This window comes from Phyllostomus hastatus, unplaced genomic scaffold (assembly GCF_019186645.2).
Source record: "Phyllostomus hastatus isolate PE091 unplaced genomic scaffold, TTU_PhHast_1.1 phas_scaffold_385, whole genome shotgun sequence".
Lineage (NCBI taxonomy): Eukaryota > Metazoa > Chordata > Mammalia > Chiroptera > Phyllostomidae > Phyllostomus > Phyllostomus hastatus.
Window position 1 is genome coordinate 11,736,833 of NW_025334026.1, and position 206,572 is coordinate 11,943,404.

General features: G+C 48.8%; 4 protein-coding genes across 11 annotated transcripts; 2 read left to right on the forward strand and 2 right to left on the reverse strand.

Annotated features, from left to right (window-relative positions):
- The first annotated feature begins 10,087 nt into the window (after positions 1–10,087).
- CASTOR2 (cytosolic arginine sensor for mTORC1 subunit 2) lies at positions 10,088–55,386 on the forward strand. Its single transcript, XM_045819431.1, has 9 exons — positions 10,088–10,472; positions 41,417–41,487; positions 46,977–47,170; positions 47,833–47,965; positions 48,900–49,023; positions 49,704–49,814; positions 50,186–50,268; positions 53,589–53,683; positions 53,801–55,386. Exons 1-9 carry the CDS (start codon positions 10,360–10,362, stop codon positions 53,864–53,866), a joined length of 990 nt encoding a protein of 329 aa, XP_045675387.1. The 5' UTR covers positions 10,088–10,359; the 3' UTR covers positions 53,867–55,386.
- A 9,761-nt stretch (positions 55,387–65,147) lies between these two features.
- Positions 65,148–102,671, reverse strand: RCC1L (RCC1 like). Of its 2 annotated transcripts, none has more exons than XM_045819648.1 (11): positions 102,269–102,671; positions 93,149–93,278; positions 90,429–90,557; positions 89,499–89,565; positions 88,878–88,929; positions 87,080–87,164; positions 80,602–80,783; positions 75,779–75,866; positions 74,783–74,956; positions 71,439–71,524; positions 65,148–66,197 (listed from the first exon to the last, which is right to left on the reverse strand). In XM_045819648.1, exons 1-11 carry the CDS (start codon positions 102,614–102,616, stop codon positions 66,120–66,122), a joined length of 1,419 nt encoding a protein of 472 aa, XP_045675604.1. In that variant the 5' UTR covers positions 102,617–102,671; the 3' UTR covers positions 65,148–66,119. The 2 variants fall into 2 exon arrangements, with proteins under 2 accessions (XP_045675604.1, XP_045675603.1); XM_045819647.1 differs by having other exon boundaries at positions 75,779–75,893.
- Positions 102,672–116,169: 13,498 nt separating this feature from the next.
- LOC123806440 (general transcription factor II-I repeat domain-containing protein 2B) lies at positions 116,170–180,399 on the forward strand. Of its 6 annotated transcripts, none has more exons than XM_045819578.1 (16): positions 116,170–116,382; positions 124,372–124,475; positions 129,051–129,189; positions 138,442–138,561; positions 139,866–140,049; positions 140,213–140,241; positions 141,714–141,768; positions 142,313–142,356; positions 145,842–145,919; positions 160,990–161,046; positions 164,227–164,289; positions 172,844–172,921; positions 175,664–175,747; positions 176,473–176,656; positions 176,969–176,997; positions 178,594–180,399. In XM_045819578.1, exons 2-16 carry the CDS (start codon positions 124,377–124,379, stop codon positions 180,195–180,197), a joined length of 2,847 nt encoding a protein of 948 aa, XP_045675534.1. In that variant the 5' UTR covers positions 116,170–116,382; positions 124,372–124,376; the 3' UTR covers positions 180,198–180,399. The 6 variants fall into 6 exon arrangements, with proteins under 6 accessions (XP_045675534.1, XP_045675532.1, XP_045675533.1 ...); XM_045819574.1 differs by lacking the exon at positions 116,170–116,382 and adding an exon at positions 116,423–116,730; XM_045819576.1 differs by lacking the exons at positions 116,170–116,382; positions 145,842–145,919 and adding an exon at positions 116,421–116,730.
- Positions 180,400–183,413: 3,014 nt separating this feature from the next.
- NCF1 (neutrophil cytosolic factor 1) lies at positions 183,414–198,136 on the reverse strand. Of its 2 annotated transcripts, XM_045819465.1 has the most exons (12): positions 197,978–198,136; positions 193,175–193,255; positions 190,842–190,917; positions 190,528–190,693; positions 189,515–189,570; positions 188,169–188,291; positions 187,640–187,747; positions 186,700–186,817; positions 185,456–185,563; positions 184,768–184,913; positions 184,421–184,549; positions 183,414–183,548 (listed from the first exon to the last, which is right to left on the reverse strand). In XM_045819465.1, exons 1-11 carry the CDS (start codon positions 198,047–198,049, stop codon positions 184,428–184,430), a joined length of 1,176 nt encoding a protein of 391 aa, XP_045675421.1. In that variant the 5' UTR covers positions 198,050–198,136; the 3' UTR covers positions 183,414–183,548; positions 184,421–184,427. The 2 variants fall into 2 exon arrangements, with proteins under 2 accessions (XP_045675421.1, XP_045675419.1); XM_045819463.1 differs by having other exon boundaries at positions 183,414–184,549.
- Positions 198,137–206,572: the final 8,436 nt, after the last annotated feature.

The window sequence follows — 206,572 nt, forward strand, 5'->3', positions numbered from 1 at the left end:
ACAGTAAATTAAAGGGCTTCATTACCTCATTGAGAGTGGAATAAAACACTTTGAAAAGGCTGGTGCATTAACTGCAATCAAGTTCTGAAAGGTTCTTCATCGCTGGAAGGAATGTCCCCTGATAAATGGCTCTTTTCACCAAGATGTGGCTAATATCTCATAAGCGATCCCAGCCGTGTCCACTGCAGCTGTTTCTGCATCTTCACAAAGGATTTTAAAGAGACCAAATTGCTTCCCAAGAGAGCGAATCTTCTTTGCAGTGTCCTCAAAAAGACACTCTGGGCACTGCTCCCTCTCCTATGACCTTCTGAGAAGGAACTCTGGGGCTGCTTCAGCCCTGGGGTCACTCAAGACAGCAAGACACCCCACCCGCCAGCTGCCAGTGACCAGAGGTGCACCGTGCATCACCCCTCAACCTTGAATGAAAACCACTGCAGGGAAGGCCACACGTCGTCCTGGCTCTGCTCGCCCTGGGCCTACCACTAAGATTAGGCTGTGTGTTATAGTTCCACAGGATTCAGTTACAGTCTTCCTGTCCCAGAGATTTACTGACCAGCATTCACCACCCTCCTGTGAGGTGGCCATCCAGAGACTTGCATTTTCAGTGATCACACCTTCAGAATCTCAGGCCTGACCCTCTCCAGAATTATCTCCCAGGGTATTAAAGAGCTGCAGTAGGGCCAGCCTTAGGAACAGGCAGAATTACAACAGCAACAATTTTCGTCCATCGGGTACTTCCCATTGGTCCGAACTGTACTGAGCACACCATCCGAGTCCTTACAACCACTCCGGTTTACAGACGAAGGAACTGAGACACAGGAGTGTGAGAGGGAGAGGTTGATCTTCCATCATGTCAACCAGAATGGTTCTGACAGGCTTCAAAGGCTGGTCCTCACACACAGACTGTGGCACACGTACACAAAAAGGAAAAAGGGAAAGAAAAAATATTAAAGGGCCGCAGCCTAAGAAATATGTAGGAAGGGGGAGACACAAAGAGGGTATGGAAGGAAATGGTTCAAGATGAAGAGAGAGAAGAGGGACAGATCCAGTGGCCTCTGCCCTGCCCTTGCCCTGACCAAGGATGGCACAAGAAAGGGGGACAGGGCTCCTGCTGTCACCATGGCGTTCACTCACTGATTCAACCCATGGGTGTTCCTTACGTGCCTCTGCCTGCTCAGCCCTGGCACAAGCCCTTGGGAGACCCAAGAAAAGCTGTCTATGGGCTCCTCTTCTCCTGGTGTCCCCTCGCCTCAGTCTCCCAATCTGAGTGTGGGCATATGAATCCCTACCTCTCCTGAGGATCAGATGCAACAACATACATGCTGGCACCAAGGAAAAGGCCCAGGCACGCCCATTTCCTTCCTTCCCTCCTTCAGTGAAGGCAACCGTACAAGCCCAAATAGGAAACACACAGGGAGCCTGCCTGTAAGGCCAGACTGCCAAAGAGCTATTTATCCATTCATTCATTCGTTCATTCATTCACTGGACAAGTATTTACTAAGCATCTACTTACTGTGTGCCAGGAACAGCACTGGATGCTTTCCCAAAGCCATTGTTTCATTTAATTCCATGCAAAAGTGCACACTCACATGAGCACACATGTGCACTACCACACATGCATACAGACACACACACTCATGCACACACACATGTGCACATCCTAGAAGAATGGCACCATTGTGTCCATTTAACATAAAAGGAAACCCAAACAGAGAAGGAAGACTTAACTTGCACAGTACAGAAGGGGACAGAGGACAAACTCAGCCCGGGTCTGGCTCTCTAGGATGCAAGGTTGGTTGGTCAGTTGGTTGGTTGGTTGGTTGGTTTCCCATAATTCACTCCGTGTATCATAGTGGAGCCCAGTGATGCTACCTGCAGCAGAGAGGCTGACCTCTGAGGCCCGGGGGCTCCTGACAAGGCTGGGCAGGGAAGAAAGACCCTGCCCCTGAGATCAGGATAGCGGCTGGTGGGGATAAAGCTATGATTACTTACGTTAAGCCAGTCCACTGCACTTTGGGGACTAGTAATCCTTTCCTGTGGGGGTATAGGGAAGCATGTGGAAGGGGCATTTCTAGCAAGGAATCAGAGAAATCTCTACCTACAGCCCTGTGGAAATGTGTGGGAAAGGCAGGTGACAGAGACCTGGGATCCCTCAGAATAGACCAAAGGGGCATCCATTTCAGCAGGCTTCTCCCTCGCTCAAGAACCCCATGGCCCTTACTGTTGTGTGTCAAACTTAGGGGAGGAGATCCAAGGTCAGCTCACCTAGGACTAGATAAGGATCCAGAAAAAAAACAGAGCCCTGGAACCAGACACCCCTTGACCAAACAGAGTTCTCCCGACCCTCCCTTCTCTTTTCCTTTTCTTCCCCCACCCTGTCTGAGCAGCCCATGCAGGCAAAACCCACACTAGGCCTCAGTCAGGCAGAGGAGTCCTGCCTGTCTCTGGGCATTGCTTTTTTTGTGTCCAGAGACTCCAGACCTAAGTGGAAAGGAGCTTCTGGAGTCCACACTCTCCCAGCCCTCCCCACCACAGCAGGGGGGTTGAGGCCTGGAGAGCCAATAAAAAAGGGAGGCCCAGGCTCCCGGAAGCAGGATAGGGTCTGGGCCTGGGTATTCTTACCAAGTGCCCCCGGTCATCTTGACACCAACCACAGTTTGAGAACCGCCACCCTGCCGCTGTGCTGTCCAATAAAAATATAATGCAAGCCATATGTCATTTTGAATTTTAAAAAGTAGAAAGAAACAGATGAACTTAATTTTAATAATATATTCTACTTAACCCAATATCCAAAATATTATCATTTCAACATGCAACCGATATAAAAAAGATTAATGAGCTATTAATGAGATATTTTACATTCTTTTTTACACATCAAGTCTTAAAAGCCAGGGTGTATTTGACATTTCTCTCTCACTGCCATTCGGAAAGTTTTATTCTCATCCACGGTATTTGATCTGTACTCAGGTTTCCCTGAACAAGTTTTTTCAAAGTAGTATGACCAACTCATCCCAGTTTACCCAAGTCCTGGTTTTAAAACTTCAGCCCCACACCCTGGCTGATGTGGCTAAGCTGGTTGGAGCATTGTTCCGTAAACCTAAAGGTCTCAGGTTTGATTCCCAGTCAGGTCACATGCCTGGATTTGCAGGTTCAGTCCCCAGGTGGGGCATGTTTGAGAGGTAAGATCGACAATGTTTCTCTCTCACATCAATGTTTTTCTGCTTCTCTCTCTCCCTCCAATCCTCTCTCTCTAAAACCAATAAGCATGTCCTTGGATGATGATAAAAAAATAAAATTAAAATAAAAAACTAATACCTCAATCCCAGGAAAACCAAACAGTTGGTCACCCTATTCCAAACATACTAACTTTCCAATAGCTGAATCAAGTGTCAGTTTTGAAATTTAAATTAATTAAAATGAAGTAAAGTTAAAACTTGTTTCTCATGATACTGGCTACATTTCAAGCGCTTAATAGCCACATTTGGCTAATGGTTACCATATGGGAGTCCGGAAGCCTGTCCCCTTTTACAGATGACCAGCCATGGACGACCTGGGCTCGGTTTTCTTGAGAGGGCAGTGGTTTCTTCATGCTCCCTAGAGGGCACTAACCAGAGGAGTTGCAGAAATAGGGCCACATCAATGAAGAGCTACCACAGCAACCTGAGCATGGATTGCGCACGAGAAGGCCACCGTAACCATCTAGGACAGGAAAGTTATGTCCTGACATGGGACTGGGATGGTCAAGATTGACAGAGAAACTGGATCGCAGAGGTATGCAATATGTACAATCGTGAAGACTTGGTGACTGATTAGACACTGTGGCAGGGGGTGAGCAGGAAGCAAGAGGCAGCAATCTGGGAAGAGTCACTGGTCAGCCTCCCCTGCCCGCTGCCACCACCGCCAAGTTGATTCCACAGTGTCCCAGTTACCTATTGCTGTTCAGCAACCCATCCCAAAATGTAGTGGCTTAAAACCGTAAGCATTTTATTATCCTCTTTCAGAATGGTTCTAGAGGGTGATTAAGCTCAGCAGAGTAGCTCCTGCCCAGAGCCTCTTGTGGGTTTCTGACAAAGCCTTCTGCACCATGTGCCTGGTGGTGATGCTGCCTGTCAGCCAGGACCTCAGCTGAAGCTGTTGGCTGGAATACGGCTATGGGCCAAACTGTGTCCACACCTCCACCCCCAAATTCACATATTAAAGATTTAACCCCCAGGACCTAAAAATGTGACTGTATTTGGATATAGGGCCTTTAAAGAGGTAATTAAGTTAAATGAGGTCATTAGGGTGGGCCTTCATCCAATAGGACTGGTGTCCTTCTAAGAAGAAGAAATTAGACCCTGGCTGGAGCGGCCCAGTTGGTTGGAGCGTCAACCAAAAGGCTGTGGGTCTGATTCCTGGTCAGGGCACATGCCCGGGTTGTGGCTTGGACCCATGTCAGGGAGCATACGAGAAGGCAGCCCATTGATGTTTCTCTCTCACGTCAACGTTCCTCTCCCTCCCTTCCTCTCTAGCCTCCAGAATTGTGAGAAAATAAGTTGCTGTTGTTTAAGTCCCCCAGTCTGTGGTACTTTGTTATGCAGCTCTAGCAAACCAATGCAAATGTCCACCTGTGGTCATTTTGTGTGGCCCACACTTCCTCACAGCATGGCAGGTGGATTCTAAGATGAGTGTCCCAAGAAGACCAGGTGGAAGCAATATCACCTATGACCTAGCTTCCGAATTCGAGTGAGGTCATTTGCTCTGTAGTCACAGACTTGCTCAGATTCAAGGGGAAGGAACATGGACCCACTTCCTAATGGGATGATTATCAATGTCATGTGGTAAGAAGAGCATGTAGAACAGATCTTGTTGCAGCAATCTTGCAAAATATACCAGGTTGGTAACTGGAGGGACTGGGAATGGTGTCACTAACCAAGACAGAGATTACAGGAGGAAGAGTTGATGGTCTAAGTTAGGCTAGATGATGAGGTAAGATTTAAACAGGTTGGGTTAGCCAAGCCTATCAACATTTAAGTGGATGTAGCCAACTACTAGGAAGTTAAATGTGTGAATCAGAGCCACTTGAATGTTCTAAGCTGGAACTGTCAATTTGTGGGCCATTCACATATCAGAAGCCAGAGACTGGGTACACCCATTAAGTAAGAGAAAATGAGGGTGGAGGGAATATATCAGCTATCTATTGCTGTATAATAAACCACTCCTAATCGTAGTGACTAAAAATAATGATTTAATAATCATTTAAAAATAATGATTTATTATTTTTAGTCACTAAATAATAATAATGATTTATTATTTTTCATGTTTCTATAAACTGGGTAGTTCTGGTTTTACCTGGCTCACTCATGTGGCTACATGCAGCTGAACACTGAGCTGGAAGGAAGTTCCAAGATCGTCTCACGCATCTGGTAGTTGGTGCCAGCTGTCAGCAGGGGGCTGGGCTCACTGGAACAACTGGAACACTAGGACCTCTCTTTCCACGTGGTCTTCCATCTAGTCTTCGTTATAGCATGATGGTCTCGGGGCAGCATTTAAGTGGACAGTCCCAATTTGTAGGACTTAGCAAGCACATTTTCTAATATCTCATTGGCCAAAGAAAACCACATAACCAAACTCAAAGTCCATGTGGGATGCCTTACCAGGAGGCATGATTCACTAGCAGCTATTACTAAAAAAATATACTACAGAAAGGAACACCAGAGCTTTCGGTCAAGATGGAGGCGTACACAGACATGCTTCACCTCCTTGAACAATCACAGAAAGAATTACAACCAGATCTCAAAAACAAATAACACCCAGAACCATCAGAAAATCGAACTGTATGGAAGTCCGACAACCAAGGATTTAAAGAAGCCACATTCATCCAGATGCATAGGAGTGGCTGAGTGACAGAGATGGGGCAGAGAGGCAGTGTGGCATGGAGAGGCAGCTGCATCAGCGGTGGAATGGGTGGTCCCACATTCACATGTGGTAGATAAAAATCAGGAGGGATGCCTTAGGAACCAGCAATCCCAGCCCAAGGCCAGACCACACAGCCCAGGGTTCCAGCACCAGGAAGATAAACCCCCATTACCTCTGGCTGTAAAAACCTGTGCAGGTTGGGGTGGTAAAAGAAACTACCAGATATGTGCTGCTTAAAGGGTCCATATGTGCTGAGACCATATGCAAACCCCACAGCAGCAGCTGGAAAGGTGCCAATCGCAATATGGGAAATGGGTGAGGTGACTGGAAGGGAGGCTAGTGCTGGGCAGGCCTCCAGAGGCCAGGCAGCGGCCCTGTCCCCTCTCCAAACACCCGCCCCACACACACACAGAGCAACAAAGTGGTGTAGCGGGTTGCCCCACCCTGGCAATTACCTAAGGCTCTGCCCCACACAATTTGCAGGTCACTTTTCTACATAGGCAGCACTACTAAAAAAGGGAGTAAAAGCCGCTCTACCTAATACACAGAAACAAACACAGGGAGGCTGCCAAATTGAGGAGACATAGAAATATGGCCAAAATGAAAGAACATAACAAAACCCCAGAAAAAATAATTAAACAAAATGGAGATAGCCAATCTATCAGATGCAGAGTTTAAAACACTGGTGATCAGGATGCTCAGAGAACTCATGAGTACAACTACAAAATAAAGGAAGAAATGAAGGATACACTAAGTGAAAATAAAGAAAAATATACAGGGAACCAACAGTGAAGGGAAGAAAGCTGGGATTCAAATCAACAATTTGGAACAAAAGGAAGAAATAAGCATTCAACCAGACCAGACAGAATTCAAAAACACGAGGAGAGGCTTAGGAACCTCTGGGACAACTTTAAACATACCAATGTCAGAATCATAGGGTTGTCAGAAGGAGAAGAGGAAGAACAAGAAATTGAAAACTTACTTTAAAAAATAATGAAAAAAAAATTCCCCAATCTAGTAAAAGAAATAGACTTCTAGGAAGTCCAGGAAGCTCAGAGGGTCCCAAATAAGTTGGACCCAAAGAGGACCACAAGAAGACACATCATAATTAAAATGCCAAAGGTTAAAAATAAAGAGAGAATGTTAAAAGGAGCAAGGGAAAAGAAAAAAGTACCTACAAAGAAGTTCCCATAAGACTATCAACTGATTTCTCAAAAGAAACTTTGCAGTCAAGAAGGGACTGGCAAGAAGTATTCAAAGTGATGAAAAGCAAGGACTACAACCTAGATTACTCTATTAAGCAAAGCTTTCATTTAGAATGGAAGAGCAGATAAAGTGCTTCCCAGAAAGGTAAAACTAAAGGAATTCATCATCACCAAGCTATTATTACATGAAATGTTAAAGGGACTTATTTAAGAAAAAAAGATTAAAACTATGAACATTAAAATGACAACAACACACAATTATAAACAACTGAATCTAAAAAACAAAAACAAAAATAAACTAAGCAAACAAAAAGAACAAGAACAGAATCATAGATGTGGAGATCATTTGGAAGGTTATCAGCTATAAGGGGAAGAGCGGGAAGGTCAAGAGATTAAGAGGCATAATTGGTAGGTATAAAATAAATAGGGGGATGTTAAGAATAGTATGGGAAATGGAGAAGCCCAAGAACTTTTATGCACGACCCATGGACATGAACTAAGGGGCAGAGGGGTTGTTGGAGGGAAGGAGGGTAGGGGTGGGGGAAGGGGGCAAAACAGGAAAAATTGGGACAACTATAATAGCATAATCAATAAAATATACTAAAATGAATAAATGAATAAAAGAATTGTATGGTATATACATTATATCTCAATAAAGTTGTTAGGGTAAAATTTTTTGTTTAAAAAGAAAGGCACACCAGGTGGACCTCCACTCATTTGATGGTTGGGCAGAGGGAAACCCAGAAGAATCAGAGAAGAACCACAAGAGCACCGTGCAAAGGAATCAAGAGGGGTGTGAACCCCACTGGGAAACTGCCAAGCCAGTGCTTGCACGATCTTGGGAGTGAACGTCTCATCCTAGTCCCAACCTGAAACTATCCTCTGGATTTGGCAACCCAAAGGCCAGTTTCTTTAGCATCCCAATATTAATTTCAGTAGGCAGTTTTACAAAAATCTTAAGCACCTAATACAACTGCAAATACAAAGCCACTATATAAATCAAATGAACAGCCCACAGTGCGTTCAAATGTTTTTGACCAAGACCCACAGTAAGGAACACGTTCAGGGGTGTCCAACCCACCGCCCACAGGCCACATGAGGCCCAGGATGGCTATGAATGCGGCCTGACACAAAATCGTAAATTTACTTAAAACATTATGAGATTTTTCTAGTCAGGTCAGGGCATGTGATTACATGTCACCATGTATTTAATGTGTGGCCCAAGACAACTCTTCTTCTTCCAGTGTGGCCCTGAGTCACCAAAAGGTTGGACATCCCTGCATGTGTGCACCAAATCAAGATCCGATGCACGAATGCACACACGCAGGCAGAAGGAGTTTCCTGAAACATAGAAAAGATAATAGCAATTTACCCTTATTGTGTGCAAAGTGCTATGCCATTCTCTATTCATTTTTTTTAATGCTAGCCATGCCTTGCTAAATTAATTTAACCATGCACGCATGGGTCATGGCCTACAGACTGAAAAATACTGAGTGGGCCATCCAGAGCCACTTAGAAAGCTGGCTGATTCCTGCTTTTAGCCTTGTTTGGCTTCACCTGTTGGTTATTTAAAAATTAAATTTTATGTCTTCGGGCAGGCCTCCCTTCTCCTGTACCATTTCCAACTGTCTGATACCCACTGCCTCACACATTTGTGTTACTTGCCTGGCCCTGAGTACAATTCTTTTGGGGCCTTCTAGATCTCTAGATTCTAAAGGAATAGATGCATGCATTTATGCATTCCATAAATATTAAATGCATGTCTTGCACATGCCAGTCACATTGCAGGCACTGGGAATACAGCAGGAACAGACAAAAATCACTGCCTCAGTGGAGTTGAGATTCTAGAAGAGGAAGACAGAAAAACAAAGCAAAGTAACTCTATTCTTTATTAGAAGCTAATACATTCTCTAATGACAATAAAGACATAAGGGGACCAGCATGCTCTAAGATCAGCATGCAGGCTTCACACCCTTTTGTGGAAATGAGGAAGCCTAATCCGTTCCTACCTAACAGAGAAGGGGTGAGAAAGAGTGTGAAGGAGCACAGCCAGAACTTCCCTTAAAATGAGAGTTCCCAGTCTGCCCATCCCACCTACAAATTACTCTAGCAAATGGCAAAGCACCAGTAACTTTAGCAGAAAATTTCAAAACCGGTCCGCCATTAAGGGGGAACCACTGAGGGATATGGTCACTGGCATAGAGGCCCTGAGGTGGGAAGCCTTGCAAACGCATTTCACACTTTTCCCTAATGCGGCCTTCCATGTCGTCAGCACCCCCTCTCCTGCAGGATAAATGGCCCCCTCATTAGGTCTGCACACATAACCCCTCTCCACCGGATTCCTGGTGACTGCGCCTGCCTTATCTCTGACTTTCCTCCCTCACATTTTCCGCTCCAACAAAGCCAAACACAACACGGTGGAGGCTTTCACGCTTCTGTGCCCTTGGACACGCTGTTCCTTCTGCCTGGAAGGCCCCTGGCCTAGATCCCCGCGCGCCCCCTCCCGCCTCCTCGGCGAGCTCCCATTCATCCTTCAGAACCCATCCTGGATGTCCCCTCATCCAAGAAAACTCCTTCAACTCCTCGGCCTCATCTCCGACCCCAGCGCCACTCTCTGTTTTGCTTCTCTGCACTGTAATTACCGGTTTCTCCACATCTCTTCCCTCCCAGATTCGGGCCTCCTCCTGCGCTGGTGCTGCATTGGATACTAGCTTTGACCCCAAAGCCACCAGTTCCGAGCGCTAAGTGACAGAGCTTGCACATAGGCTCAGGCTGGCTTGAAAGCCCCACTTCTGCCCTCCGCCTACCCAGTGGTCCGGTAGGGGCCCGTACTCGTGCATGTCCAGAGCACCAAGCTGACCCCTCGCTTGGCCGCCCATCCCCTGACATCAGCAGCGGGCAGCGCCGGGCAGAGAGCGACTACAAGTCCCGGCACGCCCCGCCGCGGCCGCGCATGCCCAGCGGCCCGGCGTTTGAGTGGCAAGTTGTTTGTTACAGCGAACACCAGCTGCTCTCCGCGCCGGGCGCCGTGCGCCGCCGCTCCGCCAGCGCTGCCGCCCTCGCCCGCCGCCCGCAGCCCGCCGCCCGTGGCCCCTCGCGGCTTGGCGGGCCTCTCCTTTGTCCGCCCGGCCCGACTGCGCCGAGCTCCCGGTCCCCGGGGCGGTTGCCCGCGGCGCTCGGTGCCGGCTGGGCGCGCAGGGGGCGGGGGCCGCGGCTCGCCCCTCGCGGATGAGCCGCCGCGGAGCGCGGGCGGACGATGGAACTCCACATCCTAGAGCACCGGCTGCAAGTTGCCAGCGTCGCCAAGGAGAGTATCCCGCTCTTCACCTACGGCCTGATCAAACTTGCTTTCCTGTCCTCCAAGACCAGGTGAGCGCGCAGGGACGCGGCGCCGGCCGGGGAGAGACAAAGAGGCGCACCCGGGTGGTTGTGCTCGCTGCCGCCGCTCGGAAAACAACTTCCAGCCCCGGGGAGCGCCCCCGCCCCGCAGCTCGCGTTGCTTTTGACAAAGGCACCCAATCTTCCCTCCAACGGGGTCCTTCCACCCCGACCCCCCAAAATGCATCCCGGCCGCTGTCTTCCTCCATCTCAGCCCCCTCCCTCCCAGAACCTCCCCGAGATTCGGAGGGCCCGGGCGGCTGCAGGTCGAATCCGTGAATGAATGAACGAACGAATGAATGAATGAAAAACAGGTGTGGGGACGCGGCAGTGGAAAAAACAAACTACCACCCTCCCCATCCCCCAATCCCTCGGTTGGGCCGGCCCCCATCCAGGGCCGGGAGGGTGGCGGGGCGGGAGGGGGGGAGGGATTCTGCTGAGTGCGGCGGGTAGCATGAAATCATTAGTGGGTGTTTATCTCAAGGTGCTGCGGCTGTTGCTGACGTTGTGGGGGGCTGGGTGAGGGCAGGAGAGGGGCTGCGGGTGACTGTCGCGGTGGTTCTTAATCCTTGGGGTCCGGGAAGGTGGGAGGGGGGTGTTTTGCCGAACCGTGGAAGGGGGAGGAGCAGGCGTGTTTATGGCTCTGCCTTGAGGCTGGGCTTGGATGCTGCAGGAGGAAAAATAGTTGAAGGCCTTGGGAGGTTGAAGAAAAACAAGTTGGATTTTCCTAGTGCCAGGTCAGGTCTGATTTTGTGAGCCCTGGTGGGTGCTTGGATTAGGGTGTTTTGTTTTGTTTTTTAAGGAGCCCGAGCCCAGTGGAGTGGGAGTGTGAGTGTGAGCTGAGCTAGCCTCTGTAACTTAAATCCCTTGTTTGCCCACCATTGTGACTGTTCAAAGGGATGAAGTTATTGCTGGTTGGTTTTTCAGAGGCTGAGGTGGAGTTGGTTCTACCTCGCTGCAAAATGAATGAATAAATTACAGGTCAAGGTTAATGTTAAAATGACCACTTCTAAACTGCCCCCTTGGGCGCTGGGCTCAGGGGAGCTCCAGGATGTGGGGAAATAATTCAATCCAAGCCTCTTATCTGCCTGGTAAAGTTCTTGCCTGGAAATCTCACTTTGATGTTTGTGTCTGAGCAGGGAGCTCAGTCCCGCCATTGTTTGCAAGATAGAACGAGATCTGCCAGTGGCATCTTGTTTACTTTCTTCTCAGGCTGCCCGATGGGGTCTGGAGGGTTGAAATCCCTGTCTTTGCTGGGCCCTGGCTCCTTTGATTGCAAAGGTAATTATTAAACAGGTTATTGAAAAAGAAAAGCCCACAGCTCAGGTTCTGAATCTCTCCTTTGCTCCACCCCCACCACACACACACACACACACACACACCCCACAACCCCCCTCTGGCTGTGGACACCCACCATGCTGCATCTACCTGCCCTCTCTCTACCCCCCACCCACCCTGTCCTGAGTTCCAAGGCTGGAGTAAGAGAAAGCAGCCTTGTTTTTCCAACCCTTGGCCCTCAGCCCCAGGCAGCCCCCTGGCTGCTTTCTCGGCTACCATTCAAACTGGGATGATGACTCAGGCTGCGGCTGTTCAGGCATGGGTGCCAGGAGGAGGGGGCATTGGAGGGCTTCTTAGAAAGGCCAGAAAGGGCCAATCCTTCTGCCCCTTTCCCTTTGTAGAGGGACTGACCCTCTTCCAGCCCCACCCCAGGGTCCAGTTTGGAGGACTCATAGATAGGCATGTCCGGTGCATGAGCCCCTGACCACCTGTCTAACCATGGAAAACCTACCCTTCAGTGGGTCCCACTTCTCCCTCTCCTGCAGGGGGCATCTGGTCTAAGGCCCAGGTGACCAGTGCAGTCTGGAAATGACCCAGAGGTCAAAGGTCATCTCCAAGTCTCTAGGGTACTGTTCTAAAAGATGCTGAGTTTGTTTCTCAAATGGCTGAAAGCTGCCTCCTGGCACTCCTGGCCAGGACACTGGCTTCAGGTTGTGACTAGCTCCCTCAATGCCTGCTTGACAGTGGCAAGGTCCCATTCCTTCTCTGGCTATCACTTTGTGATGAAGACAGCACCACTTGAACAGCAAGTTTTCAGAGAGCTGCTGTGTGTGTAGCATGGAGTAATTGTGGAAATGGGCTTTTTATCAAGTAAAAAGTATAGTGGAGTGTGGACATACCATTTAAGCTATTCTGAATGATCGGTCACCCAGGTAGACTTTTAGTCCTCTTTGATTTTTCCATCAGTACCTACCCCCTAGCAGTGGCCCCTAGCCCTGTCATTTTCTTCACCCCACCCCCAACCTAAGTTCAGATCAACCTAGTACAGCATCCTCCCCCAGGGTCTCTGTGCCACCTGTGTACGAGTTTTCAGTCACTCTCTATAGTGTAGACTCTTGCCGTGGCATTTATGGCCTTTCCGGATCTAGATCCAGAATCCTTCTCTTTAGCCACTCTCTGGCAAACACTCGGGTGACTCACAGCTTTCTCCTTTCCTTCACACCTCTGTGCTTTGGTGCTTCCATCTCAGCCTGGAACCCCTTTCCCCAGCAAATTCCTGTCCCACCCTCAAGATCTGGTAATATCACTATGAAACTTTCCTGAAACCCCCTTCCCACCACCCCAACAGATTTAGTTGCTTTGTCCCTCTGGTGTCTACGTGGGTGGAGGCTTGGGGAGGAATATGGCATTGGTAGATCCCCATTCTGTGTGGGGGTGCAGCTGCGTCCAAAAGATGCCCCTCCCTCTTGGAAGCCCAGAGCCTGATAGGAGAGAAGGACTGAGGTGATCACAGTACAGTAGATAGAATCAGGGAAGGGGGGCATCTACTGGGGCGGAGGGGGTATTGGGGACTGCCTGAGGGAAGCACGTAGACTTCCTGCAAGAGGTGGCACTGGATCTTAGGGCTTTAAAATAGGAATTAGCTAGGTGAGAAATGGGGTCTTGGTCCCAGATCCTGCATATACCCTGGTACGACTCTTTGAATTAGGTTTTACACCTGTTTTGCAAAGGACCGAGACTCAAAGGTTAGGTGACTTGCTCAAGGTCACACAGTAAGTGGCAGAGCCAGGACTTGAATCTGCATCTTTCTGACGTAAGCTCGGAGTTTTGCTATTACAACTTGTAAATGATGCCCATATGCAAGTTACGTCCACCCCTTCTGTTTGCAGCGTACTGTTTGTTCTAAAGGCTTTAGGAGTACAGGGCGGCACCTGCCGGCTTTCTATGTCCCTTCTGCCCCGCCTTTGTGACCCTTGTCCTCCAGCAGGAATGTTCGTCCTCATCACCTCCCATCTAGACTTTCTACTTTCTGATGGCCCAGCTCAGATGCTCCCTCTGCTTCACATTTCATCACTTCTCAACTTTTGTCTGTAACAGAATATTGTTTGCTTATCTTATTCTCCCACCTCAACTTTATGCTCCGGAAGCTTCTTGTGCATCTTTTTATCAACTCCCCCGCCCCCAGTACCAGAACTAACAGTGCCACCATTGATTTTACCATCTCTCACTAACAGGTAAAGACACTGGGTTTGGAGAAATAAAGTGCTTTGCTCAAGGTCACACCGCTGGGAAGAAACAAAATTGGGATTTGAACCAGGTCCTCTCTCTACTGTGCTTAGCACAGTGCTTTGTAGGCACTTAGTAACTGCCTGTTTGATGGATGTTCCACTCGGGCACAGAGTGACCCAGATTTCAGCCGGAGTCTCTTATGAGTGCCCTTGGGGGCTGGAAGAAGCATGGCAGGCAGATCACACCTGGAGAAGCACGGCCCTGCCCTGGCTCTTTGCCCCCACTCACAGCAGCACCTGGGTACGACCGGAATAGGGGGCAGAGGCCAGCTCAATGCACTTATTCTAGGCACACAGCTGGATGGCAAGACCCTGGGTGAGCAAAACCAAGGGTGTCCACAGAACTTTCCCTCAACCCTTGTGATGGACTAAGGTTCTGTAGCCTGGCTGAAGACCCACCACAACCCAACACACTCTTCTCTGCAGCCTTGACACTCTCATGTCTCCCAGCTGTACACACCCACACCCACACGCTGTGGTATCTCCAGCCTCATGCCTCTGTTCTGTCTGCCTCAAATGTTACTCTTTGCCCTACTCCCTTTGTCCACCTGCTCATTCTTTTAGATGCCATTTTAGCCCTGCCACCTCCAGGAAGTCCTCCCGAAGTACAAAGCTGAGCTCACATGTGCTGGGATGATGGGCTTAATCTCAAAAAGATGAAATGTGACCCACTGTGGAATATCAGCTGGATGCCTTGGACCGTTACTTAGCTGGCCTCAACAATAGGCAGTTTGAACTTTGCATGATAGGTTATAAGTCGGGCTGCTCTAGGCTTGGTAATTTAAAGGCTTGATGATACCATCAAGGACCCCAGTCTTCCTGTCTATTTGGCCATCCTCGGCTTGATGGTGTGGTTCCCTGTGGAACAGCAGGGGCAACTCCAGGCCTCATAGGCAGGAGCAAACCTAGTGGAGGGAAAGGGCTGTTGTCTCGAGGTGTGTCTGAGAAATCCTTTCCAGGAACACCCCCTGCCCCCGCACAGACTTCCTCGTGTTACTGATGAGACTGGGTCACATGAGCATGCCTGCACCAATCACATGCACACGGAGTGAGAGCATCACGGACCAGTAAGGATTCACTGCACTGTGGCTACCGGGAGGTGGAGACTAGTGCCACCCTTCTGGGACGTGGATTTGCTGTATGCAACCCTGCAAGGCAAAACTGAGAACACCTAATAAGAATGCAGCAAAAGCCACCATGACAACTCCACGTTGGCCAGATTGCCCCTCTTTTACAGATGAGGAAACCGAGAAACTTGAGTGCCCCAGGACACACCGAAGTGGCAGAGCTGGGATTCAAACCCAGGAAGTCTAGTTGTAGGTCCTGTCTTGATGACTGCGAGGCCAGGCCCAAAAGCACACAAGCTTAGGCACACCTTCCCCAGGAACCACTCAACAGAGGTGTCACCATAAGGCCACAGCACTGCTCCCCACAGCAAGGAAGTGGAGGGTGGGGGCAAAATCATTATCCTGAAATGTATTCCAGTGCAGGAAGCTGAAAGTCCCCGAGGTGAATGTGCAGTAAGCACATGCCCACAGAAATACCAATCCTGTGGGTCTCCCATGTGTCTGTCTGTCTGTCTCCAGGGCAGTGCAGACACTTAGCACCGCCAGAGCCCCCTAGGCAGCAGCGGCAAAGGCCTGGAGGCTGGAAAGAGAAAGGCGTATGCGGAGTGCAGACTGGCCCACTGTGACCTCTGCATGGGGCTGGTGCAGATCGTGTGTTTTCTTCATGTAGAAACCGTGTGTCACGCATCTGCCTGAGCAGAGCCCAATGGGAAGCACAAAAGGAGCTTCTGCCCTGTGCGGAGGGAAAAGGTATGTTCTCTGCCAAAGCTGGAGGGTGAGAGGCCCAACGGCCCAGATGGAGGAGATAGCTCCGGAAGCTGGCAGAGGCAATGGGGCCCAACCTGGAGGATGTCGGGGGTCCCCCTGGATCCCTGTCCATGGCTCAGCCTGCTCGAAGTCCTTCCCAGACTGGTCCCTGATCGGGTTTGCTTGCCTTACCTGTGAATATTCCTGGCTCCGACTTCTTGTGTCCTCTCTGGCTTTGTCTTGTCCCTACACCACACATGCCCTATTCTTAGAGTAACTTGTTAGTTTTTAAATATCCCAAATTCTTTGACACTGTTCCCTTCAAAAGCTGGAACTCCCCTGCCTTTAAGTGAAGTCTGGGTTAGTGACTTTCTTCTAACTGGTAGAACGTGACAGAAGTGAGGCTGAGAGGCTTCCAAGGCAGGAGCATCAAAGGATATCTGCTGCCTGCTGGGTATCTCTCTCCTCTCTCTCTCTCTCTCTCTCTCTCTCTCTCTCTCTCTCTCTCTCTCTCTCATCCCTCGCTCTGGGGAAAGCCAGCCGCCACGTTGTGAGGACTCTCAGGCTGCCCTGTGGAACGGCCCGCAGTGGAGAGGCGCTGAGGCCCTTGGCCAACAACCTCGGCAGCCACCCGGACAACAGACCCTGCCTCTCAGCCAAGCCTTCCAGGGACCGCAGCCCCTGTTGGCAGCTGGACTGCGACCTTAAGAGATCCTCCAGCAGCTGAGCCACACCCAACCAAGTTCCTAACCCATGGGAACTATGAGAGAGAGAAAAGTTTGTTGTCTTAAGCCACTAAGTTTTCAGGTCATTTGCTATGCAGTAGACAGCTAATACAGTCACTATTTGTCATCCTAGTGGGGATGTTTTTTAGAACAACAGGGAGCACTGAAAACAGTTGCCTTGGACAACAGGACAAAGCAGAAAGGGGTATCACCTTAGCGATAGTAGTCCATCCAGACAGCTCTCGCAGTCCCTAACCTAGCACAGACCCTTCTTGGAGTTGGTACCAGCATCAGCTCCTCCAGGAAGCTCCCTGGGGCTGGGCGAGCATCCCCCTGGGGTCACCATGCCTTGGGATGGAGGCTGGAGGGCTGGTCCCCCTCTGTCTTTATCCCAGGCGCCTGTCCAGGCCTCAGGACCGGTGCTCCATGGCCCCGACCTATCTCTGGTAGTCATGAAGAGGCCATTGTGAAGGACTGAACTGGTCTCTCCTGAGCCTGCACACAGCTAGCAAGGTTTTTTCTTACAACAGACCTCTCGGATGAATAAGCCAGCCGAGTCCCACCAGACCCTGTGCTGTGCCTCGGCGCAGGCAGGCTGGCCCACTGAGCTCTCCAGAAGCTGACAGTTCACCCAAACCTTTAGCCAGTCAGTTTGGGGGGTGTGTGTTAAATTAAAACTTCTAAAGGGAAACTCACCTCCAGACGCCTTCCATTTGTCCCTGCCTTGACTACCATACATCGGACATATTCTGCCCTCTGAGATAGGTGTCTAAGAGCTTAGGTCTAGCCTGTCCATGCATGTGCATAACAGCAGCACTCACAGCACCCAAAAGGTGGGAATCACGCAAGTGTCCATCAACAGCTGAATGGGTAAGCAAAACCTGGCACACACATACAGTGGAACGCTACTCAGCCTTAAAGAGGAAAGAAATTCTGACACAGACTACAGTATGCATTGACCTTGAGAACATCATGCTAAGTGAAATTAGCTATTCATAAAGGGACAAACACAGTACAATTCCACTTCCACGAGATACCTGGAGCCATTAAAATTGTAGAAAGGTGAATAATGGGTGACAGGAGTTGGCGGGAGGGGTCGTGGGGGCTGTTTAATGGTGATGGAGTTTCTATTTTGCAAAATGAAAGGAGCTCGGGGCGTGGGCTGCACAGCAGCGCGCTGCACATACTACTGAACTGTACACAGAAATGGTTAAGATGGCAAATTTTATATTACACGTTTTTTTAAAAAAAAAAAAACAACTTTAAAGAAGAGCCTAGCAGTGTGGGGAATCAAAGGGCAGTGTGGCAAGTGGAGGTCAGCGAGCCAGGGCAGCGTGGTGACAGATTTTAAGGCCCATAAGACAGTGACTCTGAGCGTGTAATGTACTGACTCATTTAATCCTCACAACCACCCTCACCACACAGGTGCTGCTACCAGCCCCATTTCACAGATGAGGAAACTGAGGCACTAAATAGTTCAGTACCTTGCCCAAGATCACAAAAACACAAAGTAAAGAGTAGGATTTTTGTTTGTTTGTTTTTGAACAGCAGCTTTATTGAGATAAGTCACCTGTTATACACCTTCTTACAAGCTCATAGCTCAGCCCCAGCCAGGTGGCTTGGTCAGCTGGGTGGCAAGTGTCAGCGTGGGGGTGGTGGCGGCCTCTGCCCCCACAGCGCTGCCGGTGTGCTCAGCCTCAGAGGCATTGGAAAGGTCAGTCTGGTCGTCGCAGGATGGAATGACTAATTCAGATTTTTATTTGACAAGGGGAGCTTTTTCAGATTTGGGGGAGCTGTGAGGACTGATGGAGGCAGGTGTGGGGGGCAGGTGGGGGGGAGGCGGGGTCTGCAGACTGCCGGCCACTGCAAGGTCAGGTAGTCAGAGCCAGGAGCTCCAGTGCCCTCCAGCTAGCCTTTCAACCATGTGAGCTGTCTGCTCCCAGCAAGGCCTTGGGGCCACTCTCTGCACCCCACACTGGGAAGCTCTGTCTGACTGGTGCTTGTACACCCCAGACTTGGCGTGCCCCAAATGGTGCTCCCACCAGACCTGCTCCCACCCTCCTCTGTGTCCCCAGTCCAGCCTATGTACAGGCCCTGTCTGTAATCCCCCCTTCTCAGCACCTGACCCCGTGGTCCCCAGGAGGAGGATATCCGCTCCCTGGGCCTCCCTGGGCCTCGTTCTCAGCAGGAGAGCAGCTTTGATTTGCGCAGAAATCCAGTCCCATCTTAGCCCTGTGTGAACCACTCTGGGATGAAGTCCAGGCCCTGAGGGGGGCCCCTGAGACCCTGCCCTATGGAGCCTGCCTCCCCAGCCCCTCCCTGCCTTCTCTTCTTTCATACTTCATTCTCGCTACCCCTCTCCCTGCACTGACCCTTACCCTCTTCTCTGACCAGGACACCCTCTAATTTGTCCCCGATGTCCCTGCCACCCGAGTCTGGTGCCCTGGCTGTGCCATGCATGAGCTGTGCAGGCTGGACTAGTCACTTCCCATCCTGAGCCCCGCCATCCTGTCTGTGAGACCGGTCAGTGACTGTGCGAGGCAGTGGTGTTTGCACAGCCTGGAAGGTTTGGCCCGATGAGAATGGGCATCTCTAAAGGCCAAGCCTGACCCGGGTGGGGGCTCTGACTGCCATCTCAGTGGGCTTGAGCAGCAGGGACTCCTACATGCTCATCCCTCCCAGGAGCCCTGCAGGGAATGGCCCTTCTCCATCGTCCTCAGGGCACCGAAACAGTGCCCATTCCGTGCTTTCTGTGGGACAGTTAACATGTGGCATCATAGGCCTCAGGACAGGTACAGAGCTATCACCCCAGCTGTGTGGTGTGATGCAGAGAGAGCCCTAGAAGTTGGAAGAAACCCCACTCCACCCCATTCTTATAAGAGTTGGAATGGAGAGCCTGCAATGGGATCTAGAATGCTGAAAGGGGTGGGGGGGGAGTTTAGAACAGTCCTTGGACTCCACGCCCCCCCCACACACACACACACTAGGGGTGAGACTGGGGCAGGGCTCTCAGGAACAGGAGATTCCTGCACACTCCCCACCCCACCCTACAACCAGGGGCTGGCCCCTGTCTCTGATTCATTTCTCCCCTTCCCTGGAGGGGTCCCCCTTCCTCCCCATGGGGCCCCAGGCAGGTGCCCTGATGTGGAGAGGACCCCATGGTGAACTCCCTGGGAGAGCTCATGCATCCACCCAGGGTCACAGTTGGGAATGAGGGGGCTGGAGAGGCATTGGGAGGGTCACCTGTAAATGACAAGGTGCCCCAATGGATCCTCAAACCAGGCCCTGCAGGCCCCAGTGGACAGCCCAGGCGCAGGGAGTGCTGGGCTTGAGGACCCGAGACCACATTTTTTTCATCTGCTCTTCTCCAAATACTACTCTGAGATTCCCCCTCAGCTTCCCTCTAGCTGTTTTCCCTCCCCCAGCGCTTCAGTCCAGGTTATCCAGTTGAACTTGAATTGCCTTCAGTTGTCATTTTCCACTGAAAAACAGAGAAGGCGGTAGCACCCACCCCAGAGGGCTGGCCCAGGGATTAAATGAGATCATGTAGATAAAGTGACAAAGTGCTTAGGTCTGCACCTGGTCTGGAGTCCACGCACGTAGGGGCTGCGTGGCTGGGAGATGGTGGCAGTGGGGGTTCCACGGCGTCCCTTGTGCTGACTTTGTACACCAGCTGTGCTGCTAAGATGTCCCTTGAAAAATCACACCATTGGAAAACTGCCCCGTGTTAATGCCCCGGGGAGCGCTGGTTCTCAAAAGCCAGGACCCCTGAATTCTTGAACAGAATGAAGATCCTTGCATAGCCCCACCCCCACCCCACACAGAAGCTGTCCTGTGAGAGCAGGTTTTCTCCACATCTCAATTCCCTCTCCCAGGTACAGGCTGGGGAGGGGCCCAAGGTCCAGGTGAGTGTGTGACCGGGAAAAGTGTGCTTCCAGCCCTTTAGGGGCTCATCCTTCCCGATGAGTGGGGCGGTCAGGCCCGTCCGTGGTGGCTGGGCACGGCAGCGGCTGCACGGCGGAGAAGGTTCTTTCTGTCTGCTGTTTCCTCACATCTGGCGTGGGCCCTCAGCCCTCACGGCTTCCTTCTCCACTGGTTCACAAGTGGGACTTGACACCAAACATAGGAGCTCAGAGGGGCACAGATATTCAGCCCATACATAACACCACCTTTGGAGAGAGATCTCACTTCAGTAAGTCTCGGTTTTCTTATCTGGAAAATGGGGGTGGTACTGTTGGCCCCTGGGGTCTTGTGGGAATCTCACACGTCCAGGGCCCAGCATCCAGGAAGTACTCAGCAGACATCGGCCATCACCAGCGAGGCTTCCCTGAGCATCTGCCAGACCCCACAACCGTCTGGGGCTCTGGGAGATGTGATTTGGGGCCTCTCCAAGGGGGCCTGGTCCTCTGGTCTCCAAGCAGAGGCTAAGCGTGCGTCAGGCCTCAGGCAGGCTTAAGCCAGCCGTTTGTCTTCATGTTGAGTCTGGAGACCTTGGGAGCCCACCCCCACCCATTGTTTACCCACCCCTGCAGGGCCCAGGCTTACTAGGGGGCACCCCGCATCTTCTACTGGGAGCACTGAATGGGGAGAAGGCAGAGTGCTAGGGTCACAGTTCACCTGGCCTGTTAGGTGGGTCAGGCTTAGAGCCCCCCCCCGGTCCCCTCCCCCACCAACCATATAGGGAGACGGTTACAGATGGGTGGGAGAGGCAGGAACCCCATCATCCTTTGAGGCTCCTCCGTTCTCCTGGCAGTAGACTGTGGCTGGGATGTCCATGCCCCCGCCCAGGCCCTGGGCAAGAAGGAGAAGAAGATTGGTGACTGCCAGGCAGCCAGGTGCAGGTGAGCAGCAGGGCTGGGGCTTGACTCCAGGGCTGTCCAGCTCCCCAGTACATCCCCCTTCCTGCACCTTCTCAGCACACCCCACTCTTCCCTGCTCCCCTGCCTTTGCAGTCTACCAGCCCTGCCTCCTGCAGGAAGGCCACCCTACCTCTCTGTTTTGTTTTGTTTTGTTTTGTTTTGTTTTCTTGTTGTAAATTTTTGGATAGCTAATGAATTCAAAATTCATTAAAATTCCAAAGATATACAAAGTTGCCCAGTAAAAGCTCCCTCCCACCTCTGTTCTTCAGCCACACAGTTCCTGTCCCCACAGGCCGGGAGAGTCGTGGGAATTTGTGGTGAAATTGTGTGTGTGTGTGTGTGTGTGTGTGTGCGCGCGCGCACGCGAGTGCACAAACATGCATATGTATCATTTTCCCTCTTTGTTTTTCACTGTAAATTGCTGGTAAACCGCTCTCACTGTTCTTGCTCTACACTGTGGCCTTTGCAGCTGACTTAACCTCACGCTCACTGCTGCGCGGTTCTGCATGGAGCCGGAGCATCATGTCTTCACCCCGTCTCTGGCCAGCAGACAGTTAGTTGTTCCCGCCTTTTCTGGTGGTGTTTACAGCTAATGCTGTAACATACAGCCTGGTGTGCAGGCATGGTTTTGCGTGTGTGAAACAGGTTTGTAGTGAAGGCCCAGGAGCATGAGGGTGAGTGAGGTCCTCTCCTGGCACCTGAAGAGACAGGTGAGGGTTTACGCTCCCTCTGGGTGGCCTGGGCCTGCTCCTTGCCTCCTCACCGTCCTCCAGGTCATCAGAAGGCCTGGTGGGGGGAGGAGCCCTTCACGTCACCTTCTGTCTGGGTGGGTGTGTTTGTGCAGAGGTGTGCCGGCTCTGAGGCGCTTGGTGGTCTTCTCATTTAGGACTTTGTCACTCTTCATCTCTCTCCAGCCGGCTTGCAGGTCCTCGGTGGGCTGCCAGGGTCTTAGGAGTCTTCCTCCTCCAGGGTTCCCAGCCCATAGTCAGCCCACCACCCTTAAGGCCCCATTTTTATTTGCTCTCTCACCTGGGCATGTGCTCGTCCCAAAGGCCAGGCCCCACGTGCAGATGCAGGCGGCCGTCGGCAGGGCCTTTTGGCCCAGGTAGCCTGCTCCGCACTTAACTGCCCCTGGTGTGCCTGGCCCTTGAAGCTGGTCCACTCCCAGGTCCCAGCCCCCCAGCCCCCTCTGCCTTTTCACCCTTTGCTGGGCTTACCCAGTTGGGAGGCTCCAGGCTCTGGGGTCAGCTGGGCCCGAGCATCACCCTCCTGGGGCCTGCAGGCCACGGGAGCTTGGAGCTGACAGCCGTCCCAGAGGCAGTGCGCCAGGCCCGTAAAACGCCTGCCCCCTCGCGGTGCGGGGAGGCAGCTCCTGCCCCTTCCACCCTCAGAGGGCTCTCAAAGAGGCTCCTCCCTGCCTCCGAAGGTGATGGTTGCCCCGAGGGTGCCCAGCTCCTGTGTGGGCGGAGAGGACGGTGGCACCTCTGGGGCCCAGAGGTTTTCATCCCTTCACCGTCACAAGCACACGTTCTGTCCTCTTAGTAGCTCTCAGCCTTTGGCAGGGTGTTGACCTCTCCGAGCCTCAGTTTCTTCATCTGCAAAGTGGGGTGATCACGCTGACGTGGCCAGCTTGTCAGAATTGCACTTTTATGTCATGTTCTGATTACTTGCTGTCTTTTTTTCTAACGCCATTGTCTGCCTTCCTTTCTCTGACTCAGTGACTTTGGCGGATTGGACGTGGCCCCAGGATGTTAGCCACAGCCATGTGAGAATTTTAATAAAAGTGAGATATTTGGCCCAGTGCCCATGGAAGGCCCTCAGGCCAGGCCCTCTTCATGTGTGGGGTAAGGCCACTTGGCTGCTGGACCGTCACCAGGCTGCTCTGGGCAGCTCAGAGAGGTGATGACAGGTGTAAACCAAGCAAAACGAAACCGTTGGTGAGAAGGTTGGGTTGTGAGGGGCTGAACCAGCTGGGGGTGTCAGTGTAGCTTTTACGCCCCAACCCTGACTGCAGGCGGTCGATGCCACTGTTCGCCCGGAGTGCAGGGCCCACCACAGCTCGGGCTTGGGGTTTGCAGGTGTGTCGAAGCCATCGCTTGACCTGCAGGCCAGGTGCCTGAGCACTTTGGACGGAGCAGGGTCTCCTGACCCCAGTCCAGGTTGTCAACAGGGCTCTGTGTGGACTGAGACTGCCCTGGCCTGGGGAGCTGGGGCACGTTGGGGAGAGTGGACGGAGGATGAGGAGCTCCCTGCAGCAGGGCAGGGATATGCCGGGCTGGCACCCGATTCTGGCCCCTCTGGGCTGGACCAGCCCTGACATCTTTAGTTCAGCTCTCGTTTCGTGGATCTGTAACTGAGTCCCAGACAGAAAGGACTTGCTGTGGCACGCAGCCCTCATGGCGATCCCATGCAGACAGGCCCTGGGGAGCCCCACAGCGGCCAGCCACGGCTGTTCCCAGGCCCAGCACCGGCCCGCAGGTGGCCTTCACTCGCAGTTGTGTCGGGAAGACTGGAAACAGACCTGTGGGGGCGTGGACTCGGCTCCTTCTCTCCTGGCCGCCCTTCTCCCGCCGCACTCCGTCTGCATGGGGCCCTCCCCGAAAGCCCTGCCTTTTCTCTTTCTGTCCTCTCTGTCCCGTGGAGCCAAAGTCAAGGCCCCATAGAGGGGCCCCCTTCTGGGAACCTTCCAGAGCCCTCCACGTTCCTCATCTGTTGGGCTCTTAATACCGTCTCTCTTCCGCGTGGAGACTCACCCATATAGCCTTTCTTGAGCTCATATTCATTTCAGCCCTTCATTTGCCACTTCTGGTCTTTTCTTCCAGTTGCTTCACAAGTACCCACGACGTCTTTAAGGGTGCCATGGACTGAATGGCTGTGTGTGCCCCAGAACTCAAGTGCTGAAAAGCCTACCCCCCAGGGAGGCTGCATTAGGAGATCAGACCTTTAGGAGGTGATCGAAGTTAAATGAGGTCGTAAGGATGAGGTCCTGATACCATGGGATTAGCTTCCTCCTGAGAAGAGACAGCAGGGAGCATGCCTGCCCATGCTGTGTGTGTGTGTGTGTGTGTGTGTGTGTGTGTGTGTGTGTGCGCATGCGCGCGCGGGAGGAAGGGTGCAGCGAGGCGGTGGTGTCCGCAAGCCTGGGACAGCCCAGTCTAGAAACTCTGCTAGCCCCTTGACCTGCTACCTTCCAGAACTGAGAGAAATCAGTTTCTGTTCTTCAAGCTGCCCAGTGTCTGCTACCCTTTTTTGGAAGCCCTGGCCATTGCTGCTTTCTGTCTCCCCGCCACCTCGGCCCTCCTGGGCCCCTGATGCGGTGAGGACCAGTGGACAGGGCCCAGGACCTGGCCTGTTCAGACCGCTTCCTCCCACGGGTGAGACTGTGTCCCAGGCCTCAGTGTGCCCATGTTGGTAACGGGAGGGTGAAAGGAGAGGCACGGTAGCAGTTTTCCTGCCCTCTCTTCCTGGCCCAAGGCTGAGCTCACTAAATGTGCTCAGGGTCAGTGCTGGACATTTCCTCCCGGAGCTAACCAGACAACAAGAGGACTTCTCCTGGGAAAAGTAGGATAGTGTGGACATCAAACTCGAGATCCCCCTCATGCCTGCAGCTGTCATTCACTCTGGAGGACCTCGTTGAAGTTTCTGAACTTGTGGAGCTGGAGGTGCAACTCGACCTGAAACGGTGTCAGTGCCGATGGCCTGGGGTGAGCCACAGTCGAGTGGCCAGGCGGCCGGGTGGGTCCTCGAGCTGCGGGCCGGGAATGGGACATGGGCTTTGTTTCAGGTTGTGGTCGCTTGCATTTAAGTGAGTGATGGGTTGAAAGTTCTAGAACCTCACTGTCCAAATTGGTAGGCTCTTGCCACATATCGTTATTCAACTTTAAATAAAACAAAGATTTCAGTTCTTCAGGCTCGTGAGGCACATGTCGAAGTGCTCAGTAGCTGCGTGGGGCTCGTGGCTCTCTGGCCGGGCACCGTGAGTGTGCTGGGGGCGCCGAACCCACTTCCACCGGGGGCCACGTCAGCCTCCCGGGTGCCTTCAAAGGGCCGAAATAACTTTAGGACTGTGTAAATGTAACTGCTCCTTTTAACTGTTAAGGAGTTGAAATTACATTGCGAGGCTGACATGGCCCCCAGTGAAGATGCGTCTGACACCCCTGGTGTAGACCATTCCCATCGTTCTGGGAAGCTCTGCCTAACAGCACGGGTTTAGAAGGTTGCGTGGGCTCAGGGAGAAAGACTGCCAGGTGCGTTGTGGCAGTGCCTGCCCCGACTCAGAGTTGGGCAGAGTGGGGTCACACCTGGCCGTCCTTGCCATGCGAGGGCAGGTGCCAGGGACCCCCGCTGTGGGCCAGGCAGCCGTGTGTGGTGTCGCGGGGTGGGGGTGAGCCCGCGCTGGCGGGGCTGGTGGGAGTTGGCTCCACTCCGACATCCCAGCCACTCACAGACTCAGCGCTTCAGTGTCTGCTCAGGCACTGCCGCCTCCAGGGTGCCTGACCTGTGGCCCCCTGGACCCCGGCACTCCCCGGCTGCCCTTCTGTGCTCGTTCCCTGTGTCCACGCCACCCCCACTGTGTAGGCACATCATCACGTCTGCCTCACCGGCCAGCACTGTGGCGGACAGGGCACTGGCTCGACAGAGCTGGAGCCGTAGTTCTTCCGTGGCCGGCCACGTGGTCTGACGTGGGCGTGACAAGGTGCCGGCCCAGTGCAGAGGGGGGAGGCACAGGACATGCCCAGGATCACCCGGCTTGATGAGAGTCCAGGCTGGCCCTCCCTCCCGGCTCACAGCGAAAGCCTCTTCCGGGGGAGTGACGGGGGGGTGGGGGGTGGCTGACACATGGGGCCGGGCCAGCCCCTCGTGCTCTAGGCTTGGGCATCGCGGGAATTCCAGGGGTCAGGCCGCAGCCCTACTGGGGCAGCCAGTTGCTAGGACTCCCAGGTGAGTGTCCAGAGCTGGTAGATGTCACAGGTCACTTCTGTTTTAACAGGTTTACATTGGCTTAACCTACTCCCAACCTCACAGGCAGGTCAGGGAGCTCTGGGAGTCCCACAGGCCCTCGGCTGCCCGCCCCCGCCCCCAGTGCTCCCGGCGCTGACCACACGCAGAGACCCCTCCCCATTCGGGAGACTGACTGCCCCTGAAACCCAAGACACTGAGAACGTTGGGGGTCCGGGAAAGGGAAACAGGGCATTCGTGGGCCAGAAGGGTTTTCTTTGGCCCACTGAGTGTGTTTTTAAAAAATTACACCAACATTTCAACATTAACATAGATCACAAAAATCTGGGTTTCCATTTTTCCTTGAAAAATTGGAAGCTCTTACACTCTAGGGCCCACATGGTTACAGCGCCTCAGAGCCCAGTGGCTGCTGCCCCGTTTCGTCAGGAAGAGGGGGACCCCCCCCCCACGGAGGCCGGGTCCCGGGCCGTTTGTCCTCACGCTTCTTCTGCCCACCTGTCTCTCCCTGCCCTTCGCTCCCAGATGCGCAGGGAAGAGAAGCAGACGGAGAGGGCCCCACGTTTCTTGGTGCGAGTGGAGAACGTGCCTGGGTGTTCAATCAGAAAGCACGTCTCACTCCTGCGTCCCTTCCCCCGGGTATTTGCAGGCCTTCGAGCTGTAATCCCTGTTCTAGACCTTTCCAGACTCTTTCTTGACTGAATCCTCCCCATCCCCCCTCCCACCCCGTTTTGTTTCCTGTCCCTGGGACCCCTGAGGAAACATAATTCTGTCCTTGGGGGCACTCGGGCAGATTCTCGGTACAGACGGGGGCGCGGGGCACAGCTGCCCTTGGCACTGCTGACCGTCATCCGGGCTCCCAGCTGGAGGGCACGGGGGCTGGAGGCTGTGTCAGTGCTGGCACGGCCACAGGCATGGCTTTGGTCTCTGGGTCCTGCATCCCAGCGTTCCCTGGGCACCCCCCCCCACCACTGCCCCACCGGGGGCCCCAACGGAGGGAGCCTGAGGCCAGCTTCCGCCCCCCGAGAGAAGGTGGGGCCCGAGCAGGAGCAGAGAGGGGCACGTGGAGACCTAACAGCAGGGTCCTCTGAGAGGTGCAGGACCAGCCTCCTGTACTTGGCTGCTGTGAGCTGCTTAAAACAGACGCCCGATCCATTGCTCAGACATTTCACAGCCTTTGTTGTTGTTAATACATCTCGGGCACACAGAGTTTGATTACTCTTCATCCTTGGTTTGCGGCGTACTTGCTGATGCTGCTTTACTTTCCTTTTGCTTTTTCTTTGAGTAACGGTGCCCCCACTGCAGCCACAACATCAATGGAAACTGCCGTCCACCCACGCTTACCTTTTCCTGGACTTTTGCAAATGCTTTTGCCCCATGTATATACCTGAAAAGGGTATCTGGCTGCATGTCATCTTCTGGGCTTGCGTTTTCCCCTCACCGTTGCATTCCGAGGTGTAGAAGACACTCAGAGTTTCCAAGGCTGCAGGCGATTCATCCGCACTGCCATGGACTAGTGCTCTTGGTAGAGTTAGGGGTCCCCTGCCTGGTTCTCTTCCTCCAGCCTGAATTCAGCTTACACAGCCCTCCTGAGCCCTTCCCAGGCACCCCATCCAAGGGACGCCAAGCCTTTCCTCGTTGCACAGCCTTCACCACAGTAGGCTGCGAGAATGCCCTGTGTGCGGTCTTTGCCAGCACTCCATACTAGCAGGTTCCCGTACTAGCAGGTTCCTGTCCAGTCTCAGCAGGGGCTCAGCCTCAGCACAGGGTGTTGAAAGGCCTGGCCACAGGCCCCGCCCCCTGGAGAGGGTGAGGCCTGGGTGGGCTGAGGGGTGCAGAACAGTTCTGTGGGGCACTCCAGCTGCTCTTGTGGAATTGGGGGCATAGGAAGCCAGCCAGGAGATTTTCTTAAGAAGGATGTTCATAGCAGCTTTATTCATAATAGCCAAAAACTAAAAATAACCAAATGTCATCGACAAGAGAAAGGATAAATAGGAGTATATTATAATACATTATGAATGCATAGAAACACACACGTATATTCATCCACAAAAACAACTACAATACATAAAATAAAACAGATTCATCTCAAAATCGATACATGGGATACGTGGAGCCGAGGAAGCCGGGCACACAGCAGCGCGCCCCGTGGTGTGGAGGTGCCGGAGCGAGCACGCCACCGAGGTGGTGACGGTGGCAGCGGTGCAGGGTGCAGGGACCGGCAGGAGAGGAACAGAGAGGACCGCGCCCCAGGGGGGGTTCGCTGTCTGGACTGCAGTGGGGGTTAAATGGGGTACACAGTTGTCAGAACTCATCAGACTTGCACCTAAAACCTGTATGTTCTTTCATTGCAGTAAATTACACCAGAGTTTTACATAAAAAGTGTTGGAGGAAAAAAGTATTACCTGGGGGGACAAAAAATGACCCCGGGGCCAGACTTGGTCTCACGAGAAGCGTTTCTCTCTGTCCTGAAACGATGCGCACCTTTGGGGGCTGCCAAGAGCCGCCCTGGCCCCGAGAGCAGGGTGTCGCCGAGGGGTTGGCGGGGGACCCTTTGTCCTCGCCCGTCCTCGCTCTGCTGGCTCTGCCCCTCAGACCCTCGTTCCGGGGACCCTTGAGGCCCAGCACAGGGCCTGAGCCATGTGGCCACCTCCAAGCAGGCCACCCAGCACATCTGCTCGACTGTGACGTGGAAAAGGCCCAAGGAGGACAGCCGGGGGGGGGGTTACGGGAGTGGCCCGTGAGTCCCACAGGCGGGCCAGACCCAGGGAACCGACACCCAGGCACGACCCGGGAGAGGAGGGTCGCGGGGTTCCGGAAGCCTCTCCCCCAGCCACCACCGTCTCTCCTGCACGCGGTCCCGACTTCTGCTGCCTTCATGTGATTCTGTCCATTGTTGAAGCATTTTTGGTACCAAAACCAGGACAGTCCCTGGCAAGCCGAGATGATCGGTCCCCCAGTTACCTCCCGGCTGGCGCTGAGGTGAACAGGCCCTGCCGTGCCCAGCGTAAACGCGCCACCCACGTGCTGGCATTGATGCGGGGTCTGTGCCGGGCCTCAGGCCGCAGAGGCTCCGTGAGCAAGCTCCGCCTGCCCTCGGCCACTCGCCCAGGGAGGGCCACTGGGAGGTGGTGGCCGGTTCCCTGTGCTAAGGCCCCTGGTTAAGCAGCTTGCCGGGATCCTCTCCTAGTCGGGAAGGCCCAGGCATCCGGCAGGGGAGGCTGGCCGAGCAGTCTGCCTTGGCTTCCGGCTTCAGCCAGGCACCCTCAGCAGGCCCACTGGGCACTTCGTAGAATTCCCCGGGTGAGTTCAGTGTGCAGCCAAGGGGTTCTCAGTTGAGAGCCAGAGCTTCGAGCGGTCAAGACCTGGGTTTTGCGCAGTGTTTTTGCCCACAGCCCCATTTCCATTAGGGGAAGAGTGACAGCCTGTTGCGGGCTCTCCCTGCTGGGTTTCCAGGTGGCGGGAATGTCCACGGTCCCTGGAGGGGAGAAGCACAGCTCGCCGTGTGTCTGTTAGAAAGAGGCTACATTAACATAACAGAGTTTCTAGAAATAAGCTACCCCAGAATGGAACAGATTGTTTTGCAAAGGAGTGGGTTATGCAAATAGAGCCTGGGCCCCTACCTGCCCTGGGTCCCGTCACCAGCAAGGTCACCGTCACCGGAGCAGCACACGGTGGTCTCCCGCCCCGGTCCCGGGCCTCCCTGCGCTCCGCCTCCCTGTCCGGGTGATTCCAGGAAGTCCCCCCTTTGTGGTTTTGATGGGAAACCTGCGGTAAACTGTTCCACAGATTAAACAAACTTGCAGTTCTTTTCGCTCTGCTAATTGACTGGGTCCGTAAATCTGAAATCTCAGAGTGGGTGTGCTGGGCGAGTTCACTTGGCAGTGGCCCTCCGACACCCCATCCTCCTCCGGGTTTAAGGGCTCTTGTGGGAACGGGGCTCCGACTGGCAGGGGCTTGTCGCCCAGGGTGCCCGAGGAGAGGCCCAAGTGAGGGCCCAGCTCTGCTGCTGGGTTAGGAATCCGAGAGTAAACAGATCAAGTTTCCAGTGTCAGCTGGCCACAGCGATTGAAAATGAGAATGTTCTCTGAGATGACTCAGCCTCGGGGTAGAGGCAGCCCCCAGCCTTGGCGCTGCCCTGGAAGTGGGCCACAGGCCAAGCCCACAGGGAGCGGCAGTGGGTTTTCAGAGTGAGCGCGCGGTCTGCCACCGCGGTGCGTCCCGTCAGGAAGAGGGCGCGAGCTGCAGTCTCCGCTACGGGACAGGTTGCCATCCTCGGTGTCCTCATCTGGGAAGTGGGGACAGCCATTCCTCTCCCAGGGCAGTTGTGAGAAATGAGTCCAAGACCCTTCCAGCCAGTGTAGTCGGAGAAGTGCACGTCCGAAGCAGCTCAGGAAGAAAGCCAGGGCAACAGTCGCTGGAACCCAGGGAGACTCCCTTGGGAGCCACCTACATGGGGAGGAGAAGAGAAGTCACTACAGGAAGCAGAAGAGGAGTGTCAGTGTCAGAAGTTGGAGGAGGGCACGTGAGAGATTCTAGTGTCCAGGGAAAGGCCTTGGCCAGCCATGCAGGGTCCAGCCTGTAGGTCAAGGGCAGGAGGGCGTGGGGGAGGAGGCTGTCCAGGGCGTCTGGCGGAGGTCATCGGTGAGCGGAGGAAGCAGGACAGATGGGGGTTGGTGGTGTCAGACAGGAGGCCTGTGTGATGGCAGAGGGGCGGGGGGAGGGCAGCGGCCCCAGGAGGAGATGGGGATGCGGAGACTTTTTTTAGGATGGGGGAAACTCGAGCCTGTTGTCATTGGGCAGGGAAGCCGAGTGCGAGCGGGGCACCTGTGGGAACGGAGAAAGGAGCAGCTGGCCCTGGCACTGTTTCTGTGGAGCCAGGGACGGGCTGAGGTGGGTGGGAAAGCAGGGGTGTTTTGAGAGAATGTCTCACCGCTCGGCCCAGACGTGAGGAGACTAGAGATGTGGGTTGGGGTTCATTTCCTGCCTGACCATGGACGTGAGACGGATCAAGCAGGTCCCGTGGGCGGCGGCGGGGGCAGGAGCAGGAGCCGGGCCCTGTGGGGATTTCTGAACTGGAGGTCATGGCTGAGGACGGCGGTGCTGGACAGGGGTCATCTAAGGATTGGGGCCAGCCAAGGGGGCCACCCAGGACACCCTGCCCCAAAGCCAGCACAGAATTGGAGTGGCCACAGGACGTGAGGGAGGCGCTCAGGCAACCTGAGAGCCAGGGGCACTCAGGGTTGCCAGGCGACAGGTCAACAGCTCCGCGCAGTGCCCTAGCACAGCTGCGAAGTCCTGCAGTGGCAGCCCTCCGGGGACCATTAGTGTCAGGGGCTTGGGGGTGGGGACCGTGCTGTAGGGGCCTGTGTTGTGATCATCGTTGCCTGCGTGCCTGCCTCCTGGGCAGGATGGGCGGTTGGTTGTGTGCCGGGCACCCCCACCGGGGCGTGCGGAGTGGAGCACGAGGAGTGAGTGTCTGGTTCTGTCGGGAGCAGACCAGGGGAGCATCAGTGCCACTTCAAACTGAAAGGAAGGGGAGAAACGGGCACTCTGGGGGCCGCCGTGTGTGCCTGGCACTCTCATCTGCGGAGAGATGCTGACCTCTCCCCTGGCCCGAGGGTTGGCGGGTGTGCCCTCGGTGTGAGTGGGGAGCCCAGCGTGGGCTGTGTGAGAGCTGAGGCTGTGGAGCTGCCCCCGTCCCTGGGACCCCCACCCAGGCCCCTGACTCCAGAGCACTGCCTTTTCCAGAGCCTTCGCCGTCCCCACAGCACCAGCCGAGGGTCGACCAGAGGCTGAGACAGGAATACAGGTGTGTTCCTGTCTGCAAGGCCTGAGCACCCCCCGGCAGGGCTGCGGCTGGGGACACCCAGTGCCCCTCACTCACAGGCCAGCTGCTCCGCGTGGCTGCACCGAGTGACCACACTTGGGCATTCTCGAGCACGTCCACTCATGTTCAGTGTCTCCTTAAATTTGGGCTGTGAGGACCAAGCTGAGGGGTGAAGGTAGATCTGTGGAGCCAGAGTGAATCCCCAAATCACTGACAGGCCACAGTCAAACCGAATGACCCAGGTGGCGGGGATCTGAGTTTGGAACCGGTCCTCGCATTCATCCTGGGACCGCTGCCTGACTCTGGCGCCCGGACACCCTGGGCGGCGGCCCTTGTGCTGAGGTTCCTACACCTGTTTCGGCCCTGCAGCCGCCCGAGCTCCAGTTCTGTGGCTGGGTCCCCCATGCCCTTCTCCTGGACCCCAGGGGGCCTCAGCTCAGGTTCATGACCCTTACCCATCAGCATCCTTGCATGACCCACCTTATTGGATTTATCTGACTAATCAGTGTTAATAATGTAATCAGCCCCTGTTAAGCCAGAGCAGAAATAGGATCTAGACAATACCTTACATTCAACCAAAGGTCTCTGGCCGGGGTTGGGGCGGGAGGCGGGGGCACCCACACCCTAGTGAAACTGTGTTCTTCATTCCTTAGCTTCCTGCCCATGGAGTTATATTGCAACTATGAGGAGTCTTAAAGGCGGTGTGTTGGTTTTCGTTTTAGCTGTTTTTAACTATAAAAAGAGGACCCCGCTGTATGTAATATTTGGGGACTTTTCCATCCACCATCACGTTGCTAAGATTCTTTCACATTTCTGCAATTCACTGTAGGTTGCTCGTTTAAACGGCTGGGTAATGTTCTCCTGCCATCGTTCCCCTCTTCAGACGACGGGCACCCGGGCTGTAGCCAGGTTTCTGTGACTGGGAGCAGGCTGTTACAAATTCTTACATGTGAAAGAAGGTGGCGTCCTCACGGGAAGAGCGGTGTCATGGGGACTGTGCCTCCAGCGCCTTCAGCTTAGGGATGGCACAGCTCAGTGGGCCCAAGGCAGGAACTGCCTCAACCTGACAGTGTCAGCTGTCCTGTCTGAGAAGTGGGACTAGTCAGTGACGCTGTACACTCACTCAGCACTGACTGTGCCCGGCTGTGCTGAGTCCTGCGCAGGCCTGGGGACCTAGATGGGAAGGACTCAGCCCCTCTCCCAGGAGCAGAGGTCTCACTGGCGAAGCCAGACCTGAAGTGAGTGACCCTGTACCACACTGGATATGCCCCTCGCTGGGGAGGCGTGAGAGGGCCCTGGGGCAGGGGCTGGGCTGGGCCCCTCGGTCCCTCGTGAGACAGCAGAGATCACTGAACACAGAGGAGCCGAGGGCCTACAAGCAGAAGGTGTGTTCCTGTCTGCAAGGCCTGAGCACCCCCCGGCAGGCCTGCAGCTAGGGACACCCAGTGCCCCTCACTCACAGGCCAGCTGCTCCGCGTGGCTGCACCGAGTGACCACACTTGGGCATTCTCGAGCACGTCCACTCATGTTCAGTGTCTCCTTAAATTCTAAACTGCGAGGGAGGCACTTCCAAACTCCCTTCCGGGTAAGGTGCCTGGGGCGAGTTGAGGACCAGTGCTTGCTCCAGCCTCGTCTCGGGCAGGTGGTGAGGCCGAGGGCCACCTGTGGGCCTTTTCCATCTCGGTCCCCCGAGGAAGAAAGGAAACCACCAGTCCTCACCTCATGTGTGCACCTGGGCGTGTGTTCACAAAGCAAGAGGCTGGCCTCTCCCAGGCTGTCTTCCCACCCTGGCGTGACCCCTCAGCCCCGCCCGGCTGCACCAGGCCACTGGGGCAGGCCGGCCGTTCAGGGACCCTCCTCCAGAAGTCTGTGCTTCGGGCCTTGGGGTGGGGGCGGGGCCGGGGCAGCCCCCCAGCCCCAGGTTCCGGACTTGCCCCAGGTCTCCATAGAGGGAAGGGCTGAGGCCGCTGGGGCCAGATGTACAGGTGAGCAGGTTCTGCCAATTCAGACTTGACTGAATTTACCAGCTCCGCCTGCTGGCCTCCTTCCTGGTGCCTCCGGCCAGAGCCCTGGCCACGGGAGACTGTCGTTCCCTGCCTCGGCCTCACGTTTCTTCCCCAATTTGTTGAATATTATTTCCTGGCCACAAACAGACCCACGCCTACCACTGTTGGCCTGGTCCAAACCACCAGCGGCTCCCGCCAGGTCCTTGAGGAAGAACAGTCTCCTAACTGGTGACGGGCCTTCGCCCCGTCCGCACACGGACCATGGGGCGTCGTCCCTCCCACTCACCTCTGGGCCGCTGCCTGTCGCTCCCCTGCGCCCACCACTCAGCCAGTCTGGTCTCTGTCCCTCCGGCATTCGCCCCCACCCCAGGGCCCCGCGCAGGGTCCCAGCTGTGGCCTCCCTGTGGGAGCGGCGTGCCTGCTCCTCTGCCTCCCGCAGGTCTGGCGGGGCCTTCCCTTCCTCCTCAACTCTTTTGTTGTTGTTTTTTACTACTGTGGCCAGGTATACACAGTACAAATTTACCATCTTAACTATTTTTAAGTGTACGGCTCGGTGGCATTCAGTCCATTCACACTGTTTGCCAGACCATCAACCACTGTCATCTTCAGAACTTTTCATCGTCTCAAACTGAAACCCTGGATCCATTAAACATTCACTCCCTATTTCCCCTGCCCCCCCAGCCCCTGGCAACCACTTCCTGCTCCATTTTTAAATTGTAAGCCCCTATTCTGCCAGCCCCTGCCCTCCCGGGACGTTTTTTGCAGCACACACCTTCGTCTGACCCACTATGTGTTTTATTTATCCCCCAGCACGTGTAAACCCCAATTGTCTTGTTGAAGGTGTGTCCCTAGCACCTGAAATGTTGTCTGGCTGGTTTGTTGAATGACTGAATGATCTGGCTACTGCCTTCGGCTGTTGCCTGGGTCTCAGGGCCTTTATCCAGACCCTACTAATTCCTTCTGTCCTACCCATCCACTTTTTTGTTGATTTTTATTTATTTTTAGAGAGAAAGAAAGGAAGGGAGAAAGGGAAGCGGAGAAATGTTGATCAGTCGCCTCTCGCATGCCCCCTACTGGGGACCAGGCCTGCAGCCCAGGCGTCCCCCACCACCACCACCACTCCCCACCCCCCCCACCCCCGACCGGAATCAGACTGGTGACCTTTCACTTTGTGATGTGACGCCCAGCCCACTGAGCCACACCAGTCAGGGCCCTGCCCACCCCTTTTGCAGTCCTGCTTGTATGTGACCCCCTAGAATTTGTGAGCAGCATTGCCCACACTGTCTGATTCGTCTGGCCACCTGTGACAAGAACAGATTCTTCTCTGTCCTAGCGGAAAAGAACCTCCTCCTCAGGACTGCCCTTCCCCTCACAGAACCAGTGCCACTGCACCCTGAGCTGGTCCCCTGTGGTAGTGAAAGACAGCAGAAACAAGACGTGAGCACTGTGAGAGACCTGTGAGGACCCAGGAGAAACAGGAAAACACTGCCACTGGTTAAGGGAACGCAGGCCGGAACTCCCATCCCCGGGAGGAGAAGCCCCCAGACGGGTGTGACCAGCGCCCCAAGGAGGCCCGGGGCCCTTCTGTCCCTAGCACACGTTGTGGAAGGCCCCTGGGCCGCGCTGCAGGAAGCGGTGGCGGAGGCCACGCCTGGGGCCGGTGGGGCAGGCCCCGTGGCCCTGGCACATCCCCACTGTGACGTCCTGTGGAGGAAGATGCGGCTGGTCCTCCCTCTGTCCAGACTGAACGGGCTGCACTCTGTGAGAAGGACTCCTGGCTTCCCACCCTGGTGCTGACATTCAAAGTAGGCTCCTGGGCGTTTAGAGGCTCCACCTGAACAAAAGAAAAAGGAGAATGGTTTGTAAACAGGTGCCTGGAATGCACTGGAAGCCTATTTGCCTGTCCTGTGTGAAGGCTCTGGGTTCATCTCAAAGCCCACCTGTCAGGCTGTAATTGCAGAGGTCTGGACTTGTTCTGTGAGCAGCTGGCAGGTGACCGCGGCAGGGTCTGGCTGGCACAGGGTGTGGACACCCTGCAGGATGCGGGCTGCAGTCTAACAGAGATAGCTGCTCCCACTTCCCTGAGACCTGGGTCCTCTGTGCGAGACTCCACATACAGGCAGCCTTTGCTGAGCCCCGACTACCTGAGGGGTCCTCGTGGTGTCTAGGAGCCACGTGAAAGTGAGCACAGCCGGTGAGGCCGTGGAGAAGGCAGGAGGGATGCCGATGGGAGCTTCCACCCGGTGGTGATCTGTCAGGCCGCCCCCCTGGTGCGCCTGCTGGATGGTCCCCGTCCTGACACGCCAGATGTCTGAGGATTGCTCAGGCCTCCGTGTGGTGTGTCAGGGGGCAGGGTCGGGCCCAGGGCTGCAGGTCTGGCTGCAATACAGGTTCACTAGCAGTGACAGGCTGGGTCCGTCTCCTCCGTCACAAGTCACCATTCCTTCCCTGGCTCTGTGGCGAGAGCTGAGCTACTGGGGAGCTAAGTGGACTTTCCAGCCAAAGCGCGTTGCTTGGGGAACCAGGTGTTTCAAAGGCTCAGGCACTCAGCTTAGTCCATCTCCCCGTGGAGGCAGCATCTCCACTGCAGCCTGCCTGCCTGGGGCTCAGCCACTCAGAGAATTGACCACTCACTGCCCCCAAGCCAGCCCATGGTCTCTGTCGTCAGCTGACCTCAGAGCTTTTCTTTACTCGGAACACAAGCTGGCCTCCCCATTGCCTCCCCTTAGCTGTGTCTGCCCACTAAGAAGAAATAGCCGACACATTTAGTGCTCATCACAGTCATACTGAGTCATCATTTATTCTTCAACGACAGCCCTGTAAAGTGGATAGATACTGTTGTTATCCCCATTGTACAGGTGAGGAAACAGGGGCACAGAGAGGGTAAGTAACTTGCCTACGGTCACACAGCCACAAACAGCAACATTGCTTCCATCCATGTCCACAGTGACCACAGAGATTTAAAGGTGGTGCCTGGAATCGTCCTCTAGGCCACAGGGAAACAGTCTAGGGTCCCCTCAGTTCCTCAGGGCCTGCTCCGTGTCAGCCGTGAGGCTCCAGACAGGCAGGGGCTCCCCAGTGTGGCCTGCACTCGTCCAGTGCCCATGCTGTGTTCACAGAGCCCGGGGGTGCCTTGGCACCCCCTAGACGGGGGACGTGCTTGATTCTCGAGGTGTGTCCTGAGCCACGGTGAGCCAGGGCTGTCCCTGAGCTGCGGTTCCCGTCTCCATCCTCCAGGGGTCAGAGCGGTAGGGTCGTGTGTCCCACCTCCCCGAGTGTTGCTGCAGGATCCGCCCAGCACCAGCACACGCAGTGCGCAGCCCGTGTGCGCCCAGACTGGGAAGCGAACGAGCCCTCTCCCCTCAGCCGTGCTGCGCCCCCTTGCCCAGGTCCCTGGGCAGCAGATCTGTCTTGGGTTCTGACTGGTACTGCTGGAAAGTTTTTCCCCTTGAAAAATATTTTCCAGACACTCGGCCGTTCTGGAATCGTGTCTCCGTGCCTTGTTGGCCAGGGCCCTTGAGGTGCACCCTGCTGTGAACTGGCAGGGCTCCAGGTGGCCCGTGCACTGCCCAGGCTGGAGCTGGGTGGGAACTAGCCCACCTTCAAGCTGCCCCTCGTCGTACAGAGGAACGAAGCAGCCCAGGTTCACCACCCCCCGGAACCAGGTTGGGACTGGAACGCAGGCCCCTCGGCTCCAGGGCTGCAGTCTGTGTGTGTGTGTGTCTCTCTACCCCACCTCCCCCCCCACCCCCCCCCGCCCCAGGCTGCTCTCTTCTCCTGTTGTTTCTTCCTGTTCCTAAGTCTCGTGAGGGCACCTAGAGGGCAAACAGATCTCCTCCTCCGGCTTCCTAACAGGCTGGCCAATCACTGGGTTTTGGTCCTCTTTCAAGCTCCTTGTAGACCAAGTACAGAGAGGCCACCAACAGCAGGGGCTGGCATCTGAGGTGCAGATTTGGCCACGGTCACTGGAGAGGGCAGAGTGTGGGACTGGAGACTTCAGTGTTTCCCAGAGGGGTGAGTCAAGGCAGAGCCACACCAGGGCCAGCAGGACTCCTTCTGGTCAGGGCCTCTCTGACTGTGGAGGTGGGAACGGCTGCAGTCTGGACTCCTGCCGTCCAACAGAGAGCGCTGACTCTGCACCCAGCCGGGGCTCACCCTAGGCGTGTGCACAGGGACCCGTCCTCGCCTGTGAGAGGTCACGGTCTGTGTGGGGAGCGCGTGGTGTTCGTAGTAGGGGTACCCATCCTGCACCGTAGCTCACAGGGTCACCGCCCACTTCGAAGGGCACGCTTCCCCCACACCGTAAGGTGGATGGAGTCACTCCTGGAGTCATGGGGGACCACCACACCTCAGTCCACAGTGGCCTTGACATCCTCTTGCAGACATAGTGTAGGGCTGTGAGCTGTCAAGGGGGACCCACCCCTATGCTGGAAGGTGAGTGAGAGAGGGTGGCTGGTGCCAGTCACGAAAGGTTTTACCCCAAAGGAGATACTTATACTGGGCCCTGGCTGGTGTGGCTCCGTGGGTTGAACGCCAGTCTGTGAACTGAAAGGCTGCAGGTTTGATTCCCAGTAAGGGCACATGCCTGGGCTGAGAGCCAGATCCCACCCCACCCCCCCAGCTGGGGGCATGGGAGAGGCAACCAATCAATGTTTCTCTCACACATCCATGGTTTTCTCCCTCTCTTTCTCCTTCCCCTCTCTCTAAAGAAAAATAAGTAAAAATCTTTGTTTAAGGAAAAAAGATGCACATAATGGGTCTTGAAGGGCGAGGTAACCACATCAGTGACATATTTATACCCATCTACACAGAGGCCTGTGTTGCCTTCTGCCAGTGTTTGTGCCTCCGGGATGATTTACGTGGTCTATTTCTGGAGTGTCCCTCACAGCCGAGAGGGCATTGGGAGCAAATGCCACATCTGTTTGCCTTCACAGGGCTCTGTCAGACATGCATGGGGTGGCCACGCCCCCACCCAGCGAGGACCTGCGCACGGCAGGGGCAGCCCGGTGGTGGAGGGGCGCCTTCCGAGGTCTTTCTGTGTGCACAGGAGTCCCCGGGAAGGAGCTAGGTCAGATCAGCGATTGCCACTGACTAGTGTGATGATTTGCTGTTCTCCCAAGCAATTATAGATTTCATTTGTCCAGGCAGGAGTTGCAAATTGGATGTGGGGCAGGCAGGGACAGTGATGGCATTTGAACACCAAAGAGCTGGAGGGAAGTGGAGAAATGAATGAGTACTGCTGGTCGGGCAGAACGCCAGAGGGGACGTGGACAAACGACACCTGGTTTACGATGCTGGCACAAGCATTTCCTTTAAGGCCAGGTTCACGGAGTTATGATTTACGTGCAGTAAAACTCACCCTTTTTGGGGTGTAGTTCTTTGAGTTTTGACAGATGGATGTGATCCCGTAACCACCACCACAGGCAGACACTAAACACTTCCAGCGCCCCAGAAGCTCCCGGGCCAGCCTCCGGCAACCACGAATCTGTCCTCTGTCCTTAGCACGTTTGGCTTCTCCCATGTGTGTAATAAATGGAACCGTTGGGTATCGGAACCTTTCGAGTCTGGCTTTAACTCAGCAGAATGCATTTGTGATTCCCCCACATCGTTGCACAGGTCGGTAATTCATTTCTTCTTCCTGCCAGCCAGTGCCCCGCGGTGTGGCTGTGCCGCCGTCCGCCCAGCCCTCTAGTCGAAGGAGGGACGCTTGGGTTGTCTCCGGGTCGGGGTGGTCACCAGCCGGGGCTGCGGACCTGCGCGTCCCGGTCTCTGTGTGTGTGCGCTCTCCTTCTCTCCGGTCACCCGGGTGGGGCTTACCCCAGGTGGGGCTGCTCGTCTGTGTGTGCGGTCAGAGGGTGTGAGGTTGATGAGAAGCTGCCGGACTGTTTTCCCCACGGCCGTATCATCTTGCATTCCCACCAATTCCAGTTGCTCTCGTTCCTTTTTGAAAAATGTGAAGAATGACGCTAAAGGGTGCTGCAGCGGTGCTGTTGACCTGGCTCGGTGTGGCGGGCGGCCGACCGGGGCAGGCACCCGGAGGGGGAGGGGGAGGGGAGAGGTCCATGGGCCTCCCGGCCCCCCCACCCCCCCACCCCGGGCCCCTGCACCGCCGATCGCCTTCAAGATTCCCCTTCCACTTTAATCTTTGGAGAAGTGATATTCGCACCCTTGTTGGGATTTCTCATTAGGCTCCTCTCTGTTACGGCTCCCGTGACAGGTGAGTTTCACGCACTGGGCGTGGAGCCCACACTGGGCCTCACGCCTGAGAGCAGTGAGGCCAGGTGGGGGGCCACGTCGCCTGCGTCCCGCAGCCTCTGCGCACCCCGTCTCCCTGTAGCTATACCTGGAGTGTCCGGGGCCCGTTTTGGCTGCATGGGGTCAGAGACAGGCACTGAGGGGTGGTGACCCCGGCACCCCATGACAGAAAGCCTGGACACAGAGCTCAGTGGGTCTGCAGGCACCAAGAGTGTGCATAGACCCAGGGACGAGGGAAGGAGGAATGGAGCGATTGCCAGTCCCTGGCCTCAGGAAATTGATGGTCTTTGCTGGGGAGTGAGCATGGTACACCCCAAGCTAAGCACTATTACCAAAGGCCACATGTGGCAGTTCAGGGATCTGTACCCCAAAACCACAGAGACAGCCACACCCCTCTTGTACAGGGGGAAAGTGCCTGAAGACTGGGCTGTCACTTGGGTGGTGGGAATTAGTCCCTGACTGACAGTGGGAGCTCTCCCGTTGGTGGGGAGAGGGGCCAGGGTGGTTGCAGGTGGAGGGACAGTGACAGAGGCCTAGAGGTCAGAATGGGGGGGGGGGGGCATGGGAAGGACAGTCCATCGGCATGACCCCTGCCAGAGCTGCCCTTTAGCCACTTCCTCCCTGAAAGAGTGGGGTCCGAGATCCACAGGTCTATACAGACCCTGGAGGCTGCTGACTCACAGGCCCCGAAGATCGGGGTGCAGGGTGGGTGAGCACCGTCTCCAGGGCTCGCTGAGAGCTCCTGAGTCAGAACTGCGGGGCAGTGGGGGAGAGATGAGCAGCAGACTGGAGGCCACCAGCAGCCTGGGGACCGAGCACCGGTAAACCGAGTCACCTGCTGGGTCACCACGGTGTCCTACCAGGACCGATGTAGAACTAACAACGATATCCTCTGTCTGTCTATTTGTCCGTCCGTCCACCCAGGTGCAAATTCTTCAGTCTGACTGAGACACCGGAGGACTACACCATCATCGTGGATGAGGAGGGCTTTCTGGGTGAGTGCTTCTCTCCTCTGGGACATGGCTGCCCTGTGCCCTCCGGTCCTCCGGTCCAGCGGGGCTGCCTCCTCCTCATTTCTGCCCCCACCAGCTGGTGGGTGGGAAGTCGGCAGACAGCAGACAGCCTTCCCTCCCCTGTGTCCTCTCGCTGATCGCCAACGCCCCCCACTCCCCGTCCAGAAAGGCCTCAGAGCTAAACGGGTAAAGGAGGCAAGAGCCAACTCCACCAGGCACTGAAGGAGTCAAGAAGGAAGAGAGGTGTCGGGGCGCCTGTTGGGGGCCGGGCGCCATACGCTGTGCTCCATCCTCGTTCCCACTGGAGCAAGCCCCCGGGACCACCCTCCCTGACCTCCCTTGACCTTTCTCCATGTTTGAAATCAAGATGTACTGTATGTGCCGTGAAATTCAGTGCTGGAGCACACACAACCGCTGGGCGGTTTCTGACACCGGGCAGTGGCACGGCCTGCGGCACCGTGTCCCAGAGCGCTTCGCCGCCCAGAAACCCCCGCTGCCTGCCTGCCAGCAGCCCCTCGCCCCTGCCCGCACTGTGCTGCAGCTTCATCATTAAAGTTCTTGTGTTTGTCCTGCTCTAAAGCAGCAACGGACATTCACTCGTGCATTCACCAGTGCACGTTAATTCATGGGGAGGCGATGCACCCACGGGCGAGCGGCTGAGGACGGCGGGGGGAGGGGGGAGCCGTGTGCCCCGGAGCTCAGGGGGAGCCTGCCCCAGAGCTGCCGTCTGCACCCCCGTCTTCCAGACAGACAGACCCCACGTTGTGTGGAAGCAGCCCCACCCCAAAGACAACCAGTAACTTCTTAGCGTTTCAACTTTTTTCTGTACATGGGATGTCTCTTTTTAATTTACTTATGAGCACAGTACATACAGAAACATTTTCACGTAACATCGCAGCTTGAAGTCCCGTGTGACGTCACCGTCCCTCTCCGCAGCCCCACTTCCTTGCCCAGGGCCCTGAGGTCAGAATTAAAGTTGCTTTAGTTTTCTCCGGTGATAAATTCATAAACTCTCTAAATGTGTAACATTCATTCTCCTTCAGGTTGATCCCTAAAATGGGGTCCGAGAAATGGCGTACGGGTCAGAAGTTGACTGTTTTACAGTTCTCGATTCATGTTGAGACCCCGGGGAAGCAATCTCTCCGGCCCTGTTGTGTCGCCCTTACCCACAGGCGCCCCGGGCACTGCGCCGGTGTGTGGGCTGGGCCCGGCCTGCACATCTCAAGGACGCAGTGTCCTCCCCTGTCTGTCGGGGGCAGCTGTGTGGCCGGAGCAGGGCTAGGGGGCACCCACGTAGTCACTCGCTAGTCGATCTGTTCAGCAGACGCTTTCTGAGCACAGGAGCCACCAGTACACGAAAGCTGTGCACTCGGGCAACCCAGACACTGTTCATTTTCTCATGGGCATGTACGTACACCTCTGATGCGGAACTGCTGGGAATCGTGGCGTCTCAGACACAGAAGGAACGCTCCAGAGCATCTGTTCCCTGGGAATAGATATTCTATCCGACCCTCCTCCCCAGAGGAGACTAAAGTCTCCGTGTCTGGAAGCACCAAATGAGAGAACACCACGAGCAGGGAGAGGGGGAGGCCGTGGGACCTGATAAGCCAGTTTCACAGGCCCTGGCAGCCCGTGTGCAGGAACCGGCCCGCGGAGGAGGGGCCGGCTGTCGGAGCCAGCCCCCGGGGTTGCAGGAGGCAGAACTTACTGAGCACCTAGGGTGTGCCAGCACCTGGCTGGCCCTGGAGATGTGGCTGGAACTGAGAGACACCATCTCTGACCCCAGGAGCCTCAGGGCTCTGTAACTTCTCCCTTTCAGGCCAGCAGAGCTGGCTACTTGGGAAGCTATTGTTGCCCAAGAAAAAACTGGGTGCATTTAAAGTAGTATCTCTCATACCCCTGTTGTAGAGCTACAGGGGAAAGCATCCAAAATAAGACTCACCTGTACCCAGCTGCAGAGATGCATCACCTCCTGGGATCGTTCCAGTGGCCTGAGGGTAAAGAGTAAAGATGCATTTTCTGAGAGGGAAGACTGACCTTACAATGCCTGGAGTCCCTGAGTGATGGGGGCCCATCTGAAGCAGGAAGTGCTGTGGTGGTTCCCCACAGACCGAGGGCAGGAGAGCTGAGCAGGAGGGTAGGCCGGGGTATGGCCAGGCTGTTCAGGAAGGCCCACCGAGGGCAGGATCTGGGGTGGGGGCTACTGAGTTCCAGCCTCTCGCCTCAGCTCTGGGGTGGGGGGTGTTTCTGTTAGGAGGCTCCTCTTTGGAAAGGGGGTTCAGTCTGTGGCGCCCCCATGGGGCGGGGCGGGCAGGGGTGCTGGTTGTGCCGCACTGTGCGAAGGGTGGTGCTCTGTCTCCCGGCTCTGCAAACACTGCTCCTGGCCCAGGAGCCTCCCTTCCCTGGGGAGCCTCGGTGGTTCGCTGGCAGTACTGTCAGCGGGAAGCTTTCCCAGTTAGGCACTAGCAGCTGTCTGCGGCTCACGTGTGTGTAAAACGCTAAGCCTTCCCTGGGAGGGTGGGACAGTTGTCAGTGACATTGACCAGGTGGCTCTGTCTCATGTGGAATTTCAGAGGCTCTTGGCGCAAACTGATGCTGTGTGTCTGTGTGGCGAACAAGGGGTTTCTGTGTGTGTGTCATTTGATCCTTTACGAATTTAATGAGCATTTACTAGGTGCAATGCTAGATGCTCTTGGGGACCCAAAATAATGCAAGCGGCAGCCCCTGCCCTGACCTCTGGGTAGTGGACAGCGTCTTAGGTTTGCAGTTAAGTGGGGCGCAGTGCTAATCAGGACCCCTTCAAGGCTCCCCTCCCCCCACCGTCTCAGTCTCCTTGCCTGCGTCAGTGGTGTCTGCACCGCACTGGAGCAGGACAGGTTCCTGGGCCGTGACTGGCCGAAAGGTAGGAGGAGGAGGACACGCAGAGGGAACTCCTGGTGTCACACTGGGCTCAGATGGGAAGATCCAGGTTCGGATCTAGCCCTACTACTCACTGCTTCCCATTCTGGGCAAGCTACTCAGCACCCTGCGGCCTCCGTGGCTGGGTCCCAAACACAGTCACCGCCCTCCTCTCAGTTCTGTGAGGCACACTTGTGGCGGACACAGCACGTGAGTGGACCCAGGCAGTGCAAACCTGTATCGTTCAAGGGTTGGCTGTGCTGCTTTACAGTGAAGTTGAACATTTTTTAAACTCCTGATACACTTTACCCAACTGCCATCCAGAACCTGCAAGGCCGCCACCAGCAGCATGAGACAGGAAGGCTCTGGCATTGGACGGGCACCTGGGCGGGTGCCAGGCACTCAGCCCAGTGCTTGGTGGGGATTATCTCATTTAATCCTCCCAGCGCTTCCCCAGTTGATCCTGGTTTCATCATCCCACGTTTGAAAACTTAAAAACCCAGGGGCCCAAGGTCACACGGCCAGGATTACCAGGATTAAAGCCGCCTGCCCTACCCTAGGAGGCTTGTCCCCGCTTGGCCCTGCTGCAGGCAGGGTAGGGGGAGCTGGAGAAGCACAGGCCTGTGCAGAGGACGCCTCCATGCAGCACAGGGCACCGCAGGTCCTACAGCCAGAGCCCGGGGCCCCTGGGCAGGTGGGGGCTCCACCCAGCAACGGTCACCCAGCTCTGTGACTGGGAGGGTGGCAAGACACTGGTACCTCGTGTACCAAGGAGCGTCCTCAGCTCCAAGAACCTATTTTTGGGGTCTCGGACAATGGGCAGTGACAGAGATGATCTGTTTGTCTTGGAATGGGTCCACTTTCCCTCTAGGGAAGAGCCAGCTTGCCACCTCCTGCCGGCTCGTCCCCAGGGCCCCAAAGCAGTACCGTGGGCTCCCCGAGGCTTGGCCCAGGGTGGGGATGAAGTCCAGCAGCCCTTCCCTGTCCCCCAGAATGCCGGGGCTGCATTTGGGGTCCGTGGAGCCGGAAGCAGCAAATGGCTGTGGTTTCCAGCTGCTTTCGCTGCTCTGACAAAGCTCGCTCTTCTGGAAGCCTTGAGGTGACTGCTGGTCCAGGCCGACAGTCCAGGCCTGCCGCTGGAAGAACCTCGGGGGCTTCTTTTCAGGGCCGAGAGCCAGAGGGGGAGTTCTGAGTGTCTGCTCTGATGGACCTGGGCTGGAGAAATCTCTCCGACGCCTCGGGTAACGAGCAGAGAGACCAGACACGGCTGCCCGAGACCCAGCGTCTTTTCAGGTGTTTTCTCCTGCTCTCCCTCACAAACCTTTTCCCTTTCTCTGGGAAGCTGCCTGCCTCCCCAGCCAGCCTGGCCAAGGACGGGCCCTTCTCAGCCAGCAGGACCAATGGGCTGGCTGGGCTGTGGTCACCATGACGACCAGAGCTGGGCAGGTAGAAGCCTGGCAGGGCCTCGCTCAGTCTCCCCTCCTTGGAAGCCATCTTGCCTGAGGCTAGCACAGCCTTCCCTGGGGTATTACCATCATCACCATCATCATCTTCAGTGTCTGGGCCCCTCTTCTGAGCCCCTGTTCTTCCTGGGGACCTTCCTCCCACTGAGTGCCCAGGACAGAGCATGCGGTGTCAGACCTGGGCTTGAGTCCTGGCACTGTCCTTCCCTGAGTGGTCTTGAGCGAATCGCTGCCCTCTCGGAGCTCCGGTTCAGGGTGTCTGCCCTGGGAATGACAGTCCCTTTGTGGGGTCGGTTTGAGCAGGTGCCTGCAGCGCGTGGAGAGCCCTGTGCGCAGCTCTGTGGCTGCATGTTCATGGAGGCGTGCGCGCACACGTCCCGTGCACAGGCTTCTCCGGGGGCTCTCTGCAGGATTCGGTGAGAGGACGGTCCAAACGTGTGAAATCCAGGTCTTCATGGGGTAGTCGGGGAGACCCGGCAAATGCTGTCGCTCTGAACCTCCCCCGCCCCACCCCCGCCCACCCCCCAGGACTCCCAGGCCCTCGGGGGGATGTGGATGACAGGGGGACCTGACGGCGGCCCCAGGAGCCCTCCTGGAGCTGTGTGTTCTTGCAGAGAAGCCCCGACCCAGCAGTTCTGGCTGAAGCAGGGGGGAGTCAGGGCCCCCGTCCTGTCTCTTTCGGCCTCCCCACCACCCCCAGCCTCCTGGGAAGTTCCCGGGAGCCCAGTTTGAAAACCACGAGACCCATTATTCTACTGGTGTGGGCCGGTGATGGCAGCAGCTGCCGTCCAGGGGGCAGTGAGGTCTAAGGACAACAAAATCATTCTGGCTGCTGCGTATTCGTCATTTCACAGTTGGGGAAACTGAGGCCCAACACTGATAAACTGTACGTCCCTGTGTTTCCCACCCTGTTGAGCCACCCACCGTGTCCAAAGTCCTCTGAGGCGGACCCCACGCCCCTCTGACAGATGAGGGCACTCAGGCCCAGAAGGTGGGTCTGGCTGAGGTCACACAGCTGGTCCCAGGTCTCAGTCCCCACCCCAGGGACCTTCTCTGCCCTGGGGACCTGAGGCCTGTCAGTCACAGACCTGCCTTCTGTGTCCCCTCCAGAGCTGCCCTCCTCGGAGCATCTGAGTGTGGCAGACGCCACCTGGCTGGCCCTCAATGTAGTGTCAGGCGGCGGCAGCTTTTCCAGCTCCCAGCCCATCGGGGTGACCAAAATCGCCAAGTCGGTCATCGCCCCGCTGGCCGACCAGAACATCTCCGTGTTCATGCTGTCCACCTACCAGACGGACTTCATCCTGGTAACTGCCTCACCCCACCCCAGGGCCTCGGGCAACGTGGACAACCCCTGCAGACATTGTCTGCTCAGTTCTGTGGCCCCCATTCTCCCATCAGCTCAGAGACCAGGGGGACCTCAGGGTCATCAGTGAAGTACAGGCACAGCCCACCCTGGCCCGAGGTCTCTGCCCCACCACACCCACCACTTGCCTTTGGTGCGGACATGCTGGGCTTTCCTGGGGGCCAGGAAGTGAGGTCTGTGGCCACACATGCGGGTGGGATCCCCTCCCGGCTAGACATGTCTCCCCATTCCCCCCCTCCCCTGGGATGGCGGGTTGTCTGGTCACGGGGCCAGCACCAGCTCCTGGCCACCGTGTCATCCATTCCCTTCTCCCCTGGGGCATGGCCACCCTCGGGAGAATGGGCCTGGAGAGGGGGACGGGTCTGGGCACAGCACTCTGGAGGGTGGGGTGGGGGCAGACCTGTACCTCCCAGCCCTCGGCGTGGTGTCTCCTCCCCTCTGCACCATTCCTGCGGCCCCCGGAGACATGTGCCCCTGACCCCAAGCTCCCGTCCCCCACCGGGGGGCAGGAGGCACGGACTCTCAGAGTGAAGGGGTCGATGTCCGCAGGCCCACTTGACCCAGGGCCACAGGACACCCGCATCCTCAACTCCCCACCCCCAGGTGCGTGAGCGGGACCTGCCCTTTGTCACCCACACCTTGTCTTCTGAGTTCACCATTCTGCGGGTCGTCAACGGTGAGACGGTGGCAGCGGAGAACCTTGGCATCACCAATGGCTTTGTGAAGCCCAAGATGGGTGAGTGGGGGCTCTGGTCAGGGAGACCTCGGTGAGTCGCCAGGTCCCTGAAGTAAGCCAGTTGGAGGAAGACAAGTACCATATGCCTTCTCTTACGTGTGGACTCGAGTGAGCAAACCGAACTCACAGACTGGAAAGAGACTCCTTGGTACAGAGAACAGACTGACAGCCGTCAGAGGGGAGGCGGGCCGGGGGGCCGGGTGGAAATGGTGAAGGGATTAAGATGGAAAACGGACCCGGGCAACAATGGGGGCACTGCCAGGGGGAGGGGGAGGGGAGGGGACGTGGGCATAGGGGGTAAACGGTGACGGGAGGAGGCTGGCTTTGGGTGGCGAACGCACGATGCAGTACAGATGATGTGTTGTAAACTTGTACACTTGAAACCTGTATGATTTTGTTAACCACGGTCTGCCCAACAAATTCAGTTTTGAAAAAAGGAGTTGTTAGCAGGGCCTGCCCGAGGCCAGCCCGTTCTCACAGCGTCAGCTGAGCACCAGGCACAACGCGGTCCAGAGTCCTGGTTGGACGCTGTTCCCGGGGTCGAGCCTGGGGGGCGGACGTGGACGCAACCAGCGACGGCCAGGGGCCGTCCAGCCCGCCCCGGTGTCAGGGTGGACCTCCCGGGGTACTGACTCTCGGCTCACTGATGCCTGGAGCACAAGTGGGAGCTCAGCCAGAAGGTGACGGTTGGGAAGAGCATTCCAGGCAGAGACTGCAGCCTGTGCACAGGCCCAGGGCCCGTGGGGGGCCAGGAGGCCGAGAGGAGTGGCGGACGGTGGTGGAGGCTGAAGAGATGGCGGGACTGGCCTCCAGGGCCTGCAGCCAGCCCTCCCCATGGCCCCTGCCGCTCTCCCGCCCCTTTCCCGGGCCTGCGCCTGCCCCACACGGCTGCCCTCCCGCCGACCTCGGCACCCCCGTCTTTGTCCTCTCGCAGTCCAGAGGCCTGTCATCCACCCGCTGTCCAGCCCTAGCAACAGGTTCTGTGTCACCAGCCTGGACCCCGACACGCTGCCCGCTGTCGCCACACTCCTCATGGACGTCATGTTCTACTCCAACGGGTAGGTCCCCCTGGGGCAGGAAGGGCCGCAGGGCCGGTGGAGGGGAGACACAGCCGTGCCCGGGAGCCCCGGTCTCGGGGGACACGGGCCTGCCCGGGCGCCCGTCTGAAGGGGAGACACAGGTGCGCCCCGGCTGCCAGGGTAGGGGCTGGAGACGTGGCCCCACCCAAAGCCCCACCCTGAGAAGGGAGACGTCTTCCTCGGGAAGCTCAGAACTCGGGGAGCCTGGGTGCAGGTGTAGTTGCAGCAGCCCCCGCTGCTGTCTGCCGCGAGGGCAGGCTCGGTCCTCGAGGAGCCAGGAACTCGGGGGTTTTCATTCGGAGGACGACAGGCTTTGAGTTTCTTCTCAGAATAGATTTTAAGTTTAGGCCAACACCAGGTCAGGTGGGTGCAGGTGCAGTGAACTGGCCGTGACCCCAGATCGTGCCGAGGCATGGGCCAGCACAAGGACGGAGAAACCCTGCCTCCGTGAGTGCCTCGGAGGCCGGTGCCTCTCACGGATGAGACCAAGGGGGTGACCCAGCAGGGCAGGAGAGGGGCTGGGACCTGGCCCTGCCCTCCAGGGCCGGGGCTCTCCCCGACACTTCATGCTGAGGCTAGCGGGCAGGGCCGGAGAGCCGGGGGGTGTCGGGGTGCTGTGGGCCCTCCGCTCCACCCCTCACCCTCACCCCCGCCCCCAGCGTGAAGGACCCAATGGCTGCCAGCGATGACTGTGGCCACATCCGCTTCTTCTCCTTCTCCCTCATTGAGGGCTACATCTCCCTGGTGATGGACGTGCAGACCCAGCAGAGGTGAGCCAGCCACAGGGTGGAGGCGTACCCAGGGCGGGCTCGGCTCCATGATGGGCACGGCACCCACTTCGTCCCAGCAGGTCCTCACCGCAGCCCCTCACTGCGGGGGAGCTGGCCCCGGGTCCTCCGAGTGCCGTTTGTCCCTCAGCCCCCTGCGCTGTTCCACAGCCCAGTCCCAGCCTTGCCTTCCTGGTCCCCTACCCCCAACCCGGGTGAGGAGGGTGCAGAGAGAGTGGGTCAGGGGCTCGACAGGGGTCCTCAGGCCCATCCAGTGGCAGGTGGAGCCCCAGCTGCAGGGGAGGCTCTGTGGAGGGCCGGCGGGGGAGCCCTGTTAACATCAGCTCTCTGGGGGGGTCTCCCTCCCTCTGAAGGTTCCCTAGTAATCTGTTGTTCACGAGCGCATCCGGAGAGCTCTGGAAGATGGTGCGGATTGGAGGACAGCCCCTGGGATTTGGTAAGCCCCGCGGGAGTGCAGCAGCCGGGCTGAGGAAGCTGGCATTGCCGAGTGCCTCCAAGTGCGGGCCCTCATGTCACCTGGAGTCGCTCGGCCTGTGCACCGCCGTGCCCTGTGGTGCAGACGGGGAGCCCCAGGTCCTGGCCGGTGAGTGGCGGGTGGTGCCTGCGCCTGGAGGACAGGAGGCGTGGCTTCAACCCAAGCACCCCTGTTTCTCCCCCAACTAGAAAATAAACACCTGCTCAGTATTAGAAAACGGGGGGCGTGATAACAATTGAAGAGGGAAAGAAAACCACTCCTTAGTCCCACTGCTCACCGTCTCGGCTGCGTCCTTCCCATGAAGCCCTCACAGTCAGTCTCAGGCGTCCCGGGGCTGCACCTTGTCTGTTTGGGGACAGGCGCTTCCTCCTCTGAAACCACAGCGACCTGATCCCATGGGAGGAAATTCACAGTGATTCCCTAAGACTCAGTCCAGCGTCAGTTTCTACAGTTGTCCATGCAGTGTCTTTGGTAGTTTCTCCAGAAGCATTTTCCGTGGGGCCCCAGAGCCTCAGACCCCTCGGTCAGTCAGGAGGGCACATGACGTGCATGTGGCAGCACTGGGTACAGGCCGGGGCCCCTCAGGGCGACAGCAGAGTGCCCGGAGTAGAGCTCTGTCTCCACGAGAAAGGGCTTCCTCACGTTAGACTGTCAGGCCCAGAGCCTGAACCCAGAGGACGCCCTGGGTAAATCGCAGAGTGGTTATGTCCAGGGAGCATCCCTGGCAAGCCCCGTGGGACCAGTGAACCCTGACTTCCCATAGACGGGGTGCAGGGTGCTTCCAGGAACACTCAGACTGCCCCAGAGCCATCGGGTCCGCCCGAGGGCTCTGCTCCTGGGACGGGACACAGAGGTGGCAGGGCATTTCGACCTGGGAGCAACGGGTCTGTGGGGCAGCCAGGTTCTGCCACCTGCTTCCCCCTTCCACATTCGCAGGTAGGTGGTGACCTGCGGGACACTGTCCCCTCACTGCTCACATCAAAGCCAGAGCCAGGGCCATCCTGGGGCAGGAGGGCATAGTGCTACTCTCCCGGGGCCAGCAGTGCACACTGAAGGATCCTGCTCTGACTCTGGGGCCCCGCCTGTGCCTCTGGCCGCCTCTGGCACAAACCCCAGCATTTCCCATGTTTGCTGCCCGGTGAAGGAAGCTGGAGCTTGGACCATGGGGTGTGTTGCTTAACCCCTGAGCCTCAGTTTCCTTATCTGTAAAATAAGGATAAAGATAGACACTGCCTCGCGGCGGCTGTGAGCCCTGCACAAGGTGTCAGCTGCACTGTGTGCTCAGCGAGCAGCGGTTGCTGTCACTGTCACATAGGGACCAGGTGGCTCGGAGAAGGTTCAGGAAGGGAAGGCTTCTGGAAGGAGGGGGCTCCAGAGCTGACTGGTGGGCAGGCACTGGGCCGGCAGGAAGGGGTGGCAGTCTGGCATCGCCCCCCACCAGGTCATCCCAGGCGAAGGAGCACGGTCCTGGTGCCAGACCGAGGGGTCTGCCGCCACGTCTCCGGCAGAGCTTCAGCAGGTGAGGGCAGCAGCCAGGAGCCGCCAGGAGGAGACACGGGAAGAGGCAGGAAGACATATACACCTGCTTATCTTTTTATCCCAGCTTTGTTTCCGAGTTCACCAAAATACACTCCGTACAGTCATAGTACCCAGAAAGTCTGGGTGGAGGAGGAGGACAGGTGGGATGGCAGAGGGGGCCGCCGTCCCTGTGCTGGCGGGCATCTGCACGGTGCCGTCGTTTGCTGGGCCTCATGGGTGCTGACGGGGAGAGGGGTGTGCAGACACCCGTGGGAGCCCGGCAGGCGGGAGGGAAGGCGACCGCGGGACCTGCCTTCCCCGGAGGTGGAGGGTTTAGAGCCGTGCTCCTGGCTGTAAAGAGAAATGACTCAGACTCTGATAGGTTCTAGGCCAGCGGACTCCACGCATGTCTGACCGTGGTTGGAGTAAGCGTGTCTTACATCACAACCCAGCACACACACCCCAAGCGACCCGAACGACAGTTTCACAAAACGGCGTTCACCTAGCCACGTGCTGTGTCGTCTGGCCTTTCCTGTCCCGTGGTGCCGTCTTACAAAACGCCGATCATGAGCCTCATAAGTTAATATCACAAGTGGGCCACGACGTGCAGTTGGAAATGCACCGTCCTAGACCCTCGTCTCCTCCGCCCCCGCCCCCGCCCCGCCCCGTATGGGACGGTCGTGCCTGTAGCCACCGCTGCCTCAGGACACTGCCCAGCTCCACTCCTGGCCGCACAGGACGGGCCCCAGGAGGCAGGCCTGAGGTCCGCACTGGCAGACCCAGGGGCAAGCAGGGACTTAGGGAGGCCACTACACAGGTCCCTGGGGTGGGCCAACAAGCAGGGCCAGGGTCACGGGGTGGAAGGTCAGGCAGGAGCAATGCTGAGTGTGGTGACAGTGGGGCTGGGACCCAGGTTAATCCCAGGTTTCAGCCCCAGTATTTCCTGGGAGCTGGTGACCAGATCTGGACTCTCCACGCCCACCACTGCACCCGCAGTCGGCTGGGATGTTGTTGGGGAAATGTGTCCTCATCAAAATCAGAACAGTAGCTTTTAGGAAAACATACAGTTGTATTCAAGGAGAGTAGTCCAGGTGGTCTTCCTGTAGGAGGAAGCCTTGAGTGGTACATTTAAATCAGGGAGGAAGCTGCAGTTTGAGGATAAGACCAGCCCCAGGCAAGCCCAAGGTGGCCTTATCAGATGAGGTTTGGGGACAACAGGAAGTCACGTCCCAGCCCAACCAAACACCTGACACTGCCATTAGGACAGGCAGGGGCCATCGTCCAGTGGGGACCCCGATGAGGAAACTGAGGCTCAGACAGAGGAAGTGACTCGGCCACAGTCGTCTGGCTAGAAAAGTGCCAGTGAGAGAAAAGAGGGCCTGGACCCCTGTGCCTGCTGCCCACACTGCCTCCAGCTCTGTCCGAGAGAGCTCGGGAGGTGCGGGGAAGATGGCACGGGGCTACAGAGCGTGGAAGCAGGCGGAGGGTGGCCAGAGTTAGACAGAACTCAGGGCAGGGGGGGCCTGACACTGCAGAGCTCGTTGCTGGCTGAAGGAATCAGAGGGCTCCTGGGTAGGGAGCCTTCGCACTGGGCCTTCGAGGGGCAGGGGGCGCGGTCTCCGGGGAGACTGTGGGCACAGGGCAGGCACCGCTGGCAGAGGGGCGGGGAGGGCTGAGGAGTGAGGGGGGCCCAGGGCACACTGGCCAGTGCCAGGTGATGATGCCAGGTGGAGGCTAAGCACAGTCCCCACCTCTGTCCCCAGATGAGTGTGGCATTGTGGCCCAGATCTCGGAGCCCTTGGCTGCTGCGGACATCCCCGCCTACTACATCAGTACTTTCAAGTTCGACCACGCACTGGTGAGTGTCCAGCCCCGCACGAGCACACGCGCGCGTGCACACACACACACACACACACACAGGGAAGCCAGTGTTGGCGCAGGGGCTCATGTGTTGGCGGCCTCCTGCCCTTTGCAGGTACCAGAAGAAAACATCAACGGCGTCATCGGCGCCCTGAAAGTCAGCCAAGCAGAGAAGCATTAGGAGGGGGTCTCTCCCCTCCCCGTCCACGCCCCAGCCCTGGGCCCAGCCCCACCTGAAGACTCTTCTTGCAGTATTTCTCCAGACTGGAACACCATCCCCAGGTCCCCCGAAGAAAGGGCCTCAGAGACATCCCCATTTGCTGACCTTACCAGGCCTGGAACCCAAGCCGGGACCTCCCCTGCCCTCCGGCCTTCCCAGAGCCCCCAGGCCCTCCAGAGAATACCCCCTCCCCCTCCTCCCCCAACCCCCACTCCAGAAAATGATGCCTGAGGCCCAGGGAGCGTGTGAGCTGACCCACCTCCTCACCTGGCTTCGCCCACAGCTGGGAGCAGACACTGAAGTAAGCTGGCACCTCCTGCAAGACACCGGGGTCCCGATTCACATGTCTTTTTGGGGAGCAGGCCCAGTGGGGCTGAGTTCGTGCAGCCTGGGGCAGCCCCCGTGAGGGCGGGGAGTGGATGCTATGGTTGCTGGTCTCGGGTCCCATCGGCTCAGGCTGGTTCTCGGAGTGGAGGCCAGTGGGCGGCCCTCGGGACACGCGTAGGTGAGGCTCCAGCGGGGCTCGGGTGGGGCGCCAAGCTGGGGGCGCCTGGAGCCGCCTGGGAGTTCCCCTGCCACATACAGGGGGCCCGTGCCCCAACTCCCAGCAAGACTGCCAGCGGGGCCCCGTCCAGACCCTCCTGCCGCAAGCTCCCTCCTGGGAGACGCCCCAGGAGCTCCCCCTGGGTTCCCTGCGCCCGACTCAGGCAGCGGAGCCTCGGTTTCCCCCAGGCGAGGGCGCTGCCGGCCCCCTGGGCCTGAGGTTTCTTAGGCTGCCCCCTCCCTAACAGTTGACCGGGCCAGCACAGGGCTCCCCTGTCCTCCTGCCCCTCCTTCACCCCACTTCGGGGGACATGCAAGGCCTCTGCCCCCAACTCCCTTGCCCGCCTGCCCCTCCGTCTGGGGCCTGTGGCACTCATCAGTACTTGATCTGGGAGGCAGCTTATCTGAGCCTTAATAGAGAAAACCGTACTTTGTTTAGTTTTTTATTTAACATATTTGCGCCCAGGCTGAGGCTGGCAGCCATTTCGGGAAACGGGGCCTGCCTGCCGAGTTTTGTCCGGCCCAGAGGCCCGGGGTCACTCAGCTGGCGCCCTGTGGCTCCGAGGACAAGCGCGAGGACTGGGGCCTTGGCTCCTCTTCGGAGTGGGACGCTGGGAGCAGAGGGCTGTTGGTAGACGGGCCCCAGGGCGCCTCGTGCAGGGCTGCCCAGCCAGGCCTAATGACAGGTACCCAGGCAGCCGGGATTCCGAGCGTCAGAGGGGACCTGAGGGCCGTGGGGAGGTGGACGGCCAGGTGGCACGTCAGCCGAGGCAGCTGGTCCCCCTGGAGGCTATTCAGGGAGAAGGGGGTCAGGCCTGTGCCTCCTCCCCAGCCGGGGGTGCTTTCGGAGCACACAGGGCCCGCCAAGGCCCTGCTCTTCCTGGGCCCGCTCCAGGCGTCAGCTGACACGAGTCCGTCCCCCACCCCCCCGCCCCCCGCCACCGCCCCCCCCCCCACCCCCTCGCTGAGCTGTGTGGGCCCCTGTGCTGGAAGCCCCCAGTTTCAGAACTATGCGTCCCAGCCCTTATGGGCGGGTCTCGGCCCACAGCCAGGTAGGAACCCACCTTTTCTCTTTCTTAAGTTAATTCATTTTGCACAAAACTCCCTAACAACCAAAATGTGTAAACTGTTCGCTGGTTCCAAAACGGAGGTGGCCGCATGGGTGGGGCGGCACCTGAAGCCCCGAGTCCCTTCCCTGTCCGTGGAAGGCCTCGGTTTTCTGTGGCGGCCTTCCCAGGCCCTCCTGCCGGTCCCCAGCCACGTAACGGCTTTTCCCCCCTTCTGAGCAAGCGCGTAGGCCCCGTGACCCCAGAAATGCGTGCTCCCAGGCCCCTAGGGCGCATCTATTGTACACGTATAAATACCTGTGTTTTATGTTGATAGAGATATATACTGTAAATAGCATATATACTTGAGCAATATATATGTTAATATATACCGTGTGGGCACGCACACGCGTGTGTGTGCGGTGTGTGGACACAGACCCCACAGTGTGCACGCGTGGGCATGAGGGCCTCGCCTGCCGCATCTGCCATGCACACAGGCACATTGGAGCCACCGTGTGCTTTCGGTTCGAGTAGATGGGCAGTACACCTTTGGGAGAAGCCGGCCGGCCGCCTCAGCCCTGCCTGGAGAGAAAAACAAAACCAGCAGCTCAGGAGCTGAGCCCCAGGTCCGGGTGTCGAGGTTCCTCCCCCTTCTCCCCAGTCTCCCTGGAAAGTTGGATTCAGCTCCTTCCTGCACCCCCATCTCCACAGCTGAGACCCTGACACCTGTGTATCCGGAAGGTGGTAGAGCAGAGAGAGGAGGTGGGCAGGACCTCTTGCTTTCCAACAGACCAGTCCCCTTGCCGCTGCCCCTGACCTGGAGGCCCGGCCCGCCGGGTGGTCGCCCGAGGCTCTGTCCAAGCCCTCACCCCTTGCATGACTGGTTTTATGCTAACTCACCCACTTTTTTTCACCTACAAGTTTAGAAACCTCAGGCTCTCTTTCCTGGTCTCCTGGGTGCTGGCCCCGTCTAAGAAAGGACCTGAGTGAGCCCTTGATGCTGTGTCCAGGGAGGGGACGAGGCAGCTGCCGCCCGGGCCTGCGGAGTGCGGTGGCCCACGGGGGCCAGGGGCACGTCCTCTCGGGTCTGCGCGGTGTGTGCGTGCCTGTGGTTAGCAGAGCCAGTGGTTGGGTCTCCACAGCATTCGGGTGGGGGAGGGCAGGGAGCGAGTGCTTTTCCCACTGGTCAGCTGTCCCCCCATCTGCAGGTTTGCTGGGTGTGGGGGTCTCCAGACCCCAGGCCGTGCTCAAAGGGAGCACATGCCCAGACCCACCGGAGGTGGCCTGAGGAATGTGCCCCGTCAGGGTTGGGGATTTCTCGGCTCTGGCTGGGGGCGGGCATGCAGCGGGGTGGGGCGGAGCAGACAAGGTAGGCCCTGTGTCTCTGCTTCAGTGCCACTCCCTGTGAAGAGCTTGAACCATCTAAATGCCACCGTTGCCCCTTGCCCACCCCTCCCCCTACACCACGGAGTGGGGAGAGAGGGGTGTCATGACCACCCCCTCCCCCCTCAGCCCCAGTTGTAAAAAATCTGCCTCTGCTCCATCCTCAGCCTGGACTCCCCTGGTTCCCAGGAAACTCCTGCCTCCTCAGCCCCCAGCCCTGACCCCACAAAGATGGGCAGTGCCCACTCTGTACCTCCTTCCTCCCCGGGGGTCTCCAGAGCCCCGCAAGAGGTGCCTCCTGGGCCACTGCCCTCAGCCCAGGGCGCACACGCCCGCTGGACAGGCACACAGACTTCCCCGCCCCAAGATCCTGGGGGGCGGAGCCCCCGAGCACCAGCAGGCGCACGCACCCCCCCCCCCCCCCTGCCCCACAACCTCTAGGCCACAGGCCCCGGGCAGGCAGGGAGGGATCCAGGTGGCCTAGAGCTGCCCACTGCCCCATCCCCGGCAGGGCCCCTGGCCTCAGGGACCAGTGTGGTGTCCCAAAGACGGGGTGGTCTGGCGAGGCTTGTCGGCTCTGAGGTGCCAGAATGCCATAGAGGTCGGAGCAGCTGGGAAGGGCCAGACCCGTTTCAAGGCAAGGGTACCCTGTGCCTGATAATCAGAGATGAACCCATCTACCCACCACCTGCTCCTCCTGGCCCCACTTCGCAGGAAGACCTTTTAGGAGACCCACAGTCACCCTGGGCCGCCCTTCTGAGCCTCTGGATCTGGGTGTGGGGATGGCGAGGGCCCTTCTCAGCCCCAGCTAAGGGAAGAGACCTTGGGGACGTCCAGCCCTGAGCAATGACTGATGCCACTTCCTCGGTCAACACTGGGCGGCGGGGGGGTGGGGGGGGGCACCCCCAACATATCTGTGCCACTGGGAAACGGCTGGGGAGCAGCCAGCCACCACTGGCCCTGCCCCTAGGAAGTGGGGTTGGTGTTGGCGTAAGAGGAGCTTGGGGAGGTCCTGGCTACCGAGCTGAGGGAGGGGCTGGGCCTAGAGTGGGCAGTGGCCCTTTGTTCAGAGAGGCCGCCTGGGAGGGGGGCCCCCCAAGGTGGCTGACGGAAGGCAGGCTTGGGGAGAGGGGTTCCGGGTTGTCGAGACGGGGGATGAGCCCGGGTGTGGCTGGGTCTCAGCGCTCACCCCAGCTAGGTTTTTTTTTTTTTCTTTTTTAAATTAGAGGCAGCCAAAGGACAACCTTAATTCTCTCTCACAGCTTTGCAGAGGTGATGGGGGGACGCCACAGGTGGGTGGTGGCCTTCGGCTTCAACATGCGCACACTCCTGGGAAGTCTGCCGTGTTGGGGAGGGAAGACTGCGCCTGCGGTGCTGGGGGCCGAGGGCACCAGGAGTGGCCGAGGGGGGAAGAGGCAGTGGAAGCTGCAGCCCAGCACCCAATGGCAGCTGGGCAGTGAGGGAGTTTGTGGCCCCCGGTTCAAGGGGTTGGGAGGCTGAGAGTCAGGACACTGTTCTGTGCGTGGCCACACGTGTTTGTTGTTACACACCGTGTGTATGTGCTGTGGCATACACATGCACGGGTGTGTAGGAGCACGTGTGTGCAGAGTTCAAAGCTGAGATGAGAGGCTGGCTCAGTCAGTGTTTGGAGGCCTAGGTAGCATTCTCACCTGTGGGCCACGCGTCGTCAAGGGTGAGGTGGGCAGGTGGTGGCAGGCCCGGGAGGACTGCCCCAGTGCACTTGACTTTGTTAAGACTGCTCTGAGGTTGGGGCAGGGGGTCCCCTGCAGGGCCGTGTCCACACAGCCAGCCTGAAAGCCTAGACCAGCTGAGCCAACTCCTCAGAGACATGCGGTCCTGAGGCCGGTATTCACAGGGAGCGGTGGGGGGTGCCCGCGCCCCTCACCTGCCGGAGCCCCTCTGGGAAGAGTGTCCAGCAGAGTTGGAGACCAGGAGGCCAGAGGAGGGGAAAAATGAAAAACTGGCCCAATTTGGGTCCCAAGATGGAAACCAGGTGGTCTGGGAAGAACTGAGCAGGGTTGGCTCCAAAACCGGGCTGGGGGGCCCTTAACACAAGACCCCAAAACCCTCCCCACACTCGATGCCAAAACCATTTCCGTTATCCTGCGATGGGGGCGAGCGGACGTCGCGCACGCAGTGGGGCTCCGAGGGGCCTCGTCGCGGGAGCGAGCCCTCGCCGGGGCGCGGGGCGCGCCCGGTCACCAGCAGCAGCAGCAGTGGCGCCTCCACCCGGCCCTGGGTGAGGGGAGAGCCGAGCAGCCCGCCCCCGGGGCCCCTCACGCTTATTTTCTTTGTTGAAGAAACAAAACCCTCGAGATTCATGTACTGTATGACAGAGAGAAAAAGTACCTAATGTTCCCCCCAAAAGACAGTATATTTTGTACTTTGTAAAGTGTTCATTAAAATGGAGGAGAAAACGTCGTCAGCTGCGAGCCGTGTGATTTTGTTCCGCCCAGCGCCCCCTCATCTCCCCGTTCTCCACACTGGGCTTGGGGAGCACGGGCCGGGGGCCAGGGGGCAGTGAGGGAGACAGGAGAGCCTTCCAGCCCGACATCGAGAATCGGGGGGAGCAGCCCCCAGAGTGAGGGGCTGCGTTAGTCAGCAGAGGCTGTGGAGCAAGTTTTCCCGAAACGTAATGGCTTGAAAGTTCTGCTCACGGGTCACGGTGTCTGTGGGCGGGGAACTCGGGAGCCGCTAGGGCAGTCGTGGCCCAGAGCCACTCACGAGGCTGCAGTCAGCTGAAGTCTCGGCTGGGGCTGGAGGGTCCACGTCCAAGGTGGTGCATCCACACGGCCGTCGGCAGGAGGCCTCCGGCCCTCCCCACATGGACCTCCCCCCGCAGTGCTGTGCCAGTGTCCTCCCACTGTGGTGCCTGGCTCCCCTCAGAGCCCAACATACACGAGCCAAGGTCAAAGCCAAAGTTGGCTCTCCTAGCCTCAGAATCTATGCACCATTACCACCATGCTCCCAGCTGATCTGACACAGGAGCAGACCACACAAGGGCCAGAAAACCAAAAGGCCACGGTCCCTGGGGCCACCTTGGAAACTGGCTGCAACACCTGTCATTCCCCCTCAAGCCTCTGGCAGAGGGAGGCCTGGGTGTCAGGCAGGGCAGGGCCTTGCTGGTGCTGGGGAGGATCGGCGTCCACAAGTGCTCTGACCTTTGACTCTTGCCCTCTGGGCAGGTGGGCACTGTGACCGCCCAGGTGAGAGAGACAAGCCTGAGACCAGCAGGTCCTGGAACTCGGACACACTTCGCCCTGCCCCTTGCTGATGTTTTCCATGGAGGGCAGGTGTGAGCAGGGCAAGGTTGTGCCTGCACTTGGCCCCACCAACCCTATCCCCACCCTGCCTCACCCCTGCCTGCAGGAGAAGCAGCACTGGAGATGGGAGTGAAATGGGGGCCAAAGCACTGTCACCACCCTGAGCCCAAGAAAGTTCTGGCTACTGTGAAGGCTTTTCTCTCTGGTGTCCGCAGGGGATAAGGACCCTCAGTGTTTCAGGTACCCCACCGGAGCCACAGCCTCCATGGGGACTCTTGATTGCCTCAGGACTCTCAAACCAGTTGCAAAGGCCTCCTTTCCCACTGCTTACTCGCATTCACTGTCACCCAGGCAGTGCCAGACCTTGTGCCAGGAGCTGAGGACCCAGGTGAACCTGTGATGTCCAGACCAGAGTCCCTGTAGGAGGTACAGAGACAGCTGTTCCAGGGAGTGCAGCTCCAGGTTAGACCACAAGGAGGCGCAGTGCCCTAGAACCCTGGGTGGTAGTGGGGAGACCAGGAGGCCAGGACCCTAGAGGCGAGCTTGGTAACATGGGGCAGGGACTGGAGGGTAGGGGAACCCAAGAAGAGGAAACAGCAAAGGTGCACAGGGCCTAGAGAGAACTAGCTGGAATGCAGGGGCAGAGGGAATGGACAAGACTGGCCGGGCCTGAGGCAGAAATGCAAGGTGGGTGCTCACGCCAGCTAGGGGCCTCACACTTGCCCACAGGCCACGGGGAGCCGTTGAGGATATCTACGTGGGAGACCACTTAGCCCCTGAATGGTGGGTCTGGGTTACCAACTACGGCAATAGAAGTGGGATGGCAGGTGGCCTCAGTTCTTTGGAGAGGTGACCCTAGCTGGCTCAAGAAGGGCCTTCCCAGTGCCAAGTCCAGGCAGGGTGGTGGGCACGCCAGGCATGTAGAGCTGACTGACCTCCTCCTGGTCCTCAGACCTGGGAGTGCACCCTCCCCCAGCCAGGGCATAATTCTTGCTGGGAGCGGCGTTGGCTGCTGCCTGGCAGGGTTCTCACCCCGGAGCGTACTGGAAACCCCTGGGGGCGGGGGGTGGTTACCTGTGGCCAGACTCCACCTGGTCTTGGCTCCAGTATAGTTTTAAAGTCTCCACCTGTTCTCAAACAGGAACAACGCAAGGCCATGAAAGAAAGAGCACTATCTGTGGTCACTGGGCCTCTCCTGGTTTTATCATGAGAAATTCAGCCAGGGGGTAGGGGACGGTGTCACAATGGCAGAGAGTGGGAGAACACACGCTCTCAGAGGGCATGCGTGGGATACAGTCGTGGAGGCGGCTGCCCCACAGAGAACACACACTCAGAAAACCACTAAGTTGTACACTTTAAAGTGGTTCATTTTATGCGACTTATGTCTGGATTTTTTGAAAAAAAGAATGCGGTAGAAAACAACAGGTGTGGAAGCACGGCACGAAGGGCGGCCGAGAAAGAAATGTGTGTTACTCCGACAGCTGTTGACTGTAAAGAAAATTCCTGAAAACAGTGGGGGGGGGGGGCACGGAGAGGGAAGGGGGGATGGGGGGGTGGGAGGTGCATGCCTGGTAAGGCTGGTGGTCGAGCATCCCCTCTGAGACACGTTTCCAGGAGCTCTGCCTGAGCTGAGCCAGCGGAAGCCTGGGCAGCCCCCGGCCAGACCCACAGCCCATGTCTCCACACTGCAGAGCCCCCGGTGCGGAGAGGGTCCTGAGGAGGGGGAGACAGCATGGATTGCCCCTAAAGAGCCTGTGGGAAATGGCCCAAGTGGTCGTCAGGGAGAGAAGTATTCAGTGTCTTGGAACTCAAGATCACAGAGTGTGTTACGGATCACATGATGTAAGTGTCCAAGTTAAAAATCAGTGGAATGCCTCAACAACTCCCCTCCTAGGTATATACCCAAGAAAACTGAAAACATTCACACAAGTGCCTGGAGGGGAATGTTCCAGAAAATGTAAAACTGACCACCATAAAACTTGTACGTGAATGCGTTGGCAATATTCACACTAGCCTGAACGTGGAACCCACTGCAGTGTCCACCAACTGAAGAATGAACAACCAAAAAGGTGGTGTCTCAGAAAGTAACCACCCCAAACACAACGGGCTGCCCCAGGGGACCCCGTGGTACAGCCAGAGCGGAGGAGCCGGGGGTCGAGGGGTAGGGTCTGCCCGGAGGCCCGTCTCGCACTCTGCCTCCGCCTCCAAGCGGCTGCTCCCCGGGCAGGTGGCCTCACCTGTGTCCCTCCGTGTTGAGGCGGGACCAGAGGCAGCGGCCCCCAGACGCACAAGCTGCAACAAATGCGTCCTTCTCACCGCCACTTCCCCAAGGCCTGGCTGGGCCTGGAGCGTGGTGGGTGCACAGGAGCACAGGTGGGTGCGCAGCCCATGAAGCCTCTGCTTCACCGCCAACATCCTCCCGCTGGAATGCGGGCCTACAACTGCCGCTGCGCCACAGCTTACGGCCACGAGCCCGAGTCTGACCCGCTTCCCGAAAGCTGAGGGGAGACCTACAGGGCATTTTTCCGAGGAGCATGGTTTTGTGTTCTCTGGTCTCCTAGCACTTCAGCTGCCACTATGCTACCAGAGTGACAGCAAGACGTTTCTCTGCTCCCCGCGGGCAGCCTCCCCACCCCCAGCTGCAGCCACCCGTCTGCCTCCCCAGCAACACAGTCAACTCCTGCCTTGAGGAGGTGACCACCAGTATCTGGATTTATCCTTTTAAACTTGACGGCAGAGCATGCACTTCAGCGTGGCCCCAGCTCTGAGAAAAGAACAGCTAGGACTCCAACCATGGTCTCCAACTCAAGTTTGACCTCAGCAGCTGCTGCTCCATGTTCAACAGCAAAGTCTGCGTGAAAGAAAGGCTGGGATTCCTCGATTGGGGCAGCTTGAGTCTGAGGGCAGCTGAAGAATATCACGCACGTGGGAGAAAGGCAGGTGTGGGGTCCCCGGGGAGGGGCGAGCTCCTGGGGCCCAATCACAGGGCCGGGCGGGTGCTGGGGTGATGGCTGCCTCGCAGAGCCAGTGCTGGGCGCTGCCCCAAGGCCATCTGGCCAGGTCTGTCCCTCCAGCAGGCTGCAGTCAGACCGAGGCACCAGGCCAGTTCTGATGCAGCGACTGGGAGAGCAGGGCCCTCAGAACAGTGGGAACAACTCCCGTTGCAGGTGCGGGGGCCAGGGGGTGACGTGAGAGAACGGTGTGCATGGTCCCAAATGCAGCCCGCACTCTCGCTGTGGGCAGGCGGAGTGCTGGGCACAGAGCACTGTCTCGCGGCTCCCAGCGTCCACCTGGCCGGTCGCGCTGACCACAGGACATGCTTCCTGAACACATGAAAATAGTGGCCAACCTCATTCGAGAAACAAGAATGGTCACGCCACGACTCTGAGTGTCTGGGGTTGGCCTGTGTGAGCGACAAGTGAGGTGACTTCTCATAGCATAAGTAAGTTAAGGTTTTGCATGCCAGTAGGAGCCATCCCTCTGTCCCCGCTTACGCGGCCGTGGCCTGCACGTCTGGCAGGGGCTCAGGGCGGAAGATGGAGACCAGGCACCCGGGGAACAGCTGTCCCCTGGCGGAGATGGCGGTGGCCACCAAGTGACGAGAGTCCCCTCCCCTCTCAGGCAGCACCTTTCACTCAGGCTCTGTGCTGGCTGTGGCTGCCGACCGCAAACACGTGAGCGAGCAGAGTCTGAGAGTGAGAAAACGGTCAGAGCTGGCCTGTGGCCACATCACTGGAGTGTCTCTCACACGCTCCCTGGAGTGAGGAGCCCAGAGCTACAAACGCTGACTTGATGCAGGAACATGACCCATCATAGCAACCGAGCTAACGGCACAGGTTTATCTGGGTTAAATGCCGGGAGGGGCTGGGGGCGAGGGGCCAAGAGCTGACACAGGACACGCGCTGTCCACAGCGGACAACCATGAAAGGGCCTGGTGGCAGCAGAGGCACCCAGCCGGAACTCCCGTTGCCCACAGAGAACATGCCGTACCGTGCTGGCAGGCAGACCCAGCCTGGCTGGGAGACACTGAGTTTTAGGACAAACCCAAAGTTGTCCCTCATCAGACCCTAGTTACTGTGTCCAAGGTGGAGGTAGTCCTTGCACCAGAATCTTAGTTCTGTCACTTGGTAGGAAACTTAATAACCATTCCTACGTCAGCAGAGGCCCCTCACCTCCCCATCCCCTGCTGTCCCCGCCACTGGGGGCTGCTCGCCCTCCACAGCTCAGGACGTGCGCACGGCGTGTGTTCAGCAGGCACTGGTTACTGCTCTCCACCGCCGGGGCAGTGTGGTACTCGGCCCATCGGGAGTTCAGGAAGGAAAATGACACATTGTTTTGAACTTCTATTTCAAGTTTATGGAAAAGCTTTGCTGTAATAAACACAAGAACTGGTCCCCCACCGTGGAGCAGAAGCCCAAATAAGGGGCCCTGGGGCCGAGCCCCCAGGTACCACAGGGCTGGCTCTTGCTGCCTCGGGTCACAGCAAGGACGCCTGCTCGGCGGCGACCCCACTTTAAGCAGCAGCCCCCTTGACATCACCCGTCTCCTGCTTTTCCCCCACAGCCCACCCAACATCCAACATACTTTGCATTCTGCTTGTTTACTGTACACTTCGCCCCCTAAAATGTAAGTGTAATGAGGCCTGCTCACAGAAATTCCGTGACCAGGGGACCCAGTGTGAGCAACAGCCCCCGGCACGCACGGGCGCACAGTGAGCTTGTTGACGAGTGAGCCGGAGGAAGGGACGCAGGCAGGCAGTGAGCGAGCCCCCAGTTTGTGACATGGTCACCAGCTATTTTTATACCTGTTTCCTTCCAGCTGAACTGTGTGTGGGAGTAGGCTGTTCAGAAAATAGTTTTCCAGCAGGACTGTCTTTTACAGTATTTTTCACTGGCTTCTAATAGCCTCTCTATCGAAAGCCTTGTTTTTGAAAGCTAATCTCTATAAATGATCAGGTAAAATAAAGACATCCATAGTTCTTAAAAATAAAAAGGCAAAAAAATAGACTTTATTTCCAAAACAATTTTTTAAATATTTTTTTAAAGAGTAAGACAAGTTACATTGTTAACTCAAATGCTTTTCACAATTCCGACTCTGTCTTCTCCGAGGCCAGCGCTCCGGCCAAGCTTCTGCGGGGTGTGCCCTGCGCCCTCGGCCCACGAGGACCTGGCCGACCTCCCTCCTGCGGGGGCTCCTCCTCGCTCCCAGGCCAGGCACCGGGAACAGGTACGAGGGTGGCGACAGCTGCAAGCCCATGTGGTACCAAGCTGGCGCCCACCAGTATTTTCGGGGGGAATCCCTATCCAAGGAAAGGATTCCGGCACGTGTCCCAGTGGTGAGCTGGCTGTGGGCAGCTGACCAGAAATGCAGAGTGGAAGGGGGACCTGAATGAAAAAACCAGGCCACAGCCGGGCCGGCTCCCTCAGCCAGGCAGGGGGCTCACCCGGGTGCACACGCCCAGCCTGCCCTGACACCCACCGAGGGCTCCGCCCACTGGGCTGCAGGGGCTCCAGCGCCCCTCCTGAGCCCTGCGCTCCCTCAGGCCTCCTGGAAAGATCAAACAAAATGGCATGCCATGGGAGCTAAGATTTCCTAAGACCAGTTTCTTGGGCCAGAAGTGACACCAGAAAGTGTCCTGTGTTTCCTAGAAAGAGCTGAGACGTTCTAATTATCCTCGCCCTGCTGGGGCCACACAGCCCTGGGACTCGACTGCCTGTAGACCAGCCTGATCAAGGCAGCTGTCACGTGTGAATTCAGCAGGGCTCCCCTTGAGCAGGCACCGCGGCCCAGGCCCCCCCCACCGTGTGTATTAGCTCCTAGGGGCTGCAGGAGCGAGCGCCATGCTGCACGAAGGGCTCTGACCCTCACTGCGCCCCACAAACCCCGCCGGCTGCCTCTGCTATGCAGTCCAAGTGGTTCTGAGGCCGGGGCCAGGCTCAAGCAGGCCAGGCGGGAGATTCAGACAAATGACTTGGCCAGAGTCACCATGTGATCCACACCACACGCCATATCCACGGGCTCCCCGGGCATCGTCACCTGAAAAACAAGACCCAGCACAGGGTGAGGGGAAGCGGCCGGCGGGGAGTCAGGCAGGCTGGGAGGTGGCCTCACCCGGGCCTGATCCTGGCTCCGCCCCGGCTCCCTCCCCGGCAGTGGGGATACTTACGAGGCGTCGACACAACCCCCACGGAAAGGGCCCTCCCGACTCCCCACCTCGTCCCCAGCAGCCGGCACTGCTCATGCCCACCCCTCCAAAGGGCCGGGTGGGGCAGGAGCACAAAGCCTGAGTGCACCCCCCGCAGAGTCAGACCCCTCTGAGCAGGACCCCGCCAGAGGACAACACTGGTTCTCAAGCCAGGTGTTCAGTGACCTTTCCTAGTGGTCCCCACCTGGCCCATGAGAATGGCTTCAGAAACCCTTTCTCCTGCTTTCAGGGTCCACTCTGGGAACGCGGCCTCCCCCTGGGCCCAGTGTCGTTACCCACTTTGCCCACCAGTTCCAGACACAGGCACACGAGTCACGTGCACCCTCAGGGAGGGAGGTTCACTGTGTCTCAGAAGGCACCCAAGGCCTGGCCAGCGGTCCTGCCGACTGTGCCCATCCACGCAGACACCATTTCACCACAGGAAGGCCCACTCCCACGACGGCAGCGGGCAGTCTCCTGGGGTAAGGGGGCTCCAGCCCGGCTGCCTGTAAAATGCCTCACTGTTCCACAGCCTGGCCTGGGAACTGGGTGTTGTGCCCACGCCAGTTCTCCAGAAAAGGGGCACTTTTCTTTCTCTTATTTTATATTATTATTATTGTTTTGAATAGACAATGCATTCACATGCCTACAATATAAAACAACACGCAATGAAAAAGGATAACAAGGCATTGAAGACGTCTTACTAGTGCCCGGCATCCCCGGCCTCATCCCACCTTCCCTCTGATGACGTGGAACTACTGTCAACTGGTTTCTCGTCGTCCTTCCAGAGGCTCCCGGTGCAAACAGAAGCGAATGCCACGCACACTGTGTCCTTGGATGCAAACATGAAGACAGCGCACCTGCACCACCTACTCCGGAGGCCTCAGCCAGGAACAATGCTGCTCTTCCAACAGATCCCAATCCCGCCGCCCTGCCCTGGTGGCAGTGCCCAGCCCAGCAGTGTGACAGCTGGAAAGGGGACCTGTGACGGCCGTGGAGTGTACTGAGCTTAAGAGGGGGAAAGCCTAATCCAGATGGCCTGGCCTAAAAGCCCAGAGCCCTGGAGCTTGGCACCTCTGGCGTGGGAGAGGAGTCCATTAAGGACTCCTGGCCACAAACAAAGGAACGCTAGAAACCAAGCTGGGCTTCCCACCACCCCACCCTAAACAAACGTCTTTAGTGAAACCTATTAGAGAAATCACTAAACGAACGAGAAGCAGTGCCCAGTTCATCGCAAAGGCTCGTGGATGCAGAGCGTCCAGTACGGCTGGGGACACAGAGGGACACAGGCTGCCTCCGTGGTGACTGGGAGCAGGTGAACTCCTAGCAACCTCCCCAGGCCATCAGAGCACATCTCCTCTACCGCTGCTGGGGAAGCGACCCCCCACCACCCTCACCTGCAGCCGAGCTGAGGCACTTACGCACTTCTGTCCTGGTTCCCCATGTGCTCTGGCCACAAGTGCCCAAAGCAGAGTAAGCCGCTTGGCCTCGGTTTCCTCACCAGGACAGTGGTCTTGGCCGAGGAGGGCAGGCGCACGGTCTTGGCCCCTGAGCCCTCCCTCTGTGGGGCAGCAGGAGGCTCGCAGTCCCTGAACTGAGTGCTGAAGAAGAATGCCCTCAGCCATACTGTGTTTTCGTCCTCATCAAGATCAACAGGAATTTCTAAACCAGCTTACACTCACATTATTGCAAAAGGCAACAGCTCTAAAAACCAAAAGCACATTTACCCCAAGTGACTTAAAAGTTGAAGCAGACTCAGTTGAGGAACACCTCTCCCCACACGTACATGTTCCTAAAACAGGCGCCCACCAGGTGAAGAGCAGGGGAAGGTGAGAAGCAGCACCAACCTGGGGCTGTGACGGGGCCCAGCCGACTTGCGGCCTCCCTGATACGCTGGCTCCGAAATTCCCTTCCCGGCACAGAGTGGGCAGGCTGAGAAAGGCAGCGAGCGAGCGCAGTCCGGAGGGACGGGTGCCCAGCTCCCACACTGCACCTCCCTCCCGGCCGTGGGAACCACCGAGGCCTGGGGCTGCTGAGGAGGTCACCCACGTAAGAAAGAGGCCTGGAAGTCAGAGGGTTTCCCAGCTTGTGCTCCCAAACCCACCCTGGTGCTGACCAGAGGGGCTCATGATGAGGTTCCCAAATTCACATCGCAGCCCCACCCAGAGTGCCTAGGAGACGGGCCAGCCCCTTCGACTCCTAAAATCAGCACCCACAGGTGCGCACTGTGGGGGAGGAGCCCGACCGTCAGGGGCCATTCTGAGGATGCGAGAACAGAGGCAGAGCCCCCAGGGCACTGACGGTCTGCCGTCCCCTTGGAAAGGCTGCATGACTGGGGAGAGCGGGCGCTCTTCCCAGGGCTGGAAGGTGAAGGTCACGCACGAACCTCCCACAGCAGCCTGTCCCCGAGCTGCAGCGCTGCCTTTGAAGTCAGAGGGTCCTGCAAAGGCCAGATGACCCCGCGCAGTGTGTCCGCCTCTACACACGCCCTTCCCTCGTCCACGGGGGACCCTGGATCTCCAGCTCAGGCCCTCACAGAGGACAGGCACTGCTGTGAGGAGACTGGCGTCTCACAGCCAGACACACCTGAGTCTGAACCTCGGCGCTGCTTACGAGATGTGCGACCTTGAAGAAATCACTGAATCTTTTGAGCTCTGAGTATCATCAATGTGTAGTAGCAAAACATCCTGAACAGCTTCCAGAAAGAGTGGTTTAATCAGGTGGCTCGGATGTCACTACCTGGGCCTACACACTGAGAGAAAAGCGCAGGCTCTGTGAGTCCCAGAATAACCAGTTAGTACCTTTGTAGGAGCCACAAATGAGACTTTATTCTTTTTTTCTTTCTCGAGATACTTTAAAAATGATGCAACACAGCCCCCACTGAAGATTAATAACAAAATAGAGTTTCTTAAAGATTAAAAACTTCCTGAAATGTTTTTAGGTGAGTATAACAGAAGAGACAGGAGCAAGGTCCAGCTACTCAACTGCAGGCCCATTGCATCTTTAAGGGACCCAGCCTGGCTGACCCGAGAGCCGGCTCCTCCGCCACCCGTCCCGGGCCTTGGTCTGGCACCAGCAGGCTGTGCAGAGTGGAAGGGCCAGGCCGTCAGGGCTCAGCACCTTCCCCCCAAGCCCCCTCCTTCTCCCACCCCCCAACCCCAACCAAAAGGTGGCAGGGAACAAGGCAGCTCCACAAACAGTGAGGGCTCAACACACGTACAAGAGGGAGGACAAGGGCCTGGCAGAAAGCAGCCGAGGATCCTTTCCCTGATGGCACAGAGGCAGAGGACGACACTCCCAGAGGGAGGCTGGGTGAGCACCGAGTCGGGGAAGGGGGTCTGGTCTGAATGGCGAGTGGTGCTGGCGCCAGCAGCCAGCGGCACCCAGCTTCCCAGCAGGGCCCAGAGGTAGCTAGCCATTCCAATAAGGAAAATACTGTCAGATTTCAAATCGTATTTCATGCCGTCCTTGTATCCTCACTACCATCTGGAGGAAATGAAGGCAGGTGGGGAGCCCCTAGTCATAGCAGTCATTCATCCACAACCCAGGAGCTTTATTACTCCCTAAGCTTCCCCTCGGAAAGGCCTTTTTGGGGGGCACCAGTTCAAGAGAGGGCAGTAAGGAACCACCAAGAAAACAAGTAGGATGTCTAAATTCTCGTATTACCTGCGGCACCATCCACTGCCCACCAATTGATTCTCCATTCCTCACACGTCACGGTATTTCCAGGGCACAGGCCAGTGAGCACCAACCAGCTTGGGAACAGCTCTGGTGCACAACCATTTTTTCCCTAACAAGTTTAAAGTCTCCATTTTGACCTGTTCTGTTAGAAACTGCACCTACTGTGTTTATAAAGGAGTCAGGGCCTGCCAAGTTCACAAGGAGCCAGGAGAGTCAGCAGCCGAGGGAAGAGCCAGTGGAAACAAGCCCCTGAAATACCAAAGAGCCCCAAAACATCTTGCAGTGGGTTTTGGACAGACAAATCCTTGTTTTATTTAAATTATACATATCTTTTGCATTTTTACATGTTTTTAAAAGATACTTCACACAACTTCAAAACACATTATTAAAATCAAACTTTAAAAAATGCTTAGGCATATGCACGCTCACACACACGCTTCTGCACACACAGAAACCATCTCTGGAGGGCACGCCAGACACCAGTGCTAGTGGCTGCCCTGGGACAAAACACGGGACACTCTTCATAATACACTTTGAACCAAGGCCATGTGTTCTATGTTCAAAAAGATAGCCTTTGCCCTGGCTGGCATAGCTCAGTGGATTGAGCACGGGCTGCGAACCAAAGCATCGCAGGTTCAATTCCCAGTCAGGGCACATGCCTGGGTTGCAGGCCATGGCCCCCAGCAACCGCACATTGATGTTTCTCTCTCTCCTTCTCCCTCCCTTCCCTCTCTAAAAAAAATAAATAAATACAATCTTAAAAAAAAAGATGGCTTTTTTTTAGAACTTAAAAAACTTAGTAAACAACACTATGATAAACTATAATTGAAGAAGTTCCCCTTTAATTTTGAAATGAGCCTTGTTGTCTAATTGCATCCTCCCCCTAAGGGAAACCTTTGCTTTTTCACTTTGGTGGCTGTGGTAAGGCATTCTAAATATTAAACATCCTGCTTTCTTTTAAATTCACTGTAAACATTCCTCTGCATGGCCTCGGCAAATAGCCCCTGGCATGCCAGCTTCTTCATTTCAAACCTCTCCCGATCACAGGGTCTGGAGCCTCATAGCACCCAGTCTGCAGCGTGCTATCTCAGAGCTACCTCTGTTTCCCTGCTCCACATCCCTAAGGGCAGCCTGCGATGAGGCTGCTTCCAGGGCACCAGGGCACTGGAACCCCACACAGGCTATTCATTCCCTCTCCCTGCTCATCGACAGGCTCCAGGAAGGAGAGAACCGGCTCCTCGCCTGAGTGGCCTCACCTGATGCCCCAGAGCAGGAGGAGGAAGGCAGCCATGACCCAGCAGTGGGGCAGTCCCGGGGACCCAGCACTGGCCCAGCTGCACAGGGGACACTACTGCCACATCAGGTGAATCTACCCTGTGGACCTGCCCTCCAGTCCACCAGTCCAGTCTTACCCTCCACGGGAAATACTGGTCTTCCAGGCGGCCAATTCCCAGGCACCCTCGAATGTTCTTACCCCACACAAACAGCTCTCCTTTGTCTGCAAAGAAAGAAAGACAGTGGCTTGGTTGGGACTGGACCAAGGGCAAGTCTCCAAGAAGAGTCATGAGAACAGGCTTTCCAGAACCTGGTACAAACAGAGCCCAATGATAAACTTCAGCTTCTGCCAGAGTAATGCTTTCTTTTGAAGGGAAAAGCATACAGCCCCCATACTGAAGACTTGCCCAAGCCCAGACTGACACTGTGTCCATCACATGGGAGATGAATCCATGCACAGAGCAGTGGGCCAAAGCGGCTCCCACTCACAGCCCACTCTGCTCGCCCCGATGCACATGCCCCTCGCCCACAGCTATGTCCAACCAAACCCCGCCCTCCACAAATCCTGAAATCTGAGCATCCTCAAGGTAGGATGACTGACATCCCACGCCTGGGCTTCCATTTCTCGGGAGTATTCAGTCAAGTGACACACAGTGATTGGGACCTCTTTGGGCCAGGCCTATGCCTGTGTAACTAAAGCATTATGGTGCCTGCCCTCAGGGGACTAGTCGAACAGACAGAAATAAACAAATGATCCAACCAACACATACACGCTTACAGACTGTAAGAAGTGCAGAGAAGGGAAAGGAGAGGATGCTACAGAGTACAGCCCAGGAGAAAGCATCTAGGCCCGGGCTCTGGGAATGCCTGCCAGGGACCCAGACCTGGCAGGGCAGCCTCCACAACCCAGGCTTCAGTTCCTACTTCCATCCACAGCAGCTGTGGGTGCTCCTTGGAGCAGAGGCCCATTCAGCCACCCGCATCTGTCAAGCAGAAGGAGAAAAGCCATGGAAAAGTCAGGACTAAAATAATATGGGCTGATTAAATAAAGAGTCCTTTTGTCATGAGATTTCAGAGCCCCCTCTGGTCTGACCATCACCCTTGGTCTTCCACCCTCAGATTTTACGTGTTTAACGGAACAATTCAGTCTGGCCCCAAAATATTTGCAGATTTCAGGGTAAACTAAGCAACTCCAACTCCCAGCTGGCCATATGCAAATGCCAGGCACAGAGACAGAGCAGCCCGAGCTCTGATGCTCCCTCTACTGAGGGGCACAGCTGGCTCCTGGAGGGTGGCTGCTGCATCTTGGGGGAAAGCTACAGAGCAGCGATTCTCAACCTTTTTCATCTCATGGTACACATACACTAATTGCTAAAATTTGTGGCCCATCAAAAAATATATTTTTGCCAGTATGACAAAAGAACAGGTATAATTTTTATTTACAAAAAAAATAATAATAGTAATTACCTACCATTTTTGTTCCAAAGTGACTTTTTAAAATATCACGTGCCTATAAACAAAAGGATTTCTGGTACCAAGAATTAACCAATCAGATGCAAACTTATGCAATGTGATCAGTAAGATGAAACTCAATTATATGATCTATATATTTATGGTTTAAGACAGGGCATTCACACGAGATGGCTATTGTTGTGTTGGCTGCTGTCATTTTTTTATTTGACAGTCTAAGGGGAAGGAGGTCAGTGCTCCTGACTAAATAATCAGGTATTTTTGCACTGGCTGGTGTGGCTCAGTGGACTGAACACTGTCCTGCAAACCAAGGGGTCTCTAGTTTGATTCCCAGTCAGGGCACAAGCCTGGGTTGTGGGCCAGGTCCCCAGTGGGGGGCACACGAGAGGCAATCACACATTGATGTTTCTCTCCCTCTCTCTCCCTCCCTTCCCCTCTCTAAAAATAAATAAATAAAATCTTTTAAAAAATAATGATCAGGTATTTTATGTTTTAAAAATTCCTGTGGCACATTGGTTGAAAATCACCACTATGTAAGGAGCTCTTTTCAGTGTGACCCAAAACGGCCACATGGCAGGACAGCAAACAGTCTGGTCTAGTGGAAGACTTCACATGGATGCATTTGCAGGTGCGCGACTCTGCACACAGTTTAAGGGGTGTCCAACCTCTTGGTATGTCTGGGCCACACTAGAAGAAGAGTTGTCTTGGGCTGCACATTAAATACATTGCAGCACACAATCACAAAAAATCTCATAATGTTTTAAGTAAATTTATGATTTTGTGTTGGGCCACATTCATAGCCATCTTGGACTGCACAAAGCCTGCGGGCCATGGGTTGCACACTCCCAGTTAGAAAAGTCTGGAAAATAGACCAGTGACACCTCCAGAATCAGTCCATAATGACTCTTACTTACTGAGCCAAAGCAGCTTTGAAAAACTCGCGTGAACTAGGCTCATTTACATATGGAAGTGGCTGGCTCTGCTTGAGTGTGGTGAGGGATTCTCCACCCCAGCCAGCACTGCTGCTGCTTGGTGCTTCAATGCACACAGTCCAGCACGACACCCGCCCGCCAGCACAGCAGCCCACACCGCACGCAGCCTGTGTGCTGCCAGGCCCGGAGGCCCGGATTCAGGTAATGCTGAATGGCGATCACCTGGAACAGCCCTCACACTAGCATGGGGCCAGGGAACACAAACCAGGGTGACCCGAGCTGACTGTCCCAGCCCAGATGTTTAAAAGAAAATAATTACCATGAGACAAAAAGATTTTTTAATTGCAAGGAAACAGTGAATTTGCTTGAGAATCACAAGATGAAATGAAATTAATACAGTCTGATGACTCCAGTCCACTGAAGAGGAACAAACTGAACTACCAGTCGCTGCAGCAGCACAGGAGACGTCATCAAGAAACACACACACTCTAGGGGCCCGCAGAGTAACTGGACGCGTCGCCGCTGTGTCGTCCAGCAGACCTCTGAGAACATCGCCACTGCTGCCTTCCCTTTGATCGCTGTCCCCCCAGCACTTAGGAAGTCGGGCAGATTTGCTTCCGCAAAACCGCAGGATGGTCTTGCAAGTCTGCCCCTTGCCACCCCCGTGCCTGGTCAGATCAGGGTTTGGGCTTGGCCAGGCAGTGGGATTAAGGCCCACACATCTATTTCCTAATTCCCACTGCGGGTCTGCCAAACCGCTGCTGGTTTCCCCGAGCACCCCAACATACTCAAGGGTCCCTTCTCCTGCCACCAACTGGTATCTTCTTGAGAAAATTCACTTTCACATTAGCCTAACCACAAACCAAATGAACCAAAACAAAACTCCAGGATGAAAAAAGAGACACATATTATACAACCTCAAGCCAAACAACTTCTGCATTAGCCGCTCTCTTTAATTATCCACACGGGGGTACCACTGCACTAAACGAATGGAAACTGGGAGCTGCCCACAGTCTGGGGCTGAACCTGAGAGAGTGAAGCCCTCGCAGTCTCGGGGGCCTCATGGCTTGCTCACTTACTGGTAAGTGCAGCAAAGTGGCTGAGTCCACATCGTATGCGGGAAACCTGGACTTCCGGGTTGAACTCCGTCAAGCCAAAGAGAGTGGGTGGAATCATTTCTGGAAGAGCAGTTTCCAGTAGGTTTGGTCCTTTCCCAAGAATTCCATAGCCCCAGACAAAAACATGTCCTTCTCCTACATTACAGGAAAAACAACGGTCAGTAAGTCAAAGGAAGAGCAGCCCTCCACTAGAAATTCAAACGGCACCACCAAGATACATTATATCCACAAGCATTTTTTTCCCTCCTTGCTTGGAAAGAACATGCTGACAGATATTTAAAATAATGTTTCTTTTCTCCTCTTTCGAATTCTTGCTTGTGGAGTATGTCTAGCCAGCTCGCCGACCTCCGAGAACAGACTTCCCACATCCTGAGGGAACCGGGACAGGACCCACCCCGAAGCGCCCTGACCCCCACAGGAACACAGGAGCGCCCCCGAAGGGCAGTGTCTCACACTGATCAGGAGACTCAGCCAAGCACTAAACAACTTTTGGCCAGATGCTTAAAACTCTTAGAGATGATTTTTGCTTATAAAAAGTTTAATACTCATCACTGGTACCAGATGTTTAATCCCAGAGGCATGGCTCTCAGTATCTAAGCCCTAAGGCCTTTCTCCTATCTGCCTTTTGCTTCTTGGCACGGCCTCTCTGGAGAAGGCAGCGCCGCTGTGGTCTCTGGCCCCAGCCAAGGGGCAGGGAGAAAGTGCCTAACTCTCCATTTCAGAGGTCTGCTACAGAACCACTAAGCTCTGTGCTGTCTACATATAAATCACGGTTATTATCTTTCTGTCACGAATGTCATCTCACCCTCTATCAGCTGAACGCCATCTAGCTAGATCTTCCCCCAGCCACGTGCCCTTCCTCAGGCTGAGGTCTGCTGCCTCTGAGTTCACTGCACACCAACCCTTCTCCATCCAACCCACCTAGAGCTGCCCAGTGAGTCTGCAGGAAGGTCTCACCATTTAACACGGCACAGCCTGTCCCGCCACACGCAGCCTGCTTCACCTTGCCCACTCCTGAGAAGGGCAGGCACCGGGGAATGTTCACCTGAATCAAAGCAAGGATCCACACACACTGTTAGGAAGACAAACCAGTGAGACCTTGGAAATAATTTGGTCTTGTGCACAGAGTAGATTAGTCCCAGTTCGCCCATTCACACCACAAACATTTCCCAAACCCTGAACATATGCCAACCTTCTAACTGGACATTGGGAATAAGAGGAGGAGCAAGAGACCCAGTCCCCTTCTTAGTCTAGTGGAGGAGGCAGATGACAGCCCAAACTAACATAAAATTCATCTGTGCTGAATGTGAGCAAGGAAAGTACAGGGTCTCTGAGCATGAGTGCCAGGGAGACAGGTCTAGTTTGAGGGAAAGGGCAGTCGGGGAAGGCTTCACCTTCTTCTTCAACCTGAAGGAAGAGGAGGAGTAACTAGAGCAGGATGTGCCAAGTGGAGGAGATGGAATGTGCAAAGGGAACAGGGTGAGCATGACACATTCAGGGAACTTAAACAAGGTGAGAATGGCCCCGACTGATGTGGCTCCATGGGTTGGGTATCATCCTGCAAACCAAAAGGTCACTGGTTCAATTCCCAGTCAGGGCACATGCCTAGGTTGAGGACCCAGTCCCTGACTGGGGTGTGCAAGAGGTAACCTATGAATGTTTCTCTTGCACATCGATGTTTCTCTCCCTCTCTTTCTCCCCCACTTCCCTCTCTCTAAAAATAAATAAATAAATAGATAGATAGATAGATAAATAAATAAATAAAAATTTTTAAAAACCCCAAGGTAAGTGAGGCTAAAGCAGGGGGACAAGGGGAACTTAGTGTAGGATGCTGGTGCAGTGAGGGCAGCCAGATCATGCAGGATGCTGTGAAATTTTAGAGAAGAACGTGATGGACATGGGTGCCTGTGGAGGAGAAGGGCCAGAGCGTGGGGGTGGGCATGAGCTCACTTTTAGACGTACTGAGCTCGCAGGGTCTACAGACGACCAAGTGGAAATGCCGAGTGCCACTTAGTGACGTCTGGAACACTGGTATGTAAGCTGGAGCATCATCAGCATATATAGGGTAACTGCAGACACGGGTGTGGATAAGACCTTCCAAAGAGGGAACACAAAGAAAAAAGTCCGTGCCATGCAGATCCTCAATACTTAAAGGCCTGGCACAAGAGGAAACCCAGTAAAGAAAACCAAGAAGGAATGAGAAAGACAGGAGAGCACTAGAAGAGTCAGGAGAGTCTAGTCACAGGGGGAAAAGGAAGAATGATGTTCACAAAGATGTCAAATGCTGCTGAGAGGTCGAGAGAGAGTGAAAAATGTTCTTCAGATTTTTTATTATTATTTTTAGCAACATGGATGTCACTGGTAACTCTATCAAGAGCTACCCAGCAAACTAATAAGGGTAGAAACTAAGCAGGATGGGCTGCAAAAGGAGCAGGAGATGGGGAAACATAGTAGTAAGTGCAGCTCCTGAGAAGCTTGTCCCGGAAGGGAAGCAGGAGGTAAAGTAAAGGGGTGGGAGGATGGAAGGAGATGAGGAGTCCACAGAGGGCTTTTTAAGAGGGAAGGCATGAGTCAGGTATAGACCGATGGAGGGACCGGCAGAGGAGGACAGGCTGAAGTCATGGGAAAGGAGGCCCAGCAGATGGAGTATGGCCTCTGAGGAGGTGGAAGATGATGGGATCCACGGGAAGGGATATCCTTCCTCTACTACCAGAAAAAGGAACAGGCCCAGGTAAGCATATAGGAGTCACAGCAGGAAACTGAGAGCATTCTCCTCTGACGGCATCTGTTTTCTCCATTAAACAGGAGGCGAGATCTGCAGAGAGTGAGAGATGGGAGGATCAGGGGTTTGGAGAGTGAAACGTGGCCAACCCTGCTTTCCAGCAGGATTTGGTCTTGGCACTTCTACTGAGGAATAACTCTGAAAAGATAGATTTTAAGTGCTTCAGTGACAGCCATGAATCTTCATAGATTCCCTTTCAAATGGAGACAGATGAAAGATAACAGTCCCTAAACTGACTGAGGAGGGATAAAGGGGCTTACCAACCCAGAAAATGTGTGCCTAGATAAAGAAGGGCCGTCAGGGCTGGGGCCCTGCCTCCGCTGCTGGGTGCCCGGGGCAGGGAGCACGGAGCTGCTTTAGCCCACTGTGCTCTGGCACAAGGCCCCACCGAGTACCGAGAACGACTCCAGCAAAGAGCCACTGGACGTGTACCACTGTTGTTAGTGACAGGATGAGGCTGAGGCTACAGTACAGAATCACAGTTGTGATGGGAGCCCTCTAAGATGGCCCCTATAGCCCCCATTCCCTCCTATTCACACCCACATGTAAGCAAGCCCTACTCGGGGGCTGGACCTAAGTAACTTGCTTATGATGAGCAGCATACCAGCCCAGTGAGGGAAAGTCAGTGCCAAGATGAAATTACAAAACACAGGCTTCTGTCTCACTGGCACTCTCTCCCCCTTCTCATTGGCTCACTCTGATGAAGCCAGATGCCATGTTGGGAGCTACCATGTGGAGAAGCCCGCCTGGCAGGGAACCATGGAAGGTCTGGCCCACAACTATTAGCTGACCGACTGCCAGCGAGGAACTGGGGCCCCGGTGCAACAGACCACGAGGACCTGCACCTTGCCAACCACCACCAGTGCGGTCCTGAAACCAGCCTTCCCCCGCTGAACCCGAAGACGACTGTCGTCTTTGAGACACTCGGAACCAGAAGACCCAGCTCAGCCACCCCAAGATTACTGACCCACAGAAACGATGGGATAAAAATGTTGTCTTGCCCTGACTGATGTGGCTTAGTGGGTCGGGCACTGTACCACAAAGCGAAGAGTCACTGGTTGCAGGTTCAGTCCCCAGTCGGGGCACGTATGAGAAGCCACTGATCGATGTTTCTCTCTCACATCCATGTTTTTCTTCCTCTCTTTCTCCCTCCCTCCCCCTCTCTCTAAAAATAAATAAAATATTTTTTTAAATGTTGTTTTAAGCCACTAAGGTTAAGTGTCATTTCTTACGCAGTGATACGACACTGGGCCTGCTCTGCAGAAGAAGGCCACAGGAGACCTTTTCTCAGGCCTTGGCATTAGGAAGATTCTCCTGAACACTTTATTTGCTGTTTTATCTTACAGAAACAATGAATCATTTAAATGACCATTTTTCCTTCTTTGCTTTGGCTACCAGGAAGCTCAGAGCCAAATCCACAACCACTTCTAGCCATTGCGCCAGACCACAGAGAATGCAATTTTTCATCTTATTAGCTGATCTTCAGTTTCCCTTTGTGCCACTTTCTTTATCATTAATATGTATCTAAAATCCCTTCTGTATTTTTCAGAAGTTTGATGATATTAAGGAATGTATCAGGTTGGCCAAAAAGCCCATTTAGCTTTTTCTATAAAATAAAACACATTTTTCATTTTCACCAATAACTTTATTGATCTGGGTATGTGGAGTATGTTGGCTATTTCCCACTATTGGCTTTAGTGGGCAGAGGCCAGGGGTGCTGCTAAACATCTTCCAGTGCATCAGACAGACCCGCAGCAAAGAATTATTTGGCCAAAGTATCAATAGGACCAAAAAGCTCTGCAAAACACCTTTGACACATTCGATCAGTCACAGTATCTTCCCCATACACTGCACAAATCCTTTTTTGCATTTGTTCCATTTTTATGTTTCTTGAAATAATAAAGCATAATTCACTGAAAATGTTGTGTATCTTCTTCCATCTTAAGTATTAAAATGGCTGCACAAAAGTTCACCAATTTTGATAAGTTTTTTTTTAATGCACACTGACACAACAGCTGTCACAATACAGTCTAACAAAACTGTTTCAAATGAAGTTAAAGACTTAGACTAAGCACAACTAAACAAACTTTCTGGCCAAACCAAAAGTATGTTTTTTTTTAACTAGTCCTTATCTTTTAGAGATACATACTGAAACTTCTATAGGTGAAATATGGTATGTAGGGTTTGTTTCAAAATAATCCAGAGCAGAGAAATGGATAAAATTATATATGCAACAAAACTGGCCATTAGGAAGTATGGGAGTTTTGGGCAAGGAGGGGAGGTTAATGAAAATGTCTGGGATTACATAGTGGTTATGGTTGCATATCCTGGTAACTACCAAAACCCACTAAATTATATACTTAAAAATCATGATTATATCTCTACTTTTTAATGGGCCATTAGTTGGTAATTGTTGAATATGGGTGATGGGTATACAGAGATTAATTATGCAATGAGCCTTATTTTTTGTTTATATCTACTTAATAAAACATTTAAGGTTCTGCTATATTGTGTAAATGGTGGCTTGCTTTGATGGGAAGGCCGGGCTAGTGGTGGTGGGGGGCCACAGGCAGGGCTTCTGAAGGGCTGCTGGCGCTCTCCCGCTCAGCCCGGGTGGGGCCGCACAGTGTCTTCAGTGAGCTGTGGGCTTATGATCTGTGTGCTTTGGGGGCACAGATGTTACACTGTAACATCACAGGAACTTAGGTAAAGAGCCTCATAGAACAAGACAGAGTACCCAGGCATGCCTAAAACACTGCTCTAAACCAGGAGTATCTCACCAAAGTATTGATAATAATGGCTTCTGAACTCAAGCCTTCTTTCCGGGCTCCAGTAAGACTGCCAAGAACTTGGGACCTTAAAGAGGCAGTGTTACAACAGGTTAGCTTTTACCATTCTAGCACTTCATACATCACACTTTGGTGAGGAACCTCTAACAAATGCCCTTAACACGTTATGTTTCCAAATCTCCCAGCACCACGCTACAGTGACCTCATACCTGTGTGGAGTCCGTGACAGAAGCCAGCTGCAGGTATTCAGAGTTGCCCCAACCAAAGAGGTCTCCATCAGCTGACACAGCCAGGCAACAATCACCGTAGGTGGCAACCTGGACAATGTTCACGCTGGCAAGGTCTCCACCCAGCTTGGTGGGCACACTGGTAATATTGTAGTGACCCAGACCTAACATAATGGAAAACACTTACTTTTAATTTCTTATTCTCTTAACACTTACAAAGACTCGCTATATGCCAAATACATTTAAGCACTTTACAAATACCAAAAATCCTCATCTGTCCCCCTGCATGCTATGCAACTTCCATCTCCATGTTCTCTCAAAGGAGGAAACAGGCACACTTGTAATTGGATCATTTTACGACCCTTGGAATTTTCTAGGTCTAATTAAAGAAAATTTCTCAAGATGAAATCCCACTATACGATGAACCTATGAGACATTGCATCTATTACAACAAGAATTTTCTAATGTACTGTTGAGCTTGCTGGAAAATAAAGGAAATCTCTGAGCCCATCCCAATCAAACCCTCCACCCCACCCCCAAACACAGTAAATGGAAACAGGCAAACGGGAGTGGTACACAGTAAACAGGAAAAGACAGGACTTGCCCCAAGGACAGTGTCACCGTCGGCAGTGACAGAGGGCAGTCCTTGGGCAGCACCAGGCACAACACTAAACCACACTGCCTCTGGCTCCCCAGGGCCCCCTCGCAGGGGATCAGAGCAGCCAGGCTGGCAGCACGCTGGCAAGGGCAAAGGCAAACCCAAATCCTCTCTGGAGGGAAGCATCTCCAAAGTAGGCCCTCAGAGTCTCTACACATTAAGCTCAAGGAAATACAAGATCACAAAAAAAAATATTAAATGTGTCAGGAAAGACACCACTATGAGTGAGAGTCAACAGAACCAACACACAACGAAATATTTATACCCTCCAGGCTTCAGATGCTGGAATTATGATACAGACAATAAAAAATAATTGTGTGCAACATTCAAGAAATAAAAGCAGGAATAAGAGATTACACAACATGGCCAGGTAAATTTGGAAAGGAAACAATTAGAAATGAAAAAAAGATAGTTAAAATTAAAAACTCAAATGGATAGACAAAAAAGACAAACCACAATCTAGGAGAAGATGTGTGCAACATTGTAACTGATAAAGACTATAGACACAGAATGTACTGAAAAGCCCTAAAAATCAGAAAGAAAAAGACAAATAAGTCAACAAAAACGGGTAAAAACACCATGTACATTTCAGAGAAAAAAAGCAAAACTGGTCATTGAACACATGAAAAGATCCTCACTCTCAGTGGTGAGCAGGAAAATGCAAAATCGAACTTCAGGGACGCACTACTTCACATCCTCCAAACAGGCAAACACTTCCAGGTGGACACCACCACACTCTGCCGGGCTGCGGAACCACGCCCTACTGCTGTGGGGGGAGGTCACCTGTTACAACTGCTTTGGAAAACACCCACTGGAATACAGACGCACGCCCTCCCACCCAGCACTTCACTCACAGAAGCTTCACCAGAGCTCCTAGAACTCTTAAGCAAATGGACAAGGAGACATACTGATGATTGTGGAAATACTGATTCCTGTGTAACAAAAAGCTGTAAACCATCCAAATACCTATCAACAGAAAATGAACAGATCAAGGTGTACTCCATAGTGGAATATCATACAACTAGAAAAATGAACTGCATCTGGCAAAGAAGCAGGACACAAAATCACCACACAAAATTCAGCTCATCTCTAATACTAACAGCGGACAATCCAAAAAAGGAAATCAAGGATACGACTCTGTTTACGGTGGCATCAAGAATACTAAAATACTTTCAAATTAACTTAAAGAGATAAAGAACTTGTACAATCAAAACTACAAAACATTGCTGAAACTAAAGTAAATATAAAGATGGGAAAAATCTCATGTTCAACTGTGCTCCCTATTAAAATCCCAACAATGTTTCATGCAAAAATAGAAAAATCCATTCTAAAATTTATATGGAATCTCAAAGGACTCCAAATTGCTAAATGATCTTGAAGAACAAAATTGGAGGTTTCAATTTATTGTGAAGCTACACTAATCAAAATAGTGTGGTACAGGCATAAAGACAGACATATAAACCAATGGACTAGAACAGAGTCCAGAAATAAACCCTCACTTACATGGTCAAATGATTTCTGGAAAGAATCCCAAGACCATTCAATAGGAAAAGGACACTCTTTTCAACAAATGGTGCTGGGAAAACTGGGTATCTACATGCAAAAACCAAAGTGGAACCCTTAGCTAACTAACACCACATACAAAAATCAACTCAAAATGGATCAAAAACCTAAATGTAAAAGCTAAAACTATAAAACTCTTAGAAGAAAACCTAGGACAAAAGCTTTATAACAATGGATTTGGCACTGATTTCTTAGATATATGACACCCAAAACACAGGCAGCTAAAGAAAAAATAAGCTGCTAAGAGAGTAGATCATGCACTGGCTTGTGTGGCTCAGTGAATTGAGCACCACCCTGTGAAATGAAAAGTCGCCAGTTCAATTCCCAGTCAGGGCACATGCCAGGGTTGCAGGCCAGGTCCTCAGTAGGGGGTACGTGAGGGAAAACCACACATTGGTATTTCTCTCCCTTTCTTTCTCCTTCCATTCCCCTCTCTCTAAAAAAATTTAAAAAATCTTTAAAAAAATTATCTTCTTCAAAAGAGATATACAAAGGGCCAACAAGCACAAGCACATGAAATAAATGTTCAACATCACTAACCATTAAGGAAATGCAAATAAGATACCACATCACATCCATTAGGATGGCCACTATTAGGAAAAAAATACAGAAAATAACAAGTGTTAGCAAGAATTAGAACGTCATACAATGTTCATGGGACAATAAAATGGTGCAGCTGCCATGGGAAACAGCATGGCAGTTCCTCAATACTTTAAAATATAATTACCATAGGATCAGCAATTCTACCTCTGGGTATACATCCAAAAGAAGTGAAAGCAGGGTCTCACAGAGATATCCGTACACCCATGTCCACAGCAGCTCTATTCCAATAGCTGAAAAGCAGAAGGAACCCAAGCGCCCGTCAGTGGGCAAACGGATCAGCACAATGTGGTACATACACGCAAGGGAATATTATTCAACCTTACAAGGGAAGAAAATCCTGACAGATGCCATAAAATGGATGAATTTTGAGGACACTATGCTAAATGAAATAAGCTAGTCACAAAAAATAATACTACGATTCTCTTATATAAGGCACCTAGAGCAGTCACATTTATGGAGGCAGAATGTGGAACGGGGTTGCTGGGCACGGGGGGGAGAAAGAACGGGGAGTTGCGGTTTATGGGTGTGAAGTTTCAGTTTTACCAGATGGAAGAGCTCTGGAGATGGATGGTGGGGATGGTTACACAACAAGACGACTGTACTTCATACTAATGCACTATGCATTTAAAAATGGTTCAAAGGGTAAAGCTTATGTTATATGTATTTAACCACAATTTTTAAAAACTGAAGAAAAACAAAAAACAAGTCAAGGCTGGAATTGGCCTCCCCAGCCGTCAGGGCTGTGGGGGGAGGAACAAAGTGCAAATGGTTATAACACGCTGAATCTTAAGAAACTTCATGTTGAGTTTAAACCAAGTTACAGAAGACACATGTAGTATGACCCCTAAAATAAGCAAAACTACTCAATACATCCTTGAGGAGTATGTGAATGTATGAGTATAACTTCCTGTCCCCTCAGAGAAAAGAATAACAGAAATAAAATGCAGGACGGCGCATCTCCCTGGGGCAAGGCCGGCATAAGAAACGGGAGCAGCACACAGGTAGCACACAGTGCTGAAAATGTCCCAGGTCTGAAACTGGGTAGTGGTTTCACCAGTGTTGTTTCATTATCATGTTTTATTACTTACATTTATGTTACATATTTTTAAATTAAGATAAAATTCATATAACATAAATTCACCACTTGAACCATCTAATTTTTTTTAAATCTTCACCCAAGGATATGTTTATTGATTTTAGAGAGAAAGGAAGGGGGAGGGAGTGAGAGAGAGAGAGAGAAACATCGACAGGCTGCCTCTCCACGCACCCCGACTTGGGTCAAACCCACAACACTGTGGTGTGCAGGACAACCAACTGAGTGACCTGGCCAGGGCTCAACCGTTTTAAAGTACACGATTAAGTAGCTTCTGGTATATTCATGCAGTGCAAACAATATCTCTAATTTAAGAACATTCGCATCACCCAGAAAGAAAACTGGTACCCGTTTGCAGTCATCCCCCATCTCCCACCTAACCCCCAGCCCTGGCAACCACTAACCTACTTTGTCTTTACGTATCTGCCCACTCTGGACATTTCACACAAATGGAATCCCACACCACGTGTCCTTTTGTGTCCAGCTCAGATGTGAAGTGCAAAACTCCTGACAAGTGTGGCTCAGCTTGTTGGGCACTGTCCCGAAAAGCAAAATGTGGCTAGTTTGATTCCCGGTCAGGGCACACGCCTGGGTTGCTGGTTCAGTTCCTGGTTGGGGTGTGTGAGAGAGGCAGCCACTCCATGTATCTCTCTCGCATCATGTTTCTCTCTCACCCTTTCCCCCTCTCTAAAAATAAATAAATAAAATCTTTAAAAAAAAAAACAGAAAGAAAGAAAGTGCAAGGGAAAAGGAGAACAACCACTTTAGGAAGAATGGTCAGGCAAGCCTTGACTGAAGAGATGACAGCCATGCTGAGGCCCACAGGATAAAAAGGAGAGCAGGGAAGAGCATTCCAGGCTGAGGAATGACCTGTGCAAAGACCCTATGGCAGCAAAGAGGAGGGCAAGCTCCAGAAACCAACTGCAGGGAGCCCCCGTGTGGCTGGACTCAGAGCCCCGACGGCAGTGAGGCCAGAGGAGGTGCAGCACCTGACAAGTTTCTGGAATGGCACCAGGAAACCGTCAGCCATGGCTACCTCCAGCAAGTGGGATATATCCTCTTCACCTTATTCCTGTCTACACTGTTAAAATGTACCAACAATTTTTAAATGAAAAGCTGCTTCTTTGGAATTACCCACACATAATTTTAAAAATACAATGGTACCTCAGTACTCGTCTCTAATTTGTTCCAGAGCTCAGGAAAAGGGCTGAAAGTGACTAGTACAAGTTCTCCCAAGTGCAACAAGTCCTGAGCAAGCACCAAGTGCTGAAACATTTTGTCGTCAAAATGCAACAAGCAAAGGGTTTGAGGAGTTCTGAGCCCAGGAGAGAAAAGCTTCAACTTTATAGTTACCAAAGAAATGCACATTTTGAAAACTGGCACAGTAATTAAATTAGCACACTTTGGCGGACACTGTTCACTGCTAGAGAGGTTATGATCTGAGCAGCTCCTCTGCACATTGCCGGTGGCAGTATAAACTGGTACCCCTTTTGGGAAGCAATTTAATACAACATTCTGAAAACAATGGAAATATTCTAAACCTGCCCTGGCTGGCGTGGCTCACTGGAGTGCATGTCAGACTGAGAACCAGAGTTGCTGGTTCGATTCCCAGTAAGAGCACAGGCCTGGGTTGCAGGCCAGACCCCTGGTAGGGGACACATGAGACAGAACCATACACTGATATTTCTCTCCCTCTGTTTCTCCCCCTCCCCTCCCCTCTAAAAAGAAAGAAGTTTTAAAAAATATTAAAAAAATTAAAAAACAAAGAAAATATTCTAAACCTTTGTCCCATTCCTGAGAATTCATCCTACGACAATAATTCAAATGAAAGAAAAAGCTAGCTGTCTCTATGTGACGGCACAGACATACATCATGCTGTACATCCCACACCCCCCAAAGCATGTCTCCTGATAACAGGGTAATGATCAATTATTAGTTTGATATGTTTCATACAAATATTATAACATACATATAACAAAACTATAACTGTGAAAACTGCACCAATGTGGAAAAATGTTCTATGCAAACTTAAATGATAAAGCACGCATACAAAACCACACCTATGCTGCCATCATAATGTAAAAGTGTGCACATGTGAACAAAAACTGAGAGAACGAACAAAGACCATCTGGTGGAGGTAGGATTACTGAGGATTCATACAAGATTTAATTTTTAATTTAAAGGCCCTTCCTTCAGACAAATATCAAAAACAAAAACATTAAATACACAAGGTGATAAAGTTTATTCCTTATTCTTCCCTCCCTTAATGACACTCTTCTGAAATTAGGTAAAATTGAGCTCCTTTGAGGTGGCACTTGTTTATTCTTTACAAGGCTCAAAGCTCCTTTGTTGAGGGGTGGCTCCACTCCTCCATCCAAGCCTTCATCAGTTCATATCTGTGGGAGCCAGGGGTAAAGGGAATGGGACGAGAGAAACAGAACAGACTCCCCAAGAATCAAATGAAGGAGGGTGGGTTCTAGCCTGTGAGAGCCCTAGGCCCACAGCACCATGCTCCACCACCCTCAGGGGTGAAAGGTACATACCTGTCTGCCCGTCCGCGCCCCATCCACAAGAATAGACTTCTCCTTTATCCGTCAGAAACAGGCTATGGTCCTGACCACAGGCGACCTACCAGACCAACAGAGGCAAGGTTAATGAAAAGAAATCCTTAGAAGCCCAGGGTCCGAGTCAGTGGACCCAAAGCCTAGCGGCATTCCCTACTGCTCCCGAGCACCCAGCAGGCTGGATTCAGCGAGGCGGGCTGCCCCCCACTGCCTCTTACCTTTTATTCATTTCAGCACAATGCAGCCTAGCTTCTGTCTCCCACTCCACTGAAACTGTTCTTGCTAAAGTAAAGTGCCAGGTGTCCTAAGAAATAAACCCAAGAGCTCCTCTACCACCTCCGCACCTGAGGAACCACTCCCTCCTCCATCTCTGCTAGTCTACTCTTCTGCCTCTCTAGTAACATCCAATCTTTGTCTCTCGCTCCATGTCTACTTCCTACCCTTCAGTATCGGAACCCTTCAAGATTGTGTTCCCTGCCCTCTTCTCTCCTCCTCTTCACACTTCCCTGGGAGGCTGCGTCCACTCCCAGGGCTTTCGTTGTCACCTCCACACTGTTCTCTCCAGTCCCAACAAATCTTTTGAGGTACACCTATTTTCCTAACTACCTAATGAAAAGCACCCTTCACAGAACACTTATATCAGACACTATGCTAAGTCAATAACCAAGACTATCCAGAAAGAAACTGAGTCTCAGAGAAGTTTGCAAACTTGCCCAAAGTCATCCAGTTAATGTGTGGAGAAGCAAGGAGTTAATCTCCCATCCATGTGACTGTGAAGCCCGTGCAAGCAGCACTCCATTCTACTGCAACTTCCCTCTCCCGCTTCTCCTCACTTCCCTTGCCCGCCCACCCAAGCCCACCCTCGTCCAGTGCCCGCCCGCCTGGGCTGAGAACATCAGCAGCCAAGTCATTTGCCTACGGACTCATGCTCGACTTCCTCCAGCTCACTCCCTGCCCGTGTGATCAAGCCCCAAACCCAGTCAACTCTCCTTACCCGTCTCTCCACCTGTCCCTCCTCCCCATGGCTTCTCAAGTGGCCTTCATCACTTCCTCCTCCAACTCTACTCCATGCCACTACCAAAGTTATCTTTCTAAACAGATCATGATTTGACTGTCACTCCTGCTGCTTAGAACCTTTGATAGGCCCCAACTCTCGAGAGGATGAAGTCCAAATTCCTTAGCAAGGCATTCAAGACCATGCGTTGTTCACTCTGACCTATCCCACACCACTCGGCCATAATCATACAAAACTCCAGCCACACTGCACGTTCTCCGCAGTTCAAGTCTCCAGCTGCTCCCTCTCCTCTGACAGAAAACTCTTCCTCCCACCAGTCTATCCAGTCAACTCCTCTGCCACCTCCCATGATGCCTTTTCTCCCTTCCATTCCACCCCAGCTGCTCAACAATTCCCCTACTGGTACATAGAGATTTCTGTGTACATCACTTGGTTAGGTATTTATTGTAAGTACTGACCATGTGCCAGGCACTACACCAGGGGTGAGAAGAAAGTTAGCAAGATAAAGCCAGCCCAGGACATCCACAGTGCTTTGATACAGCTAGTTTTTTCAATCTGTCTCTCCCACTAGAGTGTCATCCCCCAAACGGTATTAAACTTTTGACCCTGATCATCTACTGCAAATCCTGGCCTATAGTAGGCAGGCAATAATTTTCACTAAAATAATTTATTAATTCAAAAAATCTGCCTACCAAATTTGCCATCACTCTACCCAACCTTCCCCCTTTCAAAAGTACCCCGGGAGCGGGATGCATGGCTTACCTGGACCACCTGTCCATCGAAGTCCTGCATTCTGTGGACTTTGTGACTTTCACTACGCAATTCGGGGAGAAGCAAGAGATATGTTCACGGTAAGCTGGAGTTCTGGCCCCTCCCCTGTCCCCTTAATTGTTGCCCCACATACATAGTGACTGTTAGGAAAACTCTCAAGGTGAAATATAAGGCAGAATTAGGCCAAGGTGTGAAAGTAAAAGAAAACAAACAAAATCCTTTGGTGATTTTCATATGCTGCCAGAGTTGTAAGCGGTATTTAGAACCACCAGCACAATGCAATGAACTGGGGGGAATTTTTTTTAAAAGACTAAATGAGTAGGACTGAAACAAAGGGGAATTTTTGAAGTTAGTCAATTTGGTTAAAAATACAAATCTAATCCAGAGAACTTCTACACATCACAATCAATGCTCACACACCCTCCCCTCCCGCCAAGCTAAGGCATGGAGCTCAGCCTGCAGTGGAATAATCCTCTCCACAGCTTTCCGGGGAGCTCTCAATGCTCCTCTCACACACAGGGAACCTCCCTTCTTGCTCTGTGGGTCTGTCACTCAAGAAATGTTTAATACTTAGTGCAACTGGGGGAAGGGGAAGTCCTTTCAGGAACTTACCTGTAAACTTCATTTTCAACCACCTTTCTTCCACATTGCCCGTAAGAATTGTTTCCCATGCTGAAGACTGAAAAAACACCACCTCCAGTCAAATTCAGTTCATGGAATCCTGGAGTGTCAAGTCTGGAAGGGGGTCTCAAAGGTGGTCTTAGTCCAACCACTCACCCTAGCTGCCATTTGGGTTCCTTCTCCAACATTCGCAAGCTGTGTGGGCAGAGCCACAGGCACGCTGAGGTCCAGACCTGCCGCATCGGCGCGCGCCACCTTTGCTGTTCCCGCTGCCCTCCGCTCCAGGCCCCAGGTCCACCTCTCAGAAACCCCCCCTTACACAAGGGAAGCACCTCCTGTGCAAGGCCTCAGCGCCCCATTTCCTGAACCTGTCACTAGGTTGCCCTCGATGCAAAAATCCCTCTTGAAAAAGCTCCTAAACACTACCTTCACCCTTTTCCTACAAAGAACACTTCAACAGAAAATGAAACTTGAAAAATATAGCTGAGCTGGTCTTTCCCTAGAAACCACTCTTCTGGGGACGGGTGAGGTTACCCACAAGCCTGGACTCTGAAAGCCCCCACCACTTGGAAGAAGGTTAGCAAGCGGGTTTCTTTCAGAACAACAGAAAAAGCCATCTGCACATGCAGCCCAGCTTGGCAACTTTATGCGAAGGGAGTGGGAGGCTTTGGTAACGCTGCCTGGTGTGTGTCGTCACATTCACAGACACCTGAGATTTTCTAAGAACCACAGAGAGCAGACAGCATAAAAGATTTAGCAAGGTCTGCCCAACACAGCTCTCGTGGGCATCCTACTGACGTGCTCAGGAAATGCCAACATCTTCACTCAGTACATGTGGCTCAATCAAATAAGCCACTCTAGACCCAACAGCAAGAAAGCGGCTCCCCCACCCTTCCACAGGTCTCGAACAAGTCAATTCACCTCCTTCGTTGTCTGTGAGGACCAGAGAGTGGGCTCTGCCGCAGGAGACCTGTAGCACCCGTGTCTCCTGAGGTCTGTCCAGAGGCAGTGGGACTGGTGAGGGCTCCAGAACGTACTCGTATCCCCTCACTGAAACGAAAACAATTGGTTCCATTACACTGATCGAGAGCCCCTGCCCTCTAGCATTACATACCACACTGCTGAGCTGCCACACTGTTCCTCAGTCAGATCTCGGAATGACTTACTCAAGGCACATACACTAGAGGCAAAGTAAGGCTAGAACCCCGATCCCCAGCTCTCACCCTACTGCATCACACTGCCTCCGTTACGTACTGGGTTCTCGGAAAGTATACTAGTTTTATTTTAAAATCTCTTTGCATGTCATTCAATAGTGTTTGAATTTTTAAGGAAAGTAAAAGCATTTTCTTCCAATACCCACTAACCTTCTCAGTAAAGTGAACAATAGCAAATACTGTTATATTAAAAGGAGACAAAAAGAATACGTAGATGCATTTACTAGCATATCCACTAAATCTCTGTAGGAGGGGAACCTGGAAACTGTTAACACAGGCTGTCTTCAGGGAGAAAAACCACGTGGCTGGGAGGACAGAGAGAGAAAGCACACTAGTCATCGTATATTCTACTATGCCTTTAGGATTCTGAACTATATAAAAAAGAAAATTTTAATATTTAAAAAGACAAGTAAGAGGGAAAGTTTTTTCAAAATCTCTCTAAAGAAGAACCTTATTGTTCTTTACAACCCCACTGAAGAAACTAGACTGGTCTATGTAAAGAATTCCTCTCGTAGGTTTTATATGATGAGCTTTTGAATATTTATAATGTAGGCTGGAGTTTAGGAGAAAATCTGAGAATGTACCAGTCTTCAACCTACACCCCACTAAACAACCCCTCTATTTTCTCCTTTGAACCCCACGTTAAAAAAGATTTTGTCTATCAAATGAATGGCATTATTAAGATTGTAATAATATACTTGCCCATCTGTTTCATTAGTGACTAACATAATATTCAGACAGAGCTTTTGATCAACATGGAATAACTGGCTTATCACACTAAGATGATATAATTTTAGGCAAAATCAAAGAAACTAGACAATGTTATTAGCTTGTACAGCCTTATTAGCTGAAAATATACAGCACTTCAGCATACTGAAAAGTGACTCACATCCCCCATTACCATCTTCATATACCCCTAAGGGCCTGAGAAGCTGTAAATACATAACATTTAAAGGGAATCTGTCTCTAGATGTAACTATCAATGGACAGGAATATAAAAGATCATAAACAGCCCTGGCTGGTGTAGCTCAGTGGATTGAGTGCAGGCCTATGAACCAAAGGGTCACTGGTTCAATTCCCATTCTGGGGCGCATGCCTGGGTTGTGGGTCAGGTCCCCAGTGGGGGACACATGACAGGCAGCCACACACTGATGTTTCTCTCCCTCTCTTTCTCCTCCCCTTCCCCTCTCTCTAAAAATAAATAAATAAAATCTTAAAAATAAAAGATCATAAACAGGGACATATTCAGCAAACCCCAGCCTGGAAAATTCTATAGGATGAATGATGTGGTTTCTTAAATAAATAAATTTCAAGGAAAAAAAATTAAAACACAAGAGACTTTTAAAAGTCTTATCAACCAACTGCAATGTCTGGACCTTATCTGGATCTTGATTCAAATAAATGTTTAAAAATAATATAAAAACTTAATGACATTTGTGAGACTAGTAAATTGCACACTGACTAGATGTTTGATGATATTAAGAGATCACGCTGTTATTGTATTGTTAATTATTTTTAGGTGTGATAATGTGGTACTTACTTTAGAGCCCCTACTTTTTTAGATATGCACTGAAATATTTATGAATGAAATCAATAATGTCAGGACTCGCTTCCAATGTGTTGAGGGGAAACGACTACAATGATGCCGGCCTGAGCCAACGGCCGCCGAAGCTGGCGGCAGCACACGGGACACGGCAGCACACGGGACATGTCCCCCTGCTCTGTCCACTGCTGTGTGTACCCAAGATTATTCCTAATGAACGGTATAAAAAATGTGAGCTAGCATCATACAGCTACTAAAACTTCAATACTAACTTACAAAAGAATTCCAATATGAAATTAAGTGGAAAAAAGGCAGAAAAATAAAACACATGTTGTGATCAAAATAAAACAATATATTGTTATATAAATGAAAAAGCAGGAAAAAATGAAAAGGTATGCCCTAGTATGTGTGTCTAGGTAATTTCTCCCTCAGTTTAAAAAAACGTTTCTTATTGTTCTTAAAACATTGTCTGGCTAATGTATACTTTTTAAAATGTCACTGGAAATAATTTCTAACACTTTTACAACCCGAGTTCCAAAGAGCCGAAATGACGCCTCCAGTGTCAGGACCGCACAAACCCCAGACCATTCCCCAGGTGCTGCAGAGAGTTTCAGGCTCACTCCCAGCTGGGAAAGGAAGGTCATCTCTTTGGGGGCAAAAAGGAACATTTCTACTTATCAGCAAATGCCTTTTGCCTAAAGGTTCAATATTATTATACCAAAGAGGCTGAAAAATAATCTAATCCAAATGGTTTCAAACAGCACCCCTTTAAGACTCTATCTATTTTGTTGTTATGCTTTGGTTTAGGTAATCATACTCATGAAAATCCCAAGGGAGCTCTCGGACCAATCACAGCAGAGAGAAGCTAACGTGAGAATGCTCACTTTTATCTTTCCGGCTCCTGTGAAATCCAAGCTGAGAATCTTTGTTGAGTCCCATACCCCAAACTTTCGTAACATCCTTAGTTTTGGAGGACAGCAACGTGAACCCATAGCCACAAGCAGCTGATGAAATCTGAAAAAGAGTCCCCATGAAGCATTAATTGATTTGTGATATCAAGTTGTTTTTGGCAATTTATGGCAGGTTATTTGCCCAATCCAAGAACACATACTATTAACATAGCAATTAACAGGTATTCAACATTTACTATGTGTTAAGTGTTTGATAAGTATTATCTCGTTTAATTTTTACAATCACCCTGTAACTAGGTCTTATCATCATCCCCACTCACTCAGACATAGTCTAGCACAGCAGTTAAGGTGATACCTGCCTTAGTTTGAATCTTGGCTCTATCCCTTACCAGCTGTGTGACCCAAGATAGATTACTAAACCTTCTGTATCTGTTTCCCTCTCTGTAACACACAGATAATAAGTATCTTTCTCATTGGGTTAGTGTGAGGACTAAATTAGTACAGCTAAAGCCCTTACAGTAAACAGTATCTGATTTAATGTACTTATTATTACCACTAGCAGTAGTATGTGATAGATGAGAAAATCAAGTGTGAACCTGGGGTGGTTGGGTGGAGAGAACTCCTGGTGGCTGACTGGGATCAAATTTTTAAAAACAGAACCCAGCAGCCATTTCTGCACAGGGCCTTCTCACACATTCTGCACTTCACAGAGAAGCCTGTGCTCAATTGCCCTTACACTGTTTCTTGCCATCTGAGCCAGCCATTATAAAGGATTTCTGGAATCCCATTTCAACCAAGAGGACTGAGGTTTTCCCCATCTAATCAGAGCTGCACAGCTCTGAACAATCAGAGCAGCTCTATTCTGATGAATGAGGGAAGTGCCTTTTCGGCCAATCAAACTGCAAGGATTCAGAGCCCTCATTTGCATGAGGATGGATCAACCAGGGACCAAGAAAAGGGATTCCTTTCCATATACACCAGCTCCTCTCTGGCTCAAAGAGCTCACTTTCCACTGAAGACTGCCATTCCCTGGCTAGAGCTGAAACACCCAAGATGTTTCACCAGAGTCTAGGGGAGCAGACCAGCACACAGTGGAACAGAGCAGAGCTCCCTAGCTGAAGAGGGGCCTGGCCCTGGGGCAGCCTCACAGCTGTGCTGTATCACTGTTTGCACTGAATAAAGTATCCTTCCTCCCTGCATCCCAAACTGGGGATTCATGTTGGCATTGAATTTGTGCCAACAACAATCAGCTGATACAAGTTTCCTTCTGACACAAGTTAAAGATTAAGTAACTTGCTTAATATAGTCACAAAGCAGATAAGTGGAAACTATCTGATTCCAAACTATATACAATATATCATCAAAAAGTCTACTTTCATTAAAAAAGAATAAGGCATGCAAAGAAACAAGAAAGTATGGCCTATACTAAGGAGGAAAAAGCAGAAACTAACCCTAAGTGGACAAAGATGATGGCTTTGTCAAAGACTTTCATGAACTATTATTCAAAAGAAAATTTTAACTGCATTTAAAGAATTAAATGAAAACATGATGATAATGAAGAAATATCGAAGCTGACTAGAGAAATAAAAACATTAAAAACCTAACTGGAAATTCTAGGGTTGTAAAGTAGAATAACCAAAAGAAAAAATTCACTATGTAGGCTCAACAGCAAATTTCAAATGGCAGAAGAAAGAACCTATTAACTTGAAGAAATGTGAACAGAAATTATTCATTCTAAAGAACAGAAAAAAAAAGATTAAAGAAAAATAAACAGTGCCTCAAAGACCTGTAAGAAAACAAGTGTATCAACATTTATGTAATGGGAGTCCCAAAAGAGCAAGAGAGAAAGAAAGAGGCAGAAATAAAAATATTCACAAAATTAATGGCAGAGCCAAAAACATGTAATGGAGAAAAGAAAGTCTAATAAATGGTGCTGAGAAAAGTGGGAAGCCATGTGCAAAGAATAAAACTAGACTGTCACCGGACAACATACACAAAAATTCACTCAAAAATGGGTTACAGATGTGAATATAAGACCTGAAACAATAAAATACATAGAAGAAAACACAGTTACTATACTTATGGTCGTGGGTCTCAGGGTTGTTTTAAAAACAACCCGTGTGTGTGTCTGTGTGTGTGTGAACTTGACCTCAAAGGCATAAAAAGTAAAAGAAAAAATTAATGAATGAGACTGCATCAAACCAAAGTTCCTGCATGCAAAAGAAACCATCAACAAAACTAAAAGGCAACCAACTGAATGGCAAGAGATATTTGCAAATGATACCTCCAATTAGGGGCTAACATCCAAAATACATAAAGAACTCAAACTACTCTGCTGGCTGCTGTGGCTCAGTGGATTGAGCACTGGCCTGTGAACCTAAAGGTTGCCAGTTCGATTCCCAGTCAGGGCACACACCTAAGTTGTAGGCCAGGTCCCCAGTTTGAGGCATGTAAGAGGGAACAGATCAACATATCTTTCACACATTGATGTTTCTCTCCTTCTTTCTCCTCCCCTTCTCCTCTGAAAGTAAATAAATAAAATATTTTAAAAGAATTTTACAAAAAGAACTCAAACTACTCAACAACAAAACAATCCAATTTAAAAATGGGCAGAGGAACTAAATAGACACTTTTCCAAAGAGGACATGCAGATGGCCAACAGATATATGAAAAGATGTTCAATATCATAAGTTATAAGGGAAATCAAAACCACAGTGAGATACCACTTCACACCTGTTAGAATGGCTATGATCAATAAGATAAGAAATAACAATTGTTGAAAAGGGTATGGAGAAAGGGAACCATCACATGGCTGGAAGGAAGGTAAACTGGTACAGTCACTATGGAAAAGGTATGGAAATTCCTCAAAAAAATTAAGAATAGAGCTTCCCTATGTTCTAGCAATCCCTGTGCTGGTATCTACTTGAAAATTTGAAATATCTACTATTTATAAAGATGTATGTACACCATATTCACTGCAGTATTATTCACAATAGCCAAGCTATGGAAACAACCTAAGTGTCCTTTACAGAAGACTAGATGAAGAGGACATAGTATGTATATACAGTGGAATATTACTCAGTCATTAAAAAGATGAAATACTGCCCTGGCCAGTGTGGTTCAGTTGGTTGGGCATCATTCCACAAACCAAAAGGTTATGAGTTTGATTACTGGTCAGGCCACATAAATTGATATAATGTTATTAACCAATGTTACTCCAATACCACTTAATAATTTTTTTAGAAGAGTAAACATTACTATTTGAAAACAAAGAAAAGAGAATGTGAGAAAATTTATCAAATTTTATGCAAACCATAAATCTACAGATGGAACTTACTCAACAAAATACAATTAAACTCTTGAAAAATAGAGAATATCTTAAAAGCATCAAAAAGAAAATGGATTCCTCAAGTACAAAGGAACAATAATATTAACAGATAACTTCTCATCAGAAACAATGGAGACCAGAAATCAGCAGAATGACATTTTCAAAGTACTAACAGACAAAAACTGCCAACTAAGAATTCCATATCCAACAAAACTATCTTCAGGAAATGAAGATGAAATACAGACACTCCCAAAGACTGAGAGAGGTCGCTGCTGGTGGACCTGCCGTCACACACCCTCAAGTGCTTCCATCATCAGTGATGCACTATACACTTCCAAGTCGCTAAGACTAGATCTTAAATGTTCTCACACAGGCAAGAAATAATAGCTCCGACCAGGTAGCTCAACCGGTTAGAGCATCGTCCCAATACACCCAGGCCGCAGGTTTGATCTCTGGTCAGAGAACATGTAAGAATGAACCAATGAATACATAAATACGTAGAACAACAAACCAATTTCTCTCTCTCTCTGCCCCTCCCTTCCTCTCTCTAAAATCAGTAAATAAAATTTTTTAAAAAACAATTCTGTGATACAGTAGATGTGTTAGCTAATGCATTGTTGGCAATCTTATTGCAATACATAAATGTATCAAAAGTCAACACATGTACACTTTAAAATTACACAATGTTATATGTCAGTGACATCTTGATTTGTTTTTAAAAAAAATACTTCAGGCTGAAAGGAAATGACAATAGATGATAACTAACAATTACAAGAAGAAATTAACAGCACCAGTGAAAGTAATTACACAGGTAATTATAAAACATTGTATAAATATATTTTTCTCTTAAATGATTTAAGACAATTGCATAAAACAACAATTACAGAATTGTACTGTAGGCTTAAAACATAAAAAGATGTAATATATATCACAGTAACTACAAAAAGGAGAGGAGGAAATAAAGCTATGTTGGAAGAAAGTTATTATAATTTTTAAGAATTAGGTCACTACTAACCTACAGTAGATTGTGATAAATTAAGACACTTGTAATCCCAAGAGCAACCACTAAAAAAAAGAACTCAAAAAATATAGTAAAACACCCAATAAAGGAAATACAAAGGTCTACTAGAAAAAAATACCTATTTAATACCAAAAAAAGGCAGTAAAGGAAGAAGAGAGGAACAAAAAAGACAGCAAAATGGCAGGTATAATCCACATTATCAATAATTACATTAAAAAGACATGGATTGAGTAGCATCAGTGAAAACATGACAAATATTGTCAGGATCAACTTTTCAGAACTCTAGAAATGTACCAAAGGCTTAGAGGAATGTGAAGAGTGTTTACTCAAGAAAAGCAGCGGAACCTCAGCAAGAACAGCAGGATCTGCATGTTTTAACTTGCCCTGTATTCCCTTTCACCTCTCCACAGCTCTGCAGTAGCCTTGAAAACCAACAGCTCACAGCCACGGGGAAAATCAGAAATCCGGCAGCTATTGAAGGGGGCAGAATAGGACTGGAGCCTCAAAGCCCCATTCCCAGAGAATTTTCATTTGCACTATCTGGTGGTTCCCCGAAGGCCCCACTTGCAAGGCTGTCTTTATTTGGCCTGACCCCTTAGCAAAGCTGGAGCGATTTATTGTTTATAGGCAGTTAAGGAAATCTCTGTCCAATTACTGGCTGTCCACTAAGCTAACTGAACAGAGACATCAGTGCCTACACATGACAAAGAATATAAACTTTACCAAATTAGTTCAAAGAAATCACTAAACAACAATAAACAGCAACAACAACAAACCTTGGAGTGATGGGAATATTTATTTCCAGAGTTGACACCCTGTATCATTTTTAATGAGCAGTTTTCAACAACAAGAAAAACACAAGCAATGGAAACAATAAAGTATAGCCCTTACACAGGAGAGGGGAAAAGCAGTCAACAAAAACTGTTCCTGAGGAATCCCAGATGTTGGACTTAGGACAAAGATTTTAAAGTCAACTGTTTTAAATACAGTCAAAGAACTAAGAGAAACCACATGTGAAAAAACTAAAAAACAGTATGAGAACAATGTCCCACCAAACAGAACATCAATAAAGAGATAGAAATCATAAAAAAGATCCAAATAGAAATTCTGAGGTTGAAAAGTACAGTAACTGAATTTAAAAATTCATTAGATGAGCACTTATTAGATTAGAGCAAACTTGAAGATAGGTCAATTTAGGTTATCCACTTTGAGAAACAGGAAAACAATGAAGAAAAATAAGCAGAGCGCCCAGACAGGTGTGGTTCAGTTGGTTGGGTGTCGTTCCACAAAGCAAAAGGTCACTGGTTCAATTCCCAGTCAGGGCACCTGCCTGGGTGGCTGGTTCCATCCCCGGTTGGTGCACACACGAGAGGCAACCAACCGATGTTTCTCTCACACACCAATGGTTCTCTGTCTCTCTTTCTCCCTCCCTTGTCCTGTCTCTGAAAGTAAATAAATAAAACCTTTAAAAAAATAACGGATAACAAAGGTGGCTGTTTAAAAATAAAATGAAAATAAGTTATTGGCTAGGATGTAGGGAAATTGCTTTTGGGAAAGTGGAGTTCTGCAGCCACTGTGGGAAGCACCTCAAAAGTAACCTTTTGAGAGTTCCTCAAAAGATTAAAAATATAATTACCACATGCCCCTGCAAGTCCATTGTTATGTACATGCACCAAAAAAAGTGAACACAGGGACTGAGATGCTTATCCACCAATGTTCACTACAGCATATTCACAACAGCCAAAAGACAGCAACAACCCCATGTCTATCAACAGCTGAATGGGTAAACAACATGTGGTACATACACACAGAGGGTATTATTCAGTGGTAAAAAGGAATGAGTTTCTGTTACATGCTACAATATGGATGAGCCCTGTAGAAATTATGCTGAGTGACATATGCTAGACACCAAAGGACAAATATCATACAATTTCACTTACATGAAATATCTATAATAGACAAATTCAGAGAGACAAAAAATAAATTACCAGTTACTGGGGACTGGGAGTAGGAAAAATGGGGAGTCACTGCTTAACAGTCACAGAGTTCCTGTTTAAGTGATGAAAAGTTTTAGAAATAAATAGTGATGGTTGCACAACATTGAAGTAATTAATGTCAATGAATTACACTTAAAAATTGTTAAAGTAAAAAATTTTGTTATATATTTTCTTTTTTTTTTAAGATTTTATTTATTTTTTAGAGAGGGAAGGGAAGGAGAAAGAGAGAGAGAGAGAAACATTAATGTGCAGTTGCTGGGGGTCATGGCCTGCAACCCAGGCATGTGCCCTGGCTGGGAATTGAACCTGCAACATTTTGGTTCACAGCCCGTGTTCAATCCACTGAGCTATGCCAGCCAGGCTTGTTATATATTTTCACCATCATTTTAGAAACTAACAATCTGTAATATACCAAAAGCCACTGACTGCACACTTTAAATGGGTGAATTGTTTGGTGTGTGAATTATATATCAATAAAACTATTTTTAAAAAATAACTTTAGAAAGAAGAAATAAAGCTACTACCCAACACACAGCAATGGAAAGCACTCACTGCAGCAGACCCGACGGAGAAGCAGCACAACGGGAGTCCGAGTCGGAAACGAAGGGACACTAGACAGCAACGCAAACCCACAGGAAGAAACACAGGGCGCTGGTGAAAGCCACTGCATAAGTAAACACACTTTTAATGGATAAAAACATAAATGACAGTATAGATGTATTTTCTATTTGTAACGTTTTCTCCTCATTTAAAAGAAAACAGCATAAAGCAATAATTATAAATGTAACTTATGACAATAATAGCACACTAGAGAAGCAGGAAGGGTTGGAGCTAGAAAGAAACAACGATATTGTATAGTATTGAAATGAATGTAGAATTAATCCAAATTAGATTATTTTAAGTTAAAATGTAACCCAAGGGCAATCATTTTAAAAAATAGTAAAAGAAATAAGGGGGAAATAAAGAAATAACAAGGGAATTCAAATGGTACACTATGAAATAGCTATTTAACACAAAAGAAGGGAAAAATGGAGAGGCAGAGAAATAAAAAAGACATCAGACAAATAACAAGATGGTAGACACATAGGCTACCTTCAGTAAATTACATTAAACGAAAGTGGATAAGCATTCCAATTGAAAGGCAGAAGTTGGTAGAATGGATAAAAAAGAAAAAGAAAATAAACAGGATCTAACTATATGCAGCCAAAAGAGACACATTTAGACTCACAGGTCCAAACAGGTAGAAAGTAAAAAGTTAGCAAATGAGAGAAGCAAACATGTTGTAATTGTAAGAGAGCTGGAGCAGCTACACTAATGCCAGACAAAATAGAACTGAAAACAAAAAAATGTTACTAGAAACAAAGAAGACATTCTATAATGATAAAAAAAGACCAATGCATCAAGAAATACAACTATAGCCCTGGCTGGTGTGGCTCAGTGGATTGAATGCCAGCAGCAAACCAAAGGGTTGCCAGTTCAATTCCCAGTCAGGGCACATGCCTGGGGTACAGGCCAATCCCCATCAGGGGGCATGTGAGAGGAACCACACATTGATGTTTCTCTCCCTGTTTCTCCTTTCCTTCTCCTCTCCCTGAAAATAAATAAAATCTTTTTTTTTAATCTGGAAGACTTACATTTCCTACATACAAATAAAACCTTATCCTATATCATACACAAAAAAATCAACTTAAATGGCTGGATCAGAGACCTAAATATAGCAACTAAAACTAAAAATCTCCTAGAAGAAAACAGGAAAATTATCTTTGTGAGCTTGGATTAGGCAAAGATGTCTTAGATATGATACCAAAAGCATGATCCACAGGAGAAAAACTGATCAACTTATTAAAAACTTACTCTTCGAAGGTCACTATTAATTTTTTAAAAAAAGAAAAGACACAAACTGGCAGAAAGTATTTGCATCATCATATATGTGATTAAGGACCTATGGCCAGAATACATTAATAAATCTTACAACTCAATCCTATGAAGTAAACAACCAACTTTTCATCACCTTGAGCTTAAATTCCCGGTTTCTCTTGACCTCCCCTTTTCAGTTAAAAGATCGTTTGTTATCCTTAACAGCAGTCAGGAGCCAAACAAGTCAAATCTGCTTCTTTTTCATCACCCACCAAGCCTTCCACAGCCACCCATCCCTAAACATCTATTTTTGCTCTCCGAGTGCTGGCTCCCGAGATAACCGCCTGGCTGAAGCTGTCCTTTGCTGCGATCTTTTCCAATCTGAATCAAGTCAGAGGCCTCATGTGCAAAGCATTCTAGCGCGCTCAGGCCGCTCACCCTTCCTCTCTGATTCCTATTATTGCTCCAGTTAATCCTTCCTTTCGGAGTTGTTCATCTACTCCAGCGGGCCCATTTTCTCTGACCCTTTAAAGTCGCCTTTTCTAACAATGGAACTTTTGGAGTCTCACTGGGCCGAGGGAGAATCCCACCGTACATGTACCTACCTACCAGCTGTGAGACCTGGAACCTGTCCTTTAGCCTCTCTCAGCCTCCCATTCCTTCTCTGTAACTGTGGTGACAACCCCGATTCCTGGGGTGATGTGCGAGTGACAGGAGCGGGCGACAACGCCTGGCACGTTTCAGCCACTCGGTGAGCGTCGGCAGCGCCCCTAACGCCTTCCCCTCCCGGGCCTGCTGCCCGCTCCCGAGTCGTCCTCCCGAAGTTTGACCACCCAGTGCGGCCAGCTTCTCAAAGAGGGCCAAGTGCCGCGAGGGGAAAGAGGTTGCACCTTTTGATCCAGCTCCAGGCGGTAGGGCACGGGCTGGATCCTGCGGCGCGGCCGCAAGCCGGCGCGGGGCTGGGGTCCAGAGCTGGGCAGCACGAAGGTGGGCACGCCCAACGCCCCGGAGAAGCTGAAGCCCCACACGAAGATGCGGTCGACGCGAGCCGCACGTTCGCCCACGTACTGGAACACGGGCGCGTCTGCCTCGGCCTCTGCCGCCTCGCGCCGGCTCCGCGAGCGGCTGGCCGCTGTCCAGTGGCCTCGCCATGGCCCCCGCCCCGGCCCCGGCTCCAGCCCCGGCCGGCTTAGCCAGCGCCCCAGCCGAGCCCCCGCCGCCAGCGCCGATAGTCCCATCTTCGGCCTCACGCCTCAGCAGCTCCTGGGCGCCGCCATCTTGCTTGACCCTTGACCCCACCCCCCAGCGGAAAAGCCTGCAATCACAGTTACTACTGGCTGAAGGCAAAGGTGCTGAGGACAGCCAAGGGCCCACGCTGGCGGGAGAGCTGGGCGGAGCCGGTTACCACGGAACCTAAAAGAGCGGACCGTGGGGACTTGGTCTTGGCCCTGCCCGCCTAGAGCGCGACCTTTGTCCGAGCTCCGTCAGGTGGCCTGAACTCACTTCCCTTCCTGCACAATGCTCGTTTGCTGAGTATTTGCTCCAGCGAGCGTTCATTTTGTTGCAAGGACCGTCACTTCTTAGCAATCAACAGAAGTAAAACTTAAGGGGTGGCCCACTCTCTGCAACTCCAGTATAGTGCTCTCCCCTACTCAGTTTTTTTCCCTTTGCCACTGTCCCTCGTCATTTCTTACCTAGTTGCGGCTGTTCCTGCTCCCGTGAGCTACCAAGCCACTAGCACGTGCTCCAGTCACAGTGAGATAGAATGTAGCTCTTAGCATTGCCATTCGCTGCCCTAAAGCCTGCAGGGATTCCCTGCTGTCTTCAGTGCATCCTCCTCTCAAGTCACCTTGACCCTTAGCCTGTCACTCCACGTAAGTCAGATGGTTCTACCTGTAATTTTTGAAACCTAGGGCTGTTTCAGGCCTCCCTACCTTGCCCACTGGTTCGAATGCCCTGCCCACTGCCTCCCCTCCCTGCAGATGTCTGGCAAACTCCCACTTGTTTTCTAAGTTTCAACTCCAGCACCTCCTTTGAAGTTCCATGAAGCTAGGGACTTCAGTTTATTCAGCTCATCCTCAACAGTTTTGTACTAGGCTTTAGCATGCCACCAAGAAGGGAGGACTCCCTCAGGAATGAATGACCCAAGAGTATAGGGACCTGGGTTCTAGTTCTGACTCTGCTACTGACTTGCTACATGGTATTGGGAAACTCTCCCTTCTCTGGATCTCACCTCCAAAATAAGGAGGTAAAAAAATTAATACACAAAATGATTTTTTTTTTTTCATAAATCAGGTGTTTGGACTTACAGCCTGTAGGATCTTGCAGACCATTGTAATCCATGACAGCGTTCCCAAATCCTAGTCCTGAATGCTGGGTCAAACTATTTCTTCCTTCCCTCGCTTCCTCTTCACTCGTTCTCTTTATATTGCTTGATACCTACAACCAATCCAGTTTTAATGTACTCCCAAGACCAGTTACTTTGTTGTTCTGGAATGTGCCTTGTATTCAGTCTGTGAAACATGTTTTTACTGTTCTGTGGAGAAATGTGGTTGATGTTTTACCACTCTGTGGGGCTGTTTTATACAGGGTGATGAGGGAAAACTGACTGATAAAATGTGGTAGCCATGAAACTGCTCCTCGAATGCCTGCAACTACAGGGAACATAATGAGCCAAAGCTGTGAGATCAACAGTCTGATGGGCTATGAACTCTGCCTTCTGCTTACGCTGAGGTCTGGCTTCCCTTGGACTGCTCCCAGTGACTCAGCGAGTCAGCAGGAATGTCCACGCAGGCAGATCTGGTCTTCTGATGGTCATCTTGGGCTGGAGAACTCCCCAGTGGCCTTGCCAAGCCTTCCTTAGACTATTGACATAGTCTAGGACACTTTTACCCACCCTCCCATCTCTCTCTCCCTCACTTAAGAGGCCTAATCTTGCACCAAGGCCTAATGGCTCTCCCAGCTTTCCCAGGCTCTGCCCCACCTCCATTTTCTCTTACAGAGCATTTTCCTTAATAACATCCTTGCCCATTTAGTTCTTACTTGGTGTTACAGTTCTTAGTTCTCAGAGGATACAACTAACATATAAGGAGCCAAGGCATGAAGAAATAGAAGTGTGAGCCATCAGATATCCTGGGAAGGGTATTCTTAGACAAGAGGTACAGCAAGGACAAAGGCCCAGAGGTGAGAGACCTCTTGGGTGCCTGTGCTGCTCAGGGGTCCAAGCAGCTAAAGCTAACCCAAAACAGCCCTGCACAACTCTTAGGTTGTTTTCGGTTGATGATGGCCACCAAAATCTTTGCCTTAGTCGTGGTTAACTAAGTCCCACAACTTCATTACTAGGTTATAATAAAAGCAAGTCTCAAGCCAAATCTTGTCACATAGACATTTACTTTAAAACATTCATTAGGAAGTAGGGATCATACAACGTGTAAAACTGTAAGTTCAGGAACGTGTCAGCTCTCTGTCCTTTTAGATGCACCTACCAGCCCAGTGCATGAAAGATTTTTTCAAAGCAGATAGAACATTACAGAAACAATTTTCTTTCCCTATTAAGAGCAGTTGGCATTACAGTTGACAGACCATCTCTAAGAGTGAAAGCCCCCCTGGATCCTAATGCCCTGTTCATATAAGGGAGAGAATAGCTTAAAAATCTGCTTTCCAATTCTTGTCTAGCACTAATTTCACATGAAAGTCCATTTTTCACATCCTCCTATGCCAGTTATGTCAGGTATCGATTTATTGCCTGTCAGCTCCAAATCCACTCTTAATTGTATGCTTTGGAAAAATAAAGATGAACCCTTTAAATATTTTTCCTGGAGCCTTGGCTGGTGTGGCTCAGTGGATTGAGTGCTGGCCTGAGAACCCAAGGGTCGCTGGATCGATTCCCAGTCAGGGCATATGCCTGGGCTATGGGCCAGGCCCCCAGTAGAGAGCATGCAAGAGGCAACCACACATTGGTGTTTCCCTCTCTTCTCCCTCCCTTCCCCTCTCTAAAAATAAATAAAATATATTTTTTAAATAAATATTTTTCCTGGAGAAACACAGTAGGAGAAAGAAGTTTTCAACCCTGGTTCCAGGTGCCTGAATAGCTTCTCCAGCACCCAGCTCTGCAACAGTTGGCGGAGAGCAACACAAAGCAGCCAGCAGCTTCCTCCAGCAGCCCCCCTGGTGCAATGTCATGGCAACTCTGTTCCCCCTCCTATTAGGTGCCTCCCCATGAAAGGCTTTCCTTGGCCCACTGCAAAATGGATCGCTGCGAACTTCCCAAGCACACGGCACTGCAGCGACCCCTACCATCCCTGAGACATGGTTGTGCTTTTCCCGACCTTCCTCTGTCTTTTTCTTCTGTTTTGGGCCCTTGGTACGTTGGATGAGGCCCACACACATCAGGGAGAGAAATTTTCTTTACTCAGTCTACCAACTTAAATGCCAGTCTCTTTCGGAAACACCTTCACGGAAACACTCAGAAATAATGTGTAACCACCTATCTGGGCATCCGTCCTGTGGACCGGTTTAGTTGACACATAAAATTACCCATCTCAATTATTAATACAATGTATTATATTTATGTATACAGTTTATTAATTTATATGTGTGTGAAATGCATATAGAATTTTCAACTGTTTTTCATAACTATCCCTTTATTTAAGTTTATGGCCTCTCTGAATTTTTGGTTTTAATATCTGTTCCTTTACAAACTGGTAGAAGGTAGGCTTTCAAAAAATCTTTACTTGCCGGAATTTAAAAATTTCTAATCCTATGTGGGTCTCTTGAATTTCTAAAACATTTTACTTTTAAGGGATATCCAAAACACAGAACCTCTGGTTTGAGATTTGGGGGAAAAAAGGGTGCCGAGACGAACCCTGCAATGTGGAGCATGGCCACTGGAGGGCGGTGCTCGCCTATCAATTATGTGGCTCCTGCTATTCAGGGAAAGGAGAAACGAGTCTAAAAGCAGGTTTCTTCCAATAAAGAACTTAAGTTATAATCACAACTGCACTTTCATATTTTACTATCAAAACCTGGTTGGTTTTATATTCATATATTGGCTGTATGCTGGCAAATACAGTACTTGCATTGTTGTCCAATTTGTCGCTTGGAAAAGATGGCCCTGCAGCAGAGTATCAGCTACTCAAATGTATTACAATGTCTGCTGTTGCCCAAGCTAAATTTTCCCACCACCTATGATGACATTGTCCTCAGATGTTCTAATTTCTTTAATTTGGAGTAGCTGAAACCCTGTAATTTGGGAAAGAGTAAACTTAGCCTAATATTTTCATTTTTATTAACTTTCAACTATATAATTAATGTGTGATTTTTACCTTGGGGAAAAAAATTAATAAAACACTATATGTGAAATGTTAATGGAAAAAATACAATTAAAGATCTAAAAAAACACTATATATGGATAAAGCTAAAGAGTTCCACATATATCTGGTGCCATAGAAAAATATTATTTTGTTTTTTTATGTGAGTGTGTTTAAAGGAAATTGGAATATCTTATTCTGCAACTGTGTCTTTTCATGCCAACACTGTATTGAAGATAATTTTATAATAATTTCTAGGCATACCCCATTATTTTTCACTGTTGCATGTTAGTGTGAATAAAGTACTACATCTTGTTTAACCATTCTTCTCTTGGTGGTTTCCATTTTTTTGCCATTACAAGGAACATTCCTGTACAAGTTTCCTTTTGCACTTGAGTTAGGGGGTCTCCTGGGTAGATTAACAGAACTTCTGGGTCATAGAAAACACTCATGTTAAAAAAACTTAATAAATGTTTTTAATTTGTTCTCCAAAAGTTGTGTTTCAAGTATATGAGTAGATTCATTTTTTTTTCATATACCCAGCCCCTGATACAAATTTCTTTAATGTTTGTCAACTTGATACCTACAGCATATCTCATTTTCATTTACTTTGCATTTCTGTAATCTCCAGAAAGTTTGAATATCTGGGGTAACTGGCATTTCATGCTTTTGCCACTGAGAATAGTTTGTCTATTCATATCCTTGGCCACAGTTCTATGGGTTGTTTGTCCCATTAATTTATTCAAGTAATTTATATGTATATTCTGCATAGAAACCCTTATGTGCTGAAATATGTTATTCTGTCTTAAGTACAGTGTCTTTTGATCTACAAAATTTTATTTTGATGTAGTCAGTTTTATTAATTTTATTCACTAGAGCTTTTTCCTTTAGAACGATTGTTTTTTATCCAAGATATGAAGATATTCTATAATAATTGTAAAACACTTAACCTAATACATTTTTTTAATTTATATTTTATTGATTACGCTATTACAGTTGTTCTGATTTTTCCTTTGCACCCTCCTCCCCACTGCCTCAGGCAATCCCCCCACCTTTGTTCATGTCCATGGGTCATGCAGATAGGTTCTCTGGCTACTCCATTTCCTGTACTGTACCCCATGGCTATTCTGTCACTACCTTTTGTACTTCCTAATCCCCTCACCTCTTCACCCATTCCACCACAACCCCTCCCATCTGGCACCATCAGAATGTTCTTTGTATCCATGATTCCATCTCTGTTCCTCTTGTTTGCTTAGTTTGTTTTTGACATTCAGCTGTTGATAGATAACCAATTTTTGCCATTTTATTGTTCATAGTTTTGATCTTCTTTTTCTTAAAGTCCCTTTAACATTTCATATAATAATGGTTTGGTGATGATGAACTCCTTTAGTTTTTTCTTGTCTGGGAAGCTCTTATTCTGCCCTTTGATTCTAAATGATAGCTTTGCTGAGTAGAGCAATCTTGGCTATAGGTTCCTGCTTTTCCTGACTTTGATTTCTTGCCAATCCCTTCTAGCCTGCCAAGTTTCTTTTGAGAAATCAGCTGACAGTCTTATGGTAACTAACTTCTTTTCTCTTGCTGCTTTTAAGATTCTCTATCTTTAATCTTTGGCATTTTAATTATGATGTGTCTTGGAGTGGGCCTCTTTGCATTCATCCAGTTTAGGACTCTCTGCGCTTCTTGGACTTGCATGTCTATTTCCTTCACCAAATTAGGGAAATTCTCTTTCATTATTTTTTTCAATAGATTTCCAATTTCTTGCTCTTTCAATTCTCTTTCTGGTACCCCTATGATGCAGATGTTGGATTGCTTGAAGTTGTCCCAGAGACTGCTTATAGTATCTTCATTTTTTTAATTCCTTTTTCTTCTTGTTGTTCTGTTTGGTTGTTTTTTTGCTTCCCTATGTTCCCAATCATTGGTTTGATTCTTGGTTTCATGCACTCTACTGCTGTTTCCTTGTAAATTGTTCCTTATTTCAATCAGTGTATCCTTCATTTCTGACTGGATCTTTTTTATGCTGTTGGTCCTCACTAACTTCCTTGAGCATTCTTATAACCAGTGTTTTGAACTCTGCATCTGATAGATTGCTAATCTCCATTTCATTTAGCTCTTTTTTTTTTTTTTTGAGTTTTGATCTGTTCTTTCATTTGGGTCATGTTTCTTTGCCTTCTCATTTTGGCAGCCTCCCTGTGTTTGTTTCTATGTATCAGGTAGAGCTGCTCTGACTCCCTGTCTTGGTAGTGTGGCCTAATGTAGTACATGTCCTGTAGGGACCAGTGGCACAGGCACCCTTGTACCCAAGCTGGGTACTTGAGGTGCACCCTTCATGTGGGCTGAGTTCACCCTCCTCTTATAGTTGAGCCTTGGTTGCTGTTGGCAGATCAATTGGAGGGATTTACCCAGGCCAGTTAGCTACAAAAATTGGCTACAACCAATGACCGCCAACCTCCACCCTCCATGGAAGATCAGCTGTGCAGGAGCAGGGTGGTCATGCTCTAACATGGTCTGTAGCTGTCTACTGGGTGCACTGGCCCTGGGGTTTCCAGGGTGGTGTAGGCCAAGGTCAGCCCCCACTATGTTTTGCCCAGGGCACCCTGCCTCAGCTATAAAGCAACATGAGATGGCTGCTACTTGTGCTGAGCTTGGAGATTCCTGGACTAAGCTGGCTGCTGCTAGTGCAGGCCTGGGGCTCATGGAAGCCTGCTGTTATTCATTTGATAGGAATTAGGAAGTTGTGAAGCATGAGCCAAGAACAGTCATTCAAATGGGAAAGCAGGTTGGGTGGGCCTATAAGATGGGTGGGGCAGAGTCTCTGGGATCTCCAAGGTAGGCCAAACAGGGTTAGCCAGGTTGATGGAGTCTCAATATGGCACCAGTTTACCTACTCTGTGAGGGGAGAGCTTAGAAAATGGACAATGGCCTCTTCTTGCCTTCATACTGCACACTTCAGTTTCTCCCTGTACACCACTGGTGCCTTTCAGGCTGCTGCCCTGGTGCTGCAACTCAGAGAGAGTGAGTCTGAGTAGATGAGCCTGTGGATGAGTTCTTTAAGAGGAACTGCTTGGGACTTGAGAAGTTTCTTCCCGATTCAATCCCTGCTGCTTTTTGCAGCCAGAAGTTGTGGGGATTTATCTTCCTGGAACTGGAACCCTGGGCTGGGGGGCTTGGTGTGGGGCTGGGACTCTTTGGTCCTGAGATATCCCTCCAGAATTTTTATCCACCACACATGGGTGTGGGACCACCTCGTTCCATGTTTGCGCCCCTCCTACCAGTCTGGAAGGATGTGGTTTCTTTAATTCCATAGTTGTCAGACTTCCATTTAACTCTATTTCATAGTTGTGAGGCTTCTTTCATCTCAATGTCTGCTGGTTCTGATTGATGGTTCTTTTATATTTTAGTTGTAAGTTTGATGTGGTTTTGCAAAAAGGTAAGCCATGTCTGCCTACACTGCAATTTTGACCAGAAGTCCTTCTACTTTTCTTTCATTTTTTAAGTATATTTTATTGATTATGCTATTACAGCAGTCCCACATTTTTCTCCCCTTTATCCCCCTCTGCCCTGCACTACCCCTTCCACCAGCATCCCCCTCCCCCCCGCCTTAGTTCACGTCCATGGGTCATACATATAAGTTCTTTGGCTTCTCCATTTCCTATACTATTCTTAACCTCTCCCAGTCTATTTCATTTCATTTTATTTTTAAAATATTTTATTTATTTTTTAGAGAGGGGAAGGGAGAAAGAGAGGGAAAGAAACATCAATGTGTGGTTGCCTCTTGCATGCCACCTACTGGGGACCTGACCCACAGCCTAGGCATGTGCCCTGACTGGAAATCAAACCAGCAACCCTTTGGTTGATCCACTGAGCTACACCAGCCAGGGCTCTTGTCCCTCTTTTGTTTGTATGAGGAAGTAAAGCATATCTACCTATGCCTCTATCTTGGCTGGAAGTCTACTTTTATTTTTTTATATTTAGATTTGGAGTTGATTTTTATGAATGGAATGAGACTGGATTTTATACTTACCAATATTTTTCAAATACATGATTGTCCAAAAATCATTTATGGGCTATTAACAGACTTTATCTGAAAGTTTGAAATGTCATTTATAACATATAATAAATTTCCATATGCATGGGTCAATTTCTGTAAACTATTTGTTTCTACTGATTTATTCTTTTTTATTAATTAAAAAATTGTTTTATTCTCACCCGAGGACATTTTTTTTTCATTGCTTTTTTAGAGAGGAAGAGGGGGAGAGAGATAGAGAGGGAACAGCGATGTGAGAGAGGAACATCGATCGGCTGCCTCCCGCATGCCCCCCAACCAAGGAATCCAACCCACAACCCATGTATGTGCCCCTATGGGGATGAAACCCCAAACTTTCAGTTTATGGGATGATGCTCCAACCAACTGAGCCACACCAGTCAGGGCTCATTTATTCTTGAGCCAATATGACAAGGTATCAACTGCTACAGCTTTATAATATGCTCTGATTTTCATTCAATTAAGTCTCTCTTCTTTGTTCTTTTACAACATTGTCTTTGCTATTCATAACATTTACTTTCATATAAATTTTAAAATCATCTTGTCAAGTTGCATTTAAAAATCCCACTGGGGTTTTTATTGGTTGCATTAAATTCATGAACTAATTGAGAGAAATTAACTAGGAGAAAAATTACACTTCACAATCTTGAGTTTTCTTATGCCACATAAATGTGGTATACTCTAATCTTACCATGGGTTTCAATGGCCTTCTTGAATGGTTTTAAACCTCTGCTTGTAGATAAATTCTTCTTTTCAGTTTTCTGAGAACAGGATCTTCCCTTTTTTAGGGCAGTAGTCTACAAATTATTTTGATAACACATCCCAATGTGTAAAATTTGTGAGCATGAAAAAATACATACAAATTACTTATACACATTAGTATAGTAATATATAGTTCATAGAATATACAAAGCATTTAAATAATGAGATAGATTAAATAAAGAATTATTTTTAAAATGATTCTTAGAGGGTGGGGGGAGAGAAAGAGCTGTTATTCCCCTGACTCATGCATTCAGTGGTTGCCCCCTGTATATGCCTTGTCCAGAGATCGAACCTGCAACCCTGGCACACCAGGACAACACTCCAACCAAGACACCTGGCCAGGGCAAACAATGATGTTTGAACAAATGTCTTATTTTGTTAAACCATTTGCTCTAATTAAAAATCATTGCAGTTGCCCTAATTGGTATGGCTCAGTTGGGGGTCATCCTGCAGCGCAAAGGGTCACTGGCTCGATTCCTAGACAGGGCACATACCTGGGTTGCAGGTTTTGTCCCCAGTCGGGGTGCATTCAAGAGACAATGAATCAATGTTTCTCTCTCACATCAATGTTTCTGTCTCTTTTTCCCTTCCTTCCTGTCTCTCTAAAAATAAGTAAATAAAAAAATTTTTTTTTAAATCATTGCAGTTGGGCCCTGGCTGGTGTGGCTCAGTGGATTGAGTACTGGCCTGTGAACCAAAGGGTCATTGGTTCAATTCCCAGTCAGGACGCATGCCCAGGTTGTGGGCCAGGTCCCCAGTAGGGGGTGCTCAAGGGGCAACCACCCACTAATGTTTCTTTCCCTCTCTTTCTCCCTCCCTTCCCCCTTGTAAAAATAAATAAAATCTTTTTAAAAAATCACTGCAGTTGGAAAACAGCAGTGGCAATATTCTAGTGAGAACAAGGTACCTGCATATGCTTAAACATTTCATGAAACAGAAATGTGAAAGGCTGATTTTCTTAATATGAGGTATAGTTTATATGTAATAAAATGTACTCATTTAAACTGTACAGTTTGATACATTTTGAAAAATGTATAATGTACTCTTTCCCATTTGAGCATGATCACAATCAACATATGGCATAATTCCACCCCCCACAAGACACCCTCTTGTCTTTTATAGTCAGTGCTAAGAAATTGATATGTTTTCCACCATTGTGAAAATAGTTCCTAGAATATGAAGCACTTTCTAGAATATGTATACATAGTCATAAAATATGGACTCGATTATGTCTGGATTCTTTGACTTAGTATGATGATTTTTTAGATTAATCCATGTTTTTGCATATACCCAGAATTCATTCTTTTTTATTGCTGAGTACCACTTCATTATATGACATGCCATTATTTGCTTATTAATTCACCTGTCGATTGACATTTGGCTTGTTGCTTGCATCGGATATAATGGAATTGAGCTGCTGTGAACATTCATATACACGTCTTTGTATTGGCATACATTTATCTTAGATAAACAGCTATAAATGGAATGTCTGCATCATATGGTGGGAGGATTTTCACCTTTAAATCTTTTATTGTGGTAAAATATACACACTGAAATTTATCATTTTAACAATTTTTAAATGAAAAAAGTTTATTGGGAATTTTTACATTTATGTTCATGAGCGATAAGGTCTGTGCTTTACTTCCCTTGAGATGTCTTTGGTCTGGATACCATGGCAATGCTGGAACCATAAAATGAGTTAGAAAGATTTCCTTCTCTTCAGCTTTTGGGAAGATTTCTCTTTACCTTAAATGTTTAGTAAAAATCACCAGTGAAGTCATCTAGGTCTGTAATTTTCTATGTGAAAAGGTTTTTAACTAAATTTGAATTTCTTTGATATAGTTATTCAAGTTATCTATTTCTCTTAAGTGAGGTTTGGTAGTTTGTCTTTGAAGGTATTGGTCCATTTCACTTAAATTGGCAAATTTCGTGTCAAGAAGTTGCTCATAATTTTCCTTTATAACGTATTTTGCTTGTTTGTTTTTTAGTTGCTTGTCTAGAAACATTTTAGAACCTGAACTCTTACTCTGAGATGGAGTTATTGGACCACTTTGAGCAGAGGCATGAAATGAGTTCTCAGTTACAGAATTCTTCTGGATGTTGTGTTAAGAATAATCTGAAGAGGGTTAAGGGCAGAATCAAGGAGATAAAGTGGTACTTAATTACAAAGACTACATTGGCTTGGACCAGTACAGTGGTAGTGGTGGCCAGGAAGTGGTAGAATCTTACGTTAGAGCTGACTGAACTATTGGAAGACTTAGTGTTGGAAATGGAAGAAATAAAGGATGCTTCTAAGGTTTTTGTCCTGAGTAACTGGAAAAATAGAGTTTCGTTGAGAAAGGGAAGACTGCAGAAGGAACTGAGGGGAGGGTGAGACATGTTCCCTCTGAGATGCTTATTTAACCTCCAAATGTAGATTTCAACATAGACAGTTGGTTACATAGACTGGAGTTGAGGGGAATGGTTGGTGCTGGAGATACATACTGAGTCATAACCACTTCAATGGTATTTAAGGTCCCAAGACTGGATGAGGTCATCAAAGGGGTGAGAGCAGGTGGGAAAGGGATCCAAGACTAAACCCTGAGTTAGAGCTCCATTCAAGGTTGGGGAAGGATGGAGAGGCCCTGCAACAAACTGAGAACAGCCAGAAAAGCAGGCAGAACAACAATCAAGTGTGGCTTCTTAGAAGCCTAAAGTGTTTCAGAGGTTGTAGTGATTGGTTATGTCAAATGCTGATTGATCAAGTAATTCATGGACTGAAAAATGATTACAGATTTAACAATGAGGAGGTCACTTGTAACCTTGGAAACAGCACTTCTAATGGAGTCATGTGGATTAACTGGAACTGGTTCAAGAAAAAACGAGAGAGCCCTGACTGGCATGGCTCAGTTGGTTGGATGTCATCCTGTAAAGTGAAAGGTCCCTGTTTCCATTCCTGGTCAGGGCATATGCCTGGGTTGCTGGTCTGGTCCCTGGTTGGGGTGAGATGCAGCCAATCGATATTCTCTCTTATATCAATGTTTCTCTCCATTTCTCCCTACCTTCCCCTCTAAGAAAAATACAACCTTTTAAAAAAAGGAATGAAATTCCCTATTTGTTAATTCACCTACTCACTAAAATGTATAAACTCAAATCCGACCTTTTGAAGACTTGGGCGGAGTGCCAAGTTTGAGTTGCTGGCTGACACGTTCCCAGCTGAGGTAGCACAAAGCAACAGTCTGATTTCAGCTATTGCATGGGACTGTTTCATGCTGTATTTTCATATTTTTGTACTTTTTGTTGGTTTTGCTGTTTAAAATGCCTCTCGAGGGCAGTGCTAAGGTGTTTTCTAGTGTTCCTAAGCACAAGAAGGCTATGATGTGCCTAATATAGAAAATATTTGCTAGATAAGCTTTCTTAGGCATGAGTTATAATGCTATTGGCCATGACTTCAACTAATGAATCAACAATATATAGTAAATAAGGTATCTTTAAACAGAAACACACATAAAAGATTATATATTGATGGGGTCACAAAAATGTAATGACCAGAGCCTCGAAGAAATCTAACGTTGTATTTCCCCTGGGAGCAGTGGTTCAGTTTTGCTAAGTCAGCATTTGTTATGACTTTATAGAACAGAACTCTACTGAGTAAGAGTCAACCCTAACATAACAAATATTTTCAAACATATTTTTTTTTATTTGATTTGATTTTAGAGAGAGTGTAAGGGAGAAAGAGAAACACCGATTTGTTACTCCATTTATTTGTGCATTCATTATTTGCTTCTTGTACGTGCCCTGACCGGAGATCAAACCCACCGCCTTGGTGTATCAGGACGCTGCACCAACCATCTGACCCACCCAGCCAGAGCCAAACATCTTTTTTAAATGATGTCAAAAAGGCAGGTACTTTCTCAACTAATTGTTGAATTATCTTTACCTTGAAAAAAGATGCAAAAAGAAAAACCAGCCATCTACTAGGAAGCATATTTTTGGTAACCACCTAAAAAATGTCAGCATATTTGGGACACATCTTTTTACAAAAGAAAACATGTATTAGAACACATATTAACTTCAAGACAGCGGTTATCTTTTGTCAAGGAAAGGCAGAGAAATGAGGCCGTTCTTCAACTGTCTGTTAATATTTTTTTAATATAAATAAGGCATATTATCCTAAATCTGAACAGTGGGTAGAAGTTTTATTATCCTATTCTTTTGACATATTTAAAATAATTATGTAACTAACTCAATCAGATTAAATAACACTATTGTAATACTTGGCTGTTTGTTAAATGGCCATCATGAACTGATGGACAGCTCTTGACTGGCTGGCTAAGTCCCTGGGAAGGACACAGTGTGTCCTGACACGCTGTTACAGTTCTTAACAAACAACTCTATGGCTTTAAGGCAGTTTCACCGGGCACTGGAGTTGTGACCTCACCCCTCTAAAGCTACACATTTCAACCATACGAAGCACATGAAATAACCACAAGAAAGTACGTCCACGTTTGGGGGCGGTATCCAGGGATGGGACCGACAGGTGCCAGCACTAGATCAAAGGCTGGAGAGGGATGAACACGTCTGGCCTTCAGCTAAACAGGGCTGAGAGCCGCCGAACAAACTCAGTGTGCATCTCAACTGGATTCGGCATCACCGGAAACGGCAACTCCCACTTGGGGCGCTGCGGACACACGAGTTGAGGCTGCCTTCCAGGAAGCCAAAAAAAAAAAAAAAAAGGGAGAAAGAGAAAAAGGAGGAATAGTGGGGAGCAGGCCCTCGACCGCCACTCACACGCCGCGCCCCCCAACTCTTCGCCGCCCCGGCTGCCGCCCTTGGCCTTTGGCCGCTCCCCGGTGGCCTAGCCCTCGGACCCCGCGGCCCGCCGGCCGCTACCCGCTGGCGGGGACCTCAGGTGCGTACCCCGCCCCCGCCGCCATTAAGAGCGGGTGCTTTTCTTGGAACTTTCTCCTTCCGCGGGCCTAGGGCTGCGAAGGGGAGTTTTACGGAGGTCGCCCGCCCAGGCGCATGGAGGGAAGTGCCCCGTTCCCTGGTGGCTCAGAGGGCCCCGAACCCCTTTGCTCGAGGGTAGGGCCCAAGGAGTGGGGGTGGGGCGAAGAAGCTCAGTCGTGGGGGCAACGGTCTTACGCACAGAACGCGCATTCTTCTCCCTTCCGATTGGCTGGACGGAGCGGTGGAGGAGGATGCTGCACGCCCTGGGCTCACGGGGGCCTAGTGCCTGTGAGCTCACAACCAGTCTACGGTACGCAGGACTCTGGCGCTGTACGAAGGCGTGCCTGATTGGTTTAGGTGAGGGGGCGGGGCTTCCCCTGTTGCTTGGTAACGGCGCCCAGGTTCCATAGTGAAGATTCTCTGACTCTGCCCCTCACATTGCGCTTTACCTCCTTGTCCGGAGACCCGCTGCGTGGGTTTTGTAGTAGACTAGGTCAGCCCGGCAGTCTCCAGCGGCCTGATGGTAGAAAAAAAACCCGGAGTCACCAAGAAGAGTTTCTCGCCGAGGACTGCTGTCCATCACTTGTGGTTTAAAGATAAAGTGGGGAAAAGACCCTCAGGGCTCCAGATGCTAACGGCAGTCATTTTCCATGTCCCACCTTCCCCCTTGCAACCACTAATGTACTTCTGTCTCTATGGCTCTGACTATTCTGAACACTTTCCTTAGATGGTTTTTAAAAAGATTTTATTTTATTTTTATAGAGAGGGGCAGAGAAGGAGAAAGAGAGGGAGAGAAATATCAATGTGTGCTTGCCTTTCCCATGGCCCACACTGGGGCCCTGGCCTGCAACCCAGGCATGTGCCCAGACTGGGAATCGAACTGGCCACCCTTTCGTCCGCAGCCCACCCTGAATCCACTGAGCTACACCAACCAGGGCCTTAGATGGTTTGATTGATTCTTTTTTTTTTTTATGAATGAATAATCATTGTATGAGTATACCACATTTTCATTTTCTATCAATTTATGTTAGTTTGGATTGTTTCCACTTTTATGGCTATTATGAATAATGCTGGGGGCATTTGTGTACGTGTTTTTGTGTGCATATGTTTTTAACTCGGGTATATACCAAGAAATGGAATAACTGGGCCAAGCTTTGTGTTTTAAGGGGGAAATTTTTTACAGTTTAGTTTCATGCTGGTAATTTGAAGTAAACATGTTTAGGTATAAAGTTGGATATTGTTCAGAGCTGCAACTGAAGAATTAAGCAGCCTTTTCCTCCTCTTTTCTTCCACTTGGAGAGGAAGGCTTGATCAGTGTGACTGGCCACCTTGCCTTCAGTGGACAGAGGGCTTGGCGCCAGCTGCAGCAGGTGTTACTCTGCGGTGGCGATTGGGAATGGGTCTTGGTTCTTCCCTCCTGCTTGTTGTTTAGCCCCTGAAGTTTGCTGCCCAGAGCTTTGGGTCTTGGCCCACACCTTCCGCTGGGTCAGTTTTTTTTCCCTCATTCTCAGGCTGCAGAACTTGCTCAAGTGCCCAGTTGTTGGCTCTGTGTTCCCACATGCCCTGGATCATTTGAAAGGTGTCTGCCTTTCATTTTGCCTTTGTTACCTGGTATTTTGCCCTATCCATGCAGATCCGCCTCACTTGAGCGTGCAGGAGGTGGATTTTACTCATCTTTGTTTCCTCCCTGCCCATCCTGCCAGTATGTATGGTTTCACATATGAGGTGCTCAGTACATTTTTGGGGTATTTTTACATCACTTGTATTTTTTTAATTTTTATCAATGTATTTGGCTAAGCTAAACTTCTTTACCATTTGTTAATTGTTTAAATTTTATTGAAAATACATGTTACTTCTATTTCTCTTCCATACTCCTGTATCATTCCAGAAAGGAAAGAATACTTTGTGAAATTTGTTACTCTTTTAAAAAAATTTCAAGTTTTATTGAGATATAATTGACATATAACATTATATTTGTTTTAGGTGTCCACTGTAATGATTTGATAATATGTTTGTGCTGTGAATGATTGCGACAATAAGCATTCATTCATCACCTCATATATTACAAGTTTTTGTTCTTGTAGTGAGATCTCTCAAGATCTACTCTGTTTGCACCTTAATACAGTATTGTTAACTGTAGTCACCATGCTCTACATTACGTCCCAGGGCTGACTTATTTTAAACTGGGAGTTTGTACCTTTTGACCATCTCAATACATTGCTGTTGAATGCTGAGTTCTGGAGAAGGTGGCATCTCAGGAACTTGTTAATTAAAAAATCAAGGCCTTAGAGACCTGAAAAATTAACCTTTGGAAAGGAAAATTAGAAACTCTCTAAAAAATAAACCAGGCCTCCGTTTCAAGATTTCAGAGGTTTGATAAACAGAGTGGATGACTTTCCAAGTGATGAAAATTGTAAGTGATGGAAATGAATTCTAGATTAGGGATGGGCACACTTTCTCTGTAAAGGGCCAGATAATGTTTTTGGCTTCGGCAGCATGTGCTCTCTGTCACATGCATACAACCCTGCCTTGGCGGGAAAATGGCTGTAGGCAAGATATAAACGAATGTGGCTGTGCCCCAATAAAGCTTTATTTACAAAAATATGTGGCAGCCTGGATTTGACCCACATACTGCTGATTGTTGAGCCCTGTTCTAGATGTTTGCTTTTTATCAGTAAAATATTATGTCAAGAAAGTGAGACAGTCCTCAAGGATTGCTGAGGAAACTATATGAGATTTGAGAGTCTTTTAATTTACATGTCTAGTTTTTAAAGATCAAAACATTAAGTATTATATAAAATCTGTGATCTAAATGAATGTTGTTGATGCTTTAGATTTGAATAGAAAAGAAGTTAATTACCATATAGACTTTGGGAGATTTTATTCTGTGGTCAAGCTTCTATTACAAGCTTTCATGGTCAAGGATTTTTAGTTTTATTAGGATGAAAAGATTTTTTTCTCAGGGAAATGTTTAGTGTGGGAAACCCCATGTTAGCTTATAACCATGTTTCATTATTTTTAATGTTGTATTAATGCATGGTGTGTTCTAAATTAAAAAATATAAAAGAAAAGTTTCTGCCTTCATTAAAAGATACAAACAAAGCAGTAATTATAAAACATTCATTTTTTTAATTATTGCTGGTATCCTAGTTGATACCAACTAATACCATTTTGAGAACCACCTAGTTTCATTCAGCGTATTCTTTTCTTCTCTCAAACACCAGAGTTTGACATCACAGTCCTCTTAGAGATTACAGTGGTGTAATTAGCAGAAAATCTCTTTACCACTGGCACTAACAGTTTACTTTTGTGTTTTAAAGAAAGGCTTTGTTGAAGTTTCTCTTAGGAAAGAATTGTGTGAAATAATACACAATGGAGTCACAGTATGGTTGAGCTGCAAAAATGAAATGAGAAGAATACCTATTAAAATATTTTAGGCACTTTCTGCCATTTCAATATAGGAGCATCTGACTTAGCAGCAAGCATGAGCTGGGAACCTGGAATATGCCAGTCCCTGCTTCAATAGTCTTTCTGGACAAATACTGTTCCCTTGGATAATTTGGACGATGCTTGAATTTGCCTTTGGGTGTACCTACTTCCATTGTAAATAAGACTCTGCTGTATGAGATCTTGTCTTTATTTTTTTAAACAGTGTTTGAAGTAGTTTATTCTGAAAGATAATGGTCAAGAATACTAGTTTCTTTTTTAAAAAATATTTTATTAATTTATTTTTAGAGAGAGGGGAGGAGAGGGAGAGAAATATCAATGTGTGGTTGCCTCTCACATAGCTCCCACTGGGGACCTAGCCTGCAACCCAGGCATGTGCCCTGACTGGGAATCAAACCGGCGACCCTTTGGTTCACAGCTCATGCTCTACATCTAAAATCCACTGAGCTCCACCAGCCAGGGCAAGAATACCAGTTTCTTAGTCATAATTTTAAATATCAATAATATATTAAAGAGCTTTGGTTGTAGATATATCTTTATACCTGTGTGCATTTACCCACATTAATGCTTTTTTAAAACAAATATTTGCCTTATTTTAAATAAAAAATGAACACATGTTCAGTATATTTATAGTTTATTTTATAAAAATCTGTGAGATATCTATAACTTCTATGGAAAAATAATTTTAATATTCTAACCAAGTAATGCAGTTAATTTTAAAAAATACAGGAGATTGAGAATTGAAATGAAAACTCTAGTTTTGCCAATGGACATAATTTGAATAAAATAGAAATCATTTCAAGTTTTGCCTCTTCATGTGAAATTATTTAATCTGAATTCTTGATGAAACATTCTAGATACTGATTTTCCCAAAAGGAATTACATATACTGAGCATAGAATTAGTAAAAACAAATGAATATATAAGTGACATATATTTAGGTCAGTTTTTTAAAATAATTTTTAAAAATCTGAAACAATCTTGAACTTACAAAAAATCGCAAGTATAGTACAAAGAACTTTTATTTGTTCTGAACTACTTGAGAGAAAGCATCAACTTGAGGGCACATCACCCCAAATACTTTACCACGAGTATTTTCTGTAAACAAGAATGTTCTCCTGCATAACAGCAATACTACAATCAAAACTAACCTTAATCATTACAATACTAAAACCTCATTAAGTTTTTTTAAAGACTTTATTAATTTATTTTTAGAGAGGGGAAGGGAGGGAGAAAGAGAGGGAGAGAAACATCAGTGTGAGAGAGAAACATTGCCTCTCACACACACCCTGACCAGGGGCCAAACATGCAGCCCAGGCTCGTGCCCTCACCTGGAATGGAACCGGTGACCTCTGGCTTGTGGGACAACGCCCAACCAACTGAGGAGCCACAATGGTCAGGGCTTGGTATTAAGTTTTAGAGTTGCCCAGTAATGTTCTCTACAGCAAAAGGGAAAACTTTTGCACATCACATATAAAGGTCTTGTCTCCAGAATACATAAAGAATTCTATAAATTCAGTACAAAAATAAGGAAGTCCAGTTTTTAAATGGACAAAAGATTTGAATAGGCATTTCACCAAAGAAGATACACAGATGGCAGATAAGCATATGAAAAGATGACCAACACAACTGGACACTATAAAAATGCAAATTTGAACCACAAAGTGGTATTGCTGCCTGCCTATTAGAATGGCTAGTTATTTTTAAGCTGTTAATACTCTGTGTTGACAAAGATGCAGAGCAGCTGGAGTTCTCCTGTATTAGTGACAGGGACACTAAATGGTACATTGACTTGGAAAACAGTTTGGTACTTTCTTATCAAGCTAAAAAAAATGCTTAAGATTAGACCTAGCAAACCCCTTTTAGGTCCTTGCACAAGAGAAGTGAAAACTTAGGTTGACACAAAAACCTACATGTGAATGGTTTTAGTGGTTTTACTCATGATCATAAAAAAAGCTCTGCAAATAACACAAAAGTTCTTTAACTGACGATATAAATTGTGTTGCATCCCTACAATGGTAAACGCAGTGATAAAAAGAAACTGATAAAGTGAACAGCACAGCGTGAGATTCCATTTATGTGACATTCTGGGACAGACAGAACTACAGGGACAGAAACCGGTCAGTTATGGGTGGGGGACAGGCTACGAATTGACTGCAAAGAGTCGTGGAGGAGTTTTGGGGGTGATGGAACTGTCTGTCCTATGCCTCAGTTTTAGTGGTGGCTATAGACTTATATTTGTCCAAACATATAAAACTGCACACTAAAAAGGGTGAAGTCACTATATGTAAATTATACCTTAATTGAATTTTTATGACATGAACAGGTATTTCACCTTTAATAATCAAAGAAACGAAACAATTCTAATGTGGGTCTAGTTTATATCAGTTGAAAGTATTTTTACAATATGGTAAAAATATTCCTTAACAGGAGAGAGCAAACTGTCATTTGGACCGTTTTTCCTCCTGCTAAATGAAGTATACAGACGTGGGCAGGAACTGAGCTCAGAGACGATGTCCCACTCTGATCCCTTCGTCGAGAGACTTCTGGGCCTGGGGGTGGTTTTTAAGGACGCACAACGTCATGTCCTCATGATGTTTTCCATTTCACACACCGCCCACGTGGGAACATTGTGTAAAGCTCCCTCTGGGCGCCTAAGAGGAAGGGAGTCCTGTGACCACCCTCACCTGCACGGCACCAAGGACTGGCCTGGCCTGGACATGTGGTCACTCTAATCATGGGGCACTGCCCCTTCGAGGTCCTTTATCTGGGGCTGCTGTGTGCTGGTATGCCCCTCCGCTGCGGCCCCAGCCCTGCTCCGCCACAGTGCAGCTGCACAGCCCTGACAGGCCCCCTCCCCACTCTCGGTGCTTGCGTGGGGGTCATTTCTTCCTTAGAGAGAGTGTGAGTGTTGAATTGGATTATGAGAGAAGCACTGGCAGCTGGTGTGTGTTCTCTGAGTGTTAATTTTCTTTTTCTTCATCCAGCCTCTTTTTTATTTCATTTTATTTTATTTGTTTATTTCATTTTATTTTATTTTATTTTTTTTTACCTTTGAACACCTCCTGTTGGCACCTCGCTGCCTCTCCTGAACTGAGTGTTTGTTTTTGTGTTTTTTTTAAGATTTTATTTATTTATTTTTTGGAGAGGGAAGGGAGGGAGAAGGAGAGAGAGAGAGAAACATCAATGTGTGGTTGCTGGGGGTCATGGCCTGCAACCCAGGCATGTGCCCTGACTGGGAATCAAACCCGCAACACTTTGGTTTGCAGCCCCGCACTCAATCCACTGAGCTACGCCAGCCAGGGCTGATTTTGGTTTATTTTTTATTGTATCTTTTCCATTACCATTTATCCCCTTTGTACCCTCCTCCACCTCCACCCACCTGACTTCGTTTGATTTTTAAAAACAGCTTTATTTAGATAAGATTCACACACCACACAATTCACCCATTAAAGTATACAATTAAATGGTTTTCCGTGCATTCAGTGTTGTGCGGTCATCACCACAGTCCACTGTGGAACATTTTCATCACGCCCTAAAGAAACCCTGTGCCCCTAGCTGCCACTCCTCTCAGCCCAGAGCCACCATTGATCTTTGTCTCCATAGATTTCCCCATTCTGGACATTTCATTTATGTGGACTCATAAAATATGTGGTATCCTTAATTTTAAAGTGAGGGGGATCAGACACAGAGGTGAAGGTGGTTGACTGAGTGTTTCCTTCACAGAAGAGGAGCCCGGGTGCAGCCCACTGGGGTGGTGGAGCTGGGTAGTCTGGGGAGCGCGCAACCTGGTTCTCGTGGCCGCTGGTTCTGTGGGGACCGGGGCATCGTGCCTCAGACTCTGTAAGCTTGCGTCGCAGCCTGGCCTGCTTTATGGACCTTTTCGTTACAAATGTAATAAAGCCAACTATGGTAGGGGCACGGCAAGTATTAACTTCTGTATGCTTTATATTAAAAAACATTCTGTGGTGTTAGAGAAACTTTTTCAAAGGAAAATTGTAATGCTAACTTGATCATCGAGTTTGGCGAAATTTGAAGGGAGCTTTTATGTAAGAGAAGTCCTAACAGAAAAGGAAAGGGGATTTTTTATTTTCTCTCCCCATCTTTAGTGTGTAGACCCACTCATCTCCTTTTTTGTGTGTGTGTGAAAGGGGTTGTGGTACCTGGCACTGCCGTGCTAAGATCGGACAGAACGTCACTGGATCAGTCAGGGTCATTTCCTTCCCCACCTCAGCCAGGAAGTAGCTAACCGGCTTCTCTGGCATAGCACCTGGATTTACTTTGTGAGGAGGTGATTGATGTCTAGGTTGAGTGGTAAATGCACTATGTGAAAGAGCATTTCTATACAGAGGTCTTGAACCAATCACTTAATGTCTTTAAGTGCCCATTTCTTCAACTCTCAGGAGGGTTTGAACTAGGTCAGTGGAGGACCCTCACAATGCAGTGTGTGTTTGGCAGGACCCTGGGTTTCTACCACTCACTTGCTTCTTACTTCTCTTGCACAGGGATCATGGCCCAAGTAGCGATGTCTTCCCTGCCCCTCGAAAATGAGGCGTCCTCAGAGAGCAGGATGGTGGTCACGTTCCTCGTGTCTGCTCTGGAGTCCATGGTGAGACGGTCTGCAGCTCTATAACACAAGCGGTGGTTGGGTGACTGTAGAAATAGCAGAACTGTGAAACACTGCACTGTCGTGTTTAACATTCAACTTGAGTTTGCCTCCTGTCTGTGTACGTGTACCCTTCTTCATAGAGGGTGATGGGCTTGTCAGATAATTTTTTAATTATTTTTTTCTTACATTATGGGTATAATGATATAAATTTAAGCTTTCCGGATCTGAAAATTTAATGAAGACACTTGTATTACCTTGTTTGAGGATATATTTGATCTAAATTTAAAGGTAAATTAATAAGCCACTTACATGCATCTGTTTACATCCAAATGTAAACTTTACCTTGTGTGCAGAAATTTGATGCCAAAATTTCGATACACTCAAAGTATCTGACCACAAAACACTTGATTAAAAAAGGTAAAACCAATAACTTTATAAAAGTGGAGAAAGCCCACAGACAGCCCCTTAATCAAGTGATAAAAATCACTCTAAAATATACATTTATTTATTTTTATTTTCCTATAAATACTATTATTGGGTCAGTTGGCAAAATGCCAAGCACACACGTAACTCTCACATACACCCATGCATGTGCACACACAACATGTGGACCTGTCATAGTCAAACTGTGGAAACCAAATAAAGAAATTTTGAAAACAAACTCTGATGAACTGACTGCTGCCCTCCCCCAGAGATGTTCACATCCTCATCCTGAGCCTGTGGATGTTACCTGATTGGGCAAAAGGAACTCCCTGATTGGGCAAAAGGAACTCTACTGATGCAATTAAGTGAAGGCTCTTCAGGTCAGGAGATTATCCTAGATTGTCTAGGGGTAAATGAAACTGTTTTTCTTAAACAAACAAACAAACAAACAGGGAGTAAGTTTTATTTTTATTTATTTCAATAAATAATGTTTTGGGTTTCTTCAGGTAAATATCCTGAAGTGGAGTTCTGGGTCCTTCTTTGTCTCTGGCAGTAGCCTGTTTCAAAGTCGGTTTTGTCTGATACAAGCATTGCTGCCCCAGCTTTTTGTTTTGTTTCCATTTTCATGACATTTCTTTCCCATCCCTTTACTTTCAGTCTGTGTGTGTCTTTTGATCTGCAGTGAGTCTCTTATAGACAGTACATATGTGGGCCTGTTTTGTGATCTGTTCAGTTCACCATATGTCTTTCTTTTTCCTCCTCGCTGACTTTCTTGGGGGTAAGTGACACTGGTTCCATGGGCACGATTCTACCGCACATCATCTGTACACTGTGTTGTGTTTTCTACCCCCAGTCAAGCCTCTGCCCATCGCCATTTATCCCTTCCATCACTCTGCATCAGGGGTGCATGGCACCAACATGTCTAATCACTGGTAACATTCACCTTGATCACTTGGGCAAGGTGGTGTGACGATTAGTTTTATGTCAGCTTGACTGGGCCATGGGATGTCCAGATAGCTAGTTAAATAATATCTTAGGATGTGTCTGCGAGGGTGTTTTTGGAAGATGCTAGCATTGAATTTGCACCCTAAGTAAAGCAGATGGCCCTCCCAGTGTGGGTGTGCATCGTCCACTCTGTTGAGGGCCCAGCTAGCGCAAAAAAATGAAGGTTGAGTTTGTTCTCTGCCTGCCTGTGGAGCTGAGACATTGATCTTCTCCTGCCCCCTACACTCCTGCCTTCAGACCTGGACTGGAACTTACTCGGTCAGTTCCCTCCTTCTCAAGCCTTTGACCTTCCCTGCTGGCTTTCCTGTAGCTTGCAGACCTCGGATCATGGCCCTTCGCCAATTACATGAGCCCGTTCCTTGGAATTAACCTCGTGTTATATGTATAAAATCTCCTGTTAGTCCTGTTTGTCTGGAGAACCCTAATACAGGGAGCATCTGCCACATTTCTCTGTTGTCGAGTTTTTGTCTTTCCCTCTTCGGGTCCTGTTCTGGGAAAGCAGTCCCTGAGCCCAGCCCACAAACAGCGTTCTCAGGCTGCTACCAGAGAGGCAGCACGGCCCCCAGCGCAGGGCTCATGGGAGTGTGAGCCTCTCCAACATGCTGTTTGTCATATGTTTCAGGAGCATTAAAAGAATTTCTACCCTTTGATTGGGGTGTTCCACTCATCTGATTCCATCCCACAGAAATAATCAAACTTGCACAGAAATATTTATGTTCTCGGATGTTTCTTATAGTATTATTCATAATAGGAAAACAACTTTTTAAAAATGTTATGGTTAAACTGGCAGATGGTGATTACATTGGGCCCAATGGGATAGTTCAAGACAGAATATTATATATTTATTTAAAAGTCATATTTTTCAGGATTATAAATGCTCAAAAATAATAAGCAGAAAGCCAACTTACATACAGTAGTATGATTCTAATTCTGTTTTAAAAATTTTGTATGTGTGCATATTTCAAATATGAATAGTGGTTAATTCTGGGCAATAGAGTTATGGGGGATAAAATCACTAAAATTTTATAACATGCATATTTCATAACAAGAAAAATGCTTTTAAAAAAAGATCTTTTCTACTGATGATGACCAAAGTGAGGCTAACACTTGCTACCTTCGCCTGGAACCAGAGTCTCCACGTTAGACTAACTGCTGAGTTTTTGGCTCATTCGACACAAATGGATTTGCCATGAAGCTAACAGAGCCTGAGCTCTGGACTCCCCGCTTGCCCTGGTCCTTCCGTGGTCCTGGGAGAGTCCTAGCAGTATGGGCACGTGTGTTGTTGTTGAACTTGCTGGAATCAGGTGGTTTAACCACATCAGTGAAGGTTGCTATCTCCTTCTACTCTTTCTCTCTGTTACAGTCCCTGTACTAGTTTCCTGCGGCTGCTATAAAAAATTACACCAGCTTCATGGCTTTAATGACATATATTTATTATCTGATCATTCTGAAGGTCAGAAGGCAGAAAATGGGCTTTGCAGGGCTAAAGTCAAGGTGTCAACAGAGCTGCGTTTTTTCTGGAGGCTCTGGAAGAGATGCTGTGCCTGGCCTTTTCCAGCTCTCAGAAGCCCCCATGTACCTTGTCTTGTGGCCCCTTCCAGCCAGGGCACCACTCTGCTCTCTGATTCCACTGTCGCATCTCCTGCCACCTCCTTCTCTTCCTTGTCAGGATCCTTGTGATATGTTGGGCCATTCTGGATAGTCCAAAACTATCTTCCCATCTCAAGATCCTAAAGACAATCACATCTGTAAAGTCCCTTTTGCCATGTTAGGTGCCCTGTTCACAGGCTCTGGGGATGAGGTTGTGGACATCTGTGTGGGGCCGTTATCCTGCCGACCGAGTCCACCGTGTCAGGTGATGTTGGAGCGGACATGGCATCTCTGGGGTCCTAAGAAGGGAAAGCTGGGCTGGAGATACCTTTAGTCTTAGTTTAGCGGTATTATGTGGCTTGCTGTTATTTTTATGTCTGGATAAGTTATTGCTACACATCTCAGTGTAGGAAGGGTTTCCAGGAATATTGCTGCAGTCTACTGCGTCCACTCATCCAATAACATGACATCAGAGAACAAAGCCTGAGGTCGTATTGTGGTGGGAACGTATCTGGGTAGTGGAGACGAAACAAGGTTTTAAATGAACAGAGCCGGAAGCTAGTCTGGAGGGAATTCTTCTACTCATTAAACATGTAAAATTGTAAACAGAGGATTTGTTTTCCAATGATGCCTTTTTGAAACCAAAGTTCTCTTTGGTCAGGAATATACCCAGTCATGTAGTGTATGTAGTTATAAATACACCAAACATTCCTTTGACTTTTTGGAGGGAATTACACAAAGCAGAATGTATCAGAATGCTTGTCTGCAGGCCATAAACCTGCAAGTGTGTCTGTGTAGGAGGTTTCATGTTTTATGCATCCCTACCATCAGTAATAAAAATGGAATCAACCATGATAGAGGAAATGTTAAATTATTAAAATGACATTTAAAACATTATTGTCATAGGAAGAGGCAGTCTAAGAGTCTGTAGCCAAAAGTGTAGGAAAAAAGATTCTGCACCCAATTCCATTGTACCAGGCAGGCTGCCCGCACCAATCAGCACTTCTCCGGCCCCAGCTGGTGTCCTGCACTTCAGCTCAGTTCGGACACCACCTACCCAGGGACAGCATCCGGTCTGCCCGCTCAGTCCCACAAGACTGTCCCCAATTCGGATGCTAGTTGCAATCAAGGTTGTCACCTGTGCTTCTGACGTATCGTATCTGATCTGTCGTCAGTGGGGGTTCCCACGACCCCCTCCTCAGGTTTGATTCATTTGCCAGAGCAGGTCACAGACTTCACCTTTATCCCTCTCTGCGCTTAGAGACCTCCAAGGGTTTTAGAAGCTGTGTGCCAGGAACAGTGGACAAAGACCGAATAAATATGTTTTTATTGTAAATCACAATATCACAGGTAGTTAATAAAAATATGTTCTCTAGGTTTTATGATGTTGATGGTATTTGCTTGATAAATTTGTTTTCTTTCTCTTGGTGATTTTTCTCGTTCTAAATAAATATTCATTTTGTACCTAAAATTTTGTGTTTTCTTAAAGCAGACCTCTCAGGCCCTAGGAGATCTGGATCTGCCCTTGAATAAAACACTTCATTCTTTGGGTTTCAGTGCAAAGAGCTGGCCAAGTCCAAGGCAGAGGTGGCCTGCATCGCGGTCTATGAAACAGACGTGTTTGTCGTGGGAACTGAGAGAGGACGAGCTTTCGTCAATGCCAGGACGGATTTGCAGAAGGACTTTGCACAATACTGTAGGTGTTAGCAATTTTATCCTTTGTGTTCATGAATCTTAAAGTATTTGCAGGCAAGTCTTATGTAATCTTTCCTTCTAAGATATAAGCATCATTCTAAAAGTGGCGCTGCCACACCTCCTCTGACTCGATACCCCGTGAAGAGCCGCTGAGAACCGCCAGCGCGGGACACGCCCATCGCATCTCGCAGCGGGTCCGCGGCGGGCTCGGGGTTTGCAGACTGCGTGTGAAGCACATGAAGTAAATCGTCTTTGATTCCTAAAATAAACCCACATTTTAAAAAATGCCCTTATTTTGCTCCTTCCCAAAGGAAAGGGTAAAACTCCATCAGGGCTTATTAGGTATTATTTTTGGTTAATAACCATTATACTCCTTTTTCCACTTTTTTTACAGCCTTGAGTGGGCCAGTGTGTGTTGCGAGTGCCCAGGGACATTAATGAGCGATGTGGTCACATTGCAGGGAAATTACACTCCAAGGCACCTATTTCCAACCGTTTCCATCTCATGGAACACATAAACTAATTACTAAAATTCTGCAGCACATCAAAAAATATAATTTTTGCCAACCTGACAAAAAAAAGGTATATTTTTTATTCATTCACACCAGACAGCTGTTGTGTTGGCTGTTGTCATTTTTAAATGTGACAGTCTAAGGGAAGAGGGGTCAGGTCCCCTGACTAAACAGGCAGGTATGACATGTTTTAAAAATTCTTATGGCACACCAGTTGAAAATTGCTGCTCTAAGGTGTTCACAACATTTTGTACAGTGATTATCTGTACTGCTGTAGATCATCTACCAAGTATTGAGTTAGCGATTTTGTATCTCCTGGAATCAAGAAAGAAAAAAAAGAAAGTTTAATCAAAGGGTTAAACTTTCCCAGAATGCTTGTCTGCAGGCCATAAACCTGCAAGTGTGTCTGTGTAGGAGGTTTCATGTTTTATGCATCCCTACCATCAGTAATAAAAATGGAATCAACCATGATAGAGGAAATGTTAAATTAGATATTTTAGATAGATAAATTAGATACAGATGACCATATATACAGATACATACATATGTAGATGTCTCCAAGGATTGGCAGAGGGTATATACATACACACATATATATGTATATGTGAGTGGTCTTGATGCATTTATATGATCTTGATTTGATAGATAGACATTTGTTTTTAATTAAAATTATATATACATAATTTTTTTCAAGGATGATGCCTGGGTCCTGTTGTGTGTCCCACACAGCATCGCCTTGGTCAGACTGAAGGAGCCATCACTACAGTGTTTGCTGGAGGGAGCAGCTGGGGGAGATACAGGGGAGCACGGAACGGGACTAAAATTGGGAGGGGCCTCAGAGATGTACAGTGAGAGAGAGAGAACAAGCTCCTTGGGAGCCATCTCTCAGACACCAGAAAGGCAGGCATGTGACCGAGGGGCTCCGGGCCTGGGGAAGAGACCTTGACGCCACTCGACTTGAAGAAACAGGCTGAGATGGGGCGTGTCCACCAGCTCCCTTCCCACTCACAGGAGACTTTCATATATATGTATGTATGAGATTGATTGATTCAGACTGACTTCTAAAACCAAAATTTAGGGTCTCCACTCTCATGAAGACTGATTGAAAAATGAAGCAGTGTGTATAGTATGTGATTGGTGAACAAGAAGGATATACTCTCAGTTCATTAATGTCAACTGGCTTTTGGATATCTAATTGTTGAAAACTAATTACAGAGTCTTTTAAAATTTCACAACTGCATGCTAACTTTTTCAGATACAGGGCTATTAGTGTGTTCTGTTTCCTTTTGCACCCACTTCAGTGAACCTTATTTTTAATTTCTTTATTTCATCTAAGTTGTCAAATTTGTTGGCATTAAATGGTTTTTAATATTTGTTTTATATGTTTCTCTATTGATTTCTCTACTTTAGTTTCTGATATCAATAATTTGTGTTTTATCTCTTTTTTCTTGATAGATCTTGCAAGGAATTAATCTGTTTTACTTATCTTTCCAATGAGCCAACTTTCAACGTACTGATTTTCTTTATTGTTTGTCTGTTTTCTTTGTCAGTTATTTTTGCTCTTATCCTTATTATTTCTTTGGATTTATTTGCTTTTCTAGCTTTTTGATTTGGTAGCTTAGGTCATTGACTTTTAAAAAATATTGAAGTTATGATTTTCTCTTTAGGTTCTGCTCTAGCTATATTCCAAAGACTTTGAATGTTGTGTTTTTATTATCATTTAGTTCAAAATATTTTCTAATACCCCGAGTAATTTTTTTCAACCCATAGTTACTTAAAAGAACGTTTCTTACTTTCTTAATGTTTGGAGATTTTTTGGTTATTTATATCTAATTAAATTCAGTGCTGCTCCAAAAATATACTCAATATGATTTTAATCTTTTTTAATTTATCAAGCCCTAATTTATGGCCTGGCATATCATTTATGTTGGTGACTATTCCATACGCACCTGAAAACAGTCTGCAGTTAACAGACCAAGTAGGTCAGGTTGTTAAATAATGTTACTCAATTTATCTGTATCATTTTGACTTTACCTCCTTGTATTTACCAGTTACTGCCAATGGTTTGTTAAAATTTACAACTATATTGTATGGAAGAGTTTCAGGAAACTGGTGTTAATGCTTTAAATATTTGATAGAATTCTCCAGTGAATCCATCTGGTCTTCAGCTTTTCACTGTTGGAAGATTTTTCATTATTGATTCAATCCCCTTACTCATTATTGGTCTGTTCAGATTTTATAGTTCTTCAGAATTCAGTCTTGGCAGGTTATGTGTTTCGAGGAATTTATGCATATTTTTCTAGGTTGTCCAATTTGTTGGTGTACACCATTACTCATAATATTCTCTTACAGTTCTCTTTATTTCTGAGGCATTGGTTGTAATGTCCTTTCTTTCCTTTCTGATTTTAGTTATTTGAATTTTCTCTCTTTTTTAATCTAGCTAAGGGAATGTCAATTTATCTGACCTTTTAAAAAACCTAACTTTTAGTCTCATTGATTTTTAATTGTTTTTCTATTCTCTATTTCACTTGTCTCTGCTCTAATCTTTATTTTGTCCTTCATTCTGGTACTTTTGGGTTTAGTTTGCTTTTCTTTTCTAGTTTCTTTTTTAAAAATTTTATTTATTAATATGAGAGAGAGAGAAAGGAAGAGGGGGAGAAAGAGAGAGAGAGACATTGATTATGTTCCACTTATTGATGCCTTCCTTGGTTACTTCTTGTATGTGCCCTGACCAGAGACTGAACCCAAAACCTTGGTGTATCAGGACAATGCTCTAACCAACTGAACTAGCTGGCCAGGCCTCTTTTCTAGTTTCTTGAAATGTAAAAATTAATTTGCTGATTTGAGATCTCTTTTAAAAATGCTATTTTTTATCTATAAACTTTCCTCTTAGCATCGCTTTTGCTATAGTCCATAAGGTTTGGTTTGTTGTATTTTCATTTTCATTTGTCTCAAGGTATCTTCTAATTTCCATTGTGACTTCTTTGATCCATTGTTTAATTTACACATAATTGTAGGTTTTCCAGTTTTCTTTGTGCCATTGATTTCTAGTTTCATTCCATTGTGATGAAAAAGAAAAGATACTTTTTATGACTTTTGTCTTTTTAAATTTGTTAAGACTTGTTTTGTGGCGTAATATTTGGTCCGTGCTCAAGGGTAGTCTGTGTGCACTGGAGAAGAATGCATGTTCTGCTCTTGTTGGGTGGTCGTATGGCTGTTCTGTCCAGTTGGCTTACAGTGTTGTTTCATTCCCTATTACTTTTCAAGTTTTTTGTCTGATTGTCCTCTCCACTATTGAAACTGGGGGTAGTGAAGTCTCGTACATTATTGTGTTTTTCTCTATTTCTCCCTTCATTTCTGCCTCTTATATTTAGGAGCTCTGAGATCTGGTCAATAAATATTTACAGGTGTTCTATCTTCCCAGTGGATTGACTCTTTTATCATTATATAGTGTCCTTCTTTGTCTCAAACAGTTTTTGATTTAAAGTCTGTATTGATTGATATGGAAGAGCCATTCCTGGCTACCATTTGTGTTACCATTACCTTTTGCATCTCTTTTGGTTACCATTTGTGTGGAATATTTTTTCCATCCTTTCATGTTCAGACTAAATATGTCCTTAAATCTGAAGTGAGTCCTGTATGGCATAGTGTCCTATAAGTCCTTTATACCTTTTTCACTTTTTTTCATTTTTTTCTTTTTGCTCCTCTAACTCAGTGACTTCAAATGACTTGTTTTGAGTTTATTCTTTCTTCTGCCTAATCAAGTAAGTTGTTGAACACCTCTAATTTTTCAGTTCAGTTATTGTATTTTTTAGCTTCATAATTTCTGTTCGGTTCTGTTTATAGTTTCTGTCTTTGACAGTGTTCTCATTTTGTTCATGTGTCATTTAGTTGTCTATCTGTATTCTCTCCAGCTCACTGAGCATCTTCGCATTATGACAATTATTTTAAATTCTTTGTCAGGCGGTCCATAGATCGGCATTTCTTCAGGATTGTTTCTGGATTTTTATTTTGTTCCTTTGATTTGGCCTGTTTCCCTGTTTCTGCATATGCCTTGTAAGTTTTCTTTCTGGGCCTTGGGCATTTGAGAAAACCAACCACCGTTCCTAGGCTTTGCATACTGGCTCTGTGCAGGCAAAGACCGTCACCAATCTTCCTGCTGGGGTCTAGGGCCTCTCGAGCCTTTTTGAGTATCTTTCTCGCTTGGTGTCTACCCACAGAACTGCAGCTCTAACATGGTAGTCAACCCTGTTTTCAGCAGCTGCCAAACCCTGATATGGATCCCCTCAGGGCTTGAAATAATATGAGACAGAGTCTACCATATTTTTCTGTGTATAATGCACACTTTTTTGCCCAAATTTTTGAGGGAAAAATAAGGATGTGCAGTACACGTGGGTATAATGATTACGTACCATGGGTATAATAGTCCCGTGTATAATGTGCACAAAAACGTGGGTGTGCACTATACACGGCAAAATACCATCATTCCTCCTGCAGCCACCAGACAAGCTGGAATGCTGGACTCACAACCCACTCTTTTGTTTTCCTCCCAGTTGCCCTGCAGCTGTGTCCCATGTAGAGGGAGAGACACAGATAGACACAGCAAATGCCAGGGATTTTCCTGCCTCTTGTGCTGGAATCCCTTCTTGGTTTTACAGCGGTTTAGGTGCTTCTCCACTGGTCCGGGGAGCTCTCGCAGAGGTGTTCTGGTCTGTAGTTGATTTGCTGTATCTGTGGAGGAGGGGAGGGCTGTCACTTAATCTGCTGTACTGCCAGCATCACTCTCCTGCTTTTGTTTTTGAAGAATATTTTGACTTGATATGGAATTCTAACTTGACAGTTCTTTCCTTTCAGCCCTTTAAAAGTTTTATTCCATTGCCTTCAGGTTCCATCGTGTTAGATGCAACATCAGGTTAGAATTCTTACTTTTGTTCTGAAGGTAATGTGCCGTTTCCCTTTGCCCTGTTTAATCTCCGGTTTCAGCACATCTGGCCATGATATACTTGTGGTCTTCATCAGTTTTGGCCATTGTCTCTTCAGATATTTATTCTGAGCCATTCTCTTCCTCATTTAAACATATAGAAGAAAATTCGATATTTCCCACAGGTTATTAAGGCTCTTTTCCTTCCTTTCTTCTTTTTCTTCTTCTTTCTGTTTAAGCTTCAGATTGGACAGTTTCTATTACATTTGAGGATGCTGATTCTTTCTTTTTTTAATTTACTTTTAGAGAGAGGGGGAGGGAGAGAGAAAGAGGGCAAGTGAAATATCAGTGTGAGGTTGCCTCTTGTACACCCTCCACTGGGGACATGCCCTGCAACCCAGGTATGTGCCCTGACTGAGAATCAAACCTGCAACCCTTTGGTTCGCAGGCCCGCAGTCAATCCACTGAGCTATACCAGTCAGGGATGATTCTTTCTTCAAAAGTGTAATGTTAAGTTCATCATGTGAAATTTTCATTTCCAGTTATTTTTTTATTTCTGGAATTCTGTCTTTTCTCTCTCTGTCTCTGTTTCTTTTTTTTTTAAAGATGTATTTATTTATTTATTTATTTTTAGTGAGGGGAAGAAAGGGAGAAAGAGAGAGAGAGAAACATCAATGTGTGGTTGCCTCTCATGTGGCCCCCACTGGGGACCTGGCCCACAACCCAGGCATGTGCCCTAACTGAGAATCAAACCTGGGACCCTTTGGTTCATAGCCCGCGCTCAATCCACTGAGCCACACCAGCCAGGGGTGTTTCTTTCTTTTTTTTAAAAGATTTTATGTGTTTTCTTCTTAGGGGAAGGGAGGGAATGGGAAACATCAATGTGAGAGAAACCTCAATTGGTTGCCTCTCACACATGCCCTGACCAGGGACTGAAACCTACAACCCAGGCACGTGCCCCAACTGACCAGTAATCGGACCGACAACATTTCTGTCTGCAGGCTGGTGCTCAGTCCCCTGAGCCACACCAGCCAGGTCAGGAATGCTGCTTTTTGGTTTAACTCTGTTTCCTTGAGAACTTGAGGAACTAAGGTGTCCCTACAGGGGAAAAGACAGCTCAGCTTGAATCTTACTCAGTATCTAAGCTTTCCTTCTTTCAAAGAAAGCATTCCTTCCCATTTTCACCTGGCTTTTGTTGTACTTCAGTGCCTTCAGGTACCTGACTTCAATATTTTGTCCAGAACCCATCACTGTTATTGGCAAATACACACTTCTCTGCCTTTACTGAACTGAAATACTGGATGTGATTCTTGAATATGTGGTGTTTGTTTCCTTAAAAGTTGTCTTGCATTTAAAAAAATTACTGTGGAATTACATCAAAAACACATTTAACTCTGGCCAGGGGCTTGGTTGGTTGGAGCATCATTCTACATGCCAAAATATTGCAGGTTCGATTCCTGGTTGGGGCATGTGTGGGAGGCAACTGATGGATGTTTCTCTCTCACATCTGTGTTTCTCTCTGTCTCTCTCTCTGTCTGTCTCTCTCTCCTCCCCCAATGCCCCTTCCCTTTCTCTCTAAAAAAATAAATCTTTAAACATGTTTGGGTGAGGATTAAAAAACGCACACACATTTATCTCCACTCTGAAGTTAGAAACCAACATAAATTTAGAATCACCCTGCATGAGGGTTATAGGTGCTTAATATTAAAAACCAGAGTAAACCAGGAGTTGGCAAACTTTTTCTGTGCTTTAACGGAGCAGAGAGTAAATAGGTCACTCTCTGACTGTGTGCACTTACAGTCTCTGCTGCAGCCACCCAGCCTGCCATTGTAGGTGAGTGCAAAACTGGGGAAATGTAAGTGAATGAGGGTGGTCAAAAAAGCCCTATTACAGACACTGAAATTTGAATTTTGAATTTCATGTGATTTTCACATGTCATGAATGATATTCTCTTTTCAAACTTTCTTTAACCATTTCAAAATGTAAAAAACCATTTCTAGCTCACAGGCCATACAAAAACAGGCAGTGAGTCTGCAGGGTCTGGCCCACAAGCTACCGTTTCCTGAGCCCTGGAGTGCACTCTGCAGGAAATAGTGTCACCTCTCGATCACTCTATTCACTCTTCTCCTGTGAGCCAATGTTGTTTGAATGACCGATCACACATAGGTTTTCAACCACTTCCTTCTTTTAGCCTAGTGAACTGGGTCTGAGATGTGAATGTGCCTGAGAATTGCTTTGCAGAATTGTTCACACAAAACTCTGTGTTCTGTACTTAATTGCCTGTATACAGTTTTTGCTTTACGTCTGACCTTAGAACATGACTCCAGCATACAGGCCTCTCAAGAAATCGCTGTTCCCAGTGTGACAGTTGTCAGGTTACTGCCTCTCTACTCCAGGTCCTCCCCTCTCTGCCCTGCCATGGATGTTGGAAGTGGGCCCTGTAAACACTTCTCCTTCGGCAGGACGCAGCGTTCACCTTTGTCAGAAGAGGGCTGAGGGGTCCGCTGGAGAGGAAGGAGCTTCTCTTCCTGATCCCAGCAGGTTCTCAGCTGCTTGTGCCTGTGGTCCCGGTAACCAGAAGAAGTGGGGATTCCCAGTAGCTCCGCTGCTGCACTCAGCATCCAGTGGGTTCCCTGACACCCCTGCCGGCTTCCCAGGAAGTCTCACAGAAGTCCCAGAAAGTTCCAGAAGGGGACTTCCCAGTGAATCGCAGCAACAGCAATGCTACCCCCACAGGTAGTTTTTCAAGAAGGTCCTCCAGGGCCCCAGAGAGTGGCTTCCCAGCGAATTCTGTTGGCATCGCCCGCAGGTGGTTTTCAGGGTTCCACCAGCACCCCAGAGGACAGCTTCTTGGCAATACCCAGCAAGCCTTGCAGGCACCCGGGGGCAACTTGCCCACAGTTTCCCCTAGCACCCCCAGGTGGGTCCTTGCTTGCTGGCCCGAGCTTGCTGCACCCCAGCTGACTTTTCACCATCCAGTAGGCCTTGGCTGCATCACCCCGGCGAGCTCCGGATCTCTCTGGGGGACCCCAGCGCTCTGCTTCAGCCCCAGCAGTGGGGCTGCTCCCCACTGTGTGTCTCTGGAGTTCTCTTTCCTCTTAGTCGTCAATCCCTTGCTAGTATAAATAGTTAATGAATTCTTTATTACACTTTCCCTGTTCAAATGAACGTGTGGTTTCTGTCTCCTGACCAGCTCTGATTAAACCCACCAGCCCAGGCCTGGTGGTTCAGTTGGTTGGAGCCTCATCCCATGCACCAGTGGGTTGCAGGTTCAATCCCCAGTTCAGGAGCGTACGGGAGGTGACTGATCAGTGCTTCTCTCTGTGTCTCCCTTCCCTGTCTAAGGTCGACAAACATATCCTTGGGTGAGGATTAAAAATAAGAAACCCACCAGTTTCAGAACTTTCGGAACAGCAGCTGACAGGGGTGATGGGGGTGCTGGTGGCAGATGGGGGGCGTGGAGCTGGTCCAGAACGTGTTCAGTGGTGAGAGTCGTCTACACAATGACTGTTCCTTTTAGACCATAACAAATAACATGTCTGTTTGAAAATAACTTCCTTTGAACTACAAATGTGTCTTGTGTGTTGAATAACTTACAGCTCTTTATCCGTAGATTCATTTCAGAGGTGATCGCCATGTTATACTATCCCATTCATTATAAATATCTCGCTCTTTGTTTTTATTTAAATAAACAAAGGTCTTGTGTTACGTTTATTACTCTTTTTTCCTTTTTGTTTTCCGTACACCAGCAGCATGGAGGTTAGGGATGTGTGCAGTACGAATGCCTGGAGGCTGACTTTGTGCCGTGACTTGTTCGCAGGCGTCGAGGAAGGCCTGCCCGAGGTGAAACCCCCGCGTCCGGTGAATGGGACGCAGCTCCACTCCGGAGAAACGGAAATACTCAGAAAAGCAGTCCAGGACTACTTCTGCTTTTGTTACGGTAAAGTGCGCTGGAAGCATTAATTCTCTGAATTGTTCCCTATGGAGTAGGACAGAGTTAGATCATTTTATTGCTGTGACTGTTTAGGTTTGTAACATTTGAAAATTCACATTCTCATCAAGCAAAGAGCCCGTTCTTAACGTACCAGATCAGGTTTTGTTACAGAAGACAGGTTAGTTTGCTCTGGCCCATCGAAACCTCCAGCCTAGACGGACTTCAGTCTTTGCTCCCATTTTAAGGAGCCCCCACTCCTCAGCCAACCAGTTACTTAAAGATTTTTGTTACTGCTGTGGTCAGCAGCCTCACCCTCATCTGCCTCTCCCTCGACCCACATCTTTCCACAGGCATTAAGACAGGGATTTTTTAAACATACCTACACATCGTTATAAAAAGCTGGATAACCAAATAACTATGCAGGTGTCATACTTGATTGTGCAGATGTACCTTAGTGTCTTGGGGCCTTGTTTATCTCTCCTCGACAGCTGTGCACACTTATGTGACCTGCAGGTCCCTGTGAGCCCTGGACTTTGGTGACCCCCCAGCACAAGGGGTCTTGGGACCTCAGGCCACACTCCTCTATGCACAGTGGAGCTCCAGCACCTTTGGGCTGGCGGCCAGTATAGAAAGACACACAGCCCCCGATGGTGACATGAGACCATGTTAATGTCATAACTTTTCCACAGGCAAGTTGGCCTGACTTGTTTGGTGTGACATAGAGACAATTAAGCTTTGAATGGAGGCCCTGTCCTCTTTGGCAGCAGCCCAAGTAACCACGGGGTGCTCTCTGCAGCCCTGGTGTGCCCGGGAAAGTACCCTGAATTGTATAGCCTCCAAGAGAATGGAAAAAAGATCTGTTATTTCCTCTTTTGTATGTGAAGATTTAAAATAAATATTAAAGGGTTTTTTTTTTCCCTGGCTAGTGTGGCTCAGTGGATTGAGCACCAGCCTGTGAACCAAAGGGTCATAGGTTCATTTCCCAGTCAGGGCACGTGCCTGGGTTGCAGGCCAGGTTCCCCAGTGCGAGGTGCGCAAGAGGCAACCTCACATTGATGTTTCTCCCCTCTCTTTCTCCTTCCCTTCCCCTGTTTAAAAATAATTAAATAAAAAAAATCTTTTTTTAAGGGTTTTTTTGTCCCTCTGGTTGGGAATTTTTCTAACTTGGGGTATGGAGAAATAGGGTGCCGTCTGTTTCTAATGTATCTTCAAAGCCAGATGTCACCACCTGCGTTGATCACACTGTGTGAAACTGACTGGGAGGGTCTCACACCCGTAGCATTTAAAGTCATCGTGCCTCTTCTATCTAGGTAAAGCGTTAGGAACAGCAACAATGGTGCCTATTCCGTATGAGAAGATGCTGCGAGATCAGTCGGCTGTGGTGGTGCAGGGGCTTCCAGAGGGAGTTGCCTTTCAGCACCCGGAGAACTATGATCTTGCGACTCTGAAGTGGATTTTGGAGAACAAAGCGGGCATCTCATTCATCATAAACAGGTGACGGGCTCTATCCCTTCCTAACAGCTTAGTTAAAGATAAACTGAGGGCTTACTTGCGGTTAGTTAATTATGTTCTGTTACATTTAGAAGTTGTTTATTCCAATGTTTAATCTGTCTGTCTTGTGTGTTCATACTGGGTAATAGTGTTGGTTTTCTTGCAGACCTTTCCTAGGTCCGGCAGATCAGCGAGGTAAGTGCCAGCTTCTCTTATTTAGTGACTGCCCTTGTCTGCTAAACCACTTCTGCTTTTCTAATTAAAATGCAAGTTTGGCACATTCTAAAGCCTGTTTATTCTTTGCCTTTCCTCCTGGAGGAGGCAGCCCCTGACATTCCAGGGTGGGTGGTCATGACATTTGCAGGGTACACAGCTTAGGGAAAGATGCCCACCTAGAAAGCTGAGACACCACCCTCCCCCCAGCCAGCACTCTAGTGAGTTTCTGCATCCAGACCCCAGACAGCCGTACACCTACCTTGCCCTTGTGCCCAGGCGAGGGAGCATTCTGGGGTCACGTCCTGGTCTTTGATCACCACCGTGAGCCAGACATTGTTGGGTTCCCAAGTGGGTCTGGGATGTGTGGCTCTTCCCGAGCTTCTGAAACTCACAGTCTCGGAGGAGTGAGACTGTCCAGCAGGGAGCCTGGTGTGGCCCGTGCTCTCAGAGTGGCTGGAGGAAATCCCTGAGAGCCCCTGGAACGGGGTTAGAGTTGTGTAGTTGGAGGGGCTTCCTGGGGAACGGGCCCTCCAGAGACGCAGGGTGTCGACAGGCTGGTCCTGCCAGGAAGCACCTGCAGTGCAATCGGGCAGGAAGCGGTGCAGAGTGTGTGTGAGGACACAGCTGGGAACCAATGAGCCTTTATAATCTCCTGAACTTGTGATTATGAAGAGACTAATAATAATAATAATTTACCAGAAGTGTTTAGAGATCTCTCTATACCCAGTTTTCTCAGATTATTGTTCAGAATGTAATTGGAAACCATAACTGGATATGAAAGATCAGGTCTAACGAGGGTGTCATACTGAGACTGTGTAGGTAGACGTGGCCTAGGGGGTGCAGGGCTGGGTAGGCACAGTTCACAAGGCGCACCATGGGGTACAGAGGGCAGTGTGGCACGCTCTGAGCACAGACTATTCACAGGGCAGAGTTTGCTCCTGGAGCAATTGTAAGCTCCTGGAATCCTCTCGCTCACCTTAAAGGAGGGATTTGAAGGTGAGAGTGGCAGGGACCTGGTGATTGTTGGCCGGATGACTTGTATTTTCATTATAGAACAGTAGTGATAGTGGCCAGCCCTTCTTTAGTGCTCACACTGTTCTAAGTACTTTACACATATTAACTCTCACCCAGACACCGTTTTCAGACAGAAGACCAGAGGCACATGGAGGTTTACTAAGTGGCTGGAGGTCACCCAGCTGGTGAGCAGTGACATGGGGTCCACACCTGTGCTCCAGCCCCAGCCGGCTCCTCAGCCCCCATTCTGCCCGCACACATGACCCCGGAGCGTGGGGTCAGGTTTGAGTTGGGGTCAACCGCACTGCCGTTCCATGATGACGTAGAGATGGGAGTTCTGCTCTGTCTGTACTTGCTGCCACTTAATATGCCTTTGAATGTTGTCATAGTTCAAGACGTGGAAAGGGGCTGGTGTGTGTCTTTTTACTCCTGCACAGGTGGACCTGGGGCGGTAACAGATGCTGAGAGATCAGGGCCATCGCCAAGTGAAAGGTAAGGAATAAATAAAAAATACAGCCCACACCAAGCCCCAAAGGGTTACTTTTTAGACCAGAAAGTCTTCCTTACTTTGCTCTACGGCTGACCCGTGAACTACCTGGCTTTGAACCACACGGCCCCTCTCGCACCCGTGGCGGACCAGCGCAGTGCAGACCCCGTCGTTCAGGGGTCGCCTGCGTCTTCAGTCTGTGGCTGGGAGTCCACGTCTGTGGGGGGCCGACTTAAATCACATTCAGGTTTTCCACTGTGTGGTGGCTTGGTGCCCCTAACCCACCGCACCCCCGTGTCCAAGGGTCAGCTGTACATTCTCTATTCAAAAAGATGTTTGGGATTATAAGGCTGTATTCAGTTGACACCTTTAATTTTGTGACAGATTATTAAGAACATGAATGCTAAAGCTGTGGCAGTTTTGCGTTCAGTCTGTTGTGGGAAGAGGGATTTGGCAGCGTGGAGATCTGGGGATTTGCATGCACCGTGTCGAGCGCCTGTGCTCAGTCCTCCCCCGCCGGTCCTGACCGGGGTTCCCTTCTCCTTTCAGCTGTGGCCCCATCCATGTGAAAACCGAACCCATGGAAGATTCTGGTATGTACACCAATGCTTTCAGAATCTAGTCACTTGACTCCTTTCTCTTGTTTACTTAAAAAAAAATCTCAATAAACTAAGAATAGAGAACTTCCTTGACTTGGTTTGTTAAAATCTACCAAAAACCACAACTAACCTTAGAGTCAATGGCGAGAAACTAGAATCTTGCCGCCCAAGTTGCTGAGCAAGGCAAGGCTGTCCCCACTCCTTCCCACTTCCTGCTGGAAGTCCTAGTGAATGCAGGCAGACAGGAAGAGGAAATACAAGGTACACAGATTGGGGAGGAAGAAAGAAAATTGTGTTGTTCACAGATGACCTGAATTTGCAGAAAATCTGAATGAATCAACCACAGAAATGGGAACTAAGGTATTTGCAGAATAATCCTATTTCATTCACATATCTAGGAAAGAGCCTTCTAATTCAGTAAATGCTAGGGCTTGATATTATTTAGTAAATATATTTGTGGACAAAATATTATTTTAATTATATTGAAATTAGAACCTGAATGTGAAATGAGTTAAAAAGCCTTGAGCACACATTTGGAATTATGGCTTGACTTAAAAATAGAGCAATGTTTTCATTTTTGGACATATTTTACTACTTTCTTGAGCTCTTCCTTCATTTATAAACATTATGCAGCCCTGGCTGGTGTGGCTCAGTGGATTTAGCGCTAGCCTGTGAACCGAAGGGTCTCCAGTTCAATTCCTGGTCAGGGCACATGCCTGGGTTGTGGGCCAGGTCCCTACTTAGGGGCATGTGAGAGGCAGCTAATCAATGTTTCTCTTACATATCATGTTTCTATCCCTCTCTCCCTCCTTTCCCCTCTCTCTAAAAAATAAAATCTTTTAAAATAAGTAAATAAATGTTCTATAATAAACATGCATTACTGAAACAATGTATATTGGAAAAAATCCCTCTTCAGTGGGTCATAGGAGTTCATCTCCATCCCTGCCTCACCCCACTCCTCAAAAAAGAAAAATGGCATTGATCAGACAGAAAATGTTAAAAGGTTAAAAATAGATTTTTTAAAAAATTTCAAATGTTTAACCAAGAGATGGGAAAATACTGAGAGTATTAAAAGTGGAAAAGTTAAAAAACTCAAAATAATCAAGTACATGAAACTGAAACTCAGACCTCAAAAAGGTAAAAATGAACCCTGGCTAGTGTGGTTCAGTCAGATGGAAGAAGGGTCTTAGTTTCGATTCTCAGTCAGGGCACATACCCAGGTTACAGGTTTGGCCCTGGGTGTGGTGCATGCAAGAGGCGATGGCACATTGATGTCTCTCTCCCTCTCTCTCCCTTCCTTCTCTTCTCTCTAAAAATAAATAAATTAAAATCTGTTTTAAAAAATGCTATTAATGAATTCTACTGTGGATTCCGTGATGCAATACAAATTACTGCCGGCTGCCTGCATGCTTCTGCGAGCGGGCCGTCAATGGACCTTATTTCCCATGATATTTGTGTAGCCCCGTTCCACAGACCCAGTGTTTAAGTGGTTTTGGATTTTGAATTCCTCTCTCTCTCTCTCTCTCTCTCTCTCTCTCTCTCTCTTATTTTGAGGAAAGGCTGCAGTAAACGTTTTCATCAGCATTTCACACAAATTCTACACTGTTAAACCTGGTTTCAGTTGCCTGGATTAAGAAGGCATTTTTCCTTGATGGCCCAGCTGTCACATGCTTATCAAATGTTTCTGTTAGTAGAGCCATTACTGCCTAATCAACTCAGAGTGTGTACTTTAATTAAAGTTTTACTATAAAATATTAACAAAAGTTATACATGTTAAATTTTTTTAAAACTCAGACTTATGAGTGTAATAAGAAAAATTATTTTTCACCCTTTCACTCTCTCCTCTCAAAACTCCATGGCCCCCTAAGGCTCTCTGCACAACTCCAATCCCTTCTCCATAGTAGGGGTAACAACTTTTAACCAGTTCGTAAAAATTCTTTCAGATTACTTACAAATAAGCACATGAATAGCATTTTTTAAGCAAAAGTAGACCTCCATTTGTCGACTTCCGTTTGATCTTTCCATCAAATTACCTTTTTGCCCTATTTCTGAGCAGATTCCTCAGCTTGATCTACCCGTTTCACTGCCATGTCCATCAGCCGTACCCATTCTGTTCCTCAGTGGTTCTAACAAATTTTCCTTTTTGATAATCACATTTTAAAAATCCAGGCTCACTATTCTTATACCAACAGCTGTTCATTTTCAGAAGACCCCTCTGAACGTGTAAACTGATGCTGAACAGTGAAGCCCAGGCTGTCCCACAGTTTGTACTGTATGTTATGAACATTCACGGTAAAATGACATGAACACTGCAGTAGCAGTTACCTATTGCTGTATTAAAAGGCACCACAACTTTTGGCTTCAGTGATTCGGTTTCCTCCCAATTCTGTGTTAGCTGGCATGGCTTCTAGTCGGAGCTGACTGGGGAGGGGCTGCACAGTCTGGGAGGCCTCGCTCCTGGGTGTGAGGCCTCAGCTGGAGGGGGCTGGGCCCCGCTCTGCTGCAGCCTCACAGCCTCACAGCCTCACAGCCTCCAGGAGACCAGCCCAGGCTTGTTCTCATGGCTGCTCAGCTTCAAAAGCAACAGGCTCTGCTGTAAATGTTTTTCAAGCCTCTGCTTATGTCCCATTGGCCACAGCAAGACACGTGGTCAGGCCCAGCTTGAAAGGGTGAAGTGGTGGCCTCACTTCCAGAGAAATGGAGTGGGCAGGTCACATTGCAAACAGGTGTGCACACTGGATGGGAGACCATTGTGGCAAAGTGTTTCAGTCTACCACTCCTTTCCCTGAAGAAGGTTGTTTTGTTTTACTATCGTAGTTTCCCCAAGTTCTCAAGTCCATTTCATTGTGAGTTAAGATTATATGTGCCAGTTCAAGTCCCACTACAGAAGAATGTTTACGTATTTCACATAAATGCACGTATATATTCAGCCACTTTAAAAAGGGAAGTTTCCCCAAACTGGGATGTAGATCTCTTTCTCCTTCCCATCTTCTCCTCCCTCCATTCCTTCCTTCATTCTTCTCTCCCTCCTTTCTTCTTTCCTTTTATATTGATTTTATATTATTTTATTTTTTTAATTCTCTCCTGAGGATATTTTTACTGTTTCAGAGATAGAGGAAGGGAGAGAGAGAGAAACATCGATGCGAGAGAAGCATCGATTGGTTGCCTCCCATATGTGGCCTGACCAGGAATCGAACCCACAACCTAGGGATGTGCCCTGCCTGGGGATCAAATCCACAACCTTTTGGTGTGTGGGATGATGCTCCAACTAACTGAGCCACCTAGCTATTTTATCTTTATAATATTTATATTTTTATGTGGATATGCCATTTGATCATAGCAAGTGAACAAGTTCCTTTGCTGATTATAATGTTGCTATGGTAATCAAAACAGAACCTGAAAGTTCTATCAGCTGGTCATATTTCTGTGTTGGTGGGTTTGGCCTAACATAATTCTGTAATTTCCATCACATTTCAAAGGCATTCCACTGAAAGCAGCAGCGGTGTCAGTCAAGAAAGAATTGGAGGATCCTAATTACTATCGATATAACATGCAAGGTAATACTGTTTTATAATCACCTTCATCTCCAAAATTTATTCATGAGGAAAAGTTTTAATTACCTCCCATCTGAGAAATAGGCAAAGACTGAGAAAGACCTTGCACCTTCCCCTGTGCCCTAGCACGCTGTCATTTAAAGAAAACAGTGTGCAGTCATCAGGTGGATTCTGTTTGGCCTAATCTGTGTGCTTGTAAGCATACGTGAATGTGAAAGTATTTCCAGGTGCATTTGAGTGAGTTTGTCTTTTAGTACTCTTATTTTGTGTGTTCTAAAATGTTTCCTCCTCAATCCTGTCTGGTCCAGTCTATCCCTATGTTACTGAGAAAATATTTCAAAGTTAAAAGAAATGGAGATGAGAGTTAAGAAATTCAAATGTCCTTAATAATAGTTGCTTCATTGACATCTTGCAGGTTAAATGGGGGGCAGAAGAGCATTCTTAGCAGACACACACGATTTTCAGTGTGGCGCAGGTGGGCGGCCTGTGCTGTTCTGTGGCTCAGTCCTCCACCCAGAGACGGGAATCCTGCAGGGCCCCAGCGTGATACCAGTCGGGCGGGACGGTGTGTCACCTCGATGGCTGTGGTCCAGCACCCTGCTCCTTTCTCCGTCTCTGTGCCCCTCTGGGGATGTGGGCAGCGTGCAGGACGGTTTGCAGTTTCATTCCTTAAACATTGTCATCACATTGGAAATGTTTTCTGCAAAATCTTCGAAATCTTCCAACAGCATCATGTAGCTCCATACATTTTACTAAGAACTTTTTTACAAAGACATCTAAAGGTAGAGACTAACGGGAGTGTCTGTTTTTACTGCTGTCCCCCAGGCCAGGCCCCCACCCGCCTGTGGCAATTCCTGACGACCAGTCTCCCTCCCCCTGGACAGGGACCGTCCACCCTATGCCATTGCGTCCCCTCACAACAGTTGTTCACTGAAGCCTGGGACCCGCCCAGGCCCTCCCCTGCTCACACGCTGCCTGTGGCTCCTCACCTCCTGTAGAGCCCAGTTCACAGCAGCCTGTCTACTGCTCTTTCCAGACCCCCTCCTTTTCAGTCTGCCTCCCTCCCCATCCTGCCTTTGCACACACTGCTCTCTCAGATTCCTGGAACAGGCCCTGAATCCTCCTTCCACCCGGCTTTGGATAACCCCATCCCTCTGTGTGACTCCCTGCTTACTCACACACTCCTGGTGAGTTCCAGCCCTCTTTCCGGCAGCCAGGATCTCAGCCCCCTGATTGCACTCAGCATTTAGTGTGGCCTGCTGTGTTCTGTCCGTGCCTTTGCTGGGGACTCCCTTAGCTAGCAGTGAGCTTCTGGCAGGGAGACCCAGCATCTTGCTCCAGCCCTGGAGCCCAAGCTTAGGGCTTTGAACACACTGGGCACTCACATGTACGTGTGTGTGTGTGTGTTTTAAAGATTTTATATATTTATTTTTAGAAAAAAGGGGAGGGAGGGAGAAAAGGGGAAAAACATCGATGTGTCAGAGAAACATCAATCAGCTGCCTCTCACACGCCCCCAACCGGGGAGCTGGCTCGTAACCCAGGCATGTGCCCCGTCCAGGAATAGAACCAGCAAGTGTCCTTTAGGTTTGCAAGACAACGTTCAACCCACTGAGCTACACCAGTCAGGGCTCATGTGTACTTGTTGAATTGAGTGTGTCCTGTACAGCAAATCAGTGTAACCTCTATTTCTAAGTTACAGTTGTTTTCTTTTTAAAGTACTTATAATTAAATTATGTCTTGATTCCCAAGAATACATTTTTTAGTTTTTTATTTATTGATCGATTTTAGAGAGAGAGGAAGGAAAGAGAGACAAACATCAATTTGTCATTCCACTTATATACACATTCATTAGTTGATTCTTGTATGTGCCCTGAGCAGGGATCAAACCCACAACCTTGGCATTTCGGAACAATGCTCTAACAACCGAGCTACCCAGCCAGGACCCCACAAATATAGTTTTTGTTTTTTGTTTTTTTAAAGACTATATTTATTTATTTTTAGAGAGAGGGGAAGGGAAGGAGAAAGAGAGGGAGGGAAACATCAATGTGTGGTTGCCCCTCACATGCCCCCAACTGGGGACCTGGCCTGCAAGTCAGGCATGTGCCCTGGGCACATGGGCACATTGAACTGGCAACCCTTTGGTTTGCAGGCCTGCACTCAATCCACTGAGCTACACCAGCCAGGCCCAAGAATATTGTTTTTTAAGTTAAATGACCTTGGTGTTGATTAAAACGTATACAGTGAGCATAGGCTACTTGTAGAGTCTGCTCCCAAAGTTAGCAGTGGAATAAATAAGTGATTAGATAGATGTACCTGCAGTCCTTCTATCTTAATTTTTCAGAAAGAAGTGCATTACTTTAAGAAAAACATTTAGGTTAAATATATAATATACATTATAATATGTATCATATAATATATGTTATATATAATAAATATATAACTTTTCTCATTCTTGGCTTGGAAATGACAGAACTATTCAAGAGATATTTTTTGTAGAATTCCTTTAGTTGGGCAGCTTCCTTCTTTTTTAAAAAAATTATTTGTAATCCTACAACCAACACACTTAGTGTTTTTTTAAATATATTATATTTATTCACTTTTAGAGGGAGGGAGAGAGATGGAGAGGGAGAGGAACGTCAGTGTATGAGAGATACATCGATCGGTGGCCTCTCGTATGCATTCCGACAGGGAACTGAGCCCAAACCAAGGCATGTTCCCCGACTGGGAACTGACTGGTGGCATTTTGCTTTGTGGTACAACACACAGCCAACTGAGCCACACCGATCAGGGCAGTCTCCTTCTTTATGACCAAAGAGTTAAAAATGCCAGTTATCATGGACTGTATTTCTAGCACTACTTGTTTTTGTAGCCATTTAGGTTAAATACTCATAATTTGAAGAATTGATGTCTTTGAATAATCTTTAAGTAAGGGAGAAATTTTTAAACCCATAAAGGCTACAAATGTGACCTGCTCAGACTAATGATTACCCTTGGGGACCCCCGCCCCAGTAAAGTCAGCCATTGCCCCACAGCGTTTAGAAGGTGATGCAGACACCGGCCCGCAGTGTCCACAGTGTTATGGATGAGGTACGAGACAAATTCACACAGACTACCAAGTCCTGTGGAGGAAAAGGGATGGCACGGTCACTCTCTCAAGAGCGCACTGACCCTTGCCTTAAAAGGCTTTTATTGGCTTCCTAATAGCATACATCAAAGAAAGTTTTTGTTCATTATGCTCAGGTTTGCTTTAGGTAATTACTTTTTACAGATAGCAGTGGAAGGGATGTTACTGATTACTTCTTACAGATTAACAAGGAAAAAATGTTGCAAATGTAAGGGAACAATAAGAGTAACAGGTCTGGTTACACTTCAGTCCTTGGGAGAATTAGCACAGACTTCAGGAAGTTACTTTAAAGATGTGCAGTAAGCATTTGCTGCCTGAACTCAGGTTGAGAGAGTTTTTAGCAAGAGCAAGTCACAAAGCAACCTAGGTATAATGCAGGCCTGATTTTCCACAGGAGAACCAATTCCTTGGGGTTTGGCTCCTGTGTGCCACAATACGCCTATTGGGCTTTTCAATAGGGCTGAGCTACAGTTGCCATTGCCAAGCAGATCAGTTCCCTACAAGAAGGTCATGTGAGGTTTCTATGAAAATCTGATTCCCCACTCAACCCCACCAAGACCTCACACTCTGTCTGCAGCACAGACCTCTTGGAAAATCCGCGACACACACACATGCTTGGTCTTGTGGAGCCCACAGAAGTCCCATAAGGTCGTTTACACATACAGGGACCTCATCACCAGGGATCCTGGAAATGCAAAACGTACAGTACAAGCTTAGCTGAGATACTCTATGTGGGGGCTTCCCTGATCTTGGTGCATGTAAGAATATCAACACCAGTTCAGCTTTCTCCCCTGCTGACTCAGTATGACTTGGGAGAGGAACCTTCCAGGCAGAGAGAAGTGGATGGAAAAGCCCTTGAGACCAAGGAATTAGCATTATCTTCTCGCATCACATCACTCTGACACGGATTCATCTGCCTCCCTCTTCCACATTGTGAATCCACTGACCCCAGCTGGATAATTCAAGATAATTTTTTCCAAAGGTCAGCTGGTTAGTAAATTTAATCCATCTGCAACCTTAATTACCCCTTGCCATGTAACATAATAGAGTTCAGGTTTTGGATATCCTTCAGGGGGGACCATCTGCCTACCACAAATGCTATGAATAATTGTAAACTAGCAAATTAAGTAACCTAGATGAAATGGACAAGTTACTGAAACTGACTAAAGGTAAAATGCAAAATTTGAATAGTCATATAGCAAGTAAAGAGTTTGAATTAGTAATAAAGAAACTTTGTACAGACAAAAGCCCAGGACCACATGACTTCACTTGTGAACTCTACCAAGCACTGAAAGAAGAACTAGTACAAGTCTTTCACAAACTCTTCCAAAAAATAGAAGAGGAGGAAACACTTCCCAACTCATTTTATAAGCCCAGCATTACCCTTGTATCACAAAGCAAAAGCATGAGAAAACTAAAGAGCAATGACTTTGTTAATACAGACACAAAATTCTTCAACAGGATGCTAGCAGATGAATGCAACAACATAGAAACAGGGTTACAACATCATGACCAGATGGGATTTGTCCTATGAATGCAAAGTTGGTTCAACCTACAGAAATCAGTCAGTGGAATAAACATATTAACAGAATAAAGGGCTAAAACTACACAATCATCCCATGGATGTAGGAAAATGGTGTAGGACAAAATCCAACACCCTCTCATGATAAAAAGGAAAATGCAACAAACTGAGTATTGAGGGGAGGTTCCTCAGCCAAATAGGGAGCAGCTACACAATGCCAACTGCTCGTGTCATACTTGACGGTGAGAAACTAAAAGCTTCCTGCTGACCAGGAGCAAGACAAGGATGGCCATTTTTGCCACTTCTTTTCAACATTGTTCTAGATGTTCTAGGTAGGGCAATTAGGTAAGGCGGGAAAGGCATCCAGGTTGGAAAACAAGAAACAAAACTATTTCTAGTTGCAGATGACATGATCTTGTATATGGAAAATCCTAAAGAATACACACACACACATACTATAAGAGTTACTAAGTTTAACAAGGTTTCAGGGTACAAGATCAATATACAAAAATCAATTTCATTTCTATACATTAGCAATGAACTATTGATACATGAAATTAAGAAAATTCCACTTACAATAGTATCAAAAAGAATAAAATACTTAGGAATAAATTTAACCAAAGGAGTATAAGACTTGTACACTGAAAACCACCAAAATAAAAAGCAGCTGTTGAAAGATGCTAACAAAGGCCTAACTAAGTGGGAAAACATCCTGTGTGCATGGATTGGAAAACTTTCATAAGATTTGTATGGAAATGCAAGGGGCCCTGAGTAGCCAAAATAGTCTTTAAAAAAATTTGCCAAAACCAGGAAAATTAGAGAAATTATCACAGCTAACAGGAGTTTAAAGAGACATGACCACTAAATGTAATCTGGTAACCTGAATAAAATCCTGGAATGAAAAGAACATTAGATATGAATAAAGAAAATTTGAATAATTATGGATTTTGGCTAACAATATATCAATATTGTTTCATTAATTATAATAAATGTACCTTATTCATTTAACACTTTCAGTTTATATAATATAAATATCTTCTTTCTATTACCTATTAACTTTTCCATTATTTTTATGATACACGTTATTAAATAAAATTTTGAAAAATTGTTGTATACTGAATCTTGAAAATTGAAATATGCAAACTTTGTGATTTCAAAACCTACTACATCCCTGGTCAAGTGGTTCAGTTGGTTGGAGCTCTGTCCCATGCACCAAAGAGGTTGCAGGCTTGATTCCTGGTCAGGGCACATACCTAGGTTGCAAGTTCAATCCCCAGCCAGGGTGTGTACAGGAGGCAACTGATGGATGTTTCTCGCTCACATTGATGTTTCTCTCTCTCTCTCTTCTTCTCTCTCACTCTCTTTCTCTCTAAAATAAACAGTGTGAGGTTTAAAAAAAAACACTACAAAATAACACTCTGAGGAACTGGCTTAAGAGTAAGACATGAATCAGTAATCCAGAAATAAACTGTAAATTTGAAAATTGATTTTAAACAGGGCAATTCAATAAGGAAAGAATAATCATTTCAAAAAAGATATTAGAACAACTGGATATTCACGTGCAAAAAATAAATGTGGATCTCTACCTCACATCATACACAAAATTAATTCAAAGTGAATCAGAGACTTTCAGAAGAAAACAGATGTACATCTTTGTGACATGGATTGGGCAATGGTTTCTTAGATGTGATACCTAAAGCACAAGCAGCCAAAAAAGAAATAGATAAACTGAACTTCACCAAAATTAAAAAGACTTGTGCTTCAGGACAGTGAAAAGCCATCAACAGAATGGGAGAAAATATTTGCAAATTATATATCTGCCAAGATTCAGTATACAGAAAATGTAAGAACTCTCTTGACTCAATAATAAAAAGTGCAAACTACCCAGTTTAGAAATTCGCAAATGATTTAAATAGACATTTCTCCAAAGCTATACAAGTGGCCAGTATGCATGTGAAAAGATGCTCAACATAACTAATCATTAGGGATACACAAACCAAAACACAATGAAATACTACTTCGTACCCACTAGGGTGACAATAATTAAACAGGCAGACAATAACAAGTGTCAGTGAAGATATGGAGGAACTGTAAGCCTCATACAGTTCTGGTGGAAATGCAGAATGGTCTGGCCACTTTTGAGGATAGTTTGGGAGCTCTTCAATAAATTCTAGAGTTACCATAGGACTCTGCAATTCCACTCTTAGATATATATACAGTTCTATGTATATACCTAAGAAAATTGAAAACATGCCTAAAACTTGTACATTATTCTCAATAGCTAAAAGATGAAAATAACCCAAGTGTTAGTCAACTGATGAATGGATAGACACAATGTGGTATATCCATACAGTAAAATATTGTTCAGTCATAAAAAGAATGTGATATGTGCTGTAACATGGATGAACCTTGAAAACATGCTAAGTAAAAGAAGCCAGGCACATGAAAACTACATGTTATATGAACACATTTCCATGAAATGTCCACAACAGGCAAATGCACAGAGACAAAGCATGTTAGTGGTTACAGGGGTCTAGAGCAAGAACGGGATGGGGAGTGACTACTCGTAGGTACAAGGTTTGTTTTGGGGCTGATGAAACTGTTCTGGGAATAGATAGTGATAATGGTTGTGCAACCTTGTGAATTTACAGAAAATCAATGACTTCTATACTTTTAAAAAGATGAATTTTATGGTAAGGGAATATATCTTAAATTAAAAATAAGCAGATTCAACACAAGGTTAACTTGTATCTATGATCTGTATAAAATAAAATTTGTGAATAATATTAGCTTTTGGATTGAAAAGACTGATTATCATATCATTTTCAACACATCTGATACCTATTCACTACATACGATTTTCACTGTTAAATGGACCAGGAAAATATTTTTCTTACAAGTGTCTGTGGATAAATTTACCAGTGTCCTTGTTCTGTTGATAAATGAACATTAGGCATCTTTTTTAAAAAATTGCATTTTATTGATTATGCTATTACAGTTGTCCAGATTTTTCCTCCTTTGTCGCCCTCCACCCAGCACCCCCCACTACCTCAGGCAATCCCCACACCATTGTTCATGTCCATGGGTCATGCATATAAATTCTTCAGCTACTCCATTTCCTATACGGTTCCTTACATCCCCATGGCTATTCTGTAACTACCTATTTGTACTTCTTAATCCCCTCACCTCTTCACCCATTCCCCCACAATGCGTCCCATCTGGCACCCATCAGAATGTTCTCCATATCCATCCACGATTATGTCTCTGTTCTTCCTGTTTGCTTAGTTTGTTTTTAGATTCAATTGTTGATAGATATATATTTATGTCCATTTTGTTTGTAGTTTTGATCTGCTTCTTTTTCTTAAATAAGTCCCTTTAACATTCCATATAATAATGGTTTGGTAATGATGAACTCCTTTAGTTTTTTCTTGTCTGGGAAGCACTTTATCTGCCCTTCCATTCTAAATGATAGCTTTGCTGGCAGAGCAATATTGGCTGTAGGTCACTGCTTTCCATAACTTTGAATGAATATTTCTTGCCATTCCCTTCTAGACTACAAAGCTTCTTTTAAGAAATCAGCTGACAGTCTTATGAGAACTTCCCTAGAGATAACTAATTTATTTTCTCTTGCTACTTTTAAGACTCTCTCTTTATCTTTAACCTTTGGAATTTTAATTATGATGTGTCTTGGAGTGGACCTCTTTGCATTCATCTTGTTTGGGACTCTGTGCTTCTTGGACCTGCATATCTGTTTCCTTCACCAAATTAGGGAAGTTTTCTTTCAATATTTTTTCAAATAGATTTCCAATTTCTTGCTCTTTATCTTCTCCTTCTGCCACAACTATGGTGCGAATATTGGAATGCTTGAAGTTGTCTCTGAGGCTATTTGTACTATCCTCATTTTTTTTTATTCTTTATCTTCTTGTTCTGATTGGTTGTTTTTTGCTTCCTTGTGTTCCAAATAATTAATTTGATTCTTGGCTTCCTCCACTCTACTGTTGTTTCCCTATAAATTGTTCTTTATTTCAATTAGTGTGTCCTTTGTTTCTGACTGGATCTTTTTATGCTGTTGAGGTCCTCACTAAGTTCCTTGAGCAACAGTATAACCAATGTTTTGAACTCTGCATCTGATAGGTTACTTATCTCCATTTCATTTTCTTTTTCTGGAGTTTTGATCTGTTCTTTCATTTGGGCCATGTTTTTTTGTCTCCTCATTTTGGCAGTCTCCCTGCGTCTATTTCTATGTATTAGGTAGAGCTATTATGACTCACTGCCTTGGTAGTGTGGCCTAATGTAATATGTGTCCTGTACGGTCCAGTGGCACAGCCTCCCCTAATACCCAAGCTGCTTATTCAAGGTGCATCCTTCTTGTGGGCTGAGTACACCCTTCTCTTGTCATGGAGACTTGACTGCTGTTCACAGGTCAGTGGGAGGCATTGGCCTGTGAACAGCAGCTGCAGGCCAGTCAACTGCGAAGACTGGCTGTGACCACTGACCACCAGCCTTTACCCTCCATGGCAGATCAGCTATGCAGGGGCAGAATGGTGGTGCTCCTATGTGGTCTGTAGCTATCCACTGGGTGCCCAGGCTCTGGGGTTTCCCCAGTGGTGCAGGCCAAGGTCAGCTGCCACCTGTGTTTTCCCCGGGGCCACCCTGCCTGAGCTATAAAGCAATCTGAGATAGCTGCTGCTTGTTGCTAGTTTGGGGCCTGGAGCCATTTAGCAAGAGATACAGTGAAGGGAGAGTTGCTCTGTGGAACTGACTGTTACTTGTATGAGAGGATTTAGGAAGTTGTGAAACATGAGCCAAGACCAGCCATTCACATGGAAAAGCAGCTTGGGTGAGCCCATAAGTTGGGTGGGAGACAGAGTCCCTGGGGATCTCCAGAGCAGAGCAGTGTTAGCCATGTTGATGGAGTCTCAGATATGGCACCAGCCTGCTCTGTGGCTCTGTGGGGGAAGGGTTCAGAAAAGGGACAATGGCCTCTGCCTTCCTTTCTGTCTGGGAGAAAGCTGTTCCCCCGGCTCTCACCTTGATGCTAACACCAGTTCCTCCCTATATGCCCCTGGTACCTTTCAAGCTGCTACCCTGGTGCTGCATCTCAGAGGGAGTGAGTCTGAGTAGGTAAGCCTGAGTGTGGGTTCTTTAAGGAGAACTGCTTGGCACTCCCGAAGTTTCTTACACCAACTCAATCCCTGCTGGTTTTTGTAGCCAGGAGCTGTGGGGACTTATCTTCCTGGCACTGGAACCCTGTCCTGGGTGGCCAGGTGTGGGGCTAGGACTCCTTGCTCCCAAAATATGCCTCCCGAATTTTTATCTACCACATGTGGCTTTGGGACCAGCCCATTCTGCATTCTGCTCCTTCTCCCAGTCTGGATGGATGTGGTTTCTTCAATTCCATAGTTGTCAGACTTCCATTCAACTCAATTTCTGATGGTTCTGAGTGATGGTTGTTCTGTATTTTAGTTGTAATTTTGATGTTTTTGTTTGATGATGTTACCTGTGCCACCATCTTGACCGGAAGTCAACATTAGTCTTCTTGTCCTCACTTCCTTTCTCACACATTATTGTAGTAGAATTATTTTAACCATTTTTAAATGCACAGGTAAGGGGTACTAAGTACATTCACACTGCTGTGTGACCATCACCACCATCCATCTCCAGAACTTTATCATCTTCACAAAGAGAAAACCCCACACCCACTAAACAACAACTCCCCCTTCTCCCCTCCTCTCTGCCCCTGGCAGCCAGCATTCTACTTTTTGCCTCTGTGAATTTGTCTGTTCTAAGTACCTCATATAAGTAAAATTATACAGTACTTGTGTTTTTGTGACTGGTTTATTTCACTTAGCACAGTGTATTTTCAAGGTTCATCCTTGCTGTAGCAGGTGTCAGAATTTCATTGCCGCCCATTTATTTTTAATTTTGCCTTTTTCTTTATGAAATGGTCTCTATTCTATATTTTTAACCCAAATTTGATGACTAAATTTGTACTCCAAAGCAGGTCCTTCAAAAAAGTTATTCTGCTGATCAAAAATGCCTCACCCCGAAGTATTTCAGATGTATCCCCCTTCACTTTCTAGAGCTTGCCAGTGTTTCGGAGTGAACATTCATTGACTTTACCGAGTGCGATACTGAGCTCTTTTGACTTTTGAAAATGGAAGAGGAAGGCAAGAAATACATTGGCCTACTTTGGTTTTTATGTAGACTTTGTCTTGCTTAGACTTGAACCTGACAAGAAGCAATTTGTTTTTAAATCATTTACCTCTGCTTCTGTTCAGTAAAGTCATATAATGGACTTTATACTTAAGCGATTTATATTTTGTATTATTTGTGGCTCTGTGTCACCTAGCAGGAACAGTTTGGTGGTGCAGTGTCGAATTTACTTGGTGTTCTGTAATGAGCCAAAGATGGCCTCTGCGATTGGCCCCTAGGTTGTATATCTCTTCACAGCAGGCTGAGACCTATTAGCTCAAAAGCCTGCTGGTGCCAAACTCCAGGTAAACCCAACATCTGCTAGGGACATGGGGAGGAAAACCTCAGGACTGTAAAGACCCCCAGCACTGCTACCCCCCACAGCTCTATGAGCCAGAGACACCTCCATCCGTGAAGGATGTCACTTAGACACATAAGCCCCCTTCCTGTCTCCCTCTCCCTGGGCATTCCCTTGCTGCTCACCTTTCTGCATGTCGGTCCCTGCACTGAAGCTCAGGACCTTTCATTCTGTGAGGAACTTTCCCCACCTCCGGACCTGTCAGACTGTCGCCCAGGTATAGCTGTGTGTGCTAGCGCCACCTCGTGGTCATATCTCTTTCCTGATCAGCCCCGAAATTCCTAGAGCCCCCTAAGCTTGATCTTCAGCTGAATTGTGGCAGAAATAGGTGAACTGATTTAGCAGTTTGTAATTTCAGTTGTCACACCATGCCCTTTAGCTGTTGAAAGGCTTTCCCATCCTCAGGTGCGGATTTTTTTAAATAAAAATAAGAAAATGTCTAACATAAAAAAAGAAAGAAAAGAAAGGCCTTCACTGTATCTGTTCTGCCTGTGAACAGCCCAAGATTAACTTGTCTTTCACGTGATCACAGAGCCTGCGCAGTAGTGCGCTGGAGGTTTAACAAGGCAGTGAGAGTCGCGGGCTAGAGCCTCACGGGAGTGCTGGTGGGAGGGCCCACAGGGGTCTGTCCTGGTCTGTGTGGGCGGCCCTCCACCTCACCCCAACAGCCTCTTCACAGCGCACACTCCCTGCGGCCTCAGCCTCCCTCCTGCTCCCTCCCTTCCAGTATGACCAAACGTGGGCAAAAGGCTGGAAAGATGAAAAAAGCTCTCTTCAAATAATTGCAAAATTGGGGAATAAACAGAAAGTTAACTGGTGTCAGGCTGTGGCCCTCCCACAACACTGTTGGCTGTGAGTGACCGACTTGAGGCCTGTGAGGAAGGAGTCTTCCTCCGCGACCTCAGCAGCTCTGACTCACCCGTGGGACTGGGAACTGAAGCCCCACCCTGTCAGCCAGCTCACCCTGGACAGCAGTGGCAGACAGGTTTCTTTTGTCACTCACTGGAGGAGAAACTTTCCATCAGTTAGGTTCCATGCCCATGTCTCCCCTTCACAGTGAGGAAAAGAATGTAAGAGCAGCATGAAAGCAAGGCTTTGGGGTTTCTCATTGTTGCTGGTACACAGACATCGATTAGAGTCACTGGTTAGAGTCACTGGTGATAAAAACTAAAATGTGTTGGGTTTCAGTCTTTTGCCTAGTAAATAAAGTATTGCTGAATTCCTTCTCTCTCTCTCAAAAGGATTTTGGGGAATAAAACACAAGGCTTTCAAAGAGAAGTCATAAGATGGGCCCATTTTGCAACCCCTAATGGAACAATGCATCTCAGCCGTAATCACCGGTGGCCATTAAAGCCATTCGGACTGTATCACAAGTGGGTCAGGCTGACAGGTCCTCACTCACTGGCCCAATGTTAACCTTGCAAAGTAGAGGTAACCCAGTATTATGTACCTCCTGACGGGACCTAGTATGAACCACACCTTTGGGGTTCCTGCCCCCCACAATCAAACCTAAGTCGGATCCAGCCTCTAGACTTAACTACCAATTTGCAGGAAATGCGGGAGATACAGGAACCTAGGAAAACACACCAGAAGGACGCAGGCAGTAAACTCCAGGATGGGAGAAACGCGACAAGCCAAATGTGCTGATTTCTTCATCATATAATTGCAAGGTTTTTTTGTTTTGTTTTGTTTTGTTTTGTTTTTTAATAGAGAGAAACCTGTTCTGCAGTAATAGAGATTTAAGAGTCATTTCATCCAGATGCAATGTGTGGGCTTTGTTGGGGTCCTGATTTGAGCAAACCAACTGCAAAAAGACCGCTTCCTGTGGAATGCCAAATGATGGCTGTTCAGTGGCGGGAATGCCAGAATTGGAAAGTCATTATTTTTTAACCATTATAATAAAAGATTGGATCAAGAAGGAATCATCAGTGGACACTAAATCTAGAGAGAAATTTAGAAGTGGAATACTCACACGATCTTAAAATTGCTTGTCAGTTGTAAAATTGCAAGAAGGAGGGAAAAAACAGTAATTACACCATGAAGAAATCAAATAACACCTTGATCAGATGATCAAATTTCCCATCAGCAGAGAGAGAAAGACAGATGAACTCTCTTAGTCTGGGCTGCTGTGACAGAATACCATAGATCTGTAGGCTTAGAAACAACAGACATTTATTTCTCACAGTTCTGGAGGCTAGAAAGTCCAAGATCAAGGTGCTGGCAGATCCAGTGTCTGGTGAAGACCCACTTCCTGGTTCATAGGTGATCATCTCCTGTATCCTCCCATGTGGAAGGGACAGAAGAGCCCCCTGGCACTTCTTTTATGAGGACACTAATGCCATTCATGAAGGCTCCACCCTCATGACCTGATCACCTTGGCAAGGTCCCAGCTCTTAAGTACCATCCCACTGGGGGTTAAGGTTTCGACATATGAATTTTGAGGGGACACGTTTAGTCTATAGCAGACATCACATGTCTCCAGATGTGATACCCTGAGAAGGATACACCATCACTGAGGCAGTATTTTGGCTGAAAATGGAAAACCTGAATCATATCATGAAGAAACATCAGATGAGCTCAAAATGAGGAGCATTCTATTGGGGGGAGAGGGTTTCTAGTCTTAAAAAGTGGCAGTGCCATAAATATCAAAGCAGGCTGTGGAACTGCTGCAGATGAAAGGGAACTAAAAGAGATGTGACAACATAAAAACCGTCCTGATATCAGAGTGGATGTTCCACAGGAAGGGGAAGAGCTATAAGGGACACTCGGGGCAGCTGACAAAATTGGAATCTAAATGATAAAATAAATAAAAGTATTTGTCTCACTGTTAAATGCTGTGATTTTTTTTAATTTTTAAAAGATTTTGTTTATTTACTTTTAGAGAGGGGAAGGGAGGGAGAGAAACATCAATGTGTGTTTGCCTCTTGTGTACCCCCTACAGGGGGCATGGCCCGCAACCCAGGCATGTGCCCTAACTGGGAATCAAACTGGCAACTCTTTGGTTCACAGGCTGGCACTCAATCCACTGAGCCACACCAGCCAGGGCAATGCTGTGATTTTTTGTAATTATAATGTGATCATATAGGAGAATATCACTGTTCTTAGGGAATAATCACTAAAGTGTTTTGAGATAAAGGGCCATGGTGTTTGTAACTGTCCCTCAAATGGTTCGGGGAGAGAGAAGTGTATGTATGTATATATATCTCCCATATAGGTAGATTGGGGTGGAGGGGGAGGAGAAATTACAAATGATAAGGAAGCTGTAAAATGTTAACATGGTATCTGAGTAAAGGGTGTATAGATCTTTGTTCTGTTTTATTTTTGCAACTTCTCTGTAAGCTTATAACTACTGCAAAGTAAAAAAGCTCTTTTTAGAAAAAAATTATGAGACAATTGAGAAAACTTGAACAATGGCTAGATTTGAGATGAGACACAGAATAATTGTTAATTTGGGGAGTCATCGTGACATTGCGGCAATGCTGAAGGAAGAGGGTTGTTGTCTCTCTGGTACCTACACAGCATTTGCACATTGAATTCTACCATACCTGGGATTCACTTGAAACACGAGCGGGGTCGGGGCGGGGTGGGCTCAGATGAGGCAGGGTCCCATGAGTTGGTAGCTGGTGGCGCTGGGGGCTGGGCACATGGCTTCTTTGTACAATCTCTCTGTTTTGTAGGTTTGAAACTTTTCCAAAGGACAAATAAAGGAACAAAGTAAAAGTGAAAGGATCGTTTGTGCAAATTTTATTGAAGGAGTCAAAGTATTTTATGTACATTCCTGTGTGGGTCTTGAATTGTTTGTATTGTTTTAAATTACTTGTTTTTAAAATTTATATTTCCACCTTTTTAATACATCATTTGCTTTCCTTTCAGAAAGCCATCATTCCTCTGCAATCAGTGAAGTAGTAGAAATGGAATTGCCAATGGAAGGTTAGAAAAACAAAGCATTTTATTGTGTGTGTGTGTGTGTGTGTGTGTGTGTGTATTTTTTACATCTACAGTATTTTACAGAGAGCACACTCTTTTAAACACATGTTTGAAAATAAAGAAAGGGACTTCCTGGTGTGCTTTCTTAGAAAACTGGCTGAATCCTAGTCCTAAAATGTACTTTTCTTAAAGATTTTATTTATTTATTTTTAGAGTGGGAAGGAGAAAGAAGGAGAGGGAAAAATCAATGTGTGATTGCCTCTCGCACTCCCCATCTGGGGACCTGGCCCACAACCCAGGCATGTGCCCTGACTGGGAATCGAACCTGCGACACTTTGGTTTGCAGGCCGGTGCTCAATCCACTGAACCACACCAGCCAGGGCATGAGATGTAAGGTTAGGAATGCGTGCGCTCTTTTTTTTTTTTTTAAAGATTTTATTTATTTATTTTTAGAGAGGGAAGGGAGGGAGAAAGAGAGAGAGAGAGAAACATCAATGTGCGGTTGCTGGGGGTCATGGCCTGCAACCCAGGCATGTGCCCTGACTGGGAATCAAACCTGCGACACTTTGGTTCGCAGCCCGAGCTCAATCCACTGAGCTACGCCAGCCAGGTGAATGCGTGCACTCTTGTACTTCCTGATCTGTAAGTGATTTTGCTTAAAGCACCTAGATGTAGAAGTTAAGTGGTTAAAAGAAAAAGTCAGCACTGGTGCCATTTGTTGCTTTATTTCATTTTGCCTTTCGATGGGCATGCCCAAATTTTTTTGAACTGAGTTGAAAAGTATTATAGGAAATTCTTTTTTTTATCCTCATCTGATGATATATTTATTGATTTTAGAAAGAAAGAAAGTAGAGGGAGAGAGAGAGAGAGAGAAACATCAGTGTGAGAGAGAAACATCAATGGGTTGCCTCCTGTACTCACCCCAGCTGGAGATCCAACCCACAACCGTCCTGTATGGGATGATGCTCCAACCAACTGATCTACCCGGCCAGGGCTTGGGAAGTTCTTGAATTAGAACTAAAATTTGATAATACTTCCCTCCATTCATTCATAAATCTTGAGCCTCATATTTAAGGCCTGAACTCTTAAAGTGGTTTGTATATGTCCACAGTAGCATTAATAAGGTAAACTTCTCCAAATCTAGAGGCATGCAATGTTTTTGTCAGTTTACAGGCAAGATGACCTTGTTTTTAAGAGTTGTACATCTGTCTTAGTAGCAAACCAGTCTGTATTTTTCTCTAAGTCAAAAGTGTTTTCCAAGGAGCTGATTTGCAGTCGTTTTATTTTATTTTTTAATCATTTTTTATTGTTATTCTACTACAGTTACAGTCATCTTTATAGCTTCTCTGACTTGGGGGGTCTGGGGTTCTTTATTGAGGAGGACAATCCCAATGCCCCCTGAGCCGTTTCTCCAGTCTGCTGACCTAAAAGAACTTGGGTAGATTTTGCCAGAAAACATACTACGCTAGATTCTGGTCTTAGGTTTGTTCATTCACTTAGAAAGTTATTTGTTTGAACTTGATTGCTTTAAACCAAGAGAACAAGTTCATTCTGTCATTATTTAACTTCTATTTATTTTTCTGAATTATATACAGGGTCCTGCAGAAGTAGCACCTGCTTGAGTGTGGTTGGCAGGGTAATAATATGGGTGCAATAATTTATAGTTTTACTTTGAATATGTCACCTCAAATGTCATACAGTGTGCTTGAGTGTGATATTGTTTTGTTACAGAATTGCATGCTTATAATTTTGTAATAAAAGATTTTGTAATAAAAAGGGGTGTTATTTGTGCTGGACCTTGTATATATATATATGGGTTTTTTTATTGTGGTGAAAAACACATAAAATAAAATTTACCATCATAACTGCTGTTAAATGTGCAGCTCAGTACTGGCTGAGCCCTTAGTGTTAAGTTTGTTCCCATGGGTATGAAACAAATCCTGAGAACTTTGCATTTTGCAAATCTGTTCCATTAGAGAAGCCCTTTCCTCCTTCCCTGGCAACCCCATTCTACTTTGGCTCTATGAATTCGACTCCTCTAGGGCCTCATGTAAGCGGAACTTTATAGTATTTGTTCTACTGTGACTGGTGTATTTCACCGAGCATGATGCCCTCAGGGTCCATCCATGCCGGAGCGTGTGACAGAATTCTTCAATCTATTTTTTGTTTTTCTCTTTTTCTTCAGAGCGGTCTCTGGCCCTCTCTGGATGTGAGGGAGGACAGTTATTCTGAATTCTGTTGGAATCTGTTCCTCCACTACAACATTTTGCTTCCCTTTTTTAAAGCCTGAGATGTTGTTTGATCATTTTTAATGAATAGATAATATTTAGAAAAAAAGAAAATCTACGTAGGAAACAGTTGTAGAATTGGTGCTGAGTGAGAGTCAGAAAGACTTCATTAGATGTTGGCCTTTGAATTACTTTATTTCTGAAGACATTTTTATTATCACACTATAGTGGGCAGCCTATTTTTGATAGAGCTGAGTTAGTTTGATTTCTTTTTTAATTTTGAAATAATTTTAGATTCACAAGATGCTACAAGAATAGTACGGAGAGGTCATATATTCCTTCACCCATCTTCCCCAGGGTTACATCTCACATAGCAATAGTACAATAGCAAAACCGCTGAAATTAGTTGTGAGTTCTAGTCTTTCTTCCTTTACTAACAATTAATGTAAGCTTTGCCAGATTTTTCTAAAATAAGCCAGTGTTAAATAAAATAATCTAACCAGATTTTTACCCGCATGTGAAATTTAGTAATCTGTCATAATTCTTGTCCACCAGAAAACTCAATTGTGCTTCAGTGCAGTGTAGACTGTGAACAGCCGGGGGCTGCTAGCAGGATCAGAGGGGAGCTGCCAACCAAAGCAGAGACAGCTCCTTCTCTATCCCGGTGATTCCTGCTGACAGCAAGAAAAGCTCAAATAGAAGGATATTCTGTGTCCATTAGTGTGGGTAACTCTGTATTATTGGACAATGTCTGAAAGTTTCTTATTTCTTCTTACGCCTTATAAGATTATCCTTTGTTACCCTTTTATCCCTTCTAAAATTAAAATTACCTTTATTAATTACAAAATGTATTTAAAGTGCCAGGATAAACTACATTTTTTGTATAGGAGCAGTAAAATGTTGGAACATGAGAATAGATAATAATGAATGTCATTTTAGAAATTTTTTTTTCAAGATTCTGCTCAGCTTGTCCCTTCAGAATCAAATGAGGACCCTGAAGCCAAGGTGAAAATTGAAGGTTAGTTGCTGAAAGCTTCTTCACATTCACACTGCTTGCTAAGTACAGTTTTCATTTCTTAAAGCATTATTGCGGGGAAAAGATTGAAACTGATGTGTGTGCATGTATGACAAGAGCAGCGCGTGTTCCCATGGAGTACACGGTGCTTTAGGCCTTTTAGACTTTGAATTAGGGCGTGCATATTAGGACGGGGGCCATCGCGGGACCCAATTGCACTCTGTCCCACTGAGAATGGAATGAAGGGGGAGGGGCAGAGGAGGGGGCAGGGAAGGAAGGGGCTGGCTCACTCTGAAACATTCCTCTCCTACTGGAGTGTGATAAACAGCTGGAAAGTGGTAACCACCCAGGCCTGGAGTCAGTGAACTCAGTCTAAGTGCAGGTATCAAAGGAAGTGAACCTCAAAGTGTGATTTTAGAAAGATTTATACAATCCACTATGTAAGATTATTTTCTTTAAAACACAACCTGTGTGTTTGTTTGTTTTTAATGTGGCATAATATTTTATTAAAACTAAATCTTTTCTAAAATTAAATTTATTGGGGTAACTGGATTTTTTGTTTGATGTTTGTTTAAAAACTATACCTAATAGTTATAAACATATTCTAAGGATATTCTTTTTTTTTTAAGATTTTACTTACTTTTTTTTAGAGAAGGGAAGGGAGGGAGAAAGAGAAAGAGAGTTACATCAATGTGTGGTTGCCTCTCACGTGGCCCCCCACTGGGGACGTGGCCTGCAACCCAGGCATGTGCCCTGACTGGGAACCAAACCTGCAATGCTTTGGTTTGCAGCCCGCGCTCAATCCACTGAGCTACGCCAGCAAGGGCTAGGATATTTTTTACAATTAAAAATTCTTAAAAACATTTTTTATTGTTCATTGTTTATTTTTTATTGTTAATGGTGTCAAATGGACACCATTTATCCTAGAGTTTGTGGATTCTCAACCCATTTAGTTAAAAAAATGTACCTATTTTCTTTCACTGTGATCCATTTAATAATCTGCTAAAAACATTTTTATCTCTGATGCTGGGATATATGAGCTGATTAGTGTCTTCCTAATATGAGAAGTTCTTTTATATATTTAGGAATTAAGGCCATTAGGTATATAATTCTATCTTAGCATTTAATAAAATCTCACTGATATGAACAGATTTGATTTTGAACTAGGAAAATCTGAACTATAAAATAGCATTAGTAAAATCTGAATTATAAAGTGCAGTTTTATCATTTTTCCATTGGAAACATGATTTAACAAGAAGACAGTAGTATTTGGGTGACAGTATACAAACTATACAAATTATGCTTTGAAAGTAAACATTTATGCCCTCAAAGTTGTATTTACTTTTCTTTTTTCAGTGAGTCCTTTCTATTTATATATATTACTTCCTTTGAAACATCACAGGATTTGAACTGGTTTTGCCATGATGGGAAATTTTGAGATTGAATGAATATTCACATCCTAATTTAATTGTTCCAGTGTACCGTACTTCACTTTTTTGAATTCTAAAAATGGTTTCATTAAGTTGATTATTTTAGGGGGAAGAAAACCTCTCTTGTCATTGTTTACAACAGAGAAAAAGTAGGAGCAATGTAAGTGCCCAGCAGGCAGAGAATGGCTGGTGGTTATCCGTTTGGAGAAATGCTCACGCACGTTCAGCAAGAAACTAAACTGTCTGGCTGGAGACGAACTATACACAAAACAGAGGGGACTCAAGACATCGCAGGGTACTATGGGAATCTCAGATTTGTTTGGAAAAATTAATATACAGGCTTCCAGTCAGGATGGCAGAGTAGGAAAACACTGTGCTCTCCTCCTCCACACCCACCTCAAATTTACAACTGAACTGTGGATGACCATCACTGAGAACCCCCTGATGTCTAGCTGAACAGGAGACTTATGACTGGGGATATAAAGAAGAAGCCACATTCAGACCAGTATAGTGGGCAGAGACATAGAACGGGCTGGTCCCACACCTATGCGTGGCAGTTTAAATCTGAAGGGATATCTTGGCTTCGGAGGTCCCCTCCGAGGATCGAGGGATCCCGGCCCCACACCAGGCTCCCCAGCCCAGGGTTCCAGTGTCAGGAAGAGAAGTCCCCATAACTTCTGGCTGTAAAACCAGCAGAGGTTGTGGTTGAGTAAGACGGAGCAGCTGGAGTTTCAGGTGTTCCTCTTAAAGGGACTGCACATCAACTTACTCAGACTTACTTACTCTGTGCTCCAGCGCTGGGGCAGCAGCTCAGAGGACACCAGGGAGGTATGGGGAGGAACTGAATTGTTCTGTTCCAGGACAAGGGCGGGAGGGACAGCTTTCTCCCAGACAGAAGTGCTAGCAGATGCCACTGCTTCTCTGTTGAGCCTTCCCTCTCCTCCCTCCCACCACAGCCTGCAAGTACAGGCAAGTGCCCTATCTGTCTCCATCAACTTGGCTAATACCCTTCACCCTGACCTATTGATTCCCTGAGACCCCAACCTACCCAACTTGAGATCTCAAGCCTCTTTCACTGGCTTTTCCATACAAATGGCCTGTCTTTTGTCTTCATACTTCGACTTTCCTAAAATCTCTCAAAGGCTCACCCGAACAAGCAGCGTCTGGCCTCAGTGTGCCCATACCTCTTGCTAAGCAGCCTCAAGCCTGGATTACCAGCAGCCCACCTCAGTTTGCAGCCTAGCCTCTCCCAGGCAACTCTGAGCCCAGCACAAGTGACAACCATCTGCAGATCACTTTGAAGCTCATACCAAGTGGCCCCAGGCAGAGCACAGACAGTGTCTGAACTTGACCTGCACCACAATGCCTTCTAAGAGGCCCCAGAACCAGCACACCTGGTGGCCATCTTCAGACCACACCAGAGGAGCACCCAACCACCTCAATAAATGAATCCAAAGGGCAGATTCAGCAGCACCAGAGCCCTGCCAAAGTAAAGCTGGCTCCATAAGGTCACCCCTGCACAACAGCTCCTCCTCTGTAGTCTCAGCCTGTCCTCACAACCAATCAGCCTGGGAGTCAATCGACCTCCCACTGAAGTGCCAACAGCAGTCAAAGCTCAACTATAACAGGAAGGCACATACAACACACAGAAGGGATACACGTGGAGCGCCAGCTCAGGTGACCAGGGCAACTGCACCAGCTGGCCTGACAGGACACCTACTACATAAGGCCATGCTACCAAGGCTGGGAGATACAGCAGCTCTACCTAATATATAGGGGGAAAAAATAAACACGCACACAGGGAGGCAGCCAAAATAAGGAGACAAACATGTCCCAAAGGAAAGAATAGCACAAAACTCCAGAAAAAGAGTTGAACAAAATGGAGACAAGCAATTTACCAGATGCAGTATTCAAAACACTCAATATAAGGATGCTCAATGATCTCAGTGGGGACTTCAACAAAGAGATAGGAAACAGCCCTGGCTGGTGTGGCTTAGTTGGTTGGAGCATCGACCCATACACCAAAAGGTCAGGAGTTTGATTCCCAGTCAGGGCACATTCCCAGGTTGCAGATTTAATCCCCAGTAGAGAGATGTATGAGAGGCAACTGATTGATGTTTCTCTCGCTTCCTTCTTTTCTCTTTAAGATCAATAAACATATTTTTTAAAAAGAGATAGGAAACATAAAAATGGAGAGAGAAAACAAAAAAGAACCACTCAGAAATGAGGAATACAATAACTACAGTGGGGAATATACTGCAGTGAGTCAATAGTAGATTAGATGGTGCAGAGAATCAAATCAGTGATTTGAAAGATTAGGTAGCAGAAAACACCCCATCAGAGCAACAAAAGGAAAAAAGAATCTAAACAAATGATGGTACTTTAAGAGGCCTCTATGACAACTTCAAGTGTACCAACAATCGCTTCAGAGGGCTAACACTGGGAGAAGAGAGACTGCAATGAATTAAAAACCTATTTGAGCCCTGGCTGGTGTAGCTCAGTGGATTGAGTGTGGACTGGGGACCAAAGGGTGGCCATTTCAATTCACAGTCAGGGCACATGCCTGGGTTGCAGGCCAAGTCCCCAGAATGGAGTGAATGAGAGGCAGCCACGCATTGATATTTCTCTCCTTGTCTTCCCCACTCTCTAAAAATGAATAAATATCTTTGAATGAATGAATGAATAAATAAATAAATACCTGTTTGAAAAAATAATGACTGAAAACTTCCCTTACCTAGTGAAGGAAATAGACATACAAGCCTAGGAAGCACAGAGAGTCCCAAACAAGATGAACCCAAAGAGGCCGACACCAAGACACACCATAATTAAAATGCAAAAAGTTAAAAATAAAGAGAGAATCTTAAAAGCAGCAAGAGAAAAGCAGTCAGTTACCTACAAGGGGGCTCCCATAACATTATCAGCTGATTTCTCAAAAGAAACTTGGCAGGCAAGATGGGACTGGCAAGAAGTACTCAGTGATGAAAAGCAAAGACCTGCAAACAAGATTACTCTACCCCAGTGATTGTCAACCTTTTTCATCTCATAACACATGTTAACTAATTACTAAAATTCATCAGCACACCAAAAAATGTATTTTTTGCCAATCTGACAAAAAAATAGGTATAATTTTTATTGATTCACACTGGACAACTATTGTTGTGTTGGCTGTTGTCATTTTTTTGTTTGACAATCTACGGGAAAAGAGGTTAGTGTCCCTAACTGAGTAGTAAGGTATTGCATGTTTTAGAGTTTTTTGCAGAACACCAGTTGAAAATCACCGCTCTATCCAGCAAAGCTGTCATTTAGTATTAAAGGACAGATAAAGAGCTTCTCAGACAAGAAAAAGCTAAAGGAACTCATCACCACCAAACCAGTATTACAAGAAATGTTAAAGGAACTTCTTTAAGAAGAAGGAAAAGGAGGAGGAGGAGGGAGAGAAGATAAAAACATGAGTAATAAAATGGCAATAACTACATAGCTATCAACAGTTACTTAAAATATAAATGGATTAAGTGTTCCAGTCAAAGACATAGAGTGGCTAAATAGATAAGAAAATAAGATGCTTACATGTGCAGTCTTCAAGAGACTCACTTCAGATCAAAAGCCACATACAGACTGAAGGTAAAGGGGTGGAAAAAGATATTTCATGAAAATGGAAATGAAAGAAAAGGTGGGATAATAATTCTCATACCAGACAAAACAGATTTTAAAACAAGGCTACAAGAGACAAAGAAGGGGGTGATGGGGAAGGGTTGGAGGGGAAAGGCAGAAAACTGTACTTGAATAATAAAAAAATGTTTTAAAAAATCTAACAATTACCAGAGGGAAGGGGGGGGGGCAATGGGGGACAGGTAGAGAGACAAAGAAGGACCCAGCAATTCCACTTCTGGGCATTTATCCAAAGAAACCTAACACACGAATTCAAAAAGACATATACATCCCTATGTTTACTGCAGCATTATTCACAATAGCCAAGATGTGCAAGCAACCCAAGTGTCTATCAATAAATGAAGTAATATTACATATACTATGCCATAAAACAGAATGAAATCTTGCCATCTGCATGGATGGGCCTACAGGGTGTTTATTAGGCAAAGTGAAATAAGTCAGAGAAAGACAGATACCATGTGATATCACTTCTATGTGGAATCTAAAGGACAAACAAACAAACAAAAGAGAAATCACAGTTAACAGAGAACATTTTGATGGTTGCCAGATGGGAGGGATATTGAAGGAATGGGTGAAAAAGGGGGAGGGATTATGAAATGCAAATTGGTAGTTACAAAATAGTCGTGGGGATGTAGTCCAGGGAATATAGTCAATAATATTGTAACTATGTATGGTGTCAGAGGGTACTAGATTTATCGGGTAAACATGTCATAAGCTATATAAATGTCTAATCACTATGCTGTACACCTGAAACTAATATATTTGTATGTCAACTGTAATTAAAAAATAAAAACTATATTTTAAAAAATTAATATATAGGAAAATGCATAAAAGAAAATACAAAAAGAACTATATGCAGGATTCAACTTTTCCTTCTTTTACCTTCCTTACTTCCCTAACTCTCCACAGCAAGCGTATATTACCTAAATATTAAGGGGAAAAATTCAGCTATTGATCTGCTCTGTGCGCGTGGACAGCTTCTGCTATGCTTTTGCCCTGACAGCCTTCCCAGAAATTATGTGTGATGTTGTCAGGCTGAGCGCCGAGGAGATGATATCCCGACCCCCAGATGTTAGTGAGGTTGGATTTGTGCTCATTCATCTGTTCTTGAAGTCAGTGAGGCCTGAGGAGGTTTATGGATAAAATGTGTTCATATGGCCAAGTTTCAAAGTCATCATAGGGTGTCAGTGTGGCATCAGGTTCCATCATTCTGAGCCATAGTTTGTTTTCCTTAAAATCCCACCAAAGGAACCCCTTAAATTACTTTAGAATATTTTACTGAGGTGAAATTAACATAACATAAAATTAACCATTTTAGAGTGAACAGTTCAGTGGCGTTTAGTACATCCACAGAGGTCTGCAACCGGCACACCTCTCTGTAGTTCCAAAACATTTTCATCTCCCGGAGCTAAAACCCCATGCCCGCTGAGCCATTCCTCCCCCTCCCCCACTGCCATTCAGCTAACTGACCCCTGCCAGCCAGCGATTCACTTTCTGTCTCTATCAGTTCACCTCTTCTACCCATTTCATACTGATGGGATTATACAGTATGTGCCCTTTGGTGTTGGCTTCTTTTCACTTAAACCCTCCAGGGTTCATCCATGTTGTGGCATGTGCCAAACTTCCTTTTCAAGTCTGAATAATACCGTCTGTTGATGGACACTTGGGTTCTTCCCTTAAAGTATGTTTTAGATCATAAAGAGAAGAATCCCACATTAGCATCAAAGTCCAGCAGTGATTTGAATGCTGGAAGTGTTCTCCAAGGCAGCCTCTAGCCTGTGTCGCATCAGGATTGCACGGGAAGTGCAGGCTGGACCAGCCTTTTGTTCTGGATAGTTTTTAAAAGAGTTAGCCATCAATTAGCCCTGGCAGGTATGGCTCAATGGATCGTCAGCCTGCAAACTGAAAGGCTGCTGGTTTGATTCCCAGTCGGGGAACAAGCCTGGGTTGCAGGCCAGGGCCCCGGTTGGAGGTGCGCAAGAGGCAACCAGTTGATGGTTTCTCTCACACATCAATGTTTCTCTCCCTGTCTTTCTCCCTCCCTCTCCTCTCTCTAAAAGTAACTAAATAAAATCTAAAAAATAAAAATTAGTCATAAATTATTTGGCAATTAATATATCTACTAACAAGCATGCATCTAGCAAAGGTCTAAAAGCTTTGGAAGTCCATCACAGGAGCATTCATGTCCTCCGTCTGACAAGGATTATTGTGATGGCTCTAGAATGCGGACCAGATGAGCAGTTTTAAACTGACTTACAAGGTTGCTGAGCAGTCGATTCAAAAAGACTCGTTGTTTATATAAAGTGAGAGTTTTAGAGGAGTTAAGATGTGGACCCATTAGTGAAAATGCTGTCCATTTATTTGAAATATGTAGGGTAATTAAAATGGATTAACTGCCCATTTATCCACTAATTATAATTGGATTTTGATCAGTTTTTAAATTGTGCTTCCTGTGTTTTGTGACAGATGTTCGTATTATGAGGAGTCAAACGGTAAAACATTAGCACTTTATGAGAACATAACGCCGCCCGCCCCTCTGGCACCCACTCTCCCCACACGGACTGGAATGCCCTGAACTGGGCCCTGGGTGTCCGCGGCTCAGTGGCCTGGCTGCCCTGAGAGAGTCCGCGAGTTGCAAGGTGATGAGGCGACCTCACAGCAGTTCAGTCGGCACTCCATGTTGAGCCCGACTGTTAAGAAGCAGACCTTACAGGATTTATTAGGTCAGAAAAATGACTAATTTCGAGGAAAAGAGCAGCACATTTCCCCACATTTCCTTCAGAAATACGTGTGTGACAGAGGAAAACCTGGCGGCGGTTGTCTCCGCCGTCGTGGCTCCTCGAGTCCCCCGCCCCGCCCCCAGTCCTCGCTCTTTGGGCGGATCACCTCAGGGGCCCAATGACCGAATGGTCGCTCACGCAACTTGGCCCGAGCTCCTGGGACAGGACCAGACGGGAACTACTACACCTCTCACCTAGAGCTTGAGTGAATGTTGTGTTTATCGTTTGGCAAAAAAATAAAACGTGATTTAACGTCAACTCTGCCTTGTCAACGCTGAGCACTTTTGTGACTGCCTTAAATCGTATTTCACCTTTCTATTTCATTAAATGTCTTCTCGGACACATTCATATTCGTTATGTCCTATTTCCCCCCTTTAAACTGAGAATAACAGCCAAGGTCAATACTTTTAAACATTCTTCTTTTAATATCTAAGTAGACTGACTGAAGCAGTGGGGCTATGAACTAAAAGCAATGGTGCACTTTCCCCCCTGACATCACCATTAAGCCGCAGAGACTCAAGTATCAGTTAGTGCCAAGCTATCTGGCTTTCCTCCAGCTGAGTGTTCTCGAGATTTTAAAAAACTCATTCTGAGCTTCTGAGTAATGGCGCTTTGACATTTTTAGAGGAGAACTGGCCTCATTTTCTGTGAGTTCTAAATTTTAATTTCTGTCTTAAGGAAACATACATTCATCCAGTACTTCAAGTTCTGCAAAAGGTGTTGAAGATCTTAACATCGTTCAGGTGACAATTCCAGGTATGGAAGTTTATCTGGCTTTATCATAAGTAATGTTATATTTTTTATTTTGTTGTATTTTAACCATTTTGTGACATGAGTCAGTCTCTTGGAGTCGTGGTGTCTTTTGTTTTCCTTAGTTCACCCTGTCAACTATGGAATGACAATTCAGGAACAGAAAATATGCTGCAGATTCCCACACACTGAGTATCTTGCTTAGAGCAAACCTTGGTAACAGATACATTGCTCTCCCAACCATACCCTGGCGTTACGTGGAAAACACGTAACGGCAGACAACTCCAAGCATTAGCTATCATTGAATTACACTTGGCCACACAGGTGAAATTTATTTCCTTCCCATGAAGTGATCTCCTTTTCTGAGTAAGTGATGTACAATATATTTGGAGACATACAACAGAATCTAATAGCATGGTTCCTCTGGAGAAGGAAACCGAGAGCTCAGATAGGGATAGAAGAAAGATGTTTCACTGTGTGCTATTTTAAATCTCTCTTTTTAAGTATATTTTATTGATAATGTTATTACAGTTTCCCAGTTTTTCCCCCTCTGTCCCCTGCTGCCTTGTACCCCCCTTCCCTCCAGCAATCTCCCCCTTAGTTCATGTCCATGTAAGTTCTTTGGCTTCTCCATTTCCTATACTGTTCTTAACATCCCTCTGTCTATTTTGTACCTACAATTATGCTTTTTAATCCCTGCACCATTTCTACCACTCTTCCCCTGCCCCTTCCCAGCTGATAACCCTCCAAATGATCTCCATACCTATGAATCTGTTCCTGTTCTGCTTATTTGCTTAGTTTGTTTTGGGGGGTTTTGTTAGATTCAGTTGTTGATAGTTGTGAATTTGTTGCCCTTTTAATGTCCATAGTTTTGATCTTTTTCTTTTTCTTAAATAAGCCCCTTTAACGTTTCATGGCGTAATGCTTGGTGATGATGAACTCCTTTAGCTTTACATTGTCTAGGAAGCACTTTATCTGCCCTTCCATTCTAAATGATAGCTTTGCTGGATAGAGCAATCTTGGATGTAAGTCCTTGCCTTTCATGACTTGGAACACTTCGTATCAGTCCCATCTTGCCTGCAAAGTTTCTTTTGAAAAATCAGCTGATAGTCTTATGGGAACTCCTTTGTAGGTAACCCCCTGCTTTTCTCTTGCAGCTTTTAAGATTCTCTCTTTATTTTTAACTTTTGGCATTTGAATTATGATGTGTCTTGGTGTGGTTCTCTTTGAGTCCAACTTCTTTGGGTCTCTATCTGTGCTTCCTGGACTTATATGTCTATTTCCTTTGCCATATTAGGGAAGTTTTCTTTCATTATTTTTTCAAGTAAGTTTTCAATTTTTGCTCTTCCTCTTCTGCTTCTGGCATCCCTATAATTTGGATGTTGGCATATTTGGAGATGTCCCAGAGTCTTCTTATACTGTCCTCGTTTTTTTTCTTTAATTCTTATTTCTTCTTTCTGTTTTTGTTGAATGCTTATTTCTTCCTTATGTTCCAAATCATTAATTTGAATCCTGGCTTCCTTCCCTTTACTGTTGGTTTCCTGTAGATTTTTCTTTATTTCATTTAATGTAAACTTAATTTCTTCCTTTATATTGTTGCCATACTCAATGAGTTGTTTAAGCATCCTTATCACCAGTGTTTTCAATTCTGCATTTAATAGGTTGGCTATCTCTGTTTTGTTTAGTTCTTTTTCTGGGGTTTTGTCTGTTCTTTAATTTGGGCTATATTTCTTTGTCTCCTCAATTTGGCAACCTCCCTGTATTTGTTTCTGTGTATTAGGCAGAGCTGCTTTGACTCCCTATAAAAGGCACCTGTAAATTGTGTGGGGCGGAGCTTTAGGTAATCACCAGGTTGGGGCAACCTGCTTTACCATTTTGTGGCTGTGTGTCAGCGGAGGGCTCAGAGAGGGGACTGTGCTGCTGCCTGGCTTCTGGGGGTTTAACCATCACTTGCCCCATTTCCCTCAGGGATCGCTTGCTCCCAAGGTATCCCTCCCGATTTTATCGCACCACACTTGAATGTGGGACCCACCATTCCTGTTCTGTTGCCAATGCCACCACTGCCTCTCCACGCCACACTGTGTCTCCTCTCCTCTCCATGCTGTCTCTGTATCTCTGACCGTCCTACCCATCTGGATGATTGTTGCTTCTTTAAACCCTTGGTTGTTGGACTACCATACAGTTTGATTTTCTGACAGTTCTAGCTGTTATTTGTTTTGAGATTTAGTTGTAATTCTTTTTGTGATTGCACGAGGGAGTGAAGCATGTCTACCTATGCCTCCATCTTAAATGGAAGTCCTCTATTTTATATCTCTTGAATTTTGAACCGTGTAGTTTCTTTATTTATTCAAAAATTTAATTTAAAACATTTTTAATATTGAAAAATATTATCTTCTAATCTTAATACATCTTAGTCCTTTTACATGTCATACTGCATTGGCTAGGATTTCTATTATAATGTTGAAGAGTAATGGTAAAAGTAGACATCCTTGTCTTCCCAATATTAAAAATGTTCCTGAAAGTAGTATGTAGTATGTTTATACAGAGTTATAATTTTGAAAAGTCTATACCATCTGTAATGGCTTCCATTTACAAATTTCTAAAATGCTTAATTTTTGCTAAAACTGAACTGAATGATAAGCCAGGTAAAATGATTTTTCATATGCCAATGAGCATTTCCTTTAACAACTTTTTTGAGGGCAAATACATTAATAATCCTAGTTTGCATATTTGTTTAATTATTTTTAGATAATGAGAAGGAAAGGTTATCAAGCATTGAAAAGATAAAACAACTCAGAGAACAAGTCAATGACCTCTTTAGCCGAAAATTTGGTAAGTTTTTATATCATTACATATCCAAGTTTTATATATTTGCAGTATTCCTTTTTTTAATAACTTTTTTAAAGATTTTATTTTTTAGAGAGAGAGAAAGAGAGGCAGAAAGAGGGAGAGAAACATCGACTGGCTGCCTCTCACACACCCCCAAGTTGGGACCCAGCCCACAACCCAGACATGTGCCGTTGACTGGGTGACCTTTCAGTTCACAGTCCAGCACTCAGCCCACTGAGGCACACCAGCCAGGGCTTGCAATATTTCTTTTTAATTGAATACTTTAGCGAAGAAGCTGATCTTTGTGTGAAGGAGCAATGATCAAAATTAGTGTGTATTTTTATTGAAGAGGTTTTATATAGAAACACTGATTACAATAATAATAATAGCTATTTTGATTTACTGCATTCTTACCCTGGCTGAGCATTGTTTTTAGTGTTCAACATGTGATTAAAATTTTAATCCTCACAAAACCCTTTTTTGGTAGATACTATGATAATATCTATTTAATAGAGAAACTGAGTCTGCTATACTACCCATTGCCAATTTCAAAATCAGTAAGATTCTTCATACATCACAGTACTACTGGAAATTAAAGTAATATTGGCTGATCACCAGTGCTGCCCCTTGATATGAATGATTTTTAAACCTTGACATTAAAGATAAAGCACAGTTTGGGTAAGTAAATGACAAACACAACTAATTTTTTGCTGTTTATCTCATCACAGGTGAAGCCATCGGAGTGGATTTCCCAGTGAAAGTTCCCTACAGGAAAATCACATTCAACCCTGGCTGCGTGGTCATTGATGGCATGCCCCCAGGGGTAGTTTTCAAAGCCCCTGGTTACCTGGAAATCAGCTCCATGAGAAGGATCTTGGATGCCGCGGAATTTATCAAATTCACAGTCATCAGGTAAGTGAGAGGTCCCCTCTTGGTCATGAGAATGAATCTGCAGATAGTAACTTAACCGAAGTGGACGAGCGGGGATCCCCCAGGAGGTGGGCTGTGGGTCCCTGGGTCAACTGCTGTGACAAGCTGCCTCTCGACTCATTTCATCACACTCTGCTTCCGCGAGCTGTGTGTCCCTGTTTCTGTTTCTTGGTGACCGTGGGCAGCCTGTCTCAGTTTCATCTGCCTGGCATAGCTAGAGTCAGCACCCACGAAGGTTTGTCAAATAGAACTACACGAACATTGTTGTGTTCACCAATGTCTCTTTCTCTTCAGACCTCTTCCAGGCCTTGAGTTCAGTAATGGTGAGTATTTGGGGTGGTGACATCATTCCAACAACCGCGTGTAGTGGGAAACGTCGGTGGGAACTAACCACAGGGTCCTTGCTTCTTGAGCTGTAGAGCAAAGCATGCTGCTCTTTATGTGCATTTTATTTTTCCTGGTAGTTGGAAAGTCTTGCAATTCTGTTCCTTGAATTTTATTAGCCAGGCATTTTTTTTTTTCACATAGCAGTTTGAGAGAGCTTGCTGCACAGCAGACCGTGTGTATGTGTGAGCCCTTTGTGGTCCAGGCTCATATCGTGATATGGAACTGCTCCATCTCAGTTGGTAGATAGTGACTTCTTGGCCACCCCAGCCCCACCCCCTGGGGCTCCCAGCCCCAAACTCCCACAGTTCAGAACCAAAAGGGGTACCACCTGGCACGGCAGGTGCTCCTGTAGTCCCCCCTGCCCCGCCCCAAGTGCTGAGGTGGACATCTGTTCTGATGAGCAACGCCCCAGGCACTCTGCTGGGTAAACAAATGTTCTGAATGTCTCCCCTGGAATTCTTGCAAGCAAGTCAGTATCCTAGTATGAGTGAGGCAGAAGGTGTAGAGATGTTCTCAAGAACTTGGATTACTAGGGAACCTCCTCAAAGTTTGGAAACAAGTATTCTTTTCAAATGCTCAGTTAGTACTCCTTTGATTCTAAATGATTGTTTACATTTTTAATAACTTTATTGAGGCATAATTTACATGCCAGAAAACTCACTTGGGTAGACTGTACACAATTCAGGGTTGTTTTTTTTTTTAAGGGAGCTGTGCAGCTATCACCACAGTCTGATATTAGAACATTGCCATTACCCCGCCCCCCAAATATTACCCCCAACCATTTTCAGTCATTTCCCATTCCCACCCCAGCCCCAGGCAAGCTGACCACTAAGTGGACTTCCTGTCTCTGCACATATTTTCTTTGTTTTTAAAATTTGATGTCAAGTTCAAGCATTTAATTTTCTACTGAAAGACGATCAAAAGTAAGTTTTTATGTCTGTGTTCTCTCGGAGTAAAGCTCACCTGCACCGTGGCCAGGTCCTTTAAATTTAAACCACGTGAGCCCTGTGCGGTCCTGTGGCTACCGCCTGTCTTTGTGCCTCACAGCAGGTGAATTACATACCTTCTGTGCTCACTCCCTTCTCTGGTTCCAAAGTTCTCTTGAGAATCAAATGAAAAAATATCTGTTAAATGCAAATGTACTTTCAAATCATTCCTGTTTAAACCAAATGTGGCAAATAGAGCTACTTGCTGAACTTCCCCAAAGATGTCTTTTGTTTGGCTGATATGCCTTTTAAAAAATGGGAATTAGTTGCCGATATTAAAAAACCAGGGGCTTTTTCATGAAAATCTATTTCCAGGCTTTCTTTAGAAATCTGACGCTCTGGCCTCGGAGGGCCCATCCCCCTCCGGCAGCAGTTGGCTGGGGCTGAGTGTCAGCTGTCCCTCTCTGCGGGGGGTTACTCTCCAGCTAACCATGCCTTCTAGCCGCTTTCTCGCTCCCACTTATCATCATGCTTTTGCGGCTGTTTTTCTAATAGTAGAGTTAAAAGAAAAATGAAATATATTTGTCTCCGTGTCTCTATCAAAAGTGGGAAAAAGAAAGATAGACCAAGAAGGCCGTGTGTTTCAAGAAAAGTGGGAAAGAGCGTATTTCTTCGTGGAAGTGCAGAACATCCCTACGTGTTTAATATGCAAACAGAGCATGTCTGTGTCAAAAGAATACAACCTGAGACGCCATTACCAAACCAACCACAGTAAGCACTATGACCAGTATACTGAGAAGATGCGTGACGAGAAGCTTCATGAGTTGAAAAAAGGACTCAGAAAGTATCTCTTAGGGTCATCAGAAATTTTGTGTCCTGAGCAAAAACAAGTATTTGCAAATGTGAGTCCAAATGAAAATGCTGCCGTGCAGCCTGTAGAAGATGTGACTGGGAACTTATGGGAGAAGTTACGTGAAAAAATCAAATCATTTGTGGCATACTCTATTGCAATTGATGAAATCACAGATATCAATAATACCACCCAGTTGGCCATATTCATCCGTGGTGTCGATGAGAATTTTGATGTGTCCGAAGAGCTTTTGGATACAGTGCCCATGACAGGTACAAAATCTGGAAATGAGATATTTTTGCGTGTTGAGAAAAGCCTTAAAAAGTTTAATATCGACTGGTCTAAATTAGTAAGTGTGGCCTCCACTGGCACTCCTGCCATGGTAGATGCGAACAATGGGCTTGTTACAAAACTGAAGTCCAAGGTGGCAATGGTCTGCAAGGGTTCAGACCTGAAATCCATTTGTTGCATTATTCACCCGGAGTCACTCTGCGCTCAAAAGTTAAAGATGGACCACGTCATGAACGTGGTGGTTAACTCTGTCAACTGGATATGCTCCCGTGGGCTGAACCACAGCGAGTTTACAACTCTGCTTTATGAACTGGACAGCCAATATGGCAGCCTTCTGTACTACACAGAGATCAAGTGGCTCAGTCGTGGGCTGGTGCTGAAGAGATTTTTTGAATCGTTGGAAGAAATTGATTCCTTCATGTCATCCAGAGGAAAGCCCATTCCTCAACTGAGTTCTCAAGACTGGGTCAAAGACTTGGCCTTCTTGGTTGATATGACAATGCATCTGAACACTCTAAACGTATCTCTCCAGGGGCATTCACAGATCGTTACACAGATGTACGACTTGATTCGAGCATTTCTGGCAAAACTGTGCCTTTGGGAAACTCATCTGGCAAGGAATAATCTGGCCCACTTTCCCACGCTGAAATCAGTTTCCAGAAGTGAAAGTGATGGCCTGAACTACATTCCCAAAATTGTGGAATTAAAGACTGAATTCCAGAAGAGACTGTCTGATTTCAAAGTCTATGAAAGCGAACTGACCCTGTTCAGCTCCCCGTTCTCCGTGAAGATCGAGAGCGTGCATGAAGCGCTGCAGATGGAGGTCATCGATCTGCAGTGCAACACGGTACTGAAAACCAAGTATGACAAGGTGGGAGTGCCGGAATTCTATAAATACCTCTGGAGTAGCTACCCGAAATATAAAACCCACTGTGCAAAGATTCTCTCCATGTTCGGGAGTACTTACATTTGTGAACAGCTGTTTTCCATTCTGAAGCTGAGTAAGATGAAGTACTCCTCCCAGTTAAAGGACTCACAGTGGGACTCCGTCCTCCACATCGCGACATGAAGAACACTCACAGCAGTTCCCCAGCGGGCGCAAGACTGGATGCCTCCAGGCCCGAGGGATTTTGAGATGGGGAAGTTATTAAATGTTTTGTTTTTCAGTGTTTTTCACTATGACTTGGAAACATAATTTGCAGTATCATACCTGTTTTTTAATGTTTTATGCTTCACTATAGTCCAGTAAAAACCAAGAAAGTTTTCTTGTATTTCTAGGAGTTGACTTTTCTTATGCCTGGCCTGTATCACTCATTCACATACTTGCTTTATGCCTGTAGCCGCTGGGGCCGGCACCTCCAGGTTTAAATAAGTCAGCAGACAACAGGGAGATAGACGGATGTGTGTATTCATTGAGGGGCACACACATGTATCACCCCCCCCTTCAGATGGTGGCCCTCGTGACCTAACGTGATTCCAGGTCTAAGTAGAGTTGGTTGGAAATGTGTTCACAGACGGTAGTACCCCTGTGTTATCAGCCTCTGCCTCCACAGGACCCCAGAAAGGGAGGGCTTGAAATGGAAAACCCCAAAACAAATAGCATTTGCCTTGAAAGGCATAGAAAGTTGAGCCCTACCCCTATTTGTATTTTTTCAACTTCATTTTGAAATAATTCAAATTTACAGAAAAGCTGCCGAGATGAGAATAGTGTGCCTGTCAGCCAGATGCTCACACACGGCACCTCCCCCCGGTGCTCCATCACTCGTTTGCCTTCCTCCGCTTCTCCTGTGTGGACAGTGGTGCCCACAAGTGTAGAAAGGAATGAATAACTGTAACCTGTGTGTAAACGTCTGTGCATGATTTTTATGAACATTTGAGGGAAAGTTGTACACCTCATTTACCCCTAAATACTTTATGGAGTATTTTCTAAGAATGGGGATATTCTTGCCCTGACCATTGTGGCTCAGTTGACTGGGTGTCATCCCACTAAGCAAAAGGTCACTGGTTCAATTCCTGGTCAGGGTTCACGCCTGGGTTGCAGGCCTGGTCCCTGTTGGGGCAAATGTGAGAGGCAGCCAATTAATGTTTCTCTCCCTCTCTTTTTCCCTCCCTTCCCCTCTAAAAATAAATAAATAGCCCTGGCTGGTGTGGCTCAGTGGATCAAGCACCAGCCTGTGAACCAAATGGTTGCTAGTTCTATTCCCAGTCAGGGGCACATGTCTGGGCTGCGGGCCAGGTCCCCAGTAGGGGCGCACGAGAGGCAACATTGATGTTTATCTCCCTCTCTTTCTCCCTCTTTTCCCCTCTGCCTAAAAATAAATACATAAAATCTATTAAAATAAACAGAGAAATAAATAAAATCTTTTTAAAAAATAGAGATATTCTCTTAACATTACCAGGATTTAGTTGCCATCTCCAGTGTATTGGACGTTGATGCAACACTTTCATCCGTTTTACCATTCATACTCCAACTTTGTCAGCTGACCCAGTAATGGCCTTGTTTTATAGCATTTTTCCCCTGGAGGGTTGCCACTTGAAAGCGTGTGTGTGTGTGTGTGTGTGTGTGTGTGTGTCTATCTGTGTTCTTAGTCTCTGTTTGTCATTGGAATTAGTGACCCCAAATTGTGAATACTTCAGATTGTAGGAATTAATCTCACTAGAGCACAAACAGGCTAAGGACCCTGATCTGGTGGCCCACTCAGGAAGCAGTGGAGAAGGAGGCTTTAACAAGGGTGAGGGGAGGCTGCAGGGGGGAGAGATCACAATCTGCAGGTGGTTACCTGACAAGGCACCCAGCGCCAGCTGGAGCCTGAATGCCTGTCCGCAGACACGGGAAATGACCCAGCCTGGGCAGTTCCTGTCATTGGAAGATTGACTGCAGGTACAGCTGGGTCCCGCTAGCTCAGGGGCTTACTTCCTGGGGAAGAGCCCAGGATGGACTGATTTGTGGGGATGGGGGGAACAACTCCTGGCTCACCTGAGCAAATGTGGACCCTGGATAACAGAGGTGGGGCCCTGCATTAACCAGACTTGCCTGAGATTTGGGACCTAGAATAACTTCAAACAACGCTGGTTGGCTGGCAGGGAAAGCTCAGCCTCCCCATTTTAGAGACAGACCGCTGAGGTGCAGAGTGGTTGAAAGGGCTGCCCCGCGCCACGCGCCCAGTAGAGGAGTCTTCAGGACTCAAACCCAGGTTTGTGTGACTCCAAAGCTCATGTTCTTTTTCCTCTTCTAAGTGGCCACAGAGCCTGATGTGGAGACTGTTGTACAGCCTCAGCTCATCTGTCGAGTTTGTGGCTCCCTGGTGGTTAGCCTGGTGACAGGCAAGGGACAGCCAGGGCTGCCTTCTGACGGGGCCATTCGTGGGCTGCTTTGAATGAACTCCTCAGGCCCCTACATTCCTTCTTTACCCTGCAGTGTGTGTTGGGACCTGGGTGGCTTGACCAACACTGTCACTCGCGTGATGGGAAAATGAGTGAACCAGCGGGGTGGTTTTCAGCAGTCGTGGTGATGCAGTGTCTACGACAGGGAGCTGTGGTCACAGAGATGGAGAAGGGCTCAGCCCAGGTGCTGGGGCCTGGATTTGGTAGGTCCCTGTCAGCTCATGGGGCAGGGGAGGCCTGCGTGTGTCCCAAGCCCCTGTATTCCTATCCAGGGTTCCAGGGTGGGCGGAGGAAAGAGCTGCTTACTCCTCCAACACAGGAAACGGACGTGGGGGCCGCAGAGGGCTCTGGAAGCTGTCCCACATCACACTCTGTCCTCTGAGTGTCCCTCAACCATGGCACCGCAGGGCCAGGATAATGCGGTGGGTCCAGTAGGGCTTTGGAGTCAAAAAGAAAAAAGCCCAGCTCCCCCTCCCAGCTCTGCCACCTACTTGCTCTGCTCCCTTCAACAAATCACCTACGTTTTCTGAGCCTTGGTTTCCTCATCTGTAAAGTACCTATCTGACAGGATTGTTGTCAGGACTAGAGATGATGTAAGGAGCCCGGCACTATGCTTGGCCTCAAGAACACTGGCTCTGCAGACAGTGCAGCCCTAACTCAGACCCCGGTGCCCACCACATGCCCACCCGGTAGCATTCTAGTCCGCTTCCCTGTGCATGGCAGAGGCCTGCAGGGGTGCCCTCCTGACCTCGGACATGCCCACCACCAGGGTCCCCCACACCAGCATGCTGTTGTGGGGCCAGCACATCACCATCTCTGGAGAACTAGAAATACAGAAAAACATGGGGAAAAGGACTTTACCTTGGAGGGAAAATAAAGTAAAAATCATGAAAATAAGTACTTTATCTTATACTGTGTTTAATTTTTTTAAGTTATAATTACAAGAACAAGCTAAAAGGTTGGGGTGCCTGTGGTTAATTTTTCCACAGGTTTTCATGACAGTCCCTGAAATTGGACTCTTCCAGCAAACAGGAGCCTGCAAAAAAGCAAAAGAAGGGCCCGGTCGTTTTCTCAAGGCCTCTCTCAATTGTTTGATGATCACTTAGTCTCTTGAGAAGCACCTGTCCCCTTCCCACTTTCCTCTGATCTCTAAGGGACCAGCCTTGCCTATCCCCAGGTAGCCGCTCACCCACAGGAGCACAGCTCTTCATGTCACCCATGGCCTTTGTACACGTTGCATCTTTGCAAGATTTGCAGCTCCAGTGTGCACCTTAGAGTCTTTGCATTTTGAGAAAGACCCACCAGCAAAACCTTTGAGGCCATAGGCTGGCGGTAATGCCGGGGCAAGTGGTTAGGATCTGTTCATCTGAACATTTGCTTTCTGGGACAGCCTCCTAACTGTACCAGCTCTCGGTGAAGAATCAGAGACACCTCCTCCCTATACGTAAGTTACAATTTTTTGTCAACTAAGGTGCACACACGAAGTCACAAACTGCTCTGGCCCCCTTCACTGTGTACTGTGTCCAAATTCAGGACTGTTCTGCAGTGGGGCCAGAGTATGAGAAGGCAGTTGGGGTCCAGAAGTTCCTCTTGCATTTGACCTTATGCAAACTTGATATTGGCCAAGGCCAGGTCAGTATGCAGTCAGACCTTGGCTCTTGCAACTTCCCCTCACCCCCCACCCCAGCAGAGCTCACAGCCATGTTCTAATTGTAGCCCAACACCCTTCGTGTCTCTGCAGAGCTTCTGTCCACTCCAAGCAACATTTATTGAGGGTGGAGGGTAGCTAGCTAGGGCGATGCCCAGAGCTGCCCTAAGCATCCAGACCTCAGACTCTAGTAACATATACAGTACAGGGATCCGGGCCAGAGGTGGCAGAGGGGCCTGAGCGCCATCTGGGGGCGGTACCCGGTCCTCAGACGGCGGAAGCCAGCTTCCGCTTCGTGCTGTCGCTGCAGCGATTCAGGATGAGGTCTGCACTGGGCCGTGGGGGTACAGCCGGCTGCGGCTTAGGGCGCTGAGTCTCCGGCTCCTCCGCTGCCAGAGAGAGCGATCAAGTAAGAGGCCCCGCCTCCCGCCTTCACCCCAGTGCCCTCTCCTGGCCCCGCCTCTTGTTGCCCTCCCTCCCCGCCCCAAGCCGGCCCTCCAGCACTTTAGCAGCCGGATCCCAGCCTCTGTAGTTCTGACCACGCGGCCCGGCCCGTCCCCAGGCTCTTTTCGCCTTCTTGGCCCCGCCCCTCGGGTCCAGCACTTACCTAGCCGGCTCCCTGCGCTCTGCGGACCCGGCCGCACCTGGCGGCGGCGCTGCTGCAAAAAGCGGACGCTGTTGCGCCGATAGGTGTCCTGGCTGAGGCGCTTTCGAGATTGCTGGTGGATGCTGTGCGCGTTGCGAATGGACGACCTGGGCCCAAGGGGACGGGGACGTTGGTCATCGCCCCGGAGCCCCCACCGCCCCTGAGCGCTCGCGTCCCTGCCCGCGGGGACTTGCATGGACACCTCTGGGATCCAGCTACTGCCCCGAGGAAGTGGGGAGTGGCAAGTGGGGGTTGGGGTGGGGAGGTCCGACACGGCCTGACTGAGGCTGCCCTTCCCGACACGGGCTCTTACCGTGCTGCAGAGCCCAGGTCCATTTCCCACGCCCCTCACCAGACTTCGGCCAGTCCCCTTCCCAGGAAGCCCTCCGGACTGCCTCAGCCCACAAGGACCATCCTCTAAGACTCTGGACATCAACGCCTTCACCTCCACCTCACACCCCTGCTTTCCTACCACCCCAGTGCCAGTGCCACAGGGCGAGGTTGGGGATGATGTCCTGACTCTTGACCCAGTGAGGGTGCTGCTTTCCCCGTCAGGCTCGGAGCTCCTACCCTATCTCCCCAGCACCAGTTCTGCCCATCCAGGACCGATCCAGGGAACCCGTGGTACACCTCAGTCCCAAGGACTCACCTACGGGGCGGCGCCCCTCGGTTCTTGATCTGGCGTTGGGCCTGGGTTATGTCCTCTCCTGCCTTCTGCAGGTACATGGACGGGAAGTAGCCCGTGACGTCGTCTTTCCTGCAGCAGAGATAGAAGCCAGGGCAGTGGGGAGATCAGGGCTCCCTCTATACAGTTGAGGTAAGGCAGCTGGGAGGTTGCAAACACCCTGCTGGCAAACACCAGACCCTGACCCTCTGGGCCTCAGTTTACTCATCTGTGCAACACAGACCCTACCAGCTGTGACACTGGGGGAGGAAATTAGCAAATCCAAACCTCCCCAGGGACATGCATTTGCTGTAAAACCTCTGGATTGCCTTGTGTATACTGAGAGACCTTTGCCCAACTCCACGCACCAAGTTCTCCTATGCTTTTTTCCAAAAGCTGTTTGGGTTAGGGCTTTGTGCTTGGTAAAACCCTCGATCCACCCCAAATAAATGTGTATGGTGTGAAGTAGGAGTCTAGGTGTTTGGTGTTTTTTTTTTTCTTCCATATGGATATCCAGTCATTGAAAAGACTTTTTTTTCCCATCCTCACCACTGTATTTGGGAGTGAAAAAAACTTTACATAATACAAAATTCACTCAGTAAAACTCTGATTCTTCTTGGCTGGTGGAAGAATCACAAGGAGACTCGCAGGGGTATGTGATAGGGGTTAAGTGTGAGTCTAAAAGGTTGAGAAACCCTGTCTCAAAGCCTCCAGCCCAGAGCCATGCTGGGGATGGGTGTTGTGCCCACAGTTCACTGGGGTCGTGCACCGGCCTGTGACCCAAGCGTCTGTAAGCATTGTGCAGGGACCTGGGGAGGCCCAGTGGCTCCAGGGAAACATCTCCGCTTTCCCAAAACTAGGGGGAAAAGAGTGTGGAATTGCAGTGAAAGATTTAAAAGGAAAATGGATGAAGGGTCTGCTCTACCAGTTATCAAACATAATAATTAATACAAAACTTAGCTGTGTTGCTGGACAAGGGACAATAGATGGACTGGTCAGGGTAAGTGACCCCAAGTCACAAAGGAAAAATGTACCCACTCTGACAAGGACACTGAACCCAAAACAGGAAGGGTGGGATTACCACTCACCTCCTCTCACAATGGACACTGAGCCCAGAGAGGAGCTTACCCCATGTCGCACAGCCAAGTCAGCAGCAAGTCAGCCCAGCCCCCAAACAGGCCCTGCCAGGGGCCAGGGCTGGTGCAGTGGGAGGAGACGTGCTCTCTTACCTGATGACCCACCAGCCGTCCAAGAGCTTATGAATGACCTCGATGGTTTCACCCTGCTTGAGGGACACCTCGTCCTCCATTGCAGCAGTGTAGGCTTTGATGGCGACATAGGGCTCACCTGGTCCACAGTGAGGGGGAGGGGCGTGGTGTGAGGATCTGCCCAGCACAGGACTCAGCAGCCCTCCTCTCCTCTCTGGGCCTGGGGCTTCCTCCAACCGGTCCTTCTTGGTCTCCTTCTGCGGGCTCCTCCCGGCCTCTTGTGGGGCATCCTGGAGTTCTGCCCCCCTGACCCACTCCCACCCACCACAATCCACACCAGGGGCCAGGAGCTCCCATGACTTCGAAGGCTTGGTGGGGCCCCTACAAGAGGAGTGGCCCTGCAAGAAGTGTGGGAGTGGAGCGCCTGCCTACTGACTCCAGCCAACGATGGGCATGTGGGGCTGAGGTCCAGTGTGTACACCTTTTCCAGTTTTTAAGGAGGACCCATGAATCCACATAAAATTGTGAAACCTCTCCACTTTAAAATATGGGGAAACAGTTCTAATTTTTTTTCAAACCCTACTGGAGCCCCATTCAGCCTGGGGGCTGCCAGTTTTCCCCTCTAGTAAGCAATGATGCCCCCCTCCTACAGGTAGCCCTCCTTCCTGAGCCTCAGGCCTATTCACCATTCAGCTTCCTGTTGGACCTGGCCCCAGTCAACTGCCACCCAGCGCCCCAGGCTGACCTCATCACCCCCACCTCATTCCTCCTCCTGGTTCCCTGCCCTGACCACCTCCTACCAGATCCCCCAAGCCAAACTGTAGGGTCTCAGCTCTGACTCCCCTTCTGCCAGCCCCCATGATGTCCAACCCCAAAGGAGTCACTTCTGGCTTCTCAATATCCCCCGGCTCCTCCCGCTCCTTCCGCCCACACCCCTGTGACCATGGAGGGTAAGGGGTACCTGCATAGTTGGGCTCTGGGTCCTCTGCCTCATCAGGGCTGTCCAGGGGCTCCAAGTAGGAGGCTGGGACCCAGCCTCGCTTTGTCTTCATTTGGCAGAACCACCAGCCTGTGCCCGGGGTGGGAGGCAGTAAGTCAGGTCGGGCCTGGCAGCCTTCCTCAGCCACGGGGTGGGGAAGACACCCATACATACAGACATCCAACACTTGGATTCAGAAATGTCACCTTCGCCACACTCCACACCAAAATCATACATACACATACACACAGGGCCACAGAAGCAGAGTTCGGAACCCGCTCCACACACCCGATGAGGAGCCGGCCTGCCCACCCGGATGCGGCCCCAGAGATGCGTGGAGAAGCCTGCCTGTGTGCAGGTGCCCAGAGCGGCCTCAGAGCGCTCGCTCAGAGACAGGGTGATCGCAGTGTGGGGAGGACGGTCAAGGCCCCAGGGCAGAGCCTTGGTGGGGGTTCGTGGCCATGGGCCCAAGCAGCAGAGGAGGAAGGTCTGGGCAGGGCAGGAGACTGACCGCTCTCGCCCTTCTCCACGACGTCCACCACATCGCCCATGGCCAGAGCCATCTCAGAGCCCGAGCTCTTCTCGTAGTCAGCAATGGCCCGGTACGTTTGCAGGATGATGGGGCCGGTGATGTCTGGGCAGAGGGAGCACAGGGTGAGTGGGTGCTTTGGGGGGGGCTCCTCCTGGCCTCCCTGTGATCCCTTGTGGGGCCACCAGAACTGGCACTGGCATCCCATTCCCACCCGGCTCCGGGCATGACACAGGCGCATGCGCCCTGCAAGCTGGAAAGCAGCAGAGACAAGCTGTGCAGCCCTGCATTTAGTGAGCGCCTAGTGTGTTCTAGTCACACGCTCTCTCTCTCATTTGATGATGGTAGTGAGCTGTCCCCCTCACCTTCAGGGTGCACACAAATCACCCAAGGGTTCAAAGCGCAATGAGTTTCTGATTCCATAGGTCTGTAGTGAGACCAGAGAGTCTCACTGCATCTTCAACCAGCCCCGAGATGATGCAGCTGCTGGTGCCGTGTTATGGGCTGAACTGTGCCCCCACACCCCGAATTCTCACACTGAAGCCGTAAGCCCCAGTACTCAGGAATCTGACTGTGTTTGGAGTCAGAGCCTTTGGGGAGGTGACTAAGATTGAATGAGGTCATAAATGTGGAGCCCTGATCTAATACGATTGGTGTCCTTATAAGAAGAAGAGCCCCGGCTGGTGTGGCTCAGTGAATTGAGTGCCAGCCTGCAAACCAAAGGGTTGCTGGTTTGATTCCCAGTCAGGGCACATGTCTGGGTTGCAAGCTAGGTCCCCAGTTGGGGACACACAAGAGGCAACCACAGATCAATGTTTCTCTCCCTCTCTTTCTCCCCCACCCTAAAAATAAATAAATAAAATCTTTAAAAAGAAGAAGAGACACCAGGATGTGTGCACCAGGGATGTGTGTGCAGAGGAAGGGCCATGTGAGGGCACGGCGAGGAGGCAGCCGTCTACAAGCCCAGGAGCGAGGCCTCAGCAGGAACCAACCCTCACACCTTGATCTCAGACTTCCAGCCTCCAGAACTGGGAGAAATAAACGTGTGTTGTTCAAGCCACCCAGACAACAGTACTGTGGTGGCAGTCAGAGCTGGATAAAACACTGCTGTGTCACCCCTGAATGTGACCATTGCCCCTAAACCTGTTCATTCATTCAGCCACCACATCTCCCAGCATGTGCTGGGCTCTGCAGCCACGGAGGCAAGGGGAGTGCCTTCACCACAGCCCTCACCTCCTGCTCTTTGCCCTGCACACCCTGAGCTCGGGTTCCTGGCCATGTCAACTGCCCTTGGGGCGACCTGCATGGGCTGCCCCTGGCCCTCTCACCTGCAACATTAGTCTTGCCATCTTTAGGTACCAGGTATGTCTCTGGCTTTTTCACCCTGCAAGAGAGAACAGTCTGGGTTAGATGCTCAGCTCCCTACTGGGAAATGGGGCACTCCTGGTGGACCTACAGAACTTCCCACAAGAGAAAGGAATGTGGGAAATGGGGCCACTGCAGAGAGAAGGGGCGTCGGGGATTATGGGGTGGTTGTTTTGCCAGCCTGAAGCGGGAACCCCAAGGAAAGGCATCAGCTGTAAAGACAGCAAGGGCCTCCTGTCCTGGCGCCCTGGTTCTAGGAGAGGCTCCAGTCAGCTCCTGGGCCAGCTCCCTTCTGGAGCCAGGAGAGAGCGGCCAACGTGGGGGCGGAGCCTGCCTCAGGCCAAGCCCGAGCCGATGGGAGCTGCCCTTCCTGCATCAGGGGTGAGTTCAGGGGTCAGTAAGCACTGGCTGAAGCGATGGTCTACGACAGCCCTGTCCTCTGGTCACCCCCACACTCAGTGACTAGAAAGGGACCTTCCCAGCCTGTCCCCCTGAGATCTCAGCCTCTCAGATGACTTCCACGCAGGGCCCTGAGGACAGGAGACCCCTGGGGCAGGGGCAGGCAGAGAAGGAGGTGACAAAAGGGAACCAGGGGCCTGAGGTGTGCAGCAGTCAGCACAGGCCACCAGAGCCCCACACCCTCTGGCACTGCACCATCTGTGGGTATGCCACATGGATAAAGGGCTTTCAGAAAGCTTTTGGGGGCCCCCTCCCCACAACCTGTGCCTCCTGTGGCCACAACGCTCTGAGGGGGCCAAGCAGAGATTTGGAAAGGTTGCTCAGTGGTAAGAGGTCACACGGGCCAGAGTTGGAATCTTGCCTCCTTCCCTTTCTGGCTGCGTGCCGTTGGGAAAGTTGCTTCCCCTCTCTGAGCTTCAGCTTCCTCATCTGTAACATGGGCAAAGCCCAGCCTCCGACTCAGGGAACCATCCCATATTCTCTCCCACCTGCCTCCGACCAGGATGAGGTCACTCACTGGCTGTCCGTGGGGAGCTTCAGGTCATCGGGGCGCACCTTGAAGAACTCGAGGAGGTGCGGGCAGCGGGAGATCTTGACCGGCAGGCCCATGAGTGTATTGCAGTACTCCGTGAGTGTGCCCTGGCGGCTCTCCGTGGTCCGCTGCCCATCAAACCACCTCGGTGCTGACCGGACCAGGAAGGGGCGCCAGAGAAACCGTGAGCACATTTCTTGAGGTCAAGTCCAAGAAGGGGTAGGGGAGGAGGGGGCAGCTTGGAGGGCAGGTGAGGAGAGCCAGGACAAGTAACCCGCCCAGGTGACTCAGCCCCTCACCTGGCAGGTGGGGGATGATTCTGTTCTCTGAGTTGATGTCCCCCGCCTCAATAGGGAACATTTCCTTTAAAGTTTTCTAGACAGGATAAAAGACATGAAGGGGTATTTTTCATTACAACACTGAAGCACACTGGAAATGACCCGAATACCCTCCTGATCAGTCAGGCTATGAACTTCCGGTAGCATTCCTCTCTTTCTCCCCCACCTCGAATCCAGCCATCAGCAGACCCTTCAGTTCTACTCCAGAGATCTTTCCAGAACCTGACCCTCCTCACTACCCCCACTGCCACCACCTTGGTCTGAGCTTCCATGAGGCCTGGGTTTTCCAACCTTATGTCATTCCCTGCTTCTACCTAGTCTGTCCTCAGTCCAGCACCCAGAGGGATCCTCTCAAAACCTGAGTTGGACCCTGCCCCTCCCTGCCTCTCAGCTCACTGAGAGTGGAAGCCAAAGGCCTCATGTCGGTCAGCGAGGCCCCGCTAGACCTAGCCCTGCCCCCTCACCCACCCCTCTGCCCCCTTCCCCTTGCATACCACAGGCCCACTCCTGCCCCAGGGCCCTTGCACTTGCTATTCCCACTCTTTCTCTGCAGTGTCATGGTGTTCTCATTCTCTTCCCCTTCTTCAAGTCTTTGCTCAGATATCACCCCCTCTTTTAAGCCTTATCCTTGACAATTGCCCCTCCCTCCCCAGCCAGTCCTCCCTCCCCACCTTGTTTTATTTTTTCTCCATAGTTCTAATGACCATCTAACATGCTACATAAATTACTTATTTTTTTTTGGCCTGTTATCCTGAGTTCTCCACTAGAACTTGAGGCCTACAAGGGCAGGCAAGCCTTTGCGCCCACCTGTTGTTGGTGCCCCTGCCCCCTTCAGTGGTGCTTCCCACTCCCGAGCAGAGCGTGCCTGTCGCCTAATGCTCGATAAATACTTGTTGAATGAACAAGTGAGTCCACCAACTAATAAAAGGGGCTAATCCTACAATGAAGTAACTCAGAACAGTTGAAAGAGGTGAGACGGAGCCACACACCTATCAGCAAGGACAGGTTTCCAAAACGTGGCCCAGGAAGCCAGTGGCATTCTGACGGCTTTAATCCAGACAACAGAAAATGCCCCCTCAACGCCACGCACAGGGTTCTGGAGCTGTGTGTGTGCGCAGCCACCCAGGACAGGAGCGGGACGAGGTTCGGGACACAGGGAGCCTCCCACTTCTGTTGTAACATTTTATTCGCCTGACCTGAAAACGCCTCGCAGCCAACAGCCCAGTGACCTCAGTTGTGAGGACAGGGGCTGGGTGTCTGGGGCCGGTGTTAGTCTTCTTCACATTTGTCTGCATTTTGCTTTAAATTCTACTCGCAAGAGAAGCTCGGGAAGCCATAAAGCAGGACTCCCTCCCTGGTTAAGGAGGGCCCTGCATATGGAGTGGGATCCTGGGGGACCAGTCCGGCTTTCGTGGTCCCTCCACCCACCTGAGGCCGTCTCAGACCAGGGCCAGGCAGCTGAGCTCCGCTCACCCGTCCCCCAGTCACCGCCCCCAGTTATGTCCAACCAGTCGCCAGCGTGGGACCCCATGGGGTTTCAGAGCCTGTGGGATTTGCTCATGTAAAGCTGGGTGACAGCGGGCGCCCACAGGGAGGAGCACCCAGTTTCTCGGGTGTCAGGTTTCTCCACCGTCTTTCTGGCCCACCAGCAGACCTCATCAGGCCGCTGACGTGAGCGGAAGTGTGAGCCCCCGGGAGGACAGCTGACCCCTGCAGGGACAGAGTGTGCCCCTAAAGAAGGCCCCCCTTGGAGCTCCTGCCGAATGGGCACAGAGCTTCCGTGTGGGGAGGTGGAAATGTTCTGGAGATGGATGGTCGTGACCGTCACACGACATGGTGAGTATATTTTAAAGGTTAGAATGGGAAATTTATGTTATGCATATTTTACCACAATAAAAAATATATTAAGTAAAATGTTTCTTAAAGTTTAAAAAATGCCAGCCCTGGCTGGCGTAGCTCAGTGGATTGAGCGCGGGCTGGGAACCAAAGTGTCCCAGGTTCGATTCCCAGCCAGGGTACATTCCTGGGTTGCAGGCCATAACCCCCAGCAACTGCACATTGATGTTTCTCTCTCTCTCTCTCTCTCTCTCTCTCTCCCCCTCCCTTCCCTCTCTAAAAAATAAATAAATATTAAAAAAAAAAAGTTTAAAAAATGCCCCCTGAACTGTGCGCTGGTGTGGGCAGACCCCAGACTCCTCACTCCCAGCCATCACCTGGGTCACTGTCCTCCACAAAAGACAGAGATGGGGCTGGGTGAGGGTCCCGTCCCCGCCCCCCTGCCGCGGGGCACTCACATGGAACTCATAGATCTCCGTGAACCGCCGGTAGACCACCTTCTCGGACAGGTCCTGCCACTTCACCAGGAACATGTACACCTGTGGGTGGGAGGCTAGTTCAGCTTCCAAGGGGGCCTTGCGGCGCACCTGGGCTGCGCCCCACCCCGGGGTGGGAGCCTGAAGGACGGGGGCTGGAGCGCTCTCCAGGGCAACCTGGGCCGTAGGAAGGGCACCAACCGCATGGGCCCGGGAGCTGTCACTCCCCAGCTTTAGGACCCAGGACGAGATGACCAACCTCTCCCACATTTACTCAAATTCCTCGCCTGTCCTTGGGGATAAAAGCAGGCCCTCCCCGGGGACTGGTGTGAGGGAGTTATAGGAGATGAGATGCAGAAAGGGCTGGGCCCGGCAACGCAAGAACTCAGTAAGGTGTTGTATAGTTCCATGTACGAGGGGGACCCCAAAAACCGGAATTTATTTATAATAAATTGTGTATTCATTGGTACATATTTTTATAAAGTTTTGATGTCTGATCACATGTGGGTGGTTTATATATTTAAAATAAGATTAAATCAAGAAGGAGGGGCTTCAGGTCCAAGATGGCAGTGTAGGAAGATGTTGAACTCACCTCCTCCCAGGAGCACATTGAATTTATACCTCCAGATACAGCGATTTCCCAAAGGGAAACATGGGTCACTGAACAGCTTCTGCCCAGCAAATGACAGAGAGCACAAAGAAACGGAAGCGAGTGCAGGAGACGGGCAGGTTGTGGGCAACCCACCCAACACATACCCTGAAGTCGCCTGCCCCTGGGCACAGCTTACAAACAGCAGTCTGCGAGGACACGTAGGCTCCACAGGAAGGAAATCTATTTACTAACCCTAGAGCGGTTGCCAAGTGGCGGAGGAAGTGCGGACCTCTCTAGGGTTGAAGGTGGCAGAGTGCCATTTGGGCCCCCACTTCTTGATCCAGGCGCTCTAGCCGCAGGCCAAGGCTGGCCCCCGGTGCACCCCAGACCCCAGCAGCTCTGCTGCTTGTCCCCAGCGACCTGCTGCAGCTGGCCGGCTCCAGCTCCTGGTCCAGCCAGCCTGTCAGGGCAGCCCGGTGCTGCTGGCCTCCGGGACTCTCCTCAGCTTCACACCTGCCCTGGCTACAGTTTCTGCCCAGGTGTGGCTTGTCCCCTGGGCTTGCTGTAGACCGTGCCCACTTCAGCTACAGCCCCTGCGGCGGCTCACACGGACTTCAGCTCCAGACCCTGGCTCAGCTTACCCTAGGGCCTAACTAAAGCCTGAGCCCACTCCAGCTCCAACTCCTACCTGCCTGCCAAGCCAGTCCCGGCGCAGCCCGCCCCAGTGACTCCTTGGCCTGTGCCCACTCCTTCTACAGCTCCAGGACCCAGTAAAGCTCACACCCAGCACTCCCTTAGGCCCACAAACACTCCAGCTCCAGCTGGCCTGCCAAAGACACCTGGCCACACAGTCGACAAACAAGCAGCTCCTACACAAGGTCGCTCCTTCAAGACCAGGAGAGATTGCTGTTTCACCTAAACACCGAAATAAACACAGAGAGGCAGCCGAAATGAGCAGACAGAGAAATATCTTCCAGATGAAAGACCAAGACAAAACCCCAGAAAAAAGCCCTGGCTGGCGTAGCTCAGTGGATTGAGCGCGAGCTGGGAACCAAAGTGTCCCAGGTTCGATTCCCAGCCAGGGTACATTCCTGAGTTGCAGGCCATAAACCCCAGCAACCAACCACACATTGATGTTTCTCTCTCTCTCTCCCTCTCTCTCGCTCCCTCCCTCCCTTCCCTCTCTAAAAATAAATAAATAAAATCTTAAAAAAAAAAAGAAAATACTGTTAAGGGAAGAAGCAGGCTTGCTTCTTTAAAAAAAAAAAAAAAAACAGAAAAAGAACTAAATGAAAGAGACAAGCAATCTCTCAGATAAAGGGTTCAAAATACCAATTATAAGGATGTTCAGTGACCTCAGGAGAAGAATAGATGAACTCACTGAGAAATTTAATAAAGAGATAGAAACCACAAAAAAAGAACCAGTCAGAAATGAAGAATATAACAATTGAAGTAAAGAATACACTAGAAGAAATCAACAACAAATTAGTTGATGCAGAATAATGAGTCAGCACACTGGAAGACAAGGAGGTGGAAACCATTTCAGAACAGCAAAGAGAATAAAGAATTTTTTTTAATGAGGATAGTTGAACGGACCTCTTGGAAAACATCAAGCATACTAAGATTTGAATCACAGGAGACCCAGAAGAAGAAGAGAAAGAGAAGGAGATAGAAAGCCTATTTAAAGACATGAAGGCTGAAAACCTCCCCAACCTGGTGAAGGAAACAGACGTCCAGGCCCAGGAAGCCCAGAGAGCCCCAAACAAGAGGAACCCACAGAGACCCACACCAAGGCACATCATAATAAAAATGCCAGAAGTAAAATCAACAGGATTTTCCTTTAACTTCAATGTTGGAAACAGAAACAAACTTACCAATATATCAAATGGGTAACAATCATATTAAAGAGAAAAGAAAAAGAAAGAATCAAAGTAACATTTAGCTACAGTACTTTTACTCCTTCAGTGTGAAGATAAAAGGGCCAGAAAAACTGCAAAGAAACCTTCAATTTTACTTAATATGTTGGTAGGTTTATTAATAGCAGTGCGGGTGTAGCGATTCTGAAACAAGTTGATGTGTTTCATAGAGCTGAGCAAAGGAGTAAATATACTGATTTTTTGGGGAGCCAGGCTTCTTGGGAGAGAGAAAGGAGCTACAAATATAAAATGTCGAAAAGCAAGAATGATACAAAGTGGCTCTTTTCCCCAGTGTGTCTCCTGGAAAGACATGAGCACACCTAGCTGCCAGATCTTGGGCTCTAATATCGTGCCCCACTAAAAAGAATCAGGAGCCCTTAGCCTAACAGCTGAGTCCAGGGCTGGAGCTGGGAGGCTGAGCCTGGACCATCTGGTGCCAGAAGGAAGAATGTGCTCGAAGAATGGGAGGCACAGAAGCAGCTGGAAGGAGCTCCCACTGGCCAAGTCTGGGACGACCTGAGCATCAAAGTAAGTCATGATAGTGATGGGCTGTAAATCACTGAATGAAGTCAGAATCCATGGGTCCATATTGACAGAAGTAAATAAATAAGGGAGAAGGAAAGACCCTACAGTAAAATGTTAAGTAGTAAATGCAGAAGGAATGCTAGAGTTTAAAAATCACTATCTGGTGCCCTGGCCAGTGTGGCTCAGTTGGTTGGAGCAGTGCCCATACACCAAAAGGTCACAGATTTTATGTCTCTGGTAGGGTCAGTTCTGGAGCGGGGCACATGCCTGGGTTGCAGGCTCCTTCCCCGTCAGGGTGTGCCTGAGAGGCAACCCACCCACTGACGTCTCTCTCTCACATCGATGTTTTTCTCCTTCCTCTCTCCCTAAAATCAGTAAGCATGTCCACGAGTAAAGATTTTTTTTAAAAAAGAGCAATCCTTATAGTAATTTGACTCAGGCAAGAGCCATCAAATACTATAAAGAACAAGACATTCACACCTGAAATAATCTCCCCACAGGTTAGTTACTTAAAATAAAGGGGAAAAGAGTACCTTTACAGAAGAGAAACTCGGAGGGCGAGCCGGGACCGGCTGACGGGCGTTCACATCACCAACACGGGAAAGTCAGTGTCCCGCCGCCCGACGGGGTCAGCGAGAACAGAGCCCCCGGGCGGCCCACCCTCTGTGCGCACGCGGCCTGAAGCTAATGAAGCACCAGACAGCCCACACGGAGGGACGGTCTGTGAAATAACTGGCCCCATCTCTTCACAACGTCCAAGGTGAGAGGACAAGGAAAGATGGGGCTGACCCCGATGAAGGAAGGCTGGAGAGACAGGACGACCGAAATGCAGCAGGTGGTCCCGGGCTGGACCCTGGGCCTGAAATGTTCTTACCACAGAGGACGAGTAGGACAAAGGGTGACATCTGAGTGATGTCTGCAGGGTGGACAGCAGTGTTTCCTCAATTCGAATTTCCTAATTTTGACATATTTGTGTTGTGGTTATGTAAGAGAATGTCACTGATTTTAACAAATGCCTCAGTATTTAGAGGTTAAGAAACAGCTTCTCCAATTTGGTCTCAAATGTTTCAGATTCATTTTCAGAGAGGGAAGATGTGAGGGAGGAACGGGGAGGGGAGAGGGAGAGGGAAAGGGAAAGAGGAAGGGGGAGAGAGAGAGAGAACGGAGATCCTCCCTGGTCCTCCTCTGGGCTCGGGGGCACGAGGCTGCGATGCCCTGTCTGGGCAGACACTTCGCCCAACCCCGGAGTGGTGTCATCCTACTGGAAGGGATAAGACTCTCAGGTAACTGACCCCACGGGTGGCTGAGCGGACAGAGAGCCCGCCGCCCGCCGCCCCCTCTCCCTTCGGGAGGACCACTCCCTAAGAGCTGGGATGGTCCCGGAGGACTGCCCGGAGGAGGGTGCCCTGGACGTGAGCTCCAGCTGGCTGCCTGGAAGGGCACTACAGGGCGTGGAGAGCGTCCTCCTGGCTGGGGCAGGAGTCCGGGGAGTGAGGTGGGCTGGCGGGGCCCGCGGGGCCAGGGCGCGCTTCCTACTACTAAGGGGCGCGCATCCGCCGCGAACCCAGACGGGCAGGCTGAGGCCCGGACGGGGAGCCGCTTGCCCACGATCTGGCTCGCCCCGCTCAGCCGCCCAGGGATCCGGTGTCTCCTGCGGCGGCCCTGGGGACGGCGCGGGGACGGCGCTGCGTGGCACCCGCGCGCCTGCCCAGGGCTGTCCGCGCGCGCTGGCGGGGCGCTCCCGCTACTCACGTAGTGCTGGCTGGGGACGAAGCGCTTCTCGAAGCCCAGGAGGGCGATGTGGCGGATGAAGGTGTCCTCCATGGCGCGGCTGCGTGCGGCCCCACTTCGCGGGGCAACCCCGGGCTGGGCCTTAAAAGGGCTGAAAAGAGGAAGTCGCTGCTGGGGGCACGGAGAGCGGTGGGGGGGGGGGCGAGAGGGCTTCCTTCTTCTTTCAGCTGCTGGGACTCCCCAGGCTCCCACCACGTGGACGTGGACGGCCACGCGCACGCGTGTGTGCGAGGGCAAGCTTGCTCTCCGCACGGCGCCGCCCACGAGGCCTCGCAGGTCGGGGGATTCCCGTCCGCCCCCTTCCCCTCCTGGCCCTCCCCGTCCCCCCGCCTCCCCGACCCGGACCGCCTTCGCTTCTGCGCCCGGGACACAGCCAGCGGCCCGCACCTCGGGGCCCTCGCGCGCGGCCCGCCTGGGCCGTCTTCTCCCACACATCGGTCGCTGCCTCCCTCCCTTTCTCTGGGTTTCCGCTCAGATGGCGCCCCTTCCTTGAGAGGGCTTCCAGGATAAGCACACAGAAAACAGCAAAACTCCACGCTTCCACCTTGCTGCTCACCTGTCTTTATTCTGAGTTCTCCCCTCAACTGACACATTGCTTATTTTATTTTTTTACGATGTCTCTCCGGCCCCGAGTGTGAGCCCCGTGAGAGCAAGGGCGTGGCCTGTTTTGGCGCCCAGTGGGCTCTCCACAAATATTTGGGTAGTGACTGCAGCACTCCCCGAGCGAATGAATGAATGAATGCCTCCAAGGGAGGGCGTGCAAGCGCTGGGTGCACGTCCCCAGTGCGCGAGCCCGGCTGAGTGTCCGCGGCAGCTGGGACAGGCTTTCTAACTGAGTTCAAATCCTGATCAAAGAAATAGGCCCTCAGCGTTGACCGGTGTGACTCGGTCAGGCGTGGCTCCGCAAAGTGAAGGGTGGGCAGCGGACTCCCCGTGGGGCCGAAGGGGGGGTTGGTCCCCGGTCGGGGCGCGTAGGAGAGGCACCCGATCGATGTTTGTCTCACACATCGGTGTTTCTGTCCCCTTCTCCTTCCCTTCCCTGTCTCTAAAAATTAATTAATTAATTAGACCCTTAGGCCCTGGCCGGATGGCTCAGTTGGTTGGACCGTCCTCTCTATACACTGAAGGTTGTGGGCTCCATGCCCTGTTGAAGCGCGTGGGGGAGTCAGTCACTGATTGCGTGAATGGGTGGAAGGACAAGGGGATATCTCTTTCTCTCTTTCTCTTTCTATCAAATCAATAAATTTTAAAAAAATAGGGGCCATCATTTCTGCCATCTCTGCCTAGAAGGGGCTTTGGGAGGAAGAGAGGAGGAGGGGGCAGCATGCCTGAATAGAGGCTGTGGCCTCTCTCACTAGAGTCTGGGCACCAGGACCAAGGAGATGGGGGCCTGGGAGGCTCAGAGGTTATATAGAGCTGTTTCCAGGTCACACAGCAGGTGGCTCAGACCCAGGCAGTCTGGCTTCAGGCTCAGATGGGCAGCACCAGTTTGTGGCCCGGGGGGAGACTGCAAGATTGAGAGACATGGCCCTGGCTGGTGTCTCAGTGGATTGAGCACCAGCCTGTGAACAAAAGGGTCGCAGGTTCCATTCCTGGTCGGGGCACATGCCTGGGTGTCCGGGCACATGCCTGGGTTTCTGGCCAGGTCCCCACAGTAGGAGTAGGGGCACCCAGAGGCAACCACACACTGATGTTTCTCTCCCTCTCTTCTCTCTGCTCTCTCTAAAAATTAAAAAAAAAAAAAAAGATTGAGAGACACAGCAAGCACTTCACACTGAGAGCACTCATAGCCACGGGTACCCCAGGACTATGGGGGCAGAGGGTTGGCATCTGGCTCAGAAAGGTTTGCTTGGGAGGTCCCCTCCCATCACTGCTGCTCCCTACATCCCACCAGGAAGTCATCAGCCCTGGGTGTGTCAAGCCTTGCAAGTCCTTTCTCTGGTTATTTCCATTTAAGTATCTAGGATCTTCCCACACAGAAGGGGACACTCCACAACAGTGGAAAGAAACAGCCACCCACGTGGGCAAACCTTCCAGACACAGTGTGGCGGGAGAGAAGGCAGACACAAAGCACCCATGCAGAACCTTTACAGAAGCTCAAACTGTGCTAAGCCAGACTGTAGTGCTGAGAGCCAGGGTGACCTGGGGCACAGGTGGGGGCCAGGAGTGACTGGAGGGGAGCAGGAGGCAGCAGGTGACAGGCCTTTTCTTGGTAAGGGAGCTAGCCCAACAAGGGTGCTCACTGTCTGAAAACGAACCTAGCCCCAGGCACAGACGATCTGCGGAGGGCTCTGTTCTGTGGGTGTGTTTGACTTTAATAAAAGGCTGAAAACAGAATGGGTTGAGAGGGGTCATATGATGGATGACTGTCCCCACTTCACTTCATGGCAGGAAGGTGGCCCCCCACGGCACAGGGCACGGGCTCATTGCTAAGCAGCTGTCCCACAGGATGCTGCCCTCAGGTCCCCCCACGGAGCCTGACCCACAGCGTTGGGCACTTGGGCACAGGGGGAGGAAGGGCAGTGCAGGACCTCCCCCTGCGCGCCAGTCCGTGGCCCTCAGCACTTCCTTCTCTTCCTCCCAGTGGTCTTTCCACTCTTGCTTAAGTGCCTGGCCAGACTGCCCTGTCCAGAGGACACCCGCTACAGCAGCCAGAGCCACCAGCTGCTACCTTTCCACTTCCCTCCTGCGGCCCCCCTGTGGCTTGCCTGGAAGAGAGGCCTCTGAAGTACCGAGTGAGAGGAGCTCCTGTTTTACCGAGTCAGGAGGCTCAGAGCCTGTTGTCAGGATGAGGTAGGATTTCAATTTCGTCTTGTGCACAGATGGAACAAGGGAGTGACCGCATGATTAAAAAAGAAAAGGAATAAACAAAAATGGAGGTAATAAATCAATATAAGATGGGGGGTATGAGATAAACTTTGTAACATTTTATAACTTTTAAGTTGTGAAATACATAGAAAATTTCAGAAAAATGTAGTTTAACCAATGATTATAAAGCTTTGTTTATTATAAAGTAGATAGCTAAACTATACGGGGTCCGGCAGAAGTAACGCCTGCTAGAGTATGGTTGGCAGGGTAATAACATGGGTGTAATAATTTATAGTTTTAATTTGGACATTTCACCTAGAATGTCATATGGTGTGCTTGAGTGTGATATTGTTATGTTACAGAATTACATGCTCATGGTTTTGTAATAACAAATTCTGTAATAGAAAAGAGGCACTGTTTGTGCTGGACCCCATACATCACCTGGTGTGAGAATAATGCCAAGTCCCTAGAGCCCCCTCCCCCCTTCCCATCAAGTGTTAGTGAGGGGTTTAACCTGGGTCAGGAGAGCTGTGTATACATGATCACATCCTATCCTCCCAATGAAGCGATCAGGTAGGTAGTACGATCATCCCCGCTCTTCAGATGGGAAAGCCAGGACACAGGCAGGGGAATAGGTTGCCACAACTGGTAAGCAAAGAGCTTGGGTTTGAACCTAGGCAGTCTGGGTCCCAGGCCATGCCCTTAACCACTGGGCTCCCCTGCTTTGTTCTGGAATGCTAAGTGAATGAATGGTTGGGGGGTTCACAGAGGAGGAGCTAGCCTGCATGAATACCCCAAAAGAGGGAGACTCTTAAATCAGGCCAGACTGGAGGGGAGGCAGTTTTGCCGGCAGGCCTCAAGAATCTTGGCTTCTCTCCAGACACCACTTTCTCCACACTCAGGCCTTACACGGATGGGCTGGGCGGACAAGTTCCTCACCCAGGAAATCCCCAGGGCTGGGCCATGGGGACAGGCTGTGTGGAGAGGGGTTCAGCACCACAGCCTGAGGCCCCGGCAGTGCCTCTGAGGGAACCTGGGGCTTCCTGGGATTGAACAAATCGGACCTCGCTCTAGGGCAGTTCTTTCCCAAGTGTATTCATTTATTTATCTTTGAAAATCCTTACCTGAGGATATGTTTATTGATTTTGGAGAGAGGGGGGAGAGGAGAGAGACAGGAAGAGAGAATCAATTGGTTGCTTCCCGTACGCAACCCCGAACAGGGATCAAACTGGCAACCTAAGTATGTGCCCCAACCAGGAATCAAACTGGAAAACTTCTGGTGTACGGGATGATGTTCCAACCAACTGAGCCACCCTGCCAGGGCTTTTCTCCAAATTTAACTTCAAGCCCTCTTGTCCCTTCTCAAGCTAGAACGGCCTGGCTCCCTGTGCCTGGCCCTGTGATGAAGGCCTCCTGGGCCAGCCCATGGGACTGGTTCTCGCCGAGTGCCTGAGGCACTGCCGACTGGCAGGCAGAGGCCACTGGTGGTGATGCAGCTGTGTGGGGCTGAGGCTCTAACCACAAGCAGGTGTCTCTGCAGAAATGCAGGCCACTCACGATCTACCACCCAAGGGGCCTCAAGGCTTCCTTTCTTAGCAAAATCAGGCTAGCAGTGGGCTCTGCCAGGGTCTGGGCTGGACCTTGAGGCATCAGAAGGGAAACAGGTGCCTGCACTTGGGAGACAGGCTCAGGGCACACCTGAGTCACAGCCCTGGGAACCACACATCCTGGGAATCTCTTCCCCCTTTGGCCTCTGGATACAAGAGGATGTACACACCCTGACTGCTGGTGCAGGAAGAGTGGCTTGACAGTCACATAGACCTGCTTTGAATTCTGATTCTTTTATTTCTAGTTGTGTCTTTTGGCTCAGTAATTCAGGCTTCGTGCTGTTTTCTAATCTGTAAAATGGCACTAACAAATATACATATTTCTTGGGCCATTGTGTCCCATGAAAGCAGGCAATCCAGGTTGCTGGGACCACCTGTGCAAGGCTGGCACCATGGGGCAGGCTTGTGTTCTCTGTGGGAACCGTCAGCAGAGAGGTGGGTGGCTGTGTGTGGTGCAGCCTCTGGCCTACACCTGGGAGGGCTCAGCCTTTGCTCTGCCCAGGGATGGAGCTGAGGGCAAGGCCTATGGCGGTAGGATGTTCTCCCAGCCCAGGTTGGGCTGAAGACAGCGACCAAGGCCATGGATGAGAGCCTGGGAGTCCTGGGGTCAGGGCTGTCTGTTCCCCTGTAACGCAGTTTCTGGCGGAGCTCCAGTTGAATACCTAATGAGTGGAGACTCCACAAGCAAGTCCCACTCCAAAGCCAGGAGCCCTGACTCCTCCCACGCAGGCGACCAGGGAGCCGCCAGGGCCTGCGGTACCCCCCTCTCCAGACCCACCTCCTGATGCTCTTCCTTACTGTGTGGGGCCAGATGTGTCACGCAGGGAGTTGTTCGAAGCTTACCAACCAACCACCAGTGTTAAAATCCAGCAGCAAGCTATGAGCGCAGGCAGTTCTGTGATGTTTGACTTTGAAACTAATTCCTGTTGTGGGGAAATTATTTCTCTGGATCCAGTCACCAGGGCTGGGCGGCCACTTCTACATCTCTTCAGCCCTGACACGTAAAGTGCAGAAAGACCAGCGGGCAGCATGAGGAAGTCAGGCTGGGACCGGCCAAGAGCTCAGTACCTTTGCCAATCCCAAGGGGATACAGGACAGTAAAGATATGCAGGATACCGACTGGTGTGGCTTGGTGTGTTGAGTGCCGTACTGCAAACCAAGATCGCTGGTTTGACTCCTGGTCAGGGGACGTGCCTGGATTGTGGGTTTGATTCCCAGCCACAGCACAGACAAAAGGCAACTGACCAGTATTTCTCTCTTGTATCGACGCTTCTCTACCTCCCCTTCTCCCTCCCTTCCCTTCTCTAGAATCTATTGACTGGATACAAATTTTTAAAAGACACACAGGTCTGGAGTGAGGGGGTGGTGCCCCTGTAAGCAGGTGGCCAACAAAGGTGTGAAGCAGCAGGTCCTGCACCAATCATCAGAACCAAAGTGATGCCACCTGTTGGGACGGAAGCTCCCGAAGGCCAACAAGCCAACACTTGCTATGGCTTTATGACCATACACCACGGGTTGCCTGCTCCGACCTCGCCTTTTTGGAAACCTGGACTTAGCATCTTTTATCAAAGATTTTTCCTAGAAAATCTAGACGACTCATCATAAGGAAGAGGATAATTTTGGTCTAAATGCAAAGCACCAAGTCAATAGAACCTTTCATGACTGACCTAGATCCTCTCACGGCCCAGGTAGGCAGTGGGCTGCCTCTTCTCTCGCTGCTTCTTGGTGGGTCTGCCTCAGTTTCACTGAGGTGGGGACAACGCCCTCTCCCCCATCCTGGTCCTCAGGCACTGCCAAGGGTATGGTCATTGGCAAGGGTTGCCATTGCTTTATAGAACTTGAGGCACTGTGGACTTCAAACCGACAACCCTGAGAGCATGCACGTTTGTCAACTACCTGCTCTTGCTTCTGAGGAAATTCTGCAGGAAACATCTTGACAAATGGATATTGTACCATAGGTTGCTTTCAGTGCTCTTTTCTGACACTTCCTCAAAATAAAACCACAAAGTATGCGTGGTTTGGGGGTGAGGCAGGGCAGGAGGGGGAGGTGATGTGACCCTTGTTGACCAGAGTAGGGAAGCCAGGAAAGCCAAGAGAAAATCAATCCTTTGTTTCTCCCAGTTCCAGGGGCGCGGCAGCACCTCTGGAGCTGCCAGGCTAGGCTAGGTCCACTCAGTTTCCTGTCAACATGCCACCAGGGTCCTAGGGAGTCATGATTTCTACAACCAGTGGCAAGCTGCCTCAGTCTGTTCTTTGAGCCACGGTCAGCAGTCATGGTCATGGTGAAATACAGAAGCTAACGATGGCTGTGGTTGGTGTGGCTCAGTGGACTGAGTGCTGTCCTGAGAACCAAAGGGTCATGGGTTCAATTCCCAGTCAGGGCACATGCCTGGGTTATGGGCCGGGTCCCCAGTAGGGGACATGGGAGAGGCAAGCACACACTGTTTCTCTCCCTCCATTCCCCCCTCTCTAAAATCTTAAAAATAAAAAAAGCTAATCTCTCACCATGCAGTAGAAACAGAACCCTGGGGGCCTGAACAGGGTGAAAGCCCTCACTTGTGTTCATCCCATCAGACTCACTGGTCTGAACACAGTGAGTCGACCAAGTGCCCTTCAGATCATCTCAATTCTTAAAATCCTCCCCCTCTTCCTCCCTGTCACAGGGACACTCTTGCTGGGAGAACTCATCTTCCAAACACATACTGCCACTGAAAACGCCAAGTACTAGGCAGTGAACTTCCAGATGCCCACTAACGATTAAGCCAAGCCAGTTCCAGGAAATTTGGACAGGGGCTGGGGCATTGTGGACACCAGAAAGGCCCAGCCTTCCTCTGGAACAGACCTTTTTGTCCCAGGAGGGGAGGGGCAGGGCAGTGGGGAAGCAAGCAGAAACGGAGGCTGGAAGGATGCTCAGAATAACCAAACTGCTCCAAAAGGGAACTGGCTGCCTGCTATAAATGGCACCATCATGGGAGGACTGAAGGCTAGACCTGGCCCTCAGTCTCGGGGACAGGCTGACACCTAACCTCACCTCCTGTATCACAGGTAATTTAGACCAATGAGAAGATAAAAGTAGCACAACAGTGTGCTGCTGAAAAGGGCAGTCCGTGGGCTCTGAGCAGTTCAGCTTTAGCCAGGCTGGGCAAAGGACAGCACACTCTCAGCCCGCACTCAGCTGCTCTGACCAGTCGCCCCATGCCCCCAAACACCCAAGGGCAGAGGCTGCTCCAGGCAAATGCTAAAGGTCCAGGACTTGGGATGGAGTTAGCATTTAGCCCAATTCCATTTAATACTATGTAGACATTTCCTTGGTTTTGCTGTTTTTCTAGTGGTTGTTTCCTTGGGACAGCAGCTGTCCAGAAGTGGAGCATGGATAGCTCACGGAGCCTACATTCCTAGTCACTCTACTATACTCCCTGGTAAATGTTTAACCTTGAACCATTATGGAATCAGGACAGTTTTAGAAACACTAACCACGATGTAATTATTTCTAAGACCTATCTGAACTGTACTTAAGTCTGGTCCTTACTGACCTCACAAAGGTCTTGGCGGGCAACTTTAACCCACCCCCCAAAAGAATTGTGCTTTTTATCCATTGTCTCACTTATGAACTGACTATTCATCATTACAGGAGCTGAAGGCTTCATCTTGCAACTGGGCTCTGGTTTACTGAGCCAGGGCCACACTGCCTGCCACCCACCTTTAAGACTGACCATGGTGCTGGAACCAGGGCTAATTTTGCCATATAGGTATGGATGCAATTTAAGAGGTAACAATGCTATTCTAAGGGAAGCTTTATTAATAAATACCTGACTGTAGGAAGCAGAGACTAAGAAGTGTTAAAGCTTCAGAAGACAGTGAGTTAGAAGGAACTCGTACCACCTCTGTGAGTTTTCCAGAAGACAGATGCAGCAGCAGCAGCACCCCTGGCCCGAGAGGTTCAACATTAAAAAGATTTTTCTTTTTCCTTCTTAAAGAGAGGAAAAGGGAGGGAGAGAAACATTGATTGGCTGCTTCTCACACATGTTTGCAAACCAGGCATGTGCCCTGACCAGGAATCAAACCAGTGACCCTTTGCTTTGCAAGACGATGCCCAACCAACTGAACTACAGTGGTGAGGGTGAAGTTCAACATTTCTTGA

Excerpts from the sequence above, each read along its gene's own strand:
- LOC123806440 (XM_045819574.1), top strand. The coding sequence starts at position 116,496 with ATGGAGGGAAGTGCCCCGTTCCCTGGTGGCTCAGAGGGCCCCGAACCC. Across the intron at positions 141,769-142,312 it reads GGGCCATCGCCAAGTGAAAG|CTGTGGCCCCATCCATGTGA; the intron begins GTAAGGAATAAA and ends TTCTCCTTTCAG. Across the intron at positions 164,290-172,843 it reads AGCCAAGGTGAAAATTGAAG|GAAACATACATTCATCCAGT; the intron begins GTTAGTTGCTGA and ends TTCTGTCTTAAG.
- CASTOR2 (XM_045819431.1), top strand. The coding sequence starts at position 10,360 with ATGGAACTCCACATCCTAGAGCACCGGCTGCAAGTTGCCAGCGTCGCC. Across the intron at positions 41,488-46,976 it reads GGATGAGGAGGGCTTTCTGG|AGCTGCCCTCCTCGGAGCAT; the intron begins GTGAGTGCTTCT and ends TGTCCCCTCCAG. Across the intron at positions 49,024-49,703 it reads GTCATGTTCTACTCCAACGG|CGTGAAGGACCCAATGGCTG; the intron begins GTAGGTCCCCCT and ends CCCCGCCCCCAG.
- RCC1L (XM_045819647.1), bottom strand. The coding sequence starts at position 102,616 with ATGGGACTATCGGCGCTGGCGGCGGGGGCTCGGCTGGGGCGCTGGCTA. Across the intron at positions 88,930-89,498 it reads GTTGAAAATGAAGTTTACAG|TGAAAGTCACAAAGTCCACA; the intron begins GTAAGTTCCTGA and ends CGAATTGCGTAG. Across the intron at positions 66,198-71,438 it reads ACCAGTATTTCCCGTGGAGG|GTGACGATGCCCGGGGAGCC; the intron begins GTAAGACTGGAC and ends CTTGTTTTTCAG.
- NCF1 (XM_045819465.1), bottom strand. The coding sequence starts at position 198,049 with ATGGAGGACACCTTCATCCGCCACATCGCCCTCCTGGGCTTCGAGAAG. Across the intron at positions 190,918-193,174 it reads CGGAGATCTATGAGTTCCAT|AAAACTTTAAAGGAAATGTT; the intron begins GTGAGTGCCCCG and ends TATCCTGTCTAG. Across the intron at positions 189,571-190,527 it reads AAGCTCCCCACGGACAGCCA|GGTGAAAAAGCCAGAGACAT; the intron begins GTGAGTGACCTC and ends TCTCTCTTGCAG.